General features: G+C 43.0%; 9 protein-coding genes and 1 non-coding gene across 28 annotated transcripts; 3 read left to right on the top strand and 7 right to left on the bottom strand.

Annotated features, from left to right (window-relative positions):
• Positions 1 to 28,224: 28,224 nt before the first annotated feature.
• Positions 28,225 to 31,170, bottom strand: LOC129832200 (frizzled-9-like). Its single transcript, XM_055896081.1, has one exon. The coding sequence runs from the start codon at positions 30,678 to 30,680 to the stop codon at positions 28,926 to 28,928; it is 1,755 nt and encodes a 584-aa protein (XP_055752056.1). The 5' UTR covers positions 30,681 to 31,170; the 3' UTR covers positions 28,225 to 28,925.
• A 23,326-nt stretch (positions 31,171 to 54,496) lies between these two features.
• Positions 54,497 to 64,932, bottom strand: LOC129832207 (rhodopsin kinase grk7a-like). Its single transcript, XM_055896089.1, has 4 exons — positions 63,993 to 64,932; positions 61,246 to 61,683; positions 56,676 to 56,953; positions 54,497 to 56,481 (listed from the first exon to the last, which is right to left on the bottom strand). The coding sequence occupies exons 1-4, from the start codon at positions 64,584 to 64,586 to the stop codon at positions 56,145 to 56,147; spliced, it is 1,647 nt and encodes a 548-aa protein (XP_055752064.1). The 5' UTR covers positions 64,587 to 64,932; the 3' UTR covers positions 54,497 to 56,144.
• Positions 64,933 to 66,485: 1,553 nt separating this feature from the next.
• Positions 66,486 to 68,098, bottom strand: LOC129832206 (RING-box protein 2). Its single transcript, XM_055896088.1, has 3 exons — positions 67,846 to 68,098; positions 67,303 to 67,350; positions 66,486 to 66,913 (listed from the first exon to the last, which is right to left on the bottom strand). The coding sequence occupies exons 1-3, from the start codon at positions 68,009 to 68,011 to the stop codon at positions 66,795 to 66,797; spliced, it is 333 nt and encodes a 110-aa protein (XP_055752063.1). The 5' UTR covers positions 68,012 to 68,098; the 3' UTR covers positions 66,486 to 66,794.
• Positions 68,099 to 83,311: 15,213 nt separating this feature from the next.
• LOC129832202 (transmembrane protein 255B-like) lies at positions 83,312 to 121,344 on the top strand. The gene is made up of 9 exons (XM_055896084.1): positions 83,312 to 83,837; positions 84,967 to 85,109; positions 86,512 to 86,574; positions 94,949 to 95,038; positions 105,041 to 105,121; positions 105,296 to 105,381; positions 115,837 to 115,996; positions 119,606 to 119,722; positions 120,871 to 121,344. Exons 1-9 carry the CDS (start codon positions 83,777 to 83,779, stop codon positions 121,003 to 121,005), a joined length of 936 nt encoding a protein of 311 aa, XP_055752059.1. The 5' UTR covers positions 83,312 to 83,776; the 3' UTR covers positions 121,006 to 121,344.
• Positions 121,345 to 122,505: 1,161 nt separating this feature from the next.
• On the bottom strand, positions 122,506 to 133,077 carry LOC129832201 (vitamin K-dependent protein S-like). The gene is made up of 8 exons (XM_055896083.1): positions 132,765 to 133,077; positions 132,004 to 132,119; positions 130,711 to 130,900; positions 128,727 to 128,888; positions 127,542 to 127,707; positions 126,452 to 126,609; positions 125,425 to 125,650; positions 122,506 to 123,102 (listed from the first exon to the last, which is right to left on the bottom strand). The coding sequence occupies exons 1-8, from the start codon at positions 132,843 to 132,845 to the stop codon at positions 122,963 to 122,965; spliced, it is 1,239 nt and encodes a 412-aa protein (XP_055752058.1). The 5' UTR covers positions 132,846 to 133,077; the 3' UTR covers positions 122,506 to 122,962.
• Positions 133,078 to 134,332: 1,255 nt separating this feature from the next.
• LOC129832198 (ras GTPase-activating protein 2-like) lies at positions 134,333 to 183,785 on the bottom strand. 3 transcript variants are annotated; one of them, XR_008755888.1, is made up of 25 exons: positions 183,561 to 183,784; positions 180,188 to 180,311; positions 174,067 to 174,170; positions 173,736 to 173,830; positions 169,944 to 170,020; positions 159,942 to 160,025; positions 159,733 to 159,805; positions 159,394 to 159,470; positions 158,491 to 158,592; positions 156,493 to 156,643; positions 155,837 to 155,985; positions 155,626 to 155,740; positions 155,370 to 155,444; positions 155,121 to 155,244; positions 154,218 to 154,324; positions 150,715 to 150,801; positions 150,209 to 150,286; positions 149,945 to 150,018; positions 146,311 to 146,414; positions 141,660 to 141,742; positions 141,063 to 141,271; positions 139,924 to 140,027; positions 139,369 to 139,546; positions 138,078 to 139,231; positions 134,333 to 137,957 (listed from the first exon to the last, which is right to left on the bottom strand). XR_008755888.1 is itself a non-coding variant. In XM_055896078.1 (24 exons), the coding sequence occupies exons 1-24, from the start codon at positions 183,616 to 183,618 to the stop codon at positions 139,201 to 139,203; spliced, it is 2,463 nt and encodes an 820-aa protein (XP_055752053.1). In that variant the 5' UTR covers positions 183,619 to 183,784; the 3' UTR covers positions 134,333 to 139,200. The 3 variants fall into 3 exon arrangements, 2 of the variants coding, with proteins under 2 accessions (XP_055752053.1, XP_055752054.1); XM_055896078.1 differs by having other exon boundaries at positions 134,333 to 139,231; XM_055896079.1 differs by lacking the exons at positions 134,333 to 137,957; positions 138,078 to 139,231 and having other exon boundaries at positions 139,459 to 139,546; positions 139,869 to 140,027; positions 183,561 to 183,785.
• A 3,473-nt stretch (positions 183,786 to 187,258) lies between these two features.
• LOC129832195 (zinc finger and BTB domain-containing protein 38-like) lies at positions 187,259 to 201,812 on the bottom strand. 5 transcript variants are annotated; one of them, XM_055896073.1, is made up of 3 exons: positions 201,714 to 201,812; positions 200,275 to 200,348; positions 187,259 to 194,267 (listed from the first exon to the last, which is right to left on the bottom strand). In XM_055896073.1, the coding sequence occupies exons 2-3, from the start codon at positions 200,293 to 200,295 to the stop codon at positions 190,572 to 190,574; spliced, it is 3,717 nt and encodes a 1,238-aa protein (XP_055752048.1). In that variant the 5' UTR covers positions 200,296 to 200,348; positions 201,714 to 201,812; the 3' UTR covers positions 187,259 to 190,571. The 5 variants fall into 5 exon arrangements, with proteins under 5 accessions (XP_055752048.1, XP_055752045.1, XP_055752047.1 ...); XM_055896070.1 differs by lacking the exon at positions 201,714 to 201,812 and adding an exon at positions 200,776 to 201,639; XM_055896072.1 differs by lacking the exon at positions 201,714 to 201,812 and adding an exon at positions 200,776 to 201,639 and having other exon boundaries at positions 200,275 to 200,343.
• Positions 198,527 to 256,597, top strand: LOC129832193 (E3 ubiquitin-protein ligase TRIP12). Of its 13 annotated transcripts, none has more exons than XM_055896055.1 (42): positions 198,527 to 198,617; positions 212,650 to 212,796; positions 213,273 to 213,398; positions 213,628 to 214,415; positions 216,435 to 216,540; positions 225,966 to 226,117; positions 226,923 to 227,006; positions 227,636 to 227,731; positions 228,090 to 228,241; positions 228,339 to 228,374; positions 228,620 to 228,715; positions 228,997 to 229,089; positions 230,087 to 230,248; positions 230,377 to 230,445; positions 230,570 to 230,735; positions 230,966 to 231,083; positions 231,251 to 231,407; positions 231,630 to 231,783; positions 232,137 to 232,365; positions 232,501 to 232,619; positions 232,956 to 233,160; positions 233,280 to 233,380; positions 235,930 to 236,104; positions 236,845 to 236,986; positions 237,244 to 237,435; positions 239,746 to 239,897; positions 240,116 to 240,273; positions 240,506 to 240,579; positions 240,715 to 240,914; positions 241,157 to 241,284; positions 243,634 to 243,785; positions 244,258 to 244,400; positions 250,125 to 250,281; positions 250,487 to 250,585; positions 250,811 to 250,925; positions 251,222 to 251,376; positions 253,462 to 253,626; positions 254,014 to 254,178; positions 254,296 to 254,409; positions 254,517 to 254,611; positions 254,697 to 254,800; positions 255,170 to 256,597. In XM_055896055.1, the coding sequence occupies exons 2-42, from the start codon at positions 212,699 to 212,701 to the stop codon at positions 255,364 to 255,366; spliced, it is 6,189 nt and encodes a 2,062-aa protein (XP_055752030.1). In that variant the 5' UTR covers positions 198,527 to 198,617; positions 212,650 to 212,698; the 3' UTR covers positions 255,367 to 256,597. The 13 variants fall into 13 exon arrangements, with proteins under 13 accessions (XP_055752030.1, XP_055752038.1, XP_055752035.1 ...); XM_055896063.1 differs by lacking the exon at positions 198,527 to 198,617 and adding an exon at positions 204,358 to 204,466 and having other exon boundaries at positions 213,631 to 214,415; positions 225,975 to 226,111; XM_055896060.1 differs by lacking the exon at positions 198,527 to 198,617 and adding an exon at positions 204,358 to 204,466 and having other exon boundaries at positions 213,631 to 214,415; positions 225,975 to 226,117.
• fbxo36a (F-box protein 36a) lies at positions 201,913 to 204,140 on the bottom strand. The gene is made up of 4 exons (XM_055896086.1): positions 203,884 to 204,140; positions 203,461 to 203,569; positions 203,145 to 203,317; positions 201,913 to 202,772 (listed from the first exon to the last, which is right to left on the bottom strand). Exons 1-4 carry the CDS (start codon positions 203,977 to 203,979, stop codon positions 202,611 to 202,613), a joined length of 540 nt encoding a protein of 179 aa, XP_055752061.1. The 5' UTR covers positions 203,980 to 204,140; the 3' UTR covers positions 201,913 to 202,610.
• Positions 235,438 to 235,576, top strand: LOC129832594 (small nucleolar RNA SNORA8). Its single transcript, XR_008755979.1, has one exon. It is a non-coding gene; the product is annotated as a small nucleolar RNA SNORA8 (small nucleolar RNA).
• Positions 256,598 to 259,914: the final 3,317 nt, after the last annotated feature.

The following is a 259,914-nucleotide window of genomic DNA, read 5'->3' as shown; positions in this document are numbered from 1 at the left end:
ACCCTACTACAGTCTACTTCACCTAAAAGAGAATGAACCCTACTACAGTCTACTTCACCCAAAAGAGAATGAACCCTACTACAGTCTACTACACCCAAAAGAGAATGAACCCTACTACAGTCTACTTCACCCAAAAGAGAATGAACCCTACTACAGTCTACTTCACCTAAAAGAGAATGAACCCTACTACAGTCTACTTCACCTAAAAGAGAATGAACCCTACTACAGTCTACTTCACCTAAAAGAGAATGAACCCTAATACAGTCTACTTCACCTAAAAGAGAATGAACCCTACTACAGTCTACTTCACCCAAAAGAGAATGAACCATACTACAGTCTACTACACCTAAAAGAGAATGAACCCTACTACAGTCTACTTCACCTAAAAGAGAATGAACCCTACTACAGTCTACTACACCTAAAAGAGAATGAACCCTACTACAGTCTACTACACCTAAAAGAGAATGAACCCTACTACAGTCTACTTCACCTAAAAGAGAATGAACTCTACTACAGTCTACTTCACCTAAAAGAGAATGAACCCTACTACAGTCTACTTCACCTAAAAGAGAATGAACCCTACTACAGTCTACTTCACCTAAAAGAGAATGAACCCTACTACAGTCTACTACACCCAAAAGAGAATGAACCCTACTACAGTCTACTTCACCTAAAAGAGAATGAACCCTGCTACAGTCTACTTCACCTAAAAGAGAATGAACCCTACTACAGTCTACTTCACTTAAGAGAGAATGAACCCTACTACAGTCTACTTCACCCAAAAGAGAATGAACCCTACTACAGTCTACTTCACCCAAAAGAGAATGAACCCTACTACAGTCTACTTCACCTAAAAGAGAATGAACCCTACTACAGTCTAATTCACCCAAAAGAGAATTAACCCTACTACAGTCTACTACACCCAAAAGAGAATGAACCCTACTACAGTCTACTTCACCCAAAAGAGAATGAACCCTACTACAGTCTACCTCACCCAAAAGAGAATGAACCCTACTACAGTCTACTTCACCCAAAAGAGAATGAACCCTACTACAGTCTACTACACCTAAAAGAGAATGAACCCTACTACAGTCTACTTCACCCAAAAGAGAATGAACCCTACTACAGTCTACTTCACCCAAAAGAGAATGAACCCTACTACAGTCTACTTCACCAAAAAGAGAATTAACCCTACTACAGTCTACTACATCTAAAAGAGAATGAACCCTACTACAGTCTACTTCACCTAAAAGAGAATGAACCCTACTACAGTCTACTTCACCTAAAAGAGAATGAACCCTACTACAGTCTACTTCACCCAAAAGAGAATGAACCCTACTACAGTCTACTTCACCCAAAATAGAATGAACCCTACTACAGTCTACTTCACCCAAAAGAGAATGAACCCTACTACAGTCTACTTCACCTAAAAGAGAATGAACCCTACTACAGTCTACTTCACCTAAAAGAGAATGAACCATACTACAGTCTACTTCACCTAAAAGAGAATGAACCCTACTACAGTCTACTTCACCTAAAAGAGAATGAACCCTACTACAGTCTACTTCACCCAAAAGAGAATGAACCATACTACAGTCTACTACACCTAAAAGAGAATGAACCCTACTGCAGTCTACTTCACCTAAAAGAGAATGAACCCTACTACAGTCTACTACACCTAAAAGAGAATGAACCCTACTACAGTCTACTACACCTAAAAGAGAATGAACCCTACTACAGTCTACTTCACCTAAAAGAGAATGAACCCTACTACAGTCTACTTCACCCAAAAGAGAATGAACCCTACTACAGTCTACTTCACCTAAAAGAGAATGAATCCTACTACAGTCTACTTCACCCAAAAGAGAATGAACCCTACTACAGTCTACTTCACCAAAAAGAGAATGAACCCTACTACAGTCTACTTCACCCAAAAGAGAATGAACCCTACTACAGTCTACTTCACCTAAAAGAGAATGAACCCTACTACAGTCTACTACACCCAAAAGAGAATGAACCCTACTACAGTCTACTTTACCTGAAAGAGAATGAACCCTACTACAGTCTACTTCACCTAAAAGAGAATGAACCCTACTACAGTCTACTTCACCTAAAGAGAATGAACTCTACTACAGTCTACTTCACCTAAAGAGAATGAACCCTACTACAGTCTACTTCACCTAAAAGAGAATGAACCCTACTACAGTCTACTTCACCTAAAAGAGAATGAACCCTACTACAGTCTACTTCACCTAAAAGAGAATGAACCCTACTACAGTCTACTTCACCTAAAAGAGAATGAACCCTACTACAGTCTACTACACCCAAAAGAGAATGAACCATACTACAGTCTACTTCACGTAAAAGAGAATGAACCCTACTACAGTCTACTTCACCCAAAAGAGAATGAACCCTACTAAAGTCTACTACACCCAAAGGAGAATGAACCCTACTACAGTCTACTTCACCTAAAAGAGAATGAACCCTGCTACAGTCTACTTCACCTAAAAGAGAATGAACCCTACTACAGTCTACTTCACTTAAGAGAGAATGAACCCTACTACAGTCTACTTCACCCAAAAGAGAATGAACCCTACTACAGTCTACTTCACCCAAAAGAGAATGAACCCTACTACAGTCTACTTCACCTAAAAGAGAATGAACCCTACTACAGTCTACTTCACCCAAAAGAGAATGAACCCTACTACAGTCTACTACACCCAAAAGAGAATGAACCCTACTACAGTCTACTTCACCCAAAAGAGAATGAACCCTACTACAGTCTACCTCACCCAAAAGAGAATGAACCCTACTACAGTCTACTTCACCCAAAAGAGACTGAACCCTACTACAGTCTACTACACCTAAAAGAGAATGAACCCTACTACAGTCTACTTCACCCAAAAGAGAATGAACCCTACTACAGTCTACTCCACCCAAAAGAGAATGAACCCTACTACAGTCTACTTCACCTAAAAGAGAATGAACCCTACTACAGTCTACTACACCTAAAAGAGAATGAACCCTACTACAGTCTACTTCACCTAAAAGAGAATGAACCCTACTACAGTCTACTTCACCCAAAAGAGAATGAACCCTACTACAGTCTACTACACCTAAAAGAGAATGAACCCTACTACAGTCTACTTCACCCAAAAGAGAATGAACCCTACTACAGTCTACTTCACCCAAAAGAGAATGAAACCTACTACAGTCTACTTCACCTAAAAGAGAATTAACCCTACTACAGTCTACTACACCTAAAAGAGAATGAACCCTACTACAGTCTACTTCACCTAAAAGAGAATGAACCCTACTACAGTCTACTTCACCTAAAAGAGAATGAACCCTACTACAGTCTACTTCACCCAAAAGAGAATGAACCCTACTACAGTCTATTACACCCAAAAGAGAATGAACCCTACTACAGTCTACTTCACCCAAAAGAGAATGAACCCTACTACAGTCTACTTCACCTAAAAGAGAATGAACCCTACTACAGTCTACTTCACCTAAAAGAGAATGAACCCTACTACAGTCTACTTCACCTAAAAGAGAATGAACCCTAATACAGTCTACTTCACCTAAAAGAGAATGAACCCTACTACAGTCTACTTCACCCAAAAGAGAATGAACCATACTACAGTCTACTACACCTAAAAGAGAATGAACCCTGCTACAGTCTACTTCACCTAAAAGAGAATGAACCCTACTACAGTCTACTACACCTAAAAGAGAATGAACCCTACTACAGTCTACTACACCTAAAAGAGAATGAACCCTACTACAGTCTACTTCACCTAAAAGAGAATGAACTCTACTACAGTCTACTTCACCTAAAAGAGAATGAACCCTACTACAGTCTACTTCACCTAAAAGAGAATGAACCCTACTACAGTCTACTTCACCTAAAAGAGAATGAACCCTACTACAGTCTACTACACCCAAAAGAGAATGAACCCTACTACAGTCTACTTCACCTAAAAGAGAATGAACCCTGCTACAGTCTACTTCACCTAAAAGAGAATGAACCCTACTACAGTCTACTTCACTTAAGAGAGAATGAACCCTACTACAGTCTACTTCACCCAAAAGAGAATGAACCCTACTACAGTCTACTTCACCCAAAAGAGAATGAACCCTACTACAGTCTACTTCACCTAAAAGAGAATGAACCCTACTACAGTCTAATTCACCCAAAAGAGAATTAACCCTACTACAGTCTACTACACCCAAAAGAGAATGAACCCTACTACAGTCTACTTCACCCAAAAGAGAATGAACCCTACTACAGTCTACCTCACCCAAAAGAGAATGAACCCTACTACAGTCTACTTCACCCAAAAGAGAATGAACCCTACTACAGACTACTACACCTAAAAGAGAATGAACCCTACTACAGTCTACTTCACCCAAAAGAGAATGAACCCTACTACAGTCTACTTCACCCAAAAGAGAATGAACCCTACTACAGTCTACTTCACCTAAAAGAGAATTAACCCTACTACAGTCTACTACACCTAAAAGAGAATGAACCCTACTACAGTCTACTTCACCTAAAAGAGAATGAACCCTACTACAGTCTACTTCACCTAAAAGAGAATGAACCCTACTACAGTCTACTTCACCCAAAAGAGAATGAACCCTACTACAGTCTACTACACCCAAAATAGAATGAACCCTACTACAGTCTACTTCACCCAAAAGAGAATGAACCCTACTACAGTCTACTTCACCTAAAAGAGAATGAACCCTACTACAGTCTACTTCACCTAAAAGAGAATGAACCATACTACAGTCTACTTCACCTAAAAGAGAATGAACCCTACTACAGTCTACTTCACCTAAAAGAGAATGAACCCTACTACAGTCTACTTCACCCAAAAGAGAATGAACCATACTACAGTCTACTACACCTAAAAGAGAATGAACCCTACTACAGTCTACTTCACCTAAAAGAGAATGAACCCTACTACAGTCTACTACACCTAAAAGAGAATGAACCCTACTACAGTCTACTACACCTAAAAGAGAATGAACCCTACTACAGTCTACTTCACCTAAAAGAGAATGAACCCTACTACAGTCTACTTCACCCAAAAGAGAAAGAACCCTACTACAGTCTACTACACCCAAAAGAGAATGAACCCTACTACAGTCTACTTCACCCAAAAGAGAATGAACCCTACTACAGTCTACTTCACCTAAAAGAGAATGAACCCTACTAAAGTCTACTTCACCCAAAAGAGAATGAACCCTACTACAGTCTACTTCACCCAAAAGAGAATGAACCCTACTACAGTCTACTTCACCTAAAAGAGAATGAACCCTACTACAGTCTACTTCACCCAAAAGAGAATGAACCCTACTACAGTCTACTACACCTAAAAGAGAATGAACCCTACTACAGTCTACTTCACCTAAAAGAGAATGAACCCTTCTACAGTCTACTACACCTAAAAGAGAATGAACCCTGCTACAGTCTACTACACCTAAAAGAGAATGAACCCTACTACAGTCTAATACACCTAAAAGAGAATGAACCCTACTACAGTCTACTTCACCTAAAAGAGAATGAACCCTTCGACAGTCTACTACACCTAAAAGAGAATGAACCCTACTACAGTCTACTACACCTAAAAGAGAATGAACCCTACTACAGTCTACTTCACCTAAAAGAGAATGAACCCTACTACAGTCTACTACACCCAAAAGAGAATGAACCCTACTACATTCTACTTCACCTAAAAGAGAATGAACCCTACTACAGTCAACTTCACCTAAAAGAGAATGAACTCTGCTACAGTCTACTTCACCTAAAAGAGAATGAACCCTACTACAGTCTACTTCACCTAAAAGAGAATGAACCCTACTACAGTCTACTTCACCTAAAAGAGAATGAACCCTACTACAGTCTACTTCACCCAAAAGAGAATGAACCCTACTACAGTCTACTACACCCAAAAGAGAATGAACCCTACTACAGTCTACTTCACCCAAAAGAGAATGAACCCTACTACAGTCTACCTCACCCAAAAGAGAATGAACCCTACTACAGTCTACTTCACCCAAAAGAGAATGAACCCTACTACAGTCTACTACACCTAGAAGAGAATGAACCCTACTAAAGTCTACTTCACCCAAAAGAGAATGAACCCTACTACAGTCTACTTCACCCAAAAGAGAATGAACCCTACTACAGTCTACTTCACCTAAAAGAGAATGAACCCTACTACAGTCTACTACACCTAAAAGAGAATGAACCCTACTACAGTCTACTTCACCTAAAAGAGAATGAACCCTACTACAAGTCTACTTCACCTAAAAGAGAATGAACCCTACTACAGTCTACTACACCCAAAAGAGAATGAACCCTACTACAGTCTACTTCACCTAAAAGAGAATGAACCCTACTACAGTCTACTACACCCAAAAGAGAATGAACCATACTACAGTCTACTTCACCCAAAAGAGAATGAACCCTTCGACAGTCTACTACACCTAAAAGAGAATGAACCCTACTACAGTCTACTACACCTAAAAGAGAATGAACCCTACTACAGTCTACTTCACCTAAAAGAGAATGAACCCTACTACAGTCTACTACACCCAAAAGAGAATGAACCCTACTACATTCTACTTCACCTAAAAGAGAATGAACCCTACTACAGTCAACTTCACCTAAAAGAGAATGAACTCTACTACAGTCTACTTCACCTAAAAGAGAATGAAACCTACTACAGTCTACTTCACCTAAAAGAGAATGAACCCTACTACAGTCTACTTCACCTAAAAGAGAATGAACCCTACTACAGTCTACTTCACCTAAAAGAGAATGAACCGTACGACAGTCTACTTCACCTAAAAGAGAATGAACCCTACTACAGTCTACTACACCCAAAAGAGAATGAACCATACTACAGTCTACTTCACTTAAAAGAGAATGAACCCTACTACAGTCTACTACACCCAAAAGATAATGAACCCTACTACAGTCTACTTCACTTAAAAGAGAATGAACCCTACTACAGTCTACTTCACCTAAAAGAGAATTAACCATACTACAGTCTACTTCACCCAAAAGAGAATGAACCCTACTACAGTCTACTTCACCCAAAAGAGAATGAACCCTACTACAGTCTACTACACCCAAAAGAGAATGAACCCTACTACAGTCTACTTCACCTAAAAGAGAATGAACCCTGCTACAGTCTACTTCACCTAGAAGAGAATGAACCCTACTACAGTCTACTTCACTTAAGAGAAAATGAACCCTACTACAGTCTACTTCACCCAAAAGAGAATGAACCCTACTACAGTCTACTTCACCCAAAAGAGAATGAACCCTACTACAGTCTACTTCACCTAAAAGAGAATGAACCCTACTACAGTCTACTTCACCCAAAAGAGAATGAACCCTACTACAGTCTACTACACCCAAAAGAGAATGAACCCTACTACAGTCTACTTCACCCAAAAGAGAATGAACCCTACTACAGTCTACCTCACCCAAAAGAGAATGAACCCTACTACAGTCTACTTCACCCAAAAGAGAATGAACCCTACTACAGTCTACTACACCTAGAAGAGAATGAACCCTACTACAGTCTACTTCACCCAAAAGAGAATGAACCCTACTACAGTCTACTTCACCCAAAAGAGAATGAACCCTACTACAGTCTACTTCACCTAAAAGAGAATGAACCCTACTACAGTCTACTACACCTAAAAGAGAATGAACCCTACTACAGTCTACTTCACCTAAAAGAGAATGAACCCTACTACAAGTCTACTTCACCTAAAAGAGAATGAACCCTACTACAGTCTACTACACCCAAAAGAGAATGAACCCTACTACAGTCTACTTCACCTAAAAGAGAATGAACCCTACTACAGTCTACTTCACCTAAAAGAGAATGAACCCTACTACAGTCTACTACACCCAAAAGAGAATGAACCCTACTACAGTCTACTTCACCCAAAAGAGAATGAACCCTACTACAGTCTACTTCACCCAAAAGAGAATGAACCCTACTACAGTCTACTTCACCCAAAAGAGAATGAACCCTACTACAGTCTACTACACCTAAAAGAGAATGAACCCTACTACAGTCTACTTCACCCAAAAGAGAATGAACCCTACTACAGTCTACTTCACCCAAAAGAGAATGAAACCTACTACAGTCTACTTCACCTAAAAGAGAATTAACCCTACTACAGTCTACTACACCTAAAAGAGAATGAACCCTACTACAGTCTACTTCACCTAAAAGAGAATGAACCCTACTACAGTCTACTTCACCTAAAAGAGAATGAACCCTACTACAGTCTACTTCACCCAAAAGAGAATGAACCCTACTACAGTCTACTACACCCAAAAGAGAATGAACCCTACTACAGTCTACTTCACCCAAAAGAGAATGAACCCTACTACAGTCTACTTCACCTAAAAGAGAATGAACCCTACTACAGTCTACTTCACCTAAAAGAGAATGAACCCTACTACAGTCTACTTCACCTAAAAGAGAATGAACCCTAATACAGTCTACTTCACCTAAAAGAGAATGAACCCTACTACAGTCTACTTCACCCAAAAGAGAATGAACCATACTACAGTCTACTACACCTAAAAGAGAATGAACCCTACTACAGTCTACTTCACCTAAAAGAGAATGAACCCTACTACAGTCTACTACACCTAAAAGAGAATGAACCCTACTACAGTCTACTACACCTAAAAGAGAATGAACCCTACTACAGTCTACTTCACCTAAAAGAGAATGAACTCTACTACAGTCTACTTCACCTAAAAGAGAATGAACCCTACTACAGTCTACTTCACCTAAAAGAGAATGAACCCTACTACAGTCTACTTCACCTAAAAGAGAATGAACCCTACTACAGTCTACTACACCCAAAAGAGAATGAACCCTACTACAGTCTACTTCACCTAAAAGAGAATGAACCCTGCTACAGTCTACTTCACCTAAAAGAGAATGAACCCTACTACAGTCTACTTCACTTAAGAGAGAATGAACCCTACTACAGTCTACTTCACCCAAAAGAGAATGAACCCTACTACAGTCTACTTCACCCAAAAGAGAATGAACCCTACTACAGTCTACTTCACCTAAAAGAGAATGAACCCTACTACAGTCTAATTCACCCAAAAGAGAATTAACCCTACTACAGTCTACTACACCCAAAAGAGAATGAACCCTACTACAGTCTACTTCACCCAAAAGAGAATGAACCCTACTACAGTCTACCTCACCCAAAAGAGAATGAACCCTACTACAGTCTACTTCACCCAAAAGAGAATGAACCCTACTACAGTCTACTACACCTAAAAGAGAATGAACCCTACTACAGTCTACTTCACCTAAAAGAGAATGAACCCTGCTACAGTCTACTTCACCTAAAAGAGAATGAACCCTACTACAGTCTACTTCACTTAAGAGAGAATGAACCCTACTACAGTCTACTTCACCCAAAAGAGAATGAACCCTACTACAGTCTACTTCACCTAAAAGAGAATGAACCCTGCTACAGTCTACTTCACCTAAAAGAGAATGAACCCTACTACAGTCTACTTCACTTAAGAGAGAATGAACCCTACTACAGTCTACTTCACCCAAAAGAGAATGAACCCTACTACAGTCTACTTCACCCAAAAGAGAATGAACCCTACTACAGTCTACTTCACCTAAAAGAGAATGAACCCTACTACAGTCTAATTCACCCAAAAGAGAATTAACCCTACTACAGTCTACTACACCCAAAAGAGAATGAACCCTACTACAGTCTACTTCACCCAAAAGAGAATGAACCCTACTACAGTCTACCTCACCCAAAAGAGAATGAACCCTACTACAGTCTACTTCACCCAAAAGAGAATGAACCCTACTACAGTCTACTACACCTAAAAGAGAATGAACCCTACTACAGTCTACTTCACCCAAAAGAGAATGAACCCTACTACAGTCTACTTCACCCAAAAGAGAATGAACCCTACTACAGTCTACTTCACCTAAAAGAGAATGAACCCTACTACAGTCTACTTCACCTAAAAGAGAATGAACCCTACTACAGTCTACTTCACCCAAAAGAGAATGAACCCTACTACAGTCTACTTCACCCAAAATAGAATGAACCCTACTACAGTCTACTTCACCCAAAAGAGAATGAACCCTACTACAGTCTACTTCACCTAAAAGAGAATGAACCCTACTACAGTCTACTTCACCTAAAAGAGAATGAACCATACTACAGTCTACTTCACCTAAAAGAGAATGAACCCTACTACAGTCTACTTCACCTAAAAGAGAATGAACCCTACTACAGTCTACTTCACCCAAAAGAGAATGAACCATACTACAGTCTACTACACCTAAAAGAGAATGAACCCTACTACAGTCTACTTCACCTAAAAGAGAATGAACCCTACTACAGTCTACTACACCTAAAAGAGAATGAACCCTACTACAGTCTACTACACCTAAAAGAGAATGAACCCTACTACAGTCTACTTCACCTAAAAGAGAATGAACCCTACTACAGTCTACTTCACCCAAAAGAGAAAGAACCCTACTACAGTCTACTACACCCAAAATTGAATGAAACCTACTACAGTCTACTTCACCCAAAAGAGAATGAACCCTACTACAGTCTACTTCACCTAAAAGAGAATGAACCCTACTACAGTCTACTTCACCCAAAAGAGAATGAACCCTACTACAGTCTACTTCACCCAAAAGAGAATGAACCCTACTACAGTCTACTTCACCTAAAAGAGAATGAACCCTACTACAGTCTACTTCACCCAAAAGAGAATGAACCCTACTACAGTCTACTTCACCAAAAAGAGAATGAACCCTACTACAGTCTACTTCACCCAAAAGAGAATGAACCCTACTACAGTCTACTTCACCTAAAAGAGAATGAACCCTACTACAGTCTACTACACCCAAAAGAGAATGAACCCTACTACAGTCTACTTCACCTAAAAGAGAATGAACCCTACTACAGTCTACTTCACCAAAAAGAGAATGAACCCTACTACAGTCTACTTCACCCAAAAGAGAATGAACCCTACTACAGTCTACTTCACCTAAAAGAGAATGAACCCTACTACAGTCTACTACACCCAAAAGAGAATGAACCCTACTACAGTCTACTTCACCTAAAAGAGAATGAACCCTACTACAGTCTACTTCACCTAAAAGAGAATGAACTCTACTACAGTCAACTTCACCTAAAAGAGAATGAACCCTACTACAGTCTACTTCACCTAAAAGAGAATGAACCCTACTACAGTCTACTTCACCTAAAAGAGAATGAACCGTACGACAGTCTACTTCACCTAAAAGAGAATGAACTCTACTACAGTCTACTTCACCTAAAAGAGAATGAACCCTACTACAGTCTACTACAACTAAAAGAGAATGAACCCTATTACAGTCTACTTCACCTAAAAGAGAATGAACCCTACTACAGTCTACTTCACCCAAAAGAGAATGAACCCTATTACAGTCTACTTCACCTAAAAGAGAATGAACCCTACTACAGTCTACTTCACCCAAAAGAGAGTGAACCCTACTACAGTCTACTACACCCAAAAGAGAATGAACCCTACTACAGTCTACTTCACCCAAAAGAGAATGAACCCTACTACAGTCTACTTCACCTAAAAGAGAATGAACCCTACTACAGTCTACTTCACCCAAAAGAGAATGAACCCTACTACAGTCTACTTCACCCAAAAGAGAATGAACCCTACTACAGTCTACTTCACCTAAAAGAGAATGAATCCTACTACAGTCTACTTCACCCAAAAGAGAATGAACCCTACTACAGTCTACTTCACCAAAAAGAGAATGAACCCTACTACAGTCTACTTCACCCAAAAGAGAATGAACCCTACTACAGTCTACTTCACCTAAAAGAGAATGAACCCTACTACAGTCTACTACACCCAAAAGAGAATGAACCCTACTACAGTCTACTTTACCTGAAAGAGAATGAACCCTACTACAGTCTACTTCACCTAAAAGAGAATGAACCCTACTACAGTCTACTTCACCTAAAGAGAATGAACTCTACTACAGTCTACTTCACCTAAAGAGAATGAACCCTACTACAGTCTACTTCACCTAAAAGAGAATGAACCCTACTACAGTCTACTTCACCTAAAAGAGAATGAACCCTACTACAGTCTACTTCACCTAAAAGAGAATGAACCCTACTACAGTCTACTTCACCTAAAAGAGAATGAACCCTACTACAGTCTACTACACCCAAAAGAGAATGAACCATACTACAGTCTACTTCACGTAAAAGAGAATGAACCCTACTACAGTCTACTTCACCCAAAAGAGAATGAACCCTACTAAAGTCTACTACACCCAAAGGAGAATGAACCCTACTACAGTCTACTTCACCTAAAAGAGAATGAACCCTGCTACAGTCTACTTCACCTAAAAGAGAATGAACCCTACTACAGTCTACTTCACTTAAGAGAGAATGAACCCTACTACAGTCTACTTCACCCAAAAGAGAATGAACCCTACTACAGTCTACTTCACCCAAAAGAGAATGAACCCTACTACAGTCTACTTCACCTAAAAGAGAATGAACCCTACTACAGTCTACTTCACCCAAAAGAGAATGAACCCTACTACAGTCTACTACACCCAAAAGAGAATGAACCCTACTACAGTCTACTTCACCCAAAAGAGAATGAACCCTACTACAGTCTACCTCACCCAAAAGAGAATGAACCCTACTACAGTCTACTTCACCCAAAAGAGACTGAACCCTACTACAGTCTACTACACCTAAAAGAGAATGAACCCTACTACAGTCTACTTCACCCAAAAGAGAATGAACCCTACTACAGTCTACTCCACCCAAAAGAGAATGAACCCTACTACAGTCTACTTCACCTAAAAGAGAATGAACCCTACTACAGTCTACTACACCTAAAAGAGAATGAACCCTACTACAGTCTACTTCACCTAAAAGAGAATGAACCCTACTACAGTCTACTTCACCCAAAAGAGAATGAACCCTACTACAGTCTACTACACCTAAAAGAGAATGAACCCTACTACAGTCTACTTCACCCAAAAGAGAATGAACCCTACTACAGTCTACTTCACCCAAAAGAGAATGAAACCTACTACAGTCTACTTCACCTAAAAGAGAATTAACCCTACTACAGTCTACTACACCTAAAAGAGAATGAACCCTACTACAGTCTACTTCACCTAAAAGAGAATGAACCCTACTACAGTCTACTTCACCTAAAAGAGAATGAACCCTACTACAGTCTACTTCACCCAAAAGAGAATGAACCCTACTACAGTCTATTACACCCAAAAGAGAATGAACCCTACTACAGTCTACTTCACCCAAAAGAGAATGAACCCTACTACAGTCTACTTCACCTAAAAGAGAATGAACCCTACTACAGTCTACTTCACCTAAAAGAGAATGAACCCTACTACAGTCTACTTCACCTAAAAGAGAATGAACCCTAATACAGTCTACTTCACCTAAAAGAGAATGAACCCTACTACAGTCTACTTCACCCAAAAGAGAATGAACCATACTACAGTCTACTACACCTAAAAGAGAATGAACCCTGCTACAGTCTACTTCACCTAAAAGAGAATGAACCCTACTACAGTCTACTACACCTAAAAGAGAATGAACCCTACTACAGTCTACTACACCTAAAAGAGAATGAACCCTACTACAGTCTACTTCACCTAAAAGAGAATGAACTCTACTACAGTCTACTTCACCTAAAAGAGAATGAACCCTACTACAGTCTACTTCACCTAAAAGAGAATGAACCCTACTACAGTCTACTTCACCTAAAAGAGAATGAACCCTACTACAGTCTACTACACCCAAAAGAGAATGAACCCTACTACAGTCTACTTCACCTAAAAGAGAATGAACCCTGCTACAGTCTACTTCACCTAAAAGAGAATGAACCCTACTACAGTCTACTTCACTTAAGAGAGAATGAACCCTACTACAGTCTACTTCACCCAAAAGAGAATGAACCCTACTACAGTCTACTTCACCCAAAAGAGAATGAACCCTACTACAGTCTACTTCACCTAAAAGAGAATGAACCCTACTACAGTCTAATTCACCCAAAAGAGAATTAACCCTACTACAGTCTACTACACCCAAAAGAGAATGAACCCTACTACAGTCTACTTCACCCAAAAGAGAATGAACCCTACTACAGTCTACCTCACCCAAAAGAGAATGAACCCTACTACAGTCTACTTCACCCAAAAGAGAATGAACCCTACTACAGACTACTACACCTAAAAGAGAATGAACCCTACTACAGTCTACTTCACCCAAAAGAGAATGAACCCTACTACAGTCTACTTCACCCAAAAGAGAATGAACCCTACTACAGTCTACTTCACCTAAAAGAGAATTAACCCTACTACAGTCTACTACACCTAAAAGAGAATGAACCCTACTACAGTCTACTTCACCTAAAAGAGAATGAACCCTACTACAGTCTACTTCACCTAAAAGAGAATGAACCCTACTACAGTCTACTTCACCCAAAAGAGAATGAACCCTACTACAGTCTACTACACCCAAAATAGAATGAACCCTACTACAGTCTACTTCACCCAAAAGAGAATGAACCCTACTACAGTCTACTTCACCTAAAAGAGAATGAACCCTACTACAGTCTACTTCACCTAAAAGAGAATGAACCATACTACAGTCTACTTCACCTAAAAGAGAATGAACCCTACTACAGTCTACTTCACCTAAAAGAGAATGAACCCTACTACAGTCTACTTCACCCAAAAGAGAATGAACCATACTACAGTCTACTACACCTAAAAGAGAATGAACCCTACTACAGTCTACTTCACCTAAAAGAGAATGAACCCTACTACAGTCTACTACACCTAAAAGAGAATGAACCCTACTACAGTCTACTACACCTAAAAGAGAATGAACCCTACTACAGTCTACTTCACCTAAAAGAGAATGAACCCTACTACAGTCTACTTCACCCAAAAGAGAAAGAACCCTACTACAGTCTACTACACCCAAAAGAGAATGAACCCTACTACAGTCTACTTCACCCAAAAGAGAATGAACCCTACTACAGTCTACTTCACCTAAAAGAGAATGAACCCTACTAAAGTCTACTTCACCCAAAAGAGAATGAACCCTACTACAGTCTACTTCACCCAAAAGAGAATGAACCCTACTACAGTCTACTTCACCTAAAAGAGAATGAACCCTACTACAGTCTACTTCACCCAAAAGAGAATGAACCCTACTACAGTCTACTACACCTAAAAGAGAATGAACCCTACTACAGTCTACTTCACCTAAAAGAGAATGAACCCTTCTACAGTCTACTACACCTAAAAGAGAATGAACCCTGCTACAGTCTACTACACCTAAAAGAGAATGAACCCTACTACAGTCTAATACACCTAAAAGAGAATGAACCCTACTACAGTCTACTTCACCTAAAAGAGAATGAACCCTTCGACAGTCTACTACACCTAAAAGAGAATGAACCCTACTACAGTCTACTACACCTAAAAGAGAATGAACCCTACTACAGTCTACTTCACCTAAAAGAGAATGAACCCTACTACAGTCTACTACACCCAAAAGAGAATGAACCCTACTACATTCTACTTCACCTAAAAGAGAATGAACCCTACTACAGTCAACTTCACCTAAAAGAGAATGAACTCTGCTACAGTCTACTTCACCTAAAAGAGAATGAACCCTACTACAGTCTACTTCACCTAAAAGAGAATGAACCCTACTACAGTCTACTTCACCTAAAAGAGAATGAACCCTACTACAGTCTACTTCACCCAAAAGAGAATGAACCCTACTACAGTCTACTACACCCAAAAGAGAATGAACCCTACTACAGTCTACTTCACCCAAAAGAGAATGAACCCTACTACAGTCTACCTCACCCAAAAGAGAATGAACCCTACTACAGTCTACTTCACCCAAAAGAGAATGAACCCTACTACAGTCTACTACACCTAGAAGAGAATGAACCCTACTAAAGTCTACTTCACCCAAAAGAGAATGAACCCTACTACAGTCTACTTCACCCAAAAGAGAATGAACCCTACTACAGTCTACTTCACCTAAAAGAGAATGAACCCTACTACAGTCTACTACACCTAAAAGAGAATGAACCCTACTACAGTCTACTTCACCTAAAAGAGAATGAACCCTACTACAAGTCTACTTCACCTAAAAGAGAATGAACCCTACTACAGTCTACTACACCCAAAAGAGAATGAACCCTACTACAGTCTACTTCACCTAAAAGAGAATGAACCCTACTACAGTCTACTACACCCAAAAGAGAATGAACCATACTACAGTCTACTTCACCCAAAAGAGAATGAACCCTTCGACAGTCTACTACACCTAAAAGAGAATGAACCCTACTACAGTCTACTACACCTAAAAGAGAATGAACCCTACTACAGTCTACTTCACCTAAAAGAGAATGAACCCTACTACAGTCTACTACACCCAAAAGAGAATGAACCCTACTACATTCTACTTCACCTAAAAGAGAATGAACCCTACTACAGTCAACTTCACCTAAAAGAGAATGAACTCTACTACAGTCTACTTCACCTAAAAGAGAATGAAACCTACTACAGTCTACTTCACCTAAAAGAGAATGAACCCTACTACAGTCTACTTCACCTAAAAGAGAATGAACCCTACTACAGTCTACTTCACCTAAAAGAGAATGAACCGTACGACAGTCTACTTCACCTAAAAGAGAATGAACCCTACTACAGTCTACTACACCCAAAAGAGAATGAACCATACTACAGTCTACTTCACTTAAAAGAGAATGAACCCTACTACAGTCTACTACACCCAAAAGATAATGAACCCTACTACAGTCTACTTCACTTAAAAGAGAATGAACCCTACTACAGTCTACTTCACCTAAAAGAGAATTAACCATACTACAGTCTACTTCACCCAAAAGAGAATGAACCCTACTACAGTCTACTTCACCCAAAAGAGAATGAACCCTACTACAGTCTACTACACCCAAAAGAGAATGAACCCTACTACAGTCTACTTCACCTAAAAGAGAATGAACCCTGCTACAGTCTACTTCACCTAGAAGAGAATGAACCCTACTACAGTCTACTTCACTTAAGAGAAAATGAACCCTACTACAGTCTACTTCACCCAAAAGAGAATGAACCCTACTACAGTCTACTTCACCCAAAAGAGAATGAACCCTACTACAGTCTACTTCACCTAAAAGAGAATGAACCCTACTACAGTCTACTTCACCCAAAAGAGAATGAACCCTACTACAGTCTACTACACCCAAAAGAGAATGAACCCTACTACAGTCTACTTCACCCAAAAGAGAATGAACCCTACTACAGTCTACCTCACCCAAAAGAGAATGAACCCTACTACAGTCTACTTCACCCAAAAGAGAATGAACCCTACTACAGTCTACTACACCTAGAAGAGAATGAACCCTACTACAGTCTACTTCACCCAAAAGAGAATGAACCCTACTACAGTCTACTTCACCCAAAAGAGAATGAACCCTACTACAGTCTACTTCACCTAAAAGAGAATGAACCCTACTACAGTCTACTACACCTAAAAGAGAATGAACCCTACTACAGTCTACTTCACCTAAAAGAGAATGAACCCTACTACAAGTCTACTTCACCTAAAAGAGAATGAACCCTACTACAGTCTACTACACCCAAAAGAGAATGAACCCTACTACAGTCTACTTCACCTAAAAGAGAATGAACCCTACTACAGTCTACTTCACCTAAAAGAGAATGAACCCTACTACAGTCTACTACACCCAAAAGAGAATGAACCCTACTACAGTCTACTTCACCCAAAAGAGAATGAACCCTACTACAGTCTACTTCACCCAAAAGAGAATGAACCCTACTACAGTCTACTTCACCCAAAAGAGAATGAACCCTACTACAGTCTACTTCACCTAAAAGAGAATGAACCCTACTACAGTCTACTACACCTAAAAGAGAATGAACCCTACTACAGTCTACTTCACCTAAAAGAGAATGAACCCTACTACAGTCTACTTCACCTAAAAGAGAATGAACCCTACTACAGTCTACTACACCCAAAAGAGAATGAACCATACTACAGTCTACTTCACCCAAAAGAGAATGAACCCTACTACAGTCTACTTCACCCAAAAGAGAATGAACCCTACTACAGTCTACTACACCTAAAAGAGAATGAACCCTACTACAGTCTACTTCACCTAAAAGAGAATGAACCCTTCTACAGTCTACTACACCTAAAAGAGAATGAACCCTACTACAGTCTACTACACCTAAAAGAGAATGAACCCTACTACAGTCTACTACACCTAAAAGAGAATGAACCCTACTACAGTCTACTTCACCTAAAAGAGAATGAACCCTTCTACAGTCTACTACACCTAAAAGAGAATGAACCCTACTACAGTCTACTACACCTAAAAGAGAATGAACCCTACTAGAGTCTACTACACCTAAAAGAGAATGAACCCTACTACAGTCTACTACACCCAAAAGAGAATGAACCCTACTACAGTCTACTTCACCCAAAAGAGAATGAACCCTACTACAGTCTACTTCACCCAAAAGAGAATGAACCCTACTACAGTCTACTTCACCTAAAAGAGAATGAACCCTACTACAGTCTACTTCACCCAAAAGAGAATGAACCCTACTACAGTCTACTTCACCCAAAAGAGAATGAACCCTACTACAGTCTACTTCACCTAAAAGAGAATGAACCCTACTACAGTCTACTACACCTAAAAGAGAATGAACCCTACTACAGTCTACTTCACCTAAAAGAGAATGAACCCTACTACAGTCTACTTCACCTAAAAGAGAATGAACCCTACTACAGTCTACTTCACCCAAAAGAGAATGAACCCTACTACAGTCTACTTCACCCAAAAGAGAATGAACCCTACTACAGTCTACTTCACCTAAAAGAGAATGAACCCTACTACAGTCTACTACACCTAAAAGAGAATGAACCCTACTACAGTCTACTTCACCTAAAAGAGAATGAACCCTACTACAAGTCTACTTCACCTAAAAGAGAATGAACCCTACTACAGTCTACTACACCCAAAAGAGAATGAACCCTACTACAGTCTACTTCACCTAAAAGAGAATGAACCCTACTACAGTCTACTTCACCTAAAAGAGAATGAACCCTACTACAGTCTACTACACCCAAAAGAGAATGAACCCTACTACAGTCTACTTCACCCAAAAGAGAATGAACCCTACTACAGTCTACTTCACCCAAAAGAGAATGAACCCTACTACAGTCTACTTCACCCAAAAGAGAATGAACCCTACTACAGTCTACTTCACCTAAAAGAGAATGAACCCTACTACAGTCTACTACACCTAAAAGAGAATGAACCCTACTACAGTCTACTTCACCTAAAAGAGAATGAACCCTACTACAGTCTACTTCACCTAAAAGAGAATGAACCCTACTACAGTCTACTACACCCAAAAGAGAATGAACCATACTACAGTCTACTTCACCCAAAAGAGAATGAACCCTACTACAGTCTACTTCACCCAAAAGAGAATGAACCCTACTACAGTCTACTTCACCTAAAAGAGAATGAACCCTACTACAGTCTACTACACCTAAAAGAGAATGAACCCTACTACAGTCTACTTCACCTAAAAGAGAATGAACCCTACTACAGTCTACTTCACCTAAAAGAGAATGAACCCTACTACAGTCTACTTCACCCAAAAGAGAATGAACCCTACTACAGTCTACTACACCCAAAAGAGAATGAACCCTACTACAGTCTACTTCACCCAAAAGAGAATGAACCCTACTACAGTCTACTTCACCCAAAAGAGAATGAACCCTACTACAGTCTACTACACCTAAAAGAGAATGAACCCTACTACAGTCTACTTCACCTAAAAGAGAATGAACCCTTCTACAGTCTACTACACCTAAAAGAGAATGAACCCTACTACAGTCTACTACACCTAAAAGAGAATGAACCCTACTACAGTCTACTACACCTAAAAGAGAATGAACCCTACTACAGTCTACTTCACCTAAAAGAGAATGAACCCTTCGACAGTCTACTACACCTAAAAGAGAATGAACCCTACTACAGTCTACTACACCTAAAAGAGAATGAACCCTACTACAGTCTACTACACCTAAAAGAGAATGAACCCTACTACAGTCTACTACACCCAAAAGAGAATGAACCATACTACAGTCTACTTCACCTAAAAGAGAATGAACCCTACTACAGTCTACTTCACCCAAAAGAGAATGAACCCTACTACAGTCTACTTCACCCAAAAGAGAATGAACCCTACTACAGTCTACTTCACCTAAAAGAGAATGAACCCTAATACAGTCTACTTCACCCAAAAGAGAATGAACCCTACTACAGTCTACTACACCTAAAAGAGAATGAACCCTACTACAGTCTACTTCACTTAAAAGAGAATGAACCCTAATACAGTCTACTACACCTAAAAGAGAATGAACCCTAATACAGTCTACTTCACCTAAAAGAGAATGAACCCTACTACAGTCTACTTCACCCAAAAGAGAATGAACCCTACTACAGTCTACTTCACCCAAAAGAGAATGAACCCTACAACAGTCTACTTCACCTAAAAGAGAATGAACCCTACTACAGTCTACTTCACCTAAAAGAGAATGAACCCTACTACAGTCTACTTCACCCAAAAGAGAATGAACCCTGCTACAGTCTACTTCACCTAAAAGAGAATGAACCCTACTACAGTCTACTACACCTAAAAGAGAATGAACCCTACTACAGTCTACTTCACCTAAAAGAGAATGAACCCTACTACAGTCTACTTCACCTAAAAGAGAATGAACCCTACTACAGTCTACTTCACCCAAAAGAGAATGAACCCTACTACAGTCTACTACACCCAAAAGAGAATGAACCCTACTACAGTCTACTACACCCAAAAGAGAATGAACCCTACTACAGTCTACTTCACCCAAAAGAGAATGAACCCTACTACAGTCTACTTCACCCAAAAGAGAATGAACCCTACTACAGTCTACTTCACCCAAAAGAGAATGAACCCTTCGACAGTCTACTACACCTAAAAGAGAATGAACCCTACTACAGTCTACTACACCTAAAAGAGAATGAACCCTACTACAGTCTACTTCACCTAAAAGAGAATGAACCCTACTACAGTCTACTACACCCAAAAGAGAATGAACCCTACTACATTCTACTTCACCTAAAAGAGAATGAACCCTACTACAGTCAACTTCACCTAAAAGAGAATGAACTCTACTACAGTCTACTTCACCTAAAAGAGAATGAACCCTACTACAGTCTACTTCACCTAAAAGAGAATGAACCCTACTACAGTCTACTTCACCTAAAAGAGAATGAACCCTACTACAGTCTACTTCACCTAAAAGAGAATGAACCGTACGACAGTCTACTTCACCTAAAAGAGAATGAACCCTACTACAGTCTACTACACCCAAAAGAGAATGAACCATACTACAGTCTACTTCACTTAAAAGAGAATGAACCCTACTACAGTCTACTACACCCAAAAGATAATGAACCCTACTACAGTCTACTTCACTTAAAAGAGAATTAACCCTACTACAGTCTACTTCACCTAAAAGAGAATTAACCATACTACAGTCTACTTCACCCAAAAGAGAATGAACCCTACTACAGTCTACTTCACCCAAAAGAGAATGAACCCTACTACAGTCTACTACACCCAAAAGAGAATGAACCCTACTACAGTCTACTTCACCTAAAAGAGAATGAACCCTGCTACAGTCTACTTCACCTAAAAGAGAATGAACCCTACTACAGTCTACTTCACTTAAGAGAAAATGAACCCTACTACAGTCTACTTCACCTAAAAGAGAATGAACCCTACTACAGTCTACTTCACCCAAAAGAGAATGAACCCTACTACAGTCTACTTCACCTAAAAGAGAATGAACCCTACTACAGTCTACTTCACCCAAAAGAGAATGAACCCTACTACAGTCTACTACACCCAAAAGAGAATGAACCCTACTACAGTCTACTTCACCCAAAAGAGAATGAACCCTACTACAGTCTACCTCACCCAAAAGAGAATGAACCCTACTACAGTCTACTTCACCCAAAAGAGAATGAACCCTACTACAGTCTACTACACCTAGAAGAGAATGAACCCTACTACAGTCTACTTCACCCAAAAGAGAATGAACCCTACTACAGTCTACTTCACCCAAAAGAGAATGAACCCTACTACAGTCTACTTCACCTAAAAGAGAATGAACCCTACTACAGTCTACTACACCTAAAAGAGAATGAACCCTACTACAGTCTACTTCACCTAAAAGAGAATGAACCCTACTACAAGTCTACTTCACCTAAAAGAGAATGAACCCTACTACAGTCTACTACACCCAAAAGAGAATGAACCCTACTACAGTCTACTTCACCTAAAAGAGAATGAACCCTACTACAGTCTACTTCACCTAAAAGAGAATGAACCCTACTACAGTCTACTACACCCAAAAGAGAATGAACCCTACTACAGTCTACTTCACCCAAAAGAGAATGAACCCTACTACAGTCTACTTCACCCAAAAGAGAATGAACCCTACTACAGTCTACTTCACCCAAAAGAGAATGAACCCTACTACAGTCTACTTCACCTAAAAGAGAATGAACCCTACTACAGTCTACTACACCTAAAAGAGAATGAACCCTACTACAGTCTACTTCACCTAAAAGAGAATGAACCCTACTACAGTCTACTTCACCTAAAAGAGAATGAACCCTACTACAGTCTACTACACCCAAAAGAGAATGAACCATACTACAGTCTACTTCACCCAAAAGAGAATGAACCCTACTACAGTCTACTTCACCCAAAAGAGAATGAACCCTACTACAGTCTACTACACCTAAAAGAGAATGAACCCTACTACAGTCTACTTCACCTAAAAGAGAATGAACCCTACTACAGTCTACTTCACCTAAAAGAGAATGAACCCTACTACAGTCTACTTCACCTAAAAGAGAATGAACCGTACGACAGTCTACTTCACCTAAAAGAGAATGAACCCTACTACAGTCTACTACACCCAAAAGAGAATGAACCATACTACAGTCTACTTCACTTAAAAGAGAATGAACCCTACTACAGTCTACTACACCCAAAAGATAATGAACCCTACTACAGTCTACTTCACTTAAAAGAGAATTAACCCTACTACAGTCTACTTCACCTAAAAGAGAATTAACCATACTACAGTCTACTTCACCCAAAAGAGAATGAACCCTACTACAGTCTACTTCACCCAAAAGAGAATGAACCCTACTACAGTCTACTACACCCAAAAGAGAATGAACCCTACTACAGTCTACTTCACCTAAAAGAGAATGAACCCTGCTACAGTCTACTTCACCTAAAAGAGAATGAACCCTACTACAGTCTACTTCACTTAAGAGAAAATGAACCCTACTACAGTCTACTTCACCCAAAAGAGAATGAACCCTACTACAGTCTACTTCACCCAAAAGAGAATGAACCCTACTACAGTCTACTTCACCTAAAAGAGAATGAACCCTACTACAGTCTACTTCACCCAAAAGAGAATGAACCCTACTACAGTCTACTACACCCAAAAGAGAATGAACCCTACTACAGTCTACTTCACCCAAAAGAGAATGAACCCTACTACAGTCTACCTCACCCAAAAGAGAATGAACCCTACTACAGTCTACTTCACCCAAAAGAGAATGAACCCTACTACAGTCTACTACACCTAGAAGAGAATGAACCCTACTACAGTCTACTTCACCCAAAAGAGAATGAACCCTACTACAGTCTACTTCACCCAAAAGAGAATGAACCCTACTACAGTCTACTTCACCTAAAAGAGAATGAACCCTACTACAGTCTACTACACCTAAAAGAGAATGAACCCTACTACAGTCTACTTCACCTAAAAGAGAATGAACCCTACTACAAGTCTACTTCACCTAAAAGAGAATGAACCCTACTACAGTCTACTACACCCAAAAGAGAATGAACCCTACTACAGTCTACTTCACCTAAAAGAGAATGAACCCTACTACAGTCTACTTCACCTAAAAGAGAATGAACCCTACTACAGTCTACTACACCCAAAAGAGAATGAACCCTACTACAGTCTACTTCACCCAAAAGAGAATGAACCCTACTACAGTCTACTTCACCCAAAAGAGAATGAACCCTACTACAGTCTACTTCACCCAAAAGAGAATGAACCCTACTACAGTCTACTTCACCTAAAAGAGAATGAACCCTACTACAGTCTACTACACCTAAAAGAGAATGAACCCTACTACAGTCTACTTCACCTAAAAGAGAATGAACCCTACTACAGTCTACTTCACCTAAAAGAGAATGAACCCTACTACAGTCTACTACACCCAAAAGAGAATGAACCATACTACAGTCTACTTCACCCAAAAGAGAATGAACCCTACTACAGTCTACTTCACCCAAAAGAGAATGAACCCTACTACAGTCTACTACACCTAAAAGAGAATGAACCCTACTACAGTCTACTTCACCTAAAAGAGAATGAACCCTTCTACAGTCTACTACACCTAAAAGAGAATGAACCCTACTACAGTCTACTACACCTAAAAGAGAATGAACCCTACTACAGTCTACTACACCTAAAAGAGAATGAACCCTACTACAGTCTACTTCACCTAAAAGAGAATGAACCCTTCTACAGTCTACTACACCTAAAAGAGAATGAACCCTACTACAGTCTACTACACCTAAAAGAGAATGAACCCTACTAGAGTCTACTACACCTAAAAGAGAATGAACCCTACTACAGTCTACTACACCCAAAAGAGAATGAACCCTACTACAGTCTACTTCACCCAAAAGAGAATGAACCCTACTACAGTCTACTTCACCCAAAAGAGAATGAACCCTACTACAGTCTACTTCACCTAAAAGAGAATGAACCCTACTACAGTCTACTTCACCCAAAAGAGAATGAACCCTACTACAGTCTACTTCACCCAAAAGAGAATGAACCCTACTACAGTCTACTTCACCTAAAAGAGAATGAACCCTACTACAGTCTACTACACCTAAAAGAGAATGAACCCTACTACAGTCTACTTCACCTAAAAGAGAATGAACCCTACTACAGTCTACTTCACCTAAAAGAGAATGAACCCTACTACAGTCTACTTCACCCAAAAGAGAATGAACCCTACTACAGTCTACTACACCCAAAAGAGAATGAACCCTACTACAGTCTACTTCACCCAAAAGAGAATGAACCCTACTACAGTCTACTTCACCCAAAAGAGAATGAACCCTACTACAGTCTACTTCACCCAAAAGAGAATGAACCCTACTACAGTCTACTACACCTAAAAGAGAATGAACCCTACTACAGTCTACTTCACCTAAAAGAGAATGAACCCTTCTACAGTCTACTACACCTAAAAGAGAATGAACCCTACTACAGTCTACTACACCTAAAAGAGAATGAACCCTACTACAGTCTACTACACCTAAAAGAGAATGAACCCTACTACAGTCTACTTCACCTAAAAGAGAATGAACCCTTCGACAGTCTACTACACCTAAAAGAGAATGAACCCTACTACAGTCTACTACACCTAAAAGAGAATGAACCCTACTACAGTCTACTACACCTAAAAGAGAATGAACCCTACTACAGTCTACTACACCCAAAAGAGAATGAACCATACTACAGTCTACTTCACCTAAAAGAGAATGAACCCTACTACAGTCTACTTCACCCAAAAGAGAATGAACCCTACTACAGTCTACTTCACCCAAAAGAGAATGAACCCTACTACAGTCTACTTCACCTAAAAGAGAATGAACCCTAATACAGTCTACTTCACCCAAAAGAGAATGAACCCTACTACAGTCTACTACACCTAAAAGAGAATGAACCCTACTACAGTCTACTTCACTTAAAAGAGAATGAACCCTAATACAGTCTACTACACCTAAAAGAGAATGAACCCTAATACAGTCTACTTCACCTAAAAGAGAATGAACCCTACTACAGTCTACTTCACCCAAAAGAGAATGAACCCTACTACAGTCTACTTCACCCAAAAGAGAATGAACCCTACAACAGTCTACTTCACCTAAAAGAGAATGAACCCTACTACAGTCTACTTCACCTAAAAGAGAATGAACCCTACTACAGTCTACTTCACCCAAAAGAGAATGAACCCTGCTACAGTCTACTTCACCTAAAAGAGAATGAACCCTACTACAGTCTACTACACCTAAAAGAGAATGAACCCTACTACAGTCTACTTCACCTAAAAGAGAATGAACCCTACTACAGTCTACTTCACCTAAAAGAGAATGAACCCTACTACAGTCTACTTCACCCAAAAGAGAATGAACCCTACTACAGTCTACTACACCCAAAAGAGAATGAACCCTACTACAGTCTACTTCACCCAAAAGAGAATGAACCCTACTACAGTCTACTTCACCCAAAAGAGAATGAACCCTACTACAGTCTACTTCACCTAAAAGAGAATGAACCCTACTACAGTCTACTACACCTAAAAGAGAATGAACCCTACTACAGTCTACTTCACCTAAAAGAGAATGAACCCTACTACAGTCTACTTCACCTAAAAGAGAATGAACCCTACTACAGTCTACTACACCCAAAAGAGAATGAACCATACTACAGTCTACTTCACCCAAAAGAGAATGAACCCTACTATAGTCTACTTCACCCAAAAGAGAATGAACCCTACTACAGTCTACTACACCTAAAAGAGAATGAACCCTACTACAGTCTACTTCACCTAAAAGAGAATGAACCCTTCTACAGTCTACTACACCTAAAAGAGAATGAACCCTACTACAGTCTACTACACCTAAAAGAGAATGAACCCTACTACAGTCTACTACACCTAAAAGAGAATGAACCCTACTACAGTCTACTTCACCTAAAAGAGAATGAACCCTTCGACAGTCTACTACACCTAAAAGAGAATGAACCCTACTACAGTCTACTACACCTAAAAGAGAATGAACCCTACTACAGTCTACTACACCTAAAAGAGAATGAACCCTACTACAGTCTACTACACCCAAAAGAGAATGAACCATACTACAGTCTACTTCACCTAAAAGAGAATGAACCCTACTACAGTCTACTTCACCCAAAAGAGAATGAACCCTACTACAGTCTACTTCACCCAAAAGAGAATGAACCCTACTACAGTCTACTTCACCTAAAAGAGAATGAACCCTAATACAGTCTACTTCACCCAAAAGAGAATGAACCCTACTACAGTCTACTACACCTAAAAGAGAATGAACCCTACTACAGTCTACTTCACTTAAAAGAGAATGAACCCTAATACAGTCTACTACACCTAAAAGAGAATGAACCCTAATACAGTCTACTTCACCTAAAAGAGAATGAACCCTACTACAGTCTACTTCACCCAAAAGAGAATGAACCCTACTACAGTCTACTTCACCCAAAAGAGAATGAACCCTACAACAGTCTACTTCACCTAAAAGAGAATGAACCCTACTACAGTCTACTTCACCTAAAAGAGAATGAACCCTACTACAGTCTACTTCACCCAAAAGAGAATGAACCCTGCTACAGTCTACTTCACCTAAAAGAGAATGAACCCTAATACAGTCTACTTCACCCAAAAGAGAATGAACCCTACTACAGTCTACTTCACCTAAAAGAGAATGAACCCTACTACAGTCTACTTCACCCAAAAGAGAATGAACCCTACTACAGTCTACTTCACCCAAAAGAGAATGAACCCTACTACAGTCTACTTCACCTAAAAGAGAATGAACCCTACTACAGTCTACTTCACCCAAAAGAGAATGAACCCTACTACAGTCTACTTCACCCAAAAGAGAATGAACCCTAGTACAGTCTACCTCACCCAAAAGAGAATGAACCCTACTACAGTCTAGCACATCTGATTTATTCTGGTCGTCCTGGGATAATGAAATGAACAAATCATGAATATCTATAGGCATAGATAATCTAACAAAGTTCTCATTTTGTGAGAAATGTTTTTATTTATTTATTATAGAACCAAATTATTATCAAAGAGAACGTAAGATGCAATACGTTTTGCAATGCATTTTCCTCTCAAGTCTCCACTAAATATAATTTCCTCAATCAATATAATGAAGCGAAGCCATATTGAAACATATATAGGATTCACACTGAACTTAATAATAGTAAATAAACCATGACCAAGAACATACAATTAAAAGGCAGTTTGAAAATGTATACCACATGTTATTATTCTTAAGAACTTGATAAGAGGCACTTTATTTTCCTTGATTCTCAAGAGTTTAATCTTTAGCCTAATAGATGCATGTTCACTCCAATCAAACTTGTGAGAAAACAAAGTAAACTTCAAATAAATATATATACAATAAATAGACTGTTTAACATTTAAACATATTTATGAAGTTACTTATACCCAGTTCAGGGGAGAACAATGCCTCTCCTTTAAAATGTCCATGCAAGTCCTTTTCTGCATTGCAGTTGAGCATCTCTGTGTAATACAGTCCACAGATCTGGTGTGTCTATAGAGAGCAATACTGAAATGCATCAATACTGAAATAAGGAAAGCTGTGTCTACTTCCATACTGTAGCCTGTGCTTTACAACAATGTCACCCCAGTAGCTCCATGCGTTTAGACAGAGCATTGAATGAACTGCATACTGGTAATGTACTGTCTGTCAGTGTCAGACATGTGTGGGGCTGTCTGAGTAAGGGTCTGTCTTGGCCATGTGGAGCACCACGGCAGGAGCTTTGTAATGACAGTGTGTGCTGCTGCAGCTCACGCTGCCACAGGGCTTCCTGCTAGTCCTGTCTGATGCCAGCTTCCTGCTGCACAGGCTCTGCCAGGTCTGCAGGGTCTTAGAGCTCCACACCCACACACCACTGGTGATGCCCACCACCAAAGACATGAAGATCTTCAGCATGAACACCACCACAGTGGGCACCGACGCATCCAGGGAGCAGTCCTCGTTCCGGCGCCCGGGGAACGACACGCACTTGCCCTCTAGCCCCCTGAACTTCCAGTAGTCCATGTTGAGCCTCTCGTAGAAGTAGCAGATGATGACGCAGGTGGCGGGCACCGTGTACAGGATGGAGTAGATGCCGATCTTCACCATCAGCTTCTCCAGCTTCTCCGTGTTGGTGCCTTCGGTTTTCATCACCTTGCGGATGTGGAAGAGCGCCACAAAGCCGGTGAGGACGAAGGACGTGCCAATGACCAGGTAGCAGGACAGAGGGATGAGCACAAAGCCGGTGAGCGCTCCAGAGTCCATGCTGCCCACGTAGCACAGACCCGTCAGCTCATCCCCTGCTACCTTCCTCATGGTGAGGATGATGATGGTCTTCAGAGCTGGGATGCCCCACGCGGCCATGTGGAAGTAGTTGCTGTGGGACTCAATGGCCTCGTGGCCCCACTTCTTACCAGCGGCCAGGAACCAGGTGAGTGTAAGGATGACCCACCAGATGGACGAGGCCATACCGAAGTAGTAGAGGATGAGGAAGACGATGGTGCAGCCTGTGGACTCCAGCCCCTCCTGGATGATGTAAAGCTCGCCATTCTCCCGGTCGCAGGCGATGTTCTCGGCCCCGGCCACCGAGCGGATGATGAAGGCCACAGAGTAGATGTTGTAGCACATGGAGAGGAAGATGATGGGCCGTTCAGGGTACTGGAAGCGGTGGGGGTCCAGGAGGAAGGTGAGAACGGTGAAGGACGTGGAGACGAAACAGAGCGTTGACCACACCGTCATCCAGATGAAGGCAAAGTCCTTGTCCCTTCTGGACCAGAACACGTCCACTGCCGAGGAGCAGCGGGGGGCACACGACTGGCTCTTCTCCACGTACTGGAACTTCTCTGGGTTCTCGCAGGACCCCAGACTGCCCGTGGAGCGCCCGTTACCGCTACCCGGTTGCCTTGGCCGAGGGGGAACAGGAAGCATGCCCTCTCCCTTCTTGATCTCTGTCTTGGTGTCATTCTCTGGAGCCTCCATGCACAGCGCGTTGGGGTCGTTCCTGGTCGGGAGTTTGGAGCAATCCAGCGAGTCAGGCCATGCGTAGTGGAACTTCTCCATAATGGGTGAGCACTTCTGCCTGGCCTGCTCACACATGGGCCTGCAGGCTGGGATGGAGGTAGACACTTTATCAGTGCACATGGGGGTGTAGAGAGAGCAGAGGAAGAAACGAAGGTGCACATCACAGCCATACTCCACTAGAGGTGCAAACTCATTCAGCTTGATGGCAGCCTCCTTTTGGTTGTCATGGTCCATAAAATTGGGCATTCTGGTCATGTTGTAGCCAATGCCCTGGCACATGGGGATTACTATGGGTTCGCATTTGGCTGGTCTGCCTCGTTCCAGGTCGTAGGTTCCTAGCTCCACACTGTAGCCAGCAACCACCAACTGACACCAGAGAGAAATCAGTATCTTCAAAGGAGACCCCCCCATGCTTCTTTTCAGTCATATGTTTAGTGTAAGAACAAGTTGTATTTGTTCAGACCAAAAATGTAAATTCATGCGGATATGTCCATATTATTTTACCATTGTAAGCACAGCCCCCAAAACAAGCGTTGTAAATCCGTTGTTACAAATGCATTTCCTGCTGCTATACAACGCAAATGCAGGTCAAATTTATCAAAAATAATTCCAGTAGGTACACATTACTCTATTATATATTTTAAAAAAATAAAGCTTCCACGGTATTAGATGTTTAAATGTCCTTAGAAGGTAAGACTCGGCAGAGACGGCAGAGTTCAATCTAGAAAATTAAGTTTGCAATGCAATGAGAAAATAACGGTGGTGAGCTCAAATAACGTTCATTAGAGAACGTGTTAATCCTGGACTTCTTAGTTTTGAATAAACCACTTTTAAAGCTAAATCCGTGCAGCTGTTTGCAGCAGTACATATATTTCACTCTACCTCAGACAACTGCTCTCCATCCATCGTTTGAGAACACTGAACTTTCTCTTCTATTTGCGGCTCTTACCCAATGCGAGGGTGGGCACTTCCATGACGCGACGCTTCCATCTCGCACCGCCCACCACTGACCTGAGACGCGTCTTTAAGCGCACGCACGACCATATTAAATCCAAATTTCTTTATTTGGACATTTGAAAGTGGTGAGTGAGGTTTGGATAAACTTGAATCTTATAATTTAACCGAGTGATCATGACAATAGGCTATGGCCCATTCTGTCCAAATAGTTTATAAGGCATCTTATGATAGGCTACACATCTGCTTCTGCAATGGTTTAAGTGAGTAGTGAAATGGTCACTATTTATCATACAGTATCACAATGATGTATATTATATTACGTGGCCAGTGTTTGTGCCTAGGGAAAGGACAATTGTTACCACCTAGTGGCTGAATGGTAGGCTACAATTGCCCCCTTGACATCTCAAAGAAGTGTTTGATCTTTTCATTCACTATGTGATATAGCTGACTCTACTCATGCACAAAATCCCATTGATGAGGCTATCTTAGGAAAGGCCAAAGAGAGACCAGAAAATATCAAAGAGACAGTATGATCCAACAGTCTATAATATGACAGTGACATACAGCCTAATAAATCATGGTCTTGGTAATTATATCAGACATGTTCAAAAACTAGGTCCACATTAGGCCCATGAACTAGGTGCACCTCCGACACATGATGCTAAATCTGTTTGAGCTTTCAAAGGTAAATTAAAGATATCTATAAAATGCATAAAATATTGAAATAGGCAGCTTCACCAACACTTGAGTTTATGAAAAGGTTTCCTGAAATCAGTCACAGATAACTGAAAGAGATCTCCCCAAGGAGTCATTTCAGATGTGGATTAATGTATTTTCATTGTTGGCCAATTGCAGCAGTGCTTATTCTGCATCAGAGACAATGTCCAAGCCTGGATTGGCTTTGAACTCCTCTTACTGCAATAGAGAGAGAGTGACTTTAACTATTTGCTCATTTTTACAACACTGAGTGTAATGTGAGTGTAATGTTTACTGTTCATTTTTTGTTTATCTCACTTTTGTTTATTATCTATTTCACTTGAGAGAGAGAGAGAGAGAGAGAGAGAGAGAGAGAGAGAGAGAGAGAGAGAGAGAGAGAGAGAGAGAGAGAGAGAGAGAGAGAGAGAGAGAGAGAGAGAGAGAGAGAGAGAGAGAGAGAGAGAGAGAGGCTGTGAATGATCTGAGAGACAAAGCAAGAAGGGCCTTCTATGCCACCAAAAGGAACATACAATTTCACATACCAATTAGGATCTGGCTAAAGATACTTGAATCAGTTATAGAACCGATTGGCCTTTATGGTTGTGAGGTCTGGGGTCAGCTCACCAACCAAGAATTCACAAAATGGGACAAACAGCAAATTGAGACTCTGCATGCAGAATTCTGCAAAAATATCCTCTGTGTACAATGTAAAACATCAAATAATGCATGCAGAGCAGAATTAGGCCAATACCCGCTAATTATCAAAATCCATAGAAGAGACGTTAAATTCTACAACCACCTAAAAGGAAGCAATTCCCAAACCTTCCATAACAAAGCCATTACACACAGACAAATAAACCTGGAGAAGAGCCGGTCCTGGGGCTCTGTTCACAAACACAAACAGACCCCACAGTACCCCAGAACAGGAACACAATTAGGCCCAACCAAATCATGAGAAAACAAAAAGATAATTACTTGACACATTGGAAAGAATTTACAAACAGAGCAAACTAGAATGCTATTTGACCCTAAACAGAGAGTACACAGTGGCAGAATACTGGACCATTGTGACTGACCCAAAATTAAGGAAATCTTTGACTATGTACAGACTCAGTGAGCATAGCCTTGCTATTGAGAAAGGCCACCGAAGACAGACCCGGCTCTCAAGATAAGACAGGCTATGTGCACACTGCCCACAAAATGAGGTGGAAACTGAGCTGCATTTCCTAACCTCCTGCCAAACGTATGACCATATTAGAGACACATATTTCCCTCAGATTACACAGACCCACAAATAATTTCAAAAACAAATTCAATGTTGATAAACTACCATATATATTGGGTGAAATACCATAGTGTGCAATCACAGCAGCAAGATTTGTGACCTGTTGCCACAAGAAAAGGGCAACCAGTGAAGAACAAACACCCTTTTAAATACAACCTATATTTATGTTTATTTATTTTCCATTTTGTACTTTAACTATTTGCACATCATTACAACACTGTATATAAACATAATATGACATTTGAAATGTCTTCATTATTTTGGAACTTTTGTAATTGTAATGTTTACTGTTAATTTTCTTTTGTTTATTTACTTTTGTTTATTATCTATTTCACTTGCTTTGGCAATGTAAATATTTGTTTACCATGCCAATAAAGCCCCTTAGATTGAAAATAAATTGAATTGAGAGAGAGAGAGAGAGAGAGAGAGAGAGAGAGAGAGAGAGAGAGAAGAAAGCTTTGACTATTTTTCTTTATTTTCTGACAAATGGTGGTGAAGGCAGGCAATAAAACCACTTAACCCCTAGTGTTATAATGTGGTGATGCATGAGATTTGGCAGTTGGTTAAATATGCTGTCACCTTGCCTTCAATTTCAAATTGGGGCTTGATACTCATCTAGCCAGAGAGGAAGTGCATTCCAGACACAGAGATGTTATCTTGCTCGACATCAGCATGATGCTTTTGGTAAATCTAGTACGATTCTTCACAGTTCTTTCACGTCGTTTAAAGAGCTAGCTTATGCTTAGCTTCTAAAAGGCCCAGGTTTCAAAGCCATGAGGCAAAGTGAGAGGGCCTAAGAGTCAAAAAGGCTTAACAAAAATATACTTCTCTAGATATAACTTCTCAAGGTGTAACAGTTGTGAGTCCATTTGAAAGGTCAATGGAACCCATTACAAAGGCACAGTGACTGGAATGACCTATCAGGAAGGAATACATGAGAGAGGTGGCTAACCCGAGATTTGATTTCCCACTTCTTGGAAGAAAGTACAAATGTTGAGGTTAATTCTAATCCCTCATACTCTCTCACACACACACACACACACACACACACACACACACACACACACACACACACACACACACACACACACACACACACACACACACACACACACACACACACACACACACACACACACACACACACACACACACACACACACACACACACACACACACACACACACACACTCCCCCTTCTCCAACACTGCAATATAACACAGCTTGCCATTGCCAGGTTTTTGTACACTATGTCTTTATAATAACCAGCCTTCAAACAAACCCGCCATCTTGTGTTACATATAGTAATCAGACGATCCAACGTGTGGGCCTTGTAATTATTACTCCTCTTACTTATTGGTTATCATATATCAGACACCAAGCCATAAACACGCTGTGGAGAACAATGGGTGAGCTTGCCACAGCTTGGGTTGACATTACTCTCCCAGAGACGCTGGCTGTCTGTGGTCGTTATGGGTGTAACAAGAGACACCTCTCACTTAAAGCACTACATCTGGTCGGCCATACTGCTTTTGACGGGGAGCATAATGGCATATTGTCGGAGGTCGGATGATGCAATTAACTCTTTGTTCATTCAGTCCCAATCCTCTACTGCTCTGATATCCTGGCCTTAGCTAAGTCTCACTGTATAGAATGAGGGGCCATCCCTTGTCGGTGTGGGTGGGGTAGAGTGCTCACTGAATGTTTGGGCACAGTTAGTTTCAGAACCATTTCCCGTAGCAGGAAATATGTTGCCTAATTTACTGCAGTGGGTGAGTGCACAAGTGACGAACCCTCTGGTATGCACTAGTGCACTAGTGCACTATTAATATTCTGAACTCTCATGAATTACAGTATTGGACTATTATTGTCCTGCTATTCTGTAACTGGTTCAGAGAATTGAAAGGAACAAATTCTTTCATCATCACAACCCATCTGTGTTCTCCATCTCTCAGTGATGTGGAAAGATAATGTTCTTTACAGCTCTGATGGTGGCAGGTAGACAAAATAAGTGAATGGCTGCCTATTCCTTGTCCTCCTCACTCCTCTCTCTCTCTCTGTCAGAGGGGAGGGAACACAGGCACTTAACGAGGTAGGCAAAACCCAGCACTTTTCCAAATCAAGGGACCCAGGCAGCACAGACAGGCTCCTCAGACGTATGGTAAGAATGTGAGGTGCCAAGCAAAGCAAATCTTTTTGAAGGATTTCAAAAATAAACGGGGGTCTCAGTTCTATAAGAAGGATTCATTAAAAAGGTCCAAACAATAGCATCCAACCAAACTATGTCAAGAAACGTGCAATATCATTTACTGTAGAGAAAACTAAAGGAGATTTAATATAATCTCTCTAAAAACAGGGGTTCTAATCCACAACCCCTGACTCTCATCTATCCTTTAACCATGTCCAAAGTGAAAGGAAGAGAGAGAGAATGTGTGTGTTTGTGTGTGTGTTCGCAGAGTTATGCAATTCCTGTCTAATTGTGTGTCCATGCATGAATTCATTTGTGTGTGTTTGCATGTGTGCATGTGTGTGTGTAGTCTGTGACAGGTATAGGTAATAAAGAGAGCTAGGAAAGGGAAGCCTGATGTTGAATATCTCAATTTGAGAGAGTTAACCTTTTCCCCGTTGTTTTTGAAAGATGAGCTTTCTGGCCGTACACACGTGTACTTTCTCTGGTCCTGGGGGAGCAATGCAATGGAAAGCAATATTACTGTGTGGTCGCAGGCCTAATGTAAGGGGAAGGGGGGGTGTTTTGAGGGATTGGATGGTTGTAAGATGGTAAAGTGGGGTCAGAAATGCTTTGGAAGAGTGTAAAGATAACTCTTCGAAGGGAGGCATACAAATGATATCAGGTAGTTCGTTGTTGAAACTCGCGAACTTGGATTATTCACATTTCTGTGGACGGGTAACAAAAAACAATGCCTGTTTGCCAAGGTCGAAATAACTGGAGAATATGTCATACTCTGCTTCACCGGAATATGAATTCTCAGCAGGCATTCTCCGTTACAGTGAATGCTAGGCTTGGTTAGATTTCACTATGGGCCAGAGTGTTAAGGCTACTCCTGTGTTAAGGCTACTCCTGTGTTAAGGCTGAGGTGGAAGGACTACATTTGGAGTGGAAGGAAATGTACCCAAGAAGGTCAGGTGTAGCTATTAAAGTAATAAGCAATATTCCTAAATCAATGTAAAACTAGCATTTGCCATCCCTCTTCACAAAACCTGTCACGCGCTGCTGGAAAACCCCCAGACATAGTAAAAACAATACATCTGAAATGAGCTTCTAGTTTCTAATATCTCCTCTAAATACCTTTCTCTCCTTTGTGTTTTAGAATGAATCTGAGTTTTAGAGAAAAGGAGTAAAACATACAATGAGTGTACAAAACATTAGGAACACCTTCCTAATATTGAGTTGCACCCCATTTTGCCCTCAGAACAGCCTCAATTCGATGGGGGCATGGCCTCTACAAGGTGTCGGAAGCATTCCACAGGGACGCTGGCCATGTTGACTCCAATGCTTCCCACAGGGCGGCAGGTAGCCTGGCGGGTAGGAGCGTTGGGCCAGTAACGCCGAGCTGACAAGGTAAAAACCCTGAGCAAGTCAGTTAACCCACTGTTCCCTGGGCGCCGATGACGTGGATGTCGATTAAGGAAACCCCGCACCTCTTTGATTCAGAGGGGTTGGGTTAAATGCGGAAGACACATTTCAGTTGAATGCATTCAGTTGTACAACTGACTAGGTATCCCCTTTCCCTTTCCCAGTTGTGTCAAGTTGGCTGGATGTCCTTTGGGTGGTGGATCATTCTTGATGCACTGGGAAACTGTTGAGGCTTAAAAACCCAGCAGCATTGCAGTTCTTGACACACTCAAACCGCTGCACCTGGCACCTACTAACTACTATACCCCATTCGAAGGCAGTTAAATATCTTGCCCATTCAATCCATGTCTCAATTGTCTCAAGGCATAACAATCCTTTAACCTATCTCCCCTTCATCTACACTGACTGAAGGTGATTTAACAGGTGACATCAATATGGAAACATAGCTTTCACCTGGGTTCACCTGGTCAATCTATGTCATGGAATGAGCAAGTGTTCCTAATGTTTTGTATACTCGGTGTACTATCAGAGTGGATGAAACGGTAAGTAAGTTCTTTCCTTATCTTGTCGCTAACAAAATAGAGGCTACGTTTCTTCGCCCTCCCAGCCTTGCTGTGCTCAAGTCACCTCTGAGGAGCCGCGATCATCAGACAGCCTGTTCTATCCCACTCTCTCTCACACAGTCTCTTAAATCACCGTCACGTCAAGGCTGTGAATAGCGGACCAATAAGCTCAATTAACACCCAAATACTCTGAATCCGTGCCCTTCTGGCCACCCGTCACCACCTTCCCGGGGCGGCTTCTCGGTTCTCAGCACATAAGAGAGCACCGCCAGCCCCCGGACCCTAGCCACAACTCCCCAGCCCCTCCCCCATGTCACACACACAGCCACCCCCCTCAACGCCCTGGTCACACACGCTGACACAGCCCACCTATTTATACATCACAACCTGGCAGCGTACATGGGAAAACAAGGCCACTCTACTATTTGTGTATGTCCAGTACTCCTTCTTCAATCATCACTTTGATGTCTAGGGAGATAAAAGGACATCAGGTGACTTCAGCTATATCTGAGAGTTTCTGTATAGTGAAAGGTTGACAGACAGGCCAACAAGCCAATCACGTGGTGATTGAATTACATAATTTTCCCCCACTCTCTTCCTATTTGTGTAAAAGTCTGGAGAACTAGGCCATGGCAATCAATGCAATCAGTGTTCTCACAGATCTTGAAGGTCCTCAGAGTCTCCCTGAGTCTCCCTGAGTCTTACAGAAGAGGTACAATAGCATAGAGAAAGATACTGTATCAGTGTAACCAACAGTGTAATCTCTTGTGGTTGTTGACAACTGTGGCCTAGCACCATCTCCAACTGGAGGAAAAGGGCAACAGTGTGGCAAGGGGGTAAAGGGGTAGAGGACAGAGGGAGAGATCGGCTGGAGGACAAGCAGCGGGTGGGACGGCATCTATCTTTGAACCCCCTTCTCACACCCCCTCTCACTTCTGCCCCTTAAGGATTACCAGCAAGTTCTATTAATAAACTGTGTGTGTGTGTGTGTGTGCTTGTGTGTGTGTATTTGAGTGCACACGCATTGTGTGAGGGGGAGGTTTGTATGTACATGTGCATGAGGAAGGGCTTGGTTACAGAGTCAAATGACATAGGGACCCATGTATTGTGCTCACGTGTTTCTATACTGGACTAGACTCTCAGGTCCTTACACTATCAATGGGGGTAGGGGGCACCTGCCACCAACATCTCCCGCAGAGGAAAGTGGGCTGTTTCCAATCCTTATCTTAAACCTTGATAATTATTTGAGAATCAACTATCATATTACAGAGTAACACAGTAAGAGGATCAACATGCATATGTGTGCGTGACTGAATGGCACATGGGCAGCATAGATTATTTTAATGAATGTATACAGTGCCTTCAGAAAGTATTCCGAAAGTTATTCATACCCCTTACAGCCTGAATTCAACATGGATTAAATCAAGTTTTTCTCTCTCACCGATCTACACACAATACCCTAAAAGTGAAAACATGTTTCTAGAAAATGAAAAGAAATTATGAAATACAGAAATATCTCATTTACATAAGTATTCAGACCCCTGAGTCAATACATGCGAGAATCACCTTTGGCAGCGATTACTAATGTGTTGCATTGGATTTGCCCCAAACATAACACTTTGTATTCAGGACAAAAAGTTAATTGCTTGGCAATATTTTTTGCAATATTACTTTAGCGTATTGTTGCAAACAGGATGCATGTTTTGGAATATTTTTATTCTGTACAGGCTTCCTTCTTTTCACTCTGTCAATTAGGTTAGTATTGTGTTGTAACTACAATGTTGTTTATCCATACTTAGTTTTCTCCTATCAAAGCCATTAAACTCCTGCTTTAAAGTCACCATTGGCCTCATGGTGAAATCCCTGAGTGGTTCGCTTCCTCTCCCGCAACTGAGTTAGAAAACACGCCTGTATGACAAAATCCAGGGAAACATGGGACCAGGGGCGATGAGGAACAGGGAGTGGCTGAAGGAGGCCAGACGGAGCTTGCTGCAGAGTCTTATTCTGAGCACACACCGTGCATGCGGCGACGAAGGCTGAGACGTCAGGAACCATAGTGGGCCACCAGAAGCGTTGTCGGAGGAAGGCCAGGGTTCGACGGGAGCCAGGGTGACAGGTAAGCCTGGAGGAATGGGCCCATTCCAGGACCTGAGATTGGCCCGAACCCCCCGGGTCTCAATACCCCAGACAACTGAAGCCGCAAGACATGAGGTAGGAAGGATGGTGTCAGAGGGTGTGGCAGCAGGAACTGTACTGGCGAGAGAGGGCATCCGGCTTCACTGAGATATTCAACATTTTTATGGTCAGTCCATACCAAAAATGTGTGTTCCGCCCCTTACAGCCAGTGCCTCCACTCCTCCAGCGCAATCTTGACAGTCAGAAGTTCCGGATTCCCTACATCATAGTTTCTCTCCGCAGAGTTGAGACGATGGGATAGGAAAGCACAGGGATGAAGCGTTTGGTCCTGGACAGACCGCTGGGACAGGACGGCCCCGACTCCAACGTTGGAAGCATCGACCTCAACCACAAACTGATGGGACGGGTCCAGATGGATGAGGGTTGGATGTGGGTTGGGGCCAATCCACCACTGCTCTCACCTTTTCAGGATCCATCTGAACATTCCCCTCAGCGATGACGTATCCCAGAAAGAAGATAGTAGATCGGTGAAACTCGCACTTCTCTGCTTTCACGAACAACTGGTTCTCCAGGAGGCGCTAAAGGACGTGTTCTTGGGCAGAATGGGAGAAAACAAGGATGTCGTCGAGGTAGACAAACACAAAACGATTCAACATGTCACGGAGCACATTGTCGACCAGGGCCTGGAAAACAGCGGGAGCGATGGTGAGCCCAAACGGCATGACCAGGTACTCATAGTGTCCACTGGCAGTGTTGAAGGCCGTCTTCCACTTGTCTCCTTCGCGTATCCGAACTAGGTGGTAGGCATTCTGAAGGTCCAACTTGGAAAATATGGTTGCCCCCTGGAGACGTTTGAAAGCAGAGGAGAGGAGTGGTAGGGTGTAATGATTCTTAACAGTGATGTCACTGAAGCCGCGGTATTCAGTACATGGACGCAGGGTCTCAACCATCTTTTCCATAAAGAATAACAATGCGCCGGCAGGGGAGGCAGAAGGGCAAATGCTCCCAGCAGCCAGAGAGTCCTCAATGTACTCCTCCATGGCCTTGGTCTCAGGGCCAGACAGGGAATATAGCCGGCCTCGAGGTGGTGTGGTGCCTGGGAGGAGGTCAATCGTAGGGATGATGTGGAGGATGGGAGGCAGCACCAGCCTTGCTGGAAACCTCCAGGAGGTCCTGGTACTCTGCGGGAACGGCAGAGGAATGTCGTTCTGCTCCTGAACCAGGGCAGTTAACCCACTGTTCCTAGGCCGTCATTTTAAATAAGAATTTGTTCTTAACTGTCTTGCCTAGTTAAATAAAGGTTAAATAAAAAATACAAATAAAACCCATAGGAGGACGTCCCGGGGGAGGCTGCGCCACCTTAAGGCATTGTGAGTGGCAGAACGGGCTCCAACCCAGGATAGAACCAGTGGTCCAGTCAATAATGGGCTTGTGCCTCTGGAACCATGAAAATCCCAAAACAACAGGGATGTGGGGATATTCAAAGAAGAGAAGCTGTTTGGACTCACTGTGATTGCCTGATACCCGCAGGTTAATGGGAACTGTGCTGTGTGTGACTCTGCCAATGGAGCGTCCGTCCAGTGCTCTGGCATCCATGGGAATGGAGGAGTTGTGTGGAGATACCTAGCTATACCAGAGTAGTGTCCATAAAACTCTCATCAGCCCCAGAGTCAATGAGCACCCGGAGAGATTTAGACCGGTCACCCCACAACAGGATAACATGAAAAGGAATACGAGTAATGGGAGTAAGAAAACTCCCAGTCTGGCCCACCAGCGTACTCGTACCTTCTGATGAGCCGGGTCTTTTACTGGGTAGATGGCTATGTAATGCCCCGAGCTCAGCCTACGTGAACGTTCCTTAGGCACTAATCTAGCTCTGCCCAATTTGCAATGGCTCCTGTCTCCGATGATTCCCGAGGGATCTCGAGTGGCTTCGGCTCCTCTCGGAAGTACAGACGTCAGGGACTTCTGGACCTCTTCGGAGATGAGCAAGCAGCAGCGGATGGGCGAGTGTGACCGAGACCAGAGCTCCTCTCCCTCCTGCGTTCCCGTAGACGCCCATCAATCCTAATGGTTAAGGCAGTGAGGGAATCGAGGTCCAAAGGTAACTTCCGAGCTGCAAGCTCGTCTTTTATCTCCTCCAACAGTACATGAAGGAAGGTATCGAACAGGGACTCCTGATTCCAGGCACTCTCGTCGGCCAGCGTGCGAAAATCTACTGCGTAGTCTGCCACACTACAGGATTCTTGGCGTAATCCAAGTAGTTTTCAGGCTGCCTCTCTCCCGGATACCGAAGAATCGAACACCTTCCTCACCTCTGCCATGAAATCTTCCAGATGAAGGCAAATGGCGGATTGTTGCTCCCAAACTGCCGTAGCCCAGGAGAGCGCCTTTCCAGACATTAGCGTAAAAAATGAGGAAGCATGAGAAAAGAAACGCCCTGCAGGTTCCAGGATCCCCAGCATAACGCTCCGAAGGAGATCAGCAAGGTTCTCGGAAGCCGGGGTAGGCTGTACAAAACCACCACTGGTAGGGGGATTACTGAGCATCTGGGAGGTCTCCGTTGTGGCATGCTGCCTGTGAGATAGTCCACGGAATTGCTCCAGTAACGTCTTGAAACACTGGTCATGGCGTTCCGCCAGCGAATGGAGCCCTTCCACAAGGTTCTGAAGTAGCTCCTCATGTTTTCCAATGGTGGCTCCCTGTAGGGAGATAGCGTGACGGAGCCGGTCCGAGTCTGCTGGGTCAGTCAGGGCCAGTTTCTACTATAATGACACAGGGCAAGACCCAGATCCAGACACCGGAGGGAGATGGTTTGAGTCGCTGATATTTATTGAAAAGGGGCAGGCAAGAGGCAGGTCGAGGACAAGCAGAAGTTCATAAACCAGGTCAGAGTCCAGAAGGTACAGGGCGGCAGGCAGGCTCGAGGTCAGGGCAGGCTGAATGGTCAGGCAGGCGGGCGCGTACAGTGTCAGGGCAGGCAAAGTGTCAGAACCGGGAGGACTAGAAAAACGTAGGAAAATCAGGAGCACGGAAAAACACGCTGGTTGACTGACAACAGACAGACAGAAGACACCAGTATAAATGCACAGGGAATAACGGGAACAAATGGGAGAGACCTGGTGGGGGGTGGAGACAAGCACAAGACAGGTGAAACAGATCAGGGTGTGACAATTATTGCACACAGAGTCCATAATACGTATTATGTGACTTGTTAAGGAAATTGTTACTCCTGAACTTATTCAGGCTTGCCATAACAAAGGGGTTGAATACCTACTGACTCAAGACATTTCAGCTTTTTATTTTTCATGAATTTGCAACAATTTTGAAAAACACAAATCCACTTTGACATTATGAGGTATGTGTGTTGGCTAGTGATAAAAAAATCTAAACATCTCTGTCGCAGCCGGCCGCGACCGGGAGGTCCATGGGGCGACGCACAATTGGCCTAGCGTCGTCCGGGTTAGGGAGGGTTTGGCCGGTAGGGATATCCTTGTCCCATCGAGCACCAGCGACTCCTGTGGCAGGCCGGGCGCAGTGGGCGCTAACCAAGGTCGCCAGGTGCACGGTGTTTCCTCCGACACATTGGTGCGGCCGTCTTCCAGGTTGGGTTGTGTTTCGGAGGACGTATGGCTTTCGACCTTTGTCTCTCCCGAGCTCGTATGGGAGTTGTAGCGATGAGACAAGATAGTAATTACTAACAATTGGATACCACGAAAATGGGGTGAAAAAGGGGGTAACATAAATTTTTTTTTTTTTTTAAATCAATTTAAAAAATGTAATAAAAAATCTAAACATAATCAATTTTAAATTCAAGCTGTAACACAACAAAATGTGGAAAAAGTCAAGTGGTGTGAATACTTTCTGAAGGCACTGTAGTATAATACATAATCTGTTTAGTTGGGTATGTTTGTCATATGTCATATGTCTTAGTATAAAAGGCAACCATTTTGCATTGTCCAAACCTCTAGAACCACTGCATTCATCCTCCATTCGTTTCCCCTGCCACAATAAACACACGTGTCGCCACAAGGCGCTGGTTGTGAGGTGTAAGGATAAACCTGGGCTTACTTGGGACAGCTAATAGACTCATCCATCATGGAGAAATGAGACAGGCTCCCCGTCTCTCTTCTCCACCACTAGTCCTCTCCATCTCAAATCCGCCAGCCACTAGTCCGACTGCAGCCAACTAGTGTGCCCAAAAGTACATGCTTCAGGGGAATTTATTTGGAAGTTCTGAAAGTTCTGTTACCAGACCAGGGTGTCTTTCTTTCTTATTTTGAGTGAACAAGGGGGCCTTCATACTAACATAATTTATCCAGTGTCTCGTTTCGAGGGAAAAACTCCAGAAATTAAGCGGAGGGAGAAAAAGGGTCACTGTGGTTTTGAAACCTCCAAACCTCAAGCCTCCCTGAGCACTGTGTGCACGAAGCTAGAGGGTCTTGGGGGCTCCTATTCATTTCTTGCACCGCTTCGACGTGGATGAAAACAATAATCAATCAATGGAGCCATTAAGGGAACGTTACACATTGTTCCCCTGTGCGATAATTTGTTGCCGGTGGAATTTGAACATTTTATAGGCATCGTTTGAGGTGGTGACAGCTTGCTGTGAGATTATACAGGGTTTGTGTACTGTAAATCCTATTTGCACTGTCAGTAGCCATGAATATTCTGGACTTGAAAAACATATCTCCTCTTCTACATATGTTGAGCTGTAAGCAAAATACAAATTGGGTTGTGAGCAAAAGACACATTTCTGTTGTCTGCAAGATAATGGAAAGAAACGTATTATTCTTCAGTGCAGCTGAGTGCTTGGACATGGGTCTAACATTTTCACTTTAGTGAGGGACACAACATGATTATGCTAGGATAAAAACACTCAGATTTATTACAATTTTACAAGCAGTTTGTGTGAACCTCTCATGACGCAAAGAACTGTGGTACAGTACGTGCTTACATTTTGATGTATCCAGAGGACCCAGTCTTGAGTTTTTCATGCTTCCACTAGTCTCTTTGACAAAGTGTTCAATCTCTTTGAGTACACGCACATCACACGCGCATCGGCAGACACATGCATGTAAACACACGCACGCCGAGCGCACGCACAAGCACACACATAGACAGGATATGTATAACCCTCACACACAAAATCTGACGAGGAAAAAGACCCCTTTGATTTGGTCCCAAGTGCTGTACCTAGAACTCTGCATGTTTTCCTTAAAGCAGGGAAATCATAAAAAGCCCAGGTTCCTAAATTACTGTCACTCAAAGGGCTCCTTTCTCCTTCTCTTCCACCTCTAGTCCCCAGCTCCCAGACTCTGAGTCTTTCCCCCTTTCCACCGGCAGCAATGGGGTCTTTCTCTTGTTCCTGGTGCTGGCGCTGTTGTATAAACACACAACCTCCCTCATACAAAGGCTCAATTCTTCTCCTTAATGTTTAAAAATGGATACAAAGAGAAACTTGTATGATAATTTTTAGCATATGGTGGTGGGGGCCAAGTCAGACAGTGTTATGCCTTGTTCTTAAAAAGTGTCAAAAAGTTTGGAGCAGAAGAAGTTTGTGTTTTATTCAAGACCAGGTCTATGTCATCTGAATAGAATCTGAGTCGCAGTTTGTGTTTCAACGTGCCTAGATATTTCAGGTTCGGGAAACTCTGCATCTCAGAGTCATATTCTTTGATTTGTGTTGACAGGGAATGCTAGATAGTGCTGCTACATCTAGTTTGGGTGACATGGAGGGAGGGAAACTTGGAGAAAACAAAAAACAACTACAAAAACACAAGATGAACAGAGTCACTCTCCTGATGGGCAGTCTGACAGTCTATATTAATGTCTTCATCCTTGATTCTCTGATATTTACTATGGTCCTATTTTGATTTGTGGTATCGTAACGTTACCCAAAATACAATATAGTATAACGGGGAGAATGCAGTCCAACCCAGGAGTTGGAACATGCCTGAGATGGCACTGATATCCCCCCTGCTATGTGATCGCCTGCTGATAGATTGTGGATCACTTTACAGACACTGTGCCTGCGAGCATTATCATAGAGCAACCACGGGCCTCCTCAGAGAAAGCTAGCAGAGAGCTAGCATCAACCATGGCTGCAAAGGTTAAGCGTAGGGCCAGCAGTTTTTCCAGACCACATGACCTGACCAGGAAAGACTCTTAAACGTAGCCGAATACAGGCTGTGACTGCTTGAGCCCTGAAAACCAACCAAAGACAGGATGAGATTAAAGATGGGCTGACACAAAAAAAGGGTTAAAGGGATAATAATAAAAGGGTGAGTGAAATAAAAGTGATAAAATAACTTGAGACAACAAACACCTCTAGGTTTAATGTGAGACTAAATCAGTTAATTCTCTGAAGAGGAGAAATCCCTTATTGACACACCACAACTTATATCTCTACCTTTGCAAATATACCAAATGAATATATCCCAATGTTCCCGAATGTGGAACAATACACAGCGTTAACTGAAGACTTGTGTGTTCGTTCCAAAGTATGGACACCTATGATTGGCAGCAGACCCCCACCAAATAAGAGGTTCATTCTTCTAGGTGTGAGAGTATAAAGCACACATTCAGTGGTAGCCAACGGACACAGGGTATTTTGGTTGCATGGGGACATATAAAATCTACTTTCGACTGTTTCTTCTGTCCCAAAGCCTGCTGGATGCTTTCGTCTAGTCGCACCTCATCCTTGTCCTTCAACCCTGCTTCTGGAAAAAGTAAAAAGTTTAATATGTGTACCTGAATTTCTTTCCTCTGACTTGTTTCAGCTAGTGTTTGTAAGACTGATTATTGAAACCTCCACATCAAACCCACCTCCAAAGGAACTATTGACAACCACAGTTACGACATACAGGATTGCCACACAGACATTGCTATACAGAAAGCCTTCATTCAAGAACGTGTTTGTTTCCCTATGGCTAGTTATGCTATAGTACACTTATCTGCAGGACACTATATATACATAAATCTCTCATGATTATAGAAAAGGCAGCACCTCTCGTCCCTCCACACACACACACACACACACGCACACACGCACACACGCACACACTCTCAGAGAGAGAGAGAGAGAGAGAGAGAGAGAGAGAGAGAGAGAGAGAGAGAGAGAGATAGAGAGAGAGAGAGAGACACACAGAGACACACACACTTTCATCAAAGGAGAGGAAACTGCTGCCCCGGCACAACATGGCCTCGCCTGTTCCTAAAACATATCCATCATAAGCCATTGTAATTCAGAGGTGTCTTAATTTGGAAAGACCCTTGAGCAGTGACCCCTCATGTTGAACGCGTCGAGGTGTTCAATCTGTTAGTAACTGTGTAACTAACCGCTCAGAGAACAGAACAGGCTTTGTATGGCTTGTGTGTGCGGTGAGGGAGGTCTAGAGTAAAGCATGTAAGAGAGTTCCTCAGACCCTCATCCCCTCCTCCCATACACACCACCATAGAGGTAGAGGGAGATAGAGCACCCCTATAACATACTGTCCAACACAGGAAGCAGATCTCAGAGATAACAGTGGGCTTAAAGGCTGCAGTTTCAGGTTTCCTTGGCATAGCATTGCATATCATGGTCTTGTTTTCTACACGCATATGATACAGTAGACCTACAGTATACAAAGAAAGTCTGGATACGCACCTGAGAGAAACAGAGAGCTAGAGAGTCAATGAGAGAGGAAGGGAAGCAAGACTTGCTCACATCCTGACCACTCTGTGTGTTAAGGTGACATAGGTCAAGCTTATGACAGACTAAAGTGTCTATCCAATAGATATGTCACTCTGTGGTCTATGCTGTTTAGGTGAGTGGGCCCTACAGCTCTGTGTGTCTATGTTAAACCTTCCTGTCAGAGATAGGATCATATCAACGCTGCCCAATATTCAGTCACGGCTCAGGTTGTCATCAGGCCAGACACCCACTTCAGTCTAGACGAGTTAAACCCTCCTAACAGTACGGCTATACCAGAAGCTATACTTTGTAGCAAGGAATTTCCAACATCTCCCCTTGTCTGTACAGGATAAAAACAGCATGGTGGTTATAAGCCTATCCAGCACGGTGTCAAAGCTAATTTGCAAGACTCTCCTTCCACCGATTGGTTATCAAGTGGGCTCATTGTTGATCATTTCATAAAGTTTGACAAACTGTGATCGCCTGGTCTCTTGTCGCCAATGGTTAAATCGCTCAAAGTCTCCGCCTTCCATTGAAATGTAGTGATTTCTGCTAGTATGATCACTTCAAGTAGTTTCTGGCAGAGCTGTACTGTAAGTGCTACGTATGGCTGAGAGAAAACTCCATACAGAGACATCTGTGTATCTCAGTTAAGGAGATTATATGCCGCTGCGCAGGCTGGAGACTTTTACAGAGTCCGAATACCTCATTTGCTTCCTTGGGTGTTTTGTCCTGGCTGGAGGTATGCCGTCTGATTTACTACACGTGTCCTACCCATTTCCTCTGCCGCGGGATTGGCTGCGCCCAAGGCCGGGATAGCCCTCGACCAATCAGAACCATGGGCGGGAGAGCGTCAGGGGCCGTCAGCCAATCAGGGGCCAAGAGTGGAGCAGGTGATGCTGGGAAACGCGGTTCCTCTAGGTGAGATTGGAGTTCTAATAAAGCTCTAGTATGTCTGAGAGCAGGCTGAGCTCCAGAGGGGGACTCAATCTGTCAGGGCCTATCAGCGGCGCCCTAAAGCATGGCGATGGCTGCATTCCTAATGGCCCACAGGGGCAACGTTTGTTACAGAGTGATGCTGAGAGGAGATTTGCTACTGCCTCTCCTGGGTTGCTCTCCTCCACTCAGAGGAAGGCCTGCAGATCCTTCCACAAACAGCATGGAGATGTGTTAATACACATTTGTCTATTTTGTTAAGGGTTGGATGAATGGTTAATTATATGAGTGAGGTTCTATCATACAATTATAACCCAAACTGGCTAATCATTACAAGGAAAGAGTAATGGTAAAGAGGGTAACAGTAAATGGGCCTTTACTCATTTTGTAAATGATGGATCTCTATGGCAAGACGCATCATTCATCCATGTTTCTTCAAAATCTGTCCAGAGCTGTCAGAGATATTGCATGTGACAAACGAACGGCGACACATCCACAGTCACCACCCCGATTTCATCCTGGGGGACAATAACTTGTGAAAAAGAGAACATGTTGATAATATATGTGGTGGTAATTTACAGTGTTGCATACAGTCACACAACACTACCTTGAGGGTGGCAACAGACTGACATCAGACAAGACTCTCCTTAATGTGCCACACCCACTCCATCAATACATTATGGTCCTCTAGGAAACCAATATCCTTCAATGGGTTCCACTATGCTCTATACACTAAATGTGAAGAGGAGCCTATCAGCTTACCCGGATCTCACAGAGTTCTTCCTTTGGCCAATAAAGGCCACTTTATACAGCTGCGAAGCCTTGACTCTTTGCAGTGGAAATGTCACACACTGCCTGCTCTCAGCACAGCACACATGTATGCTCTGCCTGGCCGCAGTGTGTGTGTGTGTGTGTGTGTGTGTGTGTGTGTGTGTGTGTGTGTGTGTGTGTGTGTGTGTGTGTGTGTGTGTGTGTGTGTGTGTGTGTGTGTGTGTGTGTGCATCTCATGCCCTCCCTGGCCATAAGGGACACAGGCCCTCTCACACATTCCCACCACTCAGACATCTATGGGAGGCCTGGTGGTCCCTTCTAATGGATGCTAATGCATTCAGAATGGAACAGTGCTTCAGGAAGCAGATTCTTCTGGAACTTTTGGCCTAATCTACTTCATGTACAATGATACTAATGTTTAAACTAAGCGTTCGACCTCTAAATCTTCATATAATTGCACTGAGATAAAGCTAGTTTGGGCTTGGCCCGGATGGCGAGACCCCCGCAGCACATATGTGACCCTGTCCCAGAATGTATTTGTACAGGATTAACCCGCTGATCTGTGATAAAGTGCTCAACTGTTTTCCACACACTGCACATTCTGCCCACAAGGGCATATGAAAGGACAGAGAGAGAGAATGAGAGAGAGAGTGACAGAGAGTAAGAGAGAGAGAGAGAGAGAGAGAGAGAGAGAGAGAGAGAGAGAGAGAGACACTGAGCGAGAGAGCAAGGCAGACAGAGTGCGAGAAGCGAGGGTGATGGCAGCGAATGCGGGTGAGAGAAGGAAGGGGAACAAAGAGCATATTGTCAGCGAGGGGTGCTAATCGTCTCCCCTCGGGCTGCCAGAGACAACAGGTGAGAGCAGTTTGACTCCCTGCAGGCTCCATGAATCTTTCAGAGGGGGGCCGGAGGCGCCTTGGGCCCACACTGGATGGGAGAGGAGGGCCTGTCCGATGCCAACCCAAACGGCAAATGAGAAAATGGGCCATCAAAAGGCTGCTTTCAGAGGTGCCAGGGCCGTGGCATATGTGTGTGTGTATGTGTGTGTATAGTGAGCGGGGAAGATAAGTTGGTGCGTGTGCGGGTTGTGTGTACGTGCATGCATGTGTGACCATGCCCAACTGATCCATCCAGAACACCTTTTATTCCAACTTCTCAGCCAAGAAACCCATTAAGATGTCCTTGTCACAACAATACCTGGAATATTGCAGTGAAGGAATGGTGTTATGTTATAAATGGCTGTGAAAGTACATACTTATTATGTGATAATGGCTTGACAAAGCATGTGACTAGAGCTGCTGTCTGGAGAAAGCCCTCGTCTAAGAGGCATGGATGGTGACCTTATGGGAGTTGTAGTGGAAAAGAGGCACAGTGGAAAAGAGCATAGGACCGAATAATGTTCTGCAGGACACGGAGAGTCAACTATGCATGCTGGGATAAACATAGGAAGGGAAGCCAACAGACCAAGTCCAGTAACATCTGGGCTCAGTGTGTGTGTGTGTTTGTGTCTGTGTGTGTGTGTGTGTGTGTGTGTGTGTGTGTGTGTGTGTGTGTGTGTGTGTGTGTGTGTGTGTGTGTGTGTGTGTGTGTGTGTGTGTGTGTGTGTGTGTGTGTGTGTGTGTGTGTGGTTTCTCATCACCATAACCATTATCATTATCATATAAAATGGTCTAATGTCTATGTCTTCATTCATCTGAAGAGCTCACTACTGTGTCTTTGCTTGCCTTCGCATGTAAAATGTCATCCAACAGAACTATAAATATGAGAGATTAAATTACACATAGTTTAGATATGTGGTATTGGTATGTTACCAGTTAAAGTATTTACAACAGGCGTTCGGCTACAGTGATAGAAAAGGCAACTTGAGCTCAGTCGGACTCGGAACTTAAATACCAACTGATCGACAGTCTTATTGAGACGGGACCACAGAGCCCAAAGTAGTGATTCTTAAATTAGTATGTCTGTCAAAATAAGACAGAGTACCCCTGAGGGCAGTGTACTGCACCTGACCTCTCAACTGTAAACTTAACAGGGGACTGAGGATTAGACCTGGGTTCAAATAGAATTTGAAATCATTTCAAATACAGTACTTTATCTGAGCTTTATTGAGCATTCCTGGCTTTAACAGCCCAGTAGATTATTAGCCAAAATGGCAAACCCCGCCCACATGGCACTAATGGCAGGCTAGAGAAAATGCTCAAAGTATTTGAAAGGTTTCAAATAGTTTTTGAATCCAAGTCTGGGGCACGATACTGCACTGTCTTAAAGGGTGGTTGAGGATCATCAACTTTGGCCTACTTGCTTCAACCGTGGGCATGGAAAACAGCTAAGAGATGGGATGAAATCTATTTAAGCACAGAAAATTATCTGTAGTTACAGATGAAGACTTTTACAAAACTCATTAATTGAATTTCCATCAAATTTCCTGAATGGACTGGGATTGAAATGAAAGTGAAAATGATCTGTATATTTCCACTGTGAGGTTGCCTGGGTCATGGATATACAGTGTTAGGTTAAGTGAGGCATAGACAGGTGAGGAGACAGGATCTGAGTGCACACACACACGCACACACACACACACATTGGAAAGTTAAGTGAGGTATAGACAGGTGAGGTGTGCACACACTGCGATGGCCTTGGATCCAGTCCAGACTGCCTGCTGTGCCAACCATCAGTCACATTACTATGGCAAAAAAGAATGCACTAAAGCACCACATAATTAGATTACAACTGGATACACTCTTAGAGACGCGTAGCACCTGACAACTTATATTACTGTGTGTTATGGTTATGGGAAACAGATCCAACAGGGAGGAATCTTACCTGCGTCCAAGACACTATTACTATCCCTCACGTACACACACACACGCACGCACGCACCTACACACACACACACACACGCACACGCGCACACACACGCACACGCGCACGCGCACGCGCACGCGCACGCGCGCACACACACACACACACACACACACACACACACACACACACACACACACACACACACACACACACACACACACACTTAACCGCCAAAGAATGCTCTGCTAGTAACCCCAGAGGTTGCGTTTAAGTACATTAACACATGCACCATCATTTCTCAGCACTCAGGAAAAGGAGTATATGTCGTAAAATGTTTCCTTAATACCGTATCTCTATCATTATATATCCTCTCTCACTTTGATGTGTTGTTCCTCTGCCACCCTACAGTCTGGAGGCAAGACACTGCAGTAAGCGGTACACTGCAGCCCACTCAGATTTCAGGATGCAATAACTTTTGATGCGCTCCAACCAACCCGTTTCCTTGGGATTTGGTGCTTGTAAGTGACAGGTGATGGTGGCAGAAGGAGGATGTCATTTTGGACATTGGTAGAGAGAGGATGGAGTGTGTGTGTGTGTGTGTGTGTGTGTGTGTGTGTGTGTGTGTGTGTGTGTGTGTGTGTGTGTGTGTGTGTGTGTGTGTGTGTGTGTGTGTGTGTGTGTGTGTGTGTGTGTGTGTGTGTGTGTGTGTGTGTGTGTGTGTGTGTGTATACGTGTTTTTTCTCTGACTCCCAGACCTGCTACTCCCACCCTGGCAGGGGTCTCTGGGGTCTGGCTCCATGGATACACCATACTGAGCCTCTGAGAGGAAGCACGTCAAACACAGACACCATGTTACTGTTGGACGGCACGGAGGAATTCACTTATTTGTGGAAATGTGAAAAATTCAAGCAATGAAGCTGGAGAAATTGAATGTAAACCAAAAGCTAAACAGTTCCCCTGTGGTAAAGTAAACTAACTGGAGTGTCAGACAGGGAGCCATGACCAGCCCTCTTCCTCTTCCTCTTCATCCTCCCACGCGATTGGCCTGGGCTCTCCTTTGCTCTCCCTCTGGACAGACAATAGACTCTGTGTCTACTGTTCAGCCATTTCTCACCTGTACTACACGCTCATGTGCATATTATACACACACACGCATGTGCACACACGGGGCAAACACAGACACACACACACAGTGATTCCTCAGGAGGAAAATCTGGAGATGCCAAAACACTCAGGAGATGCCAGGGCGGAAGTGGGCTGCAGCCTTTTGAAGTTAATCCTAAAGACAAGCATGTACCAAACACATATCCCAAATTACACCCTGTCCCACTTTGATCTCTAATACCCACTGCCACAACAGAGGTAACAAGTGTGTGTCTGTCTAAGTGTGTGTGTGTGTGTGTGTGAGTGTGTGTAGGACAGGAGTGTGTGCATGTGGAGGCTGAGGTTGCAGCAGGGCCGTGTTGGAAGGCCACAGTTGCACTCCTTGCTCTAAAAGACCCTGGGACTAAACATTGGCTGAAGGTCGTAGGCGCCTGGTAAAAACATGTTCCACGAGACCTGACGACGGGTTGATGTTGTCAACAAGTCGTCCACAGATGACTCCCTCATCTGCCATTACGTGTGATGAGGCTCCGGTTGTGTCTTGGGTTTCCATTTAAACCCCTTCTAATCCCACAACAGACACCCGCCAACAGAACATCTCAGTCCTGTTAGGTCGCCTCTCTCAGGATTCAGCACCGCACATGTTTATGTCCCACACATTCAAAACCTGTTCACAAATGTGTCTGTGTTTCGCCAAACTGTAAGACTTACACGCAAGAGTTTGGGTTTCAGTCCATTAGTAAAGGATATTTATCAGATTAAAAATGGAGCCCTGGCAGTAATATGTTATGTAAACATAAACTGCTGGACATCTGATCTGAGTGTTGAATGGGGGAAGATAGATGTAATTAGCATGGGTAGATGATATCTGTATTGTGAGTATTGAGGCGGTTGGAGATGAATTCGCTAGGGCAAAATACTGTGACATTAAACATACTGGCTCTCAAATCAAGTGGGAGAAATTCAGGCAGAGAAAAGGGGCACTTGAGGTTAAATTTAAACTGATTTTACACAGATTATACAGGGAAATAAAAAAACATTCTCAAAGAAATATATATTCTTTGATTTTCAACAATTTCCTATTGCACATATCACCTTTCCACTCAGCATACACAAGCATCCCCAATCCCTTAAAAAAAAGAAATAGAGATTTCCACTGTAAAAATTACAAATCAAATGTCACTTCGAGAAGCTTAACGTAACAAAGACACAAGCACAAAACAGGACCAGCTTTTGATTTAACATTCTTGTGAGATCCATTCAACTCATACACAAACTATAATAAACTGTCCATACAGACACTGAAATCCTCTATGATCATCTCAGTTTCTTAATTCAATTAACATACTTAATTAGTAAGGTGCATTATGGTGCGCATACATTCTTAAAGGCCCAGTGCAGTCAAAATTATGTTTTTCCAGTGTTTTGTGTCATATTGTACAACGGCTGATGAAATTAACATAATTTGATCAATGTTATTTCCTGATTGTATTTTCAACAAGCAACTATCTACACAGGACCTAATTATCAGGTTTGCAAAGGCAGGAGTTTTGTCTTTCCCGGTGACATCAACAGGCGATAAATTCATGAATTCACCAATAACAAAGAGAGTTCCAAACCCCTCTGCCAATGACAGCTAATTTTCAGTTTTCCCCTCCCCACTCAGACCCCTCCCAGACAGTCCTAGCAAACATTGTTGCTTGAGAAATAGTTATTTGCTAAAATGCTATTTTTGTCCATTTTAATGTAATACTATTACAGTAAGGTACATAAGTGTTTATACTATTACAGTAAGGTACACAAATGATTACCCAGAAATAATTTGATATTGATATATAAACATCTGCATTGGGCCTTTAAATGTAACTAATGGGTGAAAATAAGTTAGCATATACATTGTTATAGTGCCCTTGAAATAATCCCTACATAATACTATTAAATATAGCTTATAAGACTGAACACAGTGAGATCCATTTTACTTTTATTTATAGATTTGTTAAAATATGGTTTGGGAGTTTGTTGGTCATTGGGATAGACTTGTGAAGGAGTGAGAGTTAATGCTCTCTAAGGTTTTAAGAGTCAAAGCATTGCAATCCAATAAAACCACAACTCACAAAAAAAGTAACAGGTGATCTTACCATAAGCATTTAAAAAAGGAAAGATGTTACGCAGGTCAATATAGGAGGAGATGGTTTTGTGAATATCCACATATCTAGATATCTGAGGACACCTTGTGGTAGAAGCCTGCTACTGCAACTCTGACAGTGCCTGTAAAGCACAGTCCCCATTCTGGCTCTAGTCTACCTCTTTGCTGTTGATTATACCACAGACACGGACTCTGCCCAATGATATAGGCAAAATGACTCTATAGCACCTTATCGATTGCTGATATCATCGTAAGTGCTGTGGTTTATCATGATCATTACAATGTAGGAGAGCAGGAAGAATCATATCTCCCCTTGGGTTGTGCCGTGGCGGAGATCTTTGTGGGCTATACTCGGCCTTGTCTCAGGATGGTAAGTTGGTGGTTGAAGATATCCCTCTAGTGGTGTGGGGCTGTGCTTTGGCAAAGTGGGTGTGGTTATATCCTGCCTGTTTGGCCTCCATGGGTATCATCGGATGGAGCCACAGTGTCTCCTGACCCCTCCTGTCTCAGCCTCCAGTATTTATGCTGCGGGGGCTAGGGTCAGTCTGTTATATCTGGAGTATTTCTCCTGTCTTATCCGGTGTCCTGTGTGAATTTAAGTATGCTCTCTCTAATTCTCTCTTTCTCTCTCGGAGGACCTGAGCCCAAGGACCATGCCTCAGGACTACCTGGCATGATGACTCCTTGTTGTCCCCAGTCCACCTGGCTGTGCTGCTGCTCCAGTTTCAACTGTTCTGCCTGCGGCTATGGAACCCTGACCTGTTCACTGTGATGACTATTATTTGACCGTGCTGGTCATTTAGGAATATTTTAACATCTTGGCCATGTTCTGTTATAATCTCCACCCGGCACAGGCAGAAGAGGACTGGCTACCCCTCATAACCTGGTTCCTCTGGTTTTGGCCTTTCTAGGGAGATTTTCCTAGCCACCGTGTTTCTACACCTGCATTGTTTGCTGTTTGGGGTTTTAGGCTGGGTTTCTGTACAGCACTTTAATATATCAGCTGATGTAAGAAGGGCTAAATAAATACATTTGATTTGATATCCACAAAAAAAAGGTGTGAAGTGGTGGAAATATGTTTCTTGACCTGGCCCTGGATTTTACTACCACTTCACACCTTTCTTGTGGATACGATTATCGTCACAATGTTCTTAATGTGATAGCTTTGAAAATTACAAAAGTCCTAACTATAGTATAGAGGGGCTTTTATAAAAGCGTGCAGGATTTAGATTTCTTCTCCTCGTCGTCAAATCCAGCAGCCGACTCTTTCCTGTTGGGGTCGTTCAGCTCGTCAAAAAGTCCGCTGTCAATCATTTCCTGTTGCCAAGCAATGGGCACCGCCCCCGTGTTGAATTCCTTGAAGAATTTGTCATCTTTGTCGTCAAACACAATGCCCTTGATCTCTGAGAAGTCTTTGATGTCCCCCGTGTCTTTGGCGTAGACCACGTTGGGCTTGGGAACCCAGGGTGGGTCAATCAGTCCCGCCTCCAGTCGAGGGAAGTTAATGCTCTTGAACCACTCATGCTTCCTTGGGTCTTCGTTCCTGGATGAGAGAAACACACTGAAGTCAGAGAAATATACATTCCCCCCAAAGCCACCTGACCTGATACCTAGAACCAGGTGTTTTTCCTGAACATGTGACCTGACCAGAAAAACCTCTAGAGGGCCCTAGAGTTGTTCCTGGTTCGCCCATGTACTCAGGAATATCTCCGGGCCGAAACTGCGGTCAATTCTTACTTGGTCCTGCATCCCAGACGCTCGTCAATTTTCTTCTTGAGGAAGAGGTCAATGATGGTTTTGGTGCCCTCGTCAAAGTTCTTGTGCTCGTACTTGCATTCATCCTCAAGGGTGCGCCGTGCCACCTCCTCCTTCTGTACCTTCTCCTTATAGTCCTTGAAGGGCAGGCGAGCTGACACCATCTCGTAGATACTGCAGCCCAGTGCCCACCAGTCCACTGACATCCGGTAAGGCTCTTTCTTCAGGATCTCTGGGGCCATGTAGCCACTTGTGCCAGCCTGAGGAGAGGGAGGACGGGAGGAGGAGAGAGGTGTGATGACAGAGAAGGAAACAGAGAAAGAGAAGTGAGGGGTTACTTAGGCCTAGTTCTAGGGTTCCATACCATAGCAACAAAATGTTCAGTATTATATCAACTGTGGACTACAGCACAATACTTCACATAGTTGAGCTAATCAGTGGCAAATTGGTTGTGGCATAGCACAACTTCTGATTGATTGATTAATTTATTCAACCCTTACATATGCCAATCTACCCTTATGCTCATCATGCCCCTTATCAGGGGACTTATTTCCCTAAATTCTACCAAAGCTCTTTTGTAACATCAGCACCACATGCTTGCACCAGGTTTCCCCTGCACTAGCCTCCAGTAAGCCCTCTATCCTGGCCATGTCCTGACCTGAGCCCCCCCTGGGCTACACCACTCTCCATTAAATGGATACCTACTGGGACTGAGCCTCTCCTCGCAGACAGATCCCAGCCACCTCTGAGTTATGCTAAGATTAGTTGGCTGGGGGCTAACGTACTGAGCTCCTGGTCAAGGAAAATCCCCAATGGGACACGCCTGTTTTAGGCGCCAATTTCCCACCTAACAGTGAGTGAGTGACTGCAGGTTAATGAGAGTGAAGTGTGTTGTAGTTCACGGACCAGTTCCAAGTAAAATATAGGCCTACCCTTTTATTGGCTCCTCCGATATTTGTATGTCATTGCATTAATCAGGAGTTGACTGTATACAGTATGAGTGTAGATAGAAGTGTCCCTCCTATGGCTCAGGATGGAGCCTGAGTCATAGAGGGTGAAAGAGAAGTCATGGACGGTAACTAACGTGGAACAGGTCACATCCTGCTGGGCACACCACGTCATTTCAACATGGATAACTGGGGAATATTTGGTTGAGACGTTGATCATTGAGATTACAACCTATATTCACCCACTCAAAAAGACAGGCAAAAGTTAGTTGAATTTCCAATGTGTTATCACTATGCTTTCAACCACCTGAAAGTACAACCAAATTCCAATGGAAAAACAATGTTTGAATTTTGGTTTAGTTGACACCCAAATGTCACTGCACTTTTCAACCGTTTAAAAGCACACCAAAATTCAAATGGGAATACAATGTCAGATATTGTCAAGGCTGTGGGTAACTGGTGAAAGGAGTCAGGCGCAGGAGAGCTGAGTTGCGTGGACAAGGTATTTAATTCAATAAAACACCAGTATAAACACAATACTATGGTGCTGTAAAAATACCGGTACCACGAAATAAACGGGCGTAAATACAAAACCCGGTAACAATATACCAGCCGTCAGATACAGCCTTACAATAAAACAAACACGCAGAGAGGGACCGACTCCGGAGGACTGGCTACCCCTCATAACCTGGATTGCAGTAGAAATAACAAAAGTACATGGTGCAAGAGATCAATTCCATTTGAGATTGTGAAGATCTCCACAGACCAGCGACGATCTACAGTATGCATGATAGCTTGAACATGCAGACTATATGATTGCATAAGAAGAAATGTATAGGTACAGTCACCTCAAAACGTGGCCATGGATAGGTTATTAATTTTAAGGTTGAATGTTACATTAACTTGTAAGAAAGCCTTAACATTAGTCTATTTATTGTATTCCAAAAGTAATAATGTATTGTGTTTGGTTGAAAATGCAACCGAATATCAACATTTAAAGGATAGTTCCTGCTTGGATAGTTCCATCTGAGCCACTGTGTCACATTTTACATTACATTTTAGTCATTTAGCAGACGCTCTTATCCAGAGCGACTTACAGTAGAGTGCATACATTTTATTACATTTTACATGCCGAGACAAGGATATCCCTACCGGCCAAACCCTCCCTAACCCGGACGACGCTATGCCAATTGTGCGTCGCCCCACGGACCTCCCGGGTTGCGGCCAGCTGCGACAGAGCCTGGGCGCGAACCCAGCCCAGCCTGGGCGCAAACCCAGAGACTCTGGTGGCGCAGCTAGCACTGCGATGCAGTGCCCTAGACCACTGCGCCACCCGGGAGCCCGGGTCGGTCCCTCTCCCTCCGAAGTCGGTCCCTCTCCTTGTTCGGGCGGCGTTCGGCGGTCGATGTCACCGGTCTTCTAGCCATCGCCGCTCCACCTTTTCATTTTCCATTTGTTTTGTCTTGTTTTCCCAAACACCTGGATTACATCCCCTCATTACTCTACGTGTATATTATCCTCTGTTCCCCCCATGTCTGTGTGTGGTATTGTTTGTTGTAAAGTGTATGTGCACTCTAGACTGGTTTGCGACGGGTTATTTCGACACGACGGGTTATTTCGACTCGTATTTTGTTGTTCTGGGTACAGTTTGTTTTGCCTTATTAAAGTGCTCTGGTTGTTACCCATTTCTTCTCTCCTGCGCCTGACTTCCCTGCAGCCAGTTACGCACCTCTTACACACTGGCTTAATCCAGTTCTTTAACTTTTATTTTTGGTTGAGTTGGAAACGTGAATTCAACATATTATTTGTTAACGTGTTGACAAGTTAATAGGCTATTTGTTGTATTTCAGAGGTGTATCTTCTTATTGGATAGTTTAATTGCAGTTTGTCTACAAATGTATGGATTCACATCTCCATATCTTTTCCTTTTTCTTGTATTTATTTAGTTGGTCAGGGCGTGAGTTGGGTGGGTTTGTCTATGTGTGATTTTCTATGTTGGGATGTTTGTGTTCGGCCAGGTATGATTCTCAATCAGAGACAGCTGTCTATCGTTGTCCCTGATTGAGAATCATACTTAGGCAGCCTGGGTTTCACATGTGTTTTGTGGGTGTTTGTCTTCCGTGTAGTCGTTGTGCCACACGGGACTGTTTGTCGGTTTTCCATTTGTTATTTTGTTTCATTATAGTGTTCAGTTCGATGCTAATAAATTATGGACATTAACCACTCCGCGTATTGGTCCGATCCTTCTCGCCTCTCCTCGTCCGAGGAGGAGGAATGTGAAAGCCATAACAATATCAACCAACAACCAAAGTTAAAGAATAGGAATAAATCAAATCAAACATTAAATGCACTTTAAATAACGTGTGATTTGATTTAGTCCTATTCTTTGACTTAGATTTTTGTTTGAGAATCCAACATGTAAATTATTAATTTGCCAAACTGGAATTACAGCCAGACTAAGTCAATGGCAAAAATGGAATTATCTAAGCAGAAAACACATCTCATTCAAATTGTGATATTTGGTTACGTTGACAACAAAGCACAATTCAATATCACTAAATAACATACAATTTGAAATCAACCAGAGCCTGAAACCCTAGGCCTATTGTGTTATCTATTTTTAGTTGAATTCTGAGTTTAATTGAAACAATGGCTGTTGATGACTTTGCTAATGCTATATAGGCTTAAATAGCATCATTTGTGATATGAGTAATAAAGTATGGTCACATTTCATTTGCTCTGTTAAACATATACCCTTTGGAATGACTTCAATAACAACAGTGAATCTATCTAGTTTTTCAGTGGAGCTCTCTTAATACGGAGGTTGCTAATTGAGTGTGTGTGTGTTTGTGCGTGTGTGTGTGTGTGTGTACGTGTGTGTGTCTGTGTCTGTGTGTGTGCGTGTGTGTGTGTGTGTGTGTGTGTGTGTGTGTGTGTGTGTGTGTGTGTGTGTGTGTGTGTGTGTGTGTGTGTGTGTGTGTATACAGAGGTTGCTAATTGAGAGTGAACCTTATACATAATGCAGGAAGGGCAGTGTAGAGTCATTCCCAAGACATTGGTAAAAGTCAGTGACAAATATCATAGCTGGGCTTGGTTAAAACCCTGGATGGGAGACCAAATCCTAGCTGTAGACAGATCAAGTCTCCAGTAGGAGGTGCTGCCCAGCCTAATGTTTTTTTTCTGATAGTGGATATAACGTTGAAGATCTGACATTGTTTTAAAGCTACAAATTCAACATATTTCATACATGGTTTGTCTATGTAGAAATTTGGTTACCATGATGGCATAATCCCGTGGTTGAAATGTCACCCTCAAAACAACAGTTGATGACTTTTTTCAAATCTAATGTATTTTCCACGTAGATTCCACATCACAATAGGTTGACAAATTATGTTGAAACAACATTGATTCAACAAGTTTATGCCCAGTGGGATGGTAATAATGTAAAACCCTGGTTATGGATAGATCCCTAACCATGAATAAATCCTTATCAATAATACCAGGTCATCTCACCCTACTCTAAAAAAAACTTTGTCATTGTTGTTAATGTACAGTCAATAAACAACAAGGATGAGGAGTTCATCTCAGCCTATCAGTGCCCTTACCTTTTGATTGATGGTCTTTTCGCCAGGGAGCTCCACGGCCAACCCCAGATCCGAGAGTCGACATTGGCCGAAGCTGTCCAGTAGCACGTTCTCTGGCTTCATGTCTCTGTATGCTATATCCATGGCGTGCAGGTGGAGGATTCCTGTGGTGACCTGCGCAATGTAGTAATTGATGCGGTCTATTTCTAGGCCTTTTTCGCCAATGTTGTAGATGTGGTACCGGAGGTCGCCGCCATTCATCAGGGTCATGACGAGACACAGGTGGGTCTTAGTGTCGTAGGCATAGGACAGGTTCACCAGGAACAGGCTGTTGACCTTCTCCAGGATCTGCTTCTCCAGTAGTGCCATGCCTTCACCATTCTTCTGCTTCAGACGCTTCTTGCATAGCTTTTTGCAGGCGTACATCTGCCCTGAGTTCTTCACCTGCACGGCACACACCTATGCAGAGAGAGAGAGGGACTGAAACTAATATGTTTGATAAATGTATGATAAGATCCCCAAGCTATCACATAACCCAGCTAGCACAAAACATTCAGAGAACCACGTTTCTTAGAGCTTCGGGTTGAGCGTGGTTGTCCTATGGTTATTTAGCATACAACCTTCCCACAACTTTCTGGGAATGGTGCAGGATTGATGCTTGGCTTTGGAACATTCTCAGCACATTTAATGGTCGACTATGGGCATAAAAAAGTATCCAACTCCGCCCTTTCAACATTTTTAAGCAGGAATGGGGTGTGCTTTAGGTGGTTTGTCGATGTGTCATTCTGTTTTTTTGCACAAAGCGACCGATGTAGCTAGTTCGTTAGCTAAGCTAGCCACTTTAGCTTGCCAGGAACTCCTCCAGTATGTGTTGAGGTCATTTCACAGAATTCGGTTTTGGACGGAAGTTGTAGAGATTGGTAAGAAATGGCATTTCTGTAGCCAAATATCTTATTCATCCATTTTGTTTTTAAGCTTTAAATGACCTGGTAGGATGGTGCATTGATCAGTTATGCAGTTTAAAGACGTTATTTTACCATTTTTGCCCAAAGTCAACTTTTATGGAACCTTGACAAAAAATATATTTTCTTGGTATTTCATTACTTTAACAGAATGTTTCCTAAAAGTTCAAACATTGCAACATTTAATTAAAATGTTGGTAATGTTCTAAGAACGTTCTCCAACTGGTTTGACATTGGGAAGCTTCTCAAATAGTTCAGAGAACGTTAAGAAACAACGTTCTTCTGTGGGAGTTTCAGTAATACCTCATAACGTTTCCTACAAGATTCCTCATGATTCTATTTAAAGTCAAGTTCTCAAATTGTTCCGAGAACGTTAAGAAAACTTTCCATAAAAACCACAAGAAAATATTAGTAATGTTCAGAGAACATTCTAAGAATGTTATTTAAAAATATATATTCCATTCTCAGAACGTTAAGAAAACTTTCCATAAAAACCACAAGATAACTTTAGTAACATTCAGAGAACATTATAAGAATGTTATTTAAAAACATATACATTCCGTTCTCAGCATCAACAAAACTCTATCCTCTATCTTGTTAAGTGTGTTTAGGTGTGTTGCCCGCGCCCACTAATTGTCCAACACCTGAACTTAATGAGTGCTTGTTTCCTTTGAAATGGGGTATCTTTGGATATATTTAAACAGCTTTGTATGAGTTCAAAAAAACATGGCATGCTAGCTCTATCCTGGTGGCACAGTAGACTAATTCCATGGACAGAGAACAGAAGAACAGAAGAATATCACTGATGCCGTGCCACAATAAAAAATAAACGTGTTTGCATGATTAATGCCTAAGGAAAAGAATATCCATGTGCTTCCATCTGTGCTTGGAGACCAAAAAAGTTAATCCAAACTAAGCTAGCAGTGTTATTAAAAGTCTTATTGACTGTGATCGGGAGTCCCATAGTGCGCCGCACAATTGGCCCAGCGTCGTCCAGGTTAGGGGATGGTTTGGCCGGGGGGACTGTACTTGGCTCATCGCGCTCTAGTAACTCCTTGTGGCGGGCCGGACGCCTGCAGGCTGACTTCGGTAGTCAGTTGACCGGTGTTTTCTCTGACACATTGGTGCAGCTGGCTTCCGGGTTAAGCGGAAGGGTGTTAAGAAGCGTGGTTTGGCGGGTCATGTGTTGGAGGACACATGACTCGACCTTCCCCTCTCCCGAGCCCTTTGGGGAGATGCAGCGATGAGACAAGATCGTAATCGAAACACAATTGGATATCACGAAACTGGGAAGAAAAAGGGGGTAAAATATAAATAAAATACAAATAATATTATTGAAACATGTTCTCAGAACGTTAATAAAACCTCCCAGGAAAACTTTCATGCAACCATAGTAAAACATTCTCAGAAGCTCCCTGCAACCTAAAAATGTACGTTCTCAGAAGAGGTGAAATTTTAAATACCGTTCTCAGAATGTTTAAAAAACATTGTTTTACCGGTCAGGTATGGCTTCGTTCTCAGAACCAATTGCAAACAAAAACATAAACTTTCCACAACTTCCAAGGAACCAAATGTGTTGGGCAGCTGGGCAGTATGTAGTTAGATGAGGTACAAACAATTATCCCTTTTAGGGACTTCTTTATCATCCCTTATCATTAGTATTCGTACCATCGCAATTCTCACTGTAACTGTTGCATACCCTTAGAAACAGTGCTAAAACAGTGTTAAAGTTTACATTTTAGAACTGTAATATTTCACTACTGTTGTCAGTTGGGCAGCTACACTGTAAACTTTTTGTGGACTTACCTCTCCAAAGCCTCCCTTTCCAAGGGTCCTGAACTCATGAAAATACTTATCTGTGATTTTCTGTTTCTCGTACTCTTTCCACTGCAGGAACTTGTCAAAGTTAGGGCTGGTCTGGTACTCTGTGAAGGGCTTTTCCTTCAGGTACTCCCGTGTGGCATCCTTCACCTTGCCCATCATCACGTCTTCAAAATCATTGTCCGACACCGCCTTGCACTTGTCCGCTACCTCTCCTGTCAGGTAGGACAGGAAGCTCTTGGAGTCAGCCTTGCAGAACTTGTTGATTATGTTCGTCCTCAACTTATCTTTGCCAGCGCCTTCCGCCAAATCCCAATCGATTAGCTCATCCAGGAACTCTGCAGCTGCCACGTACTGCGGGTTGGACTCCAGGAGGAACTTCCGGAAGAACTTCTTCCCTATGGGCTGCCTCTCGCAGAGCATCTCAAATTCTTTCCCCACTGCGGCGCGGATGGACACGCACTGTTCTGGCTTGGGCAGGGACAGGCTGCGCCGCCTCTTCCTCATCTCCTTTTCGTCGCCCCCCTTAAGGTAGGCCGTGTTCGCCACCAGATTATCCAATCCCCCCATGTCACACATGTTGGCTGCTGCTGTGTTGGGTTGTCCCTCCTACACCGTATGGCTGAGCAGGGAGCTAAGGCTACTAAGGTGCTGGAAGTGGGTGCTAAGACTATGTTCTTTCCCTGTAGTGTGTCCAATTTTCTCCAGGTCCCTAGTGTGACTGAGCAGCTCCGACATCTGCGCCACACCAGAAGACATTCTCTGACTCAATCACGTAATGCTTCATCTAGAATTAAAAAGCACAAGGGATTTTCTCTTAAGTGTTTGTGTGCTCATTCATGGGCGCTGCTCACGGAAAGGAGCATGTGGTTTCTTACTTAAGAAGCTTTTGTCAGTCTATATTTAGCGAGCTACCAACTTAGATGGGGACAATGCCAGTATAACTGTAGTGAGGTGCTGGCCTCGCTGTCATAATATTATGGATAGAAAGACGTAAACAAAGAGTTAAAGGCTACACATTGAGGCGATGAGGGACTATTAATTAAGTTTGTGAAGACAATGTCTGGTTTAGGACATGAATGGATTTAATAACAGACAGAGGCCTACGCTACTGTGTATTCAATTCTGTCAAGAAGTAGTGAAAGATCTCCCTAGAATAATCACTTCAGCTAGAGGCTATTTCTATTCAGCTATGAGAAGAGAACACATTCATTTACACAGACTCTATTAGACTTGTAATAGAAAAGCATTTTTCATTATATTCATATTCTGCTTTCTGAGATGCCTAGTAAAGGTTAGGCCACTGGTCAGGATTTAGGCAGAAGTCATGGATGACTTCCACAAAGATTGTTGTTACGCAGAGCTATAGTCCTGACCTGGGATTGGGGGCAAAGCTAAAAAAGCAACAGAGAGCTGCATTTATAGTATAGTTGCCTAAAACCATGAGTAGGAAAGTTTGATAAAACATGCAGGTAAGCTGGGTCTATTTAAAGTTCTGTTGTGCCAAAAGGGGTGTGCTTTGGCTGATGAGCAGAAGACAGGTAGGATTATAACTTTATTTTATGCGTTTGGAAAGTATTCAGACCCCTTGACTTTTTCTCCATTTTGTTACTTTACAGCCTTGTTTTCAGACTTTATTTACATCATCTTGCACTCAGTTGGTAGAGCATGGCACTTGACACACCAGGGTTGTGGGTTCAAGACAGTAGAAAAATGTATGCACTCACTACTTACTGTAAGTTGCTCTGGATAAGAGTGTCTGCTAAAATGGAAACTCCTTGTATCCAAAACAGCTTCTTTAGCTTTGCTGATTGAGACTGAATTGGCATGTATATTTAATTGTCCAAAAGTTTTCATCTATGTTGAGTTGCAGAAGGAGCATGTTCAGTCATAGGAAAAGGTGTTTTTGTAGTGGGGATTGATACAATTTTCAATGAAAACTACTAGGTGTTACATTCCTACACAACATACAGGGCTGCTTGTAACCATAGACAAGATGAGTAAGGAAAATTATTTCAAACTTTGGCTATTGGCATGCAAATATCCATCAAAACCTTTGCCAGCCATTCATGTGTTTCAAATTAAATAAATGTTTTAAATAAACAGAATATAATATTTCAAGTTGAATGTATGATTATTTCATCAGTTGAACGTGACTACTCTTATAGACATGTGCGACTTGTCTAATTGGCATGTATTATGCAATTATAATGCCCCAATTATGCAATCTGGGAAGTTCTCTGACTAAATACAGTCCCTGCAGCACCATGGATCCAAACTCCAATAGCCTACACATGATGCAGAGACAATCGTAGATATTCTGTAATCATTATCTTGATTAGTAGGTGAAGTATGAAATGTGCTCTTACAGGTAGCAAGGAAGGCAGACACCTCATGATCTGAGCTCAGACTTCTGAGGGGATGCAACCATAACCATAAACCACCACATTAAAATGCCAAAGAAAGAAATAACAAAGCTACGCTTAGACTTATTTTAATAACTAACTTTTTTCTCTCACAAAAACATCTTGGACGACACAAAAATGTTAACCATGACACCAAGCGCAGCACCTATCTTCAGTTCTTCAGCATCGCCCTGCACCTGCCGACATTTCCATCAAAGAGTGGGGCAAGGACCTCTTCACCAGGATATTGGGCATTCAATCTATATCTTAGCATCGAAGGAATGACAGCAGCATGCACACACAATGTACATAGAAGGTTGCAGTATTCAGTCCTGTCTCCTGTCCAAACTTGCAGTGGAAGGATGGGGAAGTTAGAGGCACTTCATTTGCCGATTCTCTGTACGACCCAGTCCTGCTGGCACAGTGGACAGCGATTGTTCTGCTTCACCCAGAGAGACATGCAGCAATTGTGGAAAGAGTGGTTGCACTCTCCCCATACCACTGTGAAAGAGGGGAGACAGAAGCAGACTATAAATGGTGTGCTACATGGTATTTTCAAATTCAGCATGTCAGCAGAAGAGCAGAATACATGGTAAAGCATATTGGTACACACACAACCAATATGTTTTATCCTAATGCATACACAGGACAAACTCTGCTTTACCAAGGTTTAGATACACTGGCTTTATCACATTTTAACCCAATATACCAGGCTAGGAACCCAGATATATCTGCCACATGCACATCTGCTGTGAGACCAGTAGGAGTTGTCGCCAAGTTCAGGATCTATAAAATGAGTATCCAGGTTTCACTCAACACTGGAGCAGACCCAGGATCATACCCCCCGCTGGTCTGATACATGTTGGACTAAGACGTTTAAAGTGGCTTACCGACACAGTCCTCTTGTTTATTTTCAGCCTGACACCGCAAGCATGCATCTGCGGAAAGAAGGTACATATCAAGGAAACTTTGCTAACTAGCTACTTAACATTAAACTGGTGCACAGCTATTACTGACCATTCCTGATTTGAGACACATGGACTGATACAGCTGGCTAGCAATTCCGTCCCACCAGGCAAGTTTAGCTAGGTACTTTAGCTTCATTCCTTGTAATGACTTGAGACATGTTTTCAGAATTCTAACGTTAACCTCCTAACGTTAGCTTATTAACAAGCTAACATTGGTTGTCTATTTGCTAGCTAGGTACGAGCTAACAAACTAAACTCTCCAAATAGGAAGCATTCTCACGTCTGTCTGCCCATGAAGATGAACATCTCTTAATCAGCTTAGGTGACTGTCTGACCACTAAGCTATTGTATTTAGCTTGTTGTTAGCTAGTTTAATGCGCATCAAGAGTTGGCTGTGGGTGTAACGTTACTGCTGTAACTTGTTAGCTGGCTAGCTAGCTAAATCACTGATTCAAACAAACTTACCCATAACTTGGACCCTACAAATGGCGCATGTATCGCACTCCACATCCCAGCTCCACATTGCAACAGCATTCCATTTCTTGAGAGAAAACATCTTGTCACTGCTCGATTTTGACCCAGAAGTAGAGCTGTGAGAGTGAACTAAACCCGGCTCTTCACCGTCTTCCATCTCTGCAATAAACTAGCTAACAGCAAAACAAAATGGACGAAAAAAGCTAGCTAGTTAGTCCGTGGTGTTAGGATTTTTGTAACCAGCAGAGCAAACAAACCAGGGGGCGCTCGTGCGCTATAACACATCTGCAGTACTACCAAACGAACAGATGGCGGAGCCAAAGATTCAAAAGTAGCCTACTGTGAATGAAGGTAAAACTCCGTTTTCTTTTCTTCTGCTTCTGGGGATTTTATATGGCGGTTGGCAACCAATTAAATGGTGCATTACCGCCACCAACTGGACTGGAGTGTGGACCAGAGAGAGTGAAAGTCTAATCCTACCCAATAATCTCGTCTCCCTAAAGAAACGAAATACACGATTAAATACTACATCCCCTGAGGATTTCCGGCTCTTCAAACCCATTACTCCTCAAATCTAATAAAAATCGCTCCCTTTCTCTCACGGAAATAGAACATGTTCCACTGTCTCCATCTCCTCCTGACAATGATCACACCTACCAGTCGGATGTTTCCCCACCACTTCCAATGTACTATTGAGCCTTGTGTGTCCCAGTCTCAGCCTTGTGACTACACTTTCCTCCCTTCTCGGCCCGAGGACCTTCCTGCCCCCACCTTTTCCTGGATGTTATACAGGTGTCTTCCCTTTCTCTCCCTGTTCCACAACTCTTGCCACTTATTTTTAACCACTGTTCTTATTAATCTCTTGGCTTCTACTTTACTGATGGACAATTCCATCTCAACATTAGGATGTTTAAGAACCTGCTTGGCGATAACATCCTCCTCCTCATTCCCCTCTACTCCCACATGAGCTGGTACCCAGAGGAACATCAAAAATACCCCATCTCTTTCACCCTATACAAACACTGCAAAACCTCATACAATACATCCTGTCTGCTCTGAGACACACATGAATTTAAGCTTATCAGTGCTGCACAGGAGTCAGAGCAGATGACTACTCTGTCTGGCCTCACCTCCTCCACCCACTCTGCAGCCAATAGTATGGCCATCAAGTCCATTGTGTAAACAGATAAATTATCCGTTGCTCTTTTTGTCACTGCCAGCTCACACTCAGGAACACTAAAACCTGCACCTATCCTCCCTGTTTTAGGGTTCTTAGATCCATCTGTGAATATATTCAAGAAAGCATAGTACTGTGTCCTTAAATGTTCACTTACAACTGAATCTACTCCTTCCTTAACATGTCTTACCCTCTCAAGCAACCCTATATCTATCACTAGTTGAGGGAGAAACCAAGGTGGGATAGCAGGAAGAACCACAGAGGGGCTAAACTCCCTCCCAAACAACCCCATCTCTCTCGCCATGCGATTGCCTATCCACCCAAAACTTGTATTCAGATTTCATTCATGTTCCCAGCACTCTAGGAGTATCTTTCTTGTAAAACGTGTAACCTTATGTCCTTGTAGATTTACCCAATATGTCATGGCTAGCTGTTGTCTTCTTAACTTTAACGGTATCTCTCCCAACTCTACCTATCAAGTATAAAGGTAAGACCCAGATGCAGACAACGTCAAATTAACCAGCACTCTAGGAGCACCTTTTTTTGTAGGATGTGTAACCGTATGTCCTTGTAGATTTACCCAATATGTCATGGATCAAATCAAATCAAATCACATTTTATTTGTCACATGCGCCGAATACAACAGGTGTAGTAGACCTTCCTGTGAAATGCTTACTTACAAGCTGTCACGCTCGTTATAAGGATCGGACCAAGGCGCAGCGTGGTATGCGTATATTCTTATTTATTTAAAGAATGAACACTGAACAAACTAACAAAATAACAAAACAAACCGTGAAGCTATACAAACGAGTGCTGACTGGCAACTACACATAAACAAGATCCCCCAACAGAAAGTGGGAAACAGCGCTGCCTAAATATGATCCCCAATCAGAGACAACGATAAACAGCTGTCTCTGATTGGGAACCATATCAGGCCAACATAGAAATACAGAACCCCTAGACCTACAACAACCCTAGACATACAAAACCCTAGACATACAACACTAGAATACCCACCCTAGTCACACCCTGACCTAACCAAAATATATAGAAAACAGAGATATCTAAGGTCAGGGCGTGACACAAGCCCTTAACCAACAATGCAGTTCAAGAGTTAGGAAAATATTTACTAAATAAACTAAAGTAAAAAGTAACACAATAAAATAACAATAATGAGGCTATATACAGGGGGTACCGGTACTGAGTCAATGTGCGGGGGTACAGGTTAGTCGAGGTAATTTGTACATGTAGGTCCGGGTTTGGCCGGGGTAGGCCGTCATTGTAGAAAAAAATAATTTGTTCATAACTGACTTGCCTAGTTAAAAAAAGGTATAAGTAAAGTGACTATGCATAGATAATAGACAGTGCGTAGCAGCACAAATGGGGGATCAATGTAAATAGTCCGGGTCGAGCTTTGTGGGCACTATGGTGTTGAACGCTGAGCTGTAATCAATGAACAGCATTCTCACATAGGTGTTCCTTTTGTCCAGGTGGGAAAGGGCAGTGTGGAGTGCGATTGAGATTATTTCGTCTGTGGATCTGTTGGGGCGGTATGACAATTGGAGTGGGTCTAGGGTTTCTGGGATGATGGTGTTGATGTAAGCCATGACCAGCCTTTCAAAGCACTTCATGGCTACCGACGTGAGTGCTACGGGCCGTTAATCATTCGTAATTTAGGCAGGTTACCTTCGCGTCCTTGGGCACAGGGACTATGGAGGTCTGCTTGAAACATGTAGGTATTACAGACTCGGTCAGAGAGAGGTTGAAAATGTAAGTGAAGACACTTGCTAGTTGGTCAGCTCATGCTTTGAGTACACGTCCTGGTAATCCGTCTGGCCCCGTGGCTTTGTGAATGTTGACCTGTTTAAAGGTCTTGCTCACATCGGCTACGGAGAGCGTGATAACACAGTCGTCCAGAACAGCTGGTGCTCTCATGCATGCTTCAGTGTTGCTTGCCTCTGGGTGAGCATAAAAGGCATTTAGCTCATCTGGTATGCTCGCGCCACTGGGCAGCTTACGGTTGTGCTTCCCTTTGTAGTCCGTAATAGTTTTCAAGCCCTGCCACATCAGATGAGCGTCAAAGCCAGTGTAGTACGATTCAATCTTAATCCTGTATTGACACTTTGCCTGTTTGATGGTTCGTCTGAGGGTGTAGCGGGATTTCTTATAAGCGTCCGGATTAGTGTCCCGCTCCTTGAAAGCGGCAGCTCTAGCCTTTAGCTTGATGCGGCTGTTGCCTGTAATCCATGGCTTCTGGTTGGGATATGTACGTATGGTCACTGTGGGGACAACGTCGTCGTTGCACTTATTGATGAAGCCGGTGACTGAGGTGGTACACTCCTCAATGCCATTGGATGAATTCCTGAACATATTCCAGTCTGTACTAGCAAAACAGTCCTGTAGCGTAGCATCTGCGTCATCTGACCACTTCCATGTTGAGCGAGTCACTGGTACTTCCTTTTTTTTGTGCCAAATGGAGGGTGAGGGAGAGCTTTCTATTTGTCTCTGTGTGTGGAGTAAAGGTGGTCTAGAGTTTTTTTCCCCTCTGGTTGCACATGTGACATTGTGACATGCTGGAAGAAATTAGGTAAAACGGATTTAAGTTTGTCTGCATTAAAGTCCCCGGCCACTAGGAGCGCCACTTCTGGGTGAGCATTTTCTTGTTTGCTTATGGCCTTATACAGCTCGTTGAGTGCGGTCTTAGTGCCAGCATCAGTTTTTGATGGTAAATAGATGGCTACGAATAATATAGATGAGAACTCTCTTGGTAGATAGTGTGGTCTACAGCTTATCATGAGGTACTCTACCTCAGGCGAGCAATACCTTGAGACTTCTTTAATATTAGACATTGCATTAGTTATTGCCAAATAGACACACACCCCCGCCTCTCGTCTTACCAGACGTAGCTTCTCTGTTATGCCGATACACAGTAAACCCAGCCGGCTCTATATTATCTGTGTCGCCGTTCAGCCATGACTCTGAAACATAATATATTACAATTTTAAATGTTTCGTTGGTTGGATAGTCTTAATCATCGTAGATCATCCATTTTATTTTCCAATGATTGCACGTTGGCCAATAGAATGGATGGTAGTGGAGGTTTACTCACTTGCCTATGAATTCTCAGAAGGCAGCCCGACCTCCGCCCCCTTTTTCTCCATCTTTTCTTCACGCAAATTCCGTGGATTTGGGCTTGTTCTCGAGAAAGCAGTATATCCTTCGCGTCGGACTCGTTATAGAAAAAAACTTTGTCCAGTTCGAGGTGAGGAATCGCTGTTCCGATGTCCAGAAGCTCTTTTCGAGATGGTAGCAGTAACATTATGTACAAAATAAGTAAAAAAATAAATTACAAACAAAGCGAAAAAACGAACGAAATAGCACAGTTGGTTACGAGCCCGTAAAACGGCAGCCACCTCCCCCGGCACCATTATACAACTAGCTATTGTCTACTTAACTTTAACGACATCTCTACCTGCATCGCTGCCACCGGGGAGGTCCTTAGTGCTCCACAATATATATTCTTAGGGCTTGAGCCTGGATAACATCTAGCTTTTTAAAGATGTCTGAGCTGCTGATCCGTATGCAATACTTCCATAATCCATTGAAGACCTTAACGGCGCTATATAATTTTCAACGCCATTCTATCTACCCCCACTCCATTCCTGACAAGCAACGCATCACATTCAATATTTTCTTTCCTTTGACAACTACTCTGTTAATATGCTCCACCCATGTCCTTCGAGTGTCAAACCAGACCCCCAGGAACCTAAACCCTCCCACCCTCTCCAGATTCCTTCCATACAACTTAAAGTATATTTCATCCCCAACCTTCCTTCTAGAAAAAAAAACGTCTGTGTTTTCTCAACTGAAAGCTTGAAGCCCCACCTGAGGGACCACTTCTCTACTTCACTAATCGCTTCTTGAACTCTTCTGGCTGTATGGGTAATATTTCTCCCTCTCTTCCACAGCGCTCCATCATCTGCAAACAATGACCTCCCAATATCAGGTCTCACCTGGAAGAATACATTGTCAATCATAATGGAGAACAACAAAGGACTAATGACACCTCCCTGGGGGGTACCATTATCTACCTCATGGCTTTCTGACATAGAGCTCCCCACCCTCACTTGTATTGATCGCCCAAAAAGAAAATCCTTTATCCAGTTAAAAACCATTCCTCCAACACCCATGTTATCCAGCGTGATAAGGAGGCCATCGTTCCAAATCATATCATAGGCCTTCTCTACATTGAATAAAATGGCTACCACCACCTCCTTATTTGCCAGTGCCTTCCGAATGACTGGCTCAAGGCAGTACAGGATCCATCGTTCCCCTGCCTTTACTGAACCCACTTTGATCTGGTGACATTAGTCCTCTACTCTCCAGAAAGTACAGTATGTCAGCCTTTATGTTATCATCCTTTCCATACGTTTACATACATGAGACGTCAATGCTATCGGCCTGTAGCTTGAAGGACTAGTAGGGTCTTTCCCAGGTTTACCTATTGCCATCACTACCGCATGCTTCCAACTTCCAGGCAGTTTCCCCTCCTGCCCCACCTTATTGTAAAGGCCCAATACTTTCCCCATTGCAGTGTAACTGAGACAAGCCATCATGATGTAACCCATCTCATCCTTCCCAGGAGATGTTACCCCAGCTTTAGCTAATGCTCTCTTCATCTCAGCCAACGTATAAAAGGGCCATTCAATGTATCCCCCACCATCTCTCTCTGATCCAGAACCCCCGGATGTTCTCCTCTGACCCTCTCTCTCTCATTCTGCCCCTCTTCTGTCAGATTATTTGAGCTGTGCACCTTCACAAATGCCTGGGTTAACATCTCTGCATTCTCCATCTCTCACTGCAACAATCTCCCCACTTTTTAGCACAGGGAGATCCCAATTTCTTCTGTCCCCACTCATCCTCTTAATCAACCCCCATACCTCTCCCACAGGCGTGGTCCTGTCTATGTTTCCACAGAACCGGCGCCAATACTCCCTCTCAGCTGTCCTAATGATCCTCCTTACTACTGCTTGTGCTTGTTTACACTGAATCAGGTGCTGGTAATTACGGGACCTTTTCAACATCCTGAAAGCTCTGTTCCTACCCTTCACTGCTTCTCCCCCCTGTACCCATAGAAATAACCTGCCTTGCTGCCCCAACTATTGCTCTTCTTATTCGAGCATTGACAGTTTCTATATCTGAATTAAGGTAAAACTCTTCACTGTAGGTCTCCTCAAGTAGCTTAGAAAAGGTAGCAGATGCTCTTATTGTTTATTGTGCACCCTTTTGTTCTGGCTATTTTGCTGTGTGTTTTGTATTTTATACACTATGGCTACTGTTGCTCAGTTGCACTTTTGCAAAAAAAACGTAAACAGAAGGCAATCAACTGCAAAATCACCTCACCAAAAACTCCAGCCTGATGCACATATGTACAGAATGTGCCATAAGCCAATTGATTATTTTCCCAAACATAGCATGACTAGGAATGTTGATGTACAGCTGAGTCAGGTCTTGAGTTCACAGGGTTGTATACTTGAGGCAGTCGCACCCCATCATCCTTCAAGTCTTCTACTCAATCGCAGAGTACCACAGGACTCGTGTCGTGCACTGTGCTTTTGAAGTCTCCTGTTGCTTCGGTCCCTTGAGACCCATCGATGGACTTCTTCCCATAGAGTTTCACTCATTCATTTGCCTTTAGCCTAGAATAAATAAACTATAAAAGTACATGGTATGTAACATTTACTTAAAACATGCTGTGCGTGTACTCACATCCTACTTGTGAGAGGGTAATACAAATGAACAGAAATGGCCTTAATCTGGGGGAAACCAACCCAGAATCTAAAGATTTAACATGTGAACAAAATCATGCATATAGAACAATGTAAATAACAGCAACACAATACAAATATGTCACAGCAGAACAGGGACATGCCATAGCTTTTGGGGGGCATGTGCACAAACAAAAAAAAGAGCACCCCCCCAAAAACATTCTGCAACCCATGGTCACTGACTCTTTGAGTAATTATTATAAGCAGCACAATCTGATGAGTAAAATAACTATTTTCAACTGGAATAAATGCTACACTCATTAGGTAGGTAGGTAAAGCCCCACCTTATCTCAGCTCACTGGTCACCATAGCAGCACCCACCCATAGCACGCTCTCTAGCAGGTATATCTCACTGGTCACCCCCAAAGCCAATTCTTCCTTTGGCCACCTCTCCTTCCAGTTATCTGCTGCCAATGACTGGAATGAATTGCAAAAATCTCTGAAGCTGGAGACTCTTACCTCCCTCACTAGCTTTAAGCACCAGCTGTCAGAGCAGCTCACAGATCACTGTACATAGCTCATCTGTAAAAAGCCCATCCAATCTACCTCATCCCCATACTGTTTTATTTATATGGCTCCTTTGCACCCCAGTATCTCTACTTGCACATTCATCTCCCCGTGAAGTGAAAGAGGTATGGGACTGTAGGTGTGAGAAAGGACGACAAAAGGCAGAATTGACCGTTTACTAGGATTTTATTTCCTTTACACGGTAATATGGTGAAAAGGGGCTGGACAAAAGCAAAGAAAGTAAATGTCAAAGCCCCCCTCTCCTATCTAACCTGCCTACCCACTACTTACCTAACTCAGCACCGCCTGGTGCGCTAATCAAAATACAGGGGGTGGTCCGCCCAGGTCTTACCTAGTGTGCCTAGACAGTGAATATACTACGGGTATATGTATGCCCACGGGCCGCTTGCCTAAGCACTCCCTGGGTGCCTTCCCCTTCCCCCCTGGGAACAAATGAAACAGAATAACAAACAATTACTCAAACTAAGAAACCAAGGACATCAAATAAGCTCTATCTGATAATGCAACAAATGAACACAGTACATACCAAATCACTTTCTGATAAATAACAAACACTATATAACCCTCAGCTCCCTGAAAAACAACCAACACAGTTTTCAGCAATTGAATTCTCTCTCTGCATGCTCTCTCTGCATGCTCTCTCTGCATGCTCTCTCTGCATGCTCTCTCTGCATGCTCTCTCTGCATGCTCTCTCTGCATGCTCTCTCTGCATGCTCTCTCTGCATGCTCTCTCTGCATTTTCGTGAACAACAGAACACTGTTTTTTATAGCTTCAGAAGGCATTGGTAATTGGAGACAGCTGCGTCCTGACGAGGGGGCGGGGTCAGCTCTCCAATCATCAATTGGGGCCGACCAATCAGCTGCTTGGGGAGAATTCAGGAAGCCATCTCCTGAAACACACACTCAAATACAAACTACAACAAAGAAACTGGGGAACGTAACAATCTTCTGCACTTCCTACCATTCCAGTGTTTAATTGCTATATTGTAATTCCTTCGCCACCATAGCCTATTTATTGCCTTACCTCTCTTATCCAACCTCATTTGCACATGCTGTATATATATTTTTCTACTGTATTATTGATTGTATGTTTGTTTATTCCATGTGTAACTCTGTGTTGTTGTATGTGTCGAACTGCTTTGCTTTATCTTGGCCAGGTCGCAGTTGCAAATGCAAACTTGTTCTCAACTAGCTTACCTGGTTAAATAAAAGTGAAATAAAAATAAATAAAATTAACAATGACCAACACATTTCCAGTCAAAATAGAAGTTGTAAGAAATACTGTAGCCAACGATTACTATATACAACCCAACTCCATTTGTTGCCACTAACATGTATCCCAGTGGATTTCAAACGTTTTGACCCGCGACAACAAAAAAGGAGTTGTACAACAATTGCGACCCCCAAGCACGCACACGCAAACATGCGCACACAATTGCTGAGCAAATGTAGACGCAAGATATAAACAGGGCAGCCTGCCTGCAGAGTGCTCATTACCAGCTGAGTAGCCATGTTATTCCTCATACATACCGTGATAACTTTGCCCAAATATCTTCATCCCATAATATTAAAGGCAGTGGGATGTTACAGCTGCTTATCGTTCGACATGTAGCCACCCAAACTAGGCCTATCTGGATAATTAAAATGATCAATCAAATCACCAGGTAACGATGACAAACTGCCTACTCGGTTTTTGGCAGTTATTTCTGGTCACTAATCTGGATATGTGCACCCAATACTGATGACTGGTCATTGGTCAACAATCAAGACACTCAACTTTTTGGTTCTGAAGCATGGATGAGAATTTAACGACAACTGTTTAATTGTTTAAAAAGACATACATTTTTGGTGAAATTATACCACCACCGAAAAGGACACTGGAAGGGCAAAGGGGAATGTGCTCTGCACAGGTCTGTCTGTGCACGTGCCTGCAGCAGAAGCCTTAGATTGATATAAGTGTGCAGATTCTATCCATGTGCTGCAGCTGGGGCCATAAGAAATAACACATTGGAGAAATGCTCTGGGAATAGGGGCCATTTGCAGAGCATGCTATGAGTGCCCTGAGAACGCTTAATCTCCTGCTGTTGGAAGGAAAAAGTATAGCTGGATTGCAACAAGAACATACCAGATTAATTGCATCAGACATTTGATGTCCTGTAAGAACACTAGAGTGAAGTGGAGGTAAATTGGTTTTAGTGTTCTTGGAGCACAGACCTTAACTGCACCTAGTGTGGAGATGCAGATGATTGCAGAGCGGGGTGGAAGGATGAAGGGGGGGAATAAAAATGATGCAGTTAAGGTCTTCAGGCAAGACCCTGAATGATGCTGTTGTTTTGTTCCTCTGGATTTCTCCAGATGAGGAAAAGGAGGAACAGCCAAACAGACCTGGGTTGGTTTGTTTGGACAGGATTCCGGAGGATTTAAGGATGATCCCGCTGCTTTCCGGAGGAGGGGCAGGGAACAGGATGCAGCGGGATCAAAACTCCCCAGAACACATGAGCACTGTTTACACCAAACCTCTCTGTCATGGGATATATTTGCATGCTATTTGTCTATTGAAGAAAAAATGACATAAGCAACAGATTACAACCAGAGCAGAAAAAAAGTAGCATTAAGTGGACAAACGAAGAAGAAACACCTGCAACCTTTCACTGCAACCTGTTGAGAGGGAATACTATTCATTGGGTGTGACAGACAGTTCCTGTAGTGAAGCCTCTCTCCCTAACATAAAGATGTATTATAAAGGTTTTGTCAAATTTCAGCCAGTGGTTTAGAAATTAGCGCTCACGAGCTAAAACAGGTCCCCGAAAATTGTGCACAATTGTGTACAACGTCATCCATTTCGTGGCTTAGCAGTTCAGACGTATTTTTCCGTGTTGTCGTGTCGTGTCCTGTATATATATATATTTACACCTTTTCTTCACATATCTTTTATTTATTTTATTATCCAAGAACTCAACTACAAAAGCTTTCCTGCAAAAGCTTTCCTGCAACCCGCTTCACCAATTACAATAAGTACTATTTACCTCAATCTGAAAATCCATCGTGGAAGATAGCCAGGGGCTAATTCAGAAGCTAGCCTGAAAGCTAATCCAGAAGCTACTCCGATAGCTAGCCAGAAGCTAATCTGTAGCTGCCCCGAAATTAGCCGGTTTGCTGGCTAGCGTTGGTGTTTCAGCTGCCCACGTTTTTGCGGTCATCAGCTATTCCTCTAGCTCGATAATCTACCGGCACTTTTGTGCAACGCGACTCGGACCGGAGCATTCCGGGACTTTTTTTCTCTCAGTTTCCCCGGATTCCAACCGCAGCCTCTGGACACGTGCACCTTGATTTCGCAGCTAGCTAGCTGCATACCGTGTGACTATTGGCTTACGTCGACCCCGGAGCTAACTCAAATCATGCTGGAGCTAGCCAGCTGAGGAGTTCCATCACCATCCGGACCCGCTTCTTTGTTGCTGCTGCAGATACGGAACCCCACCGGGCCTTCACGACTGACTGCCGACGTTATCTGCCCGAGGGATTTATCCAACCGGCACCTCCGTCCCGGCGTTACCTGAACGCTCATCTGAGGCCCGCTAATCGTTAGCTGTCTTATCGGCTGCTATCTGAACAAAACCCCACTACACGGAACCTACCGACGGAAACGCACGAGGTATCTACAAACAGACCTCCATCCTATGCTGCTACCGATAGCCATATACCCGGCCAGCTGTCTGGATCGCCACGACCCCAACCAACCTCTACTCACTGGACCCTTATTTATCACTTGATTAAGCTTGCCTCTCCTTAATGTAAATATGCCTTGTCCATTGCTGTTCTGGTTAGTGTTTATTGGCTTATTTCACTGTAGAGATTCTAGCCCTGCTCTCTATACCATATCCAATCCTGCAGTTCCACCACCCACATATGCGATGACATCACCTGGTTTCAATGATGTTTCTAGAGACAAGATCTCTCTCATCATCACTCAATACCTAGGTTTACCTCCACTGTATTCACATCCTACCATACCTTTGTCTGTACATTATTCCTTTAAACTATTTTATCGCCCCCAGAAACTTCCTTTTACTCTCTGCTCTGGTAGCTCTAGGCGACCAATTCTCATAGCTTTTAGCCGTACCATTATCCTACTTCTCCTCTGTTCCTCTGGTGATGTAGAGGTGAATCCAGGCCCTGCAGTACCTGGCTCCACTCCTATTCCCCAGGCGCTCTCTTTTGATGACTTCTGTAACCGTAATAGCCTTGGCTTCATGCATGTTAACATTAGGAGCCTCCTCCCTAAGTTTGTTCTGTTCACTGCTTTAGCACACTCTACCAACCCGGATGTTTTAGCCGTGTCTGAATCCTGGCTTAGAAAGACCACCAAAAATTCAGACATTTTTATCCCCAATTACAATATTTTCAGACAAGATAGAACGGCCAAAGGGGGCGGTGTTGCAATCTACTGCAAAGACTGCCTGCAGAGTTCTGTCATACTATCCAGGTCTGTTCCCAAACAATTTGAACTTCTACTTTTAAAAATCCACCTCTCTAAAAACAAGTCTCTCACCGTTGCCGCCTGCTATAGACCACCCTCTGCCCCCAGCTGTGCTCTGGACACTATATGTGAACTGATTGCCCCCCATCTATCTTCAGAGCTCGTGCTGCTAGGTGACCTAAATTTGAACATGCTCAACACCCCAGCCACCCTACAATCTAAGCTTGATGCCCTCAATCTCACACAAATTATTAATGAACCTACCAGGTACCACCCTAATTCCGTAAACACGGGTACCCTCATAGATATCATCCTAACAAACTTGCCCTCCAAATACACCTCTGCTGTTTTTAACCAAGATCTCAGCGATCACTGCCTCATTGCCTGCATCCGTAATGGGTCAGCGGTCAAACGACCTCCACTCATCACTGTCAAACGCTCCCTGAAACACTTCAGCGAGCAGGCCTTCCTAATTGACCTGGCCGGGGTATCCTGGAAGGATATTGATCTCATCCCGTCAGTAGAGGATGCCTGGTCATTTTTTAAAAATGCCTTCCTCACCATCTTGAATAAGCATGCCCCATTCAAGAAATGTAGAACCAGGAACAGATATAGCCCTTGGTTCTCTCCTGACCTGACTGCCCTTAACCAACAGAAAAACATCCTATGGCGTTCTGCATTAGCATCGAACAGCCCCCGTGATATGCAACTTTTCAGGGAAGCCAGAAACCAATATACACAGGCAGTTAGAACAGCCAAGGCTAGCTTTTTCAAGCAGAAATTTGCTTCCTGCAACACAAATTCAAAAAAGTTCTGGGACACCGTAAAGTCCATGGAGAATAAGAACACCTCCTCCCAGCTTCCAACCGCCCTGAAGATAGGAAACACTGTCACCACCGACAAATCCACTATAATTGAGAATTTCAATAAGCATTTTTCTACGGCTGGCCATGCTTTCCACCTGGCTACCCCTACCCGGGACAACAGCACTGCCCTCCCCTCTGCTACTCGCCCAAGCCTTCCCCATTTCTCTTTCTCCCAAATACAGTCAGCTGATGTTCTTAATGAGCTGCAAAATCTGGACCCTTACAAATCAGCCGGGCTAGATAATCTGGACCCTTTCTTTCTAAAACTATCTGCTGAAATTGTTGCCACCCCTATTACTAGCCTCTTCAACCTCTCTTTCGTGTCGTCTGAGATACCCAAAGATTGGAAAGCAGCTGCGGTTATCCCCCTCTTCAAAGGGGGGGACACCCTTGACCCTAACTGCTACAGACCTATATCTATCCTACCCTGCCTTTCTAAGGTCTTCGAAAGCCAAGTCAACAAACAGATTACCGACCATTTCGAATCACACCACACCTTCTCCGCTATGCAATCTGGTTTCAGAGCTGGTCATGGGTGCACCTCAGCCACGCTCAAGGTCATAAACGATATCGTAACCGCCATCGATAGGAAACAATACTGTGCAGCCGTATTCATTGACCTGGCCAAGGCTTTTGACTCTGTCAATCACCACATCCTCATTGGCAGACTCGACAGCCTTGGTTTCTCTAATGATTGCCTCGCCTGGTTCACCAACTACTTCTCTGATAGAGTTCAGTGTGTCAAATCGGAGGGTCTGTTGTCCGGGCCTCTGGCAGTCTCTATGGGGGTGCCACAGGGTTCAATTCTTGGACCGACTCTCTTCTCTGTTTACATCAATGATGTCGCTCTTGCTGCTGGTGATTCTCTGATCCACCTCTACGCAGACGACACTATTCTGTATACTTCTGGCCCTTCTTTTGACACTGTGTTAACAACCCTCCAGGCGAGCTTCAATGCCATACAACTCTCCTTCCGTGGCCTCCAACTGCTCTTAAATACAAGTAAAACCAAATGCATGCTCTTCAACCGATCGCTGCCTGCTCCGGCCCGCCTGTCCAACATCACTACTTTGGACGGCTCTGACTTAGAATATGTGGACAACTACAAATACCTAGGTGTCTGGTTAGACTGTAAACTCTCCTTCCAGACCCACATCAAACATCTCCAATCCAAAGTCAAATCTAGAATTGGCTTCCTATTCCGCAACAAAGCATCCTTTACTCATGCTGCCAAACATACCCTTGTAAAACTGACCATCCTACCAATCCTCGACTTCGGTGATGTCATTTACAAAATAGCCTCCAAAACCCTACTCAATAAATTGGATGCAGTCTATCACAGTGCCATCCGTTTTGTCACCAAAGCCCCATATACTACCCACCACTGCGACCTGTACACTCTCGTTGGCTGGCCCTCGCTTCATACTCGTCGCCAAACCCATTGGTTCCAGGTCATCTACAAGACCCTGCTAGGTAAAGTCCCCCCTTATCTCAGCTCGCTGGTCACCATAGCAGCACCTACCCGTAGCACGCGCTCCAGCAGGTATATCTCTCTAGTCACCCCCAAAACCAATTCTTCCTTTGGACGCCTCTCCTTCCAGTTCTCTGCTGCCAATGACTGGAACGAACTACAAAAATCTCTGAAACTGGAAACACCTATCTCCCTCACTAGCTTTAAGCACCAGCTGTCAGAGCAGCTCATAGATTACTGCACCTGTACATAACCCATCTACAATTTAGCCCAAACAACTACCTCTTTACCTACTGTATTTATTTATTAATTTATTTTGCTCCTTTGCACCCCATTATTTCTGTCTCTACTTTGCACTTTCTTCCAATGCAAACCAACCATTCCAGTGTTTTTTTTAGTTTTTATTTTACTTGCTGTGTTGTACTCACTTCGCCTCCATGGCCTTTTTATATTTTTATTTATTTATACATATATCTGTTTGCCTTCACCCCCCTTATCTCACCTCACTTGCTCACATTGTATATACTGTAGACTTATTTTTTTCACTGTATTATTGACTATATGTTTGTTTTTACTCCATGTGTAACTATGTGTTGTTGTATGTGTCGAACTGCTTTGCTTTATCTTGGCCAGGTCGCAATTGTAAATGAGAACGTGTTCTCAATTTGCCTACCTGGTTAAATAAAGGTTAAATAAAATAAATAAAAAAATATGTGTTGTGTTGTCTCCTGCAAAAAAAAGTGATTTTATACTAAACAAAAACATTAACGCAACATGCAACAATTTCAAAGATTGGACTGAGTTACAGTTCATATGAGGAAATCAGTCAATTTAAATAAATTCATTAGGCACTAATCTATTGATTTCACATGACTGTTGGTCAGATATACAGTGGGGCAAAAAAAGTATTTAGTCAGCCACCAATTGTGCAAGTTCTCCCACTTAAAAATATGAGAGAGGCCTGTAATTTTCATCATAGGTACACTTCAACTATGACAGACAAAATGAGAAGAAAAAAAATCCAGAAAATCACATTGTAGGATTTTTTATTAATTTATTTGCAAATTATGGTGGAAAATAAGTATTTGGTCACCTACAAACAAGCAAGATTTCTGGCTCTCACAGAGAGCATACTCTAAAACACATGTAGGCTATTCTTCATTTTAGTTAAACATCTCAAGGTATAGTGCTGTAGGATTGTAAAAGTAGCCTATACAATTTATAATAAGATTGGCGTTTGTTTTTTTAACCGGCCAACTGAATAAACAAGAAAAGCATTCACGGTAAGATTCAGTGACTTAAGAAGAAAACGCCTATTATTAGGCTAGTCCTTTTGTAATAAGGGAGCAGCGCATCCTCGCAGTTGTAGGCTACTAGAAAAGGGATCTTATGCGTGCTTATTTGGGGAACACGTTTGCCAACCGTGCGCGCAGTGCTCTTATAAAACATTTGAAGAGCTCCATGCGCAACAGACCGTACGGAGGTGTTCTGAAATCAGCACAGCCGACGCAGCCCCTTGGCTCACTCAGGGATATTGTGGATATTATACTCCGTGGAGCATCCGTTTGGGTAGCATGACAAACGGGGCCATTCGGGACGCAGAGGATCGGGAGAAGCCCCCTCTCAGTCAAGCAGGTGGGCTATGGAGTTCAATCATTCAATGCGTGTTTATTCGGCTGTTTAGCCTATACTGTGAATTAGTGTGGGCTACTGTATTTGAATTAGGCTACTGTTTGAATTAGGCCTACTGTTTTACCATATTATGCTTTGTAAATTATGACAGTATCACATAAATAGCTTAGTTGAAAGGATTTCGTTTTGGGCAAGTAAAATGCAAGTGATTTTTGTCTGTATACATGAAGGCTATACAAGTTATATGCTTATTTAAAAACATTATTTGTACAGCTTTTTGCCATAACCTATAATCTCCAAAGTAGTTTAGTCTAATCATTAATCAAATAAAGAAATATATTACATTTATTTGCATGTTTAACTATTTTTTAAGATTTACTAGGATTTTCTGCATTGGACCTTATTCTAATTTGAGACCTGCCAATTGAAAGAACGCTGATTGATGTGTAACTCATGTACTGATGTCGATGGGAGATTTTTACATGCACTGATCGCAAATTAGAATTCGGCCCATTATGGTTATTATACTGTATAATTATCAATTTGCAAATTTGGGAAAGCTGTTTTGCAAATGTGGAGTTATTCTCTGTCTGAGGGTTTTTCATATGTGTTCTCTATACTGTCCTTTCAGTATTACAGTCCGCACAATAAATGAGCCCATAATACATCTTAAATGTAGTCATTACCATCATATGAATAATCCTTATTATTTTTGAAAATACTAAATCATGGACTGGAGCATATTTGCTCCCTCTGTGCCAGAGTTCAGTAAAAACATGTCACTTTTTTTTTTTTTTTTTTTAATCATAAATGGTCCCAGCCAACATTTCCACGTGGGGCCCATATGGGTTAATGAAGGGCTGTTCCACAGGCCCCATGAGGGAAACCCAACAGGGAGTCAGGGACCCACAACGTTTTGTTCTCAGTATCCACTTTGGCCCCACATGTGGTTTTGAAGCCCTACATGAGCGCACATAAAGCCCAACATGGCAATCACATGTGGGGCCAATGTGGATTCTGAGGACAAAACTTTGAGGGGCCCCAAGTGTTAACCCTTCTTTCATCCACCTGGGCTAAGTATACATTTTACAGGGAAATAGTATTGTGACTGAATATGCATCTGTGGGTTTAGAGCTGATGAAGAGGAGGAACAGGATGGCGATATGGCTGGTACTGGGCATGCTCTGTCTGTCCCTGGTCCTGGTCATTCTGGGGATCTACACCACCACTCGCACAGAGAGCCTCAGCATCACTGGATATGCCTCTGGAGTCATTGTAAGTACATTATCATTATCATCATCCTCATTATTATTAAAACCATCATCATCATCATCATCATCATAATCACCATTATGTTAATCTGCCATTTTAGTGAAAATGACTCACTATACATATAAATTAACTACTAACAATAACCACTTTCTGAAATATTCTCTCTTTTTGTCATAAAAAATCTACACATACCTTAAGAATAAAGAAGTTGCAATGCCAAGAAGGCAGGTCGATAGGGAAACTGTGGTTTGTGAGTCGTTGTCCACAAAACAAGATGTCTTCCAAATCATGACAATTAAAATCTCATAAATGTCATGAGAGCTGTCATCATTCATATTGTTGAACAAACCTTCATCTTATTATAGCACATGACAGACAAACAACATATATTTCAGCTGTTATTCACACCACAGTGTACACCACTGTTATTCACACCACAATAAATCTTTCCAGTAGATTTTATACACATTTGAAGACCGATCATTATTAAGTGTATAATCTCGGTTGGCCCAGAACTAAAATCTTGTGTAATTGGTCAGCTGCTCGATAAGTTATGGGTCCATACGTATTAACAAATTGGATCAAGAGATGGTAGAACGAGGTGCTCCACCTTCTCTCTTTCGGTCCAAATGTCCCCTTCCCTTCGGAAATTCAAAATATGCTAACAACTGCGAAATTGTCATTTGTCCAAATAACCAGTAACGAAAAACCCAAACACTGGAACTACTGCGGCTCGTTATCCCACACATCCCATTCCTTTCCCTACCAGTTATTTTTACGTAGAACTGTGCACAAGAGATAACTCAATTTAAGATAGAGAATATTGAATTAAAGTTTGATTCTGTTTTGTAGTGGCATCATAGAGTTGGAAAGAGAGTCCACGATTCTGTGACATCATAGTAAGCACTATTGATTCTTATCCGTTTTTTAAAGTAGTCAATTTCTTTTTCTCAACCAATAGGAAGTCCCAACCAATTGACTATTCAAAAATTGTGAAAATCTCCAAATGGCGCTGCCCATGCTAAAACAGGCTTTGTGGCAAGTGTGCCCTCTATCCACCTCTATAAATTGTGTTATTACATTGACATGGATAAGACACAGCCATGTTGTTAGCAGGTACATTTTCTATTATGTCCACGTTTTAAACCTTAGCATTTCTTCTGCTGGATCACCGCAACTCTATTCTGATTTGTGGGTAACATTAGTGGAGTGATTCAACTGCACAGCTCATTGATTCTCCCAGTTCTGTAGTAGTAGTAGTCCACCAGGGAATAATCTTTCAATAACATTCAATAACAAACAATAACATCGGTTATATGACTTTTAATAGTGCATAAAGTTCTTTACAGTAAGAGCCAACCTCTGGCATCTCTCTAACAGTGGCTGTTCTATTTGATCTCTGCAGTTGGCGTTTGGATCCTTCCTGGGTGTTCTTGGACTCTGCCTGGAGGAAAACCGAAAACAGCTGGTACATAATACTACTTCTCAATCATGTCACATTTGTACTGTCCTTCCTTCTGAATGGTCTCTCTCTATTCCCCTGCTTATCTCATCATGTTCTTGCCTGATCCATCTCTCTCTCTTGTCCTCTTGGTTATAGTTTCAGCCATGCACAGCAGAGATGGATTTGGGTAACTCCAGGCTGTGTGCAAGCTTTTTTTCCAACTGATTTAGCTGATAGTGGACCATTTGTTAAAAAATCAATGCACACCCCATGGCTGTTGCTCGCCCCTGATGCACAGTATTCACAGGGCTAATGACCAAAGGAGTAGTTTCAAAATAGGTTACTTGGGGTTGAGTTTTGGTTTCAGTGTGTTTCCATACTGCATCTTTCAGTTAATTGTCTTTTTTATCTGTCAAAGAGAGTGGGAGTGATTAAGAATATAGAGTGTGGTATCCAAGTCACAGCCACAGCCTCCGTTTGGTGTAAAAGACAGAAATATGGTCTGGCCTGTAAAACATTGAAGGAAAACCCCTAAAACCCATTGGATAATAGTATTGATCAAATCAAATCACATTTTATTTGACACATACACATGTTTAGCAGATGGTATTGCAGGTGTAGTGAAATGCTCGTGTTTCTAGCTCCAACGGTGTAGTAATATCTAACAATTCACAACAATTCACACAATACACACAACTTAAAAGTAAAAGAATGGAATTGAGGAATATATAAATATACGAGCAATGTCGGAGTGGCATGGACTAAATACAGTAGAATAGAATACAGTATATACATATGAGATGAGTAAAGCAAAAATATGTAAATATTAGTGACTAGTGTTCCATTAATAAAGTGGCCAGTGATTTCAAGTCTAAATATATGGGGCAGCAGCCTCTAAGGTGCAGGGTTACGTAACCGGGTGGAAGCCGCCTAGTGATGGCTATTTAACAATCTGATGGCCTTGAGATAGAAGCTGTTTTTCAGTCTCTCGGTCCCAGCTTTGAGGGACATGTACTGACCTCGCCTTCTGGATGACAGTGGTGTGAACAGGCAGTGGCTCGGGCGGTTGTTGTCCTTGATGATCTTTTTGGCCTTCCCGTGACATCAGGTGCTGCAGGTGTCCTGGAGGGCAGGTAGTTTGCCCCTGTGGTTGTGGGTGGTGAAGTTGCCGTAACAGGCAACAGCCCGACAGGAGGCTCTCAATTGTGCATCTGTAAAAGTTTGTGAGGGTTTTAGGTGTCATGCCAAATTTCTTCATCCTCCTGAGGTTGAAGAGGCGCTGTTGCACCTTCTTCACCACCCTCTCTGTGTGGGTGGACCATTTCAGATCGTCAGTGATGTGTACGCAGAGGAACTTGAAGCTTTCCACTTGCTCCACTGCAGTTCTGTCGATGTGGATAGGGGCGTGCTCCCTGAAGTCCACAATCAGCTCCTTTGTTTTGTCGACATTAAGTGAGATGTTATTTTCCTGGCACCACTCTCCCAGGGCCCTCACCTCCTCACTGTAGGCTGTCTCATCATTGTTGGTAATCAGGACTACTGCCTGTGTGTCGTCTGCAAACTTGATGATTGAGTTGGAGGCGTGCGTAGCCAAACAGTCATGGGTGAACAGGGAGTACAGGACGGGACTGAGCATGCACCCTTGTGGGGCCCCTGTATTAGAGGTGTTGTTTCCTACCTTCACCACCAGGGGCAGCCCGTCAGGAAGTCCAGGAACCAGTTGCACAGGTCGGGGTACAGACCCAGGGCCCTGAGCTTAATGATGAGCTTGGAGGGCACTATGGTGTTGCATGCTGAGCTATAGTCAATGAACAGCATTCTTACATAGGTATTCCTCTTGTCCAGATGGGATAGGGCAGTGTGCAGTGTGATGGTGATTGCATTGTCTGTGGATCTATTGGGGCGATAAGCAAATTGAAGTGGGTCTAGGATGTCAGGTAAGATGGAGGTGATATGATCCTTAACTAGCCTCTCAAAGCACTTCATATTGACATACGTGAGTGCCACGGGGCAATAGTCATTTAGTTCAGTTACCTTTGCTTTCTTGGGTACAGGAACAATGGTGGACATCTTGAAGCAAGTGGGGGGAAAAAAATTCTAGATCACCTGTACTCCACACACAGAGACGCATATAAAGCTCTCCCTCGCCCTCCATTTGGTAAATCCGACCACAACTCTATCCTGCCAGCCATCTAGGATGGCTAATCTGCCTGCCATCCAGGACGGCTAAGCTGCCTGCCATACAGGACCTCTACACCAGGCGGTGTCAGAGGAAGGCCCTAAAAATTGTCAAAGACCCCAGCCACCCCGGTCATAGACTGTTCTCTCTACTACTGCATGGCAAGGATCCTGGTCAGACACCATATCTACTGGTAGTCCATGGATCCAGAAGACGTGCTGCACCATGAGCTGGGCCATCTCTTTGGCAGAGGATAGTTTGGGGAGAGGAATGAAGTGGGCGGCTTTAGGAAACCAATCTATGGTAGGCCACCAAAAGCGCTGTTGCACAAAGACCAGGGTCCGACGGCAGCCCGGGTGGCAGGCAAGCCTGGATGAGTGGGCCCACTTGAGGACAGCGGAGCGGATGGCGTCAGGAACAAACATCCGGTTATCAGGCCCCCGGATGAGTCCTACAGCTAGGGAGTCCTCCATGTAGGTCTCCATCGCCTTGGTCTCTGGTCCTGACAGAGAGTACAGTCGTCCCCGGGGCGCAGTCGTGCTAGGGAGCAGGTCAATCCCGCAGTCATAAGGTCGGTACGGTGGAAGCGAAGTGGCCCGGGCCTTGTTGAACACGTCCCGGAGGTCCTGGTACTCTGCGGGAATGGCGGAGAGGTCCGGGGCGACTTCCGAGCCCACAGGAAGACATCCCGGGGCAGGTTGTGCTGACTTCAGGCAATGGGCGTGGCAGAACGGGCTCCAGTAGAAGAATCCCAATACCACGGGAATCTGAGGAGACTTAATGAGCAGGAACTGGATAGCTTCGTTGTGGTTCCCTGACACAAGTTGGTTGATGGGAGTGGTGTTGTGGGTGACACGGCCTATAGAGTGCCCGTTCAGCGCTCTAACGTCCATGGGAATGGAGCGGGGCTGAGTGGGGATGCCTAGCTCGGAAGCCAGGATAGAGTCCAAAAGGCTTTCATTGGCCCCAGGTCAGTAATCCAGATTGGTAGGGAAAAGATACAGGATGGCAGGCAGGGTCAGGGCAGGCAGGAATGGTCAAAACCGGGAAACAAGAAAACAGGAACTATAGCAAAGACATGAGCAAGGGAAAAACGCTCGTAGGCTGTTTGTCTTGTAACAGAAAAACAGAGAACACAGGTATAAATACACAGCGGACAATGGGGAAGATGGGCAACACCTGGAGGGGTGTGGAGACAATCAATCACAAAGACCGGTGAAACAGATCAGGGTGTGACACCCATGGTACTCTCTGTTCTGTTGTGTTGACTCTCCACCTCATACAGCAGGTCTAATCATTAACACGCTAGAGAAGATCTCAATGCCTGCAGTGCAGACGCTCACTCACTCACTCACTCACTCACTCACTCACTCACTCACTCACTCACTCACTCACTCACTCACTCACACTAGTTAATGTGTGAATCTTAGAAAATATTGCCAGATGGGTATTTGTTAGCTGTTCTTCTGTTATCAATACCTTTTACCACAGTTTTCTTGGAATTTAGAAAAACTGTAAACATTCGTGAGGTTGTAATATGAAGTAAAGGAGTCAGCTAATTATTCTCACCTGCTCATTTCTGTCTCTTGTTACGGTTCTTGTAATCGTATAAGAAAACAAGAGTATTTCCAATTAAAATCACAATAAATGTTGAATGAATGAAGCTGGTTGAGAGAATGCCAAGAGTTTGCATAGCTGCCATCAAGGCAAAGGGTGGCTACTTTGAAGAATCTCAAATACAAAATATATTTTGATATGTTTAACACTTCTTTGGTTACTACATGATTCCATATGTGTTGATGTCTTCACTATTAGAAAACAGTAAAAATAAAGAAAAACCCTTGATTGAGTAGGTGTTCAAAACTTTTGACAGGTAGTGTACTACAATGCCTTCAGAATGTATTTACACCCCTTGACTTTTTCCACATTTTGTTGTGTTACAGCCTGAATTTAAAATTTATTAAATTTAGATTTTTTTGTCACTAGCCAACACACATCCTCATAATGTCAAAGTGGAATTATGTTTTTAGAAATTGTTACAAATTAATGAAAACTAAAAAGCTGAAATGTCTTGAGTCAGTAAGTATTCAACCCCTTTGTTATGGCAAGTATAAATAAGTTCAGGAGTAACAATTTCCTTAACAATTCACATAATAAGTTCCATGGACTCACTCTGTGTGCAATAATATTGTTTAACATGATTTATTAATTACTACCTCATCTCTGTACCCCACACATACAATTATCTGTAAGGTCCCTTATTCGAGCAGTGAATATCAAACACAGATTCAACCACAAAGACCAGGAAGTATTTCCAATGCCTCGCAAAGAAGGGCACCTATTGGTAGATTTTTTTTTAAACACACACAAAAAAAAGATATTGAATATCCCTTTGAGCATGGTGAAGTTATTAATTACACTTTGGATGGTGTATCAATACAGTTTCCAAGAGGAACGAAACGGCTCAGGAATTTCACCATGAGATCAATGGGGACTTTAAAACAGTTACCGAGGTTATTCAAATCAATTCAAATCAGTGTTTAGTTGTAACGTGCGCCGAATACAACCGGTGTAGACCTTACAGTGAAATGCTTACTTACAGGCTCTAACCAATAGTGCAAAAAAGGTGTTAGGTGAACAATAGGCAAGTAAAAAAATAAAACAACAGTAAAAAGACAGGGTATATACAGTAGCGAGGCTATAAAAGTAGCGAGGCTACATACAGACACCGGTTAGTCAGGCTGATTGAGGTAGTATGTACATGTAGATATGGTTAAAGTGACTATGCATATATGATGAACAGAGAGTAGCAGTAGCGTAAAAGAGGGGTTGGTGGGTGGTGGGACACAATGCAGATAGCCCGATTAGCCAATGTGGGCGGGAGCACTGGTTGGTCGGCCCAATTGAGGTAGTATGTACATGAATGTATAGTTAAAGTGACTATGCATATATGATAAACTGAGAGTAGCAGCACCATAACAAGAGGGTTTGGGATGGCACATAATGCAAATAGTCCGGGTAGCCATTTGATTGCCTGTTCAGGAGTCTTATGGCTTCAGGGTAAAAACTGTCGAGAAGCCTTTTTGTCCTAGACTTGGCACTCAGGTACCGCTTGCCATGCAGTAGTAGAGAGAGCAGTCTATGACTGGGGTGGCTGGGGTCTTTGACAATTTTTAGGGCCTTCCTCTGACACCTCCTGGTGTAGAGGTCCTGGATGGCAGGCAGCTTAGCCCCAGTGATGTACTGGGCCGTACGGACTACCCTCTGTAGTGCCTTGCGGTCAGAGGCCGAGCAATTGCCGTACCAGGCAGTGATGCAACCAGTCAGGATGCTCTCGATGTTGCAGCTGTAGAACCTTTTGAGGATCTCAGGACCCATGCCAAATCTTTTTAGTTTCCTGAGGGGGAATAGGCTTTGTCATGCCCTCTTCACGACTGTCTTGGTGTGTTTGGACCATTCTAGTTTGTTGTTGATGGGGACACCGATGAACTTGAAGCTCTCAACCTGCTCCACTACAACCCCGTCGATGAGAATGGGGGTGTGCTCGGTCCTCCTTTTCCTGTAGTCCACAATCATCTCCTTAGTCTTGGTTACGTTGAGGGATAGGTTGTTATTCTGGCACCACACGGCCAGGTCTCTAACCTCCTACCTATAGGCTGTCTCGTCGTTGTCTGTGATCAGGCCTACCACTGTTGTGTTGTCTGCAAACTTAATGATGGTGTTGGAGTCGTGCCTGGCCATGCAGTCGTGGGTGAACAGGGAGTACAGGAGGGGACTGAGCATGCAGTATCCCTATATGCAAATAGACATTGTCATATATGGATCTGTGCCATTCACTTTGAACTGGACTGTGTTAACAGAATGAGTGGGGCAAAGTAGATGTGCTTGTTTTGAGATCAAAGCAAGAGCTGCATGTAGCCAGGTGTGTACATTTGTTAATATTCTTTGCTAGTAAGTGAGTTATTAGCCCAGTTATAGCTCATTTCTAGTCAGCAATGGGGGAGTGGTTGCTTCCTACAAGAGCACAAAACATGTACATTTCTAGCCATCTTTGAAAAGCAAGACAGGTAAATAGCTTTTTTCTGTATTAAAGGGGCATTGTTGTATTTTGAGACAGGCTTGAATAAGCTAAGTAGCATAATTGATCTAATTCTCTGTAATAATGGTATGGGAATAATAATTAATTACATTTTGTAAAGTGGTTTCTTGCATCAAACAACACAACATTTTCAGTCACCTCCTTGTCTGAAGGACAAGTGGATAAACAGGTTAATGTCAAGCCCTGCATATTTTTTTCAAAGTCTCATTGAATGTAGGCCTATATTGAACACCATACATTGTCTGCTACTGTAGGCTGAATGATAGAACAGCTATTTCCATGTGAAAATGTTGTGGGATGCATTTTCTCCATTGTTTTTTTATGGTAGGCCACTCTGATAGGCCTACATTATGATCAAACAGCCACTATAACTTAAAGCGTGTACAGCCTCAGTGTTCACAGTAAACGCATGCCAGAAGTTGCATTGAATTTTCTAAACTTTTTTGTTTGCGCTCAGCAGACCTGAAATTTGCTCAGTGCCGAAACATTGATTATAGTTATGCTTGTAATCGTTAAGGACTGGGGAGTTTTTCAGGATACAAAATAAACAGAATGGAGCTAAGCACAGGCAAAATCCTAGAGGAAAACCTGGTTCAGTCTGCTTTCCACCAGACACTGGGAGATGAATTCACCTTTCAGCAGGACAATAACATAAAACACAATGCCAGATCTACACTGGAGTTGCTTACCAAGAAGACAGTGAATGTTCCTGAGCGGTTACAGTTTTTACTTAAATTTACTTAAAAATATATGGCAAGATCTAACAATGGTTGTCTAGCAATGATCAAAAACCATTTTGACAGAGCTTGAAGAATTTAAAAAAGAATAATGGGCAAATATTGCACAATCCAGATGTGGAATGCTCTTATAGACTTACCCAGAAAGACTCACAGCTGTAATTGCTTCCAGAGGTGCTTCTACAAAGTATTGACCCAGGGATGTGAATACGTATGTAAATTTGATATTTCATTTTCAATAAATTTGCAAACATTTCTAAAAATATATTTTCACTTTGTGATGATGTGGTATTATGTGTAGATGGGTAAAAAAAAATACATTTAATTTGAATTCAGGGTATAACACAACAAAATACGGAATACGTCAAGCGGTATGAACACTTTCTGAAGGCACTGTGTTCAGTATATATTGAGATCTGGACGCGGACCCCTCCAGTACCTCCGCGGACAAGAACCCCTGTATTGGGGCATGTAATGGAAAACTTTAAAACATGTTTTGCAACTGTGGAAAAATGTATTTCTTATTAGGAAGTCAATGTACTGTAGTTCCTTCCTGTTTCTGGCAGTTTTCTTCAGTTTGGTGCCTACCCACTGGGCACAGATATCATTTCAAATTCTAGTTTTGAGTTACATTTCGTTGAGATGTCATCTAATGTGACTTCAACATGAAGTCCACCATGTCATTGGATTTAAGTTCAAAGTTAGGGTAAAAAAATATGAAATTCCCTTACGTTGACGACTTTTTGCAAATCCAATCAGTTTTCCACGTGGATCCAACGTCATCAGATTGAGTTCTTTGTTGAAATTAAGTGGAAACAACATTGATGCAACCAATTTTTTCCCAGTGGGTAATGAACACGTCCCAAAGCATGCTTCCCTCAGGTCCACAAACTCCCTCCCACCCCTTCCCGCATCTGTTTCTAATTGTCTGTTGGCTGCCACAGCTCCTTCATATCCTCTCTCTCTCTCTCTCTCTGTGGATATTGTGTTAACACTGGGTGACATTTAGTTGAATCTGTTCAGCTATTTTGTCTGACATAATGTCTTCAATTTATATATGCGCCCAACTGTGTTTATTGTAACAATCATTTGGTTTTCTGTCTTCATCAGATGAAATTGAAAGCTTTAAACATCCCACTGGGCACACACTGGTTGAATCAAAGTTGTTTCCACGTCATTTCAATTAAATGACCTTGAACCAACGTGGAATAGATGTTGAATTGACGTCTGTGCAAGTGGGATTGCTACAACCCACTTGGAAGGATATGCGCAGTGTACTGTCTTCCTAGTTTTGTTGTTGAACATTAGTCCTACTAGCATGTGCTCAGTCATGTGTGTATGTTACTATCTTTTTGAATAATGTATTTTTCCCTTTCTCTCTAGCTTGTGGCGGCCATCGTTTTCCTCAGTTTCGGAATCATTGCCTCCTTCCTGTGTCTGGTGGTGGATGGTGTCTTCATCGTTTTCAACATGGTGAGTCACGTTGCTGCTCCATGTGTGTCTTTCAGCTCAACGTACTGTATCACATGGTATTTAAGACAATTGTGACCGTAAATGAAAATCTAATCTAAAGCAAATGTATTTCTCATTCAGAGTGAAAATAGCAATTAGTAGGAGGAAAAAAACTAATTTGTTTCTCATTTATTCTGTCGTCAGTTTCTCTTCCCCAGTCTCTGATCTTGATGTCATGCATGAGAGAGTTCGTAAGAATAGCTATGATATTAGTGTTCATGTATGAGTGTTTCAATGTGTGTGGATGGAGATTCACCCACCCTGTCTGTAATGTTGACAGCAGATTGATGGAGCCTCACTCCCTGTGGATGAGTGTGATCATGGGAAACCTTTGGGTGAGAGAGCATCCTCTCCTCCCATTTCAATGTGTTAACCCAACCGAAAATTTCACATCAAATGTTCCATTTGCCATGCCAAATGGCACAATATACCAAAACTGTAATACTTGCAATAAACTTTAAAACACATTTAAATCTCAAAGTGGAACAATGCATAGCTACACAATGACAAGGCAATATAATATTCATGTGTACATTTCTAGGGAAATGGCAAGATGCAAAGGACCCATGGTCCAGAATTGTGCCTACACAGTATATCTGCCTGCCTGCCTGCCTGCCTGTCTGTCTGCATGCCTGTCTGTCTGTCTGTCTGCATGCCTGTCTGCATGCCTGTCTGCATGCCTGTCTGATTGTGCAGGGCATCTTTGTCTGTGTTAGTATGTAGTGGGAGGAAGGCTGGGGAACCCAGCAAGCAAGTTATTTTATTAGACCAGTGATCCCAAAGCTTCAGGTAGGAATGTTTGCCTCTCTATCAAAGCCCTATTAAAAAAATCTAAAGAAACCAAAAGTGAATTGTAAAATACAAAGCACCAATAATACCCCCAAATGAACAAGGTAGACGATACGCCATGTATTATGTATCTAAGTGAGTGTTTTCTTATGCTTTTTTTCTATGCAATGATTCATTATGTAAATTATGCAATTCTTCTGTTTTTCTCTAAACTGTGAGCAAGAAAGTAAAAGCAGACAGAAATAAGTCTTTGGGTATAGCAGACTGGTCTCATAGACTAGACGTAACATAGTAAATGGAAGTCCTTGACACCCAAATTAGTATGATATGTTCGGTTTGGTATGGTTACAGATAGGTTACTTAAAGCAAAAATGAAAGAAGGATGGTTGGTCGGGGTGGATGTGTGGGCGTATAACATGACTGTCTAGCAACCCAAAAGTTGCGTGTTCAAATTTAATCACGGACAACGTTTGCATTTTAGCTAATTAGCAACTTTGCAACTACTTACTCCTTTATAGCTACTTTGCAACTATTTAGCATATTAGCTAACCCTTCCCCTAACCATATCCCTTTTAGCTTAACCTTCCACTAACCCTTAACCCTAATCTTAACCCTTCAACCTAACTCCTAACCTTAACCTTAACACCTAATCCCTAGAGCTAGCTAACGTTAGTGTTAGCCACCTAGCTAACGTTAGCCACAACAAATTGGAATTCGTAACATATATTCGTAACATATTGTACGTTTTGTAATTCGTAACATATCATAAGAATTGGAATCCGTAAAATATCATACGAAATGAATGATGGACATCCACAAATTAATATACAGTCAATTCAGAAAGTATTCAGACCCCTTGACTTTTTCCACATTTTGTTACGTTACAGCATTATTCTAAAATGAATTTAAAAAATCCTCATCAATCTACACATGATACCCCATAATGACATAGAAAAAACAATTGTATTTTAAATTTAGCAAATGTATTAAAAATAAATAACATTAATACCTTCTTTACATAAGTATTCAGACCCTTTGCTATGAGACTCGACATTGATCTCAGGTGCATACTTTTTCCATTGATCATCCTTGAGATGTTTCTACAACTTGATTGGAGTCCACTTGTGGTAAATTCAATTGGTTGGACATGATTTGGAAAGGCACACAGCTGTCTATATATGGTCCCAGTTGACAGTGCATGTCAGAGCAAAAACCTAACCACGGGGTTGAAAGAATTGTCCGTAGAGCTCCGAGACAGGATTGTGTCAAGGCACAGATCTGGGTCAAGGGTACCAAAACAATTCTCCAGCATTGAAGGTCCCCAAGAACAGAGTGGCCTCCATCATTCTTAAAAGGAAGAAGATTGGAATCACCAAGAGTCTTCCTTGAGCTGGCCGCCCGGCCAAACTGAGTAATCAGGGGAGAAGGGCCTTGGTGAGGGAGGTGACCAAGAACCCGATGCTCCACAGAGCTCCAGTTCCTCTGTGGAGATGGGAGAACCTTCCAGAAGGTCAACCATCTCTGCAGCTCTCCACCAATCAGGCCTGTATGGTACAGTGGCCAGACGGAAGCCACACCTCTTTAAAAGGCACATGACAGCCCACTTGCAGTTTGCCAAAAGGCACCTAAAGACTCTCAGACCATGAGAAACAAGGTTCTCTGGTCTGATGAAACCAAGATTAAACTCTTTGGCCTGAATGCCAAGCGCCACGTCTGGAGGAAACCTGGCACCATCCCTACAGTGAAGCATGGTGGTGGCAGCATCATGCTGTGGGGATGTTTTTCAGCAGCAGGGACTGGGAGACTAGTGTTAAGATGGTGCTGGAGAAGAAGGCTGACGTTTTACGTGTTCCTATCCAATTGTGTCGTTTTAACTTATTCACGTTTTAACTTATTTTGTACATAATATTGCTGCTACCATCACTTATGATCGAAAATAACTTCTGGACATCAGAACTGCGATTCCTCACCACGAACTGGCAGAATATTATTTTCCTTTAACGAGTCCGACGAGCCCGACGTGAATGACATACTGCTTTCAAAGGGAACAGGCCCAGATCCCCGTCATTTGCGTGAAGAGAAGGCAGAGAAAAAGAGGCCTTCTGAGAATGTGGGCGATCTAATAAATCCCCGCTGCCTTCCATTCTGCAAGCAAACGTGCAATCTTTGGAAAACAAAATCGATGACCTACGTGGAAGATTAAATTACCAACGGGACATTCAAAATTGTAATATCTTATTCTTCACGAAGTCATGGCTGAACGACGACATTATCAACATACAGCTGGCTGGTTATACGCTGTATCGGCAGGATAGAACAGCGGCGTCTGGTAAGACAAGGGGCGGCGGACTATGTATTTTTGTAAATAACAGCTGGTGCACGATATCTAAGGAAGTCTCAAGGTTTTGCTCACCTGAGGTAGAGTATCTCATGATAAGCTGTATACCACACTATCTACCTGGAGAGTTTTCATCTGTATTTTTCATAGCTGTCTACATACCACCACAGACTGAGGCTGGCACTAAGACCGCACTCAGTGAGCTGTATTCCACCATAAGCAAACAGGAAAACGCTCACCCAGAGGCGGCACTCCTAGTGGCCTGGGACTTTAATGCAGGGAAACTTAAATCCGTTTTACCAAATTTCTATCAGCATGTTAAATGTGTAACCAGAGGGAAAAAAACTCTAGACCACCTTTACTCCACACACAGATATGCATACAAAGCTCTCCCTCGCCCTCCATTTGGCAAATCTGACCATAATTCTATCATCCTGATTCCTGCTTACAAGCAAAAATTAAAGCAGGAAGCACCAGTGACTCGATCAATAAAAAAGTGGTCAGATGAAGCAGATGCTAAGCTACAGGACAGAGCATGCACTGACAACCTGGCAAGTGTCTTCACTGACATTTTCAACCTCTCCCTGTCCGAGTCTGTAATACCAACATGTTTCAAGCAGACCACCATAGTCCCTGTGCCCAAGAACACTAAGGGAACCTGTCTAAATGACTACCAACCCATAGCACTCACGTCTGTAGCCATGAAGTGCTTTGAAAGGCTGGTCATGGCTCACATCAACACTATTATCACAGAAACCCTAGACCCACTCCAATTTGCAACAGAGCCACAGATGATGCAATCCCTATTGCACTCCACACTGCCCTTTCCCACATGGACAAAAGGAACACCTATGTGAGAATGCTATTCATTGAATACAGCTCAGCGTTCAACACCATAGTGCCCTCAAAGCTCATCACTAAGCGAAGAACCCTGGGATTAAACACCTCCCCCTTCATGGCTACCCAGACTATTTGCATTGCCCCCCTCCTTTTACACCGCTGCTACTCTGTTGTTATCATCTATACATAGTCACTTTAATAACTCTACCTACATGTACATATTACCTCAATTACCTCAACTAACCGGTGCCCCCGCACATGGACTCTGTACCGGTGCCCCCCTGTATATAGTCTCACTATTGTTATTTTAATGCTGCTCTTTAATTACTTGTTACTTTTATTTCTTCTTCTTATTATTATTATTATTTTTTTTAACTGCATTGTTTGTTAGGGGCTTGTAAGTAAGCATTCCACTGTTGTATTTGGCGCATGTGACTAATACAATTTAATTTGATTTGGGTCAGGTTTGAGGGAAAGATGAACAGAGCAAAGTATAGAGAGATCCTTGATGAAAACCTGCTCCAGAGTGCACAGGACCTCAGACTGGGGCGAGGGTTTACCTTCCAATAGGACAATGACCCAAAGCACACAGCCAAGACAATGCAGGAGTGGCTTCGAGACAAGTAACTGAATGTCTTTGAGTGGCCCAGCCAGAGCCCGGACTTGAACCCTGACCCGGACCTGAAAATAGCTGTGCAGCAATGCTCCCCATCCAACCTGACAGAGCTTGAGGATCTGCAGAGAAAAATGTGAGAAACTCCCCAAATACAGATGTGCCAGGCTTTCAGCATAATACACAAGAAGACTCGAGGCTGTAATCGCTGCCAAAAGTGCTTCAAAGTACTGAGTAAAGAGTCTGAATACTTATGTAAATGTGATAAAGTTTTTTATTTGTAATACATTTGCAAAACATTTCGAAAAACCTGTTTTTCCTTGTCATTATGGGGTATTGTCTGTAGATTGATGAGAGAGAGAAAAAAACAATTTAATACATTTTAGGGTAAGGCTGTAGTGTAAAACAAAATGTGGAAAAGGTGAAGGGGTCTGAATACTTTCCAAATACACTGTATACCATACGAAACGTAACACATCATACTAAAAGCAGTCTCTTGGATTTACGTACAGAATAATATGAAATGCTATGAGACCACTTTGGGAATAGGGACACTAGACTCCACTGGTTGTCTGTTTCCCAATAAGTCTTGATCTGTAAGCAACCCCCACACCACTCGTTTGACATTTATTTGTATTTTTGATTCCAAGTAGGATTTGACCCCTGGAAGGGATTAGTATTAAAGTGAAAAAGAAGGATCGACATTTAAACGTTTAGCCTTTCCTCATACTGTCAATATTACTAGGCCATAGTTCTGTTCACAATTATCAACTGGCCAAATCAAGTCCATACAGTCATCTGGCTTAGATGTCTGTCTCTAGGTTCTATCAATGCTTATGCTTAGATTTTGTCACAGAAACATTCCAATGCACTGTACAGATGTAGGATCTTAATTTGAGCAAGTTTGCTAAAGCAGGAAGATAATCCTGCAGCAACAGGAAATGTAAATTATTTTGTAGATTATAATTAATCAACATTTTTGTAGGGGTTGATAAATGTTTCATAAGTGAAAATCAAGTCTGAAATTTCAAAGTGGAAATTACAAACCTCAGAAGCCTTTTTAAAACCCCAAATACACTACAAGTTTTACATTTCTTGCATTGCAGGAAAGTTCTTCTACAACAGGGTGATCAAATTAAGATCCTACATTTTTATGTATTCGGTACTTACAGATGTCAACTTGACTAGTTCCAACGTGTCCAACTTGTTGCTATAAATACTTATCTTGTAACGGCTTTCATTGGTGGAAGGAGAGGAGGACCAAAATGCAGCATGGTACGTATCCATAATAACTTTTAATGAGAATGAATACAAAATACAAAAAGAACAAGAGAATCAAAATGAAAACCGAAACAGTCCCGAATGGTGAAAACACTAAAACGGAAAACAACTACCCACAACCCATAGTGGGAAAACAGGCTACCTAAGTATGATTCTCAATCAGAGACAACGATCGACACCTGCCTCTGATTGAGAACCATACTAGGCCAAACACATAGAAATATAACGTATTGAACAAAACATAGAAAAACAACAGAATGCCCACCCCAACTCACGCCCTGACCAAACTAAAATAAAGACATAAAAAAGGAACTAAGGTCAGAATGTGACATATCTACAGTATGTGTTGAACGGCATAGTACATAACTACTATCTGTTTACGACGCCTTAGCAAAACCCCTTCTGCTTTTAACATATACAGTACCAGTCAAAAGTCTGGACGCACCTACTCATTCCAAGGTTTGTCTTTATTTTTTACTATTTTCTACATTGTAGAATAATAGTGAAGACATCAAAACTATGAAATAACACATATTGAATCATGTAGTAACCAAAAAAGTGTTAAACACAGCTTTGCACACTCTTGGCATTCTCTCAACCAGCTTCATGAGGAATGTTTTTCCAACAGTCTTGAAGGAGTTCCCACATATGCTGAGCACTTGTTGGCTGCTTTTTCTTCACTCTAAGGTCCAGCTCATCCCAAACCATCTCAATTGGGTTGTGGTTGGGTGATTGTGGAGGCCAGGTCATCTGATGCAGCATGGACTCTACAAGATGTCGAAAGCGTTCCACAGGGATGCTGGCCCATGTTGACTCCAAAGCTTCCCACAGTTGTATCAAGTTGGCTGGACGTTCTTTGGGTGGTAGACCATTCTTGATACACACGGGAAACTGTAGAGTGTGGAAAACCCCAGCAGCGTTACAGTTCTTGACACACTCAAACCGGGGCGCCTGGCACCTACCACCATACACCTTTCAAAGGCACTTAAATGTTTAGTCTTGCCCATTCACCCTCTGAATGGCAGAATATACACAATCCATGTCTCAATTGTCTCAAGGCTTAAAAACCTCTTTAACCAGTCTCCTCCCCTTCATCTACGCCACATATGTCAGAGTCAAGGCCCGCGGGCCACATCCGGCCCGCGAGAAGGTTTTTTACGGCCCCTGGGATGATCTTGATTTATTATTAGAACCGGCCCGCAGACCGCAGCAAGCCGGCAGCCCGCAGATCTTTTACACGCACCAATACTACATTTCCCACAATGCAACGGTGACGCACCGAGCAGTAGGCTGCTTCATTTCAATATTTATTGGCACAGCAGTCGTCAGCATCACAGTAAAATTAACTTTCAGATACCCATCAAAAATGGCAAAACGGAAGGTGGACACTGAGAACCGGGGGTTTCAAACAAGGTGGGAGTCGGAGTATATGTTCACGGAGGTAGCTGGAAAACCTGTGTGTCTTCTGTGTGGAGAAAGTGTGGCGGTACTGAAAGAGTATAATCTGAGACGACATTATGAAACGAAACACGCGGACAAAAACAAGAATATGGACATGGAACAAAGGCTACAAAAGGCAGAGGAATTAAAACGAGGCCTCAAATCTCGACAGGCTCTGTTCAAAAAAGCCAAATCACAAGGCCAGGCTGCTGTCAAGGCCAGTTTTATTTTGGCAGAAGAGATCGCTAAATCAGCCCGGCCATTTACGGAGGGGGATTTCATCAAAAACTGCATGATTAAAGTTTGTGACGAAGTTTGCCCAGAAAAAAGGCAACTCTTTTTAAATGTGAGTCTGAGCAGAAACACCATTGCCGAGAGAGTAGACCAGTTGTCCATCAATCTAAAAGAGCAGCTTGTGAAAAAGGGAAAAGATTTCATTGCATATTCCTTGGCTGTGGATGAGAGCACCGACATTTCTGACATTGCCCAGTTGTCAATTTTCATCCGCGGAGTGGACTCCAGCCTAAGCGTGACAGAGGAGTTTTTGGCTTTACGTCCTATGCATGGCACAACTACGGGGCATGATTTGTATGAAGAGGTGTCAAGATGTGTAAATGAGATGGAGCTGCCTTGGGAAAAACTCGTGGGTTTGACAACCGACGGAGCACCTGCGATGTGTGGACACAGGAGCGGACTGGTGGCGAAGATACGGGAAAAGATGCAAGAGGAAAACGCGACAGGTGAGCTGACAGCTTATCATTGTATCATACACCAGGAAGCGTTGTGCGGTAAAGCCTTGAAAATGGAGCATGTAATGAGCATCATCACGCGCACAGTTAACTTTATCAGAGCCAAAGGTTTGAATCACCGCCAGTTCAAGGCATTTCTGACGGAGTTAGAAACGGAGCATGGTGATTTGCCTTATCACACAGAGGTGCGATGGCTAAGCCAGGGAAAGGTGCTTCAAAGATGTTTCGAGCTTCGTGAGGAGATTTGTCTGTTCTTGGACAGCAAAGGGAAAGACACAACACAACTCCGAGACTAAATGTTTCTGTGTGAAATGGCTTTTCTGTGTGACATTACGAGTCATCTGAATGCAATGAACTTGCAGCTGCAGGGTCGGGATCATGTCATCTCTGATATGTACAGTACAGTGAAGGCATTTAAAACCAAACTGACTCTGTGGGAGACGCAGATGCGGAAAGAAAATTTGAGCCACTTTCCCAGCTGCCAGACCATGAAAGAGAAGCTCTCTACCAGTGCGTTCCCGAGCGCACAGTTGGCTGATAAAATAGGTATGCTTGCCGCTGACTTTCGACGCCGATTTGCTGACTTTGAAGCACAAAAAAGCAGGTTGGAACTGCTCGGTAACCCATTTGCTGTTGACGTGGAAAGCTCACCACCAAACCTCCAAATGGAGTTGATTGACCTCCAATGCAATGATGCACTGAGGGCAAAATATGCGGCAGTGGGTGCTGCGGAGTTCGCCCGTTTCCTCCCCGACACAATGCCCCAGCTGCGCATCCAGGCTGCTCAAACGTTGTCTATGTTTGGCAGCACATACCTGTGTGAACAACTGTTTTCTTTGATGAACCTGAACAAAACATCACACAGAAGTCGACTTACTGCTGAACACCTCCACTCAATTCTGAGGATTTCCTCAGCTCAGAGCCTTACCCCGAACATTGATGAACTTGTGGAAAAGATGGGACACCACCAAGTATCACCCTCAACCTCAAACAAGTGAACATTACTGTGCAATCACATATTTAGAGTTTTTACTCAGTTCAAGTTTAAAAGTTAAAGTTTAATATTTGTTTTCACTGCATGTTACTTCTCCTTAAACAAAGTGTTGTTTTTGATTAATAGATTTTTGCACTTTATTTTATTGTATTTCAATCCAATTATATTTTAAAAATATTTCAGTTGAGTGGATGATAGAAAATTGCTATTATTGTTTTTTTCTTTGAAGTAAATTTAGCCCACTTTTGCTAAAATAGAAAATATAGGCTACTGATGGTGCCTTGAATACCGGTTTCTTTCATTTAATGTTCATGTTATGGGGATTTTTATATAAAGGAAATTTGTCTTTTGTGTCTGTTGAAAATTAAAGATTACTGACAGAGCCATAAGAAAATATTGCTTTATTTATCTGATCATATTGGAATATATTTGTTAGGTTTTCAGTAGGTTCAATTAGGTTCACTAGACTATATGCGTCATTTAAAAAATTTTCAATGAACATTCGAACAGTCCGGCCCTCGGCTTGTAGCTAAATTTTTTATTTGGCCCTCCGTCCATTTGACTTTGACACCCCTGATCTACGCTGATTGAAGTGGATTTAACAGGTGGCATCAATAAGAGGCCATAGCTTTCACCTGGATTCACATGGTCAGCCTATGTCATGGAAAGAGCAGGTGTTCCTAAAGTTTTGTACACTCACTGTATATATATTTTATATCCGTCTTCTGTTTTATTGGAGAACTTTACAATGCCAGAACGATATGGAGTGTAATTGGTAATGCTATTCAAAAGGTGTGTGCTGGAAATGGATGGAGTCATTGCAGCTGTCTTTAAACTATACAACTGCTGTCTATTCAATTCTCTCATGCATTAAGATATCATGTCTCTCTGTCTCTTTCTCTCTCCCTTCCCACACCAGGATATCCGTCCTCTGAAAGCAGGAAGATGCCAGTTTTACACGAGTGGAAACAGCTACATCTATGAGAATTACTATGCCTCTGTAAGTACAACTGCACTCATAGCAATATGACTTACTGTGTCAGCTATACCGTCCAATTCAGAAAATACGTGTGGTACATACTGTCTGGCAGGGGAAATCACCTTTGACTAATCTCTGCTTGTACTGTACCTGTCACTCAATACTGTTGATTAGAGTGTATGCCTCCTCTTGCAGGTGCCATGCCAGGGTCTCACGGAGTCATGTAAGATGAAGGTACGCAGTGGGACCTGCTACTGCTGCGACCTTTATGACTGTGCCAAGTGAGTCAAAGATACACCAACGTTAAAAGGTCCATCATGTAGCTTCGTGTACTACCCAACAATTTCTGATTGAAATGTTATAGATCTGTCATTCTTATTAGACGCAAGCCTGATAAGCGGTACATCCAACCAATAATAAAAACGCAGTGCTAAAATAATTTTATATACAGTATGTGTGGTAACTCACCCCTCACATCAGCAATGTGTTGCTCCCACCCACTTGTGTGACACTTGGAAGGCATTTGGTGTCAGAATGTTCTTCACACATTAGCTATCACAATGATAAGGTGTGGAGTGATTGTGACCTATTTAAGCTGAAGTAGGCTCAAACTAGCGCAGAGTTTGTCCTAGCCAGGTCACATGGTGTACAGACCAACTCATCTCACTTCCCATCATTCGCTGCGCCTTCACACCACGCTGCTCATTGGTAAGCAAATGCTCCTGCCACCTGTCTTTTCTTGACCGGTGTTTTGGCCCACTGCCCCACAATTTACTGCTTGCTTCTACAGAACCAAGTTGGTCATCTGCCGCTCGTATAGTGTATGTATAAATAGTGAGCAAGTCCTCCGTTTCTCTCTGTTTGCCATACTGGTGTGTGACTCAGGTTTGTGTTGCTTGTGCATTTTCCATTTCACAGCCTGTGCTTGTTTCAGGAGGCAGGGTGCAAACCCACTGTAGCTAATAACAAACTTTTAGTAAATTTCTGTCAAGAAGAGAGACATGTTAGCCTACCTATCTTAGCTAGTCTGTAGTTTCAAATGGAGGTCGCTAACGAACGGTTTCAACGGTTTTATTTTTCTCTATTCTGGGACAATGTGGGCTGTCCGGACTTTCAATGTAGCAGAGGACTACAGAGGCGATGTGTCTACTCTTAGCAAACAAGTAGAGAACTTACTCAGGCTACCGGGGAATCCACGTCCGCCTACTTTCTCCTCTACTCCAGTAACTGGACGCTGCTCTGGCCTGGTGGGAGTGTTGCCACCGTGTCGTCTATCCAATTTAATTAGTAGGATGCCTCTAGATGACTTAGTGGATGTTCCTATTCTTGACCCTGCCAACCAACCATGGAGGCACGTCACTCGCCGTGGAAGTCCCACAAGGAAGCCACTGTTAGCGTCACCTATGCTATTAATAGTTTTATATCTAGCTATCTTTTTGCTAGATGTGCTCATACCCATATGGGTATTGCCAATAGTTATTTTGTGCATATTTACCTGAATTCCACTATTAGCTCCACAACTTTAAATCCAATCAAGAAGCCTTTTGTGGCTAGCTCATCCAGTTCTATTGACTCTTGTGTCAACATGAATCCTCCAGCTGTTTTCAAATCTGACAGAGGGCTTGGACTGTTACATATAAATATGTGAAGCCTGATGTCTAAACTGGACTTTCTAGGTGTCTGGGTGCATGACACTAGCCCTGATCTCAGAAACCTAATAATTTGATTATGGATAAGGATGTTGCCATTGCGGGCTACAGCATTTTCAGATGTAATAGACCAAAAAAGGGAGAGGGCTGGCTATTTTTGTAAGATCTTTTCTTATGGCATCATGCTCTCTTAGCATTTCTGTCCCCAAAAAATGTGAGCTACTGGTTATAAAAGTGTCCATAAGCCCAAAATATATATATTCATTGATGCAGTCTACCGCTACCCCAGCCACAACCAGATAGGGTTATAAATAATCTGAAATGATTTATAACCCTATCTGGTTATTTTAGGAGATCTAAATCTTGATTGGCGTACACATGCCTCAGATCAGTTTAAGAATATCTGTCTTTTTTATTTATTTTTATCCCATTTTCTCCCAATTTTCGTGGTATCCAATCGCTAGTAATTACTACCTTGTCTCATCGCTACAACTCCCGTACGGGCTCGGGAGAGACGAAGGTCGAAAGCCATGCGTCCTCCGAAGCACAACCCAACCAGCCGTACTGCTTCTTAACACAGCGCGCCTCCAAGCCGGAAGCCAGCCGCACCAATGTGTCGGAGGAAACACCGTGTACCTGGCCCCCTTGGCTGGCGCGCACTGCGCCCGGCTCGCCACAGGAGTCGCTGGAGCGCGATGAGACAAGGATATCCCTACCGGCCAAACCCTCCCTACCCCGGACGACGCTATGCCAATTGTGCGTCGCCCCACGGACCTCCCGGTCGCGGCCGGCTGCGACAGAGCCTGGGCGCGAACCCAGAGACTCTGGTGGCGCAGTTAGCACTGCGATGCAGTGCCCTAGACCACTGCGCCACCCAGGAGGCCCTAAGAATATCTGTCTTGAGTTCAACTTGACTCAGCTGATAATGAAACCCACTCGGATAAATGTTAAAAACCTTGATTGACCTTATTCTGACTTACCATCCCCATAAATATTTGGTTAGTGGTGTTTTTGCTAATTATATCAGTGACCACTGCCCTATTGCTTGCATTACAAACACCAAATCGAAAAACTCTGACCATAGTATAATTGTGGTGCTCGTTCATGATCTATATTATTCAGATCTTAAATAATTATTCTACTATCTGCATACCAGATCCTATTATGGTACTTGAATTTTCCTCAAGCATTTTTATCTCTGGCTTATAAACAAGACCCTTTCAAACGACTTTGAGTAAAAAAACAACAACTAACCCATGGTACTCTCCTGTACTTGCAGACCTCTTGATAAGAAATCAAGCCTGGGCCAAGGCTAGACAAACTGTCTCATTAGCTGATTGTCAGCTATTTAGGCAATTGAGAAATAGGTGCACTACCTCGGTTAAACAGGCCAAATCAAACTACTTCCTTAGCGCTATGACAGACTGTTAGTGATCCCTCTAATTCCTCTACTTCCCCGCCTAAGCAAGTAGTTTTAGACTCCTGCAAAAATGACAGAAAAATCAGCATTTTATCTCAGCTGCTTCCCTATTTAAAAGAAATGGTGGTCATTTTTTATTTAACTTTAGTATCAGGACATTTTGCAAAAGTGTGGAAAGCAGCTTTTGTGCTACCTCTCCATAAGGGCGGAGATAGTAGTGATCTTCATAATTATCGACCCATTTCCAGGCTCCCTTGTCTACTAGAATCATTGGTCAATAAACAGAGACGTTATTTTCTATCTGTAAATTGTACTACACTGCTCAAAAAAATAAAGGGAACACTTAAACAACACAATGTAACTCCAAGTCAATCACACTTCTGTGAAATCAAACTGTCCACTTAGGAAGCAACACTGATTGACAATAAATTTCACATGCTGTTGTGCAAATGGAATAGACAAAAGGTGGAAATTATAGGCAATTAGCAAGACACCCCCAATAAAGGAGTGATTCTGCAGGTGGTGACCACAGACCACTTCTCAGTTCCTATGCTTCCTGGCTGATGTTTTGGTCACTTTTGAATGCTGGCGGTGCTCTCACTCTAGTGGTAGCATGAGACGGAGTCTAGAACCCACAAGTGGCTCAGGTAGTGCAGCTCATCCAGGATGGCACATCAATGCGAGCTGTGGCAAGAAGGTTTGCTGTGTCTGTCAGCGTAGTGTCCAGAGCATGGAGGCGCTACCAGGAGACAGGCCAGTACATCAGGAGACGTGGAGGAGGCCGTAGGAGGGCAACAACCCAGCAGCAGGACCGCTACCTCCGCCTTTGTGCAAGGCGGAGCACTGCCAGAGCCCTGCAAAATGACCTCCAGCAGGCCACAAATGTGCATGTGTCAGCATATGGTCTCACAAGGGGTCTGAGGATCTCATCTCGGTACCTAATGGCAGTCAGGCTACCTCTGGCGAGCACATGGAGGGCTGTGCGGCCCCACAAAGAAATGCCACCCCACACCATGACTGACCCACCGCCAAACCGGTCATGCTGGAGGATGTTGCAGGCAGCAGAACGTTCTCCACGGCGTCTCCAGACTCTGTCACGTCTGTCACATGTGCTCATGTGTTCCGTGTGAACCTGCTTTCATCTGTGAAGAGCACAGGGCGCCAGTGGCGAATTTGCCAATCTTGGTGTTCTCGGGCAAATGCCAAACGTCCTGCACGGTGTTGGGCTGTAAGCACAACCCCCACCTGTGGACGTCGGGCCCTCATACCACCCTCATGGAGTCTGTTTCTGACCGTTTGAGCAAACACATGCACATTTGTGGCCTGCTGGAGGTCATTTTGCAGGGCTCTGGCAGTGCTCCGCCTTGCACAAAGGCGGAGGTAGCGGTCCTGCTGCTGGGTTGTTGCCCTCCTACGGCCTCCTCCACGTCTCCTGATGTACTGGCCTGTCTCCTGGTAGCGCCTCCATGCTCTGAACACTACGCTGACAGACACAGCAAACCTTCTTGTCACAGCTCGCATTGATGTGCCATCCTGGATGAGCTGCACTACCTGAGCCACTTGTGTGGGTTCTAGACTCTGTCTCATGCTACCACTAGAGTGAGAGCACCGCCAGCATTCAAAAGTGACCAAAACATCAGCTAGGAAGCATAGGAACTGAGAAGTGGTCTGTGGTCACCACCTGCAGAATCACTACTTTATTGGGGGTGTCTTGCTAATTGCCTATAATTTCCACCTTTTGTCTATACCATTTGCACAACAGCATGTGAAATGTATTGTCAATCAGTGTTGCTTCCTAAGTGGACAGTTTGATTTCACAGAAGTGTGATTGACTTGGAATTACATTGTGGTGTTTAAGTGTTCCCTTTATTTTTTTGAGCAGTGTATAATGTTAATCAATCCAGATTCAGACCTAAACATAGCACCACTACGGCTACCATGCTTGTTGTAAATCATATTGCAAATGCCTTAGATGATAGAAAGAATTGTGCTGACAGACTTGTCAAAAGCTTTTGATACTGAATCAAATCAAATTTTATTGTTCACATACACATATTTAGCAGATGTTATTTCGGGTGTAGCGAAATGCTTGTGTTCCTAGCTCCAACAGTGCAGTAGTATCTAACAATTCACAACAATACACATCTAAATGTAAAATAATGGAATTAAGAAATATATAAATATTAGGACGAGCAATATCGGAGTGACATTGACTAAAATAAAATACAGTATATACATATGAGATGAGTAAAGCATTATGTAAACATGATTAAAGTGATTAGTATTCCATTATTAAAGTGGCCAGTGGTTCCATGTCTATGTATATAGGGCAGCAGCCTCTAAGGTGCATGGTTGTGTAACCGGGTGGTAGCCGGCTAGTGATGTCTATTTAACAGTCTGATGGCCTTGAGATAGAAGCTGTTTTTCAGTCTCTCAGTCCCAGCTTTGATGCACCTCTACTGACCTCACCTTCTGGATGATAGTGGGGTGAACAGGCCATGGCTCGGGCGGTTGATTGCCTTGATGATCTTTTTGGCCTTCCTGTGACATCGGCTGCTGTAGGTGTCCTGGAGGACAGGCAGTGTGACCCCCGGTGACGCGTTGGGCAGACCACACCACCCTCTGGAGAGCCCTGCGGTTGCGGGCGGTGCACTTGTCGTACAGGCGGTGATACAACCCGACAGGATGCTCTCAATTGTGCATCTGTAAAGGTTTCTGAGGGTCTTAGGGGCAAAGCCAAATTTCTTAAGCACCCGAGGTTGAAGAGGCACTGTTGCGCCTTCACCACACTGTCTGTGTGGGTGGACCAATTCAGATTGTCAGTGATGTGTATGCCGAGGAACTTGAAGCTTTCCACCTTCTCCACTGCAGTCCTGCAAATGTGGATAGGGGCGTGCTCCCTCTGCTGTTTCCTGAAGTCCACGATCAGCTCCTTTGTTTTGTTGACGTTGAGTGAGAGGTTATTTTCCTGTCACCGCTCTCCCAGGGCCCTCACCTCCTCCGTGTAGGCTGTCTCGTCATTGTTGGTAATCGGGCCTAGTACGGTTGTGTCATCTACAGAACTTGATGGTTGAGTTGGAGGCATGCGTGGCCATGCAGTCATGGGTGAACAGGGAGTACAGGAGGGGGCTGAGCACGCACCCTTGTGGGGCCCCTGTGTTGAGGATCAGTGAAGTGGAGGTGTTTCCTACCTTCACCACCTGGGGGCAGCCTGTCAGGAAGTCCAGGACCCAGTTTCACAGGGCGGGGTTCAGACCCAGCGCCCCGAGCTTAATGATGAGCTTGAAGGGTACTAGGGGCGGCTGGTAGCCTAGTGGTTAGAGCGTTGGACTAGTAACCGAAAGGTTGCAAGGTTTAGCTGACAAGCTAAAAATCTGTCGTTCTGAACAAGGCAGTTAACCCACTGTTCCTAGGCCGTCATTGAAAATAAGGATTTGTTCTCAACTGACTTGCCTAGTAAAATAAATAAAAAATGGTACTGAAGCTATAGTCAATGAACAGCATTCTGACGTACAGTTGGAAGTTTACATACACCTTAGCCAACTAAATTTAAACTCAGTTTTTCACAATTCCTGACATTTAATCCTAGTAAAAATTCCCTGTCTTAGGTCAGTTAGGATCACCGCTTTATTTTAAGAATGTGAAATGTCAGAATAATAGCAGAGAGAATTATTTATTTCAGCTTTTATTTCTTTCATCACATTCCCAGTGGATCAGAAGTTAACACACACTCAATTAGTATTTGGTAGCATTGCCTTTAAATTGTTTAACTTGGGTCAAACATTTCGGGTAGCCTTCCACAAGCGTCCCACATATAGGTCGATATAGGACTCGTTTTACTGTGGCTTCTTCATTGCTGAGCGGCCTTTCAGGTTATGTCGATATAGGACTCGTTTTACTGTGGATACTTTTGTACCTGTTTCCTCCAGCATCTTCACAAGGTCCTTTGCTGTTGTTCTGGGATTGATTTTCACTTTTCTCACCAAAATGCGTTCATCTCCAGGAGACAGAACGCGTCTCCTTCCTGACTGGTATGATGGCTGCATGGTCCCATGGTGTTTATCATTGCTCCCAAGGATGAACCAGACTTGTAGAGGTCTAAAAAAAATGTTCTGGGGTCTTGGCTGATTTCTTTTGATTTTCCCATGATGTCAAGCAGAGGCACTGAGTTTGAAGGTAGGCCTTGGAATACATCCACAGGTACAACTCCAATTGACTCAAATTATGTCAATTAGCCTATCAGAAGCTTCTAAAGCCATGACATCATTTTCTGGAATTTCCCAAGCTGTTTAAAGGCACAGTCAACTTAGTGTATGTGAACGTCTGACCTACTGGAATCGTGATTAATTTAAATAATCTGTCTGTAAACAATTGTTGGAAAAATTACTTGTCATGCACAAATTAGATGTTCTAACCGACTTGCCAAAACTATAGTTTGTTAACAAGAAATTAGTTTTAATGACTCCAACCTAAGTGTATGTAAACTTCAGACTTCAACTGTATGTAGGTATTCCTCATATTTGAAGTGGGTCTAATGTGTAAGGTAGAGGTGATATGATCCTTAACTTGCCTCTCAAAGCACTTCATGATGACAGAAGTGAGTGCTACGGGGCGATTGTCATTTAGTTTAGTTACCTTTGCTTTCTTGGGTACAGGATCAATGGTGGACATCTTGAAGCAAGTGGAGAGACTAGGATAGGGAGAGATTGAATATGTCCGTAAACACTCCAGCCAGCTGTTCTGCGCATGCTCTGAGGACATGGCTAGGGATGCCATCTGGGCCAGCAGCCTTGCGAGGGTTAACACGCTTAAATGTTTTACTCACGTCAGCCATGGAGAACGAGAGCCCACAGTCCTTGGGAGCGGGCCACGTCGGTATCCTCCTTAGCTTGTTTGGGAGCAAGATGTTGGGGTCCGTGACATGGCTGGTTTTCCCTTTGTAATCCGTGATTGTCTGTAGACCTTGCCACATGTCTCGTGTCTGAGCCGTTGAATTGCGACTCCACATTATCTCTGTACTGACGTTGTGCCTGTTTGATTGCCTTACGGAGGGAATAACCACACTGTTTGTATTCAACCATATTCCCAGTCCCCTTGCCATAGTTAAATGCAGTGGTTCATGCTTTTAGTTTTGCGCAAAACAATTCCGGTCAGACCAGCGTTGAATAGACCTTAGCACGTGTACTTCCTGTTTGAGTTTCTGCCTATATGATGGGAGGAGCAAAATGGAGTCGTGACCGGATTTTCCGAAGGGAGGGCGGGGTAGGGCCTTGTAGGCATCTCAAAGGTGAGTCGCAGTGGTCTAGTGTTTTCTCTAAGCGAGTACTACAGTCAATGTGTTGACAGAACTTCGGAAGTGTTTTCCTCAAATTTTAATTTGTTAAAATCCCCAGCTACAATAAATGCTTCCCCAGGATATGTGGTTTCCAGTTTGCATAAAGTCTAGTGTAGTTCCTTGAGGGCCATTGTGGTATTGGCTTGAGGGATAATATACACGGTTGGAACTATAACCGAAGAGAATTCTCTTGGGAGGTAATACAGTCGGCATTTGATTGTGAGGTATTCTAGATTGAGGGGAACAAAAGGACTTGAGTTTCTGTATGTTATCACAATCACACCATGAGTAGTTAATCATGAAACACATGGCCTCCCGAGTGGCGCAATGGTCTAAGGCACTGCATCGCAGTGCTAGCTGTGCCACTAGAGATCCTAGTTCGAGTCCAGGCTCTGTTGCAGCCGGCCACGACCGGGAGACCCATGGGGTGGCACACAATTGGCCCAGCTTTGCCCGGGTTAGGGGAGGGTTTAGCCGGCAGGGATGTTCTTGTCCCATCGTGGGCCAGGCGCAATGCACGCTGACACGGTCGCCAGGTGTACGGTGTTTGTTCCGACACAGTGGTGCGGCTGGCTTCCGGGTTAAGTGAGCAGTGCGGCTTGGCTGGGTTGTGTTTTGGAGGATGCACAGCTCTCGACTTTCACCTCTCCCGAGTCCGTTGCAGCGATGGGACAAGACTGTAACTACCAATTAGATACCATGAAATTGGGGAGAAAAAGTGCTAAAAAATAATATTCAATCATGAAACACACACCACGTCTTTCTTCTTCCCAGAGAGTTCTTTATCCCTGTCTGCACAATGAACTGAGAACCCAGCTGGCTGTATGGACGGGGACAGTATATCCCGGGAGAGCCATGATTCTGTGGAACAGAGTATGTTACAGTCCCTGATGTCTCTCTGGAAGTAGATCCTCGCCCTGAGCTTGTCTAATTTATTGTCCAGAGACTGAACATTAGCGAGAAATATACTCAGAAGCGGTGTATGGTGTGCATGCCTCCTGAGTCAGACTAGAAGTCCACTCCAAATACCTTTTCTCCGCTGGTGGCATCTTGGAGCGACCTCTGGGATAATTTCAATTGCCCTGGGGGGTGTACAAACAAAGGATCCAATTCGGGAAAGTCGTATTGCTGGTGAGTTACCGCAGATTTGATATCCAAAAGTTATTTCTGGCTGTATGTAATAACACAAAAAATGTTCTGGGCTAATAATGTAAGAAATATCACACACGAAAAAAAAATACTGCAAAGTTAGGAGCTAGAAGCAGAGCTGCCATGTCTGTCGGCGCCATCTGAAGACCATGTTATATCCTGTTGAATAAGCTATCCTCAATAGGGTTGGGTACTGATGCTTGCCGATGGTTTCATAATTATCTCAATGAACTCAGGCCATCAAGGTAGATGGGGTCAAATCGGATATCCTTGAGTTACATAAAGGAGGCTTGAAACTCGGCCTACTACTGTTTACAATCTATATAAATAACATTGGTAATGCTGAAGAAAAAAAATCTAGATTTGTGTGCAGATGATGCAGTGTTGTATTTCATTGTGCCATCGGTTGGCCAAGTCTTTTCATATTTTCAAGCTACTACACAAACATAGTGAGTTTTCTTGTGTTTATCATGCAGCACTCATGCAGAAACGTCCTATGCATCTATCATCATTCATTAAATTTAGACTTACAAATGACCATACCTGGCCTCAGGCTTGAATAACACTGGAAGCCCCTTTGGTCTCCACAGAGTTGGGTAAAGCTGCTTTCAGTCTCTTTGCGCCATTTATGTGGAACAACTTCAGAGCTCTCTTAAATGAGATGTTCTAGTCTCTTGGTCAGTTCAGAGTAATGACCGGAGACCTCTATGTTGATAAATGTGTCTGTTTTCTTAATATGTTTGGTAATTTTGTATATTGTATGTTTTTTACGTATTTATTCAGGACTCATCTGTAAAAGAGACCCCAGTCTCAGTATTACTTCCCTGTCAAAATAAAGGTTAAAGCCTGGTTCATGTCTTGGATTCTTCCTAGGTTCCTGCCTTTCTAGGGAGTTTTTCCTAGCCACCGTGCTTCTACATCTGCATTGCTTGCTGCTTGGGGTTTTAGGCTGGGTTTCTGTATAGCACTTTGTGTAATCTGCTGATGTAAAAAGGGCTTCATAAATACATTTGATTGGTCTGAAAGAACTCCTGGGCCTGCCCAACTCATATCATACTACCTTAATAGTATAGCTTTATAAAGTAGCCTAATGTTATTCTATGAATGGCATATTAATAGCATAACTAGAATAATATTGTTATAGGTTTGGTTGTTAGTGACGTTCTATTGTCCTGTCTTGTAGTGGGGGCTACATAAACAACTACTATGAGTTTGTGGGTGTGCGGAGCTGCGGTGATGTGCTGTCCCTGTATGGATTAATCTGGGTGCTGACCAGCCTCAACCTGGTGGCCTTCTTCCTGGGTATCCTTACCACTGCCGTGCTGGGAAGCATCAAGGACAAGGTGAGAGACACAGGCTGCGGCAAAAACTACACGCTAATGTACTTGAGCAATACTTAAAGGTTTGTGGTGTATAATCAGGAGTCTTGAGCAGTACTTGCAGTTCAATCATATCCAGGTCTTATTCCATATTGTATTAAATTTAGGGAAAGGGATTGTGAAAAATAATCTAAATCAAGGTGGCATTCTCTTGCCCTGCAGGGCTGCTCTCCTCCCCATGCCAAACATTCTTCTCAGTAGACCACAGGTCTGTGGCAACGGCTCCTTATGAGCAATGTTGGGTGCGGGGCATAACCCGCCTTTAGTGGCGCTCTCCACTGCTGTGGTGCTGAAGCGTCATTCCTCTCCACTGTCCGTGGTTCTGGAATACTTTGGTACGTTATTTATATAGGCTCATTCTCAGAGCTCACAGGTTAACATTGCCTCGATTCAATTTGTAGCTCTGAAGATCTGAGCTGTAGCGCGATATGAATTGTTAGATACTACTGCACTGTTGGAGCTAAGAACACAAGCATTTCACTACACCTGCAATAACATCTGCTAAAGATGTGCATGTGACCAATAAAATTTGATTTGATTGAAATTTAAAGCTAATTTTCGATTGAGCCAACATATGCAGTGTTTACCTTGAATGCAGTCTCTGCGAACACGAGAACATTGCCTTTAACTTTCTATTGCACTGTAGTGCAGATCTTCAGTGCTACTGATTGACTCAAGGTCATACGGTTCTTCATTATAGGGACATTTTAGGGAATTTAAACTCAAAATTCAAAGTTTCTCCGATGTTTTCAGGTTGTGTAGATCCAGCTATGTGCCTCCCTAAATGAATGTAATAGATAAGAAAAACAAATCTGGAAGTTACATGGAGCTTATGTTTTCCATTTGATATAGCTGAATCCACAAAAGAAGACCTGGGACATGGACTTGTCCCAATAGAAGACGTCTGAGATCTGAAAACATAACTCACTTTAAGTACACTATACGTATTTGACGCCCTATTCCCCATATATTGCACAACTTTTGACCCGAGCGATGAAGGATCTAGAGTATGGGTTTCTAACCTCTTGCCGCTCCAATCCCTTTAGCGGGATCCTTTTCGTCTACATCCGTTAAATTGCAGAGCGCCAAATTCAAATTAAATTACTAAAAATATTTAATTTTCATGAAATCACAAGTGCAATACACCAAAACACAGCTTAACTTGTTGTTAATCCAACCGGCGTGTCAGATTTCAAAAAGGCTTTACGGTGAAAGCAAACCATGCGATTATGTGAGGACAGCTCTCAGCAGACAAAACATTACAAACAGCTAGCAGCAAAGTAGATTGGTCACGAAAGTCAGAAAAGCAATAAAATGTATCACTTACCTTTGATCTTCGTATGTTTGCACTCACGAGACTCCCAGTTACACAATAAATGTTTGTTTTGTTCGATAAAGATTCTCTTTATATCCAAAAACCTCCATTTGGTTGGCGCGTTTTGTTCAGTAATCCACAGGTTTGTGCGATCACGACGGGCAGACAAATTCCAAATAGAATCCGTAAAGTTCGTAGAAACATGTCAAACGTTTTTTATAATCAATCCTCAGGTTGTTTTTACAATAAATAATCGCTAATATTTCAACCGGACGGTAGCCTTTTCAATAGAAGAGAGAAAGAGAAAGTCTCGCTCCCGGCGCGCGCGCATGCACAAATCTGTGGACATCTGGCTATCCACTGACGCGATGTGATCATTCTCGCAAATTTTTCAGAATAAAAGCCTGAAACTGTCTAAAGACTGTTCACACCTTGTGGCGGCCATAGGGAAAGGAATCTGGTTGATATCCCTTTAAATGGAGGATAGGCTTGCAATGGAAAAATAGTTTCAGAAAAATAGCACTTCCTGGATGGATTTTCCTCAGGTTTTCGCCTGCCATATCAGTTCTGTTATACTCACAGACAATATTTTGACAGTTTTTGGAAACTTTAGAGTGTCTTCTATCCTAATCTGCCAATTATATGCATATTCTAGCTTCTGGGCCTGAGAAATAGGCAGTTTACTTTGGGCACGTTTTTCATCCAAACATCAAAATACTGCCCCCTAGCCTAAAGAGGTTTCTTTAAGTGCTTGGAGGCGAATCACATAACTGTTACTTGATTGCACCTATAATGCTATTAATGAGACCGACTGGTGTTTATACAGTAGAGTACAGTGAGTCCATACAAGGTGTTCCGTATCTAGCTGTGTTCCAGAGGAGTGGAGGTGAAGCCTCTGTTGACAAACACAGCAAGAGATAGGAGTTGTGGAGAGTAGCAGAGGTATCAAATTAATCTGGCAATTTCCCAGATGATATATCATGATGACTCCTATGGACATATGGTGTCAAGATGAAACAACAGTGTGAGCCGGTAGTGGTGTGGGCAGGTAGGGGTGTGAGCAGGTAGTGGTGTGAGCCGGTAGTAGTGTGGGCCCGGGGAGCGGTTAAACTTTGAGTCTTTCTTCTGTTATCATTGTTTTTCTGCTATAAAATCGTGCAAATACTGCCAGTGTTTGTTTTAGCCTGCCTGGAGTGCAGGGTTGATTGTTTTGGGAATATTTTATTGTTCCATTAAGCCAGGCAAGCTCAATCAAGCACAGATCAAGTATTTACAATTATTTCAAATAGTATTTGAACCAAGTCTGTCTGCTATAATATCCGAGCAAAGCTTGAAGGGGTGGATGGTTGCTAGGTAAGGCATATTCATACTTTCCAGATCAAAACAAATAGAAAAATGTATATTAGTTACCCAGCAATCCAGATTCTAAATGTCACGACTCACTAAAGAGGAGAGATATCTCTCTGGCGATCATCCTACGTTTAATGTCCCCAGGAGAAACAGAATAGTTAACCGTTCCTGATTGAATTAGAGATGTGTGGAGAGGAGCTAGCGGGGAGAGAGAAGAAGGGGCATATGTTCTGTGTTGCAGCATGATAGAGCTGGGAGACACAGCAGGGCATAGCCCAGGAAGACACACATCAACGTCAGAGATAGTTGCTTTGTTTTTTTAAATCTGAGATCCCCCACCCCTTCCTGTCTTATCCAAATACCATGGCATCGCTATAATTCTCTCTCCCCACCACTTCTGGTTGATGAACAGCGTGTCAGTGTGCGTGAACAAGCGGTTGTGTATGTGCGTCTGTGGGGGGGGGGGGGATATCGCTGGTGAAGGGACGGATGTGGTCAGAGTTTGTTGTGTGTTCATCCATGTGGCAGACCGCTGACGTGATCACATTGGGCCACATGGTTCCTCTCAGGCCAGGCCTGGGATTTGCCCTCTTCTGGGAAAGAGAGTGAGGAAGCCTATTGACTTGAGATCACACGATATTAGGGCTGAATAGTTGCCTACCAGAAATGCGTTGAATTTATGAGGTTGTTGCTCACGCCATCTTCATCTCCCAAACAATCCAAGTACATTTTTTGGGCAGATGAAAGCTGAATAATTTTTATTGACACAATTTTAGCTATCTAGCACAAGCCTTATTGTGTGTGTATTTTGTGATCACATTTTGTTTCATATTACACACAAGAGAATCACAACACACTCATTACTTGTAAGAATTAACACTAAACCAACATGTGTGTGTCTTTTCCAGAGGAGCAGCTCAGTGACCCTGTCGTCATCGCATTTCTCAGAGGGGGGATTTCGCTGCTCCCCCACTGCCCCCCTGCTGATGGACAACACCAACACAGGACACAAACACCTCTACCCGGTCAGTCTCTCACACACTCACTTGTCTCTACCCGGTCAGTCTCTCACACACTCACTTGTCTCTACCCGGTCAGTCTCTCACACACTCACTTGTCTCTACCCGGTCAGTCTCTCACACACTCACTTGTCTCTACCCGGTCAGTCTCTCACACACTCACTTGTCTCTACCCGGTCAGTCTCTCACACACTCACTTGTCTCTACCCGGTCAGTCTCTCACACACTCACTTGTCTCTACCCGGTCAGTCTCTCACACACTCACTTGTCTCTACCCGGTCAGTCTCTCACACACTCACTTGTCTCTACCCGGTCAGTCTCTCACACACTCACTTGTCTCTACCCGGTCAGTCTCTCACACACTCACTACCGCCTTAACGGCAGCCAAAAATGGAGCCCACAAGGTTTTCCCAGGACGCCAAATATGTATTTCAACAACAACCTCGGTTTCGGTCTTGGGCCTAAGAAGTCATGTTATTGGTCTAGTAAAACTAAAGGAGAAAGAAAGGGGTGAAATACTGTACATTGGATGGAAACTCACAGATGTTCTGTGAGGACTCCCTCTGCCATCCCATATTGCCCTGCCGCCCTCCCGTAATCTGCCCACCGTCTACCTTACCCTCTGTATTAAAACAACTATTTAACTACTGGCTGCTAGAAAGACAGAGAGCACCAAGTAGCCCTATTAGATCATGCCAGGTGTATGCCTCAGCAGACCAAACAAGAACGGCCTCCAACCAATAAACCCCCAGAGAAAAATAACTTGTCTGAGAAACATTAGGCCTACCTCCATTTGGAATCTATTTTATTTGGAAACTTTTTTAAACTTTTATTTGCTTATCCACTCAAGTGATGTTCAAAGTCTGCTATTTGTAATTATTCCCAAGTAGAGTGTAGTTACAAATGGAACAATATTGTTTTCCGCTCAGCTGAATCAAACTAAGCTTTGTTTGTTTTGTGTTTGTGTTTATTTGGAATCTATTATGTTTACGTGGTTATCCACTCAAACTGGTTGTAGTTTTCAATTCAAAGTCTGTTGTTTGTAACTATTCTTTACCTGGAAGTAGATTAGTTATAATTGGAACAAATTAGCAAATTGTGAATACTGTTTAGCTGAATCCAACTAACCTTAGTGTTTTTGTTCTGCCTTTCAGAGAGCCTCCCAATACTTTGCCCCAGCAGCGGGGACGGAGTTCCCCCAGAGTGATTCGTCAGTACCCCCCATCCAGACCCCAACCCCCCTCTATAACCTGCTGCCCTACAAGCCAGAGCTTTTCTGTCTGAATTAACCTCCCTACTCCAGCGTTCCATTACCAACTTGTCATACAACTACGGCCAGGAGTTTCCTCCAGACTCTCCTGGCCCTAGAAGTCACATGACATCTGGGGGATTAGTATTTTTGAGATTGTTTTGTAAGAGTTATGTATGTTGTACATGAAATGTAAATATTTTGAGCAATTTCGATTGATTTGCCCAAAAAAAGTATGGCTTATGACGTGCTTCTACTATCTAGGAAAAAGGTTAATTATTTAAGACCTTTTTTTGAAATGTACAATTTGACAAAATACATTTACTTTTTATTCTACATCTTAAACTCAACTGTATCTGCTAATAAAGTAATAAAGTAATGTTGGCTAAGTCACTTTTTTCTGATCAAATTGACTTACTGTTTTTGGTTGTGCCAAGCTGCCCACACACACACTCGTATTCAATAGAGATGTTGCCTGCCTGGCCTCCTCATTGCCTTAACATCGTTTACCATTGGTCTCACTAGTAATCTACCCCAGGATAATTTTGTTTGGGCCCAAAACACATTAAGCAATAAGAAATGTGTTATTTCTTTGAACTCAATAAGCATAGAGAGAGAGGGGGATGTGTCCGAAAATATCGAGCCCCGTGCCAGACAATGCATACCTCAAACTTCTGTGTTTTTTTCTTCCTTTTATAAAACATGTTTGCAATGTTCTTCCCCTGGTTACAAAAACACAAGGGTACAGAGCTGAGACAATTCCCCAACAGCATCTAAGATGTCTCCTCTGACTGACAGAGCTCCTCAAACACACTTTTTGTTTTAAGGAGCGAAGACAAATTCACAAAACCTTCCACTCGTGTGGGCTAAAAACCAATAAGCCCAAAAGTAATTTGCTTGCACAATTAAACAATTGTGGAAATGTACAAGACAGAAGATGGTGTAATTATCTGGAGTTTCTTTCCAAGTAAAACACCAGATTCAACAAAAACTCACCAGGGGTCAAAGAGTTTCACAGGACAAAAATAGACCACAAGAACACTGGCTTAGTCTCTTTCTTACGCAACTGTGAAAATCTGGGTTCAAATACTTTGCACGTTTACTTTAGCCTGTCTCGAGGGCCAGATCGGCAGGCTTTGCACCTTTTGCGACTGTTCTATTGGTTCAATTGAGCTAGGCAAGCTCAATCGAGCTCAGCTAAAGCATTTTAAATGATTTAAAATGGTATTTGAATCCAAGTCTGCAACTGTATATGAGAGCTTCTGTCTGGTAAGATGATGAACTCCTTGTTTTTTTAGTGTTCATGCCCCTCAAGTCAATGAGGATTATAGAGTAACTGTTCTAAGGCTCTTCTGTCTTAAGTTATTTTCATAGGAAGTATAACGTAATACACAGAGATCAAACTTGCATAGCATCCATACAATACATTAAGAAATGGTTCAGGAACTTATCAGTATGAGAAAGGATACAATGTTTTTGACCATTTGGACAGCTTTGGGGGAAGTTACAACATATATGTAAAAAATGCAATGCTACTCAATTAGCTATAAAAAGCAGCAAATGCTTTATTGCCATTCGCACAGACTTAACAAGAGTGGACATGGTAATTCAGCTGTACTGTTTAGCTTTACCTCCTTAGAGGGGAATTCTGCTGGAAATTACAGAAACAATATGCAGCAAATAAAGTGAAAGAGGCCATGTTACAGTTTTGCAGTGAGGTACCAAGTTTGCCAAAAATGTATGCAAAACGATCTACACAAAGAAAACGCAATTCTTCTCTTGTTCTTCAAATGAACATCCCTCACATGTCAGAGATGCTTCAATACAAATACAATTAGAAAATACAATGTTACTGCATTCTGCAGTACTGTATTACATCTTGTTACATAGATAGCCACATGAGACAGTAAAATGTTGAGAGACAGACAATAGCCAAACAGAAAACAGTGTAGCCTTGTGTAGTCTTATAAGCAGTGTCGGGTGTAACTGCGGCTCCTTTACTTCCCATCTCGGATGTCGAGGGCGGCAGGGCAGCTGTGAGAGCGGACATCCCCGTGTTTGACCTCTGCCAGGTCAAGGTCAACGTTGACACCCTGGATCTTGGCCTGGAGACAGCCGTGGAAGCTGGACAGACCCTCTGGACACAGTCAAAGGTCAGAGATAGCCTAAGTTCAAGGGATTGAATTGTGCTTCTTTCCTTCCTCCCTTCCTAGAAGTAATCACTGATGAGAAATGACTGGACAGGTGAAGGCCACATAGGGCAGCTCTTTGTGACAGTATTGCACGATTTCATAGCAGAAAAACAATGATAGCAGAAGAAAGACTCGTAAAGTTTAACGGCTCCCCGGGCTAACACCCCTACCTGCCCACACCTCTACCGGCTCACACCTCTACCTGCCCACACCCCTACCGGCCCACACCTCTACCGGCCCACACCCCTACCGGCTCACACCCCTACCGGCTCACACCCCTACCGGCTCACACCCCTACCGGCTCACACCCCTACCGGCTCACACCCCTACCTGCCCACTCCCCTACCTGCCCATAACCCTACTTGCCCATACCCCTACCTGCCCACACCTCTACCTGCTCACACCCCCACCGGCTCACACCCCTACCTGCTCACACCCCTACCTGCTCACACCCCTACCTGCCCACACCCCCACCGGCTCACACCCCTACCGGCTCACACCCCTACCTGCTCACACCCCTACCTGCTCACACCCCTACCTGCCCACACCCCCACCGGCCCACACCCCCACCGGCTCACACCCCTACCTGCTCACACCCCTACCTGCCCACACCCCCACCGGCTCACACCCCCACCTGCTCACACCCCTACCTGCCCATACCCCTACCTGCCCACACCTCTACCTGCTCACACCCCCACCGGCTCACACCCCTACCTGCTCACACCCCTACCTGCTCACACCCCTACCTGCTCACACCCCCACCGGCTCACACCCCTACCTGCCCACACCTCTACCTGACCACACCCCCACCGGCTCACACCCCCACCGGCTCACACCCCCACCTGCTCACACCCCTACCTGCCCACACCTCTACCTGTCCACACCCCCACCGGCTCACACCCCCACCGGCTCACACTGTTGTTTCATCTTGACACCATATGTCCATAGGAGTCATCATGATATATCATCTGGGAAATTGCCTGTAATTTGATACCTCTGCTACTCTCCACAACTCTTATCTCTTGCTGTGTTTGTACTCAACAGAGGCTTCACCTCCACTCCTCTGGAACACAGCTAGATACGGAACACCTTGTATGGACTCACTGTACTCTACTGTATAAACACCAGTCGGTCTCATTAATAGCATTATAGGTGCAATCAAGTAACAGTTATGTGATTCGCCTCCAAGCACTTAAAGAAACCCATACTCTAGATTCTTCATCGCTCGGGTCAAAAGTTGTGCAATATATAGGGAAGAGGGCGTCAAACACGTATAGTGTACTTAAAGTGAGTTATGTTTTCAGATCTCAGACGTCTTCTATTGGGACAAGTCCATGTCCCAGGTCTTCTTTTGTAGATTCAACGATATCAAATGGAAAACATAAGCTCCATGTAACTTCCAGATTTGTTTTGCTTATCTATTACATTCATTTGAGGTTGAGCAGGCACATAGCTGGATCTACACAACCTGAAAACATCGGAGAAACTTTGAATTTCGAGTTTAATTTCCCTAAAAAGCAATCATAATTTAAAGGAGGAAGAAACGCTTTTTCTTAAATGGTTTACATCCGAATGTAGTCACCCATTTTTATTAGCTATATGTTGCCATATGACCTGGAAGCATATGGTCATTCACCTTTATTTAACCAGGTCGGCCAGTTGAGGACAAGTTCTCATTTACCACTGCGACCTGCCCAAGATAAAGCAAAGCAGTGCGACACAAACAACAACAACACAGAGCTACACATGGAATAAACAAACGTAGTCAACAACACAATAGAAAAAAATCTATATACAGTGTGACATTAGCTTATCTGATTTGTGAGGTGATCCAGGAAACATGAACATAGAGGACAATTAATAGTGGACGAGAGGAGAGGATTCTGGGACATGGTTTGTGGAAAAGAATGAAAAAAGAAGAATGAGGTGAAACGAAGGAGAGAGCTGAAAAGAAGAGAAAGGTTTGAGGGTGAGAGAGTGTGGGAAGAGTAGAATAGTAAAAAGGTGGGATCGGTCCGCACTTAAAAACATGTTGCATTAAGCTTACTTCATTTTAGATGTTTTTATTTTCACTGCATCAGGGATAGCGTACACAGACGTTTCGGCTTTGCGGCCTTCGTGTGTAAGAGTAGAATAGTGAATGAGTAAGAGGATTAGGATCAGTTGATGTGGGAAGACAGCACGGATAAGATTGGAGGAGAAAAGTATCAGGCCTAAAGTAGTGCACTATGTAAGGAATAGGGTGTCATTTGAGACTCAGAGCTCACCTGGCCCGCCCCCCAGGTACACCCTGCTCCCTGGTTGGCTCAACACCCTCTTCAGGAGCTCGTAGTCCCCATCCGTCAACCTCATGGTTGCCTTGGTTACGCCCATGCCAATCACTAGCTGGCCTGGTCTCACCTGCAGCTGCAGGAACTGACTCTCACCTGAGCAGAGTGTCTGAGGGTAGCTGTGCGACCAGAACAGAGTCCCCCTCAAACGCAGCATCAGTTCCTAGGGCACAGGAAACCCAAACCATGGATGAATCCAAACTTATCCAGGAGAGATTGTTTTTGCATTATATCACCCCATAAGTTAATGCTTCGTTTAGGGTTTAAAAAGACCTCCACTGGCCGGACAAATTGTCTACACATTGTCTTATGGAAACAAATTTCATAAGGATTGTCAGCGAATGCCAGATCAACAATCGGTATCAACAGAACAATCTGCAACCGGAAACAGCAACACATCTGTTTGTGCCCTAGACAGACGTAAAAGGTAAAAGTCAGGGTTTATTCCACACAGCACAAAGAATGTGTGTTGAAGGCCAACAGATTTATTCACATAGATATTTGGGCTGATTTCCAGTAGTTAAAACATCTAAAAGTATGGCATGCTGACAGTGACAATTTCAACAAAGCCTCTTTTGGAAAGTTTGACCTCTTCCTGCTTGGCATTTGACATGACATCACAACATGGGAGCATTGGGCTAATCAAGTCAGGTCCCAGACTCAACGGAGGCAGGAGTGTGTGAGTGTGACTTGTTTGTGACCTGCTGCTGTGTGTACAGTATGTGTATGTGTGGATGTGTGTTTGAGTGACCCGTGTGAGATTGTGTGTGAATGAGAGTGTATGAGTGTGTGTGTCCATGCGTGCGTGTATAGACCATGTCTTTGCCATTATGCCATTCTTAAAGATCATAAGCATTTCCAAAGCAGTAATAGTGAAGGAATGAGAGAAGATAGAGACTATAACATAACAAAGTGCTGGTCCAGATCAGTTGGGTCTTGAGGCTGTATAGTTCCAGTGTGTTACCTGTGAAGGGTGGTTGAGTTTCAAGGAGAGGATGTAGTCGTTCTGAGTGTCTACCAGAATGAAGAGAAAGCCTCTGGCTGAAACCGTTCTGAGAGCTAGCTCCACAGAGAGAGTCCAGTCTGCACCATCTTGCTCAGCTGAAGAGTTTCCCAGGAACACTGCAGACACAAAGACAAACATAACATATGTATCACTCTGCACCCTAATCTATGCACTTTCTTGTTTATAGAACCATGCAGTGTTCCTTTTACAGACCATTGAATGTCTTCACGCTTTTTACTTTACTGACAAAACAAGGAAAGCACCAGATTCAAGTACTTAAACTTCAGCTTCAGATGTTATTGAAGTAATGGCAAGAAGGCAATACCATGGGACAGTAGCTACAGTACGGGAGCATGTGAGACTGTCTGTGGAGATGGCAGGCAACCTAGCGGTTACTGGCATTGGGCCAGTAACCGAAAGGTCGCTGGTTCAAATCCCCGAGCCTGCAGGTGGAAAATATGTCGATGTGCCCTTGATCAAGGCACTTAACCTGAATTGCTCCTGTAAGTCGTTCTGAATAAGAGCATCTGCTAAATTATGTAAATGTAAATGAGATGGGAGGTAACCAGGGATTCATTCTTAAAAGGGGTAGGTTTCCATATTTTTAGCCGCAATCTTAATTGTTTTCTTCCCGCAAGAGTTCTGTGTTCCTCTTAGAATTCAAATACAGGCTCTACAAAAATCCCTGTGAAGAAAAAGATTAATGGAATGGGAGTATAAAAACTATGAAAAACTAAAACTACAAGTTGAAAACTTCTTTACCAAAATCTTTCATTCTAAGTCCAACACATGTCTTTTGGCGTGATATTGTTGTCAATATTGCAATATGTACAATTTTGAAACAACTGTTTCCAACATTTTTCAGTCCCAAGTTTTCATTGTTTCATTGTTTAATTCTAAGACCAACAAATAACTTATATTAAGGTAAACTACCGCTAAATGTTTCCAGAGACGTAAAATATAGGGCCCAGAATTTTTCCCTGTCATGGTGCGTGGACAGAAAAAAATATTGTCCCATGTCATGTGACGGGGAAGTGAGGTGGCCTACCTAGAGAGCTGAAACCAACAGAGCCGACTCCAGTAAAGTAGGACCCGGGGGCAATATGTTCCCAGCACCTCTGCACCTTGGAATCCTGCAGGGTCCGCTCTAGGATGCTGGAGTCCTGTCTGACCCAGTCCCAGCTCCGCATGCAGCCATCCAGAGGAGGGTTCAGCTAGACAAACAGACAGACAGACAGACAGACATGGTATAGAAAAACAAGCCCCATGTGATTGCCCTTCACTACATAGCCCTGCTCTTTCTTGTTTGTATTTTTCCATTGCAAAATAGTCCAATTCAGATTATGAGGGACAGTGGGTGCATTCGAAGAACAGACACGTGCTGTTTGTGTTGGGTATAAAATATAGTAAAATTATAAGAATTGCAGTTCATGCTCCCTCAGGAGTGGTTGAACTCTGAGCTCTGCTTTGATCTGTTATTCTCATCATGGTGAGAAAGTTGGTGTGCCAGAAAACTGTCTCAGGATATGCGGTCCAGCTGTGAAAATCATTATTAGAGTTGGCGAGAGCACAGTGGTTATCATTGCACACGGATTAGATAAGCAAATCTCACGTTAAGAGAACCAGCCAGATTCATGGTTAACTCCCATCTCCACAGACAGTCTCACATTCTTCCATATAGTTAGTGTCCCACTAGCAAGCCTTCAATGTTCCACCCCATGCCCTCCCTCTTCTGCAACCCAGGCCATGTCCCAAATGGCACCCTATTCCATTTATAGGTCAAAAGTAGTACACTAAATAGGGAATAGGGGGTAATTTGGGACGTAACCCCTGTGTAATTATTACAATGGTTCCCAAGCCTTCTGCAGACAAACATCTTCCCCCATAAAGCTCCCTCTTCAAATTCTACCCCTTCACTTGCTCTCTCCATGCCCCACCACACTCCCACCCCATCTGTAACCCTGTGTTTTATTACTGTTGCTCCGAACCATGGAATGTAAAGGTCCTAACCTTTACTGTGCAGACCCAAAAACCGTCAAAAACCTCTCACAACATGCTAGCACTACCCATTCTAATTATCTCTCACCCCCACCTCCAGCCTGTCTGTAACCCTGCTGTGTCCCTGTTAGGTCCTAACCCCTCTACAGACCCACATTCATTCCCATTGGTCCTCTCACATGCTCCCATTCTGCTCCCTGTCAGTCTGGTGGGGGGAAACAGGACTTAGACTCACCCCCAGGGTAACGCCGCTATCTGGGAGCAGGTCTCCGATAGAGATTCTCAGGACGCCGTTGCCTATCTCGGCCCTCTGGCTCTCAGCAGACTGCTCCACTGTGACGGCTGTCTCCGAGCCAACGCGTACAGCCACAGTTCCCTCATGTTTCATCACTGCAATCTGCATCCACGAACAATGTACAGGTAAGATTTAGAGTTCCAGACACTTGTAGAATTTATGCCAAGGTGCATTGAAGCTGTCGTGGTGGCCCTAGGCCCTACAAAGACACTACATGTTGGTGTTTCCTTTATTTTGGCAGTTACTTATACATGCTCCACATTATAATTATGTTATTATGGTTACAGTGGCTTGCAAAAGTATTCACCCCCTTGGCATTTTTATTTTGTTGTATTTGATTTACACAACATGCATACCACTTTGAAGATGCAAAATATGTTTTATTGTGAAACAAACAAGAAATAAGACAAAAAACCTGAGAACTTGAGCATGCACAACTATTCACCCCCCCAAAGTCAATATTTGTAGAGCCACCTTTTCAGCAATTACAGCTGCAAGTCTCTTGGGGTATGTCTCTATAAGCTTGGCACATCTAGCCATTGGGATTTTTGCCCATTCTTCAAGGCATAACTGCTCCAGCTCCTTCAAGTTGGATGGGTTCTGCTGGTGTAAAGCAATCTTTAAGTCATACCACAGATTCTCAATTAGATTGAGGTCTGGGCTTTGACTAGGCCATTCCAAGACATTTAAATGTTTCCTCTTAAAACACTCAAGTGTTGCTTTAGCAGTATGCGTAGGGTCATTGTCCTGCTGGAAGGTGAACCTCCGTCACAGTCTCAAATCTGTGGAAGACTGAAACAGGTTTCCCTCAAGAATTTCCCTGTATTTAGCACCATCCATCATTCCTTCAATTCTGACCAGTTTCCCAGTCCCTGCCGACAAAAAACATCCCCACAGCATGATGCTGCCACCACCATGCTTCACTATAGGGATGGTGTTCTCGGGTGATGAGAGGTGTTGAGTTTGCTCCAGACATAGCGTTTTCCTTGATGGCCAAAAAGCTCAATTTTAGTCTCATCTGACCAGAGTACCTTCTTCCATATGTTTGGGGTGTCTCCCACATGCTTTTTGGCAAACACCAAACGTGTTTGCTTATTTTTTTCTTTAAGCAATAGCTTTTTCTGGCCACTCTTCCGTAAAGCCCAGCTCTGTGGAGTGTACGGCTTAAAGTGGTACAGATACTCCAATCTCCGCTGTGGAGCTTTGCAGCTCCTTCAGGGTTATCTTTGGTCTCTTTGTTTCCTCTCTGATTAATGCCCTCCTTGCCTGGTCCATGAGTTTTGGTGGGCAGCCCTCTCTTGGCAGGTTTGTAGTGGTGCCATATTCTTTCAATTTTTTTTAATAATGGATTTAATGGTGCTCTGTGGGATGTTCAAAGTTTTGGATATTGATTTTTTTATAACCCAACCCTCTGTACTTCTCCACAACTTTGTCCCTGACCTGTGTGGAGAGCTCCTTGGTCTTCATGGTGCCGCTTGCTTGGTGGTGTCCCTTGCTTAATGGTGTTGCAGACTCTGGGGCCTTTCAGAACAGGTGTATATGTACTGAAATCATGTGACAGATCATGTGACACATAAATAAAGTCCACCTGTGTGCAATCTAACTAATTATGTGACTTCTGAAGGTAATTGGTTGCACCAGATCATATTTAGGTGCTTCATAGCAAAGGGGGTGAATACATATGCACACACTTTTCAGCTTTTTATTTTTTTGAAACAAGTAATTTTTTTCCATTTCACTCCACCAGTTTGGACTATTTTGTTTATGTCCATTACATGAAATCCAAATAAAAATCTATTTAAATTACAGGTTGTAATGCAATAAAATAGGAAAAACACCAAGGGGGATGAATACTTTTGCAAGGCACTGTAAAGTATAGCCTACTGTCACATAGTCATTTAGAGGACACGGTTCAGGACTTCACCTTCTTCCACTCCCCGTCACTGATCTTGGACCCAGAGGTGACGAGGACCTGTCCATCCCCGCGGCTCGTCTGGACGCTCAGGTTCCCATGGATCACAGCAAGCAGGAAGTAGTTCTGCTGCCCGCCGATGTCCCCAAAGAATATCACCCCCTCAGGGTCCAGAGTACGCAGCTCAAACTCAGAGTCAAAGCTACAGATGGACGGAAAGAGACAGACATGTCAAAACACACTGATCATCAGAACAGCGTTACATCTTATTGAGCATACACTGAGTGTACAAAACATTGATCTGGGAGGGGTTGAATGGAGCTGAAGAATGGGATTCATAACAAGATAACTAATGTAAAATATACTGTGCCCGTAAAATGTATATAGGTTCAGAACTTTTGTGAAACAGCACAGTTAAAAATATATGGCAAATAGAATGAACGCAGATAGATGGGAGGGGTTGATGGAATTAAAAACAAACAAAAGATAACTATCGTAAAATACACTGTGTCCGTAAAATGTATATAGTATGTATAAGCTGGAAGTAGAAGCCTAAGTTTTGTTGTCCATTAGTTTACTCCAATTAAGGGAGGGGTGGTAGGGTTAGGGGAAAATAATAAAGGAAAATATATTTAAATAAGATACACTCACACCAAAAAATATATGGGGGATTGGACATGATGCTACAATCTGCAGTATTAAAGCTACCCCCTAAAAAAAAAAGAAGCTCTTTCCATGACATAGACTGACCAGGTGAAAGCTATGATCCCTTATTCATGTCACTTCAATCAGTGTAGATGAAGGGGAGGAGACAGGTTAAAGAAGGATTTTTAACCCTTCAGACAATTGAGACATGGATTGGCAAGACAAAAATGGAAGTTTGTTTGAACAGGGTATGGTAGTAGGTGCCGGTTTGTGTCAAGAACTGCAACGCTGCTGGGTTTTTCACACGGAACAGTTTCCTGTGTGTATCAAGAATGGTCCACCACCAAAGGACATCCAACCAACTTTCCACAACTGTGGGAAGCATTGGCGTCAACAATGGGCAAATATCCCTGTGGGACGCTTGACACCTTTTAGAGTCCATGCCCCGACGAATTGAGGCTGTTCTGATTGCAAAGGGGGGAGGGGGAGGGGTGCAACTCAATATTAGGAAGGTGTTCTTAATGTTTTGTACACTCAGTGTATGTAAATGAGAGACTAGGTGAGACCTGGTTCAGTCAGTGTGGTTCAGCCAGATGTGCCCGGCTGGTTAAATGTTCTGAAAGGAGAGTGCTCAGTGGTGTCATGATCTCTATAGCCTACCTGGTCAACTCTGTGACCTTGTACTCCAGAATGGGGACATTCCCCACAGAGCTGTTCCCAGTGTACAGGAGATGTGAGGACCTGGACTCGACAAAAGAGTAGCATTCCGGTGATGGCTATGGGGTTGAAACAGCACAAAAATACTGTTCATGTAGGCAAACATTGTGATGATAGGAAAGCTAGCTAAACTAACAAGATAGACATCTAAATAACCAAACAATTTCTAACAATTGCTGCACTAATTAGAATATGGAGGAAAAACCTGTGCAAGTGTACTCACAGTAACTGTGTTAGCGGGGTTGGGTAGGTTACTTTCTAAATGTAATCCGTTATGGTTACTAGTTACCTGTCCAAAATCAGTAACCAAATATTTGGATTACCCAAACTCAGTAACGTGTTACTTTTGTATTACTTTCCTCTTAAGAGGCATTAGAAGACAAAAAAGATCCATCAAATGCATTTGGTGTCATCCTAGTGGTCTCTGATTTGTGGTCACTCGCTCAGGTGGAACAAAGCTAAAAACTTGCAAATTTTTTCAATGCTCAATTGAATGTCATTGAGAAAACAGAAAAGTGTAATGTATTTTTTTAAGAAGTATTCGTCTAGTTTTTCAAAAGTATCTGTAATCTGATTAAAATATTTTTTCTGGTAACGTAACTGATTCCGTTTTGTAATCAGATTATATGCAATCAGTTACTCCCCAACCCTGTGTGTTAGAGAGTAGAACCGTATAGTAAAATAACGTCAGTGTCGCCTCTTACCTCCAGTGTCCGTTCAAGCGTTGGATGGACCCAAATCCCTAGGGTCAGCAGAGCCACCACAAACCTCTTCAATGCAAACATGATCTACTAAGGTATACTTCTTTTCACAGTCCTTTGGGGTGCTTGCTTCTCTTAACCAGACGTTCCTTATGGGGTTTATATCTATACTTGTCAGGTCTGATTCTTTGGTCCTTGTCCCTCGCTGGCCCTCAAGGTTTTGTACTGGGCTGGAGCATCAGCTGATGAAGCAAGAGCTACAGGGAGTCTGAGAAGTCTTAAGAAATCGGTCTCTTTCCCAGAGTTTCACAAACCTGGCCGTAGCAGACACAACAGCAGATAAGAATGGAGACGAGACAACAAAATAAACCATGATTGGGAGGTCACTGTCTGGGTCAAGGAGGTGCGTGTTTGTGTGTTTCAGATAGTGTCCAAACCACAGAAATCATATTACGTAATTATTATTTGGTCCAAACACAGAGTGGGAACATTGTCACTTTTTGAAGTCATTGCTCTTGGGAGGTTCCATTTTTTTGTTTAAAGCAATGGTCTATTTAACAAATTTGTTTGGTTGACAGAAAAAAAGATGGCGTAGTAGAAATTCAAGTACCTTCCAAATCCATCTTAAGCCATGCTGTGGCATCTTAAAGAGATTTGTTTTACATGGTTTTGATATTATATTGATATTTGATATCCTTTCATTTGAAAAGAAAGACTGGTATCAATCTGCAGGAGTAGGGTAGACTGTGTGAACTGCAGGTGGAAATTGAGAAGTCTCACGCTAGGTCCTCGACATCTAAGTAGCACATCAAAGCAATGTCAGACGATAGAGACAAAACAAATGAAGAATCTTAGCCAGCAAATGTTACGACTTAAATGACGACTTAATTTCAGTCAAATCCAAGATGCCACAGATGTTCAAGTTCTTCTTATTGAGAAGATTCCACTGAAGTGGCATCAGAGGCAATTACTGGGAAGTAAAAAATAGCTTTATTGGTTTGTGGATGATTAGTTGTTCGATGTGAAGTGCTGCCAATAGTAAAACCCTTTCCCAAACAGAATAAAACTGTTTATACATCTCAGAGTTGGCTGGGTGACTCCCCAGCTTTCGAACAATCTAATGAAAAGGATAGCAGGTTAGGATTTTTCATCATGAATCTTATTCTGCAGGCAGCTCTGCAGTGGTCAGTAGCTGTCACAGTCACAAAGTCATACAATCTGAACCCAAACCTTAAACTACAACTAAAAAGCTCATTTTTGTTTTCATGAATTTTGACAATATAGAATATTTTGACTTTGCAGCTGGTCCATCTAGTGGAAATTGCTCAGTTCTGCCTCCAGGACAATACTCATCCCATTAAACAGCAACCTGCTAAATAATATAGTCCCTTCTTGTGTACTCCCCCAATGTCTTTTATAGCTTGGTTCCAGATCTGTTTGTGCCATCTTACCAACTCCAATTACCATAGGAAATGGTAAGGCGGCACAAAGAGATCTGGGATTAGGCTAACATTTCTACTCTCCTCCGCCTTCCCTAGAGCTGACATTTAGTAAAGACCACACACCTGAAGTGAAAGGGTTGGCAACATGTTTATTGTAAATTATTTCAAATAAAAGACAGGAGATAAGATTTGACTTTCTGGTTGTGAAAAATAATCCAAAAATGTTTAAATAACAAAAACAACAACAAATATATGTACTCCAGTCCTGTATGCAATGATACGTTTACGTGTTTGAAATACGAAAACAACCGATTCTCTTTGCGGTGATTGATTTTAACATTCGAAAGGCTGCTGATGATGTCATGGCGATGACTTCACAGATACTGTTCACATGAAGGCCTGTCGACTGCTAACCATCACTCCTGACTTCCCATGCTATGTTAAATTATCCAACTTTAAAAATGACTGGGCCACACACAAAATTTTTCTGATTTAAGTTATAAGTTCACTGTTGACTGGTAACAGTGTCACTTGTACCTATACTGTGATCAAAGCAACAAAACCCCTAGAACGTACAGTACCATCCCATCTGACCAAGCCAACCTGTACATTGTACAATTGTGTCACTCCAATTTATCTTTGGGTGTGGGTGGGTTAGTAAGGCCACTGCACGTTTGGATTCATGGGTCTAAAAAAGGTTCTGACAACGTTAAAGACACATTTTGATAAAACATCTGACTGTCAGAGGTAAGGTGAAGAGAAGATGCAGTGATTGAAAATTCCCTTATGATTGAAAAACGTTTGAGATTAGTGAAAGAAAACCAATGAACCAACAAGCTCACTCATGATGACATCTTTACCTACGCATTAGAATGACAAAGGACAAGAACCATGAGGCCTGAGAGCCTTTAGCAAAACCACTTACAAACAAAGTCAGGTGGGACCTAACCTGGGTCGCATTCATTAGGCACCAAACGCAAGGAAACTGACTGTAAACAGGTAGAGGCTCCTTTTTTCCCCGTTGCAAAAAGTTTCCACTTCGTGCTCTAATGAACATGACCCTGGTGTTCGAGACAAAGTTAAACTCCGTAACGTTGCATAAGCTATAGACAGACTCCGCAGCACGCTACCATACATTAGACTCTGTGACATGAAGAAGAGCAGCAAGCTTCCTAGTACCACTGAAGACAAAGAACAAGGTACCGTAACGCACCAACACAGATTTTTTTTGCCGTGTTAAAAAACATACATACAAAAGGTACTCTAAAAAAAATATACTGTTAAATATACAGGACATGCATGATAGAAATTTATGACCGACCAAAGACAACTTCTGACAGGAAATATTTCCATAAGCCAAACAAAAATATATACGAAACATGGTTAACCCTGTACTAACTGTGTTACACGTTCCCTTCTGGTTGTTGATCCAAGCTCAAGTTTTTAGGCATCTGTTTTAACAAACTGTTGCTCCTACGAGTTAACAGATAAAAACATAAAGAACGGTGCGACTGTGGACTAATGCTGTGTTCATAACTGTCGTTCCTACGGGTTGACTGATAAAAATATAAAGAACGGAGCGACTATGTGGACTAATGCTGCGTTCATAACTGTCGTTCCTACGGGTTGACTGATAAAAATATAAAGAACGGAGCGACTATGTGGACTAATGCTGCGTTCATTACCTAATTCAACCTCCCTGATAAAAACTTTGATATTTACCACATAAGACTGGGAAGAAAATCCACTTGACTGCCCCAACTCGTATTTACACTGAAAAAATAAACACAACATGTAATGTGTTGGTCCCATGTTTCATGTGCTGAAATAAAATATCCCAGATATTTCTCATATACACAAAAAGCTTATTTCTCTCAAGTTTTCGACACAATTGTGTTTACATCCCTGTTAGTGGGCATTTCTCCTTTGCCAAGATAATCCATCCACCTGACAGGTGTGGCATATCAAGAAGCTGTTTAAAACAGCATGATCAGCACCTTGTGTTGGGGACAACAAAAGGACACTAAAATGTGCAGTTTTGTCACACAACACAATGCCATGGAGTGTGCAATTGGCATGCTGACTGCAGGAATGTCCACCAGAGCTGTTGCCAGATAATTTACTGTTAATTTCACTACCAAAACGTTGTTTTAGAGAATTTGGCAGTAAGTCCAACCGGCCTCATAACCCCAGACCACGTGTAACCACGCCAGCCCAGGACCTCCACATCCGGCTTTTTCACCTGTGGGATGGTCTGAGACGAGCCACCCGGACAGCTGATGAAACTCGGTTTGCACAACCAAATAATTTCTGCACAAACTGTCAGAAACCATCTCAAGGAATCTCATCTGCATGCTCGTCATTCTCATGTAACAGACTTCAGTGGGCAAATGCTTACCTTCGATAGCCACTGGAAAACTGTGCTCTTCATGGATGAATCCCGGTTTAACTGTACCGGGCAGATGGCAGACAGTTTGTATGGCATTGTGTGAGTGAGCGGTTTACTGATGTCAACATGTGACACATGGTGGCAGTGGGGTTATGGTTCCACAGGCTACAATCAACAGCCTGATCAACTCTATGCGAAGGAGATGTGTCGCACTGCACAAGGCAAATGTTGTTCACACCAGATACTGATTGGTTTTGATCAACACCCCTACATTCTTTTTTAAGGTATCTGTGACCAACAGATGCATATCTGTATTCCCAGTCATGTGAAATCCATAGATTAGGGCCTGATTAATTTATTTCAATTGACTGATTTCCTCATATGAACTGTAACTCAGTAGAACCTTTGAAAGGGTTGTGTCTATGTTTTTGTTCAGTATACTAGTGGGAAGCTCATCTATCATCCCTGAGCTCAGACTTTTCCCACATGCTGACCTCTGATGTCACCTACTAAGAAAATTACCTTGATAACAGCATTTTGGGCAGTTAAATCTAACAAAACACTATTTATAAAAAGCAATCAATTTATATGGTTTTTTGAACACTATCATTTGTTTACAAGCATGACAGCTGTACTTTTATTTTATGGTTGACGCAGCTTGTTGTACATTAGCCAATCAGCGTTTCTCAACTAGTTCAAAGCACGTGAATGCATCCAACCGGTATTTACGACTTCACAACTGGTAATTACCACCTTCCCACTTGGCTATGAACACAGCAATAGTCCTCAGTCTAAAACACACAAAACAATGAATGGGGCCTAAGTAATATATGTGTTTGCCTGATTGTAGATCTATCCAATCACATTTGACTACCAGTTAATGTGGGCCAGTGATGAGGATCTAAGGGGCTAGATTGGCAAGTGAAGGGGGATTGTCTAGCTTGTTGCGATTGATTTGCAGTGACATCACTACATGGTTGTCACAGATATTTCTTTTATTTTTTTAAAATTTTACCCCCTTTTCTCCCCAATTTTCGTGGTATCCAATCACTAGTAATTACTATCTTGTCTCAACGCTACAACTCCCGTACGGGCTCGGGAGAGACGAAGGTCGAAAGCCATGCGTCCTCCGAAGCACAACCCAACCAAGCCGCACTGCTTCTTAACACAGCGCGCCTCCAACCCGGAAGCCAGCCGCACCAATGTGTCGGAGGAAACACCGTGTACCTGGCCACCTTGATTAGCGCGCACTGCGCCCGGCCCGCCACAGGAGTCGCTGGAGCGCGATCAGACAAGGATATCCCTACCGGTCAAACCCTCCCTAACCCGGACGACGCTATGCCAATTGTGCGTCGCCCCACGGACCTCCCGGTCGCGGCCGGCTGCGACAGAGCCTGGGCGCGAACCCAGAGACTCTGGTGGCGCAGCTAGCACTGCGATGCAGTGCCCTAGACCACTGCGCCACCCGGGAGGCCCGTCACAGACATTTCTAGACTACCGACCACGGTCCATCTGCATTTCCAGAGAACATTATAACGTTACTCAATCAAATCGTCTAAATCGTTAAAAAGAGGAACAATGCAGTTACCAAAATGTACATGAACGAAATATATACTGTATTTCTCTCCATTTAAAAAAAGTCTGTATTCAAAATACATTCATACCCTTTTTTCCCAAGTCGACCTTACGTCTTTGGTGTAAGAAAATTAGCTATTAAAATCTACAGGCCATAAATGTTATTGTACAGGAATGGAAAGGAGAACGTACTCGAGATCATTGAACTGATCGATATGGGGGGTATACTGATACCACGTATCTAAAACGATGCCATCTGGAATATCCCAAATATGTAAAGTGCTTCGGCATTAGTCCCTAACTCGAGGACACGAGAGATTGTTACACATACATCCATTAAGAAAAATAAGGCAGATCGGTCTCATCCACTTAACTGTACTCTGAAACACCTACATTTGTTCAAAGCACAGAGGTGGACAGAGGAGGAAGAAGAGAGTACAGTTAAGTGGACCCTTTGATAGAAAAATGAGAGAAACAAAGTCAGCTTGCTGTTTAGTCGTAAACGGACGTCAAACAGTGAAGCCCCAAGAGATTGTGAGAGCATCATCTCGATTGTTGACGATCGAGATTGAAAACATTGAGTGAATAAAATGGAGTATTTTAGCAGCCTATTCACACACACAAACACACTCCAACTAATGATGTTGTATGGTCTTTGTGCAAATCAAGTAGAAGACGAGAGCAAGCACATATTCCTCTGATTAGAGCAGTGGTGTGTGAGAAAGAGAGAAGGATGGAGACAGACGGGGAGAGCTAGAGAATAAAACTCAACCAAGGTTCTCCTCTTCTGAACCAATGAGAGCTTCTGACCAGGTTCAGGTGACACTTCCGCTATTGGACCGTCCGTCCAGTCACACGTGGTGGAGGGGGAAGCGGGGGCAGAGCGCGACCTTGGGGGTGTGGGTTCTTGGTCCTCGCGAGGCGGGCATCGTTCTCAGTGTCACTCTGGGGCTCCAGTGTAGTACTGTGGCAGGTGGCATATTGCCATTTGCTGGAATGGCTGTCTCAGGCCAGACAGACCCACCTAGACTCGTTAGGATGTCTTCCCAACTATCGGATTCTCTCTAGAAAGACACAGTAAAACAAAGAGGATAAATATTTACGTGGCTGTCTATTCATGTGTGTGTGTAAGTATAGACATATCCATGTGTGTGTACAAGTGTGTGTGAGTATAGACATAGGCATGTGTGTGTATACTTACTGGCTGCCGTACTGCGCGGTGCCGCTGCGGGTGTCGTGCTCTCTCTGCAGCTCCTTCAGGATGTGTGTGATCTGCCGCACTGTGTGGAATGTCTCCTTGGAGTCCTGGATGGTGAACAGGGAGTAGTCGTCCTGCTCCCTCGGAGGACCCTGGTACACAGCGATGCTGGCACACGCATCTGACCACAGGAGGCAGTTACATAAGGTCATCATCACAGGCTATCACAGCAAGCTACCGTTGCCAGATTCACACTAAAAAGGGCCAAACCGAGCCAAGCCAATAAGAGCTGTACTGGGCTGGCCTGGTTAGTCATACACAATAGTTGCTGGAACCGAGCTGGAAAGGACAATGTGAAAATAAAATATCAGAACCAGCAGGGTACGGTTCAGGTGTGAATCAAGTATCAAAGTGTCATGCATGCTGCACAAGCACACATAGATGCAGAGAAAATGCCTCATGCAATAAGCCACTAAAGAAACAATCTACTGTGATAAGAATACTTTTTAAATTAATTTGTGTGAAAGTTGGGCGATTGACAGGTAGAATCCCTCTTGCCTTCCATCTTCTGTAGCTTGGAGTAGCTGGAGGTGAAGAGGGAGAAGATTCTCTCCGTCTCACGGTCACAGTCAATATCCAGCTGTAGGTTAGCCAGCAAGGTACTGGGAGGGGAGACAGGGTCATGTTCATTAGGCACCAATTGGAAGAAAACAGAAAACCGGCAATTGTCCAATAACGCTTCCTGGATTTGTCCAATTCCGCTACAGTGCTCCCTACTAAATAAGACTGATATAAGACTCTGGTGTCTGATACAAGTAGGCAGTGATTATGGTATGGTCAATTTCTTTGTTGAAACAGCTGCTATCTCCTAGGAACTTGTGTTGATCTGAGAGGGAAGAATAGCACCAGTACAAGAAATATGACGAAAATGCCACCTGGTCGATCAGAGTGCAAGATAGAACTATGAACCATCTAAAAGGCTCTATGATCAACTCTTACTAAGTTCTATAAATGAGTCTTTGGGTGCTGTAGCAGAGGAGTAAATTAGACTTTTTAAAAAACCCTCACAAATAACATTATTCATAATTCACTCAGGATGATCTTAAATCATGGTAGCATCCACATTAATGTACACGTTTTGAGAAACATATTCCATTTTATTTATAAGAAAAGTGACTCCAAAATGACACAATGCATTATTTACCATTCATTTCTATTGGGCACAAAATAATCTGAAACACCAAAACAAACAGCAAATGCTGTACAGTCACAAACTTAATGTAGTCATTGCATGCTATGAATATGGGACCAAATACTTTTACTACTTTAATACACATAAGTGAATTTGTCCCAATACTTTTGGTCCTGTAAAATTGGGAGACTATGTACACAAAGTGTAATACCCTCAAATTAAAGCTGACAGTCTGCACTTTAACCTCATAGTTATTGTATCATTTCAAATCCAAAGTGCTGGAGTACAGAGCCAAAAGAAGAAAAAATATGTCACTGTCCCAAAACTTTTGGAGCTCACTGTATGCGTGGTGATACTTGGGAACAGATTTCCTCAATTAAAATCACTTTGAGGTCATTTCCTGGTGATTATACAAAGTGTAATAAAATGTTATTGGAGAACAGCTATTGGGGCGCCCTGATCTAGGGACTAGAGGTTGGTTTTAGATTCAGAGTTGAGTACTCACGGTGTGCAGGGTTTGCAGCCCGGCTGGCTGTCGTTCAGGCTCCTGCAGCAGAGCCAGGCTCCGGCCAAGTAGGCCGAGGGGTGGAAGGTGCCCAGGCGATCCGGATTACAGCGGCTCACTTGGCTCAGCACCTCCACCCACTCACTGGCCTCCACGCAGTTCCCAGCCTGCATGTACAGCGGCTTCTCACTGTGAAGCACCTGGAACATCTAAAAAGGGAGAGGAAAGAGGAGCTGTCGATAACACACATTACATACAATATCTGACAGGCTGTGAATATGGTGTCAAATTAATTGCCCTTTGCACACAATTAAGATGTTATTTTATTTAGTAACAGACACTCATAGTCCACATATGTATCTGTTTAAATTCAATCGGTAAACTCAAAGAACTTCCCTCACAACTTACATAGGACCACAGGAGTTTCCTGATCTGTTGACCTGACCAGGAAAACCTCTGAGCCTTTGCATTAGCCTATAGTATAACTGTGCTTTACCGTTTACTGGTCAGGTAGGTGGCCAGGGAAAACTCCTGGCTCTAAACAGACCACAATAGACAGTCATGAGACAGGCTGAGGGGGTCCCAAGTCCTGCTTACATTTTTGCGGTTAAAGGCACTTAAGTCCAGTTTCTCCACAGCCCGGATATTCTTCACAGGCATAATGCAGAGTGCTTCTTTCCCTTGGAAAACAAAAACAAAAATAAACGTAAATATACGCACACACAAAATGTCTACATTGGACTCCCTTACCCTTATATAAAACAGGCTACTGTAACAAGTTACAAGGATAGTAGCTAGTCTCAACAACAGAAAGAATCCCGTCTCTGGATAAATGATATGGAAATATTCTTCAACTGTTAAAGGATCATCTGGAACCCACCCATGTCGTCTTGGTCAAGCTACATCACTAGGAGGAACATTGAGTTCTTACACCATGTGACCCTGACTACTAGAAGACGTGCAGCGTTACACTTCACACATACTCGTCCAACAAAAATACAAATCGAGAACATTCTTTTTACACTCGATAGACCACCATTTCCAGCACTGTGTCTGACAAAAGCCCGGGCCAAAACACGCAAACCGTACACAGTTATAAAAGCAGTCTCAGTATCAGCTCCTGCTATTGGTCTCTCTTCAGTCTCCACCTATCAGCTCACACTCCATCTAGCTGATAAGAGTGAAGTATCTGATCCACTGATGATACTTCACTGCACATACAACCCCCCCATTTCCTTCTCTCTCCCTTACATATGTGAATCAAGGTGCATTGGGTGTGTGTGATGAATTTTGCCATATCAATCTCTCATTTAAGATGGAGCGCTTTTCTCTGCCTGCCACCTTCCTCTTCCTCTGCATTGCCAGCCCGATGGACCCCCCGACACCAACACGCATACCTCCAGCACCATCAGGTTCTCTGCATATCTCCTGCCTTCCAGTTCAGTGCTCACACACACACACACACACACACACACACTTCAGTTCAGTTCATCTTCGGACAGCAGGCTACAAATCACTTAAGTTGTAAACACGGATCTTCACTACTCTGGCTATGTTACTGCATTCTGGTACATTATTCATGTTGTTCCTCTCTCTGAGTCGTTCCAATATCCAACAGGAGTCCCAAATCTAGAGCAGAGCTAGACTCCATTAATGATCTAAATCCCAATTAGAAATGCACTTTATTACAATGTGATGTTAAATGTGCTGCATTGTTGCCAGAAGCATTATGTCTCGGCAATCAGATGCACATCTGAACATTTTGATCCATGGTTCTCTTCAAAATTTTACTGAAATCTCCTGCCAATATGAAAAAATAAAATCATGCATGCAAACTAGTCTGAAAGTGAACCCAGACACACTTCACCCGAGGGCGACACAAATAGGCTGCGTCCCAAATGGCACCCTCATCCCTACATAGTGCACACTACTTTTGACCAGAGCTTTTTGGAATTGGTTGCCATTTGAGACGTAGTCCTAGTGGTTAGTTCCATCTGCAGGGATCATCATGATAATGCTCAGACCAAACGATCATGATCCCTGGAAACTTGAACCCTGTCCTGCTCCCTTCCATTACAAATTGAAACCCATATAAAAAAAGTTGAGATAACAAACACTCACAGCAACATGAGACTTAGTTCAAAACCTCCCAAACGCCTTTTAAACTTTTTTAGCATCGACTATTACTAACCCCAAAAAACAGCACCACCAGAGCCCAAGTGCTGCCTGCTGTCATGGTGCTTCAGCTGCACTGCCCAAACCCGGTTGTCACTGTCAATTTACAGTGACACCAATCTAGAGGCCCCATCTGTCTGCCTGTTCTGCTGTAACAGAGCCTCCATTGCAGTGGCAGGGCACAGCTCCAGAGACCACTCCAACACACACACAAAAAACACACACAGATGAACGTGCATGGGTAACAACATCTATGCTTATCTAAGGCATGTGGTTGTGGAGGAATGAGCAAATGTTGTGGGAGTATAGAATACAATCTACCAAACCTACACACCCAAACCTACACACTAAAACTTGATGAATTAACATCAGGAAGTTGGCTCCTTCACCAAACATGTACTTTCTGATGATTATCAAATAAACATTGTTTAAAATTGCAGCTGTTTGCATGCCCCACATTTCTTTTAAAACCATGTTCTGAAGTGCATCCTCGGTCAATAAAATTATGGAGTTAAACCAAGCTAACTCCCTATGGAATTCAATATTGATGCACACGCTGACAGCGGGTTTTCCACATTCCAACAAAAACAAAATAAATTGATAATGAAATGTGTCAAGACTGACCGTTGACATGGCGGTAAAAAGGGAGGGAACCCTCCGGAGACCAATGGATCTAGACTGGATTCTTTCTTCAAAGAGTTCATGTGAGTTTACATTGCTCCAAGACTTGGGAAGGACTAGGAGAAGGAGTGGCTGGAGCTGTAGGGCCCGTTGCTCTGAGTCGAGGCCGGGATTTACATGAAACAAACTTTCAAAAGATAGTTTGTGTGTCTGTCGGTCTACTCTAACAATAACATTCACAAACTGACACACATACAGCTGCAAGCAGATGCGCACGTGTAGGCAGGCCCAACCCTCGACCTCACTTTTATCAACACTCAACAGCCTACCTCTGTGTTGCTCTCCACATCCTCCATTCTGTTAGCCTGCATACTCACACTAAATTCTGTCATTAAAGTCGTTTGTGGTGACAAGGCGAATGAGGGGCATGGTACAAAAAGTAATAAGCGATTGGATCGTGTATGACCAAATCAGAGTACCAAAGCCAATGAAGAATTATCAAACCTCTGCTTTACCCACATGTGTTCTGGCTCAACCCAACGGTTTCTGGACCAATCAGACAGCCCACATGTGTTCGCAGTCGGTGAAGGGTTAGAGACGTACTCAGATCCAGAGTCATTGTGGAGAAAAAACTAGCATCCGTGGGCGTGGCGTAGCGTTTGGCCGAAGCAAGGAGTCTGGGTAGCCAGGCAACCATTCTGTCAAACCCCTGTGAAGCAGTAGGTGCTTTTTGTGGTAACATCATTTAGGTCTGATGATGTGATTGGAAGTTAACTGAACAGTAATGCTATTGGTCAACAGTCTCTATTTGAAGAATGTCAAATACATTTTGATTTGTTTAACTTTTTTGGTTACTACATGATTCCATGTGTTATTTCATAGTGTTGATGTCTTCACTATTATTCTAAAATGTAGAAAATAGTCAAAATAAAGAAAAACCCTTGAATGAGTAGGTGTGTCCAAACTTGACTGGTACTTATGATATAAAATACATATGATGAATATTACCTTACACACACCTCCCTAGCCCACTGACATGCACCAAAACTGACAACAGAGTGGATGAGGAAATGAGTCTTGGTAATTGTTGAGAAGAGTGCTGAGGGAACAGTCTTGGTGGAGTGTGCCATGGACCTGGGAGCAGCAGTAAATTAACGGAAGGTTGGATTTGGCTGGGGCCTGTTCCAAACAATTTACGTAACTGATTGAAAAAGATTACTTGACATTTCAACAATAATTAGAGTGGGGGGGGGGGGGGGCGACGACAACGACACAGTGTTACACAAGACCTTCGGCTCGTTTATGCAACGTCCAGGCTATCACACCATGTACAATATGGCTGGAAGCGTCTGGCTGCTATTGGCTTTCATAAGACTTCGAGATCGGAGAGGTCTGACAAAGTCCAAGCAGATCAGAAGACTCGACTTGAACATAGTTTGGCTTTGTAGTCCCAACTTGACAGACCCCAAGGAGGCAAGGTATACTTGACTTGGACTGGAGGTATACTACTCCTGAAACCTAGTCTTAAATTATGACAAACTATGTAGCCAACATAAAGTCTTGCGTATGATACCAAATTAAATTGAGGTGGTCTCAATGACGCACATTTGTAGTCTAGTTTATTGTAGGCTATTTGGAATATGAAACAAATGAACTAGGCCTATATGAGCAGATCTCCATCCATCAAGTTAGGTCTGATTACTAGGCTTGATTTCAACATGCCTTGTTGTCATTGGGGACAAAGCAGAGAGCTAGAGGTTAAGTCCTCTGATTTGCTCAGCTTCAACTTCAGACGGTCGAGCCAAAAACCACAAAACGTACCAACTAGAAGCCTATTTTTTGTGTAATTGTAGGGTCGTTTTTAGTACCAGCATACTTTGACCTCAAATTTCGTGCATGGTACGCAAAGTGTGAGCAGGTTGGCAGGTCTGGTGTATGCGCGATACTGCTATGGCAGCAGCCCCCAGCTTCTCATAGCCACCCTCTCGTCAAGAATTACAGGAGCCTGGCAGAGAAACCAGGAGCCTAGCGTGTGTGTGGCTGTGCTCCCCTGAGGTGAGCTGAGTAGTAGAGTACAGGACTCCCGCTAGGTAGGCTCCACTATAATGACCAGGGTTCTCACTCTCCCTCCTCTTCTGCCGCTCTCTGGCTCTCTCCCTCATTATAATGAACAGAGCTTACTTCCTGCATTCCTCCCCCTCTCTGTGGGAGGCCGGTGGCCCGTGGATAGATACCTGTGGATAGAGCTCCATATACTCACCATCTCCCCTCGGAGATAAAAGCTAAGAGCCTTGTTCCAAACAGTGTTGTACGTCTAGAAAATCCACAATTTCAAAACAACTGGCTAACCTGGCCCATGGAGGGATCTGGTCCAACACTGCCCCCTATGGGGCACTCTGTGGTTGTGGCGTGTGTGGTTGTGAATCTGTGTGAGTGTGTGTGCATGTCTCACCTCTGTGCTTGTGGTAGGAGAGCTCCCTGTTGGTCACTCTAAGCCACCTCTTCTTAAAGTTCTTGCCGATGCGTTTCCTTCCCTGGGCCCGCTTCTGTACCTCCCTGTAGTAAAATAAATATAGACTTGACATTGGCACAGTAAGTTTAACTTTACAGCCAACAACCCATTTTTATGTGTAGCTTTCTTTATGAACCAGAAAAATCGATCAAAGTTAATGATCCCTCTTAGTGACAAACCCCTCTGGTCAGCTCAAACTCAAGTCACCTAACTTTTTACATTAAAGATTTAGTCCTGGACTAAAAAGCACTTTCAGTCCAGGAAACAGGCACAAAATCTTTACCCCACTAGCCAAAACCCAAATTAAATTGTATTAGTCACATGAGCCGAATACAACAGGTATTTTATAACCGTGAAATGCTTACAAGCCCTTAACCAACAATGCAGTTAAGAAAATAATTTTGTAAATATTTTCTTAACTAACAAATAAATAAATAATAAAATAAAAAAAGTAACAGAAATAACAATGAGGGGGTACCGGTACCGAATCAATGAGAAGGGGTACAGGTTAGTCAAGGTAGCAGCAGTGTAAAAACACGGGGGGGGGGGGGGGGGGGGGGGGGCTTCCTCTGACACCGCCTAGTATATAGGTCCTGGATGGCAGGAAGCTTGGCCCCAGTGATGTACTGGGCTGTACGAACTACCCTCTGTAGCGCTTTACAGTCGAATGCAGAGTAGTTGCCATACCAGGCGGTGATGCAGCTGGTCAGGATGCTCTCGATGCTGCAGCTGTAGAACTTTGAGGATCTGGGGACCCATGCCAAATCTTTTCAGTCTCCTGAGGGGGAAAAGGTGTTGTCGTGCCCTCTTCACGACTGTCTTAGTGTGTTTGGACCATGATTGTTGTCCACATCCCCAACAAACTAAGAACTTCAAACTCTCGACCCACTCCACTACAGCCCCGTCGATGTGAATGGGGGTGTGTTCGGCCCTCCTTTTCCTGTAGTCCACGATCATCTCCTATGTCTTGCTCACGTTGAGGGAGAGGTTGTTGTCCTGGCACCACACTGCCAGGTCTCTGACCTCCCTATAGGCTGTCTCATCGTTGTCAGCGATCAAGCCTACCACTGTTGTGTCGTCAAACGTAATGATGGTGTTGGAGTTGTGCTTGGCCACGCTGTCGTGGGTGAACAGGGAGTACAGGAGGGGATTAAGCACGCACCCCTGAGGGGCCCCTGTGTTGAGGATCAGCGTGGCAGATGTTGCCTACCCTTACTACCTGGGGGCTGCCCGCCAGGAAGTCCAGGATCCAGTTACAGAGGGAGGTGTTTAGTCCCAGGGTCCGTAGCTAAGTGATAAGCTTTGTGGGCACTATGGTGTTGAACGCTGAGCTGTAGTCAATGAACAGCATTCTCACATAGGTGTTCCTTTTGTCCAGGTGGGAAAGGGCAGTGTGGAGTGCGATTGAGATTGCGTCATCTGTGGATCTGTTGGGGCGGTATGCGAATTGGAGTGTGTCTAGAGTTTCCGGGATGATGGTGTTGACTTGAACCATGACTACTGACATGAGTGCTACGGGGCGGTAGTCATTTAGGCAGGTTACAGGGACTTGGGCATAGGGACTATGGTGGTCTGCTTGAAACATGTAGGTATTACAGACTCGGTCAGGGAGAGGATGAAAATGTCAGTGTAGACACTTGCCAGTTGGTCCGCGCATGCTTCGAGTGCACGTTCTGGTAATCCGTCTGGCCCCACGGCCTTGTGAATGTTGACCTGTTTAACTTTTTACGGCTAGGGGTCAGAATTGTTTTATTTTAATAACGTGCCCAACGTAAACGGACATTTTCTCTGGCCCAGATCGTAAAATATACATATCATTTACAGATTAGGATAGAAAACACTCCAAAGTTTCCAATATTTCCAATATTGTCTGTGAGTATAACAATACTTATTCTGCAAGGGAAAACCTGAGAAAATGTAACCCGGAAGTGATATACTTAAAAAAAAAATCTGTGTTCCCTGGCCCGTCTAACCTCCATTTAAAGGGGTATAAACCAGATTCCTTTTCCAATGGCTTCATCAGGCTGTGACCAGGCTTTAGACATAGTTTCAGGCTTTTATTTGGAAAAATTAGCGAGTTTTTTCAAAAGTAGTCAGGTGTCCTCTGAATATTTCCTGCGCGCGAGAGAGGGGCACCCCATTTTCCTATTGTCTCTTAATGAATAGGTTATGGTCCTGAGGATTGATTATAAAAAACATTTGACATGTTTCTACAAACATTATGGATACTTTTTGGAATTTGGCGAACGGAACACGGCTTTGATTTTCTGAACATAATGCACAACCCAAATGGTGTTTTTTTGTGATAAAAGTAATATTTATCGAACAAAAACAACATTTGTTGTGTAACTGGGAGTCTCGTGAGTGGAAACATCCCAAGATTATCAAAGGTACGCGATTAATTTCATTGCTTTTCTGACTTTCGTGACCAAGCTAACCAAGCTAATAAGGCTAACTGTTGTAGCATTGAAAGCTACACTCACAAAAGCTTGGATTTCTTTCGCTGTAAAGTATATTTTCAAAATCTGACACGATAGGTGGATTAACAACAAGCTAAGCTGTGTTTTGGTATATTTCACTTGTGATTGCATGATTCTAAATATTTTTAGTAATATCTTTGCATTTGGCGCCCTGCAATTCTAGCGGTTGTTTAGGAAAGGGATCCCGTAAAAGGGAGAAGTTAAAAGGTCTTGCTCACATCGGCTACGGAGAGCGTGCTCACACAGGCGCCCGGAACAGCTGGTGCTCTCATGCATGCTTCAGTGTTGCTTGCCTCGAAGCGAGCATAAAAAGGCATTTAGCTCGTCTGGTAGGCTCGTGCCACTGGGGAGCTCGCGGCTGGGTTTCCCTTTTTTAGTCTGTAATGGTTTGCAAGCCCTGCCACATCCGACAAGTGTCAGAGCCGGTGTAGTAGGATTCAATCTTAGTCCTGTATTAATGCTTTGGCTGTTTGAGAGCAGTGCAGAATTTCTTATAAGCGTCCAGATTAGTGTTCCACTCCTTGAAAGCGGCAGCTCTAACCTTTAGCTCGGTTCGGATGTTGCCTGTAATCCACGGCTTCTGGTTGGGATATGTACGTACGGTCGCTGTGGGGACGACGTCGTCGATGCACTTATTGATGAAGCCGGTGACTGAGGTGGTATGCTCCTCAATGTCATTGGATGAAACCCAGAACATCCAGTCTGTGCTAGAAAAACAGTCCTGTAGCGTAGCATCCGCGTCATCTGACCTCTTCCGTATTGACCGAGTCACTGGTACTTCCTGATTTCTGCTTACAAGCAAAAACTTTAGCAGGAGGACAGAATTATGGTCAGATTTGCCAAATGGAGGTTGAGGGAGAGCTTTGTACACGTCTCTGTATGTGGAGTAAAGGTGGTCTAGAGTTTTTCTTTTCTTCCTCTGGTTGCGCATGTGACATGCTGGTAGAAATTAGGTAAAAAAACAGATCTAAGTTTGCCTGCATTAAAGTCCCCAGCCACTAGAAGCTTTCTGGATGAGCATTTTCTTGCTTGCTTATGGCCTTATACAGCTCGTTGAGTGCGGTCTTAGTGTCAGCTGGATGTGAGCCACTCACCCCTCTTTGAGAACCACAGAATCCTCCACCCCGCTGGACTCCTTACTGACGTTGGAGGAGATCTCATCTAGGAACTACACACAAACACACAATGTTAGAGGGAAACACCATGCCAAATCAGCAATGCAAAAACAAAAAATAACATGGAAAACTGATTTACTAACATGTGGTTGGTAAAACCTTGAGTTTTGACACGTGGTCTACAAAATCTAAATCTACAGAATCGAATGTAATAGGAAGGTCGCTTCACAACCAACAACTCACCTTTTTTACTTTTCCAATACATTTGTCTTCTTGGAATGATTTGAAGAAATCGTACATGTAGGATTCTTTAAAACTAGACTAAAGACAAAAAACACATACACAAAAATTGTTACTTTTGCTCAGAGCAGACCTACAGACAACCCACTGGGCAAAAACTGGTTAAATCAACGTTGTTTCCACATAATTTCAACCCCCAAAAATCTATATGATGATGTTGAATCAACATGGAAAACTAATTGGATTTGCAAAAAGTCATCAATAAGGGCATTGTCTTTTTTTTGCCGACTTTTAAAATAAATCCAATGACATGGTGAAATGTTTTGTTGATTTGACGTTGAATTCACATTAGTTGACAACTCAACCAAATGTTTATCAAAAAACAGACCTTCAACTGATGTCTGTGCCCAGTGGGAATGAATGATATGATAGACACACAAGGGAAGATTGATAAATTGATTGGTGGGCATGTTGACAGGCTGATAAGACAGACATACATGAATACGTACCAGTTTATTTTTGGACAGGCTCCCCCAGCTCCCCAGAGTCTGGATGGTCTTGGAGATTAGAGTGAGTGTTCGGGAGACCTCTAGGTCCTGACAGATGAGTGTACAAAATACGTCAAATACCAGGGTAATGTTTTAGGCACCGAACGGAATATATATATATTTTTTTAACGGGGAGGGACTAGCTGTGCTTGTCCAATAACTTATTGTCAATTACAAACACTCATTTTCATTTTCCATTTTAAAATATTTTTTTATTTAAAAAAAATAAAAATAATCTATCCGCTGTGTGGCCTAATGAATATGATGATTGGGAAACACATTTTTCAGAAATCAGTGTAAAAACAGTCAGCTTATGTGAATATGCATCAAAACATTTTTGGAATCTAATCAAGTTTGTCAAATCAATCATGGGGGACCCTCATATTTGTTCTAATTCAGTACTAAACACTCCTAACTCAGTAAATCAAGGGTTTGATGATAGGTTGAGTATTCAAATCAGGTGTGTAATTGCTGGGTTAGAATAAAAATGTGCTCTCCCCGAGCGACCCCCAGGAATTAAATCAGAAAAACTTATGTAATCTACCCTTCCAAATATGCAATTTTTGAGATTCAAGAATTACTAGGCATTTTTGTCTTGTTCAGCCTTTGTCATCTCTTATTTTGGAACAGTTATTTTACTAATATAAATCATTTGACAAACATAGAAAATGTGGGTAGCCTACACACCATTCCGCCATTTTGGAAATAAGTGAAATTCCAATGTACATGCATGTAATTACATCATTGCATGCAACATGTACAGTATATGTGTTGTATGATGTAGGCCTACAGTGAATGTACATTTCACATTTAAAGCCACTGCTACTTTGTTCTGCTGTGCTAAATGGCTTCTTTGCATGCTTTTAGTCAGCCCTGGTTTCGAAGGAGTTTCAGCTTGCCACAGAATTCTCCCCGTTACGAAAAGGGTCCAACCGCTCCCTTCAGCTCCATCTGTAGATGACCTTCTGGGTATGATAGAAGGCAAACCTCCATCTCCTCAGAGGTCTAATAGTATCCAGCATCAACAACACTTAATTCGCAACCACTGGCCGGCGGATTAGAGGAGAGTAGTACCACACACACACACACCTCTGGTCCCTCACCGCACCATCCAATTAAAGATTCTCTAAACGTCCTTTAAGAACCAATGAGCATGTACTTCTGGAGTAAATATCATTCACAGACTCTTACTGTATTTAAATGGTCTGAAATGCTTTGAGCGATGCTCATGTTCAACCACAGATCGCTTAAGAGAGCTTGGGTATGGGTTTACTGCAGTAATCTAAGTGAAAGGATTGTCCTGGGATTTTGCACAAAAAAATAGACCTATCACCTGTAGGACCAAATTCTAACATTTAGGCTACAGTACAGGTACATTTACTAATAAATTACATGGTAAAATGCTAATTAGGCCAACACAGTAATATCATAGGATACATGGGATTCATTAGAATAACTTGGCTAACAATTCAGTTCGGCACTAGGCTAGACCTAGCGCAACTTTATTATAAAACAGTTGACTAATGTTTCGCGCTTGGTTTAGCCATTTTTGGTAACCTAGCCTACTTTACAAAGGTGTTCTTGGATTTCAATGTTTGTTTTTCTTTGTTGCTGCCGTAGTCACTGCTGGAGTGAATTGTTCATGGAAGAGTGTGATATTTGGGATGTTCAATTCTTTTTTTTTGTTTTTTTTGTAGAATGACTGAGGTCGTCACCTGTGATTATTATTTTTAACCTGTTGAGGACAGAGGGCGCTGTTTTCACTTTGGGGGAAAATCGTGCCCAATTTAAACGGCCTCGTACTCAATTCTTGCTCGTACGATATGCATATTATTATTACTATTGGATAGAAAACACTCACATTTCATATATCTGTCGTACATGTGAACTAGTAGTTTTTAGAATTCTAACACGGCGATTGCATTAAGAACTAGTGTACCTATCATTTCCTATACATCATGTATTTTGTTGTTATGTTTATGAATAGTTATTTGGTCAGAATATGTGTGTCAGAAAAAGTGTCCGAAAAATATCCGGATGTTGTGGGAAAAAGCTGCTACGTTAGCACAATGTATAACCACTGATTTCAGCTCTAAATATGCACATTTTCGAACAAAACATAAGTGTATGTATAACCTGATGTTATAGGACTGTCATCTGATGAAGCTTATCAAGGTTAGTCAAAAATTATATATCTTTTGCTGGTTTATTCGCTATCGCTAACGTGCCTATTGCTATCGCTAACGTGCCTTGATGAATGAATGCGGTAGTGTGGTAGGTTATTGTAGTAAGCTAATATAATGCTATATTGTGTTTTCGCTGTAAAACACTAAAAAAAAATCAGAAATATTGGCTGGATTCACAAGATGTTTGTCTTTAATTTGCTGTACACCATCGATTTTTCAGAAATGTTTTATGATGAGTATTTAAGTATTTGACGTTGGTGTCTAATTTCTCTGGCTGCTTCGGTCCTATTTGTGACGGTAACTGTGATGGTAGCTGCAATGTAAAACTGATTTATACCTCAAATATGCACATTTTTCGAACAAAACATAGATTTATTGTATAACATGTTATAAGACTGTCATCTGATGAAGTTGTTTCTTGGTTAGTTAGGTTGGCTTTGTGCATGCTACCTGTGCTGTGAAAAATGTCTGTCCTTTTTTGTATTTGGTGGTGAGCTAACATAAATATGTGGTGTTTTCGCTGTAAAACATTTTAAAAATCGGACATGTTGACTGGATTCACAAGATGTGTATCTTTCATTTGCTGTATTGGACTTGTTAATGTGTGAAAGTTAAATATTTCTAAAAAATATCTTTTGAATTTCGCGCTCTGCCTTTTCAGTGGAATGTGGGAGGAGTTCCGCTAGCGGAACGCCAGAGCCAGACAGGTTAAAGAACATCTTACTCAAATACATGAAAAGGGATAGTGCAAGATTTTGGCAATGAAGCCCTTTTACTACTTACCTAGAGTCAGATGAACTCATGGATACCATTTATGTCTCTGTGTGCAGTTTGAAGGACGTTTAAGGTAGTTTCGCGAGCCATTGCTAACTAGCCATTGCTGCTAGCTGTTCCTATAACTAGCTGCTTCCAAAGACTTCCAGTCACTGCGCTAATGCTAGTTAGCAATTGCTAACTTCAAACTACATGCAGACATAAAAATGGTATCCATGAGAATCTTGCACTAACTCTTGGTAAGTAGAAAAAAATGCTTAATTGACAAATATCTCACTATCTTAAAAGCACATCTCTGAATAAATATCTTGTAAAACTACAAATTATTTTTTACAAATATTTTGGGGAGTGGTGGCAACGATTTAGCAACAGCGAGGCTTCACTGCTAAATGAATATAGGGGGAGCACTTTCACTTCTAAGTAGCTATACCATATCACTACACAAGGGATACCTTCTATGTGACACAAATGTTAAAAAAAATATAGGCATATGGGCGTACTCACAGGATGGTGTGGGCGGAGCTGGAAGGTGTGTGGCGAGAGAACAGCGACGGCAAAGAAGCGCAGGAACACGAAGCTGCTGACCGCCGAATACTGGACATGAGGATCATCTGCAGGGGAGAGGAGGAAGGGGGAGAGAAGGGGGAGACAGGTGAAGGAAAAAGAAAACCAAAGCTCGGATTGCTCCCTGTCCTTATCCATTGACTGCTCAATGGTAAGAAAACAAGGATGTCATTTTTTATTTGGGTGAGCTATCCCTTTAAAAAAGGTGCCAATTCGTATAAGCATGGTGGTTAATGAGAACATGACTCGCACCAAGCTCCAACACTAGCTTTTACTTGAAGGGCCTCTGTCATACATACTACGGACAACCTCCTGCACTTTAGTCAGGCTTCTGGCTCCACCTCATGGTGGACATGGTCTCTACAACATGCTGCTTACTGATGGAAGATACATTACATTACTTACTTTATCAGAGTCTTTTTTTATAAAGTAACTAGATAATACTTGGGAAAGACTAGCATAATATTTCTGTATGTAATCTATCATCTTTTCTTCTGGATAGAGACCTGGACCATTCTACACAAATGCTTATAACAGGATCTACACAAGATCAACTCGATATTTGCGGTATAAAAACATCTCAGAAACATTTTTGTGGTTAGTGGACGTTCTCTCGAATGTGATGAGGCACAGTAAGTATCGATGAGAGAGCTGTGACTGAGGAATGGGGTTACAAAACTCTAGAAACTTTCCTGGAAAGTTTGGCGGCAAACCACCAAACAGAGTTTTCTTTAAACCCGGGAACTTTGGAAAGTTTTCCGGAATTTTGAAATCATGCTGAGGATGAGGAGGTAGGATGAAGGTGAGGAGAGAGGATAAAGATGCGTGTGATGCCCTGCTCACCTGGGAACCGCTTGGAGGCCAGTTGACGCAGCGAGCGGAACACGTCACACATGAGCGGGGGACAGCTGGAGCTGGACTGGGTGATGGACGAGAACACCTTCTGAACGTACCCCTGCAGGTTCTCCTGGAGAGAGGACGGACACGCACGTTGTGAACACACGTCGCTTATTAACACTTCATTCTGTATACCACCCCACCACAATACACTGATAGCAAGCTTGCGATGCACCGGACAAATGTATACTGTACCTTGTTGACCTCAACATTATCTCCCTCTTTCAGTTTGATCGGGTCAATCTCACAGGTTTTGTTTGATTCACAAATCTACAAAAGAAATTGAAGATGTTATGCTGAGTTTTGAATGCATTTTCAAACATGTTGTTCCTAGGTTAATGAGCTTTTATGATTTGGTTCATAGCACGGCTTACTTCTTAGGATCTGTGTTAATCTATGATATAATCAATTTGCTCACATCATTACCTAGGTAACATATGATGTACATTACCTCATCCAATACAGGCTTCAGGGTGACCGTCAAGTAGCTCCGCCCTACAATCTTCATCATGTCGTCGATGAGGCGTGTTGCTAGGGAGTTGCCACGGAAAATGGTGTTGGCCTCCCTAGACAGACAAGACCGGGTTCAGAAGTCAGGATGACTATTCACTTTATTGAGCACTACTTTTGTCCAGAGCCGAGGAGAAGTGTGTACTACTCACTGAGTGTTCTCCAGCTCCAGGGCAACGATGGCGGAGACGAAGGACACCAGGCGGCCGTGGTGGAGTAGCAGGCGGACCACGGGCAGCACCGCCTCATACCTCTCCCTGCAGATGTCCCCCAGAATGTGGGCCGCTGACGCCGAGATGGGCTGAGACGGAGAAGAGAGATAAATAGAGACAGAGATAAAGGCACCATACCGTGAGCGATGATTGGTCAGACACTAACGGTTATTGGTTGACTGCAATTCCACATGTATACATCCACCACTCACGACAAACTACTGGCAATGGTGTGGAATACAATGTGGGGACTGTGGGCGATGTTTGACCACTGAAAGTTTTAACCGATTGTCGGTCCTATGCGTCCTCTATTGTACACTCACAACTTTCTTCCTTTAAGGGATACTTCGGGATTTTTGGCAATGATGCCCTTTATCTACTTCCCTAGAGTCAGATGAACTTGTGGATACCATTTTTATGTCCAGTATGAAGGAAGTTAGAGGTAGTTTCGCGAGCCAATGCTAACTAGCGTTAGTGCAATGACTGGAAGCCTATGGGTATCAGCTAGCAATTCCTTTAAGTTCCTTAATGAGCATAATGTACCATTCAGACAGACCGGAGCAGGTATGTGAATTAGACAGGTCTGAGGTTAGTACCTTAATGTCTGGGGACTTGAGCAGCAGCGTGCGGAGCGGTGTGTAGTAGGCGGATGGCAGCACATTGTCCTCTGTGTAGGTTACGTTGAGCCTCAGAGAGCCCAGGTCGTCTGTCTTGGACTTCCCGTTCCCTTTGGGCTGGAGGAGATACCTGTGGACCAGGGGAAAGACACCCAACAAAAACCCACCCAGTCAGCTATACAGAGTGATGGCCAACCGACACATTTTTGACAGTGGTGAGTAGGGTTGCACATTTTGGCAAAGTTACCAGAATTTCGTAACCCTAGTGGTGAGAGGCAAATGATACACTCATTTCATATGTATATACTGTATTCTAGTCAATGCCACTCCGACATTGCTTATCCTAATATTTATATATTTCTTAATTCCATTCTTTTACTTTTAGATGTGTGTATTTGTGTGTATTTTTGTGAATTGTTAGATACTAGAGCACTTTTGGAGCTAGGAAGACAAGCATTTCACTACACCTGGAATAACATCTGCTAAATATTTGTATAGATGTGGGTCTATGTTACAGTGTGCATTTAACGATCATTCCTCCCTTTCTCTCCCTCTCTCTATACACTAGTCTCAAGGCCCTCATGCCAAACGCATAGATCGGTATCTGCATAATCCCTTATCACCTAGATGCGCGCACACACACTGTTTACAGAACACCACCATCGCAGTGTTCAAAGCAGTCTGAGGACACAAAGGAAGGAACCGGTCAAAAAAGTTGACACAGATATAGAGTTGCTAGACCGGGGGACAGGATCTGGCACAGGTTAATCTCCAGGTGCTACACATAATTGTATATCATTTTGTTTCAAACAGCTGTTTGAAACCACTGTTTAAAGCTGGTGGACCAAAACCGAAAGCAACTTTAAACCGAAAGCAACTTTCGGTTTTGGTCTACCAGCTTCAAACAGCTGTAAAAACTATATTTGATGTGTTACAATTTAGATGGTACAATGATTCTCTACACTATTCAGTGCTTGATAAACTGAAATTGAGCTAACAGTATCGAATTTTAGCAACCAGCAAATGACAGAGCGATTTCCACTAGATAAGTCAGAACAGTTGTCGCAGTCTTGACAACAGATGCCGCTCCGGCAGGAGAAATCAATAGGTGAATTTTACAGCCAATCAGTGCTGAGGAGTATTTCTGTCTGTAATAAAGCGCTTTAGTGGGGAAAACTCGTTCTGATTGGCTGGGCCTGGCTCCCCAGTGGGTGGGCCTATGCCCTACAAGGCCCTGTAACTAAGTCAAATCTTTGAAATTGTTGCATTTATATTTTTGTTCAGTTGAATAATGAATAAGACTATATGGATGGGGGGGGGGGGGCTGATCCTAGATCAGCAGTACTCCTACCCAGATTATTTCTGAGTATTGTCCCAGCTCTTTAACAGCCGCACCACAATGAGCAGATCTGATCTAGCATCCATGGATCTACGCGGAAAGAAACATAGCACTATGAGGGATGTGACGTAGGAGCGTTGGATTCTGGTGGCTGATAAAACGAGGCGAGTAGCAGTGGAGTGCGTAAGAGCCTCTGTGTCACGTCCCCGTATCTGTCCTTGTCATCTGCTAATCAGTCCATTCATGTCAGATAGCTAGCTGGCGCTGCAGTCAGATTACATTCTTCAGGTTGGGATCAGCAGCAGCAACAGGCGTGTGGCTGCGTGCAGTGAGTGCACAATGTGTCCATGTGAGAGAAGTGTGTAAAAGTCACCCAATTTTTCTAGCAGACTATGTGGCTCTGGTACAAAGTAGTGCGGTACATAAGGAATAGGGTGCCATTTAGGATGCAATCAGTGCGTTTGAGTGTGTAGTTAGAAGTGAGAGCTGTGGGCTCCTATGGGCACGCGAATGCTACGTGCACCTTTGCATATTGTTGTGTCAGTATGTGAAATCTCCCAAGTTAGTGTGAGAAACCTGGCGCGGAAGCATCAGGAAGACAAATGTGCGAGGTGAACCTGCGATGTCACCGTTCTTACCAGGCCCTGTGAATGTGGTCATTTCGCAGAATCTTGACAGATACCCGCGTCTCCCCAAGGAAAACATCCTGCGCCAAATTCCCATTGTTCCACAAGTCAACTCTGCAGAGGAGCACAGAGATAGAGAGAGAGAGAGATTCAAATCACACATACTAATTGAATGCGATATTTGCAAATACACCTTAAAAAAATAAATCTACAAATTAGGGACCAATGTCCCTTCCCTTTCCAATCACACCACTTCACCATTGGCTGACTGACACACTCACGGAAAACACAACCACATATATATCTTAACACAAACACAAAATACACTGAAGTGTTGGTCTTTACCTGTGTGAAGTATACAAATTGCAGTACACTTGAAAAATACACATGCAATTAAAATCACCTCAAATCCAAACCTGAAAGTCATGCATGCGTGTTTACCTCTCTGCCCAGCCTAGTCTTACCCCACTGTAAACCCAGTGAGCTGTGTCAGTCCGCTGTAAGTGATGCAAACAGAGACACAACCCCCACAGATCCTTAACCACCATCTTTGCATTACACACTACACCTGTTGTGACAAACACAATTACAATCAAATCTGGTTTAATTCAAAACACACTGAAAACCCTCTCCCAACTACAGATGAGAAGTCGCTCCAGAGAGATGGAGGTATGGTGGTCTGTTTGTCAGTGTGGGGAAAAAAATCAACCCACAGATGTTCTGTCAAAGGTCAGAAGGAAAATGGAGGAAAAAAGAGAAGTAAAAGAAAGAAGAGAACAGGGAAAAAAAGAGAAGAGCGAACATAGCGGAAAGATGAGGGAAAAAGAAGAGAAAATTGGAGAAAGGAAGAAAGAGAAGAGAGAAAACAAGAGATGAACGAAAAGAAGAGGAAACAAGAAGATACAGCACACTCACTTGATCTCCAGCTTTTCAATGTCTTCCTCCTCTACTTGGAAATGAGACTTTTTTGTGTAGCTGTTGGGCCTTGTGACCTGGGGACATCAACAAGACTGAATTTACATCAGTCTTCTCCAGCAAATAACAACTCATGAACTGTCAAAAATCAGCCAGACACCTAAGTTGCGGTCATTAAGGCATGCAACGGAAAATGGTTGAAATGTTTTTGGAATGGAAAACTAATGTGAGCATTTCTTATTGGACAAGTCCTGGTAGTCCCGCCCTGTTTTAGTCAGTTATCTTCAATTTGGAAGAAAACTGAGATGACATAAGCTGCCAGATGTAAATTACGTTTACCTCAAAGTAAAAAGTTTCCTCAAACTGAGGGTCACTGGTCTTCTTTTTCACCTTTGTTTTCTTCTGGTCAAACCTAACGAGACAGAAGAGTCAGAAATATACTCAAACCATTCTCATGGGGGTCTATTTGAAAGAATAAAAAATAATGCCTAAAATTGAAGTGAGCCCGTAATTATTTTCCACTGCAGAGGACGGTAGTCGAGTCTTACCTGGCAGGCCCAACGAGCGAGACAGTGGCATATGGGTCACAGTTCTGTCCACTGATCAGAGGCAAGCCCTGGCATTCTATTATCCTGGGGGAGACAAAAGCAACAGGAGATTGACATTAGTGTTTCTCATACCAATTTACGGTGTTCTGACTATCTGACCTACCACTCACAATGTGCCACATAGATGAAATATGCATGCTACAAAAACTGTAAAACATGCACATGACATTTTTGTATATTCATTAAAAAGGGAAATGTCACAATTTTTTTACTTCCTATTCATCACCACCCCATAACCAACATGTGAAAATGGCACGTTTCTATGTTTTGTAGTAAAAAAAGAGAGGAAGATACATTTCCAGGGCCTCGTGTGATTTTAACCAATTATGAGTAGTCATTACCTACTAATGATCTAATAAAATTGGTTGAGGATGTCATTGGAAACACTTATCTTCCTCAATCTTTTTAACTACAAAACATAGAAACTTGCCATTTTCACTTACACTACATGACCAAAAGTATATGGGCACCTGCTCATTCCAAAATCATGGGCATTAATATGGAGTTGGTCCACCCTTTGGTGCCATAACAGTCTCCACTCTTCTGGGAAGGCTTTCCACTAGATGTTAGAACATTGCTGCAGGGACTTCCATTCAGCCCCACAAGACCATTAGTGAAGTCGGGCACTGATTTTGGGCGATTAGGCCTGGCTCGCAGTCGCCGTTCCAATTAATCAAAAACGTGTTTGATGGGGTTGAGGTCAGGGCTCTGTGCAGGACAGTCAAGTTCTTCCACACCGATCTCAACAAATCATTTCTGTATGGACCTCGCTTTGTGCATGGGGGAATTGTCATGCTGAAACAGGAAAGGGCCTTCCCCAAACTGTTGCCACAAAGTTGGAAGCACAGAATCATCTAGAATGTCATTGTATGCTGTAGCATTAAGATTTCCCTTTACTGGAACTAAGGGGCCTAGCCCGGATCATGAAAGACAGCCCCAGACCATTATTCTTCCTCCACCAAACTTTACAGTTGGCACTATGCATTCGGGCAGGTAGCGTTCTCCTTGCATTCGCCAAACCCAGATTGGTCCGTCGGACTGCCAGATGGTGAAGCGTGACTCATCACTCCAGAGAACGTGTTAAAACTGCTCTCGAGTTCAATGGCAGCGAGCTTTACACCACTTCAGCAAATGCTTGGCAATGCACATTAGGCTTGTGTGCGGCTGCTCGGCCATGGAAACCCATTTCATGAAGCTCCCGACGACCAGTTCTTGTGCTGACGTTGCTTCCAGAGGCAGTTTGGAACTCGGTAGTGAGTGTTGCAACCGAGGACAGATTTTTACACGCTTCAGCACTCAGGGGTCCTGTTCTGTGAGCTTGTGTCGCCTACCACTTGCAGCTGAGCCGCTGTTGCTCCTAGACGTTTCCACTTCACAATAATAGCACTTACAGTTGACCCTGGCAGCTCTAGCAGGGCAGAAATTTGACAAACTGACTTGTTGACCAGGTGGCATCCTATGATGGTGCCACGTTGAAAGTCACTGAGCTCTTCAGTACAGGCCACTCCACTGCCAATGTATGGAGATTGCATGGCTGTGTGCTAGATTTTATACACCTGTCAGCAACGGGTGTTGCTGAAATAGCCAAATCCACTAATTTGAAGGCGAGATGACAAGTACATTAGAGTGTGTAGTTTGAGAAACAGACGTCTCAAGTCCTCAACTGGCAGCTTCATTAAATAGTAACCGCAACAGTAAGTCCCTCTGTGTTCCTTTGCCCAGCTTAATCTTTTCTATTTATTGACCAGTCTGAAATATGGCTTCTTCTTTGCAACTCTGCCATGAAGGCCAGCATCCCAGAGTCACCTCTTCACTGTTGACGTTGAGACTGGTGTTTTGCGAGTACTATTTAATGAAGCTGACAGTTGAGGACTTGTGAGGCATCTGTTTCTCAAACTAGACACTCTAATGTACATGTCCTCTCGCCTTCAAATTTGTGGATTTGGCTATTTCAGCAACACCCGTTGCTGACAGGTGTATAAAATCTAGCACACAGCCATGCAATCTCCATACATTGGCAGTGGAGTGGCCTGTACTGAAGAGCTCAGTGACTTTCAACGTGGCACCATCATAGGATGCCACCTTGTCAACAAGTCAGTTCGTCAAATTTCTGCACTGCTAGAGTTCTCTTGTTCAGTTGTGCACCGGTGCCTCCCACTCTTCTTTTCTATTCTGGTTAGAGACAGTTTGCGCTGTTCTGTGAAGTAGAAGTAGTACACAGCGTAGTACAAGATCTTCAGTTTCTTGGCAACTTCTCACACGGAACAGCCTTCGTTTCTCAGAACAAGAATAGACTGACGAGTTTAAGATGAAAGTGCATTGTTTCTGGTTATTTTGAGCAAAAGGGTTTTCTAATGATCAATTACCCTTTTAAAATGATAAACTTGGATTAGCTAACAACATGCCATTGGAACACAGGAATGATGGTGGCTGATAAATGGACCTCTGTACGCCTATGTAGATATTCCATAAAAATAAATAAAAAAAAGATGCCATTTCCAACTACAATAGTCATTTACAACATCTACACTGTATTTCTGATCAATTTGATGTTATTTTAAATGGACAAAAAAAGTGATTTTCTTTCAAAAACAAGGACATTTCTAAATGACCCCAAACCTTTGAATGGTAGTGTAAATATTCAGACCCTTTGCTTTGAAACTAGAAATCAGTGATGTAAAGTACCTAAGTAAAAATACTAAGTACTACTTAAAGTACAGACCCAAAACAACTATTTACCATTTATTTTTGACTACTTTGACTTTACTACATTCCTAAAAACAATAAATGTACTTTTTACCCTCACATCCAAAAGTACTCCTGACATTTTGAATACTTGCAAGGACAGAAATCGTCTAATTCACGCACTTATCAAGAGAACAACCCTGGTCTTCCCTACGGACTCTGATCTGGCAGACTCACTAAACACAAATGCTTTGTTTGTGAAATTTGTCTGAGTGTTGAACTGTGCCTCTGGCTCTCAAAAAAGTGTTGTCTGGTTTGCTTAATATAAGATATTTTAAATGATTGATACTTTTACTTTGATACTTAAGTATATTTAAAACCAAATACTTGTAGACTTTTACTCAAGTAGTATTTTACTGGATGACTTTCACCCGAGGCATTAAAAAAAAAAAAAAAAGGTATGTTTACTTTTACTCAAGTATGAAAATGAGGTACTTTTTCCACCACTGCTCGTAATTGAGCTTAGGCGCATCCTGCTGCCATTGATCATCATTGAGATGTTTCTACAACTTGGAGTCCACCTGTGGTAAATTCAATTGACTGGACATGATTTGGAAAGGCACACACCGGTCTATATAAGATCACAGTTGACAGTGCAGAGCAAAAACCAAGCCATGAGTTCGAAGGAATTGTCTGTAGAGCTCCGAGACAGGATTGGGTCAAGGCAAAGATCTGGGGAAGGGTACCATAAAATGTCTGCAGTATTGAAGGTCCCCCAAAACACAGTGGCTTCCATTCTTAAATGGAATAAGTTTGGAATCACCAAGACTCTTCCTAGAGTTGGCCGACCGGCCAAACTGAGCAATCGGGGGAGAAGGGCCTTGTTCAGAGAGGTGACCAAAAAACCGATGGTCACTCTGACAGAGCTCTAGAGTTCCGCTGTGGAGATGGGAGAATCTTCCAGAAGGACAACCATCTCTGCAGCACTCCATCAATCAGGCCTTTATGGTAAAGTAGCCAGGCAGAAGACACGCCACAGTAAAAATAGACATGACAGCCCACTTGGAGTTTGCCAAAAGGCACCTCAAGACTCTCAGACCATGAGAAACAAGGTTACCTGATCTGATGAAACCAAGAACTCTTTGGCCTGAATGCAATTGTCACGTCCGGTGGAAACCTGGCACCATCCCTAGGGTGAAGCATGGTGGTGGCAGCATCATACTGTGGGGATGTTTTTCAGCGGCAGGGACTGGGAGACCAGTCAGGATCGAGGATACGATGAACGGACCAAAGTAGAGAGAGATCCTTGATGAAAACCTGCTCCAGAGCGCTCAGGACCTCAGACTGGGGTGAAGGTTCACCTTCCAACAGGACAACGTCCTTAAGCACACAGCCAAGACAACGCAGGAGTGGCTTCTGGACAAGTCGCTGAATGTCCTTGAGTGGCCCAGCCCGAGCCCAGACTTGAACCCAATCGAAGATCTCTAGAGAGACCTGAAAATAGCTGCGCAGCGATGCTCCCCATCCAACCTGACAGAGCTTGAGAGGATCTGCAGAGAATGGGAGAAACTCCCCAAATACAGGCGTGCCAAGCTTGTAGCGTCATACCCAAGAAGACTCAAGGCTGTTATAGCTGCCAAAGGTGCTTCAACAAAGTCCAGAGTAAAAGGTCTGAATACTTATGTAAACGTGTTCAATTTATTTTTTATAAAAATATCTAAAAACGTGTTTCTGCTTTACCATTATGGGGTATTGTGTGTTTTTAAAATATTTTTTTACCTTTATTGATACAGTTTTTTTCTCATTGAGATAACATCTTTTTTCCAAGAGAGACCTGGTCCTGGGCCTGTGTAGATTGATGAGGGGGTAAATTAATTCATTTTAGAATAAGGCTGTAACGTAGCAAAATGTGGAAAAGGTCAAGGGGTCTGAATGCACTGTATATAGTGTATGTTGATGTTCTGGTGGTGCTGGAGATGTTTAGTTGTCAAGTTATCCCTATTGTTTTTTTTTTTTTTTACAGTAAGGCTAGTACACTTTTACAACAAGTTTCCAACTGACAAAACAAATCTCGATTGAGGGTAGCAGCACATCCTGACTGGGCAGGTCATATTTCCAGAATATGGGCTAGGTAAACACTAGACAGGATGCAATGCAAATTAGTAGCACAGGACGCAACCAAAAGTGTGAATGAATGAACAAATGAATAACAAATTAGCCAACTGTCAGAGAAGAGACAGGCAGAAAGGCAGGAAGTGTAGGCATGGTTAGTCTAGGGCATAGGGTGTCATGACGATATTCCCTAACCACTCACTCAGCCATGGGACTAATGAACAGCCATCTATGATGCTGTAAGAATGACATCGCCATAGCCCAGTCAGTGCGTGTAGCAGTGACACAGACAACAACAGCGCACAAAGTGATGCATGCCTTTGCAACCCTAAGGAGGACACACAAAGGGAGGGTATATTACTGTAAACTTTCTAAGTTTACCAGTAAACTACCAGAATTGTGGTAACTTTCAAGCTTGGGGGGGGGGGGGGTTATAAATGACCTAGTGACGTTTTTGGGTACTTCAGATTATTATCTAATTATCTCTGGCCCTGTGTGGCCTTGTCACATGTCTAATTATCTCTGGCCCTGTGTGGCCTTATCACATGTCTGATTATCTCTGGCCCTGTGTGGCCTTATCACATGTCTAATTATCTCTGGCCCTGTGTGGCCTTATCACATGTCTGATTATCTCTGGCCCTGTGTGGCCTTATCACATGTCTAATTATCTCTGGCCCTGTGTGGCCTTATCACATGTAAAACAATTAAATAATAAACAACAAAAATTGAATGACAAACCTGTAAAACGTTCATCCTAAATAAACCATAAACTTTAATAGCATTGGTGTTTAATATATATATATATTTTTTTATACACTTATTTCACTATGTCAATATGTATTTGTTTAGTAAATGTTTTGCCATCAAACTGGTGGCAGTTGTGAAAAAAGCTGGAAGAGTTGCAGTGTCCATTGAAAATAATGCCAGTTAATTAGATGCGTTTCAGTAACTAGGCAATATTCTATTGAACCATGTGGTCTATCCACTAGAAACTCATGGACACACACGGAGTGTAAAAACGTTAAGAACACCTTCCTAATATTGAGTTGCGTGCACCCCCCCACTGTGTCTTATGACCGAAAAGAGCTTCTAGATATCAGGACAGCGGTTATTCACCCCGTACTGGAGGAACACTTTTTCTTCAACGAGTCAGACGGGAAGGACTTACTTCAGATGCACGACAAGGTCCTCATCCAAGTCATTCACAGGAGAAAGAGGTATCGAGGATGAAGGTCTGGGTGCCTTGTAAGGATCCGTCGCCGAGAGGGTAATCTACCTCTACCATCGGTCCTATTAGCCAACGCACAATCAATCAATAATAAAATAGACAAACTACGATCACGTATATCCTACCAACGGTACACTAAAAACTGTAATATCTTATGTTTCACCGAGTCGTGGCTGAATGACGACATGAATAACATACAGCTGGCGGGTTTTAAGCTTTTTCGTCAGGATAGAAGAGCAGCCTCTGGTAAGACAAGGGGTCGTAGTCTATGTATATTTGTAAACAACAGCTTGTGCACGAAATCTAAGGAAGCCTTGAGGTTTTGCTCGCCTGAGGTAGAGTATCTCATGATAAGCTGTAGACGACACGATCTACCTAGAGTTTATCTGTATTTTTCGTAGCTATCTATATACCACCACAAACCGATGCTGGCACTAAGACCGCAATCAATGAGCTGTACACGGCCATAAGTAAAAAGGAAAACACCCATCCAGAGGCAGCACTCCTAGTGGCTGGGGACTTGAATGCAGGGAAACTCATCTGTTTTACCTAATTTCTACCGGCATGTTAAAATGTGCAACCAGAGGGGGGAGGGGAGAGGAGAGGGGGAAAAAAAGAGAGAAAAAAACAACTTTAGACCACATTTACTCCACACAGAAACATGTACAAATCTCTCCTCGCCCTCCATTTGGCAAATCTGACCATAATTCTATCCTCCTGATTCGTGCTTACAAGCAAAAACTAAAGCAGGAAGCACCAGTGAGTCGGTCAATAAGAAAGTGGTCAGATGAAGCAGATGCTAAACTACAGGACTGATTTGCTAGCACAGACTGGAACATGTTCCCGGGATTCTTCCAATGGCATTGAGGAGTACACCAGATCGGTCCCTGACTTCATCAATAAGTGCAACGATGACAACGTCGTCCCCACAGTGATCGTACGTACATACTAGAGGTCGACCGATTAATCGGAATGACCGATTAATTAGAGCCGATTTCAAGTTTTCATTATTTATTTGAGGCTAAATTGATTTTATTGATGTATTATATTAAGTTAAAATAAGTGTTCATTCAGTATTGTTGTAATTGTCATTATTACCAAAAATAACAAAGTGTTTAAAATCGGCCGATTAATCGGTATCGGCTTTTTTTGATCCTCCAATAAATCGGTATCGGCGTTGAAATATCATAAATCGGTCGACCTCTAGTACATACCCCACCAGAAGCCATGGATTACAGCCAACATCTGCACTGAGCTAAAGGGTAGAGCTTCCACTTTCAAGGACCGGGACTCTAACCCGGAAGCTAACAAGAATTCCCACTATGCCCTCCGACAAACAATAAAACAGGCAAAGCGCCCATACAGGACTAAGATTGAATCCTTCTACACCGGCTCAGACGGTCTTAGGAAGCTTGCAAACTATTACAGACTACAAAAGGAAAGCACAGCCGCGAGCTTCCCAGTGACACAAGCTAAATTACTTCTATGCTCGCTTCGAGGCAAGTAACACTGAAGCATGCATGAGAGCATCAGCTGTTCTGGACAACTGTGTATTCACGCTCTCCGAAGCCGATGTGAGTAAGACCTTTAAACAGGTCAACATTCACAAGGCCGCAGGGCCACAGGGATTACTAGGACGTGTACTCCGAGCATGCGCTGACCAACTGGCAAATGGCTTCACTGACATTTTCAACCTTTCCCTTACGGAGTCTGTAATTCCAACATGTTTCAAGCAGACCACTATAGTCCCTGTACCCAAGAACATTATGGTAACCTGCCTAAATGACTACCAACCCGTAGCACTCACATCTGTAGCCATGAAATGCTTTGAAAGGCTGGTCATGGCTCACATCAACACTATTATCACAGAAACCCTAGACCCACTCCAATTTGCAACAGAGCCACAGATGATGCAATCCCCATTGCACTCCACACAGCCCTTTCCCACATGGACAAAAGGAACACCTATGTGAGAATGCTATTCATTGACTACAGCTCAGTGGTCAACACCATAGTGCCCTCAAGGCTCATCACCAACAAACTAACATGGTCCAAACACACGAAGACAGTCGTGAAGAGGGCATGACAAAGACTATTCCCCTCAGGTGACTGAAAAGATTTGGCATAGGTCCCCAGACCCTCAAATAGTTCTACTGCTGCATCATCACCGCCTGGTATGGCAACTGCTCAGCATCCGACCGTAAGGCACTACAGAGGGTAGTGTGTACGGCCCAGTACGTCACTGGGGCCAAGCTTCCTGCCATCCAGGACCTCTATACCAGGCGGTGTCAGAGGAAGGCCCTAAAAATTCTTAAAGACTCCAGCCACCCAAGTCATTGTATGTTCTCTCTGCTACCGCACGGCAAGCGGTACCGGAGCGCCAAGTTCTAAACAGCAACTACCCCCAAGCCATAAGACTCCTGAACAGCTAATCAAAGTGGCTACCCAAACCACTCTTTTTCGCTGCTGCTACTCTATGTTTATTATCTATGCATAGTCACTTTAACTCTACCTACATATTACCCCAATTACCTTGACTGGACCATGATAGCCCCCGCACATTGACTCTGTACCAGTACCCCCCGTATATAGCCTTGCTATTGTTATTTTACTGCTGCTGTTTAATTAAATGTTATTATTATTTCTATTTTTTACTTAACCAACAATGTTTTAAGAAATAGAAAAAAAAGCATTAAGGGCTTGCAAGTAAGTATTTCACTATAAGGTCTACCTGTTGTATTCAGCGCATGTGACAAATACAATTTTATTTGATCATTATGAGCCGTCCTCCCCTTCAACCTCCACTGATTCAAAGGCACTTTAATGTTTAGTCTTGCCCATTCACCCTCTGAATGGCACACATACACAATCCATGTCCCAATTGTCTCAAGGCTTAAAAATCCTTCTTTAACCTGTCTCCTCCCCTTCATCTACACTGATTGAAGTGGATTTAACAAGTGACATCAATAAGGCATCATAGCTTTCACCAGATCAGTCTGTCATGGAAAGAGCAGGTATTCTGAATGTTTTGTACACTCAGTGTATATTAACAGTGAATACTTAAAAATAAAACGTTTTTCAAGTATAAATTGCCCAAGTCACCATAGATTAACAGAAAATATATGGCAATTACCAAAGATACTGGTAACTTTGGTAAATGAGCGTTAACTTTGCCACCCTAATCCTCCCACAGTGACAGGGCAGGGTAGAGGGCCATTAACAGTGAAGAGGTATCGATGACACACCGTGGTTTTGAGACACCAGCGGCCACAGAGGTGGGAGCAGTGCTAGAGCAGTTTCCTGTCGAGATGCCATCACGTCCTCCTCATTAAACTGCTTGCGGCGGTTTGAATGAGTGCCGACGAGCAACAACATTATCCACTGACTAACACACACACACGAGATGACGATCTCTTGGAAATGCACAAACATACACGCAATGCCAAAGGTAGTGCTCAGGGACAGCACTACAGTAGGATGCACGGTCAAACTCCAACAGAGGAGACACAGGTTGTTTGTGAGAGCTGTGTGTGTATGTGTGGACTGGATGATGTTGAAAATGAACACAGCAGAGGTGAATTCCAGAGTAGGAGAAAACAGCTGCGGTAAGGGAGCGGAAGAGGGGGTAAACCATGGTTGGGTCTCTGGGCTCTGGCTCCTTAGAGCCTGTTGGTGCCTGACTGGGAGGCTTTATGGCGTTGGGTGATCTAGCCCAGACAAAGCCAGAAACAAAAGGCTATATTGAAAGCAAATAAGACTGCATAGAGAAAGTCCACATATGTTAATGTACTTGTGTTAAAGTCTTCCAATGCTTCTTGAGGTAGTAGGTGCCCCTAATCAGATTATATTACCCCCCCCATCCTAACCTTACCCACTAGGGAGAAGAAAACAATCTGACCCTGGATCAGTATACTCACCGGACCAGTAGCTGCTGGCACATGGAGCCGTTCTCTATGATCAGTTCATTCAGACGCATCTCCAGGTGGACCTTTCCCTAGGAGGAGACGTCACGATATCAGAGCATACTGAAAGTCAACAGGATTTCGTCAGTGTTTCTCTTATCAACATTGGTGATAAATGCCAGATCCTATGCAAATGAATACTGTATAAAAAAGAAAAGGGAAAAAAAGTTGAGTAGGTGTATCTCATTCCTTCATTCACTCTCAGAGGGAGAGGTACAGGTAGAGCACAGTATTTTGCAAGTCAAAGTTACCAAATGAGTAAAATGAATCTATTATATGAATCTATTCAGAAGATTCTAAATAAGTCATGGCTGCTGTAACAAGGGGCACTACAAAAGAGAGGCCTGGTTCAAAGGTGTCCTCTCTGAACATATGTTTATAATTGACTTTTAGAGGTTAGGTTACATTCATAGTGCAGCCTACTCTATGAATGGGTTAAACGTTCATTCTAAAGTGGTGGATATGAGTAAGGTCTTTGGCTGACTCCTAACCTCCCCAGTCTTTCTCTATGGTGGCTTCAGGTTAGTAGTGGTTGTGTGTGCATCAGGGTGTGTGATAAGCCACAGCTTGCTGTCATGTGAACCAACGCTCAAAGTCTTTATCAGGTCGGATGTGGTGAAGGCTGCTGCCTCGCCTTCGGAAGTGTCAGAGAGAGGCAGAGAGAACAAAAACAAACAAAAAAATACCAGCGAGCACTCACTCTCCCCTCCGCAGTACATTACGAGTTGAGCTTAGATAGTGATTGTTGTCGCTTACGTGGTCGCTAATGGAAGATAAGCCGTGGCCAACATGGTGAGAATTACCCTGGCATGCCTGCTGGGCTGAGCTAATGTCACCAGGGTCATGTTTATCAGACACCAAACGAAGAAACTGTAACAGGGAAGAACTACCTGGACTAAGAACTATCTGGACAAAGGGTTTTTTGACACATGCCCTAATGAAAGCAACCGAAATCACTGCCACGCACCTTCAAAACATGTCTTGGTCTGTATTGTACTGTACTATCAGGTCCACGTACAAGTAGCCACTTGGCTCAGATCTAGGAACAGATTACCCTCTCCAAGCCCTAAACTTAAGCATTAGGCCGGGAAACCCATAAACGGGCGACTTCTAAAAGGGAAACTTCAACATATTCCAATCTGTACCAACAACCGCACAGGAGATACCACCTCTAACCCACTCCTGCTCTTCTCACCGATTGCCAACTGCACTCACAATTGCTGCATCAATTTCAACCCCTTTCTCAGAGAGAGAACACAAGCGCACACACACTGCAGTCCATCACTGATGTAACAAGACTTGGAACACCTACTTCAGAGTGAGTCACCGTAGCGAACACTCCTCATGATAGCCTAGACTAGGGCCACTACGCTACAATTGTTTTCACATATGACAACTTTGTACAACGTGACAGCGGCAGGAGGTAACAACCTTGGGATTCTGCAGAGAGAGAGAAAAAGACCAGTTAGAGAGAGTGAAGTAGAGAGAGAGGTAAAGAGAAAAGTAAAGAAAGGGGTAGAGAGCGAAAGAACGAGAGGCAGGGGAGAGAGAGTGTGGGAGGATACACTTCCTTAGACACTGTAAAAGGAGCCCTTTGAACAGCAGGTTTGCAACAGTAAATGAAAAAATAAAAATTATGTGCGTTGTGAAATACCTAGAGAAGACGATCACCGTGTTTACAGTGAGAAGAGCGAGACTGGAACCAGAAACATTAGGTTCTACCCAAGTCCATCTCCCCCACACATCTCTCTGAATGGGGAGCTTGTAAGCAGCATAGTTCATTTCAAATCAAATATGGCTGCTCTTTTCGTAGACGACTTAGCCTAGCTAATATTGTCCTCGCCTGGTGTTGCCCAACTGACACTACGCCCACAGACACACACAGCCAACTCGGCTCAGTGTCCTTCTGTTCTTCCTGGACTCAAGCTGTGTCTCTAGTTGGGGAGGCAGTCCTGGTCATCTCCAGAGTGAGTTACTGTAGAAAACCACTCCTCAGAATAGCCCAGACTAGGGCACCCGCTAGACATGAAATGCTACAACTGGAGTGAAATAGGGCTACATGGAACTGTCCTACACAGCCTACAGTGATTGGGTAACATGTCTGCTGGCTTAGGTCAGTTCAGGATGCTGTGGCAGTAGGACACAGGGTTATTTCAGCCCGTTCTCCGACAGATTTCAGTGTCCTAAAATCTTCTCGCCACCCAAGAACTAAAAAACACTCACCACCAGGTTAATGACACCATTATGTAACCGAGAGGCATCTGACCGTAGCTTTTCAGCCAGGGCAGACGCTTAAAGAGAGCCTCATATCAACTCAATTTGAGTGTAAGACCAGCAAATGGATACACCTCGGAGAGCGGAAGTAAGAAGACCAGCAAATGGATACACCTCGGAGAGCGGAAGTAAGAAGACCAGCAAATGGATACACCTCGGAGAACAGAAGTAAGAAGACCAGCAAATGGATACACCTCGGAGAGCGGAAGTAAGAAGACCAGCAAATGGATACACCTCGGAGAACGGAAGTAAGAAGACCAGCAAATGGATACACCTCGGAGAGCGGAAGTAAGAAGACCAGCAAATGGATACACCTCGGAGAACAGAAGTAAGAAGACCAGCAAATGGATACACCTCGGAGAACGGAAGTAAGAAGACCAGCAAATGGATACACCTCGGAGAGCGGAAGTAAGAAGACCAGCAAATGGATACACCTCGGAGAACAGAAGTAAGAAGACCAGCAAATGGATACACCTCGGAGAACGGAAGTAAGAAGACCAGCAAATGGATACACCTCGGAGAACAGAAGTAAGAAGACCAGCAAATGGATACACCTCGGAGAACAGAAGTAAGAAGACCAGCAAATGGATACACCTCGGAGAACGGAAGTAAGAAGACCAGCAAATGGATACACCTCGGAGAACGGAAGTAAGAAGACCAGCAAATGGATACACCTCGGAGAACGGAAGTAAGAAGACCAGCAAATGGATACACCTCGGAGAACAGAAGTAAGAAGACCAGCAAATGGATACACCTCGGAGAACGGAAGTAAGAAGACCAGCAAATGGATACACCTCGGAGAGCGGAGGTAAGCAGACCAGCAAATGGATTCACCTCGGAGAGCGGAGGTAAGCAGACCAGCAAATGGATACACCTCGGAGAGCGGAGGTAAGAAGACTAGCAAATGGATACATCTTGGAGAGCAAAGTCCTATTTTTTTTTTTTCAGTCTTTCCGTATCCCCCCCTCTCACTTTGAGCAAGAAGTCCTGACATCAGAAAAACATTTTCTCAATTTTCTAAAAAGTGCATCCTCTCCTCATCACTGATCTGAAAGAACTGACTAGGTGAAAGCCAACCAATGAGCTTCCACCATATTGCTATCACCAGTCAAGTATTTTCTAATCAGTGCAGATGAAGGGAAGGAGATGATGTGAGAACTGATTTTTAAAATCAATTGAGCTAGAGCCTCAGTGAATCAGCCCGGTTACCAAGCCTCTCGGCCCAGTTACCAAGCCTCTCAGCATAGAGAGAATACAACAACAGGATGTGAGAAGGTGGTGTCTGCTGCAGAGACAGTTGGACCAAGCCAAATGTCTGACTGGTGACTAACTACAATCAATAGCATTGGACAGCCTTACGGTGGCTGAATGACCGCATACAAGAACTAGCACAATGACTAGAAGGTGAACTTTTCTCCCCAGACCAACTGGGTACACATAAAGATGTCTGAACACTGTCTGACTGACACCCACCTGGACTTCAGAGTTAGGGTCCACGGGCTGCAGGCCAAACCAGTGCTCCTTCCCACTGAATTTACACAGTTCCTCCTTCCGGATGGACACTTTCCCTGAAAACACACATGGACAGAGAGATTTCAACATACTTGGAAATCATCCAGCTGAAAGCATAGGGTAGCTGTGTGTGTGTCATATATATATATATATATAGAGAGAGAGAGAGCGAGAGAGAGAGAGAGCGAGAGAGAGAGAGAGCGAGAGAGCGAGAGAGCGAGAGAGCGAGAGAGCGAGAGAGCGAGAGAGCGAGAGAGCGAGAGAGCGAGAGAGAGTGTCAGTTCCTACTCACCGACAGGCAGGTCCCTTTGAAAAACACCCTTGGCGAATACGTAGAAGGACAAACACTGAAATGGTCGTGGGATCTCAAAGTAGAAGTCCTCACCGTAGAAAGGGCTGAAAAACAACCATACAGGAAGTCGTTTTAGTGAAGCGCAAAACGCCATCTTTAGGCTACGTTCAGAGAACAGGCTGGCCTCTGTGGAAAGGGAACATTTACTGAAAACTTTGTTGGCTTTTGATTGGGAAATGTTTATGACTGATTAGCCTGATCCTAGAGCTGTTTTTGCAGTCTTGCCAAACAACTCGTGACAGGGAGCTGGCAAGACAAACAGATCTGGGACCAGGCTACTATTTGAAGGGACAGAAGACAACACACCGATGACAACACAAACCAAGGACTTATGCATAGACCGCCCTCCATCAGCAATCATTAAACCACAGGTGCTAAATATAGCCTAGCGCTGTGATGACCAGGCCTCCTAGGACTGACTGACCAGCATACAAGTGGCTTGGAAGAGCAGGCCGAGAGGGAGAGGGTGCCAAGCAGCTCTACCATCCAGCTCTGACCGGGGTCATTTGTGGTCAGTACAAGGCATGGGCCGACAGGAGATTTTTTTTTGAAAGGGAGCTGTTGCAACCTAACCTTGTCCAAATAGATTTTATTTTTTTTAGATTGGGTTAAGTGTCTCGATATCAGTCCTGAGCCTAATCTCAACTGCTTAAATCTATTCTCTCCTCCCCATCAATTTCACAGATGGGAAAAGAGTTGCTAGGTGAAAACAATATGGTGGAAGTGCATCACTAGGCTGGCTTCACCTGGTCAGTTCTTTCAGATACGTACAGTGAAGGAGGCGAGGACAGATGTTTTAAGACAATTGAGCAAGAGCCCTTCTGAGCCTAACAGACAGTTACATCCTTTCCACTTACAGTATATCACAAAAGAGAGTACACCCCTCACATTTTTGTAAATATTTGAGTATATCTTTTCATGTCACAACACTGAAGAAATGACACTCTGCTACAATGTAAAGTAGTGAGTGTACAGCTTGTATAACAATGTAAATTTGCTGTCCCCTCAAAATAACTCAATACACAGCCATTAATGTCTAAACCGCTGGCAACAAAAGTGAGAACACCCCTAAGTGAAAATGTCCAAATTGGGCCCAAAGTGTCAATATTTTGTGTGGCCACCATCATTTTCCAGCACTGCCTTAACCCTCTTGGGCATGGAGTTCACCAGAGCTTCACAGGTTGCCACTGGAGTCCTCTTCCACTCCTCCATGATGACATCACGGAGCTGGTGGATGTTAGAGACCTTGCACTCCTCCACCTTCCGTTTGAGGATGCCCCACAGATGCTCAATAGGGTTTAGGTCTGGAGACATGCTTGGCCAGTCCATCACCTTTACCCTCAGCTTTATTAGCAAGGCAGTGGTCGTCTTAGAGGTGTGTTTGGGGTCTTTATCATGTTGGAATACTGCCCTGCGGCCCAGTCTCCGAAGGGAGGGGATCATGCTCTGCTTCAGTATGTCAACTACATGTTGACATTCATGGTTCCCTCAATGAACTGTAGCTCCCCAGTGCCGGCAGCGCTCATGCAGCCCCAGACCATGAATCTCCCACCACCATGATTGACTGTAGGCAAGACACACTTGTCTTTGTACTCCTCACCTGGTTGCCGCCACACACGCTTGACACCATCTGAACCAAATAAGTTTCTTGGTCTCATCAGACCACAGGACATAGTTCCAGTAATCCATGTCCTAGTCTGCTCGTCTTCAGCAAACTGTTTGCGGGCTTTCTTGTGCATCATCTTTAGAAGAGGCTTCCTTCTGGGACAACAGCCATGCAGACCAATTTGATGCAGTGTACGGCGTATGGTCTGAGCACTGAGCACCCCCACCCCTTCAACCTCTGCAGCAATGCTGGCAGCACTCATACGTCTATTTCCCGAAGACAACCTCTGGATATGACGCTGAGCACGTGCACTCAACTTCTTTGGTCGACCATGGCGAGGCCTGTTCTGAGTGGAACCTGTCCAGTTAAACCGCTGTATGGTCTTGGCCCCCGTGCTGCAGCTCAGTTTCAGGGTCTTGGCAATCTTCTTATAGCCCAGGCCATCTTTATGTAGAGCAACAAAAAACATTTTCAGATCCTCAGAGAGTTCTTTGCCATGAGGTGCCATGTTGAACTTCCAGTGACCAGTCAGTATGAGAGAGTGTGAGAGCGATGACACCAAATTTAACACACCTGAGACCTTGTAACACTAACGAGTCACATGACACCGGGGAGGGAAAATGGCTAATTGGGCCCAATTTGGACATTTTCACTTAGGGGTGTACTCACTTTTGTTGCCAGCTGTTTAGACATTAATGGCTGTGTGTTGAGTTATTTTGAGGGGACAGCAAATTTACACTGTTATACAAGCTGTACACTCACTACTTTACATTGTAGCAAAGTGTGATTTCTTCAGGGCTGTCACATGAAAAGATATACTCAAATATTTACAAAAATGTGAGGGGTGTACTCACTTTTGTGATATACTGTATATTCTCCAAGAAAATACAATTATGGTAATGTACCATAACTGCATAGTTACTAGCCTGTTACATAGTTATTATGCTACATTGTTACCTTGGTATGAGGCCTATTTTATGTAAAGAGAAGACAGAATGGCTGTTAGCTACATCATTATGCAGCCTTCTCAAAACAGTAGAAGCTAAGCAGGTTTAAGCATGGCTAGCAGGTGTATGACAGACTAGTATGAAAACAGGACAACTGACAGGCATTTGTTCCATTATCTTAATAAAGTCAAACAGTGCTAATAACATTATGATCTGTTCATAAAAGCAGTGTTCAAGTAAGGCTACCCTCTATGCAGTATTGCATGGTTGGTGAAATGTTTTGCCTGTCATTTCCTCAGTGAGGGTTTGGCAACACTTCCAGGCTGCAGACACCCACGCATCCTCCAGTTTGTGCACATAATCACATGGAATTACACACTTGTAGCCTCCACACACATACACAGTACCTCCTCTTTCGATCTCCCGTTCCCTCCCTCTCAGACAGAACACGGGTGTAAGCATTAGTCCAAACAGTTGCGTTTTTCAAAGAAAACGAGTTTCTATTGGACAAATTCGGGTAGGTAGGTCCCTCGCCATTTCGCTTACATTTAAGAAACGTTTCGCAACAGAATCGGCATAATGAATAAACCCTAGATTCAACAGAACACATCCTACCCTTAAAGAAAAATTACTCAAAATATTTTGGTATTTGCTTCATTAGTCCACTTTTGATATAGTTCCAAATGTTTTGCTTTTCAGCAATCAACATATGGAACTTCCAAAATGCAGAAAGTGGCATAGTATCGTCGTACAGTGCCTCTTTCTGTATTTTGAAAAGTTTTATATAGTTTTGGAGTGGTTTTCCTTTAACCTCCCCATAAATATAGAGTAATGTGGTACCAGTATAGCCACTCCACTACAATTGTTTTCACATGACAACTTTGTGCAACATGACGGTGGCAGGAGGAAACATCCTTGGGATTCTGCAGAGAGAGAGAGAGAAAGAGAGATTCTACAAGTCTTAAAGCCATATGAAAGGCCATGCATCGAGAGAGAGATAGAGAGAGCGTGGGAGGATACACTTCCTTAGACACTGTAAAAGGAGTCCTTTGAACGGCGGGTTTGCAATGGTAGAGGGGGAAAAAACGCTGTCCGTTGTGAAATACCTAGAGAAGACGAGCACCGTGTGTTTACAGTGAGAAGAGCGAGACTGGAACCAGAAACATTAGGTTCTACCCAAGTCCATCTCCCCCACACATCTCTCTGAATGGGGAGCTTGTAAGCAGCATAGTTCATTTCAAATCAAATATGGCTGCTCTTTTCGTAGACGACTTAGCCTAGCTAATATTGTCCTCACTTGGTGTTGCCCAACTGACACTACGCCCACAGACACACACAGCCAACTCGGCTCAGTGTCCTTCTGTTCTTCCTGGACTCAAGCTGTGTCTCTAGTTGGGGAGGCAGTCCTGGTCATCTTCAGGTTACAAAACCCTTTAGCCTATATATTTAAAGTTTCCAATGGTGTTACATGACACCACATCGATCGTGAAGAACATTTCAACATGAGGAGAGATGGTAAGGAAAGGATACTGTTATTGCCCTGCCTGATGACATCTGACACAAAATGATCAATGCAAAAAGATCTGGGCCCTGCAGGAAGAGGATGTTACACATCAAATGATATCACCTCATGCCAGCAACCATGACAGTAATGCAACATAGGCTAACATGACAAGAGAAACATCTTCACTGCCCTGTTCTTGCAGGGTGTGCTGTGAGGTACTTTTGAACAGTGTTCGGAAAGTATTCAGACCCTTTGACTTTTTCCACATTTTGTTACATTACAGCCTTATTCTAAAATTGATCAAATTAATTGTTTTCCTCAATCTACACACAATACCCCATAATGACAAAACAAAAACAGTTTTTTAGAAATCTTTGCAAATGTATTAACATGTAAAAAAACAGAAATACCTTATTTACATAAGTATTCAGACCCTTTGCTACGAGACTCAAAATTGAGCTCGGTGTATCCTGTTTTAATTGATCATCATTGAGATGTTTCTACAACTTGATTGGAGTCCATCTGTAGTAAATTCAATTGATTGGACATGATTTGGAAAGGCACACACCAGTCTATATAAGATCCCAGTTGACAGTGCATGTCAGAGCAAAAACCAAGTCATGAGGTCGAAGGAATTGTCCGTAGAGCTCCGAGAAAGGATTGTGTCGAGGCACAGATCTGGGAAAGAGTACCAAAACATTTCTGGAGCATTGAAGGTCCAAGAACAAAGTGACCTCCATCATTCTTAAATGGAAGAAGTTTGGGAACACCAAGACTCTTCCTTGAGCTGGCTGCCTGTCCAAACAGAGCAATCGAGGGAGAAGAGCCTTCTTCAGGGAGTAGACCAAAAACCCGATGGTCACTCTGACAGAGCTCCAGAGTTCCTCTGTGGAGATGGGAGAACCTTCCAGAACGACAACCATCTCTGCAGCACTCCACCAATCAAGCCTTTATGGTAGTGGCCAAGCGGAAGCCCCTCCTCAGTAAAAGGCACATGACAGCCCACTTGGAGTCTGCCAAAAAGCCCCTAAAGGACTCTCAGACCATGACAAACAAGATTCTCTGGTCTGATGAAACCAAGATTTAACTCTTTGGCCTGAACGCCAAGCGTCACGTCTGTAGGAATCCTAGCCATCATACTGTGGGGATGTTTTTCAGCGGCAGGGACTGGGAGACTAGTCAGGATCAAAGGAAAGATGAATGGAGCAAAGTACAGAGAGATCCTTGATGAAAACCTGCTCTAGAGCGCTCAGGACCTTAGACTGGGGCGAAGGTTCACCTTCCAACAGGACAACGTCCCTAAGCACACAGCCAAGACAACACAGGAGTGGTTTCGGGACAAGTCTCTGAATGTCCTTGAGTGTCCTAGCCAGAGCCCGGACTTGAACCCGATCGAACATCTCTGAAGAGACTTGAAAATAGCAATGCAAGACTTGAGGCTGTAAACGCTGCCAAATGTTCTTCAACAAAGTACTGAGTAAAGGGTCTGAATACTTATGCACATTTTAGAATAAGGCTGTAACATAACAAAATTTGTAAAAATTCATAGGTTTTGAATACTTAACGAATGCACTGTATGAAGGTAGCCTACATGTGCCCTTTAATTACATGTGCCCTTTAAAGAGATCACTAGATGGCCATGCTACAAATAATCAAATTGGCTAGATGATTGGTACTAATAAGCAAGTACATGAATAGTTTATTCTTTATTTAGGCGTAGGTCCTAAGGTTAAGGGTTAAAAATTAGATTTTATGAGAAAAAGTCATACTTCAGAGTTCTGACCCTTTATAACATGGCCAGATAGTTACTACCTTCAGTCTGAGGATGATGATGGAGGGAGATTGTGGCTCAGTTGGTAGAGCATTGCCATAGCTACGGCAGGGTTGTGGGTTTGATCCCTGGGCGACCCATACGTAAAATGTATGCACACGGCTGTGTCGCTTTGGATAAAAGAATCTGCTAAATGGCATCGGCTATATAATACCACTATATACGGTTGTTACCTGAGACTCTTGTCAAACACCTTGGTCCGGAACACCTCCTCCTGGTCCAGGCTGATGGTGCAGAAGGTGCAGAGGTCCCGCTGTCGGTTGGGCCCCGAACACGGACCCAGGTTCTTGCCTTCACCTGCAGGATATGGAGGAGAGGGTCAGAGAGGCAGGTGGGGCTAACGTGGAGACTTATGACACCTTGGCAATTATGTCTATTTATATAGACCTGCTGTTACTATGGTTGATAACACTAAATGTGAACATTTAAAATCAGCGCTGTTCAATTCCGGTCCTGGAAGGCCTAAAAACTTCTGGTTTCTGTTTTTCTACCTGGTAGTTCATGGCACTCACCTGGTGTCCCAGGTCTGAAATAGTCCTTTATTAGGAGAGGATGAAAACCAGAAGTGTTTTTTATGTCTCTCCAGGACTGACATTGAACAGCCCTGATTTAAATATTAAAAAACACCCTAATGTTTCAACTGAAGTGTGTTCAGTTAGGCCTTCTTTGAAGATTTGTTTTTTGATTTCGACAACTTCATGATGTGGCATGTAGAGGCCTAGTAATTTAATTTATGTATTCAGCTAGGATACTGAGGATAGTCCACTCAGGGAGTCCTGAGTTACATAAAATGATTGTGTCAGTGACAATAAGCCTGGTTAGTGGCAAGGTGCGGGGCGCACAGGGCGGATGTGGCCTAAATTGAGAGTTGAGCATCACGTAAGATGTGGTCAAAGACACAGCACATCAACTTCCTCCCAGCATGCTCCTGGCTCTGACAGTGGAGTGCCGATTCACAAATGTGAAACACCTCGGAAATCTCCAGCCAGGTAAACTGCTTGCACCTGGATCAACAGCACAGCAGCAAATGCCCTCGAAAATGGATATACTACAGCACCAGAAGGACTGCACACTACCTGTAATAGAGCTCTGTGTCTCCATCTGCTCTATAGAGCACTACCAGGTTCATGTTTGCATGAATTTACAATAAACACTGTACTTTCATTCAACTCCAAAAAGACTATGACATACAGTAATAAATAGTTTCACACATTAAATGACTAAATCAAAACAATATTAGCATGTCTCTCACAACTTTCACTGAGTCCAATGTGTGAAGCTGTGAACCACAAGATTATTCAGTGTGAAGTGGTTGACAGCAGTCTAAATTGGTCCGAGAGGTCGGGAGGGATATGTAAGGGTGAGCAAACTTTAAATGGGGAAAAGCCAGAGTCAGGGATCAGGCTCTTTAACAGGCTATTAATATGTCTAATCCCAGAAAAGGGCTGTGAAAATCTACAGCAGAGCTCTGAGCTACCACTAAGCCCTGGTGAGCCCGACATGCAGGGGAGTTCAAGCCCTCGCTAACTTCCTCAACGCCATCCTCACAAAAAAACAACAACACTGGTCGCCGTGGAAATGGAGGCAAGAGGTCAAAGAGCAAACGCCACGCTACTACAAACTTCTCTGTTTGTACTGAATAGACTACAACTTCCATTGACACTTTTTCGTTTAAGACATAAACAGAAACCCCAAGAGGAAGAAGAAAGGTTTCGTAAAATGGCAAACAGTTTCTTACCAAGGGTAGTTCCTCAATTTGTTATGTTTTTTTAAATCTTGCTTCCTGGGTGCTCATCAATGCATGGTAGTGAAACTTTCATTTGTTTTGCAGCCGTTGTGTGTGCCCACGCGAGTGCATAATGCATTCATTTATTTTGCTTATATGCACACCTATGATGACTTTGTGCTGGTGTGCATGTCAACATGTGTGCTTGTTTGTACATGCATGATAGCATCTGCAGAAGTGAGCATCAGAGCCAGAGAGAGGGGGGGGGGGGGTAGTGGTACTGGTACAGTAGTCTATAACCAAGGGCTTCTCATGATACAGGTAGTACGATTAGTCCTTTTTAAATTGTCCAAGTGAAAACACTGATCAAATGAGGAGTCACATCTACCAGACCATTGAGATAACCTCAGATATGTTTGCAAAATTCATACTTTACTAGACGTCCTGAAATCAAGACAGGTTTACGTTTGCAATGCTTAGTGTGCAGTTCTCATTTTGAAGTAGATGGACAGTGTGAATGGTCTTGTTCTCTCTCACAGCTACCCTCACAAAGCTGACAGTATTGTTTGTGTGCCAGTAACATTCAATCAAAAGATCCTGTTGCGGTACTGTGCTCATTCAAAACTAACAAACTGCCTGCATATAAAAGCCAGGTGCTGTTTAGGAACTCAAGCAAATTCTTTTCAAATGGTCTTTGACAAAGTTACTTAAATATCTGCCTATAGGCTAGCTGTTAATCACAGACGCAAGTCATGAAATGACATCCTTTACAGAGGATAATGATGGATGACCATTTGGAATTGTGTTTAGGACCTCAAGAAGTCTCTTAATTGCAACAAAAATGCATGCATCCGACATTCATGTGAAAGAAGCCATTTCAGTAATCCGTCTGTCTTTATGATTATGACTTTTTGCACAGAACTCAAAGAAATTACTAAGGAACTTTTATTAATTCCATTGAAATTAATGTTATTTTCCTGTTAAAAGAATGATGGACAAGGATATTTGTGACCAAATATATCCTGAAAGTGTAAAAGTTCCACTCGAAGTAATTAAAAAAACATTCTGGGTAAATTAATGTTTTTTTCTTATAAATATGAAACCAACACAAACCAACAATTAGCTAACCCTGCTGGAGAATAGTATGGTTTAAAATTCAAAAATTATTTATCAAGTGATGACTAATCTGGAATAGTGTAATTTCGAAACTAGTTAGCTATTTCAACACAATTAATTTCAGCAGCTAACCAACACACGGAGACAACTTCCTGCCACGAGCGTTTCGCAAAATGTGAATAGAGACGCAAGGTAACTAACGTTAACTAGCTAGCTATGAATTACACATTCTGATTTGATAGCTATCTAGGTAAGATACAAAACATAGAAACAAATTATCTGTAAAGGGAGTGGCACAATTTCACTGAAAGCACTTTACGTTTGCTAGTAATATAGACAGTTAGCTTAGCTACGTAGCTAACCAGTTCATGTGTTTTGATGCGTGTATTTCGAGAGCTAGCCACTGACTGTACTAGCTAGCCCGTCTTTGCCTATGCTTTTGTCAGGAGCTGGCCTAGCTCTATTAAAGGTGACGTCGGATGAGGAACTGATTAAAATAAATAGCTACATTGCGACAGCGTTTTCTGCAAATATAAAACACGTTTGATAGCGGCCCGGGCAACATTCATTCACAACATTGTCTCATATCTTCATGAAGTGCCTGTGTTGATTGTACCGCGCCCCTTTTTTCCCCACGTCGTTCACTTTGTTAGCCCCCCTCAATTGAAGAATGCTGATACAATAAAGACATTGTTCGCACTTACATATCTTTCCCCGCAGGCTTTGTAAAATCCGAATTCTCGTGTCGTCTTCTTCCGCCATGGTCCGACTTGAGTGTGTATAGGTCGCTACAGTAGTACATTCAACGCTTAGCTATCATATCCGTTTATGAATGCAAGCGAAGGGCCAACCTACTGCAGCGTCACTACGAGCGCTATTGGCCTTATGCTGACATTAGACTAGCTGGAGAGACTTGTGTGAATATTCTTCACTGCACGGGCTCTCACTGTTGGTAAAACAAACGGAAGCTCTGTGCAGGATTTACAAAAAATATATAAAAGATGAGAGGATGCTCCTCTTTCTCTCCTGTCTCTGATGCTAATATTTTGGTACCTGACCTTCAGACAGACAGGCAGCTTGCACAGACAATTTTAATTTCTATGCTTACACTAGGAGCATTTCTTGATATTTTGTTATTTGAACGTTTAAAATGTTCAGGCCTGCTGCCTATATAGTTTTGTATAGTCAGATTGTTTTTTTCTCTCAGTAATACAGGGAACTGGCTATGTTCACTTCTCTCATCTCTTTCTTATTTCAAGGTAGTCACAGTTTGGATGGTGGATTGCTTATCCAGGACTATTCAGGACATTCACAGGGACAGAGGGAATACAGGTATGCACATCTGCCTGTCCATGGCAAGCATAAATTGTGCCTGTCTATTCGGGTGCCAATCTTCTTTACACCACAGGAACAGCACCCGAGACCCAACCTTATACTAACTTTAGAAAACCATAGCCCCAGCCTTATCTTCACCCATTTTTTGAAATTGTAACCCATGTCCTTATAACCCCTAACCCTAGCCCCAGTCCATTTTGACCTCAAAACCAAACCCTTGTGCCCACTTTATTACAAGCCCATTTGAAAACCATAATCCTAACCCTGACCTTATTTCGAAATGAGGTATTCCTCATGTAATTTGAACAAAAAAAATACCATGATTTGAGGGATTTTCACAAAATGTAATCCATAGAAGGGTCCTTTTGGAGGAAGGATTGTTGACATATATTTGACATTTGTATCCCTCTTAGAAGTAAAGTCCCTTGTTTAGGGGACCTCTGTGGTACTGGTTCCAACACACATTTTTGCTTATAAATCGATCTGTGGACGCTGTATATCGAAATGGCTTGTATTGAGCGATAGCCCTAGTTTCCACAGACACAGTAGTATTTTTTGTCTGCCTGTGTAACATATGATGTTAAATCTGAAACCACTTGAAGCTGGGATGTCCCTCCTACCATTTAATTCGCTCTTCTGACTGTCCATCAACTCCTGTCTGAACCCTATATCAGATCCACTGACAAAGTGCACACCTGCAATCCTTACATCATAACGCAGCAGGAGAGAGGGGTTTCATCACAATAGCACATTCAAAGATCAATTTATAGCGATTAATCTAAAATAATTCATAGATTTTAAACAAATCTATTTCTGTTTGTCATAGATGGACAAATTTAATATGATATTAATAGCTCTGTTTGACGTTCACAGCGCTGGGGGCAAATGTTTTGATCAAGACTGACCTTTAGAAGATATGCACATTTTCTCTAACCATACAGATATGTGTTTTACAGTTATAAGGAAGGTGACATATATTATAGTAAGTGGTTATCATTTGATTATAAAGCATATGTTATTTCAAGCCTTATTCATACAGTTTTGTTGAATAGGAAATATACGTCAAATAAAATATTTCATATCTTCCTCATATTTGTACTGTGTACTTGCCCTTGTGTCCTCAAATGTGACTACACCTGAGGAATTTATAAGAATTTTTACCAGAAAGGTGAGATTTTAACCTTTCTTGGATTATGACATATTACTAGTTATTGTTTATGATCCATTTACGATTAATAATTACCTTCGGGCATTACTTAGATTACATGTAGTTACTGTACATTTAAGAGGCTATTAGAGCATCTGAACGCACCGATTCCGCATGTGTTAATCTCTTGCTCATTAAGAAAAATGAGATTTCAGTCTTTTTTGGGGTGTGGTCCGATGTGGTAGTTGTTGATGTTTGTCCCCCATGAGACCATAGCAACAAAGCCAATAAGTGAATCTAAGATAACTCAAGAATTCAAATTTATTCTAAAGGTTTTGCCTGGGAGGTTTTAATCGTGCAATTTTACACCTAGCTAAGGTGTTTGGTGCTGTATTTATCAAGTAAAAAAATGTGCAACGTGTTGTCTTGATGTAAACAAAGTACGATCTGCAGACCTGCTTGGAAGTCTCTCACTGTCTGTGAGTTTTGCGGTAGGATTGGATAGAGTGCAATCACCGCAGCTGTGTATCCCGTGTTAGTGGGCAAGTGAGCATTGTCGAAATCAAAACCCTACCCTCAATTAAGTCATGACGAACTTACAAGACTGACTTTATTACCAAAATTATCCTATTTACACCTTGTCAATTTTGACACTAGAATACATTTTTCAGACTAATGTTCATGCCACAGGCCTGTTTTCTATCAGAGAAGTTGTCTATTGCCTTCCATTGTACTTTAAAGCATAATTGAGAAATAATTAAAGTTGGAACATTTGTGACATTTTGGCCTTACCCAGGCCTCCTTTAAGGCTCCATAATGTTTCATCTGTAGGTGCTACAAAGCTAAAATTTGTCATTTGAAGCTTTACCGCTTGCTCTGTATTATTAGTATTTTGATTTCAATAATAGTCTTATATTACAGAGCAAGCGGTTTCATATGACAGCAATTTCTGCTTTGTAGCACCCACATATTAAACATTATGGAGTCTTAAAGGAGGCCTGGGTAAATGTCACATTCCAGGTTCAATTAATTATTTCCCAATTATGCTTTAAGATACAAATGTCAAGTATGTCAACAATCCTTCCACCAAAGGAACCTTATGTAGATGACATTTTGTGGAAATCCCTCAAATCTGGTCATCTTGTTGTTCTAGTTGTGAGGAATCACCCATATGGATGGTTTATCTGTGACCACTTACCTCATTGAAGGAAGTAGATTAGATGACCAGATGCTTGTCAGGAGAGGAGACCAGTGCGATTCAATTTGCCGTTTCTATAAACCAGAGAAGTTTCAATGTATAAACCTGCTTTGCATTTGGTTATAGGTATACATGTGTTCCGTATGGGTATCAGCCATGATGACTATGCTTTGAATTGTCAAATATGTGTTATTCATCAATACCTATTTAGACTGTGTAGCTAATTGTAAATAGTCAAACTCTCATGGCCTGTGACTAACAGCTACCTCAATGGTTTATCTTCATTAACACAGTCAACTTACTAATTGAAGGAGCAGAGAGTAGTAAAGGTTTATCCAGAAGCTGGTAGCATTGGGTAACAAGGGGGTTGTGGAGGATAAGGTAAGTACTGTAGTACCTAATAAACCTGTTATCAGAGCCAGTCCCGACTCCAGGGCATGGAGAGAGGGGAACATCTGGATATTGTTTCATGTGGGCCAGACTCTAAAATGTTAAGGGATGATGGGAAAGGAATTAACTTCTCAGATTGGCTGACCCTGAGGCCACCAAATGACTGTCCAACAGAGCACCAGAGTAAACAGACAGTCAGATTTACTAAGCATTTGCACTTTTGCAAAGTCTACACACTCTTTATTTACCAAAGGTAATACAACTGAGAAGTTTGTGTTAAATATTTTACCTAAGGTAAAAATAAGCATTCATTAAAGAAAACCTTACAAATATTTGATGGCTTAGATTTGTTTTTATTTCTAATTGCCTTATGAAAGTAACAGCTGCAAACTCTGCATCAGTGCAAGGACTTACCAATTATGGCCTCCTGTTATGGAGCCAGATAGCTGCCAAAAGGTTGAATGTGTGTATAATTAGGATCGTAAGAAAATCCATACGTAAATTGTTAGGATCAAAAGAAAAGTCATGTGTGGAAACATGAAACCTAACCGTTAAATTAGATCTGTAAATGTACAAATTCTGTTACGACTATGAATTAACATTTATACGTTCAATTCTTACTTTAAGTCTCCCTTTACACGGTTACAGATATTTTTCTTTACGTACAAACGTTTGTCAGGAATGTGGCATCTGCAAAGGACATGAACCGAACGTAGCTAGTTGAAGTTAGCTAGTCAATCAAGCAACTCTAGCCCAGACGTAGAGTTGCTTTGCAGCATTTGGTTTCATTTCCAAAGTCTAAAGTTTGTTTTAGAACGGCATTCAATAACGACGTTATACCAGTAGATGGCGTAGTATAGGCTTGGGCCTTCAGCAAATGACTTGTGTGAGAAGGATACTATAAAGATGCAGAAGAGCCTTGTCTAGAATAACCACCTGAGCTGAAAAATAGAAAGTAAATATGATTTGGGCTAAGCCTATTCCGCTATCTAAATATGCCATGCTGTTGTGTTATTTAATGGCCTTATAATTGCATAATTCGTTTTTATAGCCACGTGGGGCTACTGTGGTGATCATTTAACCTAATGAATCACACTTTTTCCACTATTTGGGAGCACGGACTGTAGGCCTTATGCAAATTCCACTCTATGTAGGCTTGTTATAGCCTTTTGCGTTGCACAGTCCTATAACGCAGAGGCTATATCCATATCAATAAATGAGACGAAGCAAAATATTGATTAAGTCTTCGCTATAACCTGTCCTAAGCGAAATAGCTAAGGCGTCACAAATAGCCTATTCTTATTGACAGATCTGTTTTCCCTATCAGCCACTGCATGTGCTTCTTCAACTATTTTGTTTAACATTTAGAGGCCTGTGAGTTAGGGTCTCTTCTTAAGGGAGGCCTATATTTAAAAACGGTTATAAAATTCAAATAGTTCTACAATTATTCCACAAGACACCAGTACCTCAAATGATAGCCTAAATTGCAATGCCTTCAAGTTGAAGGCCTATTTTAATAATAAAAAAAAGTGTTGTGTGGATTGGCCTAAATTAAGCATTGAATTATTAAAAAGTGATAGGCTAAATAACTTTGAGAATTATGATAATTTTGAATACACACATGGATTTCAATAAACAAATGGATAAGACTGTTCTATTCTCTTTGATTTAGTTCCTATTGGAACTCAGACAAATGACTGAATGGATGACATACTGACTGAATTAAGGTGAATGAAGGACGACTTAAATGTTCAAATATGTTGGAATTTAACATATGCTCTGGCTACTAGGCAAATAGGCCTACATTAGGGTATAATGACTATGGCAGCATGCCTCCAGAAGGGCATCTCCTGAGATTGAGGGGTGCTTTTCTGAAGGTGCGTGGTGCTGCATAGAGATCAACTGGGCAGCAGTGTTGTGATGGAGGGAAAAGCCTATAAGGAGACTATCTAAGACCACTGCAACACAGTTATTGTAAAGTGTGGGAATAAGCTTCTGCCAGACTCCGCCTACGTTAACCTCTCCCTTGTTCATTTCAAAGTCCATATGTCCATGACCCGATTCATATAAATCATGTCAAATTATAAACCCTTCCTACAGAATATGCTTTGGCAAGATTGAGTGATGAAATACATTTCATGATACCACTCCAGTGATCATTTTTAATTCATAGATTCACCAAACAGCTATTATTATTCTGTGTTTCATTACTCCTGGTATATACTACTGGTTATGATTTCAGACAGAGCCCAGAGAATTGGATGGTGCAATATTGTATTAGTCATATGATGATAAGGTGCATGCATGGGGATGTCCACGTCACCCAGACATATGTCCATGCTGTAGAGATACACCTAGCGGACTGAAACTTCACTGTTGTAGGCAGAATACAGCTAGTGCTATCTAGACTTGAGCTGGCAAACAAATCCATTACATTAGCTACCTAAATGTGAACTCAACTGAAGAGTAATAGAGAATGGAAACTTTTAACTTGAAAACGTGCAGGATACCTATTTCCTGTTTCCCAGACGTATGCTTTTTTAATACTGTGTTATACTTGTTCGCGTAGCACTCCTTACAAGCCGTTGGGTGTAAGTTTTGTTTTTTTTGTGAGATGAAACTTCCAAAACTCTGAAAGATATTGTATGTCAGAATTACAACACAAGATTTGTTTAAGCCTAAAATGTTAGTCCATAATTAACATGATATTTGTATGTTCACAGATGAAATTTCACGTTTACGTTTCACGCATGGCTTTTCTTACGATCCGAACAATTTACATCTGGATTTTGTCACGATCCTAATGATACGTACGTTCAACCTTTTGGCAGCTATCTGGCTCCATATCCTGTGTACTTATTTCATCCAACAACAGGAGGGTGTGTGTGTGCCATGCAATAAGCTCTTGGCAATTCCAGACAGGTTGATTGTTTATTTATCTAAATATCCCAAGACACGTGAATATAAAAACAGGCTCTCCTCTTGTCATGATCTACTAGTTCATTAATTACTTATTTTCTCTGACACATGACTTTGTAACACGTCATGTATATTATTTTAAAAGACACACATGGGGATTCTCATTCATTTTGATGGTGCATGTGGTGCTGTCAGTGGTAATGACACTACCAAAGTGGTGGACAGACTATTTATATGAATGGTAGCCTATACAGTCAAAAATTCTAATTATTATAAAGTGCAAATAACTATGTACAGTTAGCATATGTATAGAATATGGACAGCACAATCATTATGAAATAGTCTCAAAAAGCAAAGAAAAAAGTACAAAAATAAATCACCTTTAAAAAAAAAAAAAGATTTGTGTTATAAGAATGAAGAAAATGCAATTTACACAGATGTCAGTTAGGTCCTCATATTCAATATCTGCTGTTCATTGGCAATTTATTATATCTGTTTTCCAGACCTGGGTCAAAAACATAAAAGTCCAATTATGTTTTCAAAGTACTTGAGGTGCGCTTGATTTAGTTTGGGTCCATTATTTCGGGCAAACTAACCTATATCAAGCACAGCATATTGACATATATATTTTACTGTTGGTCTGCAACTTACTGCATAGGCATATAGTCACTTAAAAGTATTTCCCTCCTGAATGATAAGTATTATCTTTGTAAAGAGGACTCCTCTTTACACTGTATGTACACTTCTCTGACTTGGGCGAGTGGTTCCCCTAGTGACTGAATCTCTTTTCAGACGTGTAGAAGAAGACTGCCCATAGCTAAAATGACTGTCTTCTTCTGGTGTGGTCAGAGGGGCCTTATGACTGGGTGTCTCTCTACCCATAAAGTCTACTTGCTTCTGCCTTTTGGAAGTGAGGCTTTTCTGATGTTGCCGTTTGGGTTCAAAGCGCTTTTTAGACTTTCCATACTGCATCTCTGAAGGGGAAAGAGAAAAGGTGTCCCATTCCTCGTGCTTAGGCTCTATCTTCTCTGTTGAAAAGCTGCCTAGTGATCCCGCTGGTGCTTTGCTCTCCTTGTCGATGCTATATTGATCCTCCCCTTCCTCTGTTTTGATGACAAGCTTTTTCAGATTTAGGCCTAAGTCCAAAGTTGCTGGCCGTTTTGGGACTGTGGTGTAGTCGTCGTTGCTGTACCCCTTTCCTGCTGTCTCCTTGTGTTTTTTCTCATGGCTCTTCTTGGTTGCGAGGTAGAGGAAGCGCTGGGGGCAGAAGGAGCAGTGATACCGCTTCTCTGTGCTGGGGCTGCGGGCACAATTGTCAAAGCAGGAGCCATTTTCCATACAGCTCTTGCATATGTAATCCCTGCTGTCCTCAGCGGTCTCGCAGCTGGCACTGGAGGTTTCCCTGGGGGGACACTGCTTTGCGCAGGTCCGACAGAAAGTTGGGTGGCAGCCAATGATATGTGCTCTCAGACCCGATGCCGTTATGAAGGTGCTTGCACAGATGTCACAGGTGTACGTTGTCTTTGAGCTGGTGTTTCTGAGACGTTGTTTCAGCTCTGTGCCCTCGCTGCTCTCTTCAGCGCTTCTGCATCTTTTATCCAGGTAGTCTTTTCTGGCCCTGGGCACTATTGAGGATGTCATGGAATAGCGTAGATGACGTCTCTCTTTTCTGTGTTTGGATCTCAGTTTCTTACTCTTCTTCTTGGGTTTGTAAGAGTAATAGGGACGCCAGAGCTTGTCAGCTGTTTCACGGTCAGTGTGGTCATCGCATGGCTCTGACTCTATGACAGAAGTTACCTCTGTCCTGAAGCGGAGGCTGGAGCTCTCCATGCTGCCCTCTGCAGGCCGGCCCTGGTCCCGACACCTCTCCTCTACCTGGCTCCCGCTGCTTATTTTCCTCTTCCTGGGGAACAGCTTGGAGTCCTTGATCCTCCGGCGAATGATGGCCTCGTTGCCAATTTTCACTGTGATCTGGCAGAGTGGCAGAACGTGACCATCCACGGAGGGACCTGGACACGCAGGCGTGGCGATGTACGTTTCAGTTTCCCCCCTTGCAGTCTTGCTAGGCGCCAGGCTCTCAGCCTCTGGCATAAAAAGCTGACTGGTCATGGCTTCAATTCTCTGTGCTGCAGCTGAGAGCTCACATAGCCTGTTTAGAGAGCTGTGTGGGTTGATTTTTAGGAACGGTAGATTATGACTGTTGCCCTCCGGGTTCTTAAAACCTTGGAATGCAGCACCATCTCCATAGTCCAGTGCAGGGGACTCCCCACCTGCCTGCATTATGGCCAAGGGGGTTGTATAGCTATATGGAGGCCCATTACGTTTGGAGTGAGAGGCCTGTTTTCCTGTGCCTGCATCTTGGTCTACATCTTGGTCACAGGGCTGATCAAAACTGATGCGTGGCATTACTGATGCTACCACTTTTGGAGTGGCCATGAATGTCACAGGCATTGAGAATAAAGCAGCATCTTGCTTACCCATAGCGCCAACATCTTCAAATGGAAGGATGGGAGAGCTGCAGCCCAACGGGGCCTGCTCGCTGACCTCCAGCTCTTCTGAATAGGTCTGACTGTATGTCTTATACCGTCTCTTTCTAAACTTCATAGGCAGAAGCCTGTAGAGTTTGATGGGGTAAACGCTGCCCTTAAATCCACCATTTGCTGACTTCTTACTCACAGACAATCTGGGATGGATTCCGTGGAAGGCCTTCTGGTGGTTTTTTAGGATGTAGTAGGTCATGAAGGTCTCTAAGCAGAAGATGCACTGGTAGCGACGCTCACCTGTGTGCCAGATCTCGTGTTTGGTGCGATACTCGGCTAGGGCAAACACTTTATTGCAGTAGTGACAGGGGTACGCCCTCTGCCAGGAGTGCACATTCTCGTGGCGCTTCAGACTCGAGACGGTCACATATGCACGTTTACACACACTGCAGTTATAGACCCTCTGGCCTCCACTAGGTTTCACTAACCTATCTACAGCCTGCAGTGTTTTTGACATGGGGTTCATTTGGAGGCTGGTTGGAAGGAAAGGGTCAGGGAGTTCAGTAGGAGATAACTGGACATCAGTTGCTGTATTGTCCATGCTTGGCATGCTGTCTGAATAATGGTCTGCCCCGTCCTCTTTGCCTTGGGGCTCGTGTTCAGGCGAGCCCCTCTGTGCTTTCGGGCACACCGTCTCGTGGTTCCGCAACCGCTTCAAATGCATGAACTTCCTGCGACAAAACTTGCAGAACAAATGACTGACGAACCTTTTCTTGTGCATTTCTGTGTGTACGGTGAGAAGTGCTTTGTTGGTGAATATCTCTGGACAGAGCTCACAGCCATAGATTGATATGCTATCTTCCGTTTGGGGTGAAAGTGGAGGTGGGTCCAGCTCCCTGTAGCCATTATCCATGGCTAGAGACAGCTCATTGGCCCTGCTTGTATGCACATCTGTCTGTGGGTATAATGACGGGGGTGACGTTCCCACAGGTTGTACAGTGGGCTTAATTAATAACGGGCTGCTTCCAGTAGGATGCACAGGTTTAAGTGCTACAGCCAGTGTTGGAGGTGTGCATTTATTCAAGGCGGCTCGTAGTCTGTGGCGCTTTTTGAGTGGGCCACTATTCTTGTTGGCTAGTTGCCTTGATTGGGACTGTGTGGGTTTGGTGTGCTTCTTGTTGTCCTCCTGGTTGCCAGCCCCGTGCTCAGGGGCCCTGGGTCCCTGGCTGATGACTGCGTAGGAGTGCTCTGACAGTGCCTGCATGGGCTCATTGTCCACCGCAAGGGGGAAGGGGACAGGGCAGCCCGCTGGGGTCTGTCCAAGGTCAGGTGACTGCCTCTCCCCACTGTGCAGGTCTAGTGGGGTGAAGAGGTTGTTCCCGGGACCCACCTCAGTGATAGAGAAAGCATTGGTGATCCGCGGGCCTCTTGCACTGTCCAGCTGATCTGGCCTGGAGGTCTCCTTCTTCGCTTTACGGGGCCCACGGGCCTTACTACGGCCTGTGGTCTTAACAGGGTTGGTTGAGGTCTGGATCTTTGGACCACCTGAGCCCTGCCTGTCTTGTTCCACCAGTTTCTCTAAGAAGGGAATCCCCAGTCTTTTTCCAGCTGCCATCAGGCATCTAGTGTCCTCTGTGCTAGGTGATGATGTCACCTTGGAACAATAGATGAGGTTGAGGATGCTGGTGAACACCTCAGACCTCAGGTCCATGAGCTCCAGCACCTGGCTGGAAGTCCACACCTCAGGGGAGGTGAAGGCGCTGCGGAAGTATCCGCTGCAGGCAGCCAGAATGTTCCGGTGAGCCCGGAACTTTACATCTTCCACCACGATGGTGACATCACAGAAGAGGCCCTGGGAGCGCTGCTCGTTGAGCCTGCTGAGGAGCGCCTGGGGAAGAGAGCTGTCCACCAGGCCCTGGGTGCAGGGAGACGCCACCGTCATCTGCAGAGAGGACATAAAGGAAACAGGCATTCTAATTGGCCTCAAAACATTGATAGCCAATTGCTTATGCACGTTGCTTATATTCACAATATAAAATATGAACACATTCATTACATTTGTACCAACTGAGTCCAGTTGGTAGAGGATGGCGCTTGCAACGTCAGGGTTGTGGGCTCGATTCCCACGGGCGAGAAGTATGCACTTACAGTACTACTAAGTAGTAAGTTGCTCTGGATAAGAGTGTCTAAACTAAAATGTAAAATATATGAAATGACTTTCTGGAATGTAAAAAGAAAAAAACATGAAAGGGGTGCATACATTTTCTTATGTGGAATTGGAAATGGTGTTATTTATTCTGCGTTTTGATTCTTTGGTATTTCAAATAATTTAGGCTATAGTTGTGCAAACAGTAGCAATTCCTTCCATACAGAGACAATCTAAGGAATATGATTTAAGTTACTTTGATTAAAGCATGGGCTGGGTTTGGCAGTAATGGCCTTATGGAAATCAAGTGGAATGTGTGTCAGTTTTATAGGAAAGCAATCCAGCTGTTCTTACTTTGTCACACTAGATGGCAGTAAAGTTTAAGGAGATGATGCTGGCATACCATATATTGAAGAACTGTAGGCCATATGTTACTTTCCACAAGCCTATTCAAATAGATTAACCAGAACAATATCAAGTTCATGAGAATATACTAATGTAATACTTCTGTAAAAAGTTACAACAGCACAAAGATGTCCTCTTGACACTACCTTTAAATGTTTACAGTGCTTGGAATAACCATTGTACATGAAGAATTTATGATGATTCTCTTTTGGGGGGGGGGGGGCCCACCTGGAAATAAGAGCACTCACCATTGTTTGAAAACCAATTAAATTAAACTCCTTGCTTACAGACACTTATATTTTACATTTGGAATAATTGCCTCAAATGTGATAGAAATATATATTTGTAACCTATTCCTGAAGACTTATTGCTTCCTGGTGACTCTGTTGTTGCTGAAGCTGATGAGGCACATTAGGCTACTTAATGCAGGATGACTACAGTCTGGAGGCTTAATAAACCCTGACTAAGCATGCACTAGTGAAGTGCCTGAAGCAAAATGACTTGTACCTGGCAAGTGATACAGCTGGTGGAGTGGAAACTACAGTGAGGGCAAACATGTTGTGATTCAGCCATGATGTGGACTCGTTCTATCTACTTCAGTCAGTCGTTTAATGCCGTTCCAGGTGACCAGCCATGCTAGAGTCATTGCCCTTACTGGCTGGCAGGTACATCAGCATATTTCATACTGAGAAGCACACTGGGTTCAGGTTGATGGCAGTATATGAGATGGGAAGATTGTCTCCCCTGACTCATTCATCCTTTCTGCCCCTAGCATTAGTTAATTATTCGTAAGCACTGGAGAAATGTTTTGACCCACACACAGCTTAGTCGGAGCTAATACAGGGATACTTAACCAACACCTTATAATTGAGACGGGGCAGCTGCACTGGGCTATAGAGCCACTGTAGAGGAACGACCACCATGTTGACTCCTGCAGAGACGATTTAGCTCTTTTTAGAGCAGAATTCAGTTGCTAATCCAGTCACGGCTCACACATGCAGCTTACACAAAACGCCATCGGTTTCACAATATGCATCTATAGACATCTGTAGAGCATTCCCACTGGGCACACGCTCGTTGCTTCCACGTTGTTTCCACGTCATTTCAATGAAATTACATTGACCCAAATGTGGAGTAGATGTTGAATTGGCATCTGTGTCCAGGGGGTTGTTTTATGTTTGTGTGTAAAGGCAATAATATGCTGAGTCTTCCGATGCTGTTGCATGTGGTTCAATGGGATTTTCATGTCTCTTATCTTTCTGTCTACCCTAAGAGAAAATGTAAAGAGCACAACAGATCCTGTGTGTTCCTCCCAGGGGTGTGCCTATGTCACTGTGGGAACAGGTCTGAGGCAACACCTCTGTCAGACTCTCACACAGGATGATGCTTAGGTTACACGCAAAGGCAAGTAGCTTCTGCAGTTAGATTAAATGTAGCCTACTTGTATCAGCATTCTTTTTTTTTTTTACTTTCTGTTTGCATGACTTTAACATGATTCTGCCTATATGCTGCTGAAGCCTAGGCTACATAGTTTTATTTTTATGAGCATCCTGATTTTTGTCCCTGACTTCTATCCAAAGAGGTCTCTGGACACTTCTTTATTTTAAGATCAGCGTCATAACATACTTCCTAATGCAAAATGTCTTCTTTCCCTGTCAGACATCAAAGATGTAATCCCTGATGTCCGGCAGAGGTGCTTTGGACAGCATCACAGCTTTGCTTAGAGAGAACAAGGCTATCTGATGGTATAGGTCGGCTCTGCAATTGTGGCATTGTTGTTATGCATATAGTACGACAGGTTATACATATGCGCTACAAAATGCTGTTACTGTAATTTTCCATGGCATGGTGGCCATTTTATATTTTCTTCTTTATCCTCGTTGGAGGTGAGCTGTTGGGGTAGGTTAAAATGGCTGCCCGTTTATGGGGTACCGTTTGTCCCTGATCCAGATTGCCATTAGACCATGATGTTGAGATGAGACCCCTTCTTCTTAACAAAAAGATCACTTTCCATATACCCTCGATTGAATACTTCCCAAGAGGCATTCCTATTGCACCCAGTTGCTTGTTCACCTACATTACACCTACGTGTGTTTTAATATCATTGAAACTGTTCTCATTTTCAGGTCTCTGTTTCAACTGACTGTCCTAAGCATTATGTGCTACATATTACTCAGAAGAGGAAGGGAAGAATGAATAACCTAATGACAGGTTAGATTTACATAATTGCACAGCAATAAACCATACATTCAGCCCCAGGCCATAAACACTTTAATTTGACTTAACATGTCCGTATTGAAACATAAAAATGACTTTTTTTTTGGTAACTTATTAAAGGGATCACGCATCCTTGTTTGTAAAAAAAATTATCTGAATAAAATACATATTTTTGCTAATGTTTTCTCTAGGTGCCACGATTAAAATATGGCTGGCAGCAGACCGAGAGAAGAGTAGCCTCGCCGTATCGCTGGGAAACAGCCTCCTGCCTCCCCGTCTGACAGGCCTCTGTTGTCACGGCAACATGCTGTGGCGCAGCGCTTATTGGGATTCTGATTCAGATGGATGGCGGGGCAGGCGGGCGACTGCATTAGCTGTCTGGGGATTTGGTTTGGTCCTTCCTCACAGCGAGCCCTGCCTGTCTGCGAGCCCCAGCACTGCAGATCTCTCATGCTCCAACGCCACTGCAATGGAGGCTTTCCGCCCTTTGTTTCCACTCTGGATATGTGTCGGTCGGTGTGTGTGAGAGTCTGCAGCAGAAATGCAGCAGTCCGATGGACTTTCTCTCTCTTCCGCTTACGGCAGGCGATGTGCTTCAGCCTTGATGCTGATTTCCCTTGGTTTGTGCCGCTTTCAATGCATTTTCATCTGGAAATTGCCTGCATGTCTGCCGGTTTCAGTTGATTATTTTCAATAAGGGCGGATATGACCAATTCTCTCATCTTGATGTGGTTTACTCTGTTCACATATTGAGCGGAAATGTTGAATTAGTCAAAGGATGTCTCTTTGCCACACCCAAGTTCACTGTGCCTTAGAATATCATTTGATGTGCATTTCAAAACCTGAAAAATGTAAATCCCCTAATTACCGTGAACCACAAGGCGAGAAAAAAACAGTCTCGAATGCAAGCTGTCTAGTCAAACAGAGCGAAAATGTTATAGCAGAACCCACACTCAAGCCACCCCGTGCAATATGTGTATTTTTGTTAAAAAGCAGTTGTAGATTGGGTGGAAACGTGCAGAACATACCTTTGCGAATCAGAGAAAATGACACAGAAGACGAACAGCCAAAAACATTACACAGTGTCCCCTCTACTGTACAGAAGAATTAAAAAAAACTTTGAAAGGAAGGCGAAAGTATACACTTTTTTTCTAGACTTGTCGCTGCCCAGTGGTGCCGTTAGAGGCAGAGCTTTCGCTGTTGTCTTTCTTGCCTCTCCCTCTCTCACTCCCTCCCTCTCTCTTTCTACGCTGCTCACTCCAGCTCCAACGTCCACGTCCTTTGCCTCTCCCTAGGTCCTGGTCGAGTACTCCGCTCTCTCCTCTTCCACCCAGTCCTGTCCTGGCTTGCCCCAGCTCTCAGACCATTGACCACAGGATTCCCACATTTACGTTTAAAAATAGCTAGATTGGACTATGGGTCTGTCTGCTGCCTCTCTGCTGCCCGGGCAACTTGAGTCCAGCGGCATCTACTCTGCAGTCGCCAAGCAGGAAACGGCAACTTTATTAAGCATGGCTGAGGACGGTAAGACAGAGCGGCTCAGTGCTACATCACACACCCCTACGCCGTGCTGCACAGATCAGAGAAAAAACGCCTAGGCTGCACTCCTGCTAGCGCAGTTACAGCGATACAACTTCAACCATACTACAAAGCGCACCCACAATCACATTTCTGCTCGACCTCCACCATTCATACTGTATCTTACAGGGGAGCTGGATCTGTAGCTCACTTTCAAACACGTCACATCACACTCGCCATCTGTCTCATGCCTATGCACACAGGCGTTTCTCTTTGTGCTACCGTGTACACTCAAACCCTCTCTCGCTCTTTGTCAGCACGTCTGTGTACATTGCAGTGCATTGCCTCATGAACACAATTAGCCTGCTATGCTCTTGTTTGTATATACCAGCATGATCAATGAGATATCGGCGACTATATATAGCTTATTTATCTCGACTGCATCTGTGCACTTTCAAAGTAAGAAAAAAGGACTGAGGAGAGAGCTAGAGGAGAGGAGGACAGTGGGTTCGTCTTTGTAGCAGCTGCTGATGGATGGGAACACAGAGGGATGCCTCAACACTGCAGAGTGCAGGGGGGAGGGGCTAAACCAGGCAGGCAGGGCACAGCTAGCCCCGCCAGCTGCTGTAGACGCAGACAGCCGCTTTATACGTATGAAGACCGAGGTTTTATCACAAGTGTTTTTGAATTTGCATAACGTGTCTCCGCTTTCTTTCCGGGCTTAGGGATACAGCTTCTGCACCCGAATGTGAAAACCATGCACATTTTATATTTGACTTGGTGTCATGAAACAAATGGGAGACATTCGCTGTGCACGTCCTACCAGTGTTAGTTCAGCTTATCATGACAATCCCCATGCCTCTGCCCCCTTCTGCTCGCTATGCTTTCTCTGTCTGCTCAGCCGTCTGCCAGCTATTTCTGGTGCAGGCCTACCCCGCTTGATTGTTGTTACCTGAGTGCAATCAAGGCCCCTGTCTGCTTGCGTTGGCCTGAGGAAGCTGTACACCAGCCTGGCACAACGCCAGCCCTCACACTTCTGTAAGCCGCTACACTTTGGCATGACCTTGTTGCTATGGCAACCGTCTAAGAAAACAGTGCTACCTTAAAAGCATGGTGTTATGGAACATTAAAGGTTGCAAACCTTACAGGGCCTGGGAGAGAGCCTCGTAAAGCCAGAGGAAATATGATTTTCCATGTTTGGGTGGCCACTATCATGCCTCCATATTGCAATTTCTATTTATCTCAGTTTTTCCTCTGGTGTCTTTCCGTTCTCTTCCTCCATGCCTGCTATGTATGGTTAATGGTCTTGTCTGCTTCCTCACCCTTTTCCTGTAATCGTAGTCTTGCCTGCACAAATCGATTTCCACTGGTACACTGCAGGCGAACACGACATCCCAAAACAAATAAGCCTAGCTCTCCTTTACCATCCATGCTCTTTGTTCTTTACAGTTTTGAGAACTGCAAATGAAGTGTCTGCAGTACCTACCGTTTGTCTCGCTCACCACAACCCCTCTCCCACATTATTTGTTAGTACTTCAAATGTTTTGCAAACTAAGAGTACAGAAAGAGCAGTTGAAATTTGAACAAATCATTTGGACAAATTATATTGCTATGAACACAGATTTATTATTTGTGGAAATTGGATAAATAAAAAGGATCCAACCTGCTGATTCATTGTTGCCATTTTCTGTGACGAATTCTTCTTTCACTCTTGAATAATTGCTTGGAGAGTCTTCTCTGTCAGACAGATCACATATCAACAATGTTTGATGTGACTTTACCATTTACTTTTCACATTTCATTTAGTTTTAATAGAAATTGTGTAGATGTTTTCATTTATTCTGACATCCTCGATTTTGTTTGGCACACCCATCCATTAAACGCATTACAGCTGGGATATTTTCAAAACCACAACAAAAGAAGGCATGCCTTTACTGCCTCAGTCTGTCTGTAGCTACTTGCTGGGGCCTAGACTAGAGGAATATGGATCGTCAGGGAAACCGAGCCCAGCTGGGGCCTAGACTAGAGGAACATTGATCGGCAGGGAAACAGAGCCCATAGCGCAAGCCTGACTAGGCCTTGTTCTCTCTCTCAAAAACACACACACGCACTGCGTACATAAACACTGATCCCCATTACTGTTGCGCTGGCACATCCAACTCACATTTGCTCAGTAGCCGACCAACATTTTTCCATCCGGATGCTCCTACATGCCCGTTCGCTGTCGCTATGGAAGTGAGCAGTCCCTCTGTGGAGTGTATGTGTTTGGGAAGGAGAGCTCTAGCTAGCCAGCTCCAAGCCCGCTCTCTCTGGGCCTCGTCATGGAATTTACCTTCAACATTTTCTGTTGACTGGTGGCTGGCTGTCGGTGTGTGTCTGGGCCCATCCTGGGCACACAGATTCTCTCTCCAGTCCACTCCTGAGACACTGCCCGTCTGGAGGCTGATGAGGCCCTGACACTGCTGCGTCACTCCTGCTGCATCACTGACCCACAAAGAGGTGTGGAGGAGGGGTGGTGGGAATGTGTTGCAAGGGATAAACGAAAGAGGGTGAGCTCAGCCCGAACACAGAAATAGAGAGCAAGTGAGGCTTCCGGGCTGGTCGGCTGACGCAGGCCTAGCCACTGTGTTATTCAGGAAGTGGAGCCAGAGACCGATCTTTTATTGTTACGTAATGAATATTTTTCCTCCCAGACCCAGCTGAGGAGGCGCTGTTTAGCGACTGACTCAGGCTAATAATAGAGCTCAGTACCATTCAGGGCTGTGTGTGAGGGAGACTGATCCATTCCGCTCCCCGAGGTGAGGTATTTGGACACAGTTGGTTGATTGAATGATTGGTCGATTTTTACAACTTAAAGACACAAGTTTTGAAACAACAATACATGCATTAAAACTATCTCCATCGTCTCCTTTGTGACGTTGCAATGTAAAGAGACAGATTTATTTTTATCAATAAAACATGTTCTCTGTTTTACATTACTCTCCCCTTATAATGTAAAGGGCGAATATTAGTTATTTTATTTAAACAAATTAAGTGGGGTAAATGGCATATCTTACTGATTTATACTACTAAAAAAAAGAACAAATCCCCAGACAATCTTACCTTGCAGTCAGAGGGTTCACACCTTTTTCTGTGACACACGCTAAGTAGGCCTACCTTCGATGACATTCAAACTCATGCCAGTGTGGTTACAGTTCAACAGTAACGATTACGTTTGTCTGACTGGTAGCAGTTGTTTTGCACACGTGATCTTTGTTTTATTCAATCCACCTCCTGACGTAAGGATCTGCACATCTCTGCCACTTTGCTCCCTCTGCTGGCTACAGGGTTTCTATCAGACTCCCCTCCTCACACAGCTCCTTCAGTACAGCTGGTTTTCAGCAGAGGGCGTAAGAATGCTAAATCATTTCTCTCAAACAGGAAATGCATCTCCAGCATTATCTCTGACCCATGATCTCTGAATCTGTTCTAGGCCTACTCTTTATTATAACAGGCATGAATGTTACAATATGTTTAATACAATTGAAAACACCATACCAATTTGTGTTCTTACTGTTATTGAGCGTGATCTTGATTGGACACTACCAAGTGTCATTTCAACTGAAGAACATCATCCACAGTCACACCCAGAGAGTAGCATACTGATATAACTTGTGTTTGGCAAATAAACTCTCATTTAATAAACACCTCAACAATTCCTTCGCAACATGCATTAATTCAGTAATATAATGGCTTTACTTGTAAGTAGTGCATAAAACATACTGGATTAGAAATCAAATGCAATGACAGAAACAAACATTTGTCACTTTTAGTTTTTGCAGAGAGAATTAAAAAATCCCTGAAATACACATTCACATAACATAGATCAATCAATAGTGCATTTTAAACACAGAGACAACATACTATTCAAATAAATAACTCTCTTGTGCTACTGGCAGAGAAAGTTACATTTCCTCACATCTTTATTATGAGAGGAGTAACACTGTCTTGTTTAAGTGTCTAGCTACCTCCCTGTGCATACTGCTGGTGCTCTTTGGTGTTGAAGAAGGCAAAGAATATCTTCCTCCAGCCCATGGCGTTGGCTAGGGCCTCCATGTCAGGTGTGAGCTCATCACAGCGACTCCTCACAGTCTGTTCCCAGAACTCTGGCGAGTTGCAGAGCTGGGATAACCCATTCCGTATTGAAATACAACACACACACACAGACAGACAGAGAAACACTAGCTCACTAACTAAACCCAGATTATATTTTCCTGACCGTGTTGTAGCCTAACTAGGGCCCTGAGGTTTTCCTTGTCCGTTCAAAAAACTCAGGGCCCTTAATGAAATAATGTGCAAATGAAAGAAATGTGCTTTTGCAAATGATTTGGCTACACACTATGCACTGGTTTCCTGGACACATATTACACCTAGTCCTGGATTTAAAAGCAATTTCAATGGAAATTCTCCTTAGATTACACTTTTTAGTTCAGGAGTAGATTACATTTGTATCTGGGAAACTGGCCTTTTGGGTTTGTAAAACCTAAGGCTCACCTTGTGGAATCTCTTTGTGGTCTGTGCCAGCTGTGCTACGTCTTTCAGTTCCAGGAAAGCCAGGATTTGGAGCAGTAGGTCATTGGGCAGGCGCTCCAGGTAGTCAAAGTTCCCTTGGCACAGTGCTTGGGTGTACTGTAGGATCTGCTGGCCAAACACCACACCTACCTGTTCTAGAGACGGGGAGTACACACCTACTCAGGGCAGTGCACTTTTCAAGACCCCCAACAGAACCATGTGCATCTACACCTAAAGAAATAGAGTAGGTGATGTAGGCGTAATATTTAATTGCAGAGACTTGTAATGGAAACCTTACGCTGCATGCGGGCATCATGCAAAAAGTCATTGTGGGTCATCTTATTTTCTCCAGGTGCAGCACCCTTGAATTCAATCCGCAAAGAAATCTTCCACGATCTCCATGTCACCTGAAGAAAAATTCAAAAATACATAGGCCTGTTATACAACTCAGTTCTTTCAAATCATCAGAGCCTTGTAATTAAGCTATATTCAAAGCATGTTGAAACAGAAAGGTTACTTGCAGAAACAAATGTAGCACTTTAAAGTACAATCATGTCAATGGAGAGCAACACTACCAAATCCAGTGCTGTCTACCATGCCTGCTGTGCTAATGTGTAGCCTTTATCCACAGCCACAGTCCAGCATTGTGCACTTTATCTGTTTTTAACTCCCTGCAATCCGAAGATACATATCAGATGGATGATCAAATATAAGAATTTACCTCAGTTTTAGTGACAGTAAGCTGAAAAAAATCTTTTGTCGGAGGTGGACCCTGACCATTTATTTCAAACACTTTCTTCCCAAGTAGAGACGCCATTTTAGACGCTAAATAGTTACCATGACAACGGAGAGAACCGCAAAATATTTAGTGTGATAATGACAGTGATTATGTTCGCAATTGTATACATTGAGTAATTGCTAATAATTTAAGTATATAAATAATGTAATGTATATAAAACAATGTCATGTATATTTTCGAGAAACAGTTAGTGGATTAGGGGGTCACGACCCAGCGGATTAATATTTCGCATCTATCCTAATGTAAGAGATATCATTTTAAATTCTCTAAACACAACCGTAGACAATATTAAATACATTCGCTAAATTGTTATTGAATACATGCATTTATTTGGATCAGGTTCTGTTCAGTGTCGACTTTAACAACTCGAAAGTAGTTCCTAGCGGAAGAATGGGGCACTTTAGAGCGGAGGTATATTGCAGTTGCAGGTCCCTCAGCTGATGTGAAGGCTGAGAGAGTGAAGCTGGTGCACTGTCTGTTACAACTACAACACTGGAACAAATAGGTAATAACATAATATATATAACGTTCAGTGGCATCTTATTCAATAGTTTGAGGGGCTCATTGAGCGTTTAAGACTGAAATACTTGTGAGGAATGGAGAATCCGTCTCGCGAAAAAAATATGGTTTCCAATTGTCATCTCTCGAATCCTGTTCCTGCTTTCCTGTTTTTTTGTGTCTGTGTGTGATGCAAGCAGCAAAGAAGGTTCAGAGGCCATTTCGTTTTGCAACTTGTTTTGCCATAAACATACATTAGGTAGCTAGTGAAACAAAATAAGCTCGCTAACCAAACAACTCTTTAATTAGAAATAGCATAAGGTTAGCCTGTCGGCGAAACAAACATTTTAGCTAGTTAGTTGACTACCAGCTAGCTAACGTTAGCAAGCTCGCTATCTAGCTAACGTTAGCAATTATCTTAGTTAGCAGAATGCTTTCAGTTAGCGACATTTGTTAGCCGGGTAACACTCACTTTAGCCACATAACCCGAATCATATCGGGTTAAGGTCAACATGTAACATTAGCTGCCTAGCTAATATTAAAAAAGCGGCTAACTAACCTTAACTTTTTAACAGGTGGTAGGCAGCTAACGTGTAATTTAATATTACGTTCCCCATTAATAAATCTAACGTTAACTATGTTTGTTTGCCAACACTGTTAGCCAGCCAGCTAACGTTATATAGCAAGGTAACATCGTCAGGCTAGAGAGAACTAAGCAACCAACTAACTTAACAATGCTAACTAGCAGCAAGAAAAACGTTAGCTTCCTATTTGGCTAGGATAGTTAACGTTAATCAAGTAAACGTTTGTTTAGCTAGCTACCTTAGGTAGCTAACGTTACTTTGTTAAATATTGCGTTTATTACACGTCGACAGCTGTTATATTACTGAGGCGATACAATAATTATCAACTAGCCAGCGAACTACCGTTAGCTATTTAGCTAGATTAAAGTAATGTTTTGTATTTAGTTACTGTTCGCTAGATAACGTTAACATATTGGATAATGCTGTGTGAATGTCGTTGGGTGAAGTTTCCGACATTCCCTTTGAAAACACTATTGCATTAGCGTAACTGTCCTAACCAGAAAGCTAGCTAGCTAAAGGTTAGGAAGCTTGTTAGCTAGTACAGCTGAGTCCTCTGGTGCGAAGTTAATAATAGTCCGACCGATGCTGTCATTTTCGATGGAAAGCTCAGGTAATTGTTATTTAGAGGACATTTGCCAGCCATTCCATTTGAGGTGGTTTCCATGCAAAATGTTTTATATAGCTACACATTTTTGTGCTGTTGTCTTGATAACGTTCGTTGAACGTTTTTACGACAACAGACCACCTACGCATTTTCATGCCACATAGATAACGTTACATTCATACATAGCTAGCTAATATGTTATTTGCGGACTAGTCCGCATTTTTATATAAATAACCAGACATCTTAGCTAAGTGTAACGCGATAACGTTTGAATCTGAAAGGTACCATACTAGGCTCTTTGTCTATTGCTAGCTAGCTAACGTTACTGTCAAACTGAAATTCCGGGACCAGGTTTGCTAACCACCTAGCTGGTGCTAACTACGTCAGATGAAGGCCTCTTTGTAAAACGAGATATAAATATATTAGTGTTGGCTAATAAAAGCTGGTTATAATGAAAGCTATTATATTAACCCAAGTAGTGAACTGTAGATTGTACAGGACTACAGTGGAACATGGTAAAACACCAATTGTCAGAGTTGGGACGAATAAATAAACAAAGACTAGGATGTACAGTCAGACAAGGCCTGGCTAAAATGGCCTTGCAAGCTTGCCAATTGTTCTTATTTTGTGATCAATATCGCAGTATTTTGGGTCTTCACATGAGTGATGGCATGAAGAATATGTAGCAAGTTTATCAAATGTGTTTGTTTTAACACGTGCATCATAATGAACTCCCTAAATAAATGTTCAAATCCCACCTTTGAGTCCCTTAGACACTTAACATGAGCATTTTTGCAATGGATAATTAAAGATCATACCTCTATATCATGATAATCTGAAAATACATATCGGATTAATATTTACTTAAACTCGCGTGTTTATTATAGTTTAGCTACTGTAACGTTACATGGTGAAGGCCCTTTACTGTTATGTAGCATAGGATTTTGTCTTGCTGTATTTTTAGTGCTAGGCCTGAAATATTCATTTCTCTTTGTGCCATATTTCACTGGAAATTTGCTGAAGTGGATTTGCACAGGAACTTTAGTGATTAATTGATGGTGATATTTTGCTTAAAGAAATGCATAGCTAATTAATGGCAGAAATGTAGATTTCTTTGCAAATCATCCTGTTTGTTTACCTACCAACTTACTGTGTTTACTCTAGGGCTGGGATATGCCACGGACCTCACGATATGATATTATCACGATACTTAGGCGCCGATATATGTATTGCGACTAACAATTCTATGTGTTGCGATTCGATACTGAGATTTTATTGCGATTTGATCTTCCAAAAATATTGGTCACTATATGTCTGCTGCAGAATGACAAGAGAAACATGAGAACAGGTTTTGGTCAGTCATGGAAATAAGTGTTGAAAACTAATTGGCTCCCTATTTAAAAAGATGGAGAACAAGCTATGATGGAAAAATACTGGAGTTTTGGTGTGGGTACAGCAAACAAGCACTAAAATAATGCGATATATATAATTTGTCCTGCATATCTTTTTGTACATCAATTAAACGAGTCAGCTTTTTAAGTTATTTCACTACATAGCCTATTTGTTTGATAAAATACACTTTAGAAAAATATAAATGCAACATCCAACAATTTAAAAGATTCTACTGAGTTACAGTTCATTTTAGGAAATCGGTCAATAGAAATAAATTCATCAGGCCTTTATCTATGGATTTCACATGAATGGTCTTTACCTTTTAGAAAAATGTAAAGGTGTGGATCAGAAAACCAGTCAGAATGTGGTGTGACCATCATTTGCCTCATGCAGCGCGACACATCTCCTTCGCATACAATTGATCAGACTGTTGATTGTGGCCTGTGGAATGTTGTCCCACTCCTTTTCAATGGCTGTGCAAAGTTGCTGGATATTGGCAGGAACTGGAACATGGTGTGGTATATGTTGATCCAGAGCATCCCAAACATGCTCAGTGGGTGAAATGGCTGAGTATGCAGGCCATGGAAGAACTGGAACATTTTCAGTGTACAGGAATTGTGTACAGATCCTTGCGACATGAATGGCACGACAATGGGCCTCGGGATCTCATCATGGTATCTCTGTGCATTGAAATTGCCATTGATAAAATGCGGTTGTTTGTTGTCCTTATCTTATGCCTGCCCATACCATAATCCCACCACTACAATGGGGCAATCTGTTCACAATGTTGACATCAGCAAACCGCTCGCCCACACGATGACACGTCAGCCATCTTCCATGTGCAGTTGAAACCGGGATTAATCCATGAAGAGCACCCTTCTCCAGCGTGCCAGGGGCCATCAAAGGTGAGCATTTTCCCACTGAAGTCAGTTACAATGCCGAAACCATGTCAACCATGTCAAGACCCTGGTAAGGATGACGAGCACACCGATCTTCCCTGAGACGGTTTCTTACAGTTTGTGCAGAAATTCTTCAGTTGTGCAAACCCAGTTTCATCAGCTGTCTGCTGGACTCAGACGTACCCACAGGTGAAGAAGTCGGATGTGGAAGTCCTGGGCTGGCGTGGTTACATGTGGTCTGCAGTTGTGAGGCCAATTGGACTTACTGCCAAATTCTCTGAAACTGCATTGGAGGTGGCTTATTGGTGGCCAATTGTGCTCTCCCTCAACTTGAGCCATCTGTGGCATTGTGTTGTCTGTCAACTGCATATTTTTGTGACTTTTTATTGTCCACAGCACAAGGTGCAACTGTAATAATGATGCTGTTTAATCAGCTTCTTGATATGCCACACCTGTCTGGTGGATGGATTATATTGTCAAAGGAGAAATGCTCACTAACAGGGATGTAAACAAATTTGTGCACTGAGATGCTTTTTGTGCATATGGAACATTTCTGGGATCTTTTGATTTCAGCTCATGAAACATGGGATTACCACTTAAATGTTGCATTTATATTTTTGTTCACTATAGAATATGGAATCTCGAAGTTGCCTGTTGCAGAAACAACGTTTTTCTTTGTGTGTGTGCGCACATGATCATCATACACCATATCACCTTCATTTGGAAGTGCATTATTGAATGTCAGCCATAATATAAGACATTGTCTTGTATCCTGATTTTTACTCGACGTAGACCCTATTTCCCAATGTGATTGTCTCCCTTTCCTTCCAATTAGGACTTTTACTCAAGGCTGTTAAGTTCCTCTGTAATATGTTTCAGTGGAAGTAGGCCTACATTGCATTGTCAAAATAAAGGTTAAATAAATTAAATTGGAAACTCCGCTAACCTGTTACTTTCAGCCTCTCTGGCATTCTCACCTCCATTCTGTCTGGTAGAAGACAAATGGGAATATCTAGTTTTCCAAATATCATTTGGTCAATTTATTAATTTCAAACTGCAGCATTTATCTTATGAAATCGAGCGTTTTTTAATTTCTATTCCGGGTTGAATTGAGTCTTGCACAACAAAGAACACGCCATTGGTATCTCAATAATATCAAGGTTGAAGGGAACTGTCAGTTATCCTACCCATGATTTGAATTCATGGCCCGTACGATATCACAATCATTCTCCTCCAATATAACTTGGCTGTAGATGCGTGGGTTGTTTAGTAACAATATCGATGCATGCACATCTTCGGGGCAAACAAGTCAACTCCAAAGGATTATTGAAGTGAAATGTACATTTATATATTTTTTTATTTAACCTTTATTTAACTAGGCAAGTCCAGCTAAGAACATTCTTATTTACAATGACTGCCTAGTCTCAATGTTTATTTGAAAACATAAATACATCTATAGTTTTTGGTTAGCTATCTAGTGAATTTTATTATCATAGAGATCAAAAAAGTCCAAATAAGACATGCTATCAAGTAGAGGTTGACTGATTTAATCGGAATGGCCGATTTTTAATTAGTGCCGATTTCAAGTTTTCATAACAATCGGTAATTGGCATTTTTGGATGCCGATTTACATAGCAATCCACGAGGAGACTGCGTGGCAGGCTGACCACCTTGTTACGCGAGTGAAGCAAGGAGCCAAGGTAAGTTGCTAGCTAGCATTGTTTTTATAAGAAGTTTAATCTTCACATAATCACTAGTTAACTACACATGGTTGATATTTACTAGTTTAACTAGCTTGTCCTGCGTTGCATGTAATCAATGCGGTGTCTGTTAATTTATCATCAAATCACAGCCTACTTTGCCAAATGGGTGATGATTTAACAAAAGTGCATTTGCGAAAAAAGCACAATCGTAGCACCAATGTATGTCACCATAAACGTCAATGCCTTTATTAAAATCAATACAGAGGTATATTATTTTAAACCTGCATATTTAGTTAAAATAAATTCATGTTAGCAGGCATTATTAACTAGGGAAATTGTGTCACTTCTCTTGCGTCGGGTGTAAGCAGAGTCAGGGTATATGCAGCCGTTTGGGCCACCTGGCTTGTTGCGAACTGTGAAGACCATAATTAATTTGCCATAATTATGACATAACATTGAATGTTGTGCAATGTAACAGCAACATTTAGACTTAGGGTTGCCACCCGTTCGATAAAATACGGAACGGTTCTGTATTTCACTGAAAGAATAAACGTTTTGTTTTCTAAATGATTGTTTCCGGATTTGATCATATTAATGACCTAAGGCTCGTATTTCTGTGTGTTTATTATATTATAATTAAGTCTAAGATGTGATATTTGATAGAGCAGTCTGACTGAGGGGTGATTGGCAGCACCAGGTTCGTAATCATTCATTCAAACAGCACTTTCCTGCATTTGCCAGCAGCTCTAAGCAATGCTTGAAGCACAGCGCTGTTTATGACTTCAAGCCTATCAACTCCCGAGATTAGGCTGGCAATGCTAAAGTGCCTATAAGAATATCCAATAGTCAAAGGTATATGAAATACAAATGGTATAGAGAGAAATAGTCCTATAATAACTACAACCTAAAACTTCTTAACCCGGAATGTTGAAGAGTCATGTTAAAAGGAACCACCAGCCTTCATATGTTCTGAGCAAGGAACTTAAACGGTAGCTTTTTTTAACATGGCACATATTGAACTTTTACTTTCTTCTGTTTTTGCATTATTTAAACCAAATTGAACATGTTTCATTTTGTTTGAGACTAAATTGATTTTATTTATGTATTATATTTTAAAATAAGTGTTCATTGTTCATTCAGTATTGTTGTAATTGTCATTATTACAAATATATAAAAATTGGTTGTTTATTTATTTTGAACATCCTTTTTTTTTTCTGCTTTTTTTGGTCCTCCAATAATCGCTATCGGCATTGAAAAATCATATTTGGTTGACCTCTACTATCAAGAACAAGACACAACTAGCTGACACAACTAGCTGAAACAAGCTACCTACATTTCCCCACATGGCACATTCTTGCTATTGAAAGATCAGATAGCTAGAAACAATTGTAAAACACAGCCTTTGCCCCATAGATGCACATTTTCATGACCCTGTCAGGCAAAACGTCCTCAGCTGGTCATTTTCACCACTGCAGCAGGGGAGGGCAAAAGTATGCTTATTTTGTGTAATGTTATATGCACCCACTCAATTGTGTATTGTTACCCCTGTATTTCATGACCCTACTCCCCAACACACCAACCCCACTTTAGTTGAGAAAGGAAATGGTGGCAGTAGGTGCATGGAACACTGAGTTGGTTCTCCGAAGACTCTGTATGCTTTCTTCAGTGATTGGCTATGACAAGCATACCCGCAGACTCTTAGTAATGGGATACCCCCAGTGACCTGGAGACGATGTAGACTAAGGACAATTGGGGGCTGTTCTCTGTTCTAATCTATACCGAACAAAAATATAAATGCAACATGCAACAATTTCAAAGATTTTACGGTTCTTTATAAGGAAATCAGTCAATTGAAATAAATTCATACGGGTCTAATCTATGGATTTCACATGACTGACCGCGCCCTGCGCCCCTGCCCAATCAGAATTAGTTTTTCCCCACAAGGGCTTTATTGCAGACAGAAATACTCCTCTGCACCTCTCCTGACAAACCTGTAGGTGAAGGAGCCAGATGTGGAGGTCTTGGGCTGGCGTGGTTACACGTGGTCTGCGGTTGTAAGGCCGGTTGTACGTACTGCCAAATTCTCTAAAATGTTGGAGGCGGCTTATGGTAGAGAAATGGTCATTAAATGATCTGTGTGACACAACTGCACATTTTAGTTGCTTTTATTGTCCCCAGCACACGGTGCACCTCTGTAATGATCATGCTTTTTAATCAGTTAATTTGTCACACCTGTCTTGATTATCTTGACAAAGGATAAAATGCTCACTAACAGGGATGTAAACAAAGTAGTGCACAACATTTTAGAGAAATACGCTTTTTGTGCATATGGAACATATGTATGGAACATTTCTGGCATCTTTTATTTCAGCTCATGAAACCTGAGACCAGCACTTTACATGTTGTTTTATATTTTTGTTCAGTGTATGTCTCTTCATGTTCCCAGGATAATACTTAGCCTAGATATGTTGGCTTATGTGATCTTGCGATTCCAAAAAAATTGATCTGCGTCGTTTAGTTTGTTGTCGACAGTCATTTTGGGCCTGTCGTCATTGTCTCTGTTTGGATCAATCCGCCCTCTATATTTGGGCTGATTAGATTTCAGAGATGTATGTAGCCGTGTGATGCATTTTGGCTTGAGGCTCATTGATCTCGCGGGCTGCCCTGTGCTGCCGCCAAACAAATGGTAATGTGTAACGTGAGTAATACGATTTTCCACTAATTGGTCTTTTGACCAATCACATTAGATATTTTTCTGATCTGATTGATCCAAAATTATTGAAAAAAAGATCGGCGTTGGGCTGCCTGTAAACGCAGCCAATGTGGTTTTGAGAGTGATAATGTGGGGTTGAGGGGCTATTTTTAAAATATTTTTTTCTCCCAAACTGCAGCATTAATGGCATCAACAGCCACCACCAACACATGTTAATTGTATTTTACTTGGTTTTGGAACATATCACACATCCTGATGTCTCACCCACGATCTGATGTTTTTCTTTTCTCTCTAGTGAATGGTAGTGTCTAGAAAGGGTATGTCCCTTCAGGAGAGAGGTGCCAATGTCCAACCGGCCTAATTCCAATCCAGGGGGGTCACTGCGCCGTTCACAGAGGAACACTGCTGCGGCCCAGCCACAAGACCATACAGTCGCGGGAAGGTAAGCCACCCAGCACATTTTAATAACTTTCTCGTTTGTTTGTTTGTGTTATGTTTTGGATTCTGCTTGTATGTTTGAACATGTGAGGGCATGCTTGAAGCTGTTCTCTACTGTATAGTCTTCTCTACTTTTCTCAAAATGGCTGCCATTTTTCCTATTCACCATTGATATTAGAACTTTAATAAGGGCCTAAACCTTATCAGAGCTGGAGCTGATAACGTTCATTCTGTTTCTAAATATTTCTTAAGCTTTTCCAATGTGTTTAAGTGAAAGGAAAAGCTTTGTGGGGTATTTGATATTAATCTAACAGTACACCTACATATAGGTTGTTTTTGCACAGTGTTGTACAGAGGCATTCCTTGGAGCAGTACAGGATGGGTGAACAATGATAGGGGAATAACTAAGTATTTTATTCATGATATGGAGTGATTACACAAAACCCACACTCACTTGCTCTTTAATTCCCAACCTTACAGGTTGCAGTCAGAGCAGGTAAAACAAAAAACAAATTCCCCTCCTGAAAGTAGAAGACCTAAATCTAAGGCTTCCAAAGCCGCACCCAGCTCATCCTCTGGCCAGTCCAGGGGGCACAGCTCAAGAAGGTACCCCTCTTTCCTTAGCTCTCACTGTGTTTGTGGGGTCTGCTTTTGACAATTGCACTTAAATAAAAATGTGTTTTAAATATGGTTTATTTTCTATCTATTGCGCCCTTGGCTATTCACTCTATGCCTAAATTAATTGAATGGAAGCATTGTACTTGATCGCTTTGTCTTTCCAGTTTGGAAACTGTGCTAAAAGGTTCTCCCTTTCTCTCCTCCACCGTCCTGGCAGTAGCAGTCTGTCACTGTCTGTGGCCTCATTTGTGCTGCAAGACGACCCAGAGGCCGCAGGGACATCCGAGCGAGAGCCAACAGGCCACCAATCCAGAAGTGAAGGCACCACCCGAGGGTTGAAGAGAAGTTCTGCACCTGACCTCAACAACACCTACATCCCCACCCCAGCCAAGAAGTCCAAATCCAACCCTCCACCCAGAGACCATACCACTGAGGCCAAGAAAGGCCCTGCCAAGTCCTCCAAGAAGAGATCCCTGGCTCCAGAGCTGCCCGCGCCCACAGGCCGCAGCAAGAGCGGGGCCTCTGGGGCCTCACCGACCCAGAAACGGAAGAAGGCTGACTCCCTCCCCGGTCTGAGCAGCACTGCTGGGTCCCTCCCCAACCGTACCGACGGCAGATCTGCAAAACCCACCAAGCTGGCGTCGAAATCGGCCGCCTCAGCCAAAGCTGGGTGTAGCACCGTGACTGACTCCTCCTCTTCTGCCTCCACCTCTTCCTCCTCCTCCACCGGCGCCAACAGTGCCACCGCCACGCAGGGCGCCAGGCTCAAGCAGGGCAAAGACCAGAACAAGGCACGCCGCTCCCGCTCCGCCTCCAGCCCTTCCCCACGCCGAAGCACCCGCGACAGGGAGCAGGCCAAAGCCGCAGTCTCGTCCAAGTTTGAGTGGGCCTCCCGCTTCAGTCCCAAAGTCAACCTGCCAAAGCCCAAATTGTCCCTACCTGGCTCCTCCAAGACCGAGACCTCCTCCAAACCTGGGCCCTCAGGACTACAAGCCAAACTAGCAAGTGAGTCTGTCCCGCCCTCTCCGCATACCTGTGCACCATTTCCTTTCAACCAAGGGAGAGTTGGGTTTGAGGTGCTCATATTTGTAATGGTCAGCCAGCCAGGGTCAAAGCATTGCTGCCTTTGTAGGGTTCGGCATGGTGCTCTGTAGGGGCTCTGGTGGAGGTTACTCTTCGGGATTAAATGTCACAGGGACAAGACCCCTGTTGCGGCGTCAGTTACAGAAACTCACTCTGCACTGGGACCTGCTGCTGCCGGGGTTCTCATGCCAGGCACACTCCACTCCACCACACACTCCAAGCGGGGATTAACCCTGCGCAGACAGTCAGTGCTCATAAACATGCATGGACATAACCTTGCGGATAAACTCCCACGGACACAAGTGTAACTGATATAGGCAGTCCCAATTATCTTCTCTGTTCCCTTTTGGGCCTAACCCTTCAATGTTTAGTGTCTGGATTAGCATCACGGGGTAGTGGCTCGACTGGTGGCTCAACTGTAGCCTGTTGGACTGTGGCGCAAATGGATATTTTGTAAAGGAAGGACACTGATTCACTACAGCCCCTCAGGTGTTGGGTAGGTGGTAAGGGCTAGCTAATGTGCTCGGAGGCATTTAAAATACTTTTCCTGTCAGATCAGACACAATCAGTCCTGAGGTTACAGAGGTCACACCACAGCGATGCGTTGTGGGTGTTGTAGTGTAGGATTGTCAGACCGCTGCTGTGGTGTGTTTTGAAGAAGTGAATGACTGCATGGCTCCAATTGTCCATAGTCTCATACAGTTTGAGTTTTTTTGCTCATGGGTGGGTTAGGGGGAAGGTGTCACGAATGTAGTGCATGTGGGCGAGTGGAAGATGATCAGTGGTTCAGCGGTGGGTCAATGTGTTCTGGGTTGGGGATCTAAGATGGTAACCGAGGCTAGGCACGCTGCCACAGGGCCCAGCTCCAAACATGTGCCCGCTCTGAGAGGTCCTGACCAGACCGCCCTGCCTGCCTGCCGGTTGACTAGCAAGCGTCAGGTTCTCACTGGGGAGGGGAGCAGAGAGTGATTCACCCACTTTTATTAAGTAGGGAGAGGCACAGATTGTCACTTCTAGTGCACGCTGTCACACACTCACTCAACATATATTCTCAGTCTCTGTGGACTCTGCTGCTATAATGGTGAGTAAGCCAGATTGCATGGTGGGGTACGAGGTGTAGCTGTGATGGTGCGCAACAGGCTTTCTGCTGTAGCAACAATACAATGCCATTTGGATTCTTCTGCTGGGTAACTGGTGGTGTTACTTGGGTTAATGAGTGAGGGTTGTGTGTGGTTGCGTTTGTGACTACTTGTCTGTTGACAGCCCCTGTATTGTATGTGTGTTGGGAATAGGTCAGTCGTCATGTCTTTGCACTCTGTGTTGGGACCCTCAGGTTTAGCATGAAGGTTGTTCTGTTCTAGGTCTGTACTAGTGAGAGAGGCTATTTATACTCTCCCAGCGTCTGGCACTGGGCTCTCGACTGAGAAACACCAGAGCTGTCAGTGTATGACTGGCCTCCCTGGGTGGCTCTTACTGTTATGAGTGACTGGTGCAGACCCCCTCTGAACCAGTCCTTGCTTTTGACCGTTATGTCACTTGTCAACCACTAACTATTACTCTATTTAGCCACGGTGGCTGGCTTCAGTTAAAACCAGGTTTGGGGTTTTAAAAAAAACACTTAAAAAACTGGAGGTATTAAACTGAAATTCCAGTTTATCTACTGGGAAAAACACTGGTTATCACTGTCCAAACAGTTCAGGTTGGGTGGAATATCTAAGCCACCAGTTGGTTAGTAATGGTTGTAGACTAAACCAACATTATAGAAAGGTGCGTCTGTGTAGCTTAATCATTTGCAAACAAATAATTCCTTTTAACTGATGGAAATGGATAAACTGGTTATCCTGATAGTGGGCCACACAAGGTGTTAGATTGCGCTATCACTGTGGTTTATCCTCTTTAGCCTTGGCTGTTTACTCATTGGCTCCTTGTTTCTCTCATCAGGTTTGAGGAAGTCCACTAAGAAGCGCAGCGAGTCTCCTCCAGCAGAGCTCCCCAGCTTTCGGCGGAGCACACGTCAGAAGACCACGGGCTCCTGCGCCAGCACCAGGTACTACAGCATCACACTGCTCTCAATGTCATCTCTCAACTTCTCCGGTCTAAAGACCCAAGTCAATTGTAGTCGGTTGTATTTCGGTGTGCACAAAAAGTATTTAACAATGCATCCAATATTTTACGGAGGTTGGTGGCTTCCTTGGCAATACCTAATGAAATTGTCCCCGAGATGTCAATCTTTCAGTGTATTATGGAAGTGTGTTGTCAGTCATAACATGTTTTTAAAGGGAAAATCCACTCCAGACATGACACGGCTGTCAATTTGGCTATATTCTATGTTCTATAAGTGGGTAAAATAACTATTTTCACCATGTCAACTTTGAAGTTAAATCAGTCTGTGAAATCGTGTTGTAATGCATTATCATAAAGTTCTCGCAGAGGGGGAATAACGCATTTCACAACGCTTTTAAAACAATTACCTGCGCTCCAGATCGCACAATGCACGTTTCTTCGTTCCCTCCTCGCCCATGCCCATGTTTGTGGGAAGGCGTAGATTCGGTAACGAATCTATGGAATTCGACCAAACCATGGAAATTCTATGTAAACACCACACACGTGTACTTCCCTGGGGGAAAGTTTCAGAATCCCCTTATAGCTGCCCTTCAAAATTAGCCTACTTTTATGCTATTGTTTGTATTTTACAGTGTTGGGGTAAAAATCGGAGTATAATGCTTGAGTGAATGTCAACGCAAATACATGTTAACATCACCAATCAACTGCATCACAATTAAAACGTCTTCTACCACCACCAATTCTATATGGCTAGCTATGCTACCAACTTGTACAAATGGGAGTTAGCATTTAGCAGACATTTCTCCAAATCTGAACATTTTGTGACCACGTTGTGAGCCTATTAAAACTTCTAAATTGGGACGAATATCCACTTTGTTAGACCAGATTCTTTGAATGTCCTCCAAAGACGAAATCCTTGCGCTTTCCTCCGTACAACGTTCCATTTACTTTTCACCGCATATAGTGCCTTGCAAAAATATTCATCCCCCTTGGCGTTTTTTCATATTTTGTTGCATTACAACCTGTAATTTAAATAGATTTTTATTTGGATTTCATGTAATGGACATAAACAAAATAGTCCAAATTAGTGGAGTGAAATTTAAAAAAATAACTTAAATGTAAAAAAAGAAAGGAAAAAGGAAGTAAAACCTGAATAGTGGTGTGTGCATATGTATTCACCCCCTTTGCTATGAAGCCCCAAAATAAGATCTGCTGCAACCAATTACCTTCAGAAGTCACATAATTAGTTAGATCACAGACAGGTGGACTTTATTTAAGTGTCACATGATCTCTGTGTGTGTGTGTACACACACACACACAGAGTTGAAGTCGGAAGTTTACATACACCTTAGCCAAATGCATTTAATAAAGTCCGTTTTTCCACAATTCATGACACTTAATCCTAGTAAAAATTCCCTGTTTTAGGTCAGTTAGGGTCACCACTTTATTTTAAGAATGTGAAATGTCAGAATAATAGTGATTTATTTCATATTTGATTTCTTTCATCACATTCCCAGTGGGTCAAAAGTTTACATACACTCAATTGGTATTTTGTAGCATTGCCTTGAAATTGTTTAACCTGTCTAGTACTGGGAACCCCGTTCCGCTAGCGGAACCCCTTGCCAATAAAATTGCAGGGCGCCAAATACAAAACAACAAATCTCATAAATCAATTTTTTTCAAACATACAAGTATTAGGCACCATTTTATAGATAAAATTGTCGTTAATCCAGCCACAGTGTGATTTTTTTATAAAAAAAGTAAAAAATAATGCTTTACAGCGAGAGCTCCACAAACGATTATGTAATGTCACCACCAAGTCACAGATAAACCCAGCCATTTTTCCAGCCAAAGAGAGGAGTCACAAAAAGCACAAATAGAGAGAAAATGAATCACTAACCTTTGATCTTCATCAGATGACACTCATAGGACTTCATGTTACACAATACATGTATGTTTTGTTCAGTAAAGTTAATATTTATATCCAAAAATCTTATTTTACATTGGTGTGTTAGATTCAGTAGTTCCAAAACATGCAGTGATATTGCAGAGAGCCACATGAATTCACAGAAATACTCATAATAAATGTTGATAAATACAGCTATTATACATGAAACTTTAGATACTCTTCTCCTTAATGCAACCGCTGTCAGATTTCAAAAAAGCTTTACGGAAAAAGCATAATCTGAGAACGGCGCTCAGAGCCCAAACCAGCCAGAGAAATATACGCCATGTTGGGTAGTCAACATTATTCATATATAAATATTCACTTACCTTTGATCTTCATCAGAATGCACTCCCAGGAATCGCAGTTCCACAATAAATGCTTGTTTTGTTCGATAATGTCCATCAGTTATGTCCAATAACTTATTTTGTTAGGGCGTTTGGTAAACAATCCAAAAGCGCGATCTGGTCGATTCGGACGAAACGTTCAAAAAGTTATATTACAGGTCGAAGAAACTTGTCAAACTAAGTATAGAATCAATCTTTAGGATGTTTATATCATGAAAGTTCAATACTGTTCCAACCGGAGAATTCCATTGTCTGTAGAATTGCCCTCGAACGAGAGCAACCTCTCAAGTGAAAGCTCGTGACTGAGAACGAGGCTGTAGGCAGACCCCTTAGTAAAACATCTACCATCCGGCCCCCCTTCACATGAGCAGCCTGAAACCACGTTCTAAAGAAGGTTGACATCTAGTGGAAGCCTTAGGAAGTGAAAAATAACCCATATCCCACTGTGTATTCGATAGGGGTGAGTTCAGAAACTACAAACCTCAGATTTCCCACTTCCTGTTTGGATTTTTTCTCAGATTTTTGCCTGCCATATGAGTTCTGTTATACTCACAGACATCATTCAAACAGTTTTAGAAACTTCAGAGTTTTCTATCCAATACTAATAATAATATGCATATATTAGCATCTGGGACTGAGGAGGAGGCAGTACACTCTGGGCATACTATTCATCCAAAAGTGAAAATGCTGCCCCCTATCCCAAACAAGTTAACTTGGGTCAAATGTTTCGGGTGGCCCTCCAAGCTTCCCACAATAATTTGGATGAATTTTGGCCCATTCCTCCTGACAGAGCTGGTGTAACTGAGTCAGGTTTGTAGGCCTCCTTGCTCACACACACTTTTTCAGTTCTGCCCACAAATATTCTATGGGATTGAGGGCATGGTTTTGTGATGGCCACTCCAATACCTTGATTTTGTTGTCCTTAAGCCATTTTGCCACAACTTTGGAAGTATGCTTGGGGTCATTGTCCATTTGGAAGACCCATTTGCGACCAAGCTTTGACTTCCTGACTGATGTCTTGAGATGTTGCTTTAATATATTCACATAATTGTCCTTCCTAATGATGCCATCTGTTATGTGAAGTGCACCAGTCCCTCCTGCAGCAAAGCACCCCCACAACATGATGCTGCCACCCCTGTGCTTCATGGTTGGGATGGTGTTCTTTGGGTTGCAAGCCTCCCCCTTTTTCCTCCAAACATAATGATGGTCATTATGGCCAAACAGTTCTATTTTTGTTTCATCAGACCAAAGGACATTTCTCCAAAAAGTACGATCTTTGTCCCCCTGTGCAGTTGCAAACCATAGTCTGGCTTTTTTATGGCTGTTTTGGAGCAGTGGCTTCTTCCTTGCTGAGCGGCCTTTCAGGTTATGTCGATATAGGACTCGTTTTACTGTGGATCCAGATACTTTTGTACCTGTTTCCTCCAGCATCTTCACAAGGTTCTTTGCTGTTGTTCTGGGATTGATTTGTACTTTTCACACCCAAGTACATTCATCTCTAGGAGACAGAATGCTTCTCCTTCCTGAGTAGTGTGACGGCTACGTGGTCCCATGGTGTTTATACTTGCGTACTATTGTTTGTACAGATGAACGTGGTACCTTCAGGCGTTTGGAAATTGCTCCCAAGGATGAACCAGACTTGTGGAGGTCTACAATTTTTTTTTTTTTGAGTTCTTGAAAAAATTCTGGGGTCTTGGCTGATTTCTTTTGATTTCCCCATGATGTCAAGCAAAGAGGCACTGAGTTTGAAGGTAGGCCTTTAAATACATCCACAGGTAAACCTCCAATTGACTCAAATGATGTCAATTAGCTTATCAGAAGCTTCTAAAGCCATGACATTTTCTGGAATTTTCCAAGCTGTTTAAAGGCACAGTCAACTTAGTGTATGTAAACTTCTGATCCACTGGAATTGTGATACAGTGAAATAATCTGACTTGCCAAAACCTTAGGTAAACCGACTTGCCAAAACCGTAGGTTGTTAACAAGAATTTTGTGGAGTGGTTGAAACACTTCGGTTGGAGTCATTAAAACTCAGTTTTCAACCACTCCACAAATTTGTTGTTAACAAACTATAATTTTGGTTTAAACGTTTGACCCAAGTTAAACAATTAAGGAAATGCTACCAAATACTAATTGAGTGTACTGCTGACCCACTGGGAATGTGATGAAAGAAATAAAAGCTGAAATAAATCATTCTCTACTGACATTTCACATTCTTAAAATAAAGTGGTGATTGAATGACCTAAGACAGTGAATTTTTACTTGGATTAAATGTCAGGAATTGTGAAACTGAGTTTAAATGTATTTGGTTAAGATGTATGTAAACTTCTGACTTCAACTGTTTGTGTATATTTCTACACATAGTGTGTGTATACCTGTTCTGAAAGGCCCCAGAGTCTGCAACACCACCAAGCAAGCAGCACCATAAAGACCAAGGAGCTCTCCAAACAGGTCATGGACAAAGTTGTGGAGAAGTACAGATCAGGGTTGGGTTATAAAAAATAAAATATAAAAAATATCCAAAACTTTGAACATCCCACGGAGCACCATTTAAATCCATTATTTAAAAAATGAAAGATTATGGCACCACAACAAACCTGCCAAGAGAGGGCTGCCCACCAAAACTCACGGACCAGGCAAGGACGGCATTAATCAGAGAGGAAACAAAGAGACCAAAGATAAGCCTGAAGGAGCTGCAAAGCTACACAGCAGAGATTGGAGTATCTGTCCATAAGACCACTTTAAGCCGTACACTCCACAGAGCTGGCCTTTACCGCACAGTGTACAGAAAAAGCCATTGCTTAAAGAAAAAAATAAGCAATGGTGTTTGCTATAAGGCATGTGGGAGACTCCCCAAACATATGGAAGAAGGTACTCTGTTCAGATGAGACTAAAATTTAGCTTTTTGGCCATCAATGAAAACGCTATGTCTGGTGCAAACCTAACACGTCTCATCTCCCGAGAACACCATCCCTACAATGAAGCATGGTGGTGGCAGCATCATGCTGTGGGGATGTTTTTCATCGGCAGGGAATGGGAAACTGGTCAGAATTGAAGGAATGATGGATGGCGTTCAATACAGGGAAATTCTTGAGGGAAGCCTGTTTCAGTCTTCAGGAGATTTGAGACTAGGACGGAGGTTCACCTTCCAGCAGGACAATGACCCTAAGCATACTGCTAAAGCAACATTCGAGTGGTTTAAGAGGAAACATTTAAATGTCTTGGAATGGCCTAGTCAAAGCCCAGACCTCAATGACTTAAAGATGGCTATACACCAGCAGAACCCATGCAACTTGAAGGATTTGTAGCAGTTTGCCTTGAAGAATGGTCAAAAATCCCAGTGGCTAGATGTGCCAAGCTTATAGAGACATACCCCAAGAGACTTGCAGCTGTAATTGCTGCTAAAGGTAGCTCTACAACTTTGAGGGGTGAATAGTCTTGCACGCTCAAGTTTTAGTTTTTTGGGGTCTTATTTCTTGTTTGTTTCACAAGAAAAAATATTTTGCATCTTCAAAGTGGTAGGCATGTTGTGTAAATCAAATGATACAAACCCCCCAAAAATATATTTTAATTCCAGGTTGTAAGGCAACAAAATAGGAAAATGTCAAGGGGGTGAATACTTTCGCAAGCCACTGTATATGGGTACGTGCCGTGGCATAGCAACTTCAACCCCCCTCCTTGAGGCAGACAATCTGCAGGTTGGTCATGGTCAGAGTGCAGTTTGTCAATTTTACAGCTGGCTAGCTACTTCACATGCTAATATTAGCTTTGGTATTATCGTGTGTAGCTACATTTGCTTGCTAGCTACATAGCCAGCCAAGAGAGATTTTGTAGTCGACTTGCGCTGCAACAGATTTCTACAACATTTTTCACATGTTGCTACCAACCTTTATTATAATGACAAAATGAAAAATGTCATCGCCGAAAACATAATTCTCACATATTAGTGTTATTTAACACCTAACTCATAGGAATGTGTGGTTTTGGGTGGATTATTCCTTCAAATTAAATGTCCAGTGTTTCTGGATTTCTAACAAATATATATATTTTTAATACACTGAGTGATAATTTTCCTTCCAAAACCCCACCTTTTTGGAATTAAGTTTCTTTTTTCCCACAATTTCTTCTGTGGTCACATACGAGTATAGGATGAGTCGACAACATTGTTTTGGTATGCGTTAACAGAAATATATATATATATATATATATATATATATATATATATATATATATATATATATAATCACTTTTTTAAATTTATATTTTCCTCTGGACAGTTACACCATTCAGGAACGTAAACATGCTTGTTTTGGTTACCTGCATGTCTGTATGTGAACATTAAGGCTGCATGTTTTGGAATATTCAGTGGTGGAAACTTCCCATGGGAATTAACGGAAATATATGCAAATTAATATTAATACCATTTAAATGTAGGTGTTTTTTTTGCGTTGAATATTGACCATATCATGTGGAGACAAACATAAGGTAAAAGGTTTATCATAAGTAGACATAATTGCAAATTATGAAATCCTTCCAATAGAACTAAAAAAACAATTTTTAGTTACGAATTTAACTTTAATTAAATTAGTTGACTCTTCACATGGGATGATTTTCAAAGAACAAAAGTGAATATTGAGTGATCCCCAATGATCCATCGCATCTCCCAAAAATGTTTTTCAACGTACATCTGTGAAATAGTAGTCTAGAAACTAAAGCTTTGGTTGTCTACCTCTCAGGTACTGGACCTCCTCAATGTCCACTTCTTGAACATCAGACTCTGAGGACTCATCTTCACTGTCACTTTCCAACCTTGTTGAGGATGGCTTGTTGTCAGGCTCAAATTTTTCAACCCTTGTATTGGTCAGCCTGTTGCGTGCTTTGGTGTGTGTGTGTGTGTGTTCCTAGACAAGGACCAGTTGTGCTCTGAAGTGGCTGATGGGAGGATTTGGAGGATGATGGGAGGCAACAGGGGAAGAGCCTCAGATCCACAAAGTTCCTTCCACCAGGTGGCTGATGAGATGTTGGAACGACTGCCATATTGCATCATAAGCCCTTGCTTGGAAGTGTACTTCGCCAGACTTCCAAAAACCTTGCCTTCATCCAGGCCAAGGTGGCAAGACACGGTTGTGATGACACTATAGGCCTTGTTGATCTCTGCACCAGACAGGATGCTCTTGCCAGCATACTTGGGGTCCAACATGTATGATGCCTGAAGGCCATACACACCTCAGAAGTCTTCACGCTTTTTGATATATTTCAGAACTGCAGTTTCCTCTGCCTGGAGCAACCGTGAAGTGGGCAGGACAGTACGGATTTCTTCTTACATCTGCAAGCAGAGTCTGAACATCAGACAGGATGGCATTATCTCCCTCAATCCGTGCAATGGCTACTGCTATAGGTTTCAGGCTGCTTACCACTCTCTCCCAAAATACATCATCCAGGAGGATCCTCTTGATGGGGCTGTCCATATTTCTGGGAGAAACTCCTTCCCTCCAGGAGACTGTCAAACATGACAACACCACCCCAACGGGTGTGGCTTGGCAGCTTCAATGTAGTGCTCTTATTCTTCTCACTTTGCTTGTTGAGGTAGATTGCTGCTTTAACTTAATGACCCTTCACATAACTAACCATTTCCTTGGCTCTCTTGTAGAGTGTATCCATTGTTTTCAGTGCTATGATGTCCTTGAGGAGCAGATTCAATGCATGAGCAGCACAGCCAATGGGTGTGATGTGAGGGTAGGACTCCTCCACTTTAGACCAAGCAGCCTTCATGTTTGCTGCTTTTTCTGTCACCAGTGCAAATACTTTCTGTGGTCCAAGGTCATAGATGACTGCCTTCAGCTCATCTGCAATGTAGAGACTGGTGTCTCTGTTGTCCCTTGTGTTTAGGCTCTTGTATAATACTGGTTGAGGGGTGGAGATTATGTAGTTTATTCCTTGCCCACCAACATTCGATCACCTATCAGAGATGATTGCAACAGTCTGCTTTCTCTATGGTTTTCTTGGCCTTCACTTGAACTCTGTTGAACTCTGCAAATGAGTAGATGGGGGGTGTATGCTGGGCGAAGAACATTCATAAATCTCTTCCAATACACATTGCCTGTGAGCATCAGAGGTGAACCAGTTGCAAACACAGTTTGAGCAAGACATTCATCAGCATTTCTTGGACTACGTTCATTCAGTCAAAAAATAAAATCTGATTCCAGGATGGCCATGAGCTGTTGCTATCTGTAAGGTGTCTGATTCATAATTTTCACCTCGAATAGAAGTAGAGAACAGAGGTTGCTTGTTGTGAGCGCTGAGGGAACTTTATGCACTTGGCCAGATGATTCTGCATCGTTGTTGCATTCTTCACATATGATTTGGCACAGTATTTACAAATGTACACGCCTTTTCCTTCTACATTAGCTGCAGTGAAATGTCTCCACACATCAGATAGTGCCTGTGGCATTTTCCTGTAAAGATGAGGGGGAAAAAAGAGAGAAATACAATTTTATGTACAGATAAAAAGTTAATCAGTTAGATTAAACTACTTCTTTGTAAGATGTTTTAAAATGAAACATGTATGTAAACAGGTGAATTAACATTTCAATTAGCAGGCTCACGCAAGCTAAAACCCACATGGTAGAAAACACGAACTAGCAGAAATTGTTATCAAGTTAGAAATGATTTAAACACACTTTGCTGTAGGTTACTATTTACTAGCTAACAACAAATCATGTCATATAAAATATATTGACCCCACCCAGTATTGTAATCAAAACTTACCAGTAAGCATGTAGTTCTCGGCTCAGACAGTGTATTAGTGTGGGCTCTAGCATCTCATTAGTGTACCAGATCTTGAGAATCAGCTGTACATTCCATTGAATTGGGGATAGTTTAACCAAAATATGCCACACAACCTAGAATTGCCTTGTGTATCCCACAAAGTAGGTTCACTGTTGTAAGCAAACAATTTTTTTTATATGAATTTAAGCAAAATTCCCAGGCTTAACTTCCCATGGAAAATTTCCAGAATTTATTGTGTGCTGTCTTGTTTGACCGTGGGCTCTGTGTGATCTAGTTGTTTGCTGCGCCGTCACTCACTGTCCCCCTCTGCCTTTTTCTCCCCCCCTGTCTGTGCAGTCGGCGAGGCTCAGGCCTGGGCAAGCGCGGGGCAGCCGACGCTCGCCGACAAGAGAAGATGGCCGACTCGGACAACAACCAGGACGGGGCCAACTCCTCGGCCGCCCGCACTGACGAGGCCCCGCAGGGGGCTTCAGGTACAGGTATCTACTGCTGCTAGAGCACAGAGTTTTTTTCCTTCTCAGCTCGCATGGTCAGGCAAAACTCAGTGGTACACTACCTGCTTGTGGTAGCAGAGATTCTCTCCCCATGGCCCTTTAGTGGCTCAAAACATTTGGACTATCCAAGAATTTCTGGTATGTGTTTGGTTTAAACGCCTAGGAGCCAGCCAAAGCTTGGTGTAGCCTCTGCTTGGTTTGTGTGTGTCTACACTAAAAGATCATTGACTTTATTCCTAGCCCTGCCTGGGTTTGTATACCCTTTAAATCAAATAAAATTTTATTGATCACATACACATGGTAAGCAGATTGCCATTGTAGCGAAGTGCTTATGTTTTTGACAGTGCAGCAATATTTAACAAGTAGTCTAACAATTCCACAACTACCTATTACACACATCTAAGTAAAGGAATGGAATAATAATATATAAATATATGGATGAGCAATGACCGAGCGGCATAGGCAAGATGCAATAGTTGGTATAATTTACAGTATATGCATATGAGATGAGTAATGCAAGATATGTAAACATTATTAAAGTGGCATTATTTTAAGTGACTAGTGATCCATTTGTTAAAGTGGCCAGTGATTTCAAGTCTGTGGGCAGCAGCCTCTCTGTTAGTGATGACTGTTTAACATTCTGATGGCCTTGATATAGAAGCTTTTTTCAGTCTCTCGGTCCCAGCTTTGATGCACCTGTACTGACCTGGCCTTCCTTATGAGAGAAATCGGTTGTCATTCTGATAATGAAAATAGTGGTGTAACGGTTCTTTTTTTTCTCTCTCTCCAGCTTCTAGTTCAGTGGCCGGAGCTGTAGGGATGACCACATCCGGTGAGAGTGAGTCCGATGACTCTGAAATGGGCAGACTCCAAGGTATGACGATCACAGCTTTCCTTAGATACAGGTTCCAGGGGCCTCCTGAGTGGCGCAGTATTCTAAGGTACTGCATCGCAGTTGCTAGCTGTGCCACTAGAGATCCTGGTTCAAGTTCAGGCTCTGTCGCAGCTGGCCGCGATCGAGAAGACCCATGGGGCGTCGCACAATTTTCCCAGCGTCCGGGTTAGGGGAGGGTTTGGCCGGCAGGGATGTCCTTGTCCCATCGCGCTCTAGCGACTCCTGTGGCGGGCCGCGGGCGCTTGCACGCTGACACGGTCACCAGGTGTACGGTGTTTCCTCCGACACATTGGTGTGGCTGATTTCCGGGTTAAGCAGGCATTGTTTCAAGAAGCAGTGCGGCTTGGTTGGGTCGTGTTTTGCAGGACGCATGGCTCTCGACCTTCGCCTCTCCCTAGTCCGTACGGGTGTTGCAGCGATGAGACACAAGACTGTAACTACCAATTGGATACCATGAAATTTGGGAGAAAAAGGGGTGAAAGTTAAAAATATATATACACACACAAATTGATACCGGTGCCAATGTTCCTGTCTAAGTTCCCTGTCAGCTCCTGTTGGTGTTGCTGGGTCTTTGGTTGTTGTCTAACCTGGCTGTTTTCTCCTCACAGCACTGTTGGAGGCCAGGGGTCTACCCCCACACCTCTTTGGGCCCCTGGGACCCCGTATGTCCCAGCTGTTTCACAGAACCATAGGCAGTGGAGCCAGTAAGTACTACACTTTGTCTGTGTCCAGAATCCATTTAATTACCACTTAACACCTGTAAGCAAGATGTTTATATTCTCTCAGGGGATGTGTTGAGTTCACTTATGTCTGTCTTTATTCTTCTAACCTGCTATTGACTCAACTGTAATCCAAGTGTATGCTCACTGCACTCCTGGCAGGGCCCATATTAAAAAAGTTTCTCAGAGGAGGAGTGCTGATCTGGGGTCTGATCCCCTCGCCATATAATCTTATTCAGTTTGATCTTAAAGGCTAAACTGATCCTATATCAGCACTCTTGTGAATACTGTCCCTGCTGTTCAGTCTCTACTCTGACCTGCTTTATCCTATTTCTCCTCCCAGGCTCCAAGGCTCAGCAGCTGCTGCAGGGCCTTCAGGCCACCGGTGACGAGTCCCAGCAGCTCCAGGCCGCCATCGAGATGTGCCAGCTGCTGGTGATGGGCAACGAGGAGACGCTAGGAGGCTTCCCTGTGAAGAGCGTGGTGCCCGCTCTGGTGAGTCACTCAATGCTTTGTCCACATTTTTGTCTTCAGTCATTTTACACGGTCTTGATTTGCTTAGTCTCTTATTCCCCTCTTCTCTTCCTCACAGATCACATTGTTGCAGATGGAGCATAATTTTGACATTGTGAGTATCCTGAGCTATTTTGGGGGGGGGGGGGGGGTGATATTTGATTTTCACCATGACATTAGGCCTACATTGCAGGTGCTGAAATGTTTCGCAAACAATGTGCAACACTGCACTCTGTCTCCTAGTTACATTTGGTTGCAAAAAACTGTACCTGAGCAGCGTTAACTGTATGGTTCCAGCCAACATGGTTGCTTTGTGGTTATGCTTGTGAAAACTGTATCTTAACCCGTGACTCTGCTCAGATGAACCACGCCTCCCGTGCTCTCACTTACATGATGGAGGCGCTGCCTCGGTCCTCTGCTGTGGTCGTGGACGCCATCCCTGTCTTCCTGGAAAAGGTAGGATGACCCCCTCTGCTCAGGTTCAGTAGGCACTAAACACACGCTTTGAAACGGTAACGTTCTCATTAAATTTTAAGTACTACCTAGTCCTTTGAAAACATGTCCAACCAATTCATGCCTTCTGAATGCACCCCAAATATTTCTAACCCACACGTTGTTCTTCTCTTGCCTTCCGTTTCTGTCATTCTCTCATGTTCTTGTTCCCTCTTCATTCAAATGCGGTCATAAACCGGTGGTGGATATGCTAATGGATCTATCTCTCTCCTCTTTGCCTGCAGCTTCAGGTGATCCAATTCATTGATGTGGCGGAGCAGGCCCTGACTGCCTTGGAGATGTTGTCAAGGCGTCACAGCAAAGCCATCCTGCAGGCTGTAAGTGTTTCTCCCTCTGTCTCCCACCTGTGGCTCAGCTCTGCCCCTCTCTCTCTATGTCATCATCTCTGCTCCCTACCCGGGTCTCATTGGCTCACCTTAAAATAAGTGTTAACGGTGGTGGCTGTATGATAGCTGTGCAGCAGGTTTTCCGTTAGCCGGAAATAGACGGATTTTGAAAACAACAAATAAAAATAGTCGATAAATAAAACTGTTGCCGGCCAAAAAGATCGGGAGTAAAAATATCCCCTTGCAAAATAATGCTTTTTATTAATTGAAATATCAGTCGATTGAAATACAGTTGACTGTCATGCTTATCATTCTATAGGTTAATTACATATTTGTTATTATTAAATTGGCCTGTGTATTTTCATTAGTCATGTACCTTGTTTATCCAACACAGCTATCACAGCGTACAGAGTCTATTTTGAGCAGGATTTCACCTGCAGCTCCTCAGCTGGTTGCTGCTGGAGTAAAACAAGCTTTTATAATCCCTATTTGCAACTATTCTAAATGCAATCGCGTGTTAACAGTTTTGGTGCATGATTTTAAAACATGCTATTTGTATTAACTTGTAATTGAAGCGTACCTCCCATTCAAGTGCAGGCAACAGGTTATCAGTTCTTCACACACCACTTTACAATGTGAGCTGGAGGCAGTATGCGTTTTGATTTTTTTTTACCTATATGTTTTATTTAATGAGGCATGTCTTACCTTGCTTCAAAGTAGCCTATAGGCAAAATCTGACCGTGGAGGCAATTATTTTCTATATACTTCATAGGCGGTGCGTGAGTTTCAAGTTTGGGAAGTTTGTCGTACCATTTCTACCGTTCTGCATGCCAGTTATGTTCATATGCGCATTTTCGTGGACCAGTCATTTTAAAAAGAAGGGAACAAATTACGTTTTTGTTTCTCAATTATTGTCACGTGGTTACTCATAATCTGAATGATTCCCTATCCTTGTGTTTAACTGTGGGGTGTTTCCTGTGTCATGCAGGGTGGCCTGGCTGACTGTCTGCTGTACCTGGAGTTCTTTAGCATCAACGCCCAGAGGAACGCCCTGGCCATTGCCGCCAACTGCTGCCAGAGCATCACCCCTGACGAGTTCCACTTTGTCTCTGATTCTCTGCCACTGCTGACCCAGAGACTCACACACCAGGTACACACACGTTCAACTTTTACATACTCTATGTTGCATGTGAGGTTGGTGTTGTCTGTGGCATGTTACCTGTGAAGATGCGTCAATTGTCTAATGTGGTTATCCCCCCCCCCCCCCCCCACGTACAGGATAAGAAATCTGTCGAAAGCACTTGTCTCTGTTTTGCCAGACTGGTGGATAACTTTCAACACGAGGAGGTGAGTGAGGCGGTTCTACTCGACACATTTCTATGGCTCTAATATCTCTCACCCTCCTGAGCAGACCCATGATGACGTCATCACGATGACTGACCTTTGACCTCTGTATGGCCATTGTCCACAGAACCTGCTGCAGCAGGTGGCCTCGCGGGACCTGCTGACCAACATCCAGCAACTGCTGGTGGTCACCCCGCCTGTGCTCAGCTCGGGCATGTTCATTATGGTGGTGCGCATGTTCTCCCTCATGTGCTCCAACTGCCCCTGTCTGGCCGTGCAGCTCATGAAGCAGAGTGAGTGGCTCACAGACCGACACACACACACACACACACCCACACACACGCTTTCTATCGGTGCGTATTTACACTTCTCACTTGAATAAAGCCTAACAATGCAGCTTACAAAATCTTGGGGAAGTTAAATATATAATGGCAGTCTAAATGCCTCCAAGGCTAAAGTCCCTGACTGTGTCTAAGCCAGTTGCCTGTGGAAAGAGTGAACTAAGGACGTTGTCTTTGTTCAGATATTGCAGAGACTCTGCGCTTCCTTCTGTGCGGAGCGGCCAACGGTAGCTGCCAGGAGCAGATTGACCTGGTGCCCCGGAGCCCACAGGAGCTCTATGAACTCACCTCACTCATCTGGTAAGGGACCCCCTCTGCTGCTGCGTTCAACGTTACAACAACCTTTTCTGCCCCAATGGTGGACGTACATAAAGATGGTGGCCTCCATGCACTCACCACATGCCTTGTTTGCGAAGTTCACTGATGCACTTTGCTAACTGTCTTTTTGTTGTCTCCCCCACCACCAGCGAGCTAATGCCCTGCCTTCCTAGAGAGGGAATCTTTGCTGTGGACCTCATGCTGAAGAAGGGCAGTGCCCAGGCCACAGAGGGGGCCATCTGGCAGTGGAGGGACGACCGGGGCCTGTGGCACCCCTACAACCGCATCGACAGTCGCATCATTGAGGTAAAGAACAGACATGCTGCTCCGCTCCATTATAGGGACTTTCTTTTCATCCAGACTTGGGGCCCAGAGTTTTTCCTCTTCATGTTGTCTGGGAAAACTCTTGGCCCTACCTATACTACAACAAAGTATACCACCTTCGTATGTTGTGAGCTGTGTGAATCCCCTGTGTAGCCCAGTGTTACACTAACGTCTGGGGGTGTCTGGTTCTCTCTTCCTCTCCAGACGGCCCACCAGAACGGAGAGGACGAGATCAGCCTGTCCACCCTGGGCCGCGTCTACACTATCGACTTCAACTCTATGCAGCAGATCAACGAGGACACTGGCACAGCACGGGGTATCCAGAGGAAACCCAACCCCTTAGCCAACCCCACTACTGGTGAGAGACACGCCACCATTTATTATAGTGATAGACTATCCCCAAACTTGTGTCAGTTGTATGCATCTTGTGTCAGTTGATCTAGTATAATGCCCTGATTGGTTCTGAGACTAGCTTTGTTCACCTAAATTTATAGCTTGGTCCCTGCCCCAAGTTATTGGTCCTTTGAACAAAGTAGTCCCATTTAAGGAAAGATTACCTCTTTCCCAATGGAGAAATGCTCAAGAGAGGCATCTCTTGGTAAAGTTTTGTGAAATTGAACAGGCCATGTTTTTATTCTGCACTAGCTGATGGAATCCAATTTCTCCTTTTGAGTCAAAAGAACGATCAAATCTTACATGAGTTTTCCCCAGGGGGTCACCAGGAGGTGAGGCGGGAGGATGCACGGGCCCAGCTGATGAAGGAGGACCCTGAGCTGGCCAAGTGCTTCATCAAGACCCTGTTCGGGGTGCTGTACGAGGTGTACAGCTCGTCGGCCGGCCCAGCCGTCAGACATAAGTGCCTCCGAGCCATCCTCAGGATCATCTTCTTCGCCGATGCCGAGCTCCTCAAGGACGTGCTGAGGAACCACGCTGTGTCCAGGTGAACTTTTGCTCTCAACCTTGGGGTGCTCTTGAGTCAAGATGTCTGCCTCCATGGACAAAAAGTAATAGCCAGTACAGCATGTGTCTTTACACTACACCTGAACCTCAGTATTTGTCTTTTCCCTTCTCCCAGTCACATTGCCTCCATGCTGTCCAGCCAAGACCTGAAGATTGTAGTTGGCTCTCTGCAGATGGCTGAGATCCTCATGCAGAAGCTGCCCGACGTATTCAGTGTCTTCTTCAGAAGAGAAGGTAATGGATCCTGTCTGTGTCTCCTCCCCAGAGGAGCTGATCTGTAATGATCAAAAACACCCAGCTGAAATACAGCTCTTTTCTAGCACCAGGAGAGGACCTGTTATGATGGATCCTCAACTGCTATTTGATCTTCAATGTATTTTAGAAAAGTCCGAAAATTGATGACAAAGTACATTGCAGTGTGACATGGACCACAGAAAGCTGTTTATCCAGCTAAATGTCATAGATTTTCCCTGATTTATTGAATCACAATTTCTTACGCCATCCTCTTCAATATCAGAGAATCGGGAAAATAGGAATTTCAATGTATTCCATCTGCCCTCCCCTCTCCAGGTGTTATGCACCAGGTGAAGAACCTGGCTGAGTCAGAGGCCTTCCTTACAAGTCCCCCAAAGGCGTGCACCAGCGGCACAGCTAGCCTGTGTACCACCACCATCAGCACTGCGACCACTACGGCGGCCTCCAACGCCACCCCAGACCTGGGCTCGCCTAGCTTCCAGCACAGCATGGACGACTCACTAGACCTCAGTCCACAGGGGTGAGAACACGAGGATTAAATACATGTGAATGTGCACGTATGATGGGTCAGATATACCACACAGAAGTAAACTCTCATTCTCCTCCATAGAACAACAGTAATCTGTCCCTCTCTCCTAGGCGGTTAAGTGATGTGCTGAAGAGAAAACGTCTGCCTAAGAGAGGGCCCAGAAGGCCCAAGTACTCTCCTCCCAGGGACGAAGACAAAGTAGACAATCAGGGTAATTGTTGTTATTGGAACTCTCCTACAATCTAAGACAGGATGCAAATGCTTCTCACAGGTGACACTAAAGCTAAATGTCAATGATACATTTGTAGCATTAAAGGTACAATTCCTTGACCAAAAGTTTGTGGACACGTTTGTTAACATCTCATTCTAAAATCATGGGCATTAATGTGGAGTTGGTCCCCCCCTTTGCTGCTATAACAGCCTCCACTCTTTTGGGAAGGCTTCCCGCTAGATGTTGGAACATAGCTGCGGGGACTTGCTTCCATTCAGCCACGAGCATTGGTGAGGTCGAGCACTGATGTTGGCCGATTAGGCCTGGCTCACATTCGGCGTTCCAATTCATCCCAAAGGTGTTTGATAGGGTTGAGGTCAGGGCTCTTTGCAGGCCAGTCAAGTATGAATCTGTATGGACCTCGCTTTGTGCACGGGGCATTGTCATGCTGAAACATGAAAGGGCCTTCCACAAAGTTGGAAGAACAGAATTGTCTAGAATGTCATTGTATGCTGTAGCGTTAAGATTTTCATTTACTGGAACTAAGGGGCCTAGCCCGTACCAGGAAAAACAAGCCCCAGACCATTATTCCTCCTCCACCAAGCTTTACAGTTGGCGCTAGGCATTGGGGCAGGTAGTGTACTCCTTGTATCCACCAAACCCAGATTGGTCCGTCGGCCTGCCAGATGGTGAAGTGTGATTCATCACTCCAGAGAACGCATTTCCACTACTACTGAGTCCAATGGCGGCTAGCTTTACGCCACTCCAGCCGACGCTTGGCATAGGGCATTGTGATCTTAGGCTTTTGTGCGGCTGCTCGGCCATGGAAACCCATTTCATGAAGCTCCCGCCGAACACTTCTTGTGCTGACGTTGCTTCCAAAGTCAGTTTGCAACTGAGGACAGACTATTTTTATGAGCATCAGCACTCGACGGGCCCGTTTTGTGAGCTTGTGTGGCCTACCACTTCACAGCTGAGCTGTTGTTACTCCTAGACATTAACACTTTACAATAATAGCACTTACAGTTGACTAGGGCAGAAGTTTGACGAATTAACGGTGCCACGTTGAAAGTGTCTGAGCTCTTCAGTAAGGCCATTCTACTGCCAATGTTTGTCTATGGAGATTGCAAGGCTTTGTGCTCAATTTTATACACCTGTTAGCAACGGGTATGGCTGAAATGGCCAAATCCAGTAATTTGAAGGGGTGTCCACATTCTTATTTTTGTAATATATAGTGTGTGTACTAAACCAAAATATAAAAATAACATGGAAAGTGTTGGTCCCATGTTTCATGAGCTGAAATAAAAGATCCCAGAAAAAATAAAAATCTTATTTCTCTCAAATTGAGCACAAATTTGTTTACATCCCTGTTAGTGAACAATTTTCCTTTGCCAAGATAATTAATCCACCTGACAAGTGTGGCATATCAAGAAGCTGATTAAACAGCATGATCATTACACAGGTGGACCTTGTGCTGGGGACAATAAACGGCCACCCTAAAATGTGCAGTTGTCACAATACCACAGATGTTTTGAGGGAGTGTGCAATTAGCATGCTGACTACAGGAATGTCCACCAGAGCTGTGTCTAGAGAATTTAGTGTTAATTTCTCTACCATAAGCCACCTCCAACATCGATTTCGAGACTGGCAGTACATCCAACCAGCCTCGCAACCGCAGACCAAGTGTAACCACACCTGCCCAGAGGACCTCCACATCTGGCTTCTTCACCTGCGGGATCGTCTAAGGGGGTGCTGAGGATTATTTCAGTCTGTAATAAAGCCCTTTTGTGGGGAGAAACTCATTCTGATTGGCTGTCCCTGGCTCCCCAGTGGGTGGCCCTATGCACTCCTAAGCCCACCCATTGCTGCACCCTTGCCCAGCATGTGAAATTCATAGATTATGGCCTAATGAATTTATTTCAATAGACTAATTTCCTTTATGACCTGTAACTTGGCGAAATAGTTGCACTTTGCATTTGATGTTTTTGTTCAGTAATATAAACGTGTAGGTTTTTTACTATGACATTGTTTTGCGTTCATTCAAATCAACATAATTCACCACTGTATGTTATCTGCAGCCAGCCGCTACTCTGGCTTGATTGTTCATTACTAAGTGCAAGAGCAACTCGACATGTGGCATCGTTGGTCTCCATGTCTCTTTGTGCCTGGACTCCTGGTATATCTGTCGAGACAGCCATTTATGCAGAATGCAAACTGACGCCTTGTGATTTTCTTTACCCAAATTAAATAAATGCATCGTGACTAGACTCTGGTGTCTATTTAAAACTACTGTAGCAGCGTTTCCCAAACTTGGTCCTGGGCATCCCAAGGGTGCAAGTTTTGGTTTTTGCCCCAGCGGATTCATATAATCGACTAATCATCAAGCGTTGATTATTTGAATCAGCTGTCTAGTGCTAGGGCAAATACCAAAACGTTCACGCTTTGAGGTTCCCAGGACCGAGTTTGGGAAACGCTGAACTATAGGGTATCATTTGAGACAGACTTTGTCATGTTTTATCCTGTGACTAACCATTTTCCTGTTTCTACAGCCAAGAGTCCTACCACTACTCAGTCCCCCAAATCCTCCTTCTTGGCCAGTCTGAACCCCAAGACCTGGGGCAAGCTGGGCGCCCAGACCAACAGCACCAACTCTGAGCCCTCTCGCACGGCCGGGGTGAGCGGCCTGGCACGTGCCCCTCCCAAGGACTCAGTCTCCAACAACAGGTAAGAGGAAGACTAATGTTGTTATGGTGATGACAACAGTGTTGCTTTTATAGCAGTGTTGGTAGTACTGATGATAAAGCTGGTAGTTGTGGCGATTATAATAGTTGTGTTGGTGATTATCATTAGCTCGCTCAGAATGTTATTAGGGCTGCGTTCATTCCGAAAAATGGTGTGAAACGTTCATTTAAACGGAGACGGTGCTGTTCTGAAAGATCAGTTGAAAATTGTGGAGGGGATGGGTTGTGCAAATATGAGGATTCAAAATGCACCGCTGCCCTTTAAAAAAAAATTGTCACTCATTGCTTCAAGCTACACCCCACCACACAGAGCAAACGTACTTTAGTCTGTTCGAGAACATTGAACGTTTTGGGGAAGGTGTCGTTCAGTAAAAACTGTCACGCAATGTAGCAAGTGTTTAATCCAGGGGTGTCAAACATATTTTGCCCTGCATTCGGCATTCCCCGAGGTCCTGAGAGCCGCACTTAAAATTGAATGGGTTTGCGGGCCGGATCTGGCACTTGGCCGTATGTTTGGCACCCCTGGTTTAATTGATCGTGCCTTCAATTCCTCCTGGATCCAAGCTCTCTCCCCTCGGACAACCTCCTCCAATGGGTTTTGAGAGGGACTTACGGAATTAAGGACTGGAGGAAACAATGATTTGACAGCTAGTAATATCTTCAGACAACCCTGGTGAAGGTGGTGGTGATTATAATGATAGGGTCCCCCCTCCCCCCTCACAGGGACAAGATCAAGGCTTGGATCAAAGAGCAGGCCTGTAAGTTTGTGGCCCGCTACTTCAACACTGAAAAAATTGATGGCAGCAACCCCGCACTGAATGTACTCCAGAGACTCTGCACCGCCACGGAACAGCTCAGCCTTCAGGTACTGTACTCCACAATAGTCTCCTGTGTTGTAGTGTTGCGCACTTTGACAGTAAATACATACTCATTAGTTGACATCTTGGAGTCTGCTTTGCCGACCCTGTTTGCTAATACTAATTTGCAGAAACTGTTTGTTTTGCTGTGCTGTTTTGATGGTACAAGGTACTATTTACACTGCTAGCTAATGACAAGTTAATTAAGGTACGGTAGTGAGTGACTTGGGATATGATAAGATTCTTGACTGCTGTCACCCCCTAGATGGACGGTGGCGTGGAGTGCCTCGTGGAGATCTGCAGCATTGTGTCAGAGTCGGATGTGTCGTCGTTCGAGATCCAGCATAGCGGCCTGGTCAAGCAGCTGCTGCTCTACCTGACCTCCAGCAGTGACCGTGACCTGGTCAGCCGTGACATTCGCCTCAGGAGGTTCTTGCACGTCTTCTATGGCTGCCCGGTAAGTCTGTGTTCGGCTGGGTAGATGCACAGAACTTGAATAAGATTCTATTTCTCTGGTCAGAAGCTCGTCTTTCGCCAGATGAAGACTTTCATCCTTTCTCAGTATCCAGTGAATGACAAGAGAGCCAACTCCAGTCTATAAGTCCATGTAGACAGAGACTGGAGCTCAAGGCCCTAGTTATTGGCGATACAACTCATGGCTGTAAATACAGTATTAAGCCAGTATGAGGGTTTGCGCTCAGGCTAGAATGAATGGCGCCTGGTGTGTAGGAGTAAAAATATCTAGACTTCAAAAGGTACTCACTCAACAACGCCCCGCCCTCAGTTTTGTGACCTACTTGAGTATTGCATCTATCTATTGCTTATTATATTGTTATGTATCCTAGACCAGTGTTTCCCAGCTCGGGTCCTCAAGTACCCACAACAGCACACATTTTTGTTGAAGCCCAGGACAAAAACACCTGATTCCACTCATTGAGGGCTTGATGATTAGTTGAGTTGGGTGTTTTTGTCCGAGGCTACAACAAACATGTTGGAGGGACTGGAGTTGGGGAAACACTGGCCTAAACGTTGTCTTTTACTTTTTTTATTATGTGACATTTGAATTGTCAATTATTTTTTTTTTTATAGTCTTCTACATATTCCCTGTTATTATACATTGACTTCCTATTCGCCATTATCAAAATGAACTATAGCTGCTTGCTCCAGTTACGCATAGCAGGTGTCTTAAGTACATGTCTCCTTCATTTGTTTGTACAGCACAGATGAAGACATAAGGCTGAAACGTATGCTCCTTTTTTATTTATACTGAACAAAAATATAAAGGCAACATGCATGAATTTCAAAGATTCTACTGAGTTACAGTTCATATAAGGAAATCATTCAATTGAAATCAATTTATAAGGCATTATCTATGGATTGCACACAACTGGGAATACAGATATACGTCTGGTCACAGATACCTTCACAAAAAAAAAAGTAGGAGTGGATCACAACCAAGTGACCACCGTTTGCCTCATGCAGCGCGACATCTCCTTCGCATAGAGTTGATCAGGCTGTTGACTGTGGCCTGTGGAATGCTGTCCCACTCCTCTTCACTGGCTGTGTGAAGTTGCTGGATATTGTTGTGCACGTCGATCCAGAGCATCCCAAGCATGCTCAGTGGGTGACATGTCTGAGTATGCAGGCCATGGGAGAACTGGGACATTTTCAGCTTACAGGAATTGTATACAGATCCTTCCAACATGGGGCTGTGCATTATCATAAGGTGATGGCGGCGGATGAGTGGCACGATAATGATCTCGTCACGGTAACTCTGTGCATTCAAATTGCCATCCATAAAATGCAGTTGTGTTCGTTGTCTGTAGCATAGGCCTGCCCATACCATAACCCCATTGCCACCATGGGGTACTCTGTTCACAACGTTGACATCAGCCAACCGCTCGCCCACACGATGCCATACATGTGGTCTGCGGTTATGAGGCCGGTTGGACATACTGCCAAATTCTCTAAAACAATGTTGGAGGTGGCTTATGGTAGACAACAGCTCTGGTGGACATTCCTGCAATCAGAATGCCAATTGCACACTCCCTCAACTTGAGACATCAGTGGCATTGTGCTGTGACAAAACTGCACATTTATTTTGTGGCCTTTTAGTTTCCCCAGCACAAGGTGCACCTGTGTAATGGTCATGCTGTTTAATCAACTCATTGATATGCCATACCTGTCAGGTGGATGGATTATCTTGGCAAAGGAGAAATTGTCTCTTTATTTATTTATTTTATTTTACCGTTATTTTACCAGGTAAGTTGACTGAGAACACGTTCTCATTTGCAGCAACGACCTGGGGAATAGTTACAGGGGAGAGGAGGGGGATGAATGAGCCAATTGTAAACTTAACAGGGATCTTAACAGGGATGTAAACACATTTGTGCACAAAGACCTCATTTTTGTATATGGATTTTAAAGAATTAGAATTTCTTTCAAGCATGGATTACATTAAGTGTGTTATTTTTGTCTCGGCCTCCTTGAACCATTTGAACACTAAATACAGCGACACAATTGACTGCTAAACCATGCTTTGTCAGCTGTTTTTTTTTTTAACAACGGCGGAGTTCAACAATGGTTATAGCTGGTAGGAAACAAATGGAATAAAACTGACAAAGGGAGGAACTACCTAAACTTGTCCAATAATAAATGCTTATTTTCGTTTTCTGTTGCAAAATATTTTTATACGGTGTGCCGTAATGAATGCGACCCTAGTCTTTGCATGTTTGAAGCGTGTCCCTGCTGTGTTTTGCACTTCCAGATCCCGGGGATGGAGCCAGCAGGCCGCCTGGAGCCGTCTGAGAACGGACCCCTGCTGTCACTGGTGCACAAGATGAACAACTGCCTAAGCCAGATGGAGCAGTTCCCTGTCAAGGTGCACGACTTCCCCAGTGGCAACGGCAACGGGAGCAGGTTAGTTCATTTACCTAGTCCCAGCTCTTCCTTCAATTTCTTCCTTTTGTTCCACAAACATTCTCTTTTAATGTCAGTCATTCACTTGTCCATTTATTAATGTGTGATGCCATTGGCCCTATAGAAGTCTATATGGGTATAGGTGAAGGGGACTTGCCAGTATTTACCTCTAGCATTATGATTTTGTCTGTTGACGTGTGTGTGTGTCTCTCCTTCAGAGGGTCTCAGGCCCTGAAGTTCTTCAACACACACCAACTCAAGTGTCAGCTGCAGAGGCACCCGGACTGTACCAATGTGAAGCAGTGGAAGGGGGGCCCGGTGAAGATTGATCCCCTGGCCTTGGTACAGGCAATTGAACGTTACCTGGTCGTCCGAGGTAAGAACTGGGAACTCTCACTTTGCATTGAGTTACTGACTTAAGCCCTTTCACTCCGTGAGGACATAGATCACGCACAAATGATCTTCACCCAGCTGGGCTGCTTTCTCAAGTTCCTTCCCAGAGTATTTATGTTCTTCCTTCTCTGTTGGCAGAATAGAATGTCTCCTTGCATTGCTGACATTAATGGATAACATGCTGATGTGCTCAATGGGACTTTTTATCTCTAAAGGTTACGGACGAATCAGAGAGGAGGATGAGGACAGTGACGATGATGGTTCAGACGATGAAATTGACGAATCGCTGGTACGTGGCTACAATGTCCTTGTAAAATACTCTCAATATCGGATGATACCCCCCCCCCCCCCCCCACTCATAACTTATTCTGTTACCTCCAACCCTAACTTGAACACAATAACTTGACCGTCTCTCCCGGTACAGGCGGCCCAGTTCCTGAACTCTGGCAGTGTGCGCCACCGGCTACAATTCTACATCGGCGACCACCTGCTGCCCTACAACATGACGGTGTACCAGGCAGTGCGGCAGTTCAGCCTGCAGTCCGAGGAGGAGAGAGAGTCCACGGACGACGAGGCCAACCCGCTCGGGCGGGCTGGCATCTGGACCAAAACCCACACCATATGGTATCCTCATTTATGCTGGATGGCCACACACACCAGTTTCTATAGACTGGACTGGATAACAAACACAAAGGACTGATTTTTGTAGTGGGTGGCTGTTAGGCTTGTGCAGTGTAGCCACCTTCCCGGAGATGCGTCACACACACACGTCTATAGGCGGCTGAGTTGGTGAACGAATGCAACTAACTGACATGGTAATGTAGTCACTTTCCCTGTGATGATTTACACACTCTCTATCCCATCAGGTATAAGCCAGTGAGGGATGATGAGGATGGTACTAAGGATGCGGTAGGAGGTAAGAGGGGCCGGGCACAGACCGCCCCCACCAAGACCTCGCCCCGCAACGCTAAGAAACAGGACGAGCTGTGGCACGGTAGGAACCACCACCACTCCTTCTGGGCCTAGACTGTTGGGGTGGGTGTCTGTGTTGTCTACTGGCCTGGAGACTGAGAAGGACCAGTTCTGCTCGTTTATTTTGTAGTGGAAATCTAATGTACTATTTACAGTGGGGAGGAAGTAATTTTTTTAAACTGCATTGTTGGTTAGGGGCTCGTAAGTAAGCATTTCACTCTAAGGTCTGTTTTCGGATGTATTCAGCATTTCACTGTATTCGACACATGTGACTATTAAGATTTGATCTGACCTGCTTCTCCTGCTTGAAACAAGTTGTTAATGGACCTTTCGCAAAGCCCCGCCCCACCATGGTACTGTTACAACCTCTGTCAATGTTTTCACGAGAAACCCAATTCCCCTTTCAAACCACTGGAGAAACCCCTCACAATGATCTCAAACTGTTTTTAATCGTTTAGTCTCTATTGACACACCCTTGCGTCAATCTAAGTAACATAATTTCAAAATCTGTCAGTTTAAGCTAGATGTTTTTTGGCATGGGCTGCGTCTCACCACTTCTGTCTGTCGACCTTCTGTATCTGCGGAGGCCGATCTACAGCGGTGCTTGTCAGACCCATGAGCCATCCCAAAAATCGGTCTTCTCACAAACATCTGTAGCGGAAAGATGTTCTCAGTTTCCACACGTGTCATGGAACTTGTCTAATGGTAACCCATACAAATGTATGGAGGTAGTTTTGTGGCAACTAAAGTAAGGGGTTAAATGTTAAAAACCACATTTCCTGAGCTTTCTTATCTCCTAGATATAGGAGAGACACTTCAAAACGTCTTGACAATTTTTGGGGGGTAATTTATGAATGTTAGTCAATGCGTTTCTATGGTCTCTAGTAGTAAAGGCCAGATTCAATATTATTATTTTTTATATATACTTCAAGTGTTACCAAAATTGAATAACTAAATGATCCTAGCTATAACCATTCCATATGTTAGCATAGTAGAACCCACCCCCAACAGCTTAGACTTTTAGAGGTTAATGCACAATGAAATGAGACTGAATGCACTGTGCGTGCTGTAAAAGTTGGTAACCACTTTTGGTGCTATCAAATTGTTTGCCAATGTCGACAGCAGATGAGCACTGTATTTCTAATATAGCAATTTAGCTAGCTAACATGCATTTGGCGAAAAACCATTTATATTAACCCTATATGTAACATTGTCTTCAAACACCTGGTAAAGTGTCTGTACGCAATGAAAACATTAAAGAAAACCACTATATATTCAAGAAGAGATCCCCCATAAACACTTTTGGCCCTATATAGCTCTGATCTGTGTAATTACACTGTCGGAGATTGGTGCAAATTCAAATTTATTCACTTCTGCTCCTTGGAATGGTCTCGTACGTTGCTAGCTTGCTTACAATGCAACCACAGTATAATTTTGGATTTGAAAAACTCTTCCAACAAGCTCTATTTCATGTATCATGTGCCCTGGTGCACAAATATTAGGCAATACTTTTTAAAATTTATTTTAACTAGACAAGTCGGTTCAGAACAAATTCTTATTTACAATGACACCCTTCTCCGGCCAAACCCGGACGAAGCTGGGCCAATTGTGAGCTGCCCTATGGGACTCCCAATCACGGCTGTATGTGATACAGCCCGGATTCGAACCAGGCACTATAATGACGCCTCTTGCACTGAGATACAGTGGCTTAGACTGCTGCGCCACTCGGGAGCCCAATTAAACAACATTTTTTTATACTCTTTTTGCCATAGCCATCCATGGCTTCCAAGTGTTTGAAACGTGCGCTTGTCCGAGGTGTCTGACTACGCTTGCTATCATCAGCATGCCAAAAAATCTGGGGCGGGGCTTATCGAATGGTCAATTGACCTTTTTTTTTACCATCAATGAATGTGACCTGAGATGACCTGTTAACACAAACTCACAGATATTGGCTTTGTAATCAATTAATCAAATGTATTTTTTACATCAGCAGTTGTCCCAAAGTGCTTTTGCGCCAACCCCCGTGCCAAAGGGCTTTCAGTCTCAAATGTCAGCCTATTCTCTACACCGTATTACTTTGAAAGTAGTGCACGCCATATATCTGACCATTCATGTCCTTATCTCATACTAAACATTTTACCATGTCAGTTTAGTTACTACATATCTGGGTCGTATTCATTGGGCACAAAATGTAAGAAAATGACTGAAACAGGAAGGGACTACCTGCTGTTGTTCAATAAGAAATGCTTGTTTTTGTTGTCCATTACAAACAGTTTTTTTCCTACTGTGCACTAATGAATTTCACCCTGACTTGCTGTCTACTGTGTGCACTAATGAATATGACCCTGACCTGTTGTCTCTCCCCTCCCAGACGGCGTGTGTCCCAGCGTGGCCAGCCCCTTGGAGATGTACCTCATGTCGGAGCCCCCGGAGAGCATCACCTTCGACGACCCGTCTCTGGACGTCAACCTGCTGCTGAGGGTGCTGCACTCCATCAGTAGTTACTGGTTCTACCTGTACGACGTGAGTAGCCTGTCCTATCCTCCCTCGACCCTGCAGATACTGGCTCAAAATTCACTAACTGAACAACATACTGGTCGAATCCCACATGCCACCCTGTAACCTTTTTGTAGCGCGCTACTTTTGACCAGGTCCAAGAGTAGTCCACCATGTAGGGAACAAATTGCCATATGGGACACAAGCCTGTAGGTCTGCCTCCAACAGATTCCACTGTCTGTGTCATACTTTATCTACTTAATGCTAAATATGTCTTCATTGTCTTTGTGGGCTTATAGGGGGTCAAACACAGTGTACCATCACTATAACTGTCTGCTAGCTAGACAGCCCTCTTAGTGCACACAGTTGCCCCAAATAAATGTATTTTTTTTTGCATTCAAACAATACCTAGCAGCCTGTGTCTGTCTCCCTTTGCGTCAGAGGGGCAGAGGCACTGCGTTGTTGTAGTTCCAGTCGACTGAGGTTTTTGTATTTTCAGAATGCTGTGTCTAAGGAGATCATCCCCACCAGTGAGTTCATCAACAGTAAGCTGACAGCCAAGGCCAACCGACAGCTGCAGGACCCTCTGGTCATCATGACCGGCAACATCCCCACCTGGCTCACAGAGCTTGGCAAGACCTGGTAACTCATCAGACTACTTTCCAGCTCATAAACACCCACTGGTTCAGAACACAAAGAAAGCTGCCTAACTTTTTTAGACATAACATAGGTACAGCAGATCCCCATATTGTATGGGACACTTTTAAGTGTGCCTTTAGAGGCCATGCAATTCAGTACTCATCTATAAAACAAAAGCAATTTCGATCAAAAGAGTCCATATTAACAAAGGAAATTGAAGGACTAACAGTACAGTTAGATAACAATAAAAACGGTACCATAGAGGCACAGAATAAGTTAGAGGAAAAACAAAAAGAAATGGAGGAACTTATTCAAGAAAGATCCAGTGTAATATATTACAAAAATAAAGCGAACTGGATGGAATATGGGGAAAAATGCACCAAATTCTTTTTCAATCTTCAATATAGAAATGCTACCAAAAAAAACGTATTAAAACTTGTTACAAATGATGGAGTCACGCATGATTCACCAAATGATATTTTGAAAGAGGAAGTAAAGTACTTTAAGAATATATTTTCGTTTCAGGCTCCTCCATCTCCACTAACTGAAACTAATTGTATGGATTTTTCCCCTAATAATAATGTAAAATTAACATCTGTACAGAAAGACTCATGTGAAGGCCTAATTACAGAGGAGGGACTACTTGATGCAATTGGGGCCTTTAAGGATGGGAAAACTCCAGGACTGGATGGCATACCAGTGGAATAATACAAACATTTTTTTGATATACTCAAAGGACCATTATTAGCTTGTTTTAACCACTCCTATATAAATGATAGATTATCAGACACGCAACAAGAAGGTGTGATATCATTATTACTGAAACAGGACCCAAGTGGTATATATAAATATCCAGTCCATTTAAAAAATTGGAGACCTCTTACACTTCAGTGTTGTGATGCAAAAATCCTAGCAAAATGCTTGGCGCATAGAATAAAAAAAGTTTTGTCAGATATTATTCATCCTAATCAGACAGGTTTTTTACATGGACGATACATTGGAGATAATATAAGGCAAGTACTGGAAACAATAGAACACTATGAAATATCGGGGACACCAGGCCTGGTTTTCATAGCTGATTTTGAAAAGGCTTTTGATAAAGTACGACTGGAGTTTATATATAAATGCCTAGAATATTTCAATTTTGGGGAATCTCTTATAAAATGGGTAAAAATTATGTATAGTAACCCTAGGTGTAAAATAGTAAATAATGGCTACATCTCAGAAAGTTTTAAACTATCTAGAGGAGTAAAACAAAGTTGTCCACTATCGGCATATCTATTTATTATTGCCATCGAAATGTTAGCTGTTAAAATTAGATCAAACATTAATATTAAGGAATTAGAAATCCAGGGCCTAAAAACTAAGGTGTCATTGTACGCTGATGATTCATGTTTTCTTTTAAAACCACAACTAGAATCTCTCCACGGCCTCTTAGAGGATCTAGATACATTTGCTATCCTCTCTGGATTAAAACCAAATTATGATAAATGTACCATATTACGTATTGGATCACTAAAAAATACACATTTTACATTGCCATGTAGTTTACCAATTAAATGGTCTGACGGTGATGTGGACATACTCGGTATACAAATCCCAAAAGAAAGAAATGATCTCACTCCAATACATTTTTATAGAAAGTTAGCAAAAATAGATAAGATCTTGCTACCATGGAAAGGAAAATACCTGTCTATTTGTGGGAAAATCACCCTGATTAACTCTTTAATCATATCACAGTTTACCTATTTGCTTATGGTTTTGCCTACACCTAGTGACCTGCTTTTTAAATTATATGAACAAAAAATATTCAATTTTATTTGGAACGGCAAGCCAGATAAAATTAAAAGGGCCTATTTATATAACGAATATGAATTCGGAGGGCAGAAATTATTAAATATTAAAGCATTAGACCTCTCACTAAAGGCATCAGTCATACAAAAGTTATACTTAAATCCAAACTGGTTCTCTAGTAGATTGGTACGAATGTCTCATCCTATGTTCAAGAAGGGCCTTTTTCCCTTTATTCAGATTACACCTGCTCACTTTCGGTTGCTTGAAAAGGAAATAATTTCCAAAATATCTTTATTTTTTAAACAAGCCTTAGAAAGTTGGTTGCAATTTCAGTTTAATCCACCTGAAAGGAAGGAACAAATAGTACAACAAATCTTGTGGTTAAATTCAAATATAGTAATTGATAAAAAAACTGTATTTATCGAAGAAATGTTTAAAAAAGGTATTTTTATGAATGATATCATAAATAGGACTGGTGGAGTAATGTCACACATGCAGCTAACACAGACATATGGAAATGTCTGCTCTACCAAAAATTAGAACCAATTCCTTGCAGCATTACCACAAAAATGGAAGAGGCAGGTGGAATGGGATAAAAGTAAGGAACTTGTATGTCGGCCTTATATTAAAGAACATAAATGGTTAAAGAAAAGTGTGATAAATAAAAACATATACCAATTTCATTGAAGGACCAAAAAACTTACAGCTGTGCCATATAAATTGCAAAATAGTTGGGAAGAGATTTTTGATGTACCCATTCCATGGCACATGGTTTATGAATTGATACGCAAAACAACGCCGGATTCAAAACTTCGAATTTTTCAATTTAAATTATTGTACAAAATTCTTGCAACTAATAGAATGTTATATATATGGGGGATACAATCTTCTCAGCTCTGTAGATTCTGCTGTGAGGAGGCAGAGTCATTAGACCATTTATTTTGGTATTGTCCGCATGTAGCTCGTTTTTGGTCACAGGTCCAGGAATGGTTGAAGAATTGCAATATTTGCGTAGAACTAACGCTACAGATAGCAATACTGGGGGATTTGAAAAGCCATAGTCAATCAATCAATAATATAATAATTATTTTAGCAAAAATGTTTATTTTTAATTTACAATCCGTGGAAGCTATGAGAATAGGAAGATTAAAATCTTTTGTGAAGCATCACAGCACAGTTGAAAAATATATGGCAAATAAAAATCCGAAATGGATGCTGTTGGAAGATAAATGGGAAAGGTTGAGTGGAGCTGAAGGGTGGGACTAATAACAAGATAAACAATGTAGGGCATACGGGATCTGTGAAATGTGTATAGGTGCGGAGCTATTGTGAAATAGCACAGTTACAAGTGGAAATCAAACTGGATGGACAACAGAAATAGAGGAAGGACTAAGAACAAACAAGAGAGAACTATTATAAAGTAGACTGTCTGTAAAATGTGTATAAGATGTATAAATTGAAGGTAAAAACAGAAATGTTTATCAGTTTACTCCAATTTGGGGATCGGTGGTAGGGTTTGCAGGGAATAATAATAAAGGTATACTCTTTAAAAAAAGTATGTATGTCTATGTAGGTATGTGTATGTATATATGTGTATATGTATGCATACGTGAATGGATATATATATTTACCCCCAAAAAATATGGGGGATTGGAAATGATGCAGACAATTACATTGGAAGCAACATTCTTTCCGCAATATTAAGCTGATCCACCCCCCCAAGAAAAGAAAAAAAAAGAAAGCTGCCTAGCTTTTGAGTACTAGGCATTACTGGCCTAGTATTCAGTAAAGCAATGTCCTCAAACTGCATCTCTAGACCAGGCTTGGGGACAATTTCAAATCAGGAAGTAAATTCCAATTTTCTCTTATAGGCACAAGATTAACGCCCATATAAGGAACTGTGTGTGTACACACACGCACACACTAGTTTATTAGGTACTACACACCTTCCACGAATATGGATCAAGTCACATGGCTAGCTACAATGCATTCAGAAAGTATTCAGACCCCTTGACTTTTTCCACATTTTGGTACGTTTTCAGACCCTTTGCTATGAGACTCGAAATTGAGCTCCGGTGTGTCCTGTTTCCGATCTTCCTTGAGATGTTTGTACAACTTGAGTTGGAGTGGTAAATTCAATTGATTGGACATGATTTGGAAAGGCAAACACCTGTCTATATAAGGTCCCACAGTTGACAGTGCATGTCTGAGCAAAAACCAAGCCATGAGATCGAAGGAATTGTCTGTAGAGCTCCGAGACAGGATTATGTCTAGGCTTAGATCTGGGGAAGTGTTTCAAAATATTTCTACAACATTGAAGGGCCCCGAGAACACTGGCCTCCATCATTCTTAAATGGAAGAAGTTTGGAACCACGGAGACTATTCTTAGAGCTGGCCGGCCGGCCAAACTGAGCAATCGGGAGAATGGCCTAAGTCAGGGAGGGGACCAAGAACCCAGTGGTCACTGACACCACTTCAGAGTTCCTCTGTGGAGATGGGAGAACCTTCCAGAAGGACAACATCTCTGAAGCACTCCACCAATCAGGCCTTTATGTGTGATTGGCCAGATGGAAGCCACTCCTCAGTGAAACGCACATGACAGCCTGTTTGGAGCCAAAAGGCACCTGAAAGACTGTCAGACCATGAGAATAAAGATTCTCTGTTTTGATGAAACCACGATTCAACTCTTTGACCTGAATACCAAGCGTAACGTCTGGAGAAAACCTGGCAACATCCCTACGGTGTGAAGCATGGTGGTGGCAGCATCGTGCTATGGGGATGTTTTTCAGCAGCAGGGACTGGGAGACTGGTCAGGATCGAGGGAAAGATGAACGGAGCAAAGTACAGAGAGATTATTGATGAAAACCTGCTCCAGAGTGCTCAGGACCTTAGACTGGAGTGAAGGTTCACCATCCTACAGGACAGCGACCCTAAGCACACAGCCAAGACAACACAGGAGTGGCTTCGGGACAAGTCTCAATGTCCTTGAGTGGCCCAGCCAGAGCCCGGACTTGAACCCGATCGAACATCCCTGGAGATGTAATATTTCAGTTTGTAATTTAATACATTTGCTAGACACACGTCCGTGTCTAGGGTTTACTGAGAATGGTGCGACAAACAAAAAACATTGTCAGCGGCATTCCTGTGGGCGAAAACCTGATGCAAGAGGTTGAAGGAGAAGGGAAAGAATCGTGCAAACTAACAGGCGTGCCACGAACAGACCAATAACAGCGCAGAACGGCATCTCACAATGCACAACTCGTAGATCCTTGTCACGGATGGGCTATTGCAGCAGACGACCACACCAGGTTCCACTCCTGTCTGCAAAAAATGAGAAGCGGCTCCAGTGGCCATGCGGTCATCAACACTGGACAATTGAGGAGTGGCGTAACATGACAGCAAGTTCAGTTTTCTTGATTGGCCTGTGCAGTCCCCTGACCTTAATCCAATTCAGGATGAGATGGAACGGGCTGAGCGCAGCATGAATGTATCGCCATCCAATCTGCTGTAACTGCATGATGCTATCACATCAGCATGGACCAACATCTCTGTAGAACGTTTCACCTTATAGAATGCCCCGCAGAATTCAGGCAGTTTTGGAGGCTATGGGTGGTCCGACCCGGTACTACACTGAATAAAAAATATAACGGCAACATGCAGCAATTTCAGCGTTACAATTCATATAAGGAAATCAGTCAACTGAGAAATGCATGAGGCCCTAATCTATTGATTTCAAATGACTGGGAATACAGATGCAACCATTTTGGGGATTTTTTATTTTCAGCTCATGAACATGAGACCAACACTGTTGCGTTGTTTGTTTTTGTTCAGTATAGATGGGTGTACCTAATAAACTGGTGTGTGTGTATATATATTATATATATATGCCTTGTATTTTGACCAACTGTTTAATTCACTCTCCCTCCTCCCCAGTCCCTTCTTCTTCCCGTTTGACACACGGCAGATGCTCTTCTATGTAACAGCGTTTGATCGTGACCGGGCCATGCAGCGCCTCCTCGACACCAACCCCGAGATCAACCAATCAGATTCTCAGGACAGCCGCGTGGCGCCCCGCCTCGACAGGAAAAAGGTGTTGAATATGTTAGATGGATGTTGGTGTAATGTCACAATCAGCTCAATGCATGCATTTCAAATGCCTTTCTGGAATAGGTTCAAGTGTAGCCAAGAGGAGTGGATGTCCCCAATTACAATTATCCAGCCAGTTCATCTGCTTTTTGTATCCTGCCGACTCCTGTTTGTCTTGTCACTAACTTTTCCTTTCTGCTCGTCTCCAGCGAACAATAAACCGTGAGGAGCTGCTGAAGCAGGCGGAGTCAGTGATGCAGGACCTCGGCAGCTCCAGAGCCATGCTGGAGATCCAGTATGAGAACGAGGTACAGAATACGCATTCACACCCTCATTACAGAGCACTTCAATCACCTCCAATTTGAGTTTGTCCCTCATAAAAAGTAAAATACCACGTCATTTGGGGGAGTACATTTTGAACATGAGCCTAGACTTATTGGATAGAAGCTCATCTCTCTTCTCTTTCTCTCCCTACCTCTCTTCTCCTCTTACTCGGTCTCGCTCTCTCCCTTCCCCCCCTGTCCTTCTGTCAGGTGGGCACAGGGCTGGGTCCCACCCTGGAGTTCTACGCCCTGGTCTCCCAGGAGCTGCAGAGGGCCGACCTTGGGCTGTGGAGGGGTGAGGAGGTCACCCTGTCCAACCCCAAAGGTAACTTTCTACTCCAACCCTCTGGGGAATAGATTTGTCTCTAAATAGGAGCTCCTAAAAATGTTTTAGTAGTGATTTCTGTAACAAATTATCTATCGTACAGAAATTGGATTTATTTTAGATATAAAGGCTGTCCTACAATTTTCCAAGATGCGCCTAGGTGGCAACTGTTTAGTCACATCTTGCTGAGATATGGGCTCCTGAAGAGGACTTGGCTTTGACACCCACATTGGAAAAACTCTTCCTCTCCCTAAATCTCCTCTCTTCTCCACTATCTTGATTTTTCTCTTTCCCAGGAAGCCAAGAAGGGACCAAGTACATGTTCAGCTCCCGAGGGCTGTTTGCCGTTCCCTTCGGCAGGACAACCAAACCGGCGCACATCGCCAAAATCAAGATGAAGTTCCGCTTCCTGGGCAAGCTGATGGCCAAGGCCATAATGGACTTCAGACTGGTAAACCGTACCACTTTGTTGTACCTTGGACCCGTCTCTGTAGTCTCCAATGCTTCTAGACCTTCTATTTAGTCCTTTTGGAGCGGTTTTTACACTTGCATTACTTGACTTAACTTCTTATGGCTGCAATCCCGTTAACCTCTCTGGGATAGGGGGGACGCTTGCGTCCCACTTGGCCAAAAGCCAGGGAAAATGCAGAGCGCCAAATTCAAATAAAATTATATAAAGGTCAAACTTTCATTAAATCACACATGTAAGATACCAAATTAAAGCTACACTCGTTGTGAATCCAGCCAACATGTCAGATTTCAAAAAGTATTTTCGGCGAAAGCATGAGATGCTATTATCTGATGATAGCGCAATAGTAAACAAAGAGAGAAAAGCATATTTCAACCCTGCAGGCGCAACACAAAACGCAGAAATAAAATATAAATCATGCCTTACCTTTGACGAGCTTCTTTTGTTGGCACTCCAATATGTCCCATAAACATCACAAATGGTCCTTTTGTTCAATTAATTCCGTCCATATATATCCAAAATGTCCATTTATTTGGTGCGTTTGATCCAGGGCGCCAAATTCAAACACAAATCTCATAATTAAAATTCCTCAGACATACATGTCTTATACCATTTTAAAGGTAATCTTGTTGTTAAATCCCACAAGTGTCTGATTTCAAATGGGCTTTTCAGCGAAAGCACCACAAATGATTATGCTAGGTCACCGCAAAATCACAGACAAACACATTCATTTTTCCACAAAAAGCAGTCACAAAAAGCAGAAATAAATCAAATTAATCACTAACCTTTGATCTTCATCAGATCACACTCATAGGATTTCATGTTACACAATACATATATGTTTTGTTTGATAAAGTTAATATTTATATCCAAAAACCTCAGTTTACATTGGCACCATGTTCAGAAATGCCTCCAACATATCCGGAGAAATTGCAGAGAGCCACGTCAAATAAGATAAATATGCATCATTAACTTTGATGAAAGATACATGTTTTACATAGAATTAAAGATACACTTGTTCTTAATGCAACCGCTGTGTCAGATTTCAAAAAGCTTTACGCCAAAATCACAAAATTCAATAATCTGAGAACAGCGTTCAGCCACAAAAGCAAGCCATACAGTTACCCGCCAAATTGTGCAGTCAACAAAACTCATAAAAAGCATTATAAATCTTCACTTTGCTGATCTTCATCGGAATGCACTCCCAGGACACCCACTTCCACAATAAATGTTTGTTTTGTTTGGTAATGTCCATCATTTATGTCCAAATAGCTATTTTTGTTAGTGTGTTTGGTAAACAAATCCAACGTCAGGAAGCGCGTTCTCTAAAAGCTGACAATGTCCAAAAGTTCCGTAACAGTCAGTAGAAACATGTCAAACGATGTATTGAATCAATCTTTAGAATGTTTTTAACATAAATCTTGAATAACGTTCCAACCGGAGAATTACATTGACTTCAGATGAGCAATGGAACAGAGCTCCCTCATATGAACGTGCATGGTCAGGTCATGGCAGACCTGACTAATTCCCCTCTCATTCGGCCACCCTTCACAGTAGAGGCATCAGGCAAGGTTCTACAGACTGTTGACATCTAGTGGAAGCCGTAGGAAGTGCAAACTCATCCATATCTCGCTGTGAATTCAATAGGATCTTGGTTGAAAATTGACCAGCCTCAGAATTCCCACTTCCTGTTTGGATTTTTTCTCAGGTTTTTGCCTGCCATATGAGTTCTGTTATACTCAGACATCATTCAAACCGTTTTAGAAACTTCAGAGTTTTCTATCCAATATGAATAATAATATGCATATATTAGCAACTATGACCTAGGATCAGGCCGTTTACTATGAGCACCTCTGTGCACCTTTCATCTAAGCTACTCAATACTGCCCCTGCAGCCATAAGAAGTTAAGCCCCGTTTGCAGGAATAAAGTTGGGTGATGTAACTCCCCTCTTCTACAGCCCTCATACATGCTTTCACCTTTCAAGCAGAGTTTTACGTTGACCAGAACCTCTGTGGGGAGCCCTCTGCTGACCTAACACTTCTGTCTCCTCTCCACCCCCTCCCAGCTGGACCTGCCCCTGGGGCTGCCCTTCTACAAGTGGATGCTGCGGCACGAGACATCCATCAGCTCCCACGACCTGGTGAACATCGACCCGGGCGTGGCCAAGTCCATCCAGCACCTGGAGGATATCATCCGCCAGAAGAAGAGGCTGGAGCAGGACCTCTCCCAGGTCAGTCCCCGATATACACAACCTCCCCAGATGCAGCTAGCCTCAGTCATTACAATTTGTCTTTGGAAATGAGAACTTAGACCTCCGTTAGACCGTCCTTCTCAGAGATGGCGTTCATAGTGGTAGCTATAGTAAGGCTAGATTTACACTTCACTAGACATCCCCTTTGTGACTACTCACCACGCACTGAGCAAAGGGCTTTGCAGGCAGCACATAAGTTCACGCGTATCAGAATTTGCCGCTTTACTCAAGTGTCGGTGACGTTTTGCTAGCCTAACTTCTGAGTTCAACCAGTATGGCCCCCCCCCGTATCAGATTGCTGATGCTCCTCCATGTTACGTTCCCCATATTAATAAAAGGCCTGTTTCCTCCGTGTGTGTCTCCTAGACGAGGGAGACCCTGCAGCAGGCTCTGGAGAGTCTCAACATGAACGGCTGCTCTGTGGAGGATCTGGGCCTGGACTTCACCCTGCCTGGTTTCCCCAACATTGAGCTGAAGAAGGGGGGCAAGGACGTCCCTGTCACCATCTACAACCTGGAGGAGTACCTCAGGGTGGGTAGCTCGCACACACACCTATATGCACGTAGACGTTAGACACACACGCACACAGCGCTCCTACATATAGACTCTCCACACACCACCTGACCGTTGGTCCTCTTCTCTCCACAGCTGGTGGTCTACTGGACGATGAACGAAGGCGTGTCCCGGCAGTTTGAGTCTTTCAGGGAAGGGTTCGAGTCGGTCTTCCCCTTGCATCACTTGCAGTATTTCTACCCTGAAGAGGTGAGTACTGCTTATCGCTAATCCCAAGAAACAACTATTTCGCTGTTCTGTTTGTCTTCAGGGTGTCACATTGCTTACCCCCTCTGTGCTCTCCCATCCGCCTGTAGTTGGATCAGCTGCTTTGTGGCAGCAAGTCTGAGACCTGGGACGTCAAGACCCTGATGGAGTGCTGTCGTCCCGACCACGGCTACACGCATGACAGGTCAGCGACCAGACCTACATTGAGTGTCATGTTTAGGACATGTCAGAGTGCAGTGGTTTGATGTGTTGTCTGTTTCTCTCCACAGTCGTGCCGTTAGGTTCCTGTTTGATGTGCTCAGCAGTTTTGACGCAGAGCAGCAGAGACTCTTCCTGCAGTTTGTCACAGGAAGCCCCAGGCTGCCTGTTGGAGGTGAGTGGTCATGGATACCTACACACACTCACTCACCATACACACTTGAAGAATTTTTGTGCCTCGAAGACACGTGGTCCCGTTCTCTGATTTTGTGGATTGAACAAGCCCATACTTTGGGTGACATGTTTTCTGACTGCGAAGCATTTTAACTGAGGCTGCAGTCATGTTGCGCCCTCGTGCACTTAGTAAAGAAATGAACGGGGCACCGCTCACCCTACTGGAAACCCACACAAATACGCATTAAGACCATAGACCTCAAGGACAGAGAATGGGACGAGGCAAAAGGCATATTAAGTATGTCGACAGACGAATCCAACCATGGCTCAGTTTTGATCTGATTCTGAGCATGCCACCTCTCTCCTCCAGGTTTCCGTAGTCTGAACCCGCCGCTGACCATTGTGCGGAAGACTTTTGAGTCAACGGAGAACCCGGACGACTTCCTGCCCTCGGTTATGACCTGCGTCAACTACCTGAAGCTGCCCGACTACTCCAGCATCGAGATCATGCGCAAGAAACTGTTGATTGCGGCCCGAGAGGGCCAGCAGTCCTTCCACCTGTCCTGATCTTGCGGTCTCTCCCATTCAAAATGCCTTCTACAGCAAACCGACGTAATCATGACTTCCTTCTAGTTTTTTCTTTTTGTAATCACCTACATCAAGGCAAAATGTGTACAGCCTTCTTGTTAGAGAACGCAGCTTGCAGAAATTAAAAAAGGACTTGATATATATTTGCTGCCCCTGTCTCTCCTACAAAGGCGTTACATGACTCGCAGAACAAAAAATAAATAACACTGCGAAAAAATTATATCAGTAGTTGAGTAATGTTTAAAAAGAAAAAAGAAAAAAAATGTGGGTGACATTTTAAATGCATTGCTGTGTGATATTTAAAGGGATGTTTCTTCTCCAGAGTGGTGAATGACATCACTGTGGTGGGGAGGGGAGGTCCATTGAGCAAGCTAGGTTCACTTTAGCTCCAAAGATAATTTGTACAGAAAAATTTGCAGACTTTGCTCATTCTACACATTTGATAGAATAGCTCTTTGTTCTCGTGTCTCCTTTCCCCTTCAGTTTGTCTGTTTGCATTCTGTTCTCGTGTATTATACGGCCCCAATTTGTTGCATTTTGGTTCTGCTTTTCCCCTTCTCGGTGTGTTTTTGCGTATACATTTTTTGGAAAGGAGAGATGCAGTTGGTTGTCTGCGGGTAGTGATAAGAGCGTAGTACCTACTCTTTTCTTTTTTTTCCTAAATTGAAATTGTGTTCTGGCCTACAATTACAAAGAGCTTCAGCTCAAACGTTATAAGAGTTATCCAATGTGTTGGATAAGTCAACTTTTATTTTTGCCCTCACTTTGATGGAGTAGTAGTGTGTCTCAGCTGGACCCTGAGGGAGTGCCCTCTGGGAAGACTGATTGGCTAGGCCTTGCTCCGAGCCGCCACCCCCAATCCCTGTTGTAGCTGAGCGCACACATTTGGCTGGACTCATTTCATGGCCAGATAGCATTTCATGTTCATTTATGGAATAAGAGTTTATATGCAGTTTCACGCCCGGTTTGAGGTGGATGTCTGCTTTACCTTTTTTAATTTTCTATTTTTTTTTTCTTGCTGTAGTTTATTTTTTGGCTGCTGGCTTGGAACAAACCGTGGTGTGCACCTGCAGTCTGTGGCCAGGGGAGGGCCCCACTCTATGCTCTCCTGGCCCAATCGTTCATGTGCTGGTTTCTAAGATCTGCAATAATTTACTGCATCAGGTTCATGTTTTTACCTGAACATAAAATAAAGTAACTGTTTGACTCATCTGTGTTGTCTTTATTTAATCCTCCTGTTTTATCCTCCATTCTGTGGTTTTGACTGACAGGTATAATCCTAGAGGTGATCAATGGGAGTAGGAGTTGCTTGATTTAAAAACATACCTGATTATATACTTTATATGGACAGCTGATTATTACAGACCCTACCAATTTCAATGTCATGGTTTATTAAGAGTAGTACTTGAAGGAGTGATGGACAAAGTGGTGGTGGACAAAGCCCTTAAAATATCCACTCATCTGATACTTAAGTAAACGCTGCAAAATTTACTTTTGAAAGGAAAGATTCATTCTAAAGAACTCAACACTTTTTTTTAGAACCATTGTTAATGTTCTGAGAGGGATATGGAATTGGACACGACAACTGAGATATACAGTGTAGTTTGGTTGCGCTTATTTGTCCTATTTATATATGTAAAAGTGTGTTTTATTACACGTGTGAATTGGAAATGTGCTTTTTTTGCTTCTCAACTCTCCCTGAGACATCCTCAGAGTAGGGCCACGGCCAGGTAGGTGTCTTGAATGTCCCCCCTGGAGGAATTTGTTTTCCTTTCCTACCCAAGCAGGCTGTTTGCAATCTTTTTTTTATAAGGGAAGATGTTTGTCAGAGTGCAGTAATACTGCAGAACACTGTTGTATCGCTGGGGCGGCAGGTAGACTAGTGGTTACAACGTTGGTACTGTAACCGAAAGGTGGCTGGATCGAATCCCTGAGCTGAAGGTAAAAATCTGTCGTTCTGCCCCTGAACAAGGCAGTTAACCCACTGTCCCCCGATAGGACCTCATTGTCAATAAGAATTTGATCTTAACTGAAAGGTAACAATTACAATAACTAGGTAGGGTGCAGTATGCTGCAAATACTGAATCTAAAATAAATGTTTACTGCAGTGCAGGTTAACTGCAATTACTCTGACCAAAATACCAATGTTCACTGCAGTTACAAAACAATTTTTTTGAAGGGGTGAATGGTTAGTGAGGATTTAAAGATACCGCAAAGGCGTATAGGGTTCACTGCTGTTTCACATGCAGCGCACAACTAACTCAACTCTGCCTTAAGTTTTGCAGAATTTCTTACTAAAAGGAAATAATGTAGAAGTACCGCTTGCCGTGCGGTAGTAGAGAACAGTATGACTAGGGCGGCTGGAGTCTGACAATTTTTAGGGCCTTCTTCTGACACCGCCTGGTATAGAGGTCCTGGATGGCAGGAAGCTTGGCCCCAGTGCTGTACCGGGCCGTTCGCACTACCCTCTGTAGTGCCTTGCGGTCGGGGGCGAGCAGTTGCCATACCAGTCAGTGATGCAACCAGTCAGGATGCTCTCGATGGGGCTGCTGTAGAACCTTTTGACGATCTGAGGACCCATGACAAATCTTTTCAGTTTCCTGAGGGGGAATAGGTTTTGTCGTGCCCTCTTCCCAACTGTCTTGGTGTGCTTGGACCATGTTAGTTTGTGATGTGGACACCAAGGAACTTGAAGCTCTCAACCATGCTCCACTGCAGCCCCGTCAATGAGAATGGGGGAGTGCTCTGTCTTTTTCCTGTAGTCCACAATCATCTCCTTTGTCTTGATCACGTTGAGGGAGAGGTTGTTGTCCTGGCACCACACTGCCAGGTCTCTGACCAACCTATAGGCTGTCTCGTCGTTGTCGGTGATCAGGCCTAACCCTGTTGTGTCATCGGCAAACTTAATGATGGTGTTGGAGTCATGCCTGGCTGTGCAGTCATGAGTGAACAGGGAGTACAGGAGGGGACTGAGCATGCACCTCTGAGGGGGGCCCCTGTGTTGAGGATCCAGTTGCAGAGGGAAGTGTTTAGTCCCAGGGTCCTTAGCTTATGTCAAATGATGTCACTGAATTGCCAAAGCATACTTTAAAAAATAACCAAACTTTTTCAGATTTTCTAAATGTGTGTCCCTGTTTCTCCTGCCTTCAATTGCACTGTTTTCATGCACACATATTGCACACCCCATCTACATCCTACTTAGGCCCAGTGGATATGTATAGTGTGTGAGGGGCTGAGTCCAGTCAGCTAGCAGGTAAGTTGGCTACAGCACAGTACCTGGCTCTCTGTGAGATGAGTAAAGTGGTTGAGCTGACAGATTTACTGGCCTGTGTGAAGACTCATTATGGAAATGGGAGAGTTAGGACTCGGGTGGGCTGAAGGGCTATTAATGACTACCATGCTTTATATCGACCACACCGCATGGTCACATGACATGGCGACGGAGTCACTTTCTGAGCTGCCTGCAAAGACGTTTTACTTACTGAAATGAAGGTCATGAATCATACCAACCTTATGAGATTCAATTCAGGTAGTCATGTAGAGGGAATATTTATTGTACTTCCTAAATGGCACCCTATTCCCTACATAGCACACAACTTTTGACCAGAGCCCATAGGCCACTATAAGTACTAGGAGAGTGCCATTTGGGACACAGCCTTCTAAAACTCCTGATTGAGAGAATGCTCATAACCTGTCTTATATTTATTATGCAAATGTATTTAATTTGATTCTTGTAACTTGCTAAGGTTTTATTACTACTTGAAGATGTTAAAAAAACATTAATAGGCAGAGTTTGGTGGATGAGCATGGTAAGAGGTACAGTAGTTCATGAACTGACCTCTGGGCTCACCTCTGAAGGTGATGGAGAGACACAAGAGTCACAGACATTACAGCTATAATGACTCAAGTGTTCAGGTACCTAGGGATCGCCATGGAAACTGGTTGCTGAGTAATTGAGAGTATTTGAAGAGGGGGTATAGTTTGGATTTTTGCTCTGATTACTTTTTTCTGTACACATTTTTTCTTTTCATTTTTCATACAATACAAAACGCAAACATTCAAAAGACAACATACAGACGAACACAAACATCAACGACAGCACACCTGCCCAGATCCACCTGTTCTCACCCCTATCTCCAGTGCCTGCACTGCGTTCCTCTCCGTCGCCCACGCTCTTTCAATATTTAGGTAATGAAGCATATGATTTTTCCATTGCCTTAACGATGGAGGATTGGTTAATTCCCAGTTTTTAAGTATCCGTTTTTTCAGGATAATTGACAAGAGTATCGTTCAACCCGTCGGGTATCTCACTGCACCCTCATATGACGTCTTGAAATATGCAGACAGACGGATTAGAAGTACATTTATATTGTAATATTTCTGACAGCCAACTTTCTAACTCCGCCTATAGCTTTTGGACTTTATAGCATTCCCAGAATGCATGGATTATTGAGTCATTGTTAGTTTTACATTTAAAACATGACTGTTGCTGTGCTGTAGAGTTTGTGAATTGTCTCTTGTATAATA

This window comes from Salvelinus fontinalis, chromosome 33, assembly GCF_029448725.1.
Source record: "Salvelinus fontinalis isolate EN_2023a chromosome 33, ASM2944872v1, whole genome shotgun sequence".
In the NCBI taxonomy this organism is placed as follows: domain Eukaryota; kingdom Metazoa; phylum Chordata; class Actinopteri; order Salmoniformes; family Salmonidae; genus Salvelinus; species Salvelinus fontinalis.
The sequence above is the reverse complement of the archived record's forward strand: the minus strand, read 5'-3'. Positions and strand labels throughout refer to the sequence as shown.

What these genes read in the sequence shown, in the direction of transcription:
- LOC129832200 (XM_055896081.1), bottom strand. Translation starts at nt 30,680, where the DNA reads ATGGGGGGGTCTCCTTTGAAGATACTGATTTCTCTCTGGTGTCAGTTG.
- LOC129832207 (XM_055896089.1), bottom strand. Translation starts at nt 64,586, where the DNA reads ATGTGTGACATGGGGGGATTGGATAATCTGGTGGCGAACACGGCCTAC. An exon ending in AAAAGACCATCAATCAAAAG is followed by an intron (nt 56,954 to 61,245) that starts GTAAGGGCACTG and finishes CCCTCTCCTCAG; the next exon opens with GCTGGCACAAGTGGCTACAT. An exon ending in CGTCTGGGATGCAGGACCAA is followed by an intron (nt 56,482 to 56,675) that starts GTAAGAATTGAC and finishes TCTCTCATCCAG; the next exon opens with GAACGAAGACCCAAGGAAGC.
- LOC129832206 (XM_055896088.1), bottom strand. Translation starts at nt 68,011, where the DNA reads ATGGAAGACGGTGAAGAGCCGGGTTTAGTTCACTCTCACAGCTCTACT. An exon ending in TTGTAGGGTCCAAGTTATGG is followed by an intron (nt 67,351 to 67,845) that starts GTAAGTTTGTTT and finishes TTCTTTCCGCAG; the next exon opens with ATGCATGCTTGCGGTGTCAG. An exon ending in TAAACAAGAGGACTGTGTCG is followed by an intron (nt 66,914 to 67,302) that starts GTAAGCCACTTT and finishes CCTCTTTCACAG; the next exon opens with TGGTATGGGGAGAGTGCAAC.
- LOC129832202 (XM_055896084.1), top strand. Translation starts at nt 83,777, where the DNA reads ATGACAAACGGGGCCATTCGGGACGCAGAGGATCGGGAGAAGCCCCCT. An exon ending in AGGAAAACCGAAAACAGCTG is followed by an intron (nt 86,575 to 94,948) that starts GTACATAATACT and finishes CTTTCTCTCTAG; the next exon opens with CTTGTGGCGGCCATCGTTTT. An exon ending in ATGAGAATTACTATGCCTCT is followed by an intron (nt 105,122 to 105,295) that starts GTAAGTACAACT and finishes CTCCTCTTGCAG; the next exon opens with GTGCCATGCCAGGGTCTCAC.
- LOC129832201 (XM_055896083.1), bottom strand. Translation starts at nt 132,845, where the DNA reads ATGTTTGCATTGAAGAGGTTTGTGGTGGCTCTGCTGACCCTAGGGATT. An exon ending in CGCTTGAACGGACACTGGAG is followed by an intron (nt 132,120 to 132,764) that starts GTAAGAGGCGAC and finishes TCAACCCCATAG; the next exon opens with CCATCACCGGAATGCTACTC. An exon ending in GTGACGGGGAGTGGAAGAAG is followed by an intron (nt 128,889 to 130,710) that starts GTGAAGTCCTGA and finishes TCGTGGATGCAG; the next exon opens with ATTGCAGTGATGAAACATGA.
- LOC129832198 (XM_055896078.1), bottom strand. Translation starts at nt 183,618, where the DNA reads ATGGCGGAAGAAGACGACACGAGAATTCGGATTTTACAAAGCCTGCGG. An exon ending in ATTGAAAAGCTGGAGATCAA is followed by an intron (nt 158,593 to 159,393) that starts GTGAGTGTGCTG and finishes GCTCCTCTGCAG; the next exon opens with AGTTGACTTGTGGAACAATG. An exon ending in ATAATGTTGAGGTCAACAAG is followed by an intron (nt 155,245 to 155,369) that starts GTACAGTATACA and finishes TCCTCTCTCCAG; the next exon opens with GAGAACCTGCAGGGGTACGT.
- LOC129832195 (XM_055896073.1), bottom strand. Translation starts at nt 200,295, where the DNA reads ATGGCAACAATGAATCAGCAG. An exon ending in TGGCAACAATGAATCAGCAG is followed by an intron (nt 194,268 to 200,274) that starts GTTGGATCCTTT and finishes TCCTCTCTGCAG; the next exon opens with ATGACGGTGGCGTCTCCCTG.
- fbxo36a (XM_055896086.1), bottom strand. Translation starts at nt 203,979, where the DNA reads ATGGCGTCTCTACTTGGGAAGAAAGTGTTTGAAATAAATGGTCAGGGT. An exon ending in TTACTGTCACTAAAACTGAG is followed by an intron (nt 203,570 to 203,883) that starts GTAAATTCTTAT and finishes ATTTTTCTTCAG; the next exon opens with GTGACATGGAGATCGTGGAA. An exon ending in GCATGATGCCCGCATGCAGC is followed by an intron (nt 203,318 to 203,460) that starts GTAAGGTTTCCA and finishes CCCCGTCTCTAG; the next exon opens with AACAGGTAGGTGTGGTGTTT.
- LOC129832193 (XM_055896055.1), top strand. Translation starts at nt 212,699, where the DNA reads ATGTCCAACCGGCCTAATTCCAATCCAGGGGGGTCACTGCGCCGTTCA. An exon ending in GACTCAGTCTCCAACAACAG is followed by an intron (nt 236,105 to 236,844) that starts GTAAGAGGAAGA and finishes CCCCCCTCACAG; the next exon opens with GGACAAGATCAAGGCTTGGA. An exon ending in ACGTTACCTGGTCGTCCGAG is followed by an intron (nt 240,274 to 240,505) that starts GTAAGAACTGGG and finishes TTATCTCTAAAG; the next exon opens with GTTACGGACGAATCAGAGAG.